The following is a 288,358-nucleotide window of genomic DNA, read 5'->3' as shown; positions in this document are numbered from 1 at the left end:
TTATTTTGAGACTCAGCCCTGGCAGGGGCTCGGAGCAACAAGCAGCGGTAGCAGAAAGATGACAGCTCGGGTGATTGGGTTTGAAAGTGGACCTGTCTAGCCTCTATGCTAATGCTCTGGCTCCTAGACAGTCTTCTGTTGGCGACGCTCTCCGGCATGCTCCAACCCTTTTCTTTTAGATGACATCACCATTCATACAGGCATGTTGACATCATTGGGAGAGTATGTTTGGGAATCACAACAGCAGAGCTGACAATTTATACCTCATGGTGGTTTGTGTGCACTTTTGTTCTCAAGACAATCTCTCTATCATATCTGCATGTTGTCACCACTGATAAAACCTAATTCACATCCCATACCAAATCCATAAATCCGTCCTGCATGCTAAAACTCAATGTGAGGTTTTTACAAGAGGCAAAAGAATGTTGGCAACCCTATTTTACCTCTCTAAGGGAAGCCCTGGGAGAGTAAGCAGACTGAATGTAAAGTCAATACCATCATACACAAGCTCTGCATGTGGTCTGCGTCAAATCAGCCCTGGGAGCGACTCTCAGCGAGGGGGATGGATGGGAGGGCTCATTTGAAATCTTTTGAATACACAAAAGACTTGAAGCAGATATGTTGAAGTCTGTAGTGAAAATGACAAACATGCTACTGCAGGTGCTGAGAATAAAACAGACTTTAAAAAAAAAAAAAATAGGACAAATGATAAAGACAGACAGTTGTCAAGGAGAAGGAAGTAGGAGAACAAGTGTTCCTAATTCACAAGATTGTGATTATCATGACAGATTTAGTGCATGGTGACAAGGAGGCAATGCACTCTAATTGGGGGGTTTCAGCTCTGTATGTTATTTTAAACTAGCTTATGATGATTATGGCAAAGTGACACTAACTCAACTCCCACATACGCTGCTGGCAAGATTCTGGTGGATGAAGAAATAGTTACTTATGTTCAAAATAAAATCACACTTGCATCATGCGGTATGAATAACAAAACGCAATTGCATGCAACCTTATTTTCTTAGATAAAAAATGTACCTATAAAAATGGCCTCATCCAAAAAGGCCTGATATTGTAACAACCATAATAATATGAGTGTTAGAAAGCACCTTATAAAGAGTAAATCTAATTTATTTCAAGAGCACAAATGTTGTATGAAACTACTCACATAAAGAACAAGAACTTAACCCCCATACAGCAATGAGCGTTAGTGGGTTTTCCAGTTGTTTCACTACCACCTGCCACTCTACATCACAAAAATTGGTCCAGCTGCAGGGTCAGGCCCTTTAAACAGAATTCCCCTGTGTGCTGTTGTGCATAAATGTACTGCTAAATAAAACAGATAACATCCTCCAACAAGGAGACACTTCAGCAGGGCAACCCAATTTTCATAGATCGGAGAGCTGAACCATCAAACTTTTAAAATTTTCATAGGAAGTTTGGACATCATTTACATGTTTCAAAACAAGTTTGGGGAAAGTCCCTGTCATTTGATAACACCACAGAGGAGTTTTCTCTTAGCTGCTGCTGCCACAGCTTGAGTTTTAAAACATGAAACCGGGCCTTCCCATCACAATTAGCAATATCAGTCTGTAGGTGAGTCCACCACTTTGGTCCAGACTGAAATATCTCAACAGCTACTGGATGGAGTGCCATTAAATTTGGTAGACACTGGAAAATGAACCCTGCTGACTCCTCCAGCACCACCATAAGACTACAATTACAAATTACATTTGTGATTCAGAGTCAAAATCTCTTTTTTAATGTACTGTGTTAAAGTTTGCTACAGATATTTAGATGAAAGATTCTAATAACTTTGGTAACGCACTAAATTGTTGTGCCATTATCTACTATTTGTACAATAATTTGGTTTATGCTTGCAACGCTAATGACATTCCCATCAGCCCACTTTGTATTTAGTGCTAATCAGCTAATCCTAGCATGCTAACGGGCAAAACCAAGATGGTGATAAAGAGTATACCTGCATATTAGCATTGTCAATGTACGATGATGCGAGCATTTAGCTCAAAATACTGCTGTGCCAAAGTACAACCTTACAGAGCTGCTAGCATGGCTATAGACCAAGTGGCAACTTCTGAGGCGGAAAAATTAAGCAAATGCAGAAGGGACAAAAACTGCAGTTCCTCGAATGGCCACTTGAAGCTGGCCCCGGAACTGAGTCTCCATAAGCCCTCTTGTTAAATGCCCAACTTTATATCAGAAAGAAACAAGTTTACTTCCTGCTATAAAAAACAGCTTTGGGCTCTATAGCTAATTTCCCCCATCCATTGACAGCTGTGGTGGGGGGGGGGTTATACATCTCACACGTTTAAATTATATTAAGGCTTAAAGTTATGCATAATTAAGGGCATGACCGCTTTGTGTGACAGGTGGGTGCCGTCACAGGTGGCTGGTTTCAGCAGCAAGGCTTCATTCGGGCTGTTTCAGCGACCACATTCTGAGTTTCACAACGGCTCTTCAGAAACCTGTGGGTGACTGCGTCCACATTATACACAGTTTAGGCAATTATTTAAACATTTTAAATGTCTTTCCAAACAGAGAAAGAGAGTATAACTACACAGAAAGAAAAGAAATGTTTTTTCATGCTTCAAGTTTATTTTCTTCAATTTATGTGCATACTGTATCTATACTGTGTGTCGGGCCCTGAGTCTTGCCAGAATGTGTGTGATGTACACTCCATACTGTGTCTGAACGCATCCTGTGTATAGACAACAGACGGTAGCTTTGCACTGAAGCTGCTCCGTTATGCAGGCTGTGAAATTGTGTAAGAATTGTCACACTGAATCACCACACAGTTTGATTTGGGTTTGACATCTGAAAATTGCTCGGAGACGAATTTAGAATTTCACAGCATACATTTCAACTTTTAGTAGGAAAGCAGAGGTGTAATTGATAACATTAATTTATTAATAACGGCTCTGTTGACTCACTAAACCATGACAGCGACCTCAAACAGCTGGAATACAGCCCTGCTGTGTGCTATGAGAAATCCTAGTTGTACCCATTAGGTACTTAGAACAGAAAGTTTGCTGTTTTTCTCCCTCTGTAACAAAAAAGATGAAAAAAAGATCATCTTACAATTTGGAAATACTGTCACTCGGCTTTCTCTAAATCGCTTCCCTGTTACTCATCAACATCAGCCACATTGAATATTTTGACTTCTTTCCTGCTGAAGAATTCTCGTGAGCTGTACTAACAGTGAGCGAAATCAGAAAATATTTCCTCCTTAATCTTAAGCCTGTTATTCTAAGGCTCTTTCCCTCTGGCAGAAAAGACACACAGGATGGCTTTCCCAATGTTATCCCTCAAATCTTTCCCAAGTTATTGCTGGCATTAGTCTGGCTATTTCAGCTGTGATATCAAAGCAACACAATGGACGCATCAGAACACAATGTCCTATGAAAATGCATGAAGGAAAACCAGAAAGTCTGTAAAAGATACATAATCAATTCCTTCAGCAGAGGCAGGGCCAGGAAGGATCTTTAAAAAGCTGAATTACATCATGTGGATATAATGAGTGATGAGTCTCTGGATTTCTAACAAGCAGACCTGTGTCACATACACAGTGAGGCATGTGTCGATAGCAGATAATTACATGGTTTACACTACATCACACACACACACACACACACACACACACACACACACACACACACACACACACAATCAAGTATGTCTGCTTCAGGAGGTGATTTTCACAAATGGAATGTATGATGTCAGTGTGTAAATGGAGGGTAAAACCATAGACTGGAAAATACGAGACCAAGCCCTTAAAATTAGCGAGAAGTCAACAACGCGACAAGGGGGAGGGGTGGGGTTTCCCAACCAGCACTCCCATGGTTTCTTTTTTTTTTCTTCAGTTCTGCTGATGCCATGGAAACTTCAAAGAAGTCAGAAACGAAGGACAGGGAAAAGAGATCTGTTTTGTTTTCCCTCTGCCTGCTACTAGGTGACTTGGCAGATGGCCAGGGAAAGGAAACCAGAAGTCTACAGTACAAGAGGCAGCACCTCATCAACAACGACTGATGTCCTGATCTTATCTTCTGACACCTGGTCAGTCAGAAGCAACCGTACAACTGTAGTCAATCAGTGTTACAGATCAAATGTCTAAGCAGTGCTACCAGGCTGCCATACAGATAGCATTAGTCATGTGTCTGCGATGTATGCTACAGGAAATTAGAACAATATGTGCTTACTGCATGAGCAACTATTCCTCTTTTTTCTCCCCAGTTGGAGAACATTAAATTCAGTCCAGAGTCACCATTAACAAAACTATTAAAATCACACAATTTCCCATTAGTTATTGAGGCCAGCACTGTTGACCCACAGCAAGGTTCAACATCCGGCTGGAGCATTTTTTTTGCATGTTCCTCCAGTGCCTGCGTGGGTTTCCTCCAAGCGCTCCCAGTGTCCTCCAACAGTCCAAGACATGCAGGTTAGGTTAACGGGCGACTTGAAAGGCGTGAATGGTTGTCTGTCTATGTGTACCTGTGATAGACTGCCGACCTCTCTAGCATGTACCCCGTCTCTCGCCCAATGTCAGCCGGGATTTGCTCCAGCCCCCAGCAACCCTCTATAGGATAAGTAGTTACAGCCAATGGATGGATGGATAGATATTTAACTGCTCAGTTATACCCAAACAGTAAAACAAACTTCTAATACAAACTAAATTTAGTCAGCATATTAAATTTGTGATTTGGACCCATGAAATGCGGTTCAAGTGAAAATGTTGTCCACACATATAAACCAGATGCAATGTATGGCATTTCATGTGTTAGCTGTCTTAAAACCACATGTGCCAATATGAAGATAATAAAGTTTGTCTCATGTGGATTGTCTGAAAACCAGATGAGGTACAGTATTGTGAATTTCCCACATGTGGAACGGTGTATCACATACTGTTTTTTTTAATTTGAATGTCCAATAGACAGATAGCTTATTACTCTAAAAACGTACATACAAGGGCACAAGAAGTGACTGAGAGATTTGATGTGTGAGAAAATTATATGAATCATGTGCTAGCCTCTTGGTCATCAGATAACAGTCCAATTTTGGAACGATGTGTTAGACAGCTCTCTCCACCACCATCATTGAAACACCAAATAAGGGAATTTATTTTGTGGAGATGCAGATATTTAAATAACCTATAATAAACCTAACAGTTTAAGCTGTTCTTAGCTCCTTAATTTTTAAGTTATCCGTGCTTCTTCCATGACACACATCCAAAGGCTTCTTTTTATGTCCAGTGAGATAAACCGTGCAGGCAAAAACAATTAACATCTCTCCAACCAACAAGTGTGAGTCACGTGTTTATTGTGTATATTGCCAAGCTAGAGGTATTGTTACAATGGATGGGCTGCAAGTGTTCCCCCTGTTTGCTCAGCCGTTTGACATTAGCCTAATGAATATAACCCAGACGTGTAAACAGTTAATTCATTCAGATTTTCTGTGGGTCTATGAAGTGCCTTACTGCAGAGGGAAGGTATCACTACCTATCATTACAAATGTAAATATTAAACGGGGAGCACTCTCAGTTACACAGAGGGGAATGGGAATGTCTCAGCTCCAACACTCACACTCACACTGTGCAGAGAAAACCCTGGAGGCCTTGCTCAACCATGTCCTATTTCAGAACCTTGTGAATGCAGCATTGAAATGGTGTGACATTCGAGATAAGTCGAAATGACTACCTTAACGATGGTAACTGGTGATTATTGAAATGTTACTGTGGCAATTCATGCAGAGAGTGACAGATCCAGCAGGCAACAGAATTACTGTATGTTAAATAATTTCCTTACGATGAGATTACTCCTTATTCATAACTCTCAATATCTCTCTCTCTCTCTCTCTCTCTCTCTCTCTCTCTCTCTCTCTCTCTCTCACACACACACACACACACACACACACACACATACACAGAGCCAGAGTGCACCCTCTGTCTCATTTGATGCTTCTCTGTTCACAGAGACCAAAGGGAGAAGGACTGATCATCCATACATTAGGACAAAACAAGCTGCTCCACAGACTGCCTACAGCATGAATGTATTACCAGGTTAGTTATTTTAATTAACTCTTCAACACCACCACCTTTCACCTGCTTTCAATATCCCATTCAATCAAAAGAGGTTATGATTTACAGAGTTGATCTGCACTCTAAGTTAAAATGATTTCACCCAGTTAGCTCTCAGTGCTCTGGACTTTTAGCTGAGAAAATAGACACACAAACAGCAAAAAAAAGGGAGTATTTTCTGCACACTATCTATATCAGGCCTCTTATCTTTCCATCAGTCATGGCGGCTGATTGCTTGCAGAGGAACAGTGTAAAAGGCCACAGGGAGAGCATGCCTTAAATGGTGAGTCAGCAGCTTGCAGCCAGGTGCTCTAGGTGTCCAAAGGACACAGTCGGCCAAAGGTCCCTGGAGTGCAGAGCTTAAATTACATAATCAAAGTTTGTTTTAGGCTCTAAATACATTTTCAATCTGATTCTCCTGAATGTGCTGCTGACTTAAAGCCCAAATGTGTGAACACTGTATGCGATTGTAGCATCTTTTAAAATTATTCTGATGTCATAGGTTTCTGTTAGTATATAAATGAGTAAATCCCAGAGAAAGCTGCTGCAGTTGTTTTGCTTTCAGCCCATTCATCTCACTGTTCCTGGGTCAGATCCATGCAGGGATGGAAGAGAGAATCAGCAAATTCTGACATCTGCCACAGTGCTGTTTTTTTTGTGCTGCTTTTACTGCTGCTAGTACTCTTGCTATTGCCAAAGCTGGAAAAAGTCCCTTTATATGGTGGCTTTGAAATCCAAATATTATGTCAGCAATGAATAAATACTCGAACCATACATATTATAAATGATAAAATCTGGTACATATGGTGTCTCAGTAAGAGTCAGATCTGACAGTGAATCTCATGGTCATTCATTCTTTTCTAGCTATTCCTTGTAGTTAGGGTCAAGGCAGGGTTGGAGTATTCCAGCATACTTTTGACAAAAAGTCAGGCACAAAACAGGGAAAGAAATGGTGGAGTGATGGGGCTGCCATGTTAGGGCACCTTGGCAGTGCTCAGGAGGTGAAACACATGAATCCAATTAACATTTAAACTCTTTGTTTGTAATTCCACTGACAAATGGACAAACACATTCCCACCTAAAGGCAAAAAGTCCTTCGAATGTGAAAGAAAGCTGGAGTACCTGAAGGACACCTGGTCAAACTCATAAAAGACCAGAGAATAGTTACGTAATAGGTCTGTTCTTGGCACTGTTACAGACAGGTTGCACATGCATTCAGATAAACACAAGCATAGGAACTTCCCTTCCTTCAGCTCAGGACAACAGAGGGACGGCTGGCAACTTTGGGTGGTCCCGTTCTCCCGCTACATCTCCACACGAGCGTCTAACACTTGTGTGACATTCCTCACAGGGGTTACCACAGGGTCTGTCCTTTCTCATTAATGTTTGGGAAATTTTAAGAATTTTTATTGTGCTTTGTTGGTCTTCCTGCTCTCTGGACAAAAGGGAGGCATGGAAAGGAATGTGCAGATCATTAAAGGGTCACTTCACCCAAATTAAAAGAAAACATATTTTCGCAGTTACCCCTACAATAGCTGGTGGCGTCAAGCCATAGAAATAGTTTGGGGTTTTATTTACTCAGGTTAAGAGATATCCTCTGGTGAGACTCTTGACACCACCCTGCATCTGAATGGAATTTGTAGAGTTCAACCCACTGACTAGCACTTCTTAAGGGATAAATATGTTTGTTTATAAATATATAGTTATAGTTCAATGAAATTATCTGAATATTATGACTACTCCAGGTCTATACTATTACTGTAAACAAAATCAACACTATTTGAAAAAAGTAACCATTCAAATACTTGAATTACAGACAGTTTTGAAATGTAAAACTTCAGTGGTCTCTACAAAAATCACTATGAGAGGTGAAATATAAATTATTAAAACAACCTCTCTACAACTCAATCACAATTTGATCTTTAGAACTTTATTTCTGACCTCAAAAGACAGGAACCTCTGCACACAATAAATGTCCACTGATGTTCATGAGACTTCCTGACTTCTACTGATGTTTTATTGTTTTCATATTCCTACCAGAGCAGATGCAGTCGTTTGTCTGCCTGGCAAAAATGTGTGTGCTCAGCTTCTCATCTGTTGCCAGTGACTGCAACCCCCTGAAGGGGAAGAATAAGCATTCTTCCAAAAATTAATATAGTTAGACCCCAGATTCCTAAAACCTTTCATGCTTTTAATATCAAATGGGAGCAATTTTTATTTTCTTTAGAAGACCGACACTCACTGGCACTCCCGACCATCCTCCCTTTGTCTTTCTGCCTCTGCGGGCTTTTGGCGCTCAGTGCGAGGCGCGAGGGCAGGAGGAGCCCCACTTGGCACGAGGGGAGGATGATTCCCGAGCAGCCTGTCGACTTCACTCCCTAATGCTCTTTCGCCTGCCCCACTGACTGAGTTTTTAATAAATGATGAGATGTGGTATAAATAAACCACAAGGCAGTGCAACTGCCAAAAGGCAGAGAGAGAGATACCAAGGTAACACACAAGAGGTGATAAATAAGTCAACAAGGACTCATTTGCACAACTTGGTTTCTATCACTGTCATTGTGGCACTACGTTGGATTGGATTTGGGCGGTATGTCACTGCACATGCATGAATTATTTCTGGAACAAAAACAGCCAAGTTGCACACCACTAATATGATTTCTAAATATAACTCAAAGGGCACGAGTTTGGCTTTTTGCTCTTTTGTTTGTTTCTTTCACTACTCAACCCATTGACACTGGCTGCATTTACATTCCTAAATATGAGACATCTTTATATCTGTGAATTTGTTACTCTATGTGAGGCAGAATAACGTTAGACTGTTATAACCATACAGGGTCTTGCTTAATATAAAACATAAAATAAAGGTTATAAGTATCGATCCATTGCACAATATACCCTTATGTGCATCCATTTTTCCTACATCTGCTTGTAAGGTTATTAGTAAGTAAAACACAACAATAACAAATGTTTTCTTAAAATGTTACTCTTTTGTACTTGCATGTTGAATATTTGATAAAAGCTTATTTATATTGACATGTATTGTAAACTATTGTAGTTTTTCAATACAATACATACACACCATCTGGGTTTCCATCATAATTAAAAACAATATCTGACAGACATCATTGACTTTTATGTCTATACTTACTGATGCATCATATAAGACACAACAAAATGCTCCAATAAAGCACTCTCAGCAACATTTGTATGAAATTGTGTTATACCAACTTAAACTATTACAGCTAAACCAACCTCACCAACCACAGCCTGAAATGAAAAAAAAAAAAGGAAACTATTACTGAAAGTTGATGAACCTGGTTTCATCAACAATAGGTCATTGATTCATATGTCAAGATGTGGGGAAATCATAACAACAGCGCTGACCTCTTTATCTTTAGCCAACCGTCGGGAAAACAGTGGTATTTTGCAACAGAATATATCAGCCTATATTCCAACTCTGTCACTGCCACTTTTGCTCCACTTATAGTCTGCAGATAAAGACAAACCTTGTCCTAGATTCTGCAAGAGCTCAAGCTGCTACAGAGCAAACTTTTAAACTAGGTGAATTTATACTTGGTCGACTCTTTTTCATGGGAAAAGTCCATTGGACAAGGGCTAGTGTTGAAAATTTCACATTGAATAAACTTAAAGCCGCATTGAGTGATTTTTGAACAGTGCAGGTCAGGAAGACTCCAAAACAAACACAACCCCTGAAAAACAACCAGCTTATCATGTGTTTACGGCTAATGTATTACCAAACAATTTCCTCCGTCTCATCCAGCAGACATAGAGCAACATGAGCATCTCTCTGGAATTTGTTAGATGAAAATCTGATATTTATTAATTTTGTTGAATTGCTATTAACAAGAAGCAGCTCTTTCAAAAGTACAAAAAAAAAAACAAACAAAAAAAACCCCACTAAGCTAAAATCTACCAGATTGGTCACCTTGATTGGGACAAGGTAGACAAAGCCGAAGGCAGAGATGAATGGAGATGGAGTTAGAAAAGGCTGAAAGGTTGTAAATTACATGGCATATCAGGATCCAGCATTAGTCAGTGGCGCTGGAATGATGAAAAGAATGATGAAAGGCAGGGGTGAAAAGCTGAAATGAGGTGGGGGGCTGTTTAAAATGTCCTCCATTTCATCAAAGTGATTATTGGGGGTACTTAGCAGCTTTCATATTAAAATGATTAAGGTCTCTTTGAAAAACTAAGAGCTGGTGTGGCTGTAGTCGGTGGGAGGCCAGGAATAAAAGGCTCTTGTGGTAAGAGAAGAATGAGGCTTAAATACCTTACAGGGGGCGGACAACGTGGCAGGTTTGGGTCTTTTGGTGCTGCTTCTGCTCACTCACAGGTAGCTTCTGCAACAAGGAGAACGACGTGTTATAACATGGACAAACTGATATAAATGATAGCATACTAAGATAGATTTTCTTCTCTTTTTCTCCCCAACTGCTCAAAAGTTTGGTTATATTGATGTTTTCTTCTTTCATTCAACAATGGCTATTTTTACATAGATAAAATCAATATAATGCAGGCGCCAAATGTACTATTTTAATTTCAAATAGTTTCTGCTACAAAAGAAACAGAATTAAAACATTAAAACTTCAATGTAGGCATTACGGTGCACTTGACACTGAAACAGGAATATGTCCATGTTTAAATCTGCACAGATTTTAAGGCCAAGCTTCCAATTCATTATTATGACTGGTCATTTCTTATATTATTATTTAACTGTTGCTTCAGAGGTATCTTCTTTGTCTCTTGGTGCATCAACCATTTTGCCATTTGTTTTTGCAAATCCTTCATACAAAATTATATATATATATATATATATATATATATATATATATATATAAAGAGGACTTTCTAAAACCTAAAAGTATGAAAGGCCATAAAAATACAGAGGTCCTCACAGCTACCCGACTGTACCGAATCAAGCTTTTGTGGCAGGAGCTTTCAAACTTTTGGACGGTAATTTGTGTCCCTGTGGATATCTGCCTCAGCCGTTCACTTTATGGCTGCTAGCAACAGATTCACAATACACAATCCTGCTATGACAAGAAAGTATTGTAAAGCTTGTCCTTCTAACAGATGGTCAACACAAAGCAAACAGGTGAGGACTGTCTGTTCTGGCCTGCTCTCTTAACATCCTCAGGGGCACACAGCTCAAACAATCTCTGACTGGAACATACAGTAAGAACCTGTTCTGCATCTCACGGAGCTGCAACCTAACACCGCCACCAAATAAAAGAGAGACATTACTCATGTGTGCGTCACCGTCGGACAAACTGTGCATATTAGCAAACACAGCAGTCAGTTACGTTATAAATTGTTAGACTCACTTTGCAGTAAATGCAACAGAGGAGCAAATATTGATCAATTGATTAGCGTCCGAATGTGACTTTGCTCGGTTGAATGTTAATGACAGTGAACAGATGCCTGGAGAGGCGCTTGCTACAAAAAAAAAACACAACAGCTCTCCATTTTGTCTGGATTAAGGGCTTGTGTCACAAAATCACTGACTTAAGTGAACAGGAGAAGGGTCGTGACCTCCAGTTTGGACTTGATATTGCAACTGGACAACAGATCTTTTTGTAAGGCTTGTAAAAAGGTCAGCCTGTTCCACAGAAAGGCTGTATAAAGATCACACTGTCTTAAAATTCAAATCAAATGTAGTGCACCCTCGACAAAACATGACAGAATTTTCTCTTCTCACTGCAAAAGGATTATAGAGACAACTTGAAACAGGGAGTAGGTTAATATTTAGACACAGCCTGGTGGAAAGTAAAAGCATTGTGGTTGGGGTGTTAGGTAGGCGTACACAAAGTAGTCTATAATTCAATAGCCTGAAGACAACTGCCAACTCATCCTGAGAGGCGGTCGTAAGGCTTAAAACTTTTCAGTTTGCCACTGCCTTTTATTCAATTAAATTAGGGACTATATTTATATCATGGTTTTTTTTGTTTGTTTGTTTGTTTATTCTGTTTTATTTGTTATTTTACACTGTTAAAATCCTATTTGCATGTGTCTGTTTATATTGTCTTTGTGTTTCTTTTTTATCTCGTCCTAATGGTCTATGCTGATTTAAAGCACTTTAAACTGCCTTGTTGTTAAAAGATGCTACTGTATGCAAATAGACTTGACCTGCCTTGAGTTACCCTGTGAGTGAAAATAAATACCTTTTATAACCACAGCCTTAAATTAACCAAACCATAGCAATTTGAGAAATTGTTACACAATCTAATGTGTGATGGAGAAAAGCACAGTTTACATTATCTATGTTTAAAGAATTTTATCCACATTTCAAAATGTGTGATGATTAGGTTAACATTGTACAGGGCTGTGTAGGAAAAGGTCATTGGAATGACTTCATTACATTTGAATGGAAACTTGTGACCACTAGTTACAGCTGACTAAAGTCCAGGGAGGGGTGAATCTGCTCTTCTTGATATCTCCATTAAGCAAAAAACAAATCAATTTTCAAGTTTTCTATGCAGCAACTTTGCACTGAAGTTAAAATAAAAACATCTTGTGATAATACTCATTAAACATTCCCATGAACCCAACCAGCTCGGCAGCCTCCCACATACACATATCTGGGGGATATGATGTTGCTAACAGGGAGGCTACAAATTTGCCACCCAGTCGCCAGATCACTGGGAGCTGGACTGTGGCTGCTGCAGCTCGAGGGGCAATACGCAGCATGTCATAAAACTCTGGGAACCAGAGAGCTGCACGTTGTCCTCACTTCACACACACACGCACACACACACACGCACACACACAGTCTCCCAGGGGAGACAGAGACAGTCAATCAATCCTAGCAACTAGGGCATCTTATCCTCGGCTCACCCTCTCTGGTTGGACATTAGCTCGTCTGGCTTAGTTGTTGAGGGGTCCTGTCCTCAAATCAGACTGACTAAAGGTAACACAGGGACAGAGAGAGAATATTGTCTCTGCCTTTGATACTGCCTGGAGCTGCTAAACAGCTACTGTCACTTTGTCCTTTAACAAAGTCCCTAATTTTGGTCGTACTCATACAACAAAATATGTAATTTCTGTCTCATTTTCTTCTGTATTTAATAATAACAGTGTGAAAACAAAGTTGTCAGGATTTTTCACTGCTTTTCCAGAGACTTATAATTATCTTGTAGTTGATGACAATACAACTTAACCCTTAATTCAACCCCATAACCCCTTTCATCATAATGTGACCCATGCTACACCGCTTCCCGGGCTCATCAATAAATCAGACATTTGCTTCAGACTTTCAAGACGAGTCAGAGACAGAAATTAATTTCAAAGGAAAATGGAACCACCAGAAATCAATTCATTTCAGCATTCAGTAGAAAAGCAGAAAAAGAAATGAGAGGAAAAAAAGTCTCTTAACATCTCATCTCTGCTGCTTTTCCACAGAGAGCCGTGCCATTGTCTAGAGACGGTGCAGAGATCTTCTACCGAGGCTTATTAATTCACTACTCTCATCTCCCCGAGCTGGCTATCATTACAGCCCTATATATAGAGTCGCGCAGGGAATAGTGAGGGATGCACACACACATTAACATTAATGACTTTAGGCTCTGCTCATGAGCCCTGTGTGCTCACACAGACGCACTCACACATGCAACTGTGAAAAAAAAAGGAACCAACTGTGCTCGCACCCCATGAAATAAACACTCCTTTGTTTACAAACAAAAGAAAGACTGGTTTCCTTTTCGTCACTATATCTCAGCATCAAGTTGATGTTGCGTCTCTGGTTTCACTACTGAATGTGCGTCAGGTTTGGCTGCGGGCAAGAGCAGAGTCTAATCCGGGATCTTCAGTAGGTTGGTCGAGTGCAAGCTCCTACTGAGTTTGCTAATGAACAATCATCAGTGCCTCCCCCGGTGGCTGCTGCAAAGGACCAGTGCACGGCTGTATTGTGAAAGCAGGATTACATTGTGTTGGCCCTTCCTTAGTAATTCTATCCCGATCTCAGCAGGAGTCTACACAGCCCATTACATTTTCCACATTGTGTTAATCAGGATCTAATGTCCAATATTGCAACTGCATGCTCTGGGTTTTGTGCACAGGTCTGAGCACATCTTTTTGAACAGAATCCTGCAGGATGCGTTTGAGGGAGAGAGCCAACGTTGAGGCTACTTTAAGTCCTTCCTCCCCTGCAGCACCCCCAGCTGCCCCTCCTCAGGCCCCATCCAGGGTGGCTCAGTAGTGGGGTAGCAGATGGTGCTTGGGGGGGGGGCTTGCACACATATTCCTGTTCCCCTGTATCAGCCTTGGGGGTGTTTGCAGCTCGGCAGGGGCGATCCAGTGGGCTTCCACCCAGGAGCAGCAGAATGTGACCCCACTCTCTCTCTCGCGCTGCCCTTAGGCCTAAACACGGTCAGCCACGCATAAACTAAAGACAAGGCCAATGCCATTCTCCTTTGCAAGCACTCCTCTCACACACACATGTACGCAAACAACCCCCCCCTCCCTGTACACACACACACACACACACACACACACACACCACATACACACACACAGAAGAGCTGCTATAGATGGGTCAATTCCCAGCTATTTCCCCCCATCGAGGATCCATTAAGTGTCTTGTGCATGCGTGTTGTTCGCATGTTACATTAACTGACAGCAGGATGAATGATTTATTCGGGGGGCTTTTCAATTGTCAGAGATGGATGGCATCAATAGGGGTTTTGTCCTTGCTGATGAATCAGGAGATTTGCCACTTTAAACAAATCTATCGTCATGCTGTTGTACAAGCACATACTCAGACAGGACTCCAGGGATCTCCTCTGTCTGTTTAGAGACTGGACTAAAAATTAAGGAGAAACTGGTGAGAAGAGGGAAACTGTTAAGCAGGCAGAGACAAGAAGCATATTGCAGTGTATATACCCTAAGCCCCGTGCTGCTCCCCTTCAGTCTCTTTGATATCTTTATGCAAATATAAGCTGGCTGATTTGGGAGTATGGAGAGGATTAATAGCTCTCTCTGTGGATTCAGTGTAAAAAAGTAGCAGAGGATTGTGGGTCAGAACTCTGAGACCCCTGGGCACAGCGGGCATCAGCTGCCATACTCCAGGTATGAAGGTTCTGGGAAAGCTGTGAGTGGTATAACACCTGGATACAAACCATTCAATACTGTAACATTTTAGGCATTTTTGTTTACTGGAAAATGTTTACCAATCCAAGTTCATGTATCCATTAATAATTTATTTATTCCCCTATTTTAGATAGAATATCAGTTGGGCATATGTGTCCCCCTGTGGAATTAGCTGATAAATTAGCCTGGAAGCACTATATGCATTTGAATAAGCATCCATTTAGATTATTTAGCCATGGGAATACTAAAATAACACACAATGGTAAACAATTAATGAGGAGATAAAGCACCAATTAATCAAAATGAATGAAGGAGGATGAAAACGGCATATCACTTGAGGAGTATTATGATTTAAGCATGCAGGTTTCTGATTAAATCTGCATTATTCTACAGTGAGCCTGCCTCATATTAGCCAGTGTGATATTGCAGTGGGGAATGAGTGCTGTGAAATAGGCACAATAGGCTGAGCTTGTGTTTTCCTGGAGGCATACTGCATGCTCTCGTGTCAGCCTCACTCACTGCCGGCAATGACCAAATCCATCATGACATGTGGACAACAAAGAGCTACAAGAATGCCTGCCTTAGTGTGCACACACACCACACTGCGTCTTAGAAGGCAGCACACAGTGCACTATCTCCCCAGAACACAAGCCTATTCCCCATGCACAGGGAGCATTACATGTCACAGAACACAGTGAAATCTTTAAGCACCGTATCCAAACGAAAAAAGCCCTGTCAAAAAGCTCTACTCGACATGAAATACAGTAGAGCAGATGATGGTGCCAGAGCGGAACTAGTCAGCGCAGGGAATTTTCCAGATAAAGCTTTCTGGTAGAAAATTGGGAGAGTCCAGTCATCAGTATGTTCCAGGCAATTCTTTAAATTAGCAAGAGATTAGGGAGTGCATGGTGATTAAGCTCATTTGAAGTATTGAGGATCCGTCTGGGCATTGGCAACAGCCACACTTTAATTAATCTGGTAATGGATGAGAAAAATAAGCACTCTTACGCACATATCAGCATTTTGCTGAACAGGAGGAAGTAGAGGAGATGGAAGGGGAGGGGGTGCGGTGTGTGGTTGGAGGGCGGGGGGTTGGCTTTTTAAAGGCAGACACAGAGAGTGAAATGGAGCACGTTGCCTACAGAGAAATTAGCACTGAGTGTAGCCTGATGAATGCACCATTGTATCTGTGTTATAATGGAAAAAAGGAGATTGTATGAAGTTTTTTTTTTTTTTTTATCACTCCCTTGCCCCTGTCCGGGAGTTTTCCCTGGAAACAAGGGATGTGAGAGGATTTCAGATCATGCAAAGAAGGACTGCAGCGCCACATTAACAGCAGTGAGGGTACAACTCTTTGTTCTGTTCACTATGAATGACCAGAGTCAGACAGACACTGTGACTGATCCACACATGACAGACACACTCTCAATTGCTCATTTAACCCCTTTCCACCCGTTTGAATCAGTGACGCTTTGGTGACAAAATGTCTGTACTTGCTAGTTGAGTCATGTATTTTATAGAGGCTCGACAAAATAGCTGTGTGTGTACATGCACAGCAGCAGACAGTGACATTTAGTAGTAACATTTAGTCACACAGTCCCCAAACCAAGCTGGTGCTTCTTAAATAATTGAACCCTGGGAAAAGAGCCCTGGAAGAGGTTAAGAGAGGCTGAGTTACACAGGCGGTCTTGCTTGGTGGTCGCGAATCTGCCAGCAGGAGGGCTTCTCACCCAGAACTGTCCCAGGAGTGGACTTCTTGCCTAATTAGGCTTACGCCCCTTTAACATTTAATAACGGCCGGCTGGATCTTTAGTTGAATACTTAATCCAAGTCGATGCTGAGGGATTTCACAAAGATTATCAGGATTACAAGACAAAAGACTGTCCCTTCCTGTTTTGAAATTCCCCTCAATATTTTACAGTTTTATTATCTATTTGAATGAAAAGTTTAGTTTCACTACTCCCACGACACAGTCAGCTGATACACAAGAAACATAAACTACAGACATCTCTTTCAGTTCTCCTTTGTTATGCTATAGGAGCTCCTTTTTTTTCTCAGACATAAGCTAAAGAACAGATGCGTGCACTGCATCATGCAGCAGGACAAATCTGTGCCAGTGCCTATCACTCTAATACACTGAACCGTGGATGGTATAATAAGCAGTAAATAAGAGATCTTCTGAAAGCCTCTACTAAAAAGCCTAATCACATATGGGGAGGTCAGTGGACCATCTGGTGGCTGATTGTTATTTTGGACAGCTCTCACCATACCTGAACATCAGCATACTGAAGGCATTCCCTGGGTGCGCTAATTCAAAATAAATCCACTCCTCCACTGAGAGGAAATGCTTGAACACAGACAAACATAAACCTCAAAGGAGCAATGGATATGAATGAATCACACCTTTTTGTTAAATAAGGAATATCGGCTGCAAATCAGCTGCTCCCTGCACACAAAGGTGGCCATACTTGATTTTTAACACAGAATGTCATTCCTCAGCTCAGTATACATTAAGACATGCCACTGTCTGTTTACCACCTCTGACATCCCCCCACCGGACATGCAGCTCTTGACGGCTTTGCTCCGAACCAACTTCACGGCATGAAAAACAGATAATGCTAGCGTGGCCTACTTATTTTCCCCCTGCCTTTCCCTGTGTGTGTAATAAGTAGTGATGGCATGTCCTCTTAAGGGAATGTAACTCTGAATGTGAGGAGGCCCTGTAGAGGAAGGGTCATTATGCGGGGCAGATGAGGACTTGGTTCTCGTCAGAGAAACTAGAGTCCTGTTTCCCAAACAGTTTCAGAGTGATAATTAGGGGTTTGACAATATACTTGATATACTATTTATACCGAGATAGATCTGCCTTTAATATGTATACTTATATTGTTGGCAATGCTTCAATAATAATAATCAGGACTGCTTTATGACTATACTGTATTTTTATGTGTATAATTAACTGGATTAGCCACAAATCATATACAAAAATATTATCCATGCCTCACACTCCATGGGCTTATTGTTAATTAGTAAAACAAGTGCAAGGACTTCAGTTAGTGGTACAAGTTGCAAAGTGACACAAGAAATAACAGTCAAGCAATAAAATCCACCCTTGCTGCTACAATGAGTTTTAATGTCAGTCTAAAAGTTAGCTTACATTAGCCACCATACGCTACTGGTCATACCAGACAAAGTGAGGCTGTAGCAGCAAACATCTGACTGTACTGAACTGAGCAACAGCGGCTTTTATTGCTTACAAGTTCAACTTTTCCATGTATAAAAGGAAGAATGTTGTATTTTACCTTTCAAAAATGACATAATCTTGCTTTAAAGGGACAGTGAAAAGGAACTGTCATTATTATTAAAGCCACCTGTAAACTCATACAATAGAAAGTAAGTCAGGTCTGAGCTACTTTATGGGTCATCTCAGTAAATGACCTGTGTTAAGTCAATCAAATGGCTCTGGATAGGACAGCCACTCTCAGCACACAGGATTAGGTCTACTGACCCACACTGCCTGGGCCACTTACGTAAACAAACCATGACAAGCCTGTTGTGTAAAACATCCTATAACATAGCTGCTGTGAATTATGTTTCCGTTATGGTGTTCATTTGAGCTGTCTCCTTCATTCCATGCGACCCTGAATTGTAAGCAGGATTTTGATTTTGCTAAGGAGATGCATGTCTTAACAGTTGCATTCAGCAGCTCTGGATGCCATCCCCCCCACCTGCTGGGACCAAGGCGTCTTAATTCAGGATGTGGATCTCAGTCAGCAGGTGAATGCTGGTCTAATCAGCCAACCATATGTCCTCCTATCCCCTGGCTGATTAAGGTTTTCCTCTCTCCCCCTCACTGATTGCTGTATGGTTTGATAAATCATATCCCCTGTGAAAAATGCTAATGATATGGTAATGCTAGTTCCAAACTGCTGTCCGGCCAGATAAAGGCTTCCAGCTCGTATGACCCTCATATTAATTCCTGCCCACGTTAGAGGCAAGAAAACAGGAGTTACTGTCAATTCTGAATGAACCCAATCTCTCGTTCTCTTTTTATTTTCCAGAAATCTGTTGCCCTTGTCCTCCCACATGGCCCATCTGTGTAGCCGGGTTAGTCACAGGAACTCCATGCGGCTCCCTGAATCCCCCTCAATCTCTTTGTGGGTCACAGAAACACTTCTCCTCTGCTCGTCGAGAGCAAGAGGAGAATCAGTTACCAGATCTCGGTCAAATCACAGGCACATTAAAAACAGTAGCCTGGTACTAATACCCCTCACACACACATATACTGTTTAAGAATTTGCTTCACACGTTACAACCCAATGTCCCCTACTGTGGAACCAGGCATTGAATTTAGGTCATGACCGTCGTTTACCTTGTTATCATGTGATTTTATACCACAGCAAGCGTATAAACTGCAGTGACGCCTTAATGCAGCTAAAGCCCCAATGAAACCAGCCACCGTGCAGGAAGAGTTCATCCCATTGCAGCAGCTGATGAACATCTGTTCAGCATTAGTGGTTACTGCTTTGTGGTCTGTGGTCCTGTGGGCGCAGAGCAGGGCTCAACTGATAATGTTGAATCCTCAGGTGCAGCCTGCTTCTGTTCAGAGGTAAAAACAGACAGGAAAAAGAAATAAGAACAAATTTCCTGTTTGCCTCATATGCAATCCTAAACCAACGTATGAAGCCGCTCATAGGTTTTAAACATAAATGCAGACATTTAATATTTGTGTCTCTGAGTTTTTAGAACTGGAAAAGTATTTGTTGTATGAAAACATGAATTGAACGTAAGAATGTAAGCATAATGAATTATAGAGAAAGAAATCTGCCGAAGTAAAAACGGCCCATCTGTGTTTAGATTAATTTTGTTCTTACACACAGATAAACCTTAAGTTATTTGCAAACTAGTTACCTTTTTGAATAATGTCCTTTCTTTGTTTAGGTAAAATTTGTTGTACTTAAGTCACGCCGTGTGCTATAATTTTCATACCTTGTGATCATGGTTTTCAGTTGGAATTAAATTAAATTAAATTAAAAGGAAAGCAACAAAGTCACTGTGCATTAGTACTCTTTCTATTAGCTTTCTATTAAAATCTCGAAATGTTTTACTTTTCAGCAAGATAAAATGTGAGTCAGTGTGTTTCGATTAGCTACCTTCATGCAAACATTTCCAATTCAACGTGACAAGATTACATTATTTTAATGAGTCACCAGTGACACCACAGATAGAGTACATCATGGCATTTGATTGATGCTTCCTACCTAAAATTGAGCTATGTGCTAATTTAGGAAGAGCATTAAAGTCACATTTACATTAGCTAATTAGCATGAGCTGTTTCATTCATGCTTTACAATCATTCATCTGCTGTTTGGCTATCAGCCGACTGGAAACGTCCAATCACATTCATTCAAATGTACAGCATGGCGTTCTAACCTGAAATTTCTCATTATAACTCTGCCGATATGCTCACACAGCTCAGGCTTTTGCTTTTGTGGGTTTATTATGTTTATATGTGTGTTTATTAAGATAGAGGGAATAGTTCTGGCACAATCCCTGAAAGCTTCCTCAAATAGAAGAGCCTTTTCCATCAAATCTAACGAGATAATAATTTGCTTTAAATAGTCAATTTCTTGTCTCTTACGGAAATTGAATTTGTGTTTTTTATGAATTAATTTATCTCTTTTGATCTACCCTGTGGTGTTTTTTATGAGCCACACAAGAGTGTCCTGGTGTGGACTCCAACCTGGGACGTTGTAGATAAAAACACCCCTGATGCTCACTAACAACATTTTAATATTTATTCCTTAATTTTTGGGCTTTCTGGTGGATTGAGGGCATTTAACTGTGAGTGTCTACAAGACATTAATGCTTTATCTACAGAAGAAGATGGCAGGTACAATCTTATTTGTTTTTATGACATTATTTATTATTTGAAATATTCTTATTTCTTGTGTTTCAAAATGTTTTATTTTTTATCTTGAATTAAAAATGTCGCCCGGGTGGCTCACCTGGTAGAGCTGGTGCCCCATGTGCCGGGGCTGGGTCCTTCCTGCAGCAGCCATGGGGTCGTCCCCTTTCTCCTCTCCCTATTTCCTGTCATTCTTCAGCTGTCACTGTCAATTAAAGGCAACAAAAGTCCCAAAACATATATAAAAATGTGCATAAAACAGTTAAGAGGTAATGTTGTAAAGATTTTTGGCTAATTGTTGTAACACATCAAACACACAAACATACATAAACATTCACACAAATACATTAAGACAAAATTAAATGTTTTTTTTAAATTGAAAGTTCATTCTTGACCTTGTAGTGAAATACGTTTTGGTCAACAGCTCTCTCAAAGGTCAAGAATAAACTTTCAATCACAAATGTTGGTGAAGTCCTTAAAGTGCTCCACAACAGATACTCAGTGAATGTTGTGGTGAGATTGTTTTTGTCAAGTATCTTTCTTTTGTATGTGTGTTGGTGTGTGTCCAGGGGTGTAGGTGCACATTCCTGTGTGTGTTTGTGTGATTCACACATTCCACAGGCTTAAGGAGAGGTCATAATGAGCATATTTCTCCAATCGGGTGGCACCTCTTTGTTTACATACCAGACGTGCTCCAGGGAGACGGAGTGACTGACATCACAGCATGCCTCTAGCACACCGCAATTTATCAACAAGTTCCCAAATAGACAGAGGAGCCAACTGGTGCTACCACAAGCACACAGTTAATTGAAAATCTTAGGATTTCTTGGACAAAATTGTGATTCCTTGATAATGAAAACAATTACATATTTGCTGTTAACATCAATATCACTGGCATGACTCAAAGCTGTGATTTACCTCAGGAAGAACATCTATACATATTGTTTTATCTCAGTATGCTTATGGTCTGTAAATCTAATAGAAACCAGTTGTCCCTCACCAAATAATCAGCTTTAAAAAACCAGCCTCTTGATGGGGGTTATTGAAAAGGTGGAATGGCCCTCGGTGGAGACGGGGCGACCTTTCCCCTGGAGCCTGACCCCTGACCTGCCTCTCTGTGATCAGCTAATTGGAAGAGAGCGAGTTAGAGGAGCCTAAAAGCTACTCTGGTAGGAGCCGAGCGGCTGGGGCCAGGACAAGCCCGCTGGGGAAAGAGCTGGTCTACTTGAGAAGTAGGGTTTGAATAATGCCTTTGTGTAGAGGCCAGTCTGTCTGTCTGTGTGTGTGGGGGGGAATAACAAGTCATAGGAACACATTACAGACACATAAACCGAAGGAACAGACATGAGAATACCCCAGGCAGGTGTGGTGCCACAGAGTGCATATGATGAGTCAATAAATCACACAGACGATAGAGTTTTAAACAGGGCAGTCATCAGCATTCAGACAGTCTGCGCAGATTTATGGACCACAAGAATTGCAATACCTTTCACAAGCAGTTATCTTATGAATAATACACGCAGACCATATTTGATGAGCCAATCTACAGGCGAACCATAAACGTATTTTATTTGCGACGCCGGGGTTGGTCTGTAGTGCCTCTCTCTTCATAAAAATGGGATCTTCAATTCTGCTGCTTCATTGAGGTAACAGCACCATTTGGGTAATGGCACACTAATATTTTACATCAGCTCAGGGAGACCTGATTTACTGCGGCGATGCTGGGAGAAATCTTATGCAATCAAAGCATTGTTTCACCTCCCACGGTGTTACTTGAAAGACGATTATGAAATCAGGAACCTTACCACTTGATATAAAGGCAACTTTTAAGTACAGTATGAAGAATAAAACACACAAATGTCCCTAAGTAGGTTTCACTGATTATTTTATTTCTGTAATTCTATGAGTAGTCCCTTGACTCAGTTTGTGCTGCAGCTTTTGCTTTTTGCTCTGTACTGAAGCTTTGTAGTCAAGGCTGTCTATGTTTACTATAAAACCAGTCTGGGAACATAAAAATGACAAAAGATAAATCACAGATTTTATGAAGCATATGTTAATTTTAATGTAAAAGTTACCATTACTCTCTCAGTGGTTACATTGTGAAATGGCACATCAGTTGTTTAAAATTATTGTCAAATTATTATTCACTACTCTTTTAGTCCTCACAACCCAGTTTATGACTTGTGTGCCTTGAGTTTTTTTTTTTAATACATACTTACTTTATTGCTTTAAAACAAGTAAGTCATGGTGGAAGCATGCATAGTTTGGTATTTTACCCAAAGGTACTATAAATGTAGACTCTCAGTCAGGGATACATACAGACTTCATTGTCCTTGGTTTTTTTTTTTTTACCAGAGACTGTATAATTAAAATTAGACATAGTCTCTGTGACGTCGCCTATAGGTTTCTGAAGAGCCGTTGTGAAGCCCAGAGTGTGTTCAGCTTTGGCCGTCGCCATCTTGGCAGTCCTGAGTAATACAAAAACGACCGAACACGTGCAAGGGGAGCTGAGGCGGGTCGAATGAAGCAGCCATGCCCTTAATTATGCATAACTTTAAGCCTTGACATTGACAGAATTGACAATGACAGAATTTAAACGGTTGATTTATATAAAATTTCACCCCCCATACAGCTGTCATGAAGAGGGAATTTAGCTGTGGAGACTGAAACCATTTTTTGTACCAGGTTGAAAACTTTCTGCTGTAAAGTTGGGCATTTTAATATGGGGCCTTATGGAGTTTGACTCACTTCTGTACCCAGCCTCTAGCAGCTGTTCGTGGAACTGCAGATTTGGTTACTTCATGTTTGCTTCATTTTTCTGCCACGTAGCTGCTTGATTTTTACTGATTTTCACAGAAAACACCAAGAGTGTGGAAAGAAACAATGAATCAGCGATCGAACCACAATCTTTTGGCAGCAAGTGGCATATTTAACTTCAATTCAAACATGTATTTACTCTATTAGTATTTTAAAATTTAAACTTACATTTTTTGTACATTTACAAAAACACCACAAAATCCTTTTTTGTTGTTGGAAAAAAAAAAAAACAAGTAACAGTGACTCTTTGTACAGTACCACTTACTACTGGTTACATGTAACAACTTCTAAAGTCACTGAGTGACAAATAATTGTGATGTGAGAGAGTGAAAGCCTGTTTTCAATGGAAAGTCTCTTCTATTGCGTCATATTCAGCAACATGCAAATGTGCCAGATCTGTCCTTTTTGCTTCCATCAGCAAACACAGCAATCTGGAAGTAGTGGGGCCTTGACAACACGTACACACACACACACACATACACACCCACACTTACACGCTGCTGGTGATCGACTGTGTGTGTATTTAAGATAAACTGCCCAAAAAGGCTCTGAATCCCTTGCAAGTAAAACAGCGAGCAGGCTGTTACAGGGCTGGTTTTGACATTCATTAACTAGACAACCCTGATCTTTGTGTACGTAGTGTGTGAGTGTGTAGATGCAGACTAAAGAGTGTGTGTGCTTTGCACGTCAAACTCAGCTGCAGCCTGATACTACTGGCCTACCCAGCTCTGACCTCTGAGCTCCAGCCACGTAACAATCTGACCAACCTGCCGCCAGCACGGAGTGCAGGCCTGCCTCAGGTTGTCGCATGCACACACAGCGTATTTGGTCACTGCAGGACTGGGGGTCTGCATTAATGTTTGTTTATGCTGTTTGATTCTAAAGAGTTGTGACTGCTTGCATGTGACCAAGCTGAACGGAGGTGACTCATGAATGGTTTTGTCTCGTTTTGATACAGTGTCTGTTCCTACACCAATAAAACAGAGCCTTCACAGTCCTCTGTACAAAATCTAAGGTGTTTTGTTAGTTGCCGAGCAGTTCCTATAAATACATCAGGTTTGAAGACAGTCTAAGGAACATCTGACTCAACTATGAAACACCCACCAGGAAAAAGCTGAGAGCTGATTGGTTGAATAACCGGTCAAAAACTTTCCATCTCTATTTCTTCACACAAACAGAGACACTTAGATACAGAACACAGCACAATTACACAGTGCTCACAAACACACATTACACATGCTCATATTTTCACTTTAATATTTAATATATTAACTTAACTATGTTGTGTAAATGTTTTGCTGCTTTATTTTTTAATGCTCTGGGATTGTGCACATTGCTGCAAAATATGACATTATTGTGACAATGTCACATGTACTGTATTTTATATACAAACATGTACAAATACAAACTACATCAACAATTTTTACAATATGCACAAGATTCTTTTTCCTTTTTTTTCTTCAATTGAGTCTGCAGAACAGTACATTCAAGCACAAGCACACACAGAACTGATGACAAAAGCAGGGAGGTGGCCAGCACTTGCTGAGCCCACACCACTACGGAGGAGGCATGTGCTGGGCTGACTCACAGTGTAGCCAGAAATCATCAAGTCATGAATCCGTCTGTGTTTGGGCGTACAGAGGCACACATGAGTCATGACAGAGAGAGAGGGAGAGAGACAAGGAGAGGGACAGAAAGCTGCAGAGACAAAGACAGAGGACAAGGAGTCTCGATTCAGGCATACATTAGTGACAGTTGGATTGTCAGCAGCTCTGGAGTCAGCCTGAACTTGAAATAAACCCTGAGCTGAGCAGCAGCAGCACCAGGGTGACACAGTTTTACTGTCTTTGTAGTGAAACACACTCCTTCCACATTCCTCCCACCCTGATTCTCGGTGGCCTCATACACTCCTACACTCTATTTCTCATCTAAAATATATGCCTAAGATCTTGTGGATAATGTCAAACTAGGCAGAAAAACCCGCTCAGCCCATTCCAGTGACTTTTCATCTAAAAAAGAAAAATCCTCCTTGATCCGTGTCCTATATTTGGCAAGACTTTGGCTCCCTGGTCAATCTGTGTCAAGGCTTTTCCCTAGACTAAGCCACTAGCAGTGTGCAAAAACCCAGTACAATTCCCCCCAACAATATTTGTCAGCGCATATTCCATCACCATGGTGACTGACACTCTAGCCAGGCAGTGTTGTGCAACTCTCCACTGATAGGGTGAAAGGGGGAGGCTACTGTAGGTGAGGGAAGGAGAGGTTGCAATAATCGGTCAGGAGCAGCTGAGCCTTTTGTGTATGATTATAGGTTAAAGCCCTCCACCTTATGGTCCCACCTGGTGCCTTTGAGAAGGAAAAGGAAGGGTTGGTGATTTCTATACAAACAGAATTCTTTAAGGAAGCTTGCATGTTTGTTTAGATTGATGTTTTCCAGTTGATGTGAGTCAACTTTATTTTTCCGCGACGAGCTATTGAGGAATTGTTTTCGAGTTGGGGCGATGTTTTGATTACAGGAGTTTTCCCCACGCTGTCATGGCAACCAGCAGAGAGGGCAGTTGGCAGGATGGTAGTAAGACAGAGAGGGCGACATGCTGTTTGTTCTGCAGATGCAGCCCTCTGTTCCCGAGAAGTCCCTAGGTGGTGAAGACTGAGTGGTGTATCCCGAGGGGCTATCACGTTTCAGAGCAAAAACAAGCTGACCAGGCTCTGGCAAACAGAATCACTCATTGCAAAACCTTTCATTTTCAAAGGGCTCCGTAGCTGGAGGCTTGTTTCTTTTTCTGAGAACCCTTCTGAGGACTACATTTTGAGGAACTGTTTTGGGAAATATGATTCCTGTTTCTTGTTTCTGGTATTTTTGTTTGGGGGGGGGAATCAAAGCCTACTTGTTTTACTTTTACATGCTACAAACAATGAAATTGATTAATATTAATAATTGATATTTGAGGTTGCTCTACAACCATCACAATAAAATAAAAATCCAGTGGTTGAAAAGGTTTGTTCAAATCTCTTTTGGGGGGTATTTATGGTCATCCATGTGAGTCATTACGTCCAAGCCACATCAACAAGCAATAACTAATGCTATGCTGTCTGTGCAGGATAACAGGCCACTGTTGTTGGCATTGATATAAAAGGGAACACTTCCTATAAATAGGCTCACCCGAGGCCATAGGGATGACATAAGTATCTCAATCTACCACAGTGGCCCAGCTTGTTTCTTTTTTTAACTTCTCTCTATTTACCCATTACCACATATGGGGACGTGCTGTCATGTGCCAGATTTATCCCAGTACAAATATCTTGGTCCTTAATATCGCGGCTCCAGATCAGGATGATGAGTAAATTGTGTAAGGTGTCATTGTATAAGTATCAACAGCATGACGTCAAAAAGTAAAGATGACGCAAGTAACAGCCCGGGGATTTAATCATTTTTTATTAACACTTCAGCTCATACTGAAGCACCTGTTTGTTCACTTTTTTTCTAACCTAATCAGACTTCACTGGGTGCGTCTTGATTGCTATTGTACCACAGACTTTGTGAATGTATCTATGATCCCCTTTTCTAATTAGATTGATAATAGTGAGGGTTTCTGACGGACTTCATTCATAATGGCACACATTTCCTGTTGAGTATGACTCATGTGCTCATCCAGAGGGAGAGGGAGAGAGAAGAGCACCTCCTCGTCCATCATCCATTGTGAGGGTGATCTCATCCTGAGTCATAACATTAGTGCCTTGACACGTTAAAGCTCATCCACAGATCATAAATCCTACTCTCGCTGCCTCCTCGCTCTGCGTTACAGGTGTTCTGCAAGTCATCAGTAAGTCTCAAGTCCAACAAGACCAACAAGTCCTCAGTCGAGTCCAAAGTTAAGGACTTAGAATGAGAAAAGTCGTCCAACAACAGAATCATAGTAACAACAAGGCCGACTAACTAGACTACATTAAATCTTGTTAAAAGTTGCCATGTTATTTTAAGAATAATTCCATTTTATCCCAACATGTGTCTTATTTTCATAAATTTTACCATTATTTTTATCAGTTATGATAATACTGTACACATCAAGTTAACTGACATCTGGCACAGCATGGCAGTATCTCTAAATATAAATCATAACGGCAAACAAATGAGCAGTCAGATGGTTGTGCAGGTTTTAAACTAACGGCCAGGCAAACTTATTTGGAAATGGAAATGAATGCTAAAAATATTGCACATCAACTGGTTCTGTTTTCCTCTGTACCTGAGTACGCACAGTTAGTGAGTAACTTCTCTATGTAAAGTAGTTTAGATAATCTGGCTAGACTTTTACATCCTATCCAGTCATTTGACTGCAGATGCTTCTTGCCCTATCAGATTTTGTTGTAACAATTTTACTCCCATTCCCAGATCTCAGTGACTTAAAGTGTAATCATAACTGATAAAAACGATGGCCAAAACTATACAAACAGACATCTAGTCATAATAAGACCGAAAGCATTGCATAATATGCACTGTGGAACACATCACAAACATAAGAAAAGAGATGTGAAACTATGAGAGAGTTGATGGTTGTGGTTATACACAGAAATAACCTATTATTACATAACATCCAACCTTTTGAGGGACTGTATGGATTTCATAGTAACTAATTGTTTTTAGTTTTTTTTTCAGCCTCAAAAAACGTTGTTATGTCTCCATTTGTGATATTTGTCTTGCATGTTTGGGTTTTTACAGTTAGTGTTTTGTTGAACAGAGTGTAGCATTTGTGTCCAAATCATTTCTGGTATTACCTTTCATGCATCTGCTCTGCATTAGCAAATGAAACATTTCATCCAGAAAACTGAAGAGCTAATTCTTCACAATAACCTGACCAAGTCACTGGTGTGACCTTGAGTTGCTTCTTCTGTACGACTGAGGACATCATGTGACTTGAGTCATGGGACATTAGTCCTCACCTCTTGTGCTTTCGTATTCATGTCATCTGTCAGTATTCTGCATTTATGTTACCTGACTTTTAGTTGAGTTGAATTATGCTAATCATAACTGACTATTTTACAATTTATTGTGATATTTGTAAATTTATTTATTTACTCCCATTTATTTATGTGTTTACTTGGTTTACTTGTTGAAATTCGTGAACAAAACCTGTAGGCGGACAAAGTGTGGTACTGTTCTGCAGCTCCAGCATGAGCATTTAATGTGTGGGGGTTGAAAGTAAGAGAGAAATAGGACTTAGGTCAAAAGGCAGCTTTGAAACATGTGCATGATAACCGCAATCCAGACTCACTGGATACATTTAATAACTGGAAATGAATTACAATAAAATTTTAGGTCAAATAGTGTCTGTTGTGCGCCAAAAATAATATGATAAGAGCTTTAACGGTAGCAGCTATACTCTACTTTCTCAGGACTTGTACATTACTGACATTAAGTGGATAGAAGCTGTGATGCTCAGATTATATGCATGATCAAAACAGGAGTGCTGCACATTAAAATCGGAGGGGGAAATAATCCCCCCTGTTCACAAGACATTTGGCCGTCTGCCCCATGACTTCCCCGAGTTCAGGTCGCCAAGCAACCGGTCCCCCTGCTATTACAGTTTTCATGCATCACTATCTCTGCTTTGATGTCATGGTTGCCGTGGCAACCATATGACCAAGACACCATGACTCCTCTTTGCCACTATTAACGATCTATAAACCCATTTTTCTCTAACAAGCAGCAGCCAGTGATGGCATGTAATGTCACTTCACAGCCTTCTTTTTTTTTAATCCCTCTCTCCATTCTGAAGAACAACAGCATCCGCTTGAGCATTTTAAATTGATAAAAAAAAAAGAAAAAAGGGATTAAATATGGGTCTGATTGGCAGTGATAATAAGGATGCATGCCTGTAATATCTTTAAAATAGGGCTTGTCTCTAGACAGCCACAATGCAGCTCCAACAGTAAATGGATTCTCAATGGCAACAATCCAAAGATAATCCACAGCTGAAAAAAGCAAATGATTAATACCGTGACATAAATCTACTGTAGATTGCAACTGCCAAAACCCAAGAATTGTGGTAATCTCGGCCGGTCATTGCCTCCAGCAACTCACCATAAAGCCGTGGGAGAGCGCTTTATTTAGATTAGGTCAGGGTCAATGCAGCAGGACTCAACTCCAAGGGGTGCCATTCATTTAAAGTACACAGGATCATACTGTAGTCCCATGTTTCCTTTTATCATTAAGATTATCATGAGATTAAAAGGCGTGAGAAGCAATTTACGAATTTGAAAGGGAACAAAAAAAGGAACGCAACCATGATCACGAGACAGGAATTAACCCTCACAGGTCCTTGTCACCACTCTCCTCTCACACCCAATCTAAAAGGGTCCTGACCTCTCAACTTTAACCACCCAGAGGCAGTGGCTGTGCTTCTGAAGAGCAAACACATGCCTATAATCACAGCAACAATGGAAGTGTGTTTTCCCTCTGTGATAGATGTGACAGTACGCAGCAAAAAAAAATGCTGACAGTGTTCAAGATCTAGAACAAACACTGTTGAGGTCAGAGAGTCTGCACATGCACAGATTGTTTTCTGAGTCACAAAGAATGTTAATGCCTTAATTTACACTTTCTCATTAACTATTCATAGTTTTGTCCCATTCCAGCAATTTATGTCTGACAACCAGAAATTAGATTATCAGTGTGATATGTCTAGAATTTGTCAGAGACAAATCAGTGACTGATCTTTGGTGTACAAAAGGACGCCTGAGATAAACCCTTTTGTTGAATCTCTTTTCCTAAGAGCATCTAAATGAGCTAACCACCGTATTCGGCTGATAATAATCTGTATAAGTCAGACACTTTTGTTGGGTTCCCTGGAGGGACTGAAATACTGATGGTGAGGACTGTTATGCGATGATCTGTCTCAATCTCTTCCCTCGACAAAGATAATCCGTCTAGTTCACTGTGTACTGTGCCTGTTTGCCCGGGAGCCTCAGTCTGCAGGGCTTGCGGTGGCACACTGGAGCAGGGCTGCAGGGAACTAGGTAAAGGACAGGGAGGAATCAGCACTCACTATGTCTGGCGACGCCAAGGGCGATCTGCCGACTGGGAAGCACGCCTAGAATATGTGTACAGATAGGAAAACAATCTGAGGGATCTTTCCCCCACACAGTAAGCAGGAAATTAGGGTGATAGTGTGGTGTCTCTACAGGTGAGACGAGGCAATGCAACTGCTTTTTTCAGAGAATGGAGGATTAATTCAGTCTGGACGTGCTATTAATGGCTGTTCTGGAAGTTCATCCTAAAGGTATCAGTCCTTCCAAGAGTTGGATGTGGAGTTTATAGCACTGAAACGAATAGTTGAGTAACCAATTGGTTGCTTAACAGTAAACTGATTAAGAGCAATGTTGATGACCGATTGTCAGGGGTAAACACGGGGAGTGAACCTAGTTTAATGTCATATAATATGAAATTATTAATGAACAGTGAACAAACCAGGGCACTCTGATTGAAGTCTGTCTTGCTTTCAAGTTTAATGTCAATATAACAAGAATGCTTTGTGTAGTATCTCATGAGAAACATCCATGAAAGACACATTCGTGTTCCTGTTTAAATACATTTCAGTTTGACTCTAGGGCTGCTAGTTTCTACACTATATTTGCTTCATATCTATTTATACAGGTTTGAAGGACATGAGTTTTTTTTTTTTCAGTTGGGTTCATGGTCAGGTTCTTAGTTTTGTTAACTCAATAATCAGCTATTTGCTGAAGCTGATTCAAAATAATATCTCAGCTACTTTCAATCTGTATTCAATTTTATTTGGTCGAGGATCTTTTACGAATGTGTGTCTTAAGACAACAATAAACACTGATGTGATGAGAAGTTTGGCATATCTGATAGCAGCTCATCAGCTGTACTGTAGCTGGTGAGACACTTACTTCCACTGGGCTGTAACCAACAGTTATTTCACTATTGATTAAATGATTAAATGGAAAAAGGTTTCCAACATGTTTATATTCTTTAAACTAAGGTATTTGCACCAGTTTAACAAAATCTATACCCAGCTTTACTTGTAAAAGGTTCTATTTTTTGACTACAAGATTAATCAATTAATCAAAAAAAGCAATAGATTAATAGATGCAAACAATCAATAGTTGTCCTAAAATGTTGTTTAACAGTTCTTTTTCTTTCACAAATGAACACAATAACCACTAATGTGATTTTTGCTATTGTTTATAATCCTTCAAAACCCTTTTTTTGGAACTACTGAGCACTACATACAGTTTTGTGTTACATCCCGAACAGGGCCGGCTTCCAAGCAGCCAGTTAGTTGTGAATGTTTATCTGAGGCTGTGCTGCTTACACCACACAGGCAGCATGGGAGTCTGGCACAGATACAATGCTGTGAGCTGAAACTGTGACTGTGACGTCATGTGGGTGGCCGTTCCTATGTAGTCAGCACTTTTCACCCCTCCTCCTTCTTCTCCTCTTCTTCGCCCTACAGCTGCACATCACACACTGACCTCTGGCCATCCTCCATGAGGCCTAGGGGGAGGGGGCTCAACCAGGAGCACTGCACACAGATCATTCAAGGCACAAAAGCAACTGGGGGGGTAGGAGCCAAAGTTTTAGGGGGGAGGGTGGCGATGTCAGTTAACCCCTCTCCTCTGCAGACTGACGGATCAGAGAGCATACAAGAGCGGTGTCGGTCTGGATGTCTCGCGGAGCCGTCCAGATAAAGTGAGAGACAACAAGGGGTGGGAAAGAGCAAAAAGCGGTGGCAGCAACAGAGAGAGCCTGTCTCACATGCTCCCCCATGTGAGAGTGAGCCGAGCAAGAACGGGAGCTGCTTTATGTAAGTGTCTCCCAGCAGCCTGTGGGACTGCTGGAGAGCCTCACATGTTTGTGTTGTGGTCATCCAACGCTGGTGGACGGGGAGGGCTAAGGCTGTCTCGAACCACATATCATCTGTCTGTCTCTGTCTGAGCATTTGCTGGTTTGTTTGTGCGTCCATGTCGCTGTCTGTCTTTCTGTTGTCTACCCCTCCCATCATATCTCCATTCCTGCTGCTGCTCCCTGTTTCACCCCTGGCTGCAAGGCCACACAGCTGGGGCGGGGAGGAGCAGGCGGAGGCAAAGCCAGGGAGGGTGAGGAAAGGCGGGAAAAGGAGGAGGACAGATCAGAGGTGCCGACTCTGTTTCCCTGCAGACACAGTAGAGATCAGAACCGAGCCCAAAACATAAACAGTGGCTGAAATCTACTCCATCAAACAAGACTTTAAGCTGTGCGCCATAAGAGCCCCACTTACAGTACTGCGTGTCCCATAAAATACCTTGAAAAAACGACTCATCAATTCAGATACTATAAATAACATTTAGTGCATAGCATCAACCACATATATGCACACCACACACATTCAGCTTTGCAGCCGCCCCCACCCCCCCTCCACCCCACCCCTCCTTCTCTCAGGGCAGCTGGCAAAATACAAAGGAGAGAAGTGTGCAACTGGTGCGATAAAGCTGGGAACATCTTGCTATTCAAGCGTCAGCATAATAAACTGGAGGCACAATTAAGGGGGAAAAAAATCCCCTAAAAACCACAAGAACAAGTGTTCAGTGCTGCAGCAGTGTTCAGCGCTTCAGTCCAGCTGCGGGTTGTCTTTAGGACACAGGAAAAAAAGGACAACAGAGCTTTTCTGTTCGCCCCTCTGGGGAATGCAAATGATGAGACAGTGACATACTGAGAGACTACAAAGCATGTGTGTTTTAACCTCAGATGTGCTGCCATGATACTATTGGGGAGGTCTGATATATTAGTGTGTGCAAACATTACTCCCTTTGTCTAAAATTCCCAAAAGCACATACACAGTGTGATATTCATATAAAGTAAATTGTTAAAAGGTGTTTTGGAACTTTATGGCTTAACAAAGTAGAACAAAGAGTCCTTATTAGAACGTTAGATTAAAAAAGTTGCTGAAATCTTCAAAAAATACACACCTCCTGCCGAATTAACAGCCTTAAAAAGCATAAAGTTAGATTTTTTTTTCTGCAGTGCTTATTTTATTTTTTATTTTTTAATCCGGAGAGATTCCTCGCCCTTAAACCTCCTCTCTGTTCTCACAATCCCCTGAGGAGGCTGGTGCAAAGTCTGCCGCTGTCTGGCTGTTCCCATGGCAACCACCAGGTGAGCAGACAGGCTTGGAAAGCAGGCGAAGAACATGTGACTCCCTCCACATGCTCGGGGAGAGCACACACACTCTCTCAGATAACAGGAGGCAAACTCCCTCCTTTATTCAAACTTGCAAGTACACGGTGTAGTCACAAAAAGGCAATGTTTGTGAGTCTGAAAGCAGACAAGCAGATGACCAGTCTGCCAGTCCGTCTGTTTACCACTCTCTGTGTCTGTCTCTCTCTGTGACACATGCACACACACAGACACACACAAACACACACACACACACACACACACAATGTATTGTGGACTGCAGAAGAAGAGGAGGAGGCTGCCCTAGAGGGGGGCAACTGAGATGTGTCATAACCGCTGAACATCAAGTTCAGTTCTGCTACAGCAGCAAAAGCAGAAAGAGGTGGTGAAGCGGCAGGGGGGAGGGCAGCATGAAAAAGTCGAATGACTGAGAGAGAGAGAGAGAGAGAGAGGAGAGGAGAGGAGGATCATCTTTAAAGAAAAAGAAAGTCTGAAGAAAAAGAAAACAAACTTATTTGACTGTATGTCCATGTGCAGTGAGGACAAAGAGTCTACAGCAGTGCTGTGAGGCACAGCGCTGCATGCTAACATGCTCACAGTGAAAATGCTAACAAGCTGATATTATATATGTTCACCATCTTATATTAGCATGTTAGCATGCCAACTCGTCACAAAGTACAGCTGAGGCTGATTAGGTTTATTTGGTCATAAAGGAAACAAATTACTCTGGTAGCGCTAGATGAGAACACAGAACCTTACTTTCTCTGTACTCTTTGTTGTACATATTGCTTTTGTGTATTTGTACATTATCATATAATGTTTATTTTAACATACGTTTTACTATGCTTTTTGTCTATCTTTGTAAGCTATTTAATCATGTTATTTTTTGACATTGCTGTTCTGACAACTGCATCAAAATAAATGTCCTGTACATGTGTACTTGGTGGAGAAAGTCTCAATCTTTGGAGGATGGGGAGCTTAAAGAATATTATTAGAACTGCCTATGCAGATATATGGTGTATTACATTTCAATCAATAAAAAGAGGAAAAAAAACTGTGTTGCTTGGTAGCATGTACACAAAGTCGTGTGTGGTTACTGGAAGGAAATATTATGATGTTACTGTTTATTGCTGACTGTTTATCACTATGATATTGCCTGTGAGTAATTTGTGCTATCTGTTGTGTTTCCTCCTTCTGCATGTGACACACGTCGGTTGGATTACTCGTATAGAGTGACGGGGCTTCACCCTCTGGTTCATATTCCAACAATGCAAACTATTATCAGGCTGTAAAGCTGCAGTCTGCCAAAACACAATAAAAAGCACGTACTGTCCGGCAGCCAGGTGTGATTAGGGCGGACATGTTTTGGAATGGAAAGATTCCCAATTAGCCAAATCCAATTGTTGTGTCCATCAAAAGCCCCTCTTATTAAAATGTCACTGGTGATGAATGAGGCTAAATCAGTCCTGCACGGGGTCTCTGCTGTAGATCTGAGCAGGGATGAAGATACTGTACCTCTGGCCACATGTCTTAGCTGTCAGGGATTTGCATAAAAAGGCAGGTGACAGAGGTCAACATGCAGCCATGTTGCTTTTCATTATTCATCTATCCCTGCCTCTCTGTTTGTGTCCAAGTTCTCTGGGTGACACAGGATGCCTAAGCCAAACGAAGGTCAAGCCACCCACCTCACTTGCCTCTTAACAGTCTTCTATTACGCTCCCATGCTGCTGGTGTGTGATTCATCTTTTATTCATGTCTGCTTCAAATCTAAATGTGGACTTGATTAAGAGCATGACCACATAAACATGAGCAGAAACACCCGCATTCCTTAGAGATTTCATCACTGTTTTAACATGTACAGACGGGGGACAAATTAAAGGAAAAACCTGAATATAAGAGTGGAGGAACATGAATGCAGATGCCCCGCTGCACCCGGGCTCACTGAATGGTGTCAGTACAAAAATGAATAAAATGCTCAACCCAGTAGATAACATAAACTTTGATCTTCCTATCTATTTAGTGATGACTGCAGCTGTCTCTGATACTGTATGTCCTTTTGTTATGTTAGTTTTCCTTTCTATCTATCTGCTGTAATCAGATCTCTCTGGCAAAGAGAGTCTCAATGAGACTATTTTAATTTATTCTTATTTTATCTATTCATTTGACAGACATTTTCACATTTAAAGAAAATCCAACTGATGCAATGTATATAGGACTTCTAGCGGTTCATAATTTGCAGTCTGTGTCCCTGGTTGGGATTTTTTTGGTATAAAACCCATAATAAAACACTCTAATACAAGCATAGAGGCAAATAAACAATAAAACAAACAGTAATGGAAACAACAATGACTGAAAACAACAATTAAGAAAAACAAGTGGGAGAGAATCTTTTGCTTTTGTTTTCTGCCTTATTATTAAAAGATTAAATAAAGGTTATAAATATAAATGAGGGAATATCTTTTAGAGGAGTGGTGCCAGACTTAGCAAGGAGCATCAAGGCTGTTCTGGTTGCTTGTGGAGGCCCTAATCCATACCAAGACCCCTAATGTTGGTTTTTCCTTTAATTTGTCACCTGGTACATATAGTGAAAGCCCTCACCGAGGTTGTGTGTGTGTGTGTGTGTGTGTGTGTGTCTAAAAAGGTGCAGGAGACTGACACCGAGGCAAGGAAAAGTGCACACCTGCATGAATATTACATTACATATGTTTTTGCTTTAACAGCCACATGTGTCTCTTTCATTTGTAAGCATTCCCCCTCCCATAACTGCCACCAGCGTTCTTTCCCCACCATGGCCAAGTTTATGCTCCCGGCCCCTGGGCTTTGCAGCTCTTTCCCACTGAGGCGGTTTCTGTGGAACGTGACTCCAGAATAGGCTGGATCGTGTTGCCGTGGATTCCGCCTGTCCGCCTGCAGGGTCTATAAATAGTGCCTGTCAGATATTTTCACTCCTGTGCTGAGCGCACTCAGTGGCAGAGCAGTGTATTAATATCCACAGTGACCAGAGTCGTGCCTCAGGAGGGAGAGTATGGTGCGGAGGTGTGTATGTGTGGAGACAAGGGAGGTGGAGGGACAAACAGCCAGCTGCTCAGCAGGACTACGCACAAGCAGCATCTTCCTTCCAACCTCCCTCTGCAGGCTGAAGCTCCAACAAAAGACCTCTTTATGTCTGACTCGCTGACGTCCCTCCACAATGTGTACACACAGTTGACTTCAGCTCCAGGACGAGATTCGAGTCACATCACCTTTTCACCCTGATTATCTTATGTTGTAACTGTCTCCTAGAGACTGTAAACAATGTCTCTGTTACGCAATCAGATGCGATAAACCACGCTAGTGAGGAAGGCCTATCATCTTAATCATAGGAGTAGACAACAGGTCATAGATTGTAGCTGGATTCTGCAGCACGTGAATTACATTACAGAAGGCTAATATCCCTGGTGCACATTGCTAATCAGCCTTGAGAAAGAGCAGATCAGCAGATAACCCCTGAGAGCTTCAGCTGTGTGAGATTTAAACATGAGAAACAAATCAGGAGAACAACCACAAGGATTAGGCAGACGACTGGGTAAAGAAGGCACACTGAGTATAAATGCAATGATAAAATGATGATGAGGATTTTTTTTACCAGTTTGTGCAGCTCACACGTACTATGTGCAAATAATACAGTGTCTTTTAAAGCTACTGTAATTAATCATTTCTGAGCTGTTAATGTGCATACTCCCTAGCTTTCAGCTCACACACACACACACACACACACACACACACACACACACACACACACACACACACACACACACACACACACACACACACACACACACAGAGAGAGAGGCACATACAGCATCTAGTGATTGCCTTGTGTAACGGGGAGGACTCTGCATGTGCAATTGCAAAGCATCACATGTGCAACTGAACAACCTGAGGTCAGATACAACACACAGACAGAAAATGTGGCTCAGTTGTCAACTTCTCCACATGTTTTGGGTAATTATGAAATTATGATAATTCAGCCAATTTGCATGTTATATTCTCCCACTGTTCCTCTTTGTGTAAGAAACAATCACTCTCCTCTCCTTACACTCACGCATTATCACACCCATGATCATTGAAAACATGCACAACAAATGCATATCAAAGGAGAATAAATGCTGCAATACTGTGACGATATTCAACATGATTGCATCATGTCCCTATAGCAGCATCCTGCCCTTCATGAGCAAGGACTGTGTGCAGAGAGCCTGCAGAACACTGCCTCCAGTGGAGAGGGTGGGTATAACCAAAACAGGTCCTAGTGACAGTGCTGAGAACCAGCCTCAATAAAAACATGAACACCCTTTACTGTAACATAAACTATTTGGTGTAAAGCAATAAATTGTATTTTTGGAAGCTGTTAATGTCCAGTTTTTATTTAAACTGTTTCATAAAGGTGTTGATTGAACTCTATAGTTATTTGTGAGGCTGTAGTTTGTGGTGTTGTTGTATTGAATTACATGATACTGCAAGGTAGTCCAGTTCTATCATCCACTCCCTTATGTAAACGCAAAAGCGTAAAAGCTAAAAAGGATATTGTGATGAGCTTATACTAAATTTAATGCGGCTATAAGGGGATAAATGGTATTCTGGAATACTAACACCTTTTCAAAGGGGTATTCCATAAAATTGGAGGACTTATAAAATATAAAAGGCAAAAATCTGTGCAACTAAAACCAAGATATACTGACTTTTAGTCCCCAAAATACTGAAGTCGTCCTCAAAAACACAGAATTCTGCACTTCCCAAATTGCAACTCTATGACGTCTTTTCATTAGTCCCTTCCTGCCTGGTAAATTCCCACATCTTTCAAATTCTAAACCCTTGTAACTCAGGGTGTCTCTTTTAAATGTGTAGTTTCCCAGCCCAGCCCAGATGAAACCAGTAAGGGATATTTTCTCATACTTTAAAAAACACCCTTCAGAGTCACAGAACACATACAGCTGATCTTGGTTGGGAAAATCAGTGCAGTTCCCATTTAATTCATCTGTTATTTGTTTTGCACTACTTATGGTCCATAGCAAAATAAGAGATACAGATTAAGGGCAGGGGAAATATATAAAAATGTCTAACACTGATGTGTGGTGTCTTAAATAAAATCACACTGCATATTTTTTAAATGTACATCACAAAAAGGTTGTGAAACGTCGATATTGTGGCTCCCCTCAGATAAACGGTGCAGATATCGGCCTATTTGACGGTATTGCAGTACAAAGTGTCACAGCCAGAGATAAGAGATTACAGTTGGCCTCTGTTTGAGTTTGTTCTGTCTGTACGCAGGACATTCCAGGAGCTGCGCTGTGTGACGTCTCACATACGGGATCACATTTCAAAAAGGCATGGCTCCAGTGGCCTACAGTCAAAACCACAGACCTCTTTCCTGGTGCAGCTGATTACTTGCAAGCATTAAATAACTTCTGGCTTATTAGATAAAGGCGAGCATACACACACAGGAGCAAGTCATTCCTCAGAGAACTAGGGAGAAACTCTACAGATACGCCTTCTTTTTCTCCTCTCATGTCGACTACGCTGCATTATTATGTCGGCTTTTTCTCCAGCTTCATAAATTTACTTGAATATCCTCATATGCTTCACTTCTCTCCCTCTATGCCCTCCTCCCCTTTCCTCCTCCTCCTCCTCTTCCTCCTTCACTGTGCCCTGCCTCTACTGGCGCCACAGCAGGGTCATCTGGGGTTCCACAGCAGAGGGGGAATGCGTAGAAACAACAATCGTGCATTTTCACAGAATGAAACCATGAATGAACCACACGCATTGCACAAAAAAGTCTGGACAGGGGCAGCAATGACCACCAAAATCTCACTAAAACATTTTTAGGATTCATTGTTACTCCTATGCTATCCAAATGCATACGAAAGCTGTTTTAACTCCCTGTGATAATTATCTCCTGGCAACCTTAAATCCACTGACAGAGTTTGCCAGTGGTTTGGTTGGTATATCCTTAGAGAGCAGCAGCAGAGAGTGCCCTGATGCAGTGCTGCTCTGTGCTGACAGAGGAAGAACAAAGGTGAAGCTGTGAGTACAAACTCTGCACAAAGACAGGAAACCTGATATTCCAGCTCTCGACACGGACTGAATCTAGAGGGAGGGAGAGTGTATGCTTGTGTGTGATATCAACAGCAGTGAACATTAAGTCCTGCAGGACACGCTCTGCACAGACGGGTACACTGCATTGTGTGTGTGTGTGTGTGTACTTCCTTTTTTTGTACAGTACATCTGCACCACAATTAATCATCCTTGACTAAAGTAAGTTGAGAAACTGTGTCAGTTTAACCTGCTTTCCCATGCACTCACACTTCAGCTTTATGAGCTCTGAGTACAAAATGCAAAGAAAGAACAAAGAAGAATATTTAAATATATGTAAATCACTAAAATACATCAAATTAATTGCTTGCACTTGCAAAGATATTCTGCATCAATAAAAAGCAGCTCTTTCTTGGGTTAAGAAAGCAAGGAAAGATAAATACTTTCTGTCTCATTGACAGATTAATGCTGTCACTTTCTTTGAATGTTGAACAAGAGCTGTGTTTGTGACCATGTACAGTTCAGTGCAGTGCCTCCATGGGCTGCCCCTGACCCAGCATTGTTATGTGAAACCCTGGGCACCATGCTCCAGTGCTCAGCTATGCCGTCACCCCCTCCAGGCATGTAGCAAACACAGCCCTTTGAGTAGCCAGCGAACGGCTGCCCTCCTAAGCCTCGCAAAGCAGCTTAGAGCTCCGGCTGCCTCCACGGTGGTCACACGTGTGAAACGTGCACTCTCACTGACACACTAAACATGCAGGCAGGCTTCGCCACTGCCTTGTGCATGGCCAGAGTGAGGCAGGCGGGGCTTGTTTGGCTTCCTATGGACATAAAGGGGATGGGTCAGGTCATAGTCACTCCCACTCAGCTGTACCAAAGCACGTTCCCCCTCAGGCACAACACACTGCACACACACCTGCAGAGGAACATGCACAGGGAGACAGAACACACACAATGTACTGCAGCTCACCACTTCTCATGTTCGCCCTAGGAAAGAGGGAGTGTTCTAACAAATCATAGCCATGTGTTGGGAGAAGGCTGGAAAGAATACACTTTCCCAATGACACATAGATTCCCACTTAGATCCTTCCATCAGTCGCTGAGGACAAATTAACCAAGAAATACTTTGGTGAAACTCAGCTTTCGGTTTGTTCTGTTTCCTTCTCTTTTCTCCAAAACATGATGCAGCCTGGGTGAACTGCTACACCTAATTAGAGTCAATTATGGGCAAGAAAAAACAGCCTAAAAATCTAGTTTCTCTGACAACAGAATAAAAGCGTGTTTATCTTGTTTCATCTCTCTGTGGACATGGGGATATTATCAGGGTTTGTGTCGACTCCTGCTATTGGTTGCGTGTGAGTTTGTTGATCTGAGAATTTAAGCTTTTTATAGTCTTTTGTTATCCTCAGTAAAACTCAGTCAAATGAGTACAATCTTAATGTAAAATGTGCTGTAAGCTGAGCGACCACAGCTCAGTATTAGGGCTTCATCTTGCATAAAGACAGCTTGGTGATTCCTTTCAAGCCTTCAAGCTTTTCTCCAGTTGTTTCTTTGATTTGTGACTCAGCTAAAGGATAAATATATACACCTTTATCTTGCTCCTTTCATTCCTCCTCGTCTTGTTTCTCTTCCTCCTCCTCACTTTTCTCTGCTGGGGAAAGAATGAAGAAGTAGCCAGCAGCAACCAGCAGCAGAGGGATTCACAAATATGTGAAGATGTGAATCTGGATCTAAAAAATTATAAACAAAATTTTCTTATCTAAGGCATACTGTATAAAGTAATAGTGCTAATGAATCTGAATAAAGCAATAATAAGAGTAAACAAGAAAGGAAATTTTGTTTTTGTAGATTATCTGAGCTGATATTTCTTTCTTCTCTGCCATCAAATTCCTGTCATAATGGTCTATTATCATTGACGGTAAATGGTAATTATCATTGCCACCACTGTTGCCTCAGACAATTAATATTCTTTTCTTGCTTTTGACACAATCATTTATGTAGCTATATGTAAATCTCAGACACACTGGTCCCACTGTCTGATGTTTTTTTTTTCACATGCATGCTGTAGTGGTTCAGTAAGATTCCGATTTTTCTAAAACAAGGTTGACTCCTCACTGTCAGATACTCACATTGATGCTGTAATATAATATCAACTGAGTCCTTCTTTACTTGCAGCAACTGTGAATCTAACAAAATACAAATTTGTTCAGTAACCCAAAATAAAAGTTGTCTTTTTCAGTCAAATCCTCATCCAATGCATCCTCCATATTTTCCCATTTGGCAGCACACACGCAGAACCTTCATCTGTTCTCTGTCGATTCTGTTTTGGATTCATACACTGAACATTTGCTCTTGCGTCAAACACGTCACTAAGAACAGATGAATGCACAAGAATGCATATTGAGGCCGAGCTGATGCGTTCGCTGATAACTGATAATGTGCTACATGACATTACATGTGTATACATGACGTCAAAGAGGCTGATCATCTACAGCACTGTGGCTCATAAGAAATGTTGGTATTTCTATTTAAAACACTGAAATATGTTGTATTATTTATGTAATGCATATTTATGATATTCAAGCAGGCGGTAGTTGTACGTACTGTACAGTAGACTCATGAGTCTTATGGCAGGAGATAGGAATATATCTTTATGTACTGTCAGCCTGAAACATCATCTCTCAAAATCAGAGTATTCAAGCTTTACCACCACAAATTAACAGTTAGAGCAAAAAAGAAAAGCAAGTAAATTAAAGTATGTTTTCTCAATTGCTAGTTTTGTTGGATGCCTTAGCCTTTTCAAGGGTGGTCTGATTTCAGACTACAGATGGGACATTTCTAACTAATTGGGTTTCATCTTGGCATCAAAGTAATCTGGCCATGCGATGACTGATAAATAAATAAGATATGCCCACATGAGCCAAAAAATGATTTGAAGAATTACTTTTTCAGTGTGATTAGACTAATAAACTAAGCTACACCAAACTGGTTAACACGAGTCTGTTATTAACATTATCTAATAGTTAAAAAAAATAATTATTGAATGAACACTTTGAATAAAAAAAAAGTCTCTCTCTCACATTCACATATGAAAAGTCTCTGAATGAAAACCAACTAGATTACCTCAATTACATGATGGGCAGTATCACTAGTAGCGGCAGCATGAATCACGCACATACACACACCACTGCTGAGTCACACACACACACACACACACACACACACACACACACACTGTGCCTGCCCTCTGTGTCATGATGCATACGTATTAACTCAGGCAAACTCATGACTGCTGGCCGTGTGAAATGTGTGGTGCGTGCTTGTTTGCGTGCGTGCGTGTGTGTGTGTGTGTGTGTGTGTGTGTGTGTGTGTGTGTGTGTGTGTGTGTGTGTGTGTGTCACTCGCATGCAGCAGGCCATCCAACCGGTATCACATGCTCTGTGAAGCACTGCAGACCTCAGACTGGACCTCAGATTTCTGGTGATGCAGACAGGATCCTGTAGAAATGAGAAAATGTGACTGCAGCAGGGTTAAGTTAGGGAACAGAACTAAAATGCCTTAGAATAACAGAATATTTCTCTGGTACATGATGAGATAGATTAGTCCTGCATATAAATTGATTTCACTGTCTGTGATAAAGTATGCTTATATATGCGTCACTGGCCACACGTTATTAAGCAGTTCTGACCTTATCTTCCTCAACTATCTAGTCTCTATTCTCACTGCTGTACATTCTGGGTTATTTTGGTGCACTGAAATAACCTAGTTTGGCCTTGAATAGCCCCACTGTAATGTTCCCACATAACCCAAATGTGGGTAAGACCATACAGAGCGCTGTGTTTTTGTGGTCTTTACCGCCCCCTGCTGGACTAGCCTTTCTCACAGTTGTATTTACCCATTCAAGAAAACCACATTCAAACACAGGAAGACAGATGTGTCAACGAGGGTGTTTATGCTTTCCTCTTTGCAGCTCTTCAACAGTCACAGAGTGTAATCTGAAGGCATTTTTAAGTGTCCTTCCAACCAGCCGCGGATCCTCCCTCTAAAACAGCTGGCTGGTGTAAGCAAGTGTGTTTCAAACGCAGACAAGGCCAGTAAACTTCCCCCTAATAACACCGCGCAGTTCACAGTCAAAGGCGGTGCATTGCATATTCTCTTTCATCTCTCCAGTGCCTCTGAGACAGAGACAGGAGTGGGTTTTGAAGGGAGGGATGAGGGTTGTAGTCAGAGGGGGGCAGAGGAGGGGGAGACAGCCAGGCTGAATCTCTCTTTTTTTGCCCCAGGGGTGTGTGCTGCTGCTGTTGCTCTCTCTTTGTCTGTAGACTGATTAACAGAAAGCAAGACTAAAGAGAGTGAATATAAATTGTGTGTGCTGACAAAAGCTTCCATTGTCTTGAACCTCTACTGCATTTTACAAGTGCATCAAATAGAAGGAAACCCAGATAAAGGATACTACAAAGATGTTCAGATTGAGGGAAATTGTCTATTACAAGCCAATGCAGCCAAGTACTGCATTGCACCTAAATAAACGTATGGATGTGTGTGTAGTAAAATTAACATAAGAATAAAAATGACAACAGCGGCTGCTTTAAATGTTGTAATATTGTTTGTGTTGTATCTGGTTGGTCGAACTGCTTGATATACTGGTTTAAGGGTTTTATAAATGCTTGAAAGTAAAATCTTAATATCTCAAAATCATAACCAACTAGTAATTACAGCTATCATGTAGTAAAGATATAAATTCAATTTCTACCTAAAATCTAGAGAAATTAAATTATTATTTTTCACAGAACTGTAATGAATGAAAGTACCAGCACCTCAAACATTAAAAACTGTATATGGTGACAGTATATCAAAGTTCAGCTTGTTCTGCTGCCCACAAGTGGCCAAAATCAATTAATGCAGCTTTAACGTCAGTGTTTGAGTAAATGCACTTAGTTGCAGTCCTTTTCCAAAACAGCTTGTAGAGCTTTCGGTTCATAGTTAACAATAGATTTAATGACAGCCTATTCAATTATTTATTCATTTATTAGTTTTTGTGACCAGGCCTCTATAGTTTTACTGTAGTAAAGATAGTTCACCACAAGATATATTATAGACAGAATCGTCTGTCCTTTCACATGAGGTTTCAGTGAGTACATATGCAGTGTAATTATACTGTGTAGAACCAGACAGAAACAAAATAATAATTACAGCACTGTGGCATGTGCCCCATAAAACTAAATGTCATGACCAGTAATGTGTATTTAGCTCGCTTTAATAAACATTTAAACTGCTTTTTATAATTCACTCCCTTTAAAAAGCTGCAGTGCACATTTAAGCTGATGCCGTTTTGCTGCAGCATGTGTCGGGTGGGCTGGTTGGGGTCGCTGTTGGTGTCAGTGTAGTCAGCAAGGTCATGAGGGAGCAGAGTTTCCTGCTGCTCTTACTCGATCCCTGAGGGTCAGCAGGTCTTGGAATTCCTGGGTGGAGACGAACTTCCACAACACTTGTTTCCTCGCTAGCTGTCTGAACCCCAGCCAGTTGAGATCTAATTTAAGAACTAAGAACCTTTAAAAGAAGCAGTAAAAAATAATTGTTTAATTGCACTGGTGTTTCCAGGCTATTTCAACTGGGGCGTTCACAGACTTAAAAGAGGGTTGCTCTAACCATGGAATTGTGGATCTTCAACTTTGTGTGGTTAAGAAATATCAAACATTTTCAGTAAAGTGTGCCAGATTAACTCTTTCTGGTTATTGAGCTGTTTCTGGTAGTAATGATTTATTAGTAAAGGACTATACAAATACAAAAAGTGATGTCTATCAAAAGTAAAAAACTGAAAATAATGATGTTGTTGCATCAAACCTACTGGAGTGTCCTTGAGCAACACATTCAATCCCTCTGGCCCCCATGGTTGGGTTGCTGTTTTGTACCTAACCTTGCAAGGGTTAGCAACATTTGTCCTACAAACCTATTCCAGTGTTCCCTTAAGTTCCTTAAAATGATTTAAACACACCCAAATGCAGACACTGTTGTGCCTTGAACAAGCACAATGTGTGAAATTGAATTGAATAAGCTCTATTTGGGAATACTGGAAGACTGCAAACACTACAAGCCAATGCATAATTCATCTTTTCTATTAACTTGTATGGTTAAACGGTTTTCATGATGCATGCCATTTCTGAAGCACTGTTGAAACCATGGACCCTTGGTTGTTTGACCAGCAATAATCTACTTACATGTGATCATTTACCAATGTTTAGCAATTAATTATTATTCCAATAGGCACATTTCTCCAAAATAATGGGAACATTCTCCCTATATTGTTAAGAAATTCTCCTGAACTTCTGCGTAGGTAGTATTACTCATTCACTGTGCTCATGTGTTCTTATATTGCATTGTAAATTTGTAAATCTGTAACCTGAGAACTATGTTAATCAGTATCTCCCAAAACTCAACCCACCCAAACTACTCTCAAAGCAGTAGAGCTGTGTATTATCATTATTCTCTCATTTTAAAATATGTTCTATTTGTTGTTCTTTGTCTCTGTCCTGCTCTTTGCTGCTGTAACGACATCCCCTCAGGATCAATAAAGTTAATCTCATTTTATCTTAATGGATGGTGCGTTGCTGCTCAAAGATCAAGTTATGACATCTGAGATTTTAAAAGTTTGACCTGACATCAAACATCAAGGATTCTCCTGAAAAGTCACATAAAGAGATAAAACCAACAGCAATGACAAAAGATGTTCCATACAGAGTAAAACTGGGATTTTGGATAATTTAGTTCTGAAATTTGCAGGATTTATATGTTTGCTGTAGACATTTTCACAGACCATTTTACACAGTCTGTGGTAATGAGGAAGAAAAGGGTAATGAGGAGGAAAAGGACTTTGGTCACAAACGCTTCACATCGTGTGCAAGTCTTGTGATGCTGCGGAAGTGTTGCTGACTGTCACAGGGAGCAGACACTGACTGACATCTGTAAGGTAACGATTCTACTCAAATTTACTTCATAGTCCAACACTTTGTTTTCATGAAACATCAGTTTTTATGTGTAAATTGAGTAGTTATTGCTCTCCTTTGCATTGCTGTTAAATTGCATGACATCTTCAAAATCTCATCGTTAAGGGCTATGCATTATTGATGTTTGTCGAAAATTTGTCATTTCTACAAGTTATAGGGAAAATGTTTCGTTTTACGAGCAGATAAAATCCTCACTAGCGGTGTTAAGATGATAGTTTAAAATAAATGTATTGCTTGGTTTAAAGAATTAATAGACTATGACAGTCAGAGTCTGCTGATCTTCTACAGAGAAAATGTCTTGCATGAATGGAGCATTGATTATTCCTCACGTATATTAGGTGATATAATTATTGGCAAACTGTGTGCTACTGTGACGTGATTGGTCATGGAATGGAAGAGCAACCTGCGGCGCACCCAGTCACTGAGGAACGTCCCCTCATCATGTGACAAGCCCACCTGGACAGAGGCAGGGCTGCGGGACAAGACAACATCTGTGTCCAAGCTAGTTGCCAGGTGAAAGAAACAGCAGCTTCCTCACTCTGTCAAACTCCCTATAACCTTCTTAATGCAGCGCTTGCATTGGATATTAGTAGATGATTAATATGGCTTTTGTGTATATGTAACAGGTATCAAACCACAGTGGAAGTAAGCACATCTTTTCAAGAAACTTTGGTAAATAACGGTGAAGCAAAGCCAAAGCAGGTGTTAAAAGAGGTAACTTCTGACTTTAGATTCAGACATTTTGGAGCTGTTTGCAAACATCTTCAGTGTGCAAGTCATGCTGCATGCTGCTTTTCCCTGTGTGTATCCCTGTCAGATAACACCATCTCTTCTGGAGAGTAATGAGACTCATTTGGAAACTCCGCTGTGGAGAAATGAAGAGAGGGAGCGGTCTCGAGCCAAGACCAATTTGGCCCGCAGTAAGTCAGTGGGGAACCTTCAAAACAGCGCTGGGTCCATAGAGGCCCTGAAGGTTCTGTTTGAGTCAAAGGCAGCCACACAAAACAAGGTGAAGAGCAGCTTCAGAGCTGCAAGTTTCAAATCACCTTACAAGGCAGCAGGTATCATGCCGGTGATGAATGGAGAGGTTGAACAGCTAAAGAGCTCTGCAGAGCAACTGAAGACCCAAATTCCTGCTGACACTCCAGATGATGATGCAAAAAAAGATAATCTGACTCGGAAGGTAAATCTCTGTTATAAGGTCCAATTTTAGGGTATTTAATAGGTCAAAATAAGGATAAGGTGTGTTTCTCCACTCATCAGAATCAAACATATTGACTTGTCCTCTTGTTTCTACAAATATTACTGATGCAAACAAGCATCCGAAAACATCAGTAACTTGTATTTAACTTTAACATTTTGTTCTAGTCTAGTGTTAGTCTGTGTATGAAGATACCAGTAGATCATTGTGGGACTTAATTTTCAACATATATTTAACATGAAACTGTCAGATCCATCATGTAACTTCCATCTTGTTACTTCCAAAAATAGAATCAAGACTTCATATTGTCACATAGATAGACATTTGTCTACTTAGTAGCAGTGACAGTTCATTATTTCTCTCGCTAGGTGGTGCATCAGACCCGGATGGAGAGGAGAAAAACAATAGGGGGTATTGATTTTGAAAAAATTGCAGCCTCTCAAGATGGTGAGTACCAGACAACATTCATCAAAGTGCACCCCGCCAACCTGACTGCTATTTATTTCTACCTACTGCCCAATAAAGCTGGGAAATAATTGTTCAGGTCTACTCTATTGAGTAGTTATTGTATGGTGAGGGACATTTGATTAGCAGACAGAGTAAACACAAAACAACTCTCTATATGGCAATAATAAAATAATCTACAAATTGACTACATTTATACACTTCCAAGACAAGGACCAGTTGAGATACTGTGCTGTAGACTACAGTCCTGATTAAGGTTGTAAAGGAACTGGAACTGGCATCAATCCCTAAAGCTGCTTCAGACTTTGATCTGCTATTAAAATATAGATACTTTGGTGCAAAGTTAAATAACAAAAATCTTTTCAGATGAGTGTGCATCAATTAATGGACACAGGACTGACTGACTACAATATAAAATTGTCTTTAATTTCTTAATGTTTTTCCAGAAAATTTCCTGGAAGTAACAATGTAATTTGGTACGAATTATACAGAAATGAATTAGTATTAATTTATTGAAATTCATTGCTAGTGCAGAGAGTCGGTGCACAGCAGGTCAACTGAACATGCAAAACTGTGAAAATTTGTCTCTGAGCATGAATTCAATTCAAAATATATTTAAAAAAAGTTTTAAAAGTAGATTAATAATAAATGAACAATTACTTGAGTAGAAATAGAGCTGTTCTCACATTTTCTTATAATTAGTACCAAATTACATAGTTATAAAACATCCAAGGAAATTACTAACCTACAAAATAAGTATTACTCAGACATCTTTGCATCCATCAAGATAGAAAATGGTTTAGTTTCTTATATGCAATGCCCAGTTCGGTGTCTAAATCCTCATGCAACTGAAAGAACCCAAACAAGATGCCGGCTCCTCTGGTAAACATTGCCTGGAAAGCCCTCTGTGAGTGTTATGACTCAGGTCAAAGCCATGGACGGTATGAATGAAAGGGAAGAGGTGAAATGGAGATGAATATCAGCACAGTGACTGTGCAAGAAGCCGTGATTGACTCAACCTGGTGTGGGTATGGAGGGCCACTCCAGAACAGGACAGAAATAGCCACCATGCTACAAGTCCTGAATAAGTACAGGAGGGTGAAAGGGTCAGCTGTCACTAGGGCAGGGAAAAGAAAGAGAGAGCGAGCAACCGAGAGTAGCAGAGGCACCATTGCCAGACACAAACTGAAAGAAAACCAGACCTAAACACATTCACAACGATTAAAAGAAAATAAGAAGACAGGCAGGTCAGAAGGAAGTGGGAGCTGTTCGTTTTCTGTGAGTACACAATTGTATTTTGATTGTTCAAGAGAATAATCAGTGCATTTTACCTGCACGTTATATGGCTCGCACATGCTCTTGGAAACTTGATTACCTCTTTAAAACCATAAAGGTTAATATAAACAGTAAATTTGGAGCAAGTAAAATACTTTAGATTGATTGTTTCAGCAGCCATGTAAATCTTAAAATATTAGGGTGCTGAGACTTTTATATCACTAGAGGTTGACCTAAATGTTGCAGCCAAAATTCACCAAATCCTCATCCTGAAGAGTTTTCTCCTTATACTTACATGACAGTGTCTGTTTTGCCACGTGTTCCAGCTGCTAGTGGACTATTGATTTACTATCTGTACAATTTTAAGAAATATGTGTGTTTACTTTTGCTGCAGTGACTTGCCTGTCCTTTTAACTCTCAGTATCTGTGTCAGTGGAGTCAGGTATCCCTCTCCACCACAAGTGGTACATTTATAACTCAGCCACATGGCAGCTGTTTCCCAAACTTGCTAACTATTAACACACAGTTTAGTGACATGGATGTGAACACAGAAGTCACACGTATGTTTTTCTTATCCAAATCGAGAGTCTTACAATAAAGGGTGTCGTATGCTGTACAGATTATAATACCCCTTGAGGAACATGGTAATTTGTGATACTGGGCAATATAAATAAAATTGACTTGACTTGACTTGACTTGACTTGACTTGACAGTCTCCGAAAATAGTGCCTTATTTTGACACGAGCTGTCTTTTTGACAGCAAATTAAAAATGATGATTGTCAACATAGATCTCAGAGAGCTCTGATTAGGCCCTTTTTAAGTACTACATAGTATAACTTGTGTCATAAAGAAATATAACACTTTAAAAATGCTGTGTCCGATGTCTCTGCAGATGAAAAGAGGAGGTCAATTGCAGATTTCAGAGACAGCTCCTTCATCCAAACCAAGGAGACACTGTGTGTCTCAGTCAAAGCTATGTCTGCTCTCTATCAGTCAAAAGTGGCACCTCAGGAATCAACAGGCCTTTTAAAATCGGTAAACATCTAACTACTCATTATGTGCTCTGTTCTTTTCTTCCTTTGTTTAGTCCTATATTATAAGCATTACCTCAAATATGTTATGCTTTTATACAAGGTATACAAGTTAAATGTTTTAGAGCATGGTGAAGAGAGAACTATAAATGCTTTTCAGATTTTATTCAATCTTTGTTTTTGCTTTTGTGACCTTTTGTCTTCACTGTACAGAGAGTAATAATGGAGAGAACTGCATAACAGAATCCAGATCTAATCTAATTTTCTAAGAGAGCAAAGTTCACCAATGCATGTAAACTGTGACAGCATGTTTCACAAAATAGATTGCCAGCTGTACACTGTTGTGTTTTATCCTTCACATTGTCCTCTAAAACATCAAAGTATAATACTAAACTATCATGATTACAGCTAAAGCAAACTCTGACAGCAAAGGTCAGCAGAACATTGATTTTATAAGGTTAACCTGACCAGAAATAATTGTTTCCATCCAGGCACAAGATAAGTCATCTGAATCTGGGAAAAGGGTCAAACTAACCAAGGTAAGGTAGAATTTCACCAGGCATTTTGCATGATGGTGTGCAGTGGATTTGCATTGTAACAATAGAGTATCTTCCACCCTATCAAATAGCAAATAGCACAAGAACCAAATGCTTGCTTTTCCTGAGAGTTGCACAGTTTACTGTAAAAGAATGAAAGGGATATTGGATGCCATCTACTCTACATTTTATTTCATTTATCATTGCGGTGGATTTGCTGGTTGCTTTGGAGCTCAGCTAACTCACTGACATCTGGCATGTGGAAAGCAAATCAACTGGCATGATGAAGGTAACATATCGCTCTCTTTGCTGTAAGAATGTCTGCACACTCTGGAGCATGATTTTTACTGGATAGCCCACTCAATGATCAGAACATTACTTTGTTCTTCCAAGATGGACAAAGGCTCCCAACACAGGAAAGATGACCTCCTTCCAACTCCTTTAACCAGACATCAGCCAGGGCCAGATGACATCTCTGGAGCACATTTCCAACAGTCCATGCCATCCCAACTCTCCAAAGAAAAGTTATACCAACAGCGGCAGAAGTCTGAGCTGAAAAGGCTCCTGAAGCACACTCACCCAGAGCTGAAGATGTTGGATGATGTTGTGGATGAGGAGCTTGCTGAGGTTTTGAGCACAGAGACTGGGGGGACAACTGGCGAAACTGGATACGAGGGAGAGGTCCTTTCAAGACGCTTGATATTTGAGAACTGTGCTTTGAGTGACAAAATATCTTCTTACACCCCAAAGAGGCAGATGGCAGACGGAACAGTGGAAAGCGGCGATGTCGGTAAAACATCAGCTGTATTTAAGGAGCATGAAGAGAGGCCGTGGTTTGAAAGTGTTAAAGGGATTGTGGAGGATGATAAAAGGCTTGGTTCTAGTCCAGATCCTAACACAGAGTGTGAAGAGGAGATGATAAGAATAGATTTTCAAGCTACCAGAGGGATATTTGAGAGTCAGTCTGTGAACACATCAAGACTAATGCCAGATAATAAGTTCCAGGGGAAAGTTTCTATTTCTGGGGATGAGACAGGGGCAGTCCAAAAAAAAAAACAGGAGTGTAAAAAGGAGAATCTACACAGCAAAAACAAAACCATTGCATGTACCAAAAGTCTTCATTTGACAGATCAGCCCCATAAACAAGGGCCATGTGTTCCTATCACTAGCTATCAAAGCACTGACCATCAGTTTTCTGATAGGGAAGCGGTTTCTACTGGTGAAACACTCTTTGAGGATGAGCCTGCAATCCTAACTGATCCAGAAAAACCTGGGGAAACAATCAAAACAAGTGCCGCTCTTTTTAAAAACAATCCATTTATTCCAACAAACATAGATCGAGAACATTCCTTTGTGCATACATCAAAATCCCAAAGCCCAGCAGGAGACAGTGGGGCAGCTCAGGACTATCTGGTCGCTAATGTCAAGGACAGAGCCCATTTGTTTGAATCAATGCCATTTGACAAAATTAGGCATCAGAACAAGGATGAGGTTGAGACAATGGTCGAGAACATCAGGGAAACACTGAACTCCCTTTATCACGTTAATGCCATACATTCAGATGGCTCAATTATTGAGGTGAATGAGACAATGATAGCAAAAAAGGCCAAATTCACTCTGTCAGAGAGTGGGCCTAAGATAAAATATGATGAGGTGGCTGAAGGTGGTGCACAAAACTTCATACTCCAGTTGCTACCACGGGCAAACCTAAAGCCTCAGATCATGTACCTAAAAGAGGATAGTAGAGGAAGGATGGAGCCCACAGTGGTGAATGTACCCGTGCACCAGCATCAGTTCAGTACAAACCACGACACAGAGTTTAAAACTGCCAATGTAGTCCAGGTTGTTGAGGATATTCTCAATCAAGACAACTCTCTGAGGAAAGGAGTGATAATTCAGGAAGATGTGGACAGATCTGCTGAAGTTATGGTATACTCCCTCTACAATTATTTTGATGAGGAAGATGTAAAAAGTTACTGTCCTCCTCAAGGTGCACAGTATGATGAACCAGACCCAGAAAGAGGTGATGTGATTAAAAAAGACAATCAAGATTTAAGAAAAGGTGCTATTGAGTCAACCATAAGCTGCCTTCTAGAAACTTCGAAAGACCAAATCTTCCAAGGATCAATAAGGCCTGAAATCACAGTAAAAGGGAATGTAAAACTGTTCAAGAGTTGTATTGAAAAGGGAGATATGGAGTATTTGAAAACTCTTCAGGCTGAGCAAGAGCAAGAACTCCCCCCTAACCAAAATGTGGCTGGACAAGGCATGGAGCTTCATCATGAACAGGGAGGTGATCAAGTAGAGGAAAGTACGTCAGAATGGGTCCCAGTGGATGTAAAGAGACTGAAAAACATGTTCTCTGGAGATCCAAGACCAATCAAACCAAAGCAAATTGTACATGAAAATCTTGCCCAATCGACCACCATTTCTGGTGCATTCACAGGTCAAAATGTGTCGCTTGAAAAGAGACAGTCGTCTACAGAGTGCGATGTTGGGGTATTCTCCCATGGGAAACAAAATAATATCTTCAGGGAATGTGGTGCCCAAACACAAGAAGAAGCTTGTAACTCTACAGTTGTACCACAGGGACCATTCCTACATCTTGAGACACAGAATGATGGCAGGGTCCACCTGGCTGAATTAGTTGAGGTTGTAGATGACGATGTTGAGATCTCTAACCTCCAAACTGCAATACATAGTCTCCAACAGGCCACTTTCAAGGCCAAATCTTTGCATCACTCTTCACAAGAAAAACTGAAAATCCTGCCTTCTGAGGAACCCGTTGTCTCAGTCACAGCAGGTAACACCAAACACTCAAGAACAGAAGCAGAATTACCACAAAAACACCAACTGGGGGATGAACCTCTATCAGTCTCCAACTTCACCATAGAATATAAAACAGATCACCAACGTGAGGATATAGAGACATGCCATAAAGACACCAATTCTGAAGAAGTACAAACTACTGAGACAAGCAGTAACATGGGTCAAAAATGCACAGAGGTGGTCCAGGAATCTGCTATGGTTTCTGTACATAGTTCAGAAACAACAGCTGTACAGCAAGGGGAGGAGGAAGTTGTTTTTCAGGGTAAACTTCAAGCAGCTTTGAATTCCCTGGAGAGGTCCAACATTAACGTAAGTAGAGGGGATTTCAGAGCAGCTATGATATACAGAAACTCCTACAAACCTCACAAAGAAAGCTCTCAAAATGTGGATGCAGTGTCTGTTCAAAAGCCCTCTAAGGAGGACTTTTGCTCTGTGGCTGAACCTGAATCAACTCAAACACCACTGACACAAGAGTTTTCCAAGGAACAAGTAACTGCAGCCAATACAGAGCTCCCAAACCAAAGTGAAACCCTAAATAAAGCAGCTACACGTGCTGTCGTAGAGAAAAGCAAAAGGCCTGTTGGTCCAAAACCAGCCATCCCACCTAAACCTGAGCATCTGAAAGAGAAACAAAGACACATTCAATCAACCAACACAAAGAATCCCGAGGCAACCCAAACGAATACTGTCAGTGGTGCAAACTCAGGACCTGATTCAGTGGATCTTCAAAGAAATGAGCTTTCTGATGAAGCTATACTAAGCTCTGAAGTAAGGCATCAAGCCCAAGGTTCAAGTGACAACACATGTAAGAATATCATTCAACAACAGCAGATAAATGTCACAGCAGAAGAGAAAACCTCCCAGGATTTTCCAATCAAAGATAATATGAATGAAACAGATGAAAGCCATGTAGATTTTCATGAAGCATGTAAGAAATTTGGGGGCAAAAAGACAATTTCAGTGAAGAATGCGCCTGTAAAGCCAAAAAGAGTAAAAATTGCCCAGCAGGGCAAGAAAAACCCAAAACACATGTCTGAAGATAATAATTCCTCAACTCTTACACATGTGGTTGAGGAACCACAACAAACTCTAACTGATCCATCATGCAATAACCGCAACACCTGTGGACAAACTGCTGGCAGCGAAAACAAGCACGAGGAAGAATTTAAACAAGAAAGCAAAGTTGAGATGAGGGAAAAGAAAGGACGAACTGAGACAGAGGACGAATGCCGACAGCGTCTGTCAGTTCACATGGATGAGATCATGAGAGAAAACATAACAGCAGCCATGGGAATTTTTGACAACTTGCGAAAGCAGGAGGAACTGCAGAGCATCCTCAGTCGAGTTGAAGAAATTGAACAGGACACAAGCGAGGTTGATGTAAGGTCTCTGAGGGGTGTATTTGAGAACGTCCCTGACTGGGTTGTCAGCTCTGAAAAAAAGAAACAAAAGATGGTAAAAGTAGAAAACAAAGAAGAGAGGGTGCCATTAACGAGAGACATAACGGAAAGCAAGACCTCAATGGCACATGTTTTTGGAAATCTTGAGCGAGCCAGTGAGGAAATCATGAATCTAAAAGAACAAACTTTAGCCAGACTTATGGACATAGAGGGAGCCATAAAGAAGGCGCTTTATTCTGTCTCTACTTTGAAATCTGACTCAGATATTGCTGGTTTATCCTTCCTCTTCAAAGAGTCATTAGGTACAGTGGAAGGATTCCCATCCTCTGGTAATATTAGCAAAATAAGCATTGGCTCAAACAGAACAAAATCACTGTCATCACAGGAAAGCCCTGCAGCACAGGGAAACACAGCATTATTAGTTAGCCAGAGAGCAAGCTCTGATGTAGCCTCTGCAAAACAACGAGCAAGTCCTCCATCTTCACCTGCCTTCATCTCCATCCAGTCAGCTGCAAGAAAGACGGATAAAACAGAGGTACTTCCACCAGAGACCACAATCTGCCCGACATGTCAGCACAGCCCAAAGACAGAGGAGAAATTCCGGACAACAAAAACCCTGACATGCAACAGCCCTGCTCAAAATAGAAAAAGGGACCCCAGAAAAGGAGGTCAAAAACAATCTCCTCAAAGCCCCCTTAACCCAAAACGAGAGCTCAGTGTACTTGAGGTGCAGACTGACCACGAGGGAAACAGTATTATGGGTACCAAAACAGTCACAGAGAACTATGAGAGGACTGATAACTTTGGAAACCGGTTTTATTCTTCCAAAACCTCCACTCTCGTCTCTGGTCAGCCAGAAACAACAACATCCACGGGTCAGGTCACCAAGTACCCAGAAGTTCAGCTGCCGATCAATCAGAAACCTTAAATCCTTGAGATAGGCGCTCATTGTTACCTATTAGCTAAGTGTTGACAGTGTTTTTCATATTCTGAATGACAAAGTTGCTATGTACATAAGTTTATTTCCTAAGATATGAAATATGTTGGTGTTTGTTTATTTATAAGAGGTTATCATTAGTTTGAGATGTTCTTATTGATTATTTATTTTTAGCTTGTAATCTTTAAACTGCTGTAGATTAGCTTTTGAAAATTAAATATGCATTATTGGCTTTCATTTATACTTTTGTGTCTGTTGTTATTAATGCTTATTATATCAAAAAGTATTTTTCTTTTAACCAAGCTCATCTAGTCTAATTTTTTTTCATCAGTTTCAACCAGCTTGTCAAGAAAAGTGTTCAGCCTGTCTGAAGCCGGTTTATCCGATGGAAAAAATTACTGCAGACAAATACATTTTTCACAAAACTTGCTTCTGTTGTAAACAGTGCAAGAAAAAATTAAGGTGAGATATAAAAATATTTTACATTTTAAAAAATCACAAAATCACTTCAAACATTGATCAGTGATTCACAATATTGATTCCACTGTCTGTGTTGAAAACAATTACTTACTTTGATCACTTTGAATTGATAAACTTCGTATTGACCCGAACATAAGTAATTGTAACCCACTATTCTATGCAACAGTTTTCATAGAGGCAAAAACTAAAACAAAAACAAAAATATTCTGGTCAATAACTGCAATAAACTTCATGTTTGTCAAATACAATCAAACTCTTTCACTGATTAATTGATTGATTTGTGGAATGATATGTAACAGCTTTTTAAGGACAATTTAAAAGATAAAAATAACATAATTATACAGCTTATTTACATAATGTCAGATAAAGTTCGATAGACCTTTTTCATTGCAGACATTTTGACTTGTGAAACACAGGTGTAATTAATATGTTCATTGCTGCATTGCTGTACTGTAATTGCTGGAACCGAGCCATCATTATTATATATGTTAAACCTGTGCTTTTCCTATGATAAGCGTGACAGAACATTTAATGTGAGCTATGACAGCTTTTGAAGGATGATTTACAAATGCAAAATGAAACTAAATGTAACATACACGATTCATTTTAAACTTTTCAAACCCAAGTAAACTCTAAATGTACCACATAGCTACTGTAACTACAAAAATTACCTTTACTACCTTTAACTAAATGTAGTCCTTAATTTGAACTGTAACTGACAAATTGTGCTTATCTGTAGCATGTACAATTACTCGCCTTTATATGGAGAATTCTACTGCGTATTTCACTACCAACAACTGTTCAGAAGAAAAGGGAATTATGATGAGGGCTTTGGACACGCTCAACACAAGAACCGATGGCTTCTGAGGAATACTGCTGACATTGTGTCCAATGAGTCAGAGTCTGAGGCATAAATAATCAGTGACAATGTGAGTAACACTTACTTGTGTTTTCTTTCTTGTCATATTCATAATATTTCTTTTATCTGGCTTCACTTTGTTAAAACTGTGTTCTGTTTCTGTCCTCAGCTGAAGTGACAACTCAGATCTTCTTGATGACGTGTTTGAGGCATAATGCAATGGCCAACTACAAATCGTACAATGTGTTTATATACTGATTGGTAATGAATGATAGTGTATAACCCATGACCTACTGTAAGGGCAACAATGGTTTAATCACTGCAAGAAACTACATAAGTGTAATCATATCTTTGTCATTCATTAAGTTCAATTGAATTACCTTCTGCTTTTTTTAGTTCACAATTACTAAAACAAAAACATTTTTGCATAATTGTTCCTTGTGAGCGTGGTGAAAGTGGTTTGTAAATTTGTAAATTTCATTTTAACTGAGAAGAATGAAACAAATGTCACGTTGTTGCAAATATTCTGGGTATCAGTGTAGTATTTGTACAGAAAAATAAAATTAAAATCAATATATCTAAATAATGGTCAAATGAAAAGGCAGAATGTATTTGGATGGTTATGTCTATACAGATGATAATAAAGAGGCTCATTCATTTTGCTGCTGTTAACATCAGTGATACTTTACATCTTTGACAGTGTGTGTCCCACCTGAATGCTCTTGAACTTCATTCCATCACTTACATTTCTACCTGCCATGCAGATATTGTGGTCTGCAGCAAACTGATATTGGACCTGACACCACATTACAGTAATGAATGAATTTCACAGGAATCTACAGATAAAGGCACGCCTTGTCATGTAATTTTATTTAATATTTATGTTTTTCTCTGTAAATACGTCTTTAAAATTTGATCTTCTATTTTATTAATTGTAATCCTTAGTCATATTATGCATTATCATTTAGCACGTATGTCCAAGTCTAAGACTAGATGACCTTCTAATTGCTAATTAAACATCCAAGAACTGGTGTAGACTTTGTGGTGAGCTTCTATTATCAGGATGGCAGAATAAGTAATTGACTGTGACTGACTAAATTAATTCCTAAAATGTGGCCAGACTAAAAGTAGCCTACATCAATTGCCCAGTGTAAGATAATAATGTAAATTTGACTGTATTAGACATTAAAATAAAATATAAAGACCATTTCTGTTATTAATAAATTATCTGCCTCTAGGACAGGACACAAAACCTGTGTAGTTCATGAACCCCTCGGCCACCCATGAGCTTTGTGCTTAAGTAAACTGACTATACTATGCCCCTAGTTTAATCATGGCACAGCCGTTGACAAAAACTGTAGCTTATCATAATTGATAATAAATTAATACATAGACAAAATAATGGATTATGACAAATAAACAGCTAAATAACAGCTTTATTCATTTGTATTTGTTCAATGTGTACTTAGGTCCCTGTAGGCCCATTTTCTGGTTTTATGAAATAAAAAACAAAAAATTAATTAATAAATAGAATTATATTATTTACCTTAAATCATTCAAAACCACATTAATCAGCATTTAAAATTCTTTACCATTACAACAGTAGCTAGTACATATCATAGATAAACACAGTGTATTTATGGATGTAATAAAAATTAACAATGTTCACTGATAGAGAAAGAATGTGGCATTAATTCATTATTTTAATGTAAAAATGTAAACAAATCCACACTAGGTATATCCCATTATGGGAGTGCATTTTCTCAAATACGATATACGGAAGATGTCCAACAGGCTTCCTTCTTTTACAGGTAAAGTGTATTTGATGCAGCTCACATTGTCTAGCAGATCGTCTGGGACTGTCCGTCCATTCACCCTCGCTGCCCTCTGGAGCTCCTTTTGTGCCTTTGTCCTTCCTGCCCTGGGTCATGAGCCAGTGAGCTGACTCTGGGAGAATCCTGAACTAAACATAGATCCAAGATCACCAAGATTTTGATGTTACATTTTTTTAACCTTCCTGGCAAAGAGTAACACTTTGGGTAGGCATTATGGCCCTGGAGGCTGCTGAACATTATTTGGCTGACAGTGAAAACAATCAGTAACTTTGGCAAATACATACATATACAACACTGGCCTCTCACAGATGAACAGTGTACCTACCCATCACAGATGTGTTCATTATGATGACACCTCCGGAACTCCCACAGAAAAATTTTAAGACCATGTAAACATACAGTAGATGTTTGGTGAAAAAGCAGCACCCACATCAAACAACAGTAGGAGAGACAGGGAGAGTAAGACTAAGCGTCTCCCAAAACCTACAAACAGAGGAGAAAAACGCATTGTGTTACATTTTTACAGTAGATTTTACTTTAAAGGAGTCATAATGAATATTTCCAGCTCTATATTTTTATTTCGTGTGTAGCTTCGTATGACTCACAGTTCAAAGGCATTCTTCTGGCACTTTATGCAGACCCTCAGTTCATCCTCTGCCTTTCTGTCAAATCTTTTTAGCTCCTCCTTTAATGCCCCCCTCCCTGAAAGCCCAATTTCTTGATTGGACAACCCTGCTTGAAGTTTCTGCCCCTTAAAAGGAAGTTTTTGCTCATAGTGGGAATTGCTGGGTCTCTGTAAATAACTTAAGTGTCCTGAGATAACTTCTGTTATGATTTGGCGCAACATAAATACAATTTAATTGAATTTACTTGTTGTTAGCGGCTACTATAGCTGCCTTCTATTAGTTTACTCTGCCCAGACTGGGAGCTCAAACAACCAGGGGAGTGTTCGTGTTTTTCTCCATGGATTTATCGCTTTGATACTTTTACTGTATTTAGCACCCAGACCTGCTTTATAATAAAAAAAGACATGGAAATCTCCCTCTCTACAATATGGGACCTTTAACAGTTTAGCTGATTCATCTTAAGTTTTTCCTTGCCCACATGTTTTTTGCCAGGTCTTGCAGTGACTTTCTTTTTTAAAAAAAGTAAGGTTTTGATTTCAAAGCTTTTTATTTAGACTCTGAGGAGACCTTTCCGTCAGTCGGTGATACCCCCAAGTCATGTACATAACACAAAGAGTATTTAGCATGACAACAGCTACTGCGAAACCAAAATATCCTAAGGTCTTAGATTGAGCACTATGACTTACTTTGGACAGGAGGTGGGAAAGCATGTGTTATTTTACCTTACCTGTCAGAAATTGCCCCGAACACCAGTGCTCCAACCAGAAAACCCATCATGTAGATGGATTGTGATGCCTCAGTCAAACCACTCTTGTCACAAACCAGATCAAACTGAAAAGAGAAAAGGATGGTGAGAGGTGAGAGCAGGGCCACAGCAAGGGATTTTAGGCTTAATACCCTAAACTGAGGGACTGCAACAACCCTGAGGTGTTGTTTGCTTGCTTACCTCTGTCACAATACTGGAATCACCTATGGCTGCCTCATAGTCTCATCCAACTGTGCATCCAGTTGTACTGTTAATCCCAAATGCTTCAATGGTTTCCAAATCCAAATCCACAGGGGTAAACATTTTACAGCTTTCATCCTTCCATCCTTGTTCACTGGCAGGGTGAGATTTCTTTGTTGCTCATCTGTCAGGTTGGGCCCACACTCCAAGATCCAGTCAGTGTTGCAGTGATGAGGGAAGCTTGTGCCTGTAAACACTTGACCAACCATCTCCTTTAGGATTTGTCAAAGGTTGCTCATATTAATATGTAGCTGTTGCAGTGCTTCCTCATCACAGTGCAGTATGACGTATGTATGCACCAAGCTCTAAGTGTCATAAGTCTAGCAGGAAAGATTGACAATCTGATCTTGCTAATCAATCTTTAATCCATTACAACCAAAGAGTGTGAGATATCACTCACAGTCGGCTTCATTGTTTAGTAGGAAATAACAAGGCTAATTCTTTAAGCTTACAGTTCAAGTTCAACTTTAGTTGATGACTTTAATCTTTATTAATGATTTTATACAAAGAGCTTCATAGTTCAGAGGGACAAGAGAAATTAAACAATGAATACAAATCATATGTACAACACACAACTTCAAACAGACTGCAATAAACAGGAAGTTATGCCCTTTTGAACCGCTCACTGTCTGCCAGATGTCAAACCCTGTTTGGATCAAGTAAACTTTGCTTTTACCTTAGCTGCCATGTGTATCTCTGATATAGATGTATGTAAATATGTTATATGTTGGGAGTGGAACACACATTTACTTGACTTAATAAACAATTTGTGTGAATAAATCCATTTCTAATAAACTTTCAGGTATAAAAATGCTACCTAAATAATAATTACTGACCAGTATTATTAACTAAAACAGTTTACAGCTTTCTTACTTGATAATAAATAAGCAAAACTATGGACTTATTATGATTTCAGTACAAGTTACAGTTCTTCATTAATTTGTTCAGCACTGTCCCCCATAGATTCAGTCACCGGTTTCCTAAAATCAAAAACAGAAAAAAGTATTTACACTTAATACAGTTTGTGTAATCAGATTTCTTTTAAAATGAAAACATGTATTCTCAGCTCACTTCAGCTCAGTGTGGTCTTGAAGTTCAACATTGAGGGTTTCAGGCAGCAACAAACAGAAACCCGCAGCAGCAATGGGGATGATGCCATATATCAGCATGGGGATGGTGTAATGGTAGACCTGCAGGAGCCTGATCAGTGGAGCGAGGATGCCCGCCGCACGAGCACACATGGAGTTAAAACCTACCCCATTGTGCCTGCAAGAATGCACAATGATTGAGATGAATGCTTTAGATTGCAGCTTACAAATTAGGGTGTAATTATTAAGTGTATAAAAATACTTGCTGGGTACCTATACCAAGACAAATATATAAGTACAAGAGGAGAAGTATCTGTTTGATAATATATATAGCACAGTGATCTCATTACTGTGTAACAAGGACATTTCGAAATTTATTGGGAAATTGGTAAATAAAAGTGTAAAATGTTTTTAAATAAAGAGTATTTATTGTTATTAATATAGTGGTCCCATGTTCACTGTATAGTGTAATTTCTGGACATGCGTGCTGTAAAATAAAGCAGTCTCTTGTTTGAGCCCTTTACTATTAAAAGATATTGGATATTCAGGCTTTAATATGTAACATTCCTTGTTGCGATATAATAACAGTGCAGTCAAAAAATACCATGAAACAGAAAACAAAATATGTCAAATTCAGTGTTAAAACAGATCAGTGTCACCAAGATTTCTTATGTGATCATGAGCAGCAGCAGAAAGAGTGACATTACCTTAAAATGGTTGGGTATAATTCTGCAGTGTAAACGTAGGCTGTGCTGAAAGAGGCAGTCGCAGCAAATTTCCCCAGTACAGCTATGGTTGTTACCACCACTGGAAGATCTGATGGAAAAATAATATCTTCAAAAAAACAAAAATAACTGTACAAACAACTGACACACATAACCTTAAAGAGAAGTTTTAAGATATGTCTGAGGTTTTGAAAGTACCATTTGGGATAGCAAGCACCATGAGGCAAGCAGCACCCCCAAAGAACAGGTAGCACACTTGACATATTCGCCTTCCAAAGTGCTGAATTAGACCCAAAGCGCTCAGGTTTGCAGGAATTTCGACAAAACCAAAGATGAACTGCGTGAGGTAGACATTCAGGCCAAAACCACCGACATTCAGGCTCAATCCATAGTACAGAAGACTTGCTGCAAACCTAGTGTGAGTTAGAGAGGTATATTCAGTTGTTTTCTACTATTTAAAGGACCAGTGTGTAGGATTTAGTGACATCTAGTTAGGGTTGACCAAAAATCGGCCTGGCTCTGATTCTCTGTATTATTTTTTTAACCCGATCGCCAGTGAAGCGAGGGAGTTACAATCTGCAACTACACTCCTAGATGCCACTACATCCTACACACTGATACTTTAACATACAAGATTATTGGGACAAATGTGTACTATTAACTCTGTAACTATTACAGATCATTACTAAACATCAGTGATATGAAGTGACAGCAGCATGAACAATTATATCAGTTAAAGAAGACACACCAGTTATAGGCCATTATGATGGTACGTTTTCTCAAATACGATATTCGGAAGATGTCCAACATGTTTCTTCTTTCGAATGTACCCTCCATCTCTACCTAAACAAGTAAAAAGTATGTTTTAGAAAATGTAGCCTCCGTTTGTCATAGAGTCAAAGTGCGTTTGATGCATCTCACTTTTTCTAGCTGATCTTCAGGGAGCATCCTCCCATTCACCCTGGCTGCCCTCCGAAGCTCCTTTAGTGCCTCCTCCTTCCTGCCCTGGGCCAGGAGCCAGCGAGCTGACTCAGGTAGAAACCTGTTGGAACACAGGTTCAAAAACAGAAAGTGTGGCTGACCCCTTCTAAGTCCCGCCCCTTTTTGCTCTGTGCTGCAAATAGCAGTTGAGCAAGCCTTAGTCAGTCTGTGTTGAAAAGACAACCACATCTCAAAAATAGTTAAAAGATAAAAGCGACATATATATAATGACATCTCATGTTAGCCAAATGCTAACTAACATCAACTTTATATAAAATGCTACCTAACTTGCAAATATATATCAATCATGAGTTAGCTAGTGTTTTGCTACCTTCAGCTAACTTAAGATCAGGCATCACATTACTGTTAGAAGAAAAAAGACGTAATCAGATTACAGTTACATTTGGTAAAAATGGGGATTATTTAGCAGGATTACAATTCTACAATTTAAAATACATCAGTTTTTCTCTTAATAAATACAGAAGCAGAGAACACATTTCTGATGCAAAAAACACTTCCATTTTCCTTTTTCTTTTCTTTTTACATTTTTGTTTGTCTTAAAGAATACACTTTCATCAATACTTCTTATTGATATTTCTTCTCTTTTGTTTTTATTAGCATATTTGGTGTTGAGGTAATCCGAAAGTAATTGAAAGTAATCAAGTTGCGACACTTTAATATTGTGATACTTGGATTTTGCTACTTTTGTTAAATTTTTTCACAGGTAATTAGTAATTGTATCGGATTATATTTTTAAAGTATCCCTCTCAACCCTGCTGGCAACCAAGCTTGCTCAACTGTTAATGGAGCACAGAGCAAAAAGGGGTGTGACTTAGTAAGGGTCAATTATAACCCCCCTATCAAAGTTTTTGGCAAATAGCACCTAATAAACATCAAAGTATTATTGTCTGATAGCTGCTGACCAGTACAAGAATCCCAAAACAAGAACAAGAGGGCATAAAAGCACGAGCTGCAGGATCCTCCAGTTGTGGATTAAATATGCAATGCCAGACAACAGCATCAGTCCAACAGAAAAGAACATTATGATGGCCTCTGTGCACAGAGCCGTCTTAGAGGGATCAGTCCACTCCATCCCTGTATGACAGGATAAGATAAGTCACTATAACTCAGTATGGCTGATGAAAATGAGTATATAGATGATCATATGGATTGATAGATGATAGAGAAAATACAGCAAGAGCAATAATGATAACAATAATAATAATAATGGGAATGTGGAAAAAGCAGGCTTACCCATCACAGATGTGTTCATCACAATGACAACACTTGAGCTCCCACAAAAGAATTTGAGAACCATATAAAAATAGACATTGGGTGAGAAAGCAGTACCCACACCAAACACCAGAAGGAGAAGGAGTGAAAGCAGGATCGCAAAGCGCCGACCAAACCTACAGAGAGAAGAGAAGGAAGAGAATAAATGCTTCTAGTGCTTTAAAGGGCCACATTATTAAGCTAGATCCTTCTGTGTATTTCTCACAGCTTACAGTATTTTACCTACATTCTATGTTCCTATGAATAATAACAAAATTCCATAACTTGTGTGTACAAGACCAGGAAGTGGATGTGTTATGGGTTCTTACCTGTCAGAAATTGCCCCAAACACCATTGCTCCAACCAGAACGCCTGCCATGGAGAGGGACTGTGATGTCTCAATAAAACCACTCTTGTCACAAACCAGATCAAACTGAAAACAAGAAGAAATGTGAAAGGAGGAAAGGAGGTAGATAAATAAAAGAAAGAACTGAAAGCAGGACTTAGAGACCCTGACAGGCCCGCAAGACAATTTAATAATTAAGCTATTCATTTGTTTACCTCTGTCACAATGCTGGAAGTACCTATGGGTGCCTCATAGTCCCATCCATCTGTACATCCAGTTGTGCTGTTAATCCCATATGCTTCAATTGCTTCCAAATCCAAATCCACAGGCGTGAACATCTCACAGCTTTCATACTTTCCATCCTCGTTCACTGGCAGGGTGAGATTTCTTTGTCTTTCACCTGTCAAGTTGGGCCCACGCTCCAAGATCCAGTCAGTGTTGCAGTGATGAGGGAAGCTCATGGCTGTAAACACCTGACCAATCACGTCGAAAGCTGCAAACATGCTGGGGATGCATAATGCAGCCAATAATCTTTTCTGAAACAAACCAAACTCCCCAATCTCCTTTAGGATTTGTCCAAAGTTGCTCATATTGACATGTGGCTGTTGCAGTGATCCTCATCAAAGTGCAGTGTGAGATATGTATGAGCCCAGCTCTAAGTGTCATAAGTCTAGCACCATATATGAATATATCTGATCTTGCTAATTAATCTTTAATCCATTACAACCCAAGTGTGATATGACATTCACAGTTTTATGGCTTCATTTTATAGGCTAATGTGGCTAAATTTAGTGTTGTTCTAAAACCGTTATCAGTATCGTAATTGGTTGTATTAGGCATTGGCAAATACGGGTGTCTGGTCATTGGTCTGGTACAATGTGAAACATCAGAACCAAAACGCTATTTGCCATTTTTTCCCCAGAGAAGTGATGTCCCGCCACACCCTTATCCTGACTCTGACAAAGGGTTTATTTTTAATGCACACATGTCGGACCGGTACTCGGTTTTGGCTGATACGCAAAGGTCAGTGATCGGAATCGGTATCATGAAGTAAGTGTTATCAGTGCATGTGTGGTTGTTATGGCACTTGTCTTCATCTTTTAGTAAGGGACAAACGTTTTTATTGTTCTACCTATTGTAAAATCTGGGATAGATAAGGAAATAACATTTGCACTAATGATCATATCTCCATTTTAAGCACACACAAACACAGTTCACACAAAGTGGTAGCATGGAGGGAATAGAACAAAATAAAGGAGATAATAAGGACAGACAAAGCATAAATAAATAATTACACTGACCTAAAGCACTAAAAACATGTGGTCATGTCAAATCAAAAGTAATGAAAATTTGAAAAAACTGTTCAGGCAGCTGTAAAAATCTCCACTATAATTATTCATTAAATTAAATTTAAAGAGCATAAACTGCAATATACAGATGCAGATTTGTTTCTGAAAAGCTTGAACATGCTGCCAACAAGTTTTCAAGATAATGTAAAACAAACAGTTTCAAGTATTCTTGACAAAATTGCTTTTATATTTTTTAATGTGATAGAATCAAGACTGTAAGAATACTTTTTTAAAGTCAGCCAAGCATTTGGGGCCTCTTCTTCTAAATCTACTAGCAGTGGTGAACAGTTTTAGTACTAGGAGCACAATATCAAGAAAGCCATTTTTGCCATCTAGAATCCCAATTAATTACACCAAAAGACTTGTTTTGCTTTTCAAACAAGTCAATCAGAAACAGATGAGCCAGCTTGACACAGACTTGACCAACTCACAAAATAAAGATTAACATCAATACAATTTCTGCCTGAAATCAGGGACCCAGGGCTAAATTAAAGGACTTTCTGTGTCATGGGCTTCATTAAAAAAAACAACAGTTTTCCTTTTTTAAGACAATTTTTTAAAAGATTTTTTAAGGAGAGATGGGGTGACCTGCAGCAAAGCACACAGAGTTGAATCTGGGCTGCTGTAGTAAGGACTCAATCTTGATACACGATAGCTGTGAGCAGCTGTGAGCTTTTCTTGAATAATACATTTCTAAAGAACATTTCTGTCAGAGAACAAACTTGAGTCATTCCCGTGTGATGTGTCACATTTGTCCTCACTCCTATAAAAATTAGCTTGCACTTGCACACAAAACACTGTGATATCACAGATTTAATGATCAAAGCAACTGATTACATTTTGAAACACAAGCAGACAACAGTTGTTTGTTTGTTGTTGTTTTTTCGCCACAAGGGGGCAGAACTCCATGACAAAAACATCACAGGCACTGTTGCAGTTGCTATTTACTGGCCACATAATACAAGAACCAACTCTCTCTCAGTCAGTGTTCCTCTATGTTCAACACCTAGTTACTAACTTTATCCACGTCACATTATCGAACAACTATGACAGCCACTATGTAAATTACATTTTGGTGCTCTTTCCTGATTTAGTGAAGGATGCCGTCTCAGCAGCCCCGTTGTCTGGTTTTCTGAAAATAAAAATGAGAAAATTATTGTATTTAACTACCTTGAGCTTCTTGTAAGTGAAATTAGCCCTTTGTTGTGAACAGGTTCATCAACTCACGTGAGTTCAGCGTGGTCCTGGAGTTCAACATAACGAGTCTCAGGCAGTAATAAACACAAACCCCCAGCAGTAATGGGGATGATGCCATATATTAGCATGGGGATGGTGTAATGGTAGACGTCCAGGAGCCTGACAAGTGGATCGAGGATGCCCGCCACACGAGCACACATGGAGTTTAGACCTACACCATTCTGCCTACCAGTATAGACAATGGATGATGGAAGCGATCACATAGCATGAAATAATAACAAACATTTTCTGCCAATATAAAGTCTATTTTATGTTTTACCTCTGACATTACCTACCTTACCTTAGAGTGGTGGGGTATAGCTCTGCAGTATAAACGTAGACGATGGAGGAAAGGGCAGCGGCAGCTAATTTTCCCAGTACAGCTATGACTGTTACCACAACAGGAAGATCTGATGGACAAATAATGAACACAACTGTGACAGAGAAGAATATATAATTGAATGTTGTAAGCCTCACAAGGCAAATAATAATGTTAGTATTCCTTAAAATGTAATTTCTTGTTCTCAAGAATCAGGTGAATGATACATTCAAGACAGATTACAACAGGCTCCCATTAGTATATAACAAAGTACCTCTTGGAACTGCAAGTATTGCAAGACAAGCACAACCTCCAAGCAACAGGAGCCCTACTTGACATATTTTCCTCCCAAAGTGCTGGATAAGAGGTAAACAGCCCAGACGTGCAGGGACTTCTACTACACCAAAGATGAACTGTGTGAGGTAGATATCCAGACCGAAATTTCCAACGTTCAGACTCAGTCCGTAGTACATTAGATTTGTTCCAAACCTATTAACAGAGTTGAAGAGATACCTTCAGTGCAGCCACACAGATGTGGCTGTAGATGTTGTTGTGGATGAGATAAATACTCACCAGATGTAGCTCATTATGAAAGTTTGTTTTCTGAGATATGATATCCTGAATATGTCCAACATGTTTCCTCTTTTGGATGTATCCTCAGCCTCCAGCTAAACAATATAGGTGTCATTTTGTAGTTAGAGTATATTTATTTCAGTTTATCACATTTATTATTGTGTTTGATTTAGATTTAAGCCAAAGTGTTTTTGATGAAGTTTACCTTGTCTAGCAGATCTTCTGGGACCTTCCTCCCATTCACCTTGGCTGCCCTCCGGATCTCCTTTATGGCCTCCTCTTTCCTGCCCTGTGTGATGAGCCAGCGAGCTGACTCTGGAAGAATCCTAATCAAGATATAGGTCCACAATCACAAACAATAATATTTTTTTCTGTGGCCAAGTGTCCTGAGCAGCTGCTTACCAATAAAAGATTCCCAGGACAAGGATAAGAGGGCTGAAGAGTACCCACTGCAGGATCCTCCAGTTGTGGATCAAATAGGCAACTCCAGACAACATCATCAGTCCAAGAGCGACAAAAGAGTGGCAGATAATGGTGCAGAGAGCAAACTTGGAGGAATCACTCCACTCTCCACCTTCAAAGAAATAATACAGACGGAAATGGAATCATTTCTGACACGTTATTTTACCAGTACTACTCTTATTGTTACTGATCTATTTAGTAAAATGCATGTATGTTATGCTCATGTGATTCAAAAGTAGGATCAATTCAATGCATGCAACACTTAACACTGCAAATGTCACCACTGTATGAGCCAACTTTTTTAGCTTGCAACTTGTCAAAGCATCAACTCTCATTGCATCGACATAAATTTCACAAATAACCACCTCAACATGCAACTTATGAAACTGAAGGATGTTGTGTAATTATAGAGGAAACTAAACAGAATTGTGTTTTTCTATGTGGGGCTATTATTTCTAAAAAATGAAAGTTAGTTGACTTGCAGGTTATAATGGGTTTCAGCGGGCCCTTGATGCTTTTAGTTCAAATTTGAAAGTGTACATATTGGTCTGAATTAAGGAGACTTGCACCCATTGCCAAACTGTAAAGAAAGTGAATAATCAACTTCATACACTCTGCATTAGAGTTCATCACTGGAAGTCAAATGTTTTTCTATTGGCCACAAGTATTAGCAATTAAATTTAATAAAATGAAAAAATGTAGTTGCTGTTTGTATTAACAATTTTGCTCTTCAAATGGCAAATTAAGAAAAAAAGAGATGTAGACCTACCTATCACAAATGCATTACTAATAATGCCTGAAATGGAGATGCCACCTAAAAATTTGAGAACAATATAAACGTAGATGTTGGGTGAGAAACCAGCACCGACACCAAACAACAGTAGGAGAAGGAGTGAGAGCAGGACTACAAAGCGTCGACCAAACCTACAAAGAGAAGAGAAGAACTGTTACACTGGTGATTGAGTTTTGTATGTAAATGAGACATATGTGAATATTTATTTCCATTAAGTTCAGCAAGAATGTATACACTGATACACTGCAAGTATAAAATCGTATGAATGCAGACTGGTTTCTGTTTATTTCTTTGAGTTTGTCATTCAATCAAGTTCTACTGATACTAGTTTAAAAAAAATACTCAAATCACAAGTACCAAGTAAAGTAAAGTGAATGTTTACCTGTCAGCCATCTGCCCAAACAGCAGCGCTCCAACCAGAAGACCGGCCATGTAGATGGACTGTGATGCCTCAATCAAGCTGCTCCTGTCACACACCAGGTTGAACTGATAGCAGGAAGGATGGTAGTATTGATTATATTATGGAGTGTTAAACTGTGTTGTTTCCACTTGTATTTATGTATTTTCTTATGTTTTGAAAAGTCTATATTGATCCATTTTCTGGTTTAGTAATTAGAAATAAATGGAAACATGAACAGCCCTATCTAGAGCCAGTGTTTGGTTTCATTCTGGACTTCTGTAGAAACATGGCAGCCTCCATTTCTGCAAATAGATCCTCCTAAATGTAAGTTTTTACTGTTTTGAAACAGTAGGAAAGTGCAAACTGACAATAAAAATAATAATAAAAATAAAGTAGTCTAGTATAAGTATAAACAAGTATCTCTTACATCTGTCACAATGCTGGAGGAACCTTTGGGTGCTTCAAAATCTGATCCATTTATGCATCCTGTTGTATTAATCCCAATTGTTTCCAAATCCAAATCCACAGGTGTGAACATTTTACAGCTTTCATACTTTCCATCCTTGTTCACAGGGATGGTGAGATTTCTTTGTCTCTCATCTGTCAGGTTGGGCCCACGCTCCAAGATCCAGTCAGTGTTGCAGTGATGTGGGAATCTCCTGCCTGTGAACACTGGACCAAACACATCGAAAGCTGCAAACACAGTGGGGATGCATAATGCAGCCACCAAACGCTTCTGAAATAAACCAAACTCCCCAATCTCTTTCAGGATCTGCCCGAAGTTGGTCATTTTGGTATCTTAATGGGCCCGGAGTGCAGTGTGAGAAAGAGAAAGTATTACTAACAAACAGACTGCCCAAGTATAAAAGTGTAACATGTCAGGATCCCTCAGGCTGGAGTTCAGATGCCCAAATATGTGGCCCGCCCTTTTCCTCCCTGAGACTTGAAGATTCAGAATTTAATTACCATTACCTGTTTGCTCAGTAGAAGTGTTTGAGCACAGAACAGTGGAAGGGCTGAAAACGCTTATGAGGAAGAGGACACTGTGGACAGTTACGTGTGATCCTCTGACATGCCTTCTAATAAAAGTGTCTTTCTCTGTGCATCATCCTTGCTCTTAGATCCTAACAATAAGTAGTTTTCTCAAGCGAAGTCTGCACTTATAGGAAGAGTCAGGATCTAGCAGTGCCTCTCTGATTGGCCACAAACATGAGGTGCCAGAAGTCTTTTACATATGGCTTCCCTTAAATCCAGATTAAGATTTCCCTAAGTTTTAAATTCACGTAACAGAAAACTGCAAACAGGAACAGAGATGCTAAACACCCAAAGTAGTCCATGTCTCATCTGTGTACATAATAAAATGTGCAACAGGAGAATAAACACCTGGAGGGTGTGAGGAAAGGTAGGAACTATCCTTAAAGGGCAACAAACAGAAGAAAAACAAGCTCTCCTTAGCTTACCTTCAAGTTATCTTATCTAAGAATAAAACTTTAACATCCAGTTATAGTTAAGAATGGGAAAGACAGCATATGATATCATGATTAGATAAATATTCCCAGGAAAATTGTGCTTAGAAAGAGATGTAACTTAGTGCAATTTACATTTTTGTAAACATTTATCTACTTATAGGAACAACTTACTCAAAAACTAAGTGCCAAGAGGTGGCTGATATGCTCATTCTTTATTGATTAAAAATAATCAAGAGAAACAAATAGAGCAAATGAAAGAATTAAAAAAACTCAAAACAGGTGGGAAATTCAAATTCTTTGAGGAGAACACAGGGTCGACACACCTGTATATCTTTATTTCAGGTATCTTCACATGTAGCAAGAACTACATTTCAAAGACACTGAAAATCTGATTGATAAATGTTGACATTACTGGGTCATTTTCAATTTAAGGCTAGCGTAAAATTTGTTTAAAGTCAAAATACAAAGATTTCTTCTTAACATTTTATTTGCAAGCAAAAAAATTTATTCATTTTCATTCAGTTTCAGATCTACACATTAGAGCAGAATGTTAAATTAACCTGCCAATGCCATCGGTGCCAATAACTATGAGATGCACATTCATTATAAAACATCCAGAGTGTGTTTGAAAGGATGTGGCATCTGTACTGATAACGGCCTCTTTCTGCCAAATCCAAAACACATTTCTGATGGTGTCAACAGTCATAGCTTAGCTTTATTCCAGACTGGAGGGTGTAAAATCTTCATTTTAGCCAAGTGATGAAGCAGCTTTATGACTTCAGACGTTGAAAGCTGCAAACATGCTGGGGATGCATAATGCAGCCAATAACCGTTTCAGAAACAAATCAAACTCCCCAATCTCCTTTAGGCTTTGCCCGAAGTTACTCATATTGACATAATGTAGCTGTTGCAGTGCTTCCTCAAAGTGCAGTGTGAGATATGTGCCCAGCTCTAAGTACCATAAGTCTAGCACCATATAGGAATATATCGGATCTTGCTAATCAATCTTTAATCAATTACAACCCAAGTGTGATGGGTATTGGATCAGTACTCGGTTTTAGCTGTTATGCAAAGGTCAGGTATTGGAATCGGGCTGAAAAAAATGTTATCTGAACATCTCTAGCTAATTAGGGATCTAGGACTGTAGAGGTAAAGGTAAAGCTATAGATTAGATTAGATTAGATTACATTCAGCTTTATTGTCATTGCACAAGTGCATCGGTCTTTCATTTGTGGTATAATTTTAGTGCTGAATTAGCATGATACAGTAACAGTATCACCAGAATCACAATAAGAATCAGCTTTATTGGCCAAGTATGGGTTTGCATACAGTACAAGAATTTTGACTCATTTGTCTCAATGTACTTACACAGGAATAACAAATACAGAAAAACTGGAAAAGTACCAGACAGCACAATATTGAGACAGACATTTTCTGTGCCAGCTTGCATCCTAATTTATTTTGCCTACAGAAAACCTTTCTGCAAAAGGGGTCATTCAAACAAGTCAGTCAGAAACAGACTTGACCAACTCACAAAATCTCTCTATAAAAGCAAGAAATCTCTGTCTGTCTGTCTGTCTGTGTGTGTGTGCCTCAAATATCTCTGCAGATCAGGATCAGACTGACCTGAAAGTTGCAACATGGCTGCTGTGTGGTTTAAGGGTGTGCAACGTCAGCTTTGTTTGGACTACAAAGATACCGTTAATAAATTATTTCATAAATGATTTACGAATTCCACTAGCATTGTTAAGCATAGCCACCATAGTCACGTGCGCACCACAGCCATGTTTGTCTGTAGCTAGCTACTACACCTTCAAACACAACCTCATTTGGCCATCCATGAAAAAGCTACTTAACCTCCCACTTTTCAATAGCAATACATACTTCCTACGGGCACTGCACTAGTAAAAATTAACATCAATAAGCTAGCCAGCTACAGCTGATCAAATCTGCTGGCCACCTGCTAAAAATGTCTACTTCTGTCTGAAATCAGGGACCCACAACTGAATAAAGGCCTTTTGGTGTCATTTGGGCAAGTGATTTATTTTTTAAGATCCTTATTTCTATGTTTTTTGTTTGTTTTTGATAGTTATATCAAGAGAGAGAGGGAGTGACATGCAGCAAAGTGCTCAGAGTTTAGTTTAGCTTGTATTTTGTATCTACATAAGGTTGTGATATCACAGATAGGCAATACGTAAGCAATGAGCAATTATAACGATCAAAGCGACTGATTACACTTTGAAACACAAGATGTAAGACAACAGATTTTTATTATTGTTTTTTTTGCCACAAGGGGGCAGAACTTCATGAAACAAAAAACATTATAGGCACTGCTACAGTTGTTATTTACACATCAAGCAGACATGGAGCAAAGACAGCATTCATTTGTTGTGTTTCTGGCTACATAATACATGTACCAACTCTCAGTCTCTCAGTCAGTGTTCCTCTGTGTTTAACACACAGTTACTAACTTTATCCACATCAGTGACAGAACAATTGTGCAAATTCACAGCTCAAAGATGAACAAAAGTGACTCAATGTAATCAGTTACAGTGTACTACGACATGTCAAAATGTTAGCTTATTCCCATTCTCCATAATGCACTACAGTTGACTTGTAGCAACTGAAAAACATACAGGCAATACATCCATTCACACTATAACATGCGTACTGTCCATCATACATCAATTAAATTGAGGTGAGAAACAAATAGGTGCATAGCAAATACACATCATTTCATATACTGTATATACAATTCAATTCAAGTTATCAAACAGTCTATAAATTCTGTAGTAGTGAATAATTTTTTAACAGATTGTAACTACAAAACATAACATTATGCTTAATAATTTACAAGTTCAATATAACTCAGTTGAAGCTTTGCATTTGGGTAACACACCAGTAATTAGAAAAAAGGCAAACCAGTTTTCCTCATATGAAAAAGCTATGACAGCCATTGTGTCCATGTAAATTACATTTTTGTGCTCTTTCCTGATTTAGTGAAGGATGCCGTCTCAGCAGCCCCGTTCTCTGGTTTTCTGAAAATAAAAATGAGGAAATGATTGTAGTTAGCTACCTTCAGCTTCTTGTAAGTGAAATTAGCCCTCTGTTCTGAACAGGTTCATCAACTCACGTGAGTTCAGCGTGGTCCTGGAGTTCAACATTACGAGTCTCAGGTAGTAATAAACACAAACCCCCAGCAGTAATGGGGATGATGCCATATATTAGCATGGGGATGGTGTAATGGTAGACGTCTAGGAGCCTGATCAGTGGAGCAAGGATGCCCGCCACACGAGCACACATGGAGTTTAGACCTACACCATTCTGCCTACCAGTATAGACAATGGACTTAAAAGCGACCACATAGTATGAAATAGTAACAAACAAAATATTAAGTCTAATAACAGATTTCATGTTTTACCTCTGACATTACCTACCTTACCTTAGAGTGGTGGGGTATAGCTCTGCAGTATAAACGTAAACGATGGAGAAACTGGCAGTGGCAGCAAATTTTCCCAGTACAGCTATGACTGTTACCACAACAGGAAGATCTGATGGACAAATAATGAACAAAACTGTGACACATAAATTAAACATATGTGTCAGAATGCAATGCATGTCTTAGAATATTTAGATGTAGCAAGCTCACAAGGCAAATAAAAATTTAATTTTAAGAAATGTAATTTCTTGTTCTCAAGAATCAGGTGAATGATACATTCAAGACAGATTACAACAGGCTCCCATTAGTATATAACAAAGTACCTCTTGGAACTGCAATTATTGCAAGACAAGCACAACCTCCAAGCAACAGGACCCCTACTAGACATATTTTCCTCCCAAAGTGCTGGATAAGAGGTAAACTGCCCAGACGTGCAGGGACTTCTACTACACCAAAGATGAACTGTGTGAGGTAGATATCCAGACCGAAATTTCCAACGTTCAGACTCAGTCCGTAGTACATCATACTTGTTCCAAACCTATTAACAGAGTTGAAGAGATACCTTCAGTGCAGCCACACAGATGTGGCTGTAGATGTGGTTGTGGATGAGATAAATACTCACCAGATGTAGCTCATTATGAAAGCTCGTTTTCTGAGATATGATATCCTGAAGATGTCCAACATGTTTCCTCTTTTGGATGTACCCTCAGCCTCCAGCTAAACAATATAGGTGTCATTTTGTAGTTAGAGTATATTTATTTCAGTTTATCACATTTATTATTGTGTTTGATTTAGGTTGAAGGCAAAGTGTTTTTGATGAAGTTTACCTTGTCTAGCAGATCTTCTGGGACCTTCCTCCCATTCACCTTGGCTGCCCTCCGGATCTCCTTTATGGCCTCCTCTTTCCTGCCCTGTGTGATGAGCCAGCGAGCTGACTCTGGAAGAATCCTAATCAAGATATAGGTCCAGAATCACAATTATTTTTTTTTTCTGTGGCTGTAATGGAGATCATCATCTAAATCCAAGTGTCCTCAGTAGCTGCTTACCAATAAAAGATTCCCAGGACAAGGATAAGAGGGCTGAAGAGTACCCACTGCAGGATCCTCCAGTTGCGGATCAAATAGGCAACTCCAGACAACAGCATCAGTCCAAGAGGGAAAAAAGAGTGGCAGATAATGGTGCAGAGAGCAAACTTGGAGGAATCGCTCCACTCTCCACCTTCGAAGCAATAATACAGACAGAAATGGAATCATTTTATTAAGTATGTGTAACGTATTATCAATTTAATTTTATAAAATAGAATATCGTTGCTGTTTGTATTGTAATGCTGCTCTTGAAAGGGCATAATAGCAAAAGAAGAGATGTAGACCTACCTATCACAAATGCATTAGCAATAATGCCTGAAATGGAGATGCCACCTAAAAATTTGAGAACAATATAAACGTAGATGTTCGGTGAGAAACCAGCACTGACACCAAACAACAGTAGGAGAAGGAGTGAGAGCAGGACAACAAAGCGTCGACCAAACCTACAAAGAGAAGAGAAGAACTGTTAGACTGGTGATTGAGTTTTGTATGTAAATGAGACATGTGTGAATGTGTACCTGTCAGCCATCGGCCCCAACACCAGCGCTCCAACCAGAAGACCAGCCATGTAGACGGACTGTGATGCCTCAATCAAGCTGCTCCTGTCACACACCAGGTTGAACTGATAGCAGGAAGGATGGTGAAAGGAGGAGAGGACCAAAGAAAACACCAGACATATTCTAGGTTAGTAATTAGAAATAAATGGAAACCGTTTAAATTGTAGTTTTGCATCAGTATCTCTAACAAACCAAACTATTGCTGACCAGCATGTACAATAACCAGGATAGCAGGCAAGTGCCATAACTAAATGCAGTCAAAAAAGTATGGTGGTTTAGAAGGGACAAAAAGTCAAAGTCAACTGTCACATCACACAGACCAGCTGTCACACTACTTAAAAGGACCAGTGTGTGGGGTTTAGGGGCCTTTATTGTGGTATAGTTGCAGATTTGCAGCTTCCTCTCCTTTTGAGCAAAAAGAAAAATATGGTGGCCGTGAAACACACAAAAAACATGAACAGCCCTATCTAGAGTCAGTGTTTGGTTTGGCTGTTCTGTGCTACTGCCTCCACCCCGGACCAAGCGCCGAACCTGGGGCGACAAGAGCGTTCTCTGTAGCTGCCCCCTCCCTCTGGAACTCTCTCCCCAAACACATCCGTGACTGTACCGACCCTCCAACATTCAAATCACTGACAAAAACACACCATTTTAAAATTGCTTTTAATGTTTAGCTTAGTCTGATGTGTTTTTAATGTTTTACTACTTGATGTTGTTTTGCTGCTTTTATGTTTTTATGTAAAGTGTCTTTGAATATTTAGAAAAGCACTTATAAATAAAATTTATTATTATTATTATTACTGTACAAACATGGCAGCCTCCATTTCTTCAAACATATGTTCCTAAATGTAACACAGTAAATGATACAATAGAATATATTCTATATTCTTACAAACACTAGTTATTTCTCTGCAATCTGACAATAAAAACTAACTTCACATACCCACCCTGGTGGTCATGTTTGCAGCCCCATACACTGTGATTTGTTCTGACACCTTTCTATCAGAACCAGCATTAACTTTTTCAGTAGTTTGAGCTACAGTAGTTCATCTATTGAACCACAACAGGGCCAGCCTTCACTCCCCACGTACATCAGTGAGCCTTGGCTACCATGACCCTGTCGCCAGTTCACCGCTTTTCCTTCCTTTTGTTAGGTACTGACCTCTGCAGACTGGGAACACCCCACAAGAGCTGCAGTTTTGGAGATGCTCTAACCCAGTAGTTTAGCCATCACAATTTGGGCCTTGTCAAAGTCGCTTAAATCCTCACGCCGCCCATTTTTCATGCTTCTAACACATCAACTTTCAGGACAAAATGTTCATCTGCTGCCTAATATATCCCACCCACAGACCAGATAATCAGTGTTATTCACTTCACCTGTCAGTGGTCACAATAAGTAAATAGTTGAAGGGTTCAGTGTGTTGCTCTGTGGGTGTATAAACAAGTATCTTTTACCTCGGTCACAATGCTGGAGGAACCTTTGGGTGCTTCAAAATCTGATCCATTTATGCATCCTGTTGTTGTATTGATCCTGTATGCCTCAATCGTTTCCAAATCCAAATCCACAGGTGTGAACATCTTACAGCTTTCATACTTTCCATCCTTGTTCACAGGGATGGTGAGATTTCTCTGTCTCTCATCTGTCAGGTTGGGCCCACGCTCCAAGATCCAGTCAGTGTTGCAGTGATGAGGGAAGTTCATGCCTGTGAACACTTGACCAATCACGTCGAAAGCTGTAAACAATGTGGGGATGCATAATGCAGCCACCAAACGCTTCTGAAATAAACCAAACTCCCCAATCTCTTTCAGGATCTGCCCGAAGTTGGTCATTTTGGTATCTTAATGTACCCGGAGTGCAGTGTGAGAAAGAGAAAGTCGGGCTTTAAGCAACATGCAGCCACTGTCAGGCAACTTGACTCTTGACCTGCAAGTTAATGTTTAAACTGACAGTCACTGTGCTTTGACGACTGCTGCCAAGTTGCTAACAGACTGCCCAAGTATTAAAGTGTAACATGTCCGGATCCCACAGGCTGAAGTTCAGATGCCCATATCTGTGGCCTGCCCTTTTCCACCCTGAGACTCACTTAATTAAATTACCATTACCTGTGTGCTCAGCAGAAGTGTGTGAGCACAGGACAGTGGAGGGGTTGAACATGCTTATGAGGAAGATGTGTGGACAGTTAAGTGTGATCCTTTTATGACAGATTGATAACAGACTTTCTCTATGCATCATCCCTGCTTATAGATAATTACAATGGGTTGTTTTGTCAAGCAAAGTCTGCACTTATAGAAAGAGCAAGGCTCAAAAAGTCCTATCAGGGACGTATCAGCAACGCTCTTGAATGGACTTTCAGCCTCAATCTCCAAACTAGCAGTTCCTCTCTGATTGGTCACAAACATGAGGAGACAGAAATCTTTTACGTGTGGCTTCCCTGAAGTGCAAAACAAGTTAACAGAACAGAAAACAGCAACAGACCGTACAAAAAAAGGTAGTCCATGTCTCATCTGTGTACACAATAAAATGTGCTACAGGAGAATAAACACCTGGAGGGTGTGAGGAAAGGTAGGAACTACCCTTAAAGGGCAACAAACAGAAGAAAAACAAGTTCATCTTGGCTTACCCTCAAGTTATGTTATCTAAGAATAAAACTTTAACATCCAGTTATAATTAAGAATGAGACACATAGCTTTACTTTTCAAGATGTTTTTTTTGGTTCTGAATTACATTTCTGATATGTTGCTGTGTTTTCTTTCCGGTTTGTCAGTGCACTTTCTTTGCACTTCAGGGCCACCATACTAACCAGCTGACAACACGTGAATAGTTGTTAAAGAGCCCTATGGTCATATACAGAGTCCTACACAGTCAGCACTTAGTGTAACTTAGTGTAATTGACATCTGAAGTAATGATGTTCATAAAAAAACAAAGTGCCAAGAGGTGGCTGATATGCTCATTCTTTATTGATTAAAAATAATCAAGAGAAACATGCTTTGAACTCCAAAACGATCAAAAATAGAGCAAATGAAAGAATGAAAAAAAAAAAAAAAAACTGAAAACAGGTGGGAAATTCAAATACATTACAGCCTTGTTGAGTTATTGCCTGGACAAAAGTGTTTTTGTTGATCATCTGTTCAGTTGCTACAGCTCTGTTAGACTACATGGGAGAGCAGGACAGAAGCGACTGTTGGAGAAAGGATGAGAACAAAGCCATTAGATCTTCAACTCCGTTAAGAAGGAGGGCTCATACACAACACACACTCACAGACACACACACACACACACTTCTCAGGGCTCATACACACTTATCCTGTCCTAATCTGCTGTCAGCTGCAGATTAAACCAGGAGAATGGCACCAAATACTGCAGTTTAGAAACTTAAGAGTAACATTGGGTTGCTGACTTTGTCGCTCCCCTTCGAGGAGAACACAGGGTCGACACACCTGTATATCTTTATTTCGGGTATCTTCACGTGTAACAAGAACTACATTTCAAAGACACTGAAAATCTGAATCATAAACCTTGACATCATGTCAAAAAAAAAAAAAGAAGGAAAAGAAAATACACTTGGTCATTTTCAATTTAAGGCTAGCGTAAAATTTAACATGTTTAAAGTCAAAATACAAAGATTTCTTCTTAACATTTTATCTGCAAGCAAAAAAAAAAATAATCCAGAAAAATTCATTTTCATTCAATATGGCATCTGGAGGGTTTATCACATCACCAAATTAAACAGTAAAACCTTGCTGGCGTTTCAGATCTACACATTAGAGCAGAGTGTTAAATGAACCTGCCACTGCCATCGGTGCCAATAACTGTGAGATACACATTCATTATAACACATCCAGAGTGTGTTTGAAAGGATGTTGCAGCTGTACTGATAACAGCCTCTTTCTGCCAAATCCAAAACACATTTCTGATGGTTCAAAATGTCGACAGTCATAGCTTAGCTTTTCTCCAAACTGGAGGGTGTAAAATCTTCATTTTAGCCAAGTGATGAAGCAGCTTTATGACTTCAGATGTGGGTTAAAGTACTGTAAACAGGCTCCACTTGGTATCATTAAGAGTTGGAGACAGATTTGCTGCTGCTCGGCTCAAAATTGGAGGGAAATTTAAGGTGGACAGGTATTGAGCGGTTCATCAGGACAGCTGTGGCCCCACGGTAAAATATATTCAAACTTTTCAAAGGCAAAAAATGAAAAGCTTCATGAGTAAAGGTAAATGAGCGTCATACGTGACATACAGTAAGTGACAGTATGTCCTGCAAAATGAGAGAATTCAAAGCTAAATTTGCAGTGTCGTCGTCTTCCTTCACACAACGCTACAACCCACAATTGTGTCATAGGACAGAAAAAAGGCCAAGAGTGAAACACCCAGTATAAAAACAAATCAAAGCCAAATGTCATTATTTACATACTAGAGGTTAAATCAAGTACTTATGTTACATCCACATAAACAAAAATGCACTTAAGTCTTTTTTTTGAAGAAGAAGAAGAAGAATTTGAGAAACTGATTCCAAACAGACACATACTAATACAAACAGACACATCTGTTCATACAACACTTGTGGTTTCAGCTGTTGTAAAACTCTTTTACTTTACTACAATTTAAATCTATAATCAAATGTACAAAAAGACCAGTGTTGTGTATGAAATGAGTGGAGGAAAATCTGGTTTTCTTTGTGGAATTTCTGTAGTCAATATTATGTTGCACTCCTTTTTCCGTAACCATTTAGGTTTTGCAATTAGATAAATGTGTTGAAGTTTATAATCAGCCGAAGTACTGGACAATCTATAGATGTGTAATCATTTAAAACCAGTTTCAGTTCATAAAGAGACTTTCCTTTCTGATGGTGTTGGGTGTAGCGGTACTTAAAATGATAAGACTAACAATCATTAAGCTTCTTATTGTCAACAAATCCCATGAAATATTTTCTGTGCATCCAAAGACTAACATAATTGATTTCTTTGTGCCATAGAGCTCCATTCTTGCCCCAAAAAACTATTAAAAACTCATTGATGAGCCACACCGTTGTACTATGGTGGTGACATGTTTTTGCTGTAAATTGTCACTAGGGCACCAAATGTCCATTAATCCGCAGGTGAAAATAGTTCCAAATGAATACACCATTTAATTCTAATGGAATTCAGAATAATTCTGAGTAACATTTGTGTCCAGCTGTTTCAGGAAATAACTTTGACTTTAAAAAAAAATTTAACTATATTTGTGAGCCCTTTTTGAAGATTTGAATGAGCTTGAGGTTGAGTGCCACAGACAGTGCAGTGGAGTCAGAAAGTACTAAGAAACAGACTAACACATCTTTTCTTCTTTTCATGACATTTGATGATGATTAGAAAAAGATTTAATAAAACTAGCCTTATCATTTAAAGATTGTTACTGTTGGTAGTGGTCACATCTTCCTCTTGTTTCACATTACATTTGTTGTGCCACATCACGTCGGCACTCATCGGTTGAGTACAGAATTGTGTGTAGAATTTGAAGTCTAGTTGGCTTGGTAAGCTGCATCTTACCTCCTCTCAAAATGAAGTAAAAAGTTTGACACGAGCAACTGAAACCACATTTGTACATTTCAGACAACATAATGCTCCATATGGTAACTGAGGCCTTCCCCAAAACGTGCATTCAGTAGTTCAGATGAATATAAGGCATTGTTACACTTATCAGGATTCAAGGGCATTAGTTCAGATTGTGCAAATGCATCACATATTAGAGAGAAGAAAGTAACAGAATGAGGGAGACCAGAGTGGGAAATGAAAACTGTTTGTTGTAGATACTTGCATCCTTCTACATGTACGCTGTAAACTTGTTTGAGTGATTCTTATATTGTACGCTCTGATACTTCAGCCACCCAATTCAATCAGGCGGCATTGTATAATCCTATGGGTGACAAAACGGTACTGTTTTCTTTGGCAGTAGTGGTTTTCTTTACAGCCATAGAAAGAAAAAAAATGCATTAAACTATTTTTTTTTTCTTTTTTAATTTTCACATTTTTTAGGCAAGTCACGGTCCCATGTAGAACAACAGTTTAACTAATGCTGAGCTGAGCAAAGCCCATCAATTTGACATCGTCTGGTATTTCAGATCCCTCAGTTCCAGAAGCCTGTGGAAAAAAGAGGGAAGGATAAAAAGTAGAGCAAAAACATATGAGCAGTCACACTTCAAAAGAACTTTGTTCCATAAAGCTTCAAGTGAAACAATAGTCAGGTTTCCATCCAAATATAGCTCCAATCTTTTCAAAATTTTCATGAAATTGACAAAAGAAAATGTAAATTTCTGCGTGTTTCCATTAAGGATTTACATCACCGGACAGTTTAATCACTATATAAATATGTAAAGGATTCAAATCGGTGGGATGAAAAATTAATGGTGATACTCTTTTGTAACAGCAGAGGGCGCTATCTACTTTTGACTGCTTGTTCAGTGTCCTACATCACTCTCGTCAGTAGCTTTATCAAGGCGTAATGGCATCAGTTTCACTTTTCCACAAAAAAAAAGAAATATGCATTTTTTACAGTTAATTTGATAAAGAAAACATAAGAGAAAATATATTTTGTAGTCTCAGAAATAAAGGAATCTTTCATAATTTGTCTTCAATCTCTAACATTTTCTCTAACATAAAAAAAAAAAAATTGAGAAAACCATAAGGTGAACCGAGTATTGTGAATCGTGAGTTGAGTCTACTTTCCTTCCACTGCTGTTATATGTGAATATTAGGAGTTGGGGCACTAATTCTCCAGTCAGCTGCCATTAAACTATTGCAGAAGAAACAGTGTGCAAGCAGATGATGCTAATAAAGCCTCAAATGGTGGAAATATAGCATTTATGTTTGTTTTATGTATTCATTCGAGGAGAGTTACAGTCATTATGTATTCGCCAAAGTCTGCTGCCATTGCACTTTGTTGCATTTTGCTTTTATCAATATTCAACTTTTCTTAATATATATATTTCCAGTCTAGTATGCACAAATTGCAAATGCACATACATTTTTTTTTTTTATGTACTATGAAAAAAAGTGGTCTGTAGTCCGTTTATCAGTAGTTTTCTTGTGAGATTCAAGGGTACCCTGCAGTCTTTTTCATCACTAGTAGCGCTATGGAACAATGTTTTGTGAGTGGGGAATGAGTGGGGTGCTGCTTTCTTTGTCTTTTTTTAAAAGATTTGTTTTTTTTTAACCTACCAATACTTAATGAACAATAACTAATTACAATAACAAGGGGAAGATAAAGAAACGGTGTAGTATAATGCGCAACTTGATGTGTTTACAGATAATGACAAAGTCGGATATTATAGTGTCTATTTCAAAGTTAGAGCCTAGTTTTAGCATCATTCAGAGAAAGGCCTGCAATATTTTCTCCCTACTTTAAAGTGCTCCATCACGTCCTTCAACTATTGACGGCTTATAGGTCTGCTAAAAGGTGTACTACTTGTTTAGATTTAAGAAAACCACAACTCAAAGACACGAAGATCAGTGATTTCTTTAAAACTGCTATTGTTTATAAAGATGAAGGTGTAGCACTCACCAGTTTGAAAGTGACATTTTTATTGGCTTGAGGCTCATCAACTATTTTCTGCAAATTTGCAGCAACTGAAAAGAAAGACAACGTTTAAGTCTGATGAAAACAAAAAATGTGTCTGCTCTCCTGTGTGTGTTCAGAAAGAGAAGAAAATTGGATCCACTGACAATTTTTAACCTTCAGGTGAGGAAAGGAATGATATTGTTAGTAGGGTCAGAAGAATGTTTGTGAATGAATCACTGACCTATTACTAAGTCCCTCCCGTCCACCAGGCCTGCAGACACTAGCTCCTGGGACACACCATCTGCTGTGTCTGAAAATAAAGAATAAGAGAAAGACTGTGACAAGTGGAGGAGTAAACATAAAGTTATACAGACTGAAAGGGAACTCGTTGATCGGACTGTTTTGGCGACTGTCATCCTGCACTATGAGTGCATCATCAGGACCCAGACGGAGAAAACTAATTCAAATTCATTATGCAGCACTTTAATGCTTCTGATGTGTATGTTTATGTTCTCTGGTGTCACAAAGAAATAACTGATTATAAACATTATTCGCATTATTAGATTGCAAATCAAAGTGCTGTCCTCAACGTACTCTCAGCTGACAAATATTCAAATAAGCTGTTTTTGGCTCTGATTTAGTCTGAGTTCAGGTCCTGTGTGTTTGTTCATTATGGTTGCTGTGTGGGGAGGCAGATGCACCAAAAGAGTTTTCACAAAACACAAGATTAATGACTGTTGATTCCTCTCACTGATTACCTAAAATGTCCCATCTACAGCCAAAAAGTCTTAACTGCAGGACACTTTTTAAACTACCTGTTGACACCAGAAAACTGAGGTTGGGATTTGATTGATATAGTCCTAAAAAAAACATACCTCTCCCTGGCATAAACTCAAAGCGGATGTCATTTAGCTCCTTCTTTGAATTTCTGAGGAGATGAAAGAAAGACAGACAGATCAGAAGAGTTAAGGTTATCATTAGTAGGTCAAAGTCATCCACAGGATCGGGATTTAAAGGCATCAAGTGATGTAGCTGCAGATTGCGAATTGGAAACTATGATGGCCGTGACACGTAAAAATTGTGAAGGCCCCTATCTAGTACCAGTGTTTAGTTTGTCCCTTCTGGGCTACTGTAGAAACATGGTGGTTCAATATTGTGGACTCCATTGAAAGACGACCACAGCATCAGTAGATATTACAAGCTCATTCTATGGTAACAAAAACACACTAATGAAAACATACCAAGGGAAATTATATTCCATTTCTGCTAATAAATCCTCATAAATTTTATATACTGGAGCTTTTAAATTATGTCCAACACGTTTTTGATACGACAGTGATCTTGGCCCTCGACGACCAAAATCGAATAAGTTCATCATTGAATCCAAATGGACGTTTCCTTAGATATCAAATCACGAGAATGGAACGGATGGACGGACAACCCGAAAACATCATGAGAACGAAGGCATAAGAACGAAGATCAGGTACATAAAAATGGTGGAACTTTGACCATTCAGCTGCTGGATTACTGATTTTTATGGGTGATAGGGGAAACGTACCTTAACCTTAATACCAAACTAATGGGGGCCTTGACATCCCCTGAGACAGCTAGGGTCTGTAAAAACACAAAAATACACATAAGCTAAAAGTAATTAGCAATATCTATGTGATGAAATTAGAGATAATAGACAAATTTGAAGTCTTAAAAAAAAAAAAGAGAATATGATGAAAAAAACACGAGGCTGGGTCAGACTGACCTGTGTGGGAACAGCAGCAGTGGCGGGTACACCGGGTGTGGGAGATGCAGCCTGGGCAGTGGATTGAGTGTTGACTGGTGTGGGCTGCAGTGGAACCTGGCCTACAGCCTGAGGTAGTTCTGCCTGACCTGCGGCCACTGGCTGGGGTTGAGTACTTAAAGGCTCAGGAGTCTGGAAAACCTGGAGGAAGAAAGAAATCTGATCAAATTCTACTTTCATATCAGTGTGGAGCTCCAATGGTTAGTTAATTAATCGATTAATTCCCAACTATTTTGATAATTGATTGAAGACATTTGAGGACGTCACCTTGGGCTTTGCGAAAGAGTGATAAACATTTTTCACTATTTTCTAACATTTCACAGACTGCACAACTAATCAATTAATCAAGAAAATGATCGACAGATTAATCAACAATGAAAATAATCATTAGTTGCAGCCCTATATCGGTGTTCAAATGGGACAGATGACTGAGTCTCATCCATGCTGGCCTTTAGTGGCCAATGTTCGAACCACCACTGAAAGGAGAGGCTTGTTTTAATACCTCTGACAGTCTCCAGCGTTGCACATATTCATTATACACATCAACAAAAGACTGTATTTTGACAAAAGGTCATGGTCCACCTCCTAAATGAAGACTGGTTGCATTCTACAGGTTAAAAATGTTGATATTTTAGATTTTTTTGCCAGGGTCTGACAAATGTATAAATCTGTGATTGAAGCATAAAAAAAAAGAACCTTTGAAACTCACCTCTGAATTCTGTGATCCCTCCTTCACTCTTGGTGACTGTTGACAGATAGAGGAAGGTAACACTTAGAGGAGGATATCACTGTGATGGCTTTAGCAAAGCAAAAACAGCACGCATGGATGCAAGGAACACACAGAAAGCAGAGAGGTAAAAAGATTAAAACGGCTCACTCGTTTACTTTCCTCATTTATCGGTCTGCTTAGCCTATCATTATCTCTTAATGTGAATACGGTGATATCCTTAGAGTGGGAACAGACTTATAAACAGCTAATAATACTTCACTTCACTAACTGGTGCTGATTATGGTTGGACGATATGACAGTGTTTAGTGAGATAACACGGGGGTAGCTATCACTTTAATATCTCTGGTTGTTTGGGGCTATTTCAAGCAAATTACAAATCAATAAGAAGGCCTGAATTATGGGAATATTGGGTTTACAGGATTTTTAAGTACTGTGATTTGTCAAGTATTTAATTAAACGGATTATCAAGAAAAACAGCCATTCCCATCTGATAATTTTATCTATAGAGAGATTATAAGTTTAATTTCCAGAAGAATCACTACATCCCAACATATATCATGAGATAAAATAACATTCACAGTAATAGAAAAGCATATACATATGTTCCACCTCTAGGCGCTGGTAACTGAGGTGTAAATGAGTGAAAATATATATGATACAAGTGCGGTTTTGATTTTAGTTGTTGATTTGAAAAGCAGAGAAGCGGCATAAATGTATACGAAATCAGGAAGAAAGTCACACTGTTAGAGGGTCAAACTGTTTATCCACCAAAAAGTTTACCAACCCAACTCCAAGGAACAGAGTCAGACAGAAGCCTTGCAGGCCCGCATGAAGACAAACTGACTTGACTGAGAAGACATGATGTGGCGTCTGGCTGATGTCAGAAATCACATCAGCTCAGGAATCTGCCGTCTGATTCAGACAAAGCGACTGCGTATTCAGGCTGTTACTAAGGAGACGGTTAGTCTTCAAAGCACACAGACGTTACACAGGTACTCAGCCAGGCTCCACTGTCTAATATACTGCATGTATCTTTTTCTGAGCAATAATTTCATATGGTCATAAAAAATATCCATGGCTTGAATTATTGAGCTCATGACAGCCCATTGGAATTTAAAGTTCAGTTTGCCAACAAGGAGCCAGTAAAGCAGCATTAAAGCAGCAAATTTATTGAAAAATTTGAATCCCTTGATGTTCATTAGTGCTCTAATTGAAAATCTCTTAACAGGGCTGATGAGTAATTTGCCTCGTATTGATTAAATGTGATTTGGTCAGTATTAATAAAAATGATTAACAAAAACAGAATTGGAAATACAGATGGCTTCCAGGAAAGGTAACTCTCACTTCTTTAATTAAATAATGCTTATCTGTTATACCTAAATGAAGAGCTGAAGTCCTCTATGCTTATCATAACTTATAGACAGTTATCTGACACAGTACAATACTGTTAGGTATGTAACGCTCATATCTAGTTGTGTGGACAAAACAATCTCTGCTATAGTTGAGTAAAAACCACACATTTACTTCCCTTCTCACGAGACACAAAATGTCTCGCCGTTTATAAAGACTCTTACTGTACTGACTAATAGGTCCTGAAAAGGGTTAACTTGTGGGTCAAATTCTACTTGCATGTGATGTACAGTGTGCACAGATTTGTGCTTAGACACAATGATGTGAACCTTTCCTGTCAACAAACCAATTACATAACTTAGTCTGGTAATTGTCTTCTGATAGGGTTAGTGTAAAGTTATATAATGCTGGAACAAAGTCACTACTATCTGGAGGATAAGAGCTTATCTGTGTGCAGATTTACTCTGGTAAAATCAGGTTCAACCTACTTCCATTCCTACAAAGGCCTGTAAAATTCAATTTGTATTTCACCAAAAGTGAAGATGAACTCTACAGAGGCTTTTTCTAATGCAGAAAAAGGTTATCTGCCTTTTTATCCATTTTGTCTCCCTTCGAGTTCTTCCCTGCCCTTTCTAGAGGTTGCACACTCCCTAGCTAACATGTGCAGAGAGAGTCCTTCCTTGTTAGGGGAATGCCATCTGTATTATCGGGACAAGAGAACAACCCTGGACGCAGGCAGCTCGAGTGGGTAGGAGAAGCGCACTTGTCGCCTGGTGGCGCCAACAGGCTTCACCTGCTGCTCCTTGGCCGTCAGACAAAACATACACACATACGGGAGACTCAGTGGAGAGACAATAGACAAACATGCTACTGCACAGACACGACAATGACAGTTTAAACATTGTACAGCGATTAAAAAGACAAGACGTGGCGTATAATGTGTGCATGTGAGGGGAAAATCAAGTTGTAGGTTAATCTCACCCTTAAGGCAGCAACAGCTGCTTTGCCCTCTTCACTTTCTTCATCCAACTCATCGTCACTCCATTCCCATTCGCCATCCTCCGTTTTATGCAGCCGACCACTGGAACCTGGCACTCTACGTACCTGTCAGGAGATAAACTCACAACTGAGCTCATCTTCTTTGCAATAAAGCACAAAGTAGATTTAAATCTTTGCCAGCTTACCCTTTTTGACCTCTCTGTTATTGTGGGCGCCCTCTGAAGTAACTTCTCATGTAAATACTCATGGGTCTGTCGTAAGAGGAAAGACACAGTCACAAAATCTGTTTATACTGCTACCTGATTAAGAAAATTATTACAGAAATGTAAGTGTGACCCATAATGTGCTTCACTAACCAAGATTTTTCACTACACTGACTTCCTGTCAAATTTAGAATCTAATAAAAAATCTATTTACTTTTAAAGCCTTACACATGTTGCTGTTGACCCCACAGAGGTCCACTAGGCCTCTCAGGTCATCAAAACAAGGACTCCTGGTTGTGCTCAACTCAAAGTGCAAGACTTCTGGTGAACTGACTATTGCAGTTCTGGCTCCCAGTTATGAAAGTGTCCCTCTCATCTGTTTAGTTAAGGTTTTACTTTACTCTGAAAGGAATTTTATTATTGCTTCCTTTCTTTCAACAATTCTTGCCTATCTTTGTAATATTTATTCAAAAACTTGCTTTTTGTTCTGTTTTGTAACCCTGCTTTTAAATAAATGCTATATCAATTTAGATTTAAAATAAAGTTTTACATACTTTAAACGTTTAAAACATTACTATTGTAATTGCCAGTGTTTTCTCCAGCATGTCTTTCAAATAGTATTGACAAACTCTTGTTCCTAACAGATGGTGACAAATGAGAAGATTTCACCAACGGAATAGCAAATCAATAATCATTTTGTTTCATTTAAATCCCCCCTGCGGGCTGACACAGACCCCCAGTTTGCTGATTTAAACCAGAGGTCTATCTATTCTAAACAATGACAAAGCATGCCCTCTGCTGTACGCACACAGTACTGCAGTTCCTGTTGCTCACCAGGGTCCTGTCCAGCAAACCAACCAGGTTGTATTTGGGCAGTGTGACATGCTGAGCCAGCACGTTTGTTGTTCTAGTTGCTAGGGTACTGGGCAGCCGGAGGCTGGAGTTAGACTGCTTATCCCTGCCTTTGTTAGAAACAGCTCTGCATGGTCAATAATGAGAGGAATGCTGCAATGGCCTCAGCTTGGGTCAGACACACTGACAAGTTGTGCCAAGTGAGAAGTAGCCTGACTCACACAGGGAGAGATACTTTATTGTTTTTTTTTTCATCTTTTGATGTATTATAGTTTACATCTTTCTCCTACACAAAACCCCCCTTCAATCATTTCTAAACTTCCGCAGCTACAAAAACAACCAACCTATAGTCAAAAGAGCAGCTTAAAGGACCAGTGTGTAGGATTTAGTGGCATCTAGTGATGGAGTTGCAGATTGCGTCTGTGTGTGGGGACCTGGGAATGAGAATGGGCTGTGAAGTGTGTAGGAGAAACTACAGTGGCCTTGAAAAAACATAAAAGGCCCGATCTACAGCCAGTTCTTTGGTGTTTACCATGTTGAAGACGGCGTTTCAACATGGTAAACACGTTGGCAGGAGACCACGGCTTCTGTAGATACAAACAGCTCACTCTAAGGTAGCAAAAACAAGATTCCTACATTCAGGTGATTATACATTTAAGCAAACATACCTATAAATGTTACACTCCATTTCTGCCAATATATCCTTTTAAATGTTACACACTGGACCTTTAATTTTAAACAGAGGCCACACTGAGGCCATTCAGATCCAATCACTTTTGCAGACTCAGACCTTTATTCATCAACCAGCGCCTGACACAGGGATGATGCTGACTCATTGTATAACTGATTCAATCTCAGGTCCAGAGGGACCTTAAGCACCTACCTTTGCTTTCTGAAAGAATTTATGCTTCAACAACTCTGAGGATGTTGGCCTGAAAAACAGCAGAATGACAATAAATTACCTCTGTTCACTTGAGCTTTTAATTCCCGGTAACAGAAAAACTTGGGAAACGGAGTTAGTGAAGCATGTTGAAACAACAATGATTAAAGGCATTACAAACACCTTTTCTCTGGGTCCTTCTGTAGACACATGGAGACCATCTTCCTGAAGGATTTGCCATATTTCTTTACCATCTCCTTGTCTGTGATGCCAGTCTCCAGGGAAGGGGGGTCATTCTGCAACGTCAGCATCAAGACCTGAAGACACCAAGAACACATTTAGTCCAAAAAAAACAAAAAACTGATTGAACTTAAACTGTAACCAGAGCAAGTCAAAGGAACTGACTTTATATTTGTTCTGTATTAACTACACGTTTCTAGGTAAGTTCAATTGCTCCGCAGTGTTCTCACCTTCATTGGTGGGTATTTGTGATAAGGTGCAGCCCCTGTGGCGAGCTCAATGGCTGTGATCCCAAAACTCCAAATATCTGCTTTGAAATCATAACCCCTCACCTGTGGAAGCAGAATCATATTCAACTTTCACAGATTATCTCCTCCTCCTTCACTGTGCTCATAGATAGAAAACAGTTCTTAGGACATAAATGAGCTTATTTTCAGCGTTTTAAGGCACATGTCATCTGCAAGTTCAGGCACCAAAGTGTTGTTAGATGGTTGTTGAGCTTTAGTCATAGTATAGATGTTCTAGGCCTCAAAATCCTAAATATGTGCCGATTATAATAATCTAATATACTAAATGTCTTTTAAGCCTTTTAAGATAAAGTTGTGTTTCATTCTGAGTTTTCTGTCGTCACGGTTACTTTATGGCTCTGTGCACATAACAACCAACCTGCTCCATGACCTCTGGGGCCATCCAGCATGGCGTTCCCACAAATGTCTTGCGCACTTTATTTCGGGTGATGTCACCACCTGTGGCTAGAAAGGCACTGACGCCAAAGTCTGAAGGGAGGGAGGGGAGAGGAAAAATAATTAGACGAACACCCACGAAAGGGCCCAAACGCAGTATGTCAATGTTATTGTCTAGAAAGTAAATTTTCCTCCACGGACTACACCTCCTGTGAATAAATACACTGAAATATTTGCACAGAGTCTAACATGAGTAAATGAGGTTACAGCACAGCGCAACTACTTCTTCACACCTAATCTGGGTTACTAGTGACAGGTGCTGAAGGGCGGTGTTGCCTCGTGGATAAATACCTGCAATTTGCACTGAGCCATCGTCCCCGAGGAGAATGTTTCCAGCCTTAAGATCTCTGTGAACATGAACAAAGACATTTAAAGTTAGAATAATGACAGTTATTAATTGGTTAGTTTATGTTTACTGAAACATTACTGTAGCTCCATCCCTAGTTTAAATATGTCAGACTCAATGTAAGCTAAAGATCTCAATTTTACACATCTTGGTACAACAAACTGCCTTTGAAGCTTTCACCTCCTTACTGCTCTTTTAGATATTATTAACGACAAACAATGTAGTTAATTTGTTCATCCCTATTCAGTCTCCCCTGGCGGTGATAAGAAGATTCAGCAGGGACAGCTGTCTGGCTGCCTGTCTGCCTCCGTGTGCACTCGCACACAATTACACAGACTGCCACACGTACTGAATACTGCCACCTCACTCGCCAGACAGAGTTGTCATAGCAACAGACTTTCGGAGATAAAGTCGAGGGGTCAACTGAAAGGCGAGGAAATAAAAGGCAAGGATGGCAGTGGTGTCACTGAGGACAACAGTCAACTCTGTCTGCTGCTCAGGCGTTCAGGAAGTGAATGTATGTTTTAAAGAGAATAATAGGAGAGACTTTTACTAAGAAAACCAAAGTGGTACAAACCCAGAATGTTTTTTCAGCCATTACACCACCATGACGACAGATTTGCAAAAATGACCCTGAGACAGATCTTTAAACTGCACTGACAGGCAGACAAACGATTCAAAAGAGATGCAGTGTCTGCTGTGAACAGCGGAGCAGTTCACTTTGCTACCAGTTGGGGGCACCGGAGTTAAAAGCTTGCAGCTATAGCTGAAAGATAAATGCTGTTGGATCATTCCAGCAAACAAATTGGTTTCAATGAATGTAAAAATAGACTGGTCTTTGGGCTACTGGTCTGGAGATGAGAAATAACCCAGCTTCCAAGAAGCAAAGGCTCACTTTATTGGGGATATTATTCAATCCATATAGACTATAAACACATGCCAAATTCTAGATAAATGGGGGGGCGAATGCTGCAGACATAATTGTGGTGGTTGGAAAGATTAAGATGCAACTTAAAATGCATGCCGAAAACTTACGACAAAAATCTATCAGCAGGGTTCCTGGACTCTTCCTGAGTCCCTGAGTTTGTGACAAAAAACGGTGAAGGAGGTGGAGTCTGCAGTTTGGCTTAAGTACCCCTTCTCTTGTAAACTAGGGGTACAATCTTTACAAGCAACCTACTCAAGACAGACAATGTGCTAAAGGGACTCAAGAGTTTGCAGGTCACAGTTCAGCTTTTTGTTCAAATGCTGCAGAATTCTTGAGTGTAGAGGACTCTTTTGCTAAGAGTGCTCCAGTAAAATACCACACAGACAACAGATCTAGTAGCGACAGGGGCAGGGAGTGGCAAACAGTGAGCCACAGAGGGAGGAATGCAGCATATGTCACATATTAGGACCATTGACTGAGAGCAAAGATGGGGATTCCCACTGCAGGCCCAAATGACTGCCGGGATAATAAAACTATCCAAAAGCAGACCGGGGTACCGGCACAGCACAGGGTGTTAGCTGACTGTATCGACGGTGTATTTCCATTAATCAGCTCAGGCAGAAAGAGCTGTCTGTGTATTACAGTGTAAAACTTTTGATGTGCACTTGTGCCTCGATGAGTTCAATTACATAACTGTCACACAGTAGGGACAACGCAGAGGAAGGGAAAGGGTGGACGAAAAACGAACGTGACAGCCTTTGCTAGTGGCTTTGAAAAACCCCACTGTTAGAAATGTCTGCCGCCGTACAGACGTCTGTGCTCCGTGGCTCTCTGGCTTGTCCCACTGTCACATTGCTGCCCTGACATAACAGCTAGGTGATATCAGGTCACAGTATCTTCCAGTTTATTGCACTCTTCTGCTTAATGAAGAACATGCTCATCCTCCACATCGGGTGTTAGTACATACAACAGCGACGATTTACGTCTGGTAATTTGAGATGTTGCTTTTTGAGGATTAGAGGGGAGGAGCAGAGTGGACCACCTGAGGCTGAAAGGCAAGTCTGGGGAGTATCCCAAAATACTTTTCCTCGTTTACACAACCACTGTCCCCTCTCTCAGTGTGATTCAGGGTTTAGCCTGGGCTAAAAATTGTACTGTATTTTAATGAGGTATTGTGGGTTCAGTCCAGGCCAATTAACCACTCTGGCCTTGTCACAAGAACTACTACTGTAACTGTAATCGTCTCACTTCTCACATTTGTCCAAGAAGAAAGACAAGCTGTAGCACTGTATACTGCTTCTACATCTGGAGACACGCCAGAAAGCTCATCTGTGCTAGGTGAAAAAACCTTAAATGAGAATGTACACTGAGCTAAATGGTTTTGGACAGTGAAAGTCAATACTATCAAGACTAAGAGTCTTCAGTCATACTAGAGGCTCTTTGAGGCTGTACTTATGGACAACAGTGCTTTGAGCTAAATGTTAACATTCTCACAATGACAATGTCGATATCCTGATGTTTAGCAGGAGTCATATTTACAATGTTCACTGTCTCAGGTTAGCGTGTTAGCTTTGCATGTATCTAGTCATAAACCAAAGTTCTGGACAAATAAGAATTTGGACCTGATGATGGCACTAAGTCAGGGGGATCACCAAAGTTATTTTAAGTCATCCTGAGGCAGGACGTGAATGTCTGAACCAAAGTCACGGCTATAAACCCAACAGTTGTTGAGACATATCACACAAATCCTGATGGTGGCACTCGAGAAAAAGTTGTCTGGGAACAATGAATGTCTGTACAACAATTTGTGCCATATTGGTGAAAAATTAAGATCAAGACTTAAAATGATCAAGTCATCAGAAGACAATTTTTCAAGCCAGTAAATTAGTGAATTAGTGAGTGACTGTGGGCTGAAAAGTTCTTGTTTCACATACTACGTAAAGATGAGTTTTATGTGAATGCAGAGCTTAAAGCTATTAATCAGAAACATTTTACTGCCGTAGTGTCCTCAGTTATTTCATTACTCACTGTCTACATATGCCTCCATATGACATCACGTCATTTCTCATTGTTTAGTCTTCATTTGTGAATTTAAACAAACTAAAGCAATGTACTATGCTCCACTCTGATTAAAAAAAAGACAACCCATGAAGCAACATCATTCACAAAGAGTGATCAAGGCCATCTGATTGCGACCCTCCTGCCTTCATTCAAGAACCAAGGAGGCTATGGTTCACTGCAGCAGATTTTAATGCCCTGAGAAAAAGGCTGCAGAGTGCAGACAGTCATTAACATTCACAGGAGAGGAAGAGGAGGAGGAGGGAGGAGGTGGTGACACAATGCACCATGCAAGTTCAAAGAAATACTGTAGCGGAAGGGGAAAAAAACCCACCTGCAGTTTAAATTCCAACTTCTGCTACTCATCCAGCCGTATGCTACAATAGTAGGTGGGCTTCAGCAAGAAGAATAACTGACATATAATGCTTATTTCTATGTGTTAAAGCGCATTAAAGCATGCAACAAATGTTGGACGAAACTAAACTAAACAAGATATGTGTTGTCTCTTCATATTTATGACCTACTGAAATAATAGCCAGGCAGTAGCCAGGTGGGAACAGCTACAGAATGAAACTGTCAAGAAGATTTATCATTCTCATCTGGCAGCCCTTGCAGCTTGCAGCTCCACCGGGTCACCTCCTGTGACATCACATCCTGGTGCCAGGTTCACAGAGACCCTAACAGGGCTGTAAAAGAGGGTTTATGAGTCGCCCTGCGGTTCCCCTATGGAGATGAAATACCTCAGCTTCTTTCAACTGTGCCCTTTGTGACCACAAAAATATCTTTCCTTTGCTTTGCTGTCTTGATTGCTTTCTCCATACTGCTGAATTTCATTCTCATCTGTTTTTCCAAATCAATTTTTATGTCTTATTTTGTCAATTTTACTTTAATCTACAGCAAGAGACTCTCTGCTCCCGCAAGCAGCATAACTACAGCCATTACATGATCATTACTAAACCACATACCGAGTAATTTGCCGGGCAGAGCCCTCCCATGTATCCTCGGAAGACGTGAGGTTTTAGAGATGAGTAGGGTAAATTTCTCCACAGTAACATCACTGTTGTCTAGGGGGCTTTTGCAATAATTAACTTGCAGGAGGATTTTCTAAGATTCAACCGACTGACAAATCTAGACTAGAGTGGTATTTATCTGTTGTTGATGTGCATGAAATCTACCTGCTGCTCAAGTTAGAGGACAAGTGCCATCTTTGAGTCACTGACTTTCCGAGCTGCTGTGAATGTGGAGGTGGAGCAGTTCGTCGTCTTGTGGTAAATGTCTCTGGTTGAGGCTACAGCCCGGGCTGCAAGACTCTAATTGCTTTTCTGCCGTCCTGGGCTGGATGGAACCTATCATGTGACACTTTCTCTCTTTCTCCCTCTTCGTTAAGCCTCACCCCCTTCGACTCTCTCCATCACCCGATGCCCTGAGGCTCTGACTCATATGATCCAGCTTACACAGGTGGAACCCGCACCGCCATAGATTACATTACATTACATACACACGTTTACATTAGCGGACACACTGATCAACTGAGCGGGGCCTCGCCGCTCTCGGTGCGTCAATGATTTTTTTAGTGAAGGTGGGGATTAGCTCACATACCTCACACTTTATGTTTCACGAGTCACATCTCGGAGCCTGGGGTGGACAGAAATCTATGATATTAAATGATATTTTAATGATCCCCTAACGTAGCCTTAGAATGGGCACAGAGATGAAGGCAGGTTTTACTCAGGAAAAAAACATTTCCCCCTCTCTCTGGCACTGACCGATAACCCTGTCACATTATGCTGAAATTGGATACTTAAATACTGCAGCAGAGGTATACCGCAGTGGATTTTCCCTTTAATTAACACAGTAATTTAAACAGCGTTAACACTAGTTCCTTACATCTCTACCTATACTTTCTATAGGATGCAGCCATTTTCTAACAAGCAGGTTAATGAGCTAATCCTTCATCGAAACACCCAAACAACAAACATCTCTCATACAGATCTTCAATCAAGCCTCTCTCTCCTTCTCACATTGATACTCTGAAAGCTGCTGAGCCGCTGAGACGTATGAAAAAGTGAGTAATGAATATTAGATACAGAGGAGGTTAGTGCGATGACTTCTACAGCCAGTGTGTCAACTGGGTCCATTTTAACAGCTTGAGTGCAGGGACTTAACCACGTCTTGAACTGGCTTAGAAAGAAAGCTTTCAGGATCACATTTCCTATGGCACGCAAATCTGCCATTGACACATTCCACTTATGTATAGTCACACAATAACTGTTAAAGATTATCAGCCTGGGAGTGGCGGTCTTCTTATAGATCTCCCGTGGTGGTTTTTAACTTCAAGTACTGCCTTTTTTTCCATTCAAAACCATACTTTAGTGGTAAGCCATAAACACGTCATTACTGCTTCTTCTTCTAGAACACTTGTCACATACCCATTGGAGATGTATACTGCCACCTCTCTATACAGATACCAATGAAACCCCTGACCTTTAGGAGTGAAAGGGGCTGTCTGAAAATGTTCTTTCCTCTGTATAGCTGTCTGTCTAGTCTGATGATGAATACTAATCACTTCCGTGCATTGAACTTTACATTAAACCATGCACTAAGCATTTACCATGAATAAAATTTGCATTAGCAAAGCTTATATGTAAAGATGTCTCTGTATAAACACATGTATTAATTTATAATAAGGATTAATGTGAAATATGCATCTTAAAAACATTTAATTATGGTAGTCTGAAAAAAATGTTTAATTAGTCTTATTAAAATGATAATTGAATCCAAAAATGAATGTACAGCAACCTGTTCTATAGTGGGTATTTTCTATAATGCATGATATCTGTGTCAACACAAACACAAAAGGACTCACTATACTATTACTCCCCTATAAAAATGCCCCATACAGTCAAGGTGGGGGACATAATATTAGTTTGACACCTTTTAGGGGAGCAACAGAGAGAAGAAAATCAGGGGTAGAGTTATCTATCTGTGCTCCATAAACCCTCAAGGTGAAGTCTGATACAGCCTTTGTGCTTACTGGTAATGGGAAGTCCTGTGTCAGTTTTATTACGGTACTAAAGGGGAGGGCCATGAGTTTCGTTACCTGTGGATCTGTCCGTTCCGGTGTAGGTACTCCAGGCCCTCAAGCACATCTTTCAACACGGTGGCTATGCTTGCCTCGTCCAGGACGCCTGTCTTGTGCTCGCCTCGTGAGATGATATGCTTGATCACGTCCAGCACGGAGCCTGGATAAAAAAAACACAGGAGACAGTGGTTGATAAAAAAGAACACACAATTTTATGCTTCATTTCTCTTTGTTGAAATCTACATTTGTGACTGTCAACATCGATGACCGAGAGAATTAAAAACTATCCAGCAGTTGATCCCTTTAAAAATAGCTGTGTAAATAAATTGTTTCTGGTCTTGACTGATGATCTAGCTCCTGCATCAATGAGAAAGTCACCTCGGGCTATCCTAAATCATTTGTTAAGCCTACTCTAAACCAAACCGTATTTATGAAAACACATGCTTCCTGGTGGATTGGCAGACATTCAGTCAAGATAATTTGTGTATAATCGTATATTGTTTGGATAAATTAGATTGTGGGTACACAAAGACCTTTTTTCCAGTTCCAGTGAGATGGATTTTATTGAAGGAAGAAACAAATGATTTAGCTGTGTTAAGACAAAGTCCTTTAACCATAAACATCACCATGACCTTTTAATTTGGCTGTCGCAAAACAAACCAATGGTGGAGAGAGCGAAATTAGAACAGTCATTACCATGCATTCTTTAAAGGGTAAACCCGCCCTTAAAAAGAATTTACATTGTGCTATCTATGATTTTAGAGAGTGAAGTCGGTATCTAGAAACACAGACAGCTGTTTCAGTGAATAAACAGCAGCAAGACTTAAATTTATGATGTCATTACGGGACATTTTGGACTTGGTCCATTGACTTTAAACTAGATTGACTTTGTAGGCTCACAGGATTTTTGTTTGAGCTTTTCCATCCAAATGAGTTTCATTTGGATGTTGAGTTCACAGCTGGCAATCAGAAAATGTGCTCATTTCAAATCACCATGGCTACTGTCAGAGTCATGTCATTATTCGCTGTCTATAGAGCAGCCTCCAGGATTTGACTCAATGACATCATCATTACAGTCCGTCTCTCTGCACTTCAGTTTAACTTTAAATTCACAAACACAAATTGAGCTCTACAATAACATACTGTAATGTCTGAATTCTGTTTCAGGGTGCATGCACCTTTAATGCCTTTGGATTTGGCCAGAGATGAAAGCATGAAAGACAAGTGCCCATGTTAACATTTGAGGTTATAAGTCAAACTGTTGCTTTGTCTTTAGGTGCCAAAGCTGAATGGATAACTAGTGTTGCTCTGCTCACTGACCTGGCAGGTCACCATGTCTCCCTCAGCCTGGCTCCTGCTGAATAAAAGGAGCGCTCTGGATGAAAAGTCAGACTGCTGTCAGTGTATGATTTCCTTTGTGCGACTTTCCAAAGAATAAAGAACATCTCTCTGAAAAGAGGCTCAGTATTTGCATTCGGTATGACAGAAAATTGGGCGACACTGGTGAATGGGGACAAAGCGGAGAAGCAAAAAGAATGCCACTTGCCTGACAAGCTGCATTGTGCTGCAGTGGTACACAAACACAAACATCACACTGCCACACTGTCTATCTGTCACACACACCCTCAGCCACACACACACACACACACACACACACACACACACACACACACAGACACACAGACACACAGACACACAGACAGACACACACAGCGGCACTTGCAAACAAAAGCTGGAAATGGCCTTTTCAAGGTCCTGAAACGCCGTCCGTGACACAATTTCAGGACTAAATTGATTGCGTTTTAGCAAGTGTGCCAGGCTTGGGGTGCAAAGATATTTATTTGCTCAATCACTTCAGGGTGTCTTCGCCTTCAGCACTCAGTCGTGCACTGCATTACCCAAAAGGGGGCCGATGATGACAGGCCACCTGAGACTAGACAGTGTTTTTGCAGACAGTCTCAGACACAGCAAGAAAGGGAGGTAGAGTAGGGACAGAGAGCGAGGGAGAGCCGATGAGTTCAACGAGTTCCTTGTGCAGTGACGGTGCGCAGCAGAAAATGTGATTCAGCAGTGAGGAAAAGAGACAAACCCATTCAAAGAGAGGACAGATGAAGAAAGGCGGGAAAAGCAGCCCAGATGTGTGTCTTGAGTGTGTGAGATAGCGGGTGTATATGTGAGCGAGTGAATTGGCAAAGAAACAAGAGGAGAGTGTAAGAAGAGAGCAGCCTGGCGTCTCTGATGTGACAGCTCTTTGAAGCTCATTGAGAAAAGGCAGACTTTTTTTTCCCCCTCCTCTGTTCTCCACACACGGGTCCCTTCCTCTCTCAATGCTTCTGCGATCAGTATGATGTTCATCCCTGTGCCTGAATTGGCTCTAGGCAGGAGAGGAAGTGACAAGAAGTGACAGGTGACATGAGGAAGGTGCTGAGGGAAGGAGGGTGGGTGAATAGAGTCACATCCAAGTCAGGGGGAGATGTAGTCCTAATGAGCCAACAGGTGTGATTATATGAGAATGTGATGAAGCAGTGGGACCTTATTTTTAAGCTACAGCTCCGCTTGATCTATACACCATTAAAATACCTTTTCACTTTCTTGTGTTAGATTTTGAGTTAGATGAAAAGATTGATACTGATGTCTATAGTATTAAGCTGCCTCTATCTGCTGGCTAACTTAGCTTAGCATAAAGACTGGAGGAACGGCTCACCTGGTTCTATCCAAAGGTAGCAAAATCCGCCAACTAGCATCGCCAATTAAACGTATCTTGTTTGTTTATTTGATATAAAAAAACAGTGCTAAGTGGATTTTGGATAGAACCAGGCTAGCTGTTTCCCCCGTTTCCAGTCTTTATGCTAAGCTAAGCGGGTGCTAAATATTTACCATACTGATATAAGAGTGGTATCTTCTCCTCTAACTCTCCGCAAGAGAGCCTTTCTTTTAAGATAAAGAAAGAGGAAGACTAAAGCAAGACAATTAGTGCATATTAAACATGACAAGTCTCCTTTAAGCTGAGGTTGCACTGAGGGGAGAAAATTTCTAAGTGCACACTCACAGCATGATGTAGGCTTTGGAGGATCACTAAATGCCAGCCTTGTCAGCCTCTTTCACATTCGTCTGATTGAACTCTTCATGCCTCATTAGGTTGTTTCAACAAGCTGACACTGACTGACGGGTTAAAGTTCATTTTGAATGGGAGAGACTACGGCTTCCAAGACAAATGACACCTGTTGGCCTGGTTCGAACAGGGCCTGTCCAATCCCCTGGAGGAAGACTTTATACAAATCACAGGGAATAAATTAAGTCTTGACAGCGTGGTGCACTGTAGAGCATGCAAAACTCAGGGAAATGTCAAATCATCGTTTCAGTTACATGCTGGATTAAGCAAATCTCAATTTTTTTTTCTGGATTTCAAACAGAATCTGCCAAAGTGTGAAAGCAGGGACCTTAAGATAACTCTACCTCATCCAGCAACATCCCATTTACTGTTTTTCTTATTTCTGCTGGTCAGAGCTGGAGGTTTTGAGACTGCAGGAGAGGATGAGAGAGTGAAAGGGGAGGGAGGAGGGAAGAGGGGGAAGTAGACGAAGGAGATGAGAGCTGGTGCCAACTGTGCAAAAGGCCGATTGGGAATGCCAAGCGAAGTTGGAAGGGCAGAGGGAGGGCGGGGCATGGGAGGGGCTGTGGAGAGGCATAGGTGGTGTAGAAGAAAGGTGAAAAACAGAGGGTTTTTGGCTCAGACTGAAAGAAACCTCCATCAAAACTCTTATTTAATTACACAGTTTAATTTTCTAGGGAGAAAGAACATTGTGATACAAAGGTAACTTTGTAGGCTATAATGTTATTGTCTCAATTCTGTGAACCTTCTGAGTCACCATAAAAGCTTCCCGTCAGCATTTTGGCAATAGCTACGGGCCACATCATGATGTGACAAATCCACTGGCTCCAAACTTGACAAAGTCTTTTCATATGCTAAATTCAAACAGTCAATAACAATCTGCCTTTAGCTGGATTCCACTCTGAGTGGCATTCGATTGAGCTTGGCAGCAGTGATTTTAGGTCGGTAAAGGCTGCACACTAATCTCCTGGGAACACATTCCTCTACTTGCTTTGGCATGACTCATATTCTGTCCCCTTGGGTTTCAGTGAATGTCTCCCCGATGTGAATTCAGTCACTGACAGGTTATGCGGTGCTCTAATGAAACAGTTGTTCACATGTCACATTCAGAACAGGAATTTCCTGAAAAGCCCTGCGCCTGCTGCGTACCTACCTCAAAGTTCAGCTCTACAGGTTTGGCCTTGAACGGATTTGCCAGAGAGGAGGGCAGTCTTGATTGAAGATTAGGCCTTTTAGAGCTCGTTTGAATGAATGAACAGCAAATGACATGAAATCTATAACAGGACACTGTACTGCGACCCAGGATATACATTTGCTAAAAAGTATTGCTATTAACAATTTGCAAAAGTGGTCTAAGAGTTCAACAGTGTCAAAGATGACAGACTCTTGCCAAAGGGATTGTCAAAAAATTTAATCCACTGATGCCTTTTTTGATATAGTAACACCAACGACAAAGGGGTTGATGGCATGTTATATATGCCAATACTTAGAGGCATGTCGCTGTTACCAGAGGGGAGTGGTATATGCCAGTGGAAGACCAGAGAGATGCCATTTTTATGGGCCACATGCCAGGCGAAAATAAGTGGCATACCACTAGTCAAAGAATCAGTATATGACATTGACCACTGGTATTTGCCAGTGGAACACAAGCCATTTATCAGTGGCATTGGTAGTATTGTTGGTTAAGCAATATTTTCACACTTTCTCTAGTTAACAAACACTACTATGATGTCTAACAACATTCATCTCTATTAGGAAGGAGACCTTTAGAAATGTACTCTGCTGCTTTATAGAAACAGTATAAAAACAGTTGTCTGATCAACTGTGAAGCTGTTATCAGTCTTTGAGCAGCAGAAGACACAAGACAGGAAGGAGCTGGTGGGTGGAGGGTTTCTTACGCTCCATCAAGCCAGAGGAGCAGACTGGAGTTGGCCTTACCCTGGGCTGGTATGCTCTGCCCTGTGGAGTGATGGTCTATAAACCCGACCCAATTTGAGGTCTGTCTCCATGGCGGATGTCGCCATGACCATCATTTAATTACTCCGCACAATAAAACTCAACATCAAGGCAATCTGTTTAACTGGGATAAGGAGAATGAGAAAGACCATCTTAAGTGGTGTCTGCTCCTGCTGTGAGGCTGGCTGCCTGCTCGAGCGTCGCTTGGCGGGCACCCCAACCCCGAGCGCAGCTGGTAGACGGCTGCCAAGCCGCTCATGACTTGTGTGTATCCGAGAGAGTCAGGCATGCCACCTGGGCACTATCTGTTACAGTGGGACGCTGTTTACACAGTGGGCCGGAGGGGAATGAGGGAGGGTTGAAACAGAGTGTAAATGTTTAGTGTGTGGATATATCTGTGTACGCTTGTGCTTGTATAATTAAATGTGTGAGATTGAAAGCAGGATTTGGAGAGAGATGAGTGGCAATTTTTTGCCTCTTTGTAAACAGATGACTATTACTTTAGGCTGTCTCCATCTCTGAGCCCACTGTTTCTTGCTTGTCAAATAGCTGGCACAGGACGCCTTCATCTACATGCTGTTTGTGTCTAGGAGCTCTCACAGGTCTGCTGTAAAAGCTCTGCTCCCTCACAGCAGAAGCACAAAGACTATTAGATACCACAGCTTTAATGTTTCTGGTGAAAATAAAAATGAAACAAAACAATCAGAAGCAGATGCAGTCGTTGCATTTTGAGGTCGCTCTCTCCATGGTGGCCTCCTCTTCGTGCTCCTCTCACTAGTTAATTGCTGCGCTGCCACATGGGTGCCATGACGCCGGCCTGCGGGCTGTTATTACCTCTGCCCTGTCATTAGCTCCTGCACTGTACTGAGTTAAAGCCCGGAAAGAGCTGCAGCTCACACAGGACACAATGAGGATCAGTGCTGTCACATTCCCTACAATCACAGTTAACATCAACAGCAGTAAGTAGCCCAATTCTTCCTGCTGGCCCTCTCTTACCTCAAGGGGCCCTGCCAAAAAAATTCTGGACCCCGCCAACTTTAAGGTCAAATTGTATTTGATGCGCTTGTAAATTGCTAGCATACTCACTGCAACTCAAAATCTTCGAATTCAACCCCTTATTTTTAAATCAGAAATAAAAGGATTGAGCTTCATACTTTTGCCTGTCCAGACAGACATTCAGATTTGCAGTTGAGGACAGTTTACACAGATATTGGACAGATGAGGGAAGAAGAAGACCCTGCACTTACCTCCACTGAGAAGCTTCATGACCAGCCACAGCTCATCCTTTACCACAAAGGAGGTGTAGTAAGACACAATATTGGGGTGGTGGCACTGGCTCATAGCCTGAATTTCTTTCTGTTAGAGGAAAAAAACATGAGAGACAGAATCAGATCTAATTAATCAGAACTGCACAAAGCATTTAGACGATCTAATCACAGACCAGCTGTTTATTTGCCAGTGACCTGATAGAGCTTATGTAATCTGTCACATCATCATCATCATCATCATCATCATCATCATCATCATGTGGTGAAAATGGATTAAAGTTTTAGCTTATTTTTATTTATGACTTTCCACCCCAGCAGCAGCAAGCAAACAACCATTTTTAGAAACACAGATTTGCTGCTGGTAGAGAAATGGGACCATAAAATACATAATGCACCTTCCTAATGTTTTCAAATGAGACACATAGCGCCTGGAAGCTAACTATTCTCATTTGCCTCACACAAAAAAAGGTATGAGAATAAACTGAACGTAGTCACAATAAATGGCTTTGATGATGCAGCTATTCTTGAAATTTAGTGCAATGCTTAAGATCTCAATGACGTCAGTAGTTAGAAAAGAAATAGGCTAGGTCAATATAATGCATATCTATGCAGAAGCGAAAAACAGCCGGTACTCAGCCTTTTATACAGCTGTAAAGCTCTCTCACAGTGTGTGTGTGTGTGTGTGTGTTTGGAAAGCAGGAGAGCTGAGGTAATGCTGGCACAGAAGTCTAATCCATCACTTCAGCACCAGTCGTAAAGTCATTTGAGGATAGACAAGCTTCCTAAGAAAAAGAAAATGTAGCTGACTTCAGAGTTGTGACCACTATTTCACAGAGGTTTTCTTGAATACTGACACAAATGACTCAACCTGTTACTGGAGCTCCACATTAATGCACAGCACCTCTTTACTTGTCACAATAATTACGCATATATAACTGCTAGACAACCAGTCCTGATCTTTTCAAGGATGACTAAGAATAACACTTAAAATTATTAATGTAACAAATTGCTTTAACAGGTATCCATCTGTGGTACAGTCAAAAACTGAAAAACACCACTCTTTTTAAAACTCAAATACAGTACAGTCTCATCTGGAGACTATACTGTATCTTGATTCAACAGACCAGAGTGAGTGAATGAAGTGATACGAGTTACTGAAACAAAGATATTATACTATATTCATTAAAAAAAAGGTTCATTTTGAGCACTGGATATTTTACAGACAGAACAATTAACTGATTATTTGCAGATCAAGTGATTGATGTCAAATTCACAGATATGTGTCAAGTACAGAGAGGTCCAGAGTGCACACATTGCATCTTCCTATGTATTTTTCCACTGTTGGTTGATGGAGCTAGGCGAGAATTTTCCCCCTTTTCCCAGGCTTTATACTAAGCTATGCTGTGCCAGACCAGCAGTATTTCTATATTGGATGCACAGAGGTGAAATCAATATCAACCTTCTCATCTAACTATGGGTTTCCACCACAAATGACCATATCTCCCCAGATCCCAGAGTGTAATTGAAAACATCTATTGAGTGCTGTACCATGACAGGTGCACTACAAGCCTGTCAACTGAGGAAACCTTAACACTCGAACCGAGAACATTTGTTAAAGGCATCAATCAATAGATGCTTGTGGGTCAAAAAGTAAGCAATCAAAGCCTGATGTTCCATCAGCATAAATGCTTAGCTTACACAATGTGCATTAGCAGCAGTACAGTATGCCACTACTGCAGAGTCATCACTATTGAGTCTGTGGCCTTCAGTGAGTGCCTCCGCCAAGAGAGGTTGGGGCAGGCAGGTGACATCATGATGCCATTAGAAAAGCACTAGACAAAAGAGAGTTAAGAACATGAACTGAGTCATAATAAGGGCAGATACAGATTGTGCATGAAACAAAGTCATTGGACCATAATGATTACAGGCGTGTTTAAATGCACACAGATCCATAAAAGACAATAGTAAGGTTAAGGGTCCAACAGGTGAGTCCACACACCACTCTGCCTCTAAACTAAAGCTGTTTTAGATCATCAAGCAGTCTAATGACTTCCAGTCTGTCGGGCCAGACGGCGAGCTCTGTGGGTCGTCTCCCCTATCATTCTTTCTCTGGATACTACAGGCTGAGAGAGAACAATAATGATATAGCCTGTTGGCTGTTAACTGGCTTCGGTGGAGCCTGACCCCCCCCCCCTTCTCCCTTCTCCCTCTGTTCTCAGCACAGTGGAAGAGGCAGGTCACCACAGCTCTGTGGGCCAGGGTAACCCCAGAAAAGAAAAACAATGGGATAACAGGGAGGATATCGTGCTCTGGCAGTTGGCAGGTTTTCCCATCTTTTCCAGCAGACAATGTGTGAATCAGAGACTCTTTGTTGTGGGGATTAGGTCACTGTAAACCAATGCTGCAGCAAAGACAGTGGAAATGTTCTCATCCGTCAGAACCATTCATATGACTTCTTTTTCTGTGACCTTCAATGTGCAACCTTTGACATTTTGAGGAAATATTGCCTTGTGAAAATGTTTTTGCAGGACATCTCAATGCTGACAGGAAAACAAATATATATTTTTCAGTATTTCTGCACAAGCAAGCCTTGTAAAGTCTTTACATCGGAATCATTCACGTAAACAGGTACATCGTGCATGTACTTTGTGTAAGTTCTGAAAGAAGTCAAGCTTTACTTACCTATAAATAAAGCTCATCAAACAAGTCCAAGAAACCATATCCACTTGTAACCCAACACTCACAAGCAAAAATGCACAAATGTAGGCCTCAGTGGCACATATGCCAAATGTAATGACAAGAGTTGAAAGTGATGACTTCAAACACAGAATGTTGCAGTGTTTCTACTTAATACAATTACTTACAGATAAATTGTATTTCATTACTGTTCCCTCAGATTATTATTTCAACTAAAGATCCAACTGTGAAAAGAAACTGGGAATTATTTCTTCCAAACCGTCTGTCATCTGGCCCTTTGTGTTTGGCTGTGGGTGTTGCCATGACCTCATCCTAAAACACAGGCATTCAGAGCAGTTTTATTCAAACCATCCAACCTGCAAAAACATAAGTGACACACCTATCTGCCGCCGCACACAAAGCCACCTGCAGCACAAATGGTTTCACTATGCCGTGATTACATTTCGGATTTAATATACGAGGAACAGATGACAACAGAAGAACCTCTTATGGTGAGTGGTGTAGAACATCATTGTCAAGAGACTTAATAATGACCATCTGTGTTACATTCATAAGCTACATACCATTAGCATAGTATACATCTCCCTCCCCACTGTGTTTGCATTAATTATACTATCAGAAGGGATTTTTTTTAGAATAATTAAGCCTCAGAGGAAGAAATAAATCAGGGTAATGCATGTTTTAATTAAACACACACACCGCACACACACACACACACACACACACACACACACACACACACACACACCTGCTTAACAATACATGCCAAAAGGTTGACATATTTTCTCTCAATCTTGAGTTAAAGCCTTTGGCATGAGAAGTCCAGTAAGTAAAAGTTATTCGGTTTTAGGAGCAGCAGGCAGGCAGTGGGCCAAAAGTTCAGATCAATAACAACATCAGACCAACCCTCCATCCCCTCATTCCACCCATCTAATAAAACTGTCTCTCTCTTCCTAATGGAGATCACATTGGTTTATAGAGTCAGTCCCCTTTGACTCATATCTCCACCAACATGTCAACTCAAATTCCTGTTTTTACAAACAGCGGGTAAAACAGAGCATTCGTTGTGAGATGAGTGAGGTCACTTTGGTTCATTTAATAAACAAAACTGAAACAGACTTTTCTATCTTGTGATTGGTCTATAAATCTACGATTAAAAGCCTGGAAAATCCAATCTAAACACTTAACGCCTCAAGTGGGTTTTAGCCTACAAATTATATACACATTCTCTACGAAACAGGCCAGCCCACGCCAATTGTATTATTCTATATTAGGCCTGATCTTTTGCAGTATTTGGCGTGTTTGAGGACCTTGAAACTGAGCAAAAAAATAAATGACCTATTGTCACAAACTGAATACAGTGCTGGGTCACAAACTGGTGCCACAGAATCGCACTGATGGCAGACGCACAGAGAAGCCACTATAGAAGCAATGTTACGTCACTATCAGTTACTCAGAGCCAAACACACACGCACTATGACCCAATCTCACAGCAGCATGCACGCACACACACATGCGCACACAAACACACACGAGAAACTATTGAGGAACAGAGACATTGCTGATTGATGGAAAAACCTACTAAAATGCAATCTTAATGCTGATAACACAAATTTACCTCTGAATCATTTCCTTTTGCTCAACTCTAACCTCCTGTATTAGAAAAACTAACCACTTTTATAGGATCACTCACATTTCTTATAAGTAAACCCGATAGTAGATAATGTAAGAGGATATTTCAAGCTGCACCGCATTGTATTTTTGTAAACAAACCTCCTCCTCATCTGATCTAGCTTGAGTCACTCAAAAGCCGCCTGTCCATCAAACCGCTGTGCCAGGAATAACTACAACATGCCACTTCATATGGAGACATGATAGCTTATTGGTTTTTATGACGTTAAAAGAATTTCACAGGTAAGATTAAAGACCTTCTGGCTTCTTTAAAACTAAAGGCATCCTCTTTTAAAACTGCTTCTTTAGAGAATCAATCTGGGTTCAATTTAATGCTTCCTTGCCGTTTAACCGGGTACCCAGCAGGCTGTGGAATTGGGGGGGAAAACCACAGGCAGGAAATCCGACCTCGCTGTATTCCATGTGACCGCCTGCTCCGAGAATCCGGGAGCAACATTCCCCTGATTCATCCTCCAGAAATCGGGGGGTGGGGTGAGGAAGGGTTCCTCCTCGGTTTAGTGTTGCCAGTGAGTAGTGAGAAACCTGCCAGTAATCTCTAGCCGTGACCTTCCATACGCACTTATAGGCTTACACAATATTTATTTCCCACAGGTTACTTTCACAGACTTTTGGATGAGAACTAGGAAGGAGGACTGGAAAAATTCATCAAGTTAACAACAGCTCATTTCCCCAGCAAAGAAACTCCTTGCCGTCTCCAAAGCAAGAACACAAGCCGCAAACGAGCACCTGATCATTTCTATGTGCTGGGCAGCTCGATACAATCCTCCCACCTCTTGAGCTGAATCGTAAACTACATGTCATACAGTAAATGATGTGCCGAGCTGCGGTGTAAGATTGCATTGAGGGTATGAAGACACAATGCGGCCGTCAGGAAGATGTCCCACGGTGGTCTAATAGTTTCCTGGCACTAAGTGGAGTCCTTCTTTTCAGAGAACAACCAGAATAGTATTTGAAGTGACAGGGATGACTGGAGGAGGACTCGGAGAAAACGACTAATGAAAAGCAGAGGTGGAACTAACTCTATCCGCACGCACAGACCACAGACACAAACCTCTAAATGCAATATTGTGCTGTAAGGGAGTATAGCTCCCTTTGATCACACATAAAAGTAACAAGGTCACAAAAAAGTAACATTAAGTCATCCCTTGGTGTAGTCAAAAAATAATGTACTGTTAATTCTTTTTTTGTAGCAAAGGGCAAATGTCAGAAATGTTCCTTTTCATCTCTAGTGCCTGGAGGGGCGTGTCCTTGTCTGTGTTTGATTGACGGCACCTGGCAGGCTGAGTCCCAGCAAGGGAACGAGAGACAACGTCATCGGCAGACAGCGCGTTGTTAGCGGCGCCTGAGAACCACACTACCACATCTAACTGAGACGAAGTGACATTTGCAGGTACGTTTATGTGCTGGGGTGCAGCAGGACGAGACGTGTGTTCCTGTAAAGGAGACGTTAGCAGGAAGGCTAACACAGGTTGTGATGATATACAATACGTGTGTCTTACCAGGAGTTCATCCATACTAGTCTGGCACTTCTCTAGGTTGATGCGTTTGATGGCCACCTTCTCCTTCCGTGGTATACAGTAGGCTGCTTGAACCACCGCTGTGGCCCCACTCCCTAAAAACAGACAGGAAAGAAACATATTATCACCTTGATTATGATTCAATATAGTATTAGTCATCTCATGCAATACAAGGCTCTCAGCACATTCACTTCAGGTTATATCCACGTCTTTAGGCTGCCCAGGTCTCTCTCTCTCTCTCTCTCTCAATTGTTTGCTTCTTTCCTAACCCCTGTCTACATCTAAAACTAATGGCTACTGTAGGATAATAATCCTAACTTGTATTATTACCTCAAAATCCTCCTGAGTTCAAGAAGGTTAAGTACAATTCTGCTTTGACAGTTCATCCGATTTCTCTTTGGTACAGCTTAACTGTCTGTTCATCAATTATGAATCAGCTTTTCCAAATCCTGCCTGATGAAGCGAGTCTGCTTGGAGCCGGTGACTCTGCTAAACTAGGCATGTCCCCAGGAGGCTTTTGAAAGAGGTTCATGCCAGAGAGGACCAAAGTCTGGTCCTTATACAGTTTAGAAATGTCTCTTTGAAGACATTTTGTTCACTGTTCATTGAAAACTGCCAATTATTCTTTACTGCACCAAATACCACAATCCAGCACATGACAGCAGCTCAAAAACTGGGAGGATTCAAGGATCCAAAGCTTTATTTGTCTCAAACATAAGTAGTATGTGCAGTGAAATGCAATGAGGCCTGCTCCTCAGGTAATAGTATGCATTATAATAACAATATATAACAATTTTACTGATCAATACTCCATATATGCATTTTATGAACTTTTCAAGACCTGGACACTTAAAATCAGTCTCATTTTCCATTCTTCAAGACTTTGCAGAACACAAACGCTCATACCAAAAGTGGGAGTCTATGCTAGTTTATACCACCACAACTACTATTTTGATGTGCAAGCAAACACCGCATAGACTACAATCTGATTAAAGCTTAAATCCTACAACAGTGGGCTAATCTTTATTTCGAATAACGTGCGTAGTCAGAGTAAAAGCTTGTAAAATCCTCCCCAGGAGAGGTACGCCTGCTGTTCCTGCATCGTGTGAGGTCATTTCACTGCCCTCTCAATGCTCTTATATGACGCCATGCATGCACACACGGTTGTTTCCACAAGATCTCTGGAGTATACGTGACGCTAAGCAATGCTGGGAGCACATTCTCCTCTGGCAACAGGCTTTGGTTGAGTTAAAGAGGGAGAGGTGAGTCGGTTCAACCTCCAGTAAGCTTTTCCTAACATCCCTCATCTTAGCTATGCCCAAATATTAACAAAGTGCTCATTGTTTGGAGTTTTCATAGAGCCAGAGGTGTATGGAGGTTTAAAAAAGGGCTATATTAAAAAGGAAGGAAAAAAAAAAAACAGTTCACTGATTTTAATTAAAAAGTAAAGTTGTCCCTGAAGACGTGACCACTTTTTATTTAACTGTTTTTATTCAAGATAATTATTACTTTGGGCTATATGGGGAAAGCAGAGAATGGCATAACCTCAATTTAGTTGAAACTAAAATAAAGCTCAAACCTGTTCTCTAAGATAATCCAATTAAATTGCAATATCCTTGTAATTTCCTTTAGTTGACAGACAGTAACGTTAAACATCATGATACAGTGTGTTAAAAGCCTGCTTCCTATGGCTGTAGTGGGTGCCATCTATTGACTGGCAACCTCTGACAGAGCGCGGTTGGCCTTGCTCAACTCTCCAGCATCCAAGTAACCACAGATCACTCCACCATTGCTCAAAAGGAAGGGGCTGAACAGTTCTTTAAATATATCCTCAAGCCCTCTCCCACCACCACCAGCAGTAATACCAAACAAACCTCTGGAGGCTGGCCAGTGATGGAGAGCTCAGCGCTGGCTGGACCACGGGGAGCCAGTTGCCCTGCACACAGCGGAGTGTAAATTCCTCCATACAAACAAACAGCCAGTCGTCAGGGGTGGCTGGACAAGCTGCAGAGCATGTGCGCTTGTATGTGCGAAAAAGGGGGGAAGATTGTTGCAACAGGCAAGGTCAAGGGGCACCAAGCCTCTGCAAGGCATTTAGACTGAGAAAGCCCAATTTACCAGCCAGTTGGGGCCTTGAGTTAATATAGACCTGATGCTCTTTGATATTTGCTACTTCCAAGCTTAGCACAAGGTTATTCTGCACAGAGCAGTCATGCTTCAACTATTTGTATCCAGTTACATGATTATTCAATACTTCACCAGGCCTTTGAGGATCTAACCAAAGCTGTAAATTGAGTAATTGTACTGTGATGCACACGCTGTCATCATATTCACTAACCAACATACCAGTAATCACCAGCTGTTTGGCTAAGAACGCATACCTTATTATGGAGCATGTCTGAAATATAAAGAAATAAGCCACACATCGTCACATCTATGTCATTCTCACAACGACAACATCATCACCACCCCCTCTCCGTCAGAATGGGAGGACGCACACAAAAGAGCTATCCTCACAAAAGGCATGCACTGCAGTAGTGCCAGGGCTTTGAAACAGTCAGGCCAACATCTAATCTGCTAAACAGTCTGGCACAGACATAAAGGCTGCATATCAAGCCGTAGGTGGGTTTTTTTTCCCTTTTCTTTTGTAAATTAATCAATAAATGAGCAGATTATGAACAGAGCAGGAGTCAGACCTTTACAAATAGAAGTAAAAAGAACTACTTCAAAGTTCTTCTGTCTGTACTCCCCCCCCCCACCATTTCCAAAGGTGCAACAACAAGATTTGGCTTGTTTTGGAAGTGGACTGCTAAATCAAATCAGTACATTAAGTAACAACATTAGGCAAAATCAAATGAAGATGATCGGGCTGCCAGCTGAAAATGTGGTGCGTTGACGTGACTGAGGGATACAACTTTATGTAAGCTTTTGGGTATTGGTTTATTGGTTTATTTACATGTTTGATTTCCTTTGCTTTTCACATTTCCATTTCATTTTTCACAGTGTTGTTAGTTGTCGACAGCCTAGAGTAAAATATCACTAAAGTGTTGTTTGCTGCTGTTGTTTTCCCTGTTGAAGCAAAAACCAAAATATGTCACATTTCCAGTAATTGACATTATAATTATCCCAGCAATTAGTTTAGAGCTTTCCCAAATTTCCCCTTAGTTCATATGAAAGAGTTACTGTCTGAATTTGTTTGATTCTTACATACAAATACATTTAATAATAAGTTTCACTCTGCAATTTGTGTTAAAAATGTGAGATTGTTAAGATTGATCACCTTTCCACTCATTTAATTTGAATATACAATGCCCAAAAATCAGTTACAGCTCTAGATGTAAAAGGTCTCCTCTGGATAGGGATAGGAAAAAAAGTTGCAGACCGGGTGAAACAACTCGATCACTCCTGTGGGTGAAACATTGACAAAACAATCGTGATCTTTGTAAAAGCAGCCAATGTTTTCTGTAAGCATGTTTCCTCAAAACAACTCAAGCTTGGCATGGAGGTTTTTATGCTATGGTTATTATACTATAACCTGGCAACATGTGAATGGGACAGGCGAGACTAGGATTTCTTCTGCACGATGAACTGTTTAAGTCTAAATACTGCAGTGAGGGCTGCTCGCTGTTAACCCGAGTAAGCTAACATGTTTGCTCTTTAGGGAGTCGACGTCCGAGTATGGAATGTTTGCATTCTCCCTCTTCCGGTGCATCTCTAGGAAGTCTTACAAGCAAGACAGCGAAACACAAAAAGGGAATAGTAAACAGAGGAACAGGCTTATTTAGGACGCAGACAAAGCTAAAGCATTACACTTAATTAACTTTTATTAATGCGGCTCAAAGACCATTAAAATACCAAGAGGCCATTTAAATAACAGGGTTTCATTAAAGAGCTGTTACTCCAAGATACGTAGACTCCAAATAAAAAGATAGCTCACATTATAATCCAACGTTTGCCTGATGAAAAGGTGAAAATTTTTGACGAAGGGGTCTAGGTAATCTTATCAGATAGCTTAGCCTTGAATTAGCTTCTTAATGGAGTAGGTCAGCAGTTGTGTTGCAGCAGCTCTCAGTTTGTCTTTCCCTCCCTCAGCAGGCATGTTATCTTTTATTACATTTCCTCTGCATACCTGGCTTGACATTCCACACATTATACAAAAAGGTACAATGAGAAATGTCACCATGACTAGAAATCTACCAGCAGCCACTGCCATGTAGTGTTTATTCTCCTGATCTCCCAGGATGCAATGTTTTTAAAAAATGTATGTGGGAAAAAAACAACAACCTTGAAGTGGATAATACATTTGGAGTAATAGTATAGTAATAGTCTGGGGGGTTGCTTTTCCATTGTGATAAGTTTCCTAGAACATAATCATACTTTTTTAAAAACCATCTGAGAGACAGGACAAGGAACAGGGAGGAAACATGGTTGCCGGTGGATACAAACAGTGGGAGCAGAAAAGTTTCCAGTTCAGTTTTGCCAACACGAATGATTCAAAGTCTGATCCAGAACGAGAGAGCAAGCAATACTTTTTTTTATTTTTATTTTTTTCCTATGAGCTCTGTCCAGTATGATCCAATGCTCAGTGGGGTGAAAAGAGTGGGTGTGAACCATGTAATAACAAGTCCTCTTTCCCCGGGGAAGTTGCAAAAAGAATAGCTCTGCTGGCCATGCTGGGTGTGCAGGGCAAAGCCTCACAACACCAACCTTCCCGCTGAGCACAAGAGCTGGAGGAAACATCTCTCTGGGATCAAACAGCCTATGCAGTATGAGGTGGGTTTAGGTCTGTGAGCCTGAAGTAGCAGTTTGAGGTTTTAAATGCCGCATACTCCAGTAGAGCTGAAACGATCCGTCGGTTTGATGAGTCCATCGCCGGAAACAATAATCTGTAACTATTTTGATAAACAATTAATAGCGTTACGGGCATTTTATGAAGCAAAGAAAGCCCAAAATGTTCTGTTTTCAGCTTCGATCTGAGCAGATTGTCTGCTTCTTTTTGTTGCATTTGTGACAATAAACTGAATCGCTTTAGGTTTTTAAGTTTTGGTGAACAAAACAAGCAATTTGATGTCATCCCCTTGGGCTTTTCTCACCATTTCCTGACATTTTATAGAACAAATGATTACTCAAGAACATAATCAGCAAGTTACTTCATAATAAAAACAACAACTAGTTGCTTCCCTATACTCAAATACCTCTTATATGTGGATTTATATGTGCCTGTGAGGAAAATTACCAATCTAATAAAACCCTCTCTTTTGATTTAATCAGTGATGCCTTAAAAGCACTAAAAACGTCTGTCAGTGATGGAGAGACACACAATGGGTAAGTTACATGAAGCAGCAATCAGAAAAAGCCTGTAATAATTTGGTCATTTGCAGTACTAAATACTATATTCTTGTTTACCCACCCCCCCTCTGAATACACACTCCAAAACACAACCACACTCCACCCCTGACTGATTGCACAACTTCAGGAATATCCCATCCAAACATGAACCCACACTACTGACTTTAAAGCTTAAGCATCTTCTTTGGTAATATGTTACCAATTCCTCCCTGTTACTTGTCTATCCTACGTCCAGAGTAGGCTAAATTCTCCACTGTGATTTGGGAATGGGCAAAATCCGGAGGAAAGCGGTATGAGGAAGTGACTCCAATTAAGTGCGATCCCTGGGTTAAATGATAAGAACAGCAAGGGCGCTTCAGTGTGTTCATTCATAGTAAAATATAATTTCCCAATATTTCCTCACCCTGAACTAAACAAGATGAGAGATAAGAATGGATAGTTGACTTGAAACTGCAGTAACTCAGACTTAAAGCCTAACTTTTTAAAAGCTGTCTTGGTCATATGGTAATCAAGCAAAGACTCTCTGAAAGGGCAGAGAGAGATAGAGAGTGAGAGAGAGTGAGAGAGAGAGAGAGAACGCTCCACAGGACTGTTGGCAAGGTTTAATATGAACAGAAACAGATGCCAAACAGGAGGATATTTCTTGTTTACCTTGTGTTCACAAGGAGCCAGGAAACACAGCCTCACACAGGGGGGGTTCTGCTCATTTAGATGATATACAAGGTAGACCAACTCTTTCAGATTTAGGAGCACAACCGGTAATCAGCTTTTGGCCATTTAAAAAACGAGGTGGAAGAAACTAGGCTAACTGCACAATTTATACCCAAAGCTGAGTTGATAATTGTGATCCTCTTGCCCTAACCTCAAGTAAGCATGCAGTCCTACCTTTAAAATAGCCTCACCAGTTTCAAACCTATGCTGACAATTTGAGTCACACATTGCGTAGGAAAATGCCACAGAACTGGTTTTCTATACAAGAGGGGCTTTATCTCTGTGTGCATGCTACATTGCAGGGCGTTATCTTGTGGGGTGCCCCAGATCGAATTTTCCAAGAAAACTGTGTGAGGAAATACAGAAATGGGGGTAAAGTTAAATCCAAGTCTTTATAAAAATACACAAAAAGGTTAATTTAGGGCATGTAGAATGGACTCTCTATAAACACACAGATCCCTGTGGAGGAAGCACGCACCACTGAGGTAAAGTAAACCAGAGGCACAAACTAACTGATTTGCGGGGGGGGACAATACTTTGCTTATACGCCACACGCTCCTTCATATTCTCAACCTCAACAAAGTCGGCCCAGAGGTAGGCCAGGGTCAGCTATTTGCAGGGGGTGGGATATTTCAGAAGTTTCACAAGTAAAAGCTGTCATTCCTCAGGACGGACAACCTGTAAGTCATCCTCCAGGGCTGCACAGGAGAGGTGTCACACTGGAGGGGGGGCTGACGGAGAAATCTGGGCACATGTAAAGAAGTTACCACAATTAACTTGTAGGTTTCAACAAAGTATGATTGATGATGTTACCCAGCAAATTATCAAATGACTTGCTCCCCATTTTCTGTGAGGGACGTGGTTAGAAGCCTCATAACACTGATTAATCCTCTCCAAAAGAGCTCTCGCATAACTGGATTAATTCAGGCAGTAAATTACCCAAAACAATACCCTTACTCCGGGAAGGACCATGAAGTATAATCTCTGGACTCTGCAGTGGCAACACAAGTGTTTTGGAAAGAAAAAAAAAAAGTTCTGTGCTTGAATGTCCAGTGTTTTAATTGAAAATGGGCGTGAACACACACACACACACACACACACACACACACAGTAAGTTAAACATGGTTTCTGTCTTCTCTACAGTAACGCTACGTGCCTGATACCTTGCTTCAGTCTATGTAATGCAATGTCTTTTCCCTCGAATAAAAAGATAACTTTAAGATAATGTTATCTGTAATATGTTTAAAAACCACAGTCTGCAGGTCGGGTTCTGTGTAAAATCACCAACACTGACACATTTTAAAATAAGATATAGTTAATATCCCTGTGGTTTTTTTGTTATAGATACAACGCCCTGTATGTAAGTATAAAGCGAGCTGCACATAAATAACCGACTGCTCAATGAAAGCGGTTTTTCTTTTCCAGCAAATAGTCACAGCCTCACTTAGACACTAACGTCGGAGCGCTCGTTTACCCCTCTCGGCGCAGCCCCGGCGGACGGGGCACCCGCTCTACTAAGAGACATTCCACCGGCTCCAAGTCACAACACCGCCCGGCTGGGACTCGCCAAGTTGACAAACGCGATGAACTCAACCTAGCACAGGAGAAAGAAGATGCCTCCTTCTCGCTTTACACTTGAAACATATTAATATTACGTGAGCTGTGGCGACCCCCAACCTCCCCCATTTTAAATAAGCTAACGGCAGACGTTCTCCGGACTGTCGGTTGACACAGACGTTGAGCTAACGAGCCATGGATCACATACCAATCACCTCGTGTAGCTCATAATCATCTTTGTTGATGGACCAGGGTTGGGAGCTCAGGTCCTCCGACATGGCTGAGGAGTCTGCTGGGGCCGTGCTATCTGTGGGGGAAGGCGCTGAATCCAAAGACTGTGCGGAAAAAGAAGTCAAAGTAATCCAAACAGGAGCAACGAGGGCGACACTTCCCCTTCTTTGCGAATCCTGCAGCACTCCTGTCATTCCCAAAGTTTGACACTAGCCTAGCGGCCCCGCCTACCGCATTCCTGCTGAGCAAATGTGGACCTTCCCGGCGGACATGTTGAGTGTGGGACGGTGGACCGCGCTGAGCTCCGGGGTCCCTGTCAGTCAGTAAGGGGGGGGGTACGGCGACTGTTTAAACTCCTTTTTGTTACATCTGTTAAGACTTTTACACATAAGTATACTTTCTAGGCAACCTACTATAAAGAGTGTTTAAATATTATGTAAAATATGCCGCCCCAAAAAATGAATCAAGCCTCTGGATTCCGCCACACTTTTAATGGCGGACTGATGGATTTGTATTCATTAGGCCCCCAGTTTAGCCTTGCAGGCATTTGTTCTCATCATACAGCAAACAAAAACAAAAGCAATCTTTTTTTTTTGCTCATATTAGCCCATAGCAATCCCAGCCCTTCCCCACTTATAAAAATGTAATTAAAAGAGCACGGTAGGTGTGTAACAGAGTAACATGCTGGAAAGTGCTACCTGCCAGGTTGAAGTGAGGGCAAAACTTATCCCAATACACGTGTATGAAAAGAGGCGTGTTCCTCCGAGAACATCCTGTCCTCTGATTGGTCAGTGCCACAAACGCTGCTCTGTCATTGGATGTTTTCATATTAAGCGTAAAATGTACTGAGACATTAGTTATTTTTGACAGCATTCAATTAGCGACACCTCTGGTTGTGCATTGTATAACATGCAGGATTTGCACAATCGTGACACCTGCTGGAGAACTACAGAATATTATTGTGCTTTCATGACTGCATAATATGCTTTATAAATAAAAGACAAACGCCATTGAAAAATGTGTTCAGTTTATTTTGAGGAAATCATATTCAGAGCAATCAAGTCAAAGAATAAATTCACTTTTCATTAAACTGTTTTAAAAAAAAGATCATATTAAAAATACAAAATTAAATGTCAGACATTGTGACAGTGTGGGAGAGAAAGGCAGATGTCAGCCTTGAGTAAAACTGAAAAAGTTGAAGTGTCACAATCACGATATCTCTTCCTCTTAGTCTTCGCTTTCATCTAGAAGTTAACTTGTAAGAGGAAGTGGTCAGCTTCCTTTTACAGAGGATTCAATGCACGCTGGCCTGGATACAAACAGATTGTCCTCACCAATATAACTCACATAAATATTAACATGAGCAGGCACGACCTATGTTATTCTTGAACTTTTAATAACATAATATGGCTTTGTGCAGAGAGAACTTTACTGATATTTGGTATCTTTATGCAGCTTGAGTTTCATAATGATACTATTGATAAATCACCATGTGATCTTCATAGGAAACACAAATAGTAGCATTATAATATAGACTGTATACACAGTTAGTGACAAGTGCTTCAGAAGCCAGCAGGACGTGGATAACAAGCAATAGCACACACCTGAATCTGTAATGTTTCGCCATTGTCCAAAATTCCCTTTCGTGGAATAAAAAGGCACCTTAGTACACAACTAACTGCCAGGTCCATGATTATGGCAGCGACAGCGCTTTGGCCAGCCGTGTCCAGAACCAAGCCTGTGTACAAGGCCGGGTGTAGTCACATATGGTGAGGAAGCGCAAGATGCTGGGGAAGGGCTTTGTCATTGACTTGTACACCACTGGAATAAGGCGTTTATTTCGAGCTCCTGAAACAGCAAACAGGATTAAAAAAAAGTCAATTACACACATGCAAATTTATGTCAGAAAAAGGGAATATAGTGTTGTTTAACTATAACAAAAATGTAACCTACCGGGAGAGAGGCTGAGAGCAAACTTGGTCTGAAAGTCACAGGCATTGCTGTCAAGGTATTCATCAGAAATCACCACCACCATCCTCTTACACCTGCACAGAAGGTCACATGTTATAGCTGCTGCAAACATGTGAGAGTCAGAAATTAGGGAGATTTTAAGAAGGGTGGATTGTCCTCTTGCTCTCAGATGACTTTCTATATCTAAATTTAAAATGAAACTCTTATTTCGCAAGTTTAGCTTCCTGCCATGACTTAAACTTCTGTGTCTTTGTATCTGGAACCATTTAAATGTTTTGTCCACATGGATTTTTAACAGAGCCACAGAATATATTTTGCCCTGTGTGTTTGCACTGATCTACCAGAGCTGGCCCCATGTGCCAGTGTTTTCTAGTCTTTCTAGTTAAAGTAAAATCACACAGAGTAGACCTTGATACCTCTTCTCAATGAGTTCACTTGTGATGGTCCATACACAGGAACCTGGGAGGACATCTCTGTCGAACACACACAACTTCAGCTTGTACTGGGTCTGCTCCAGCTCCCGGATCATCTCGTGGACAAACTCAAAGTCACTGTGGCAGTAGCAGATGAAGGCGTCGAACAGCTCAGGGGAACCTGGATTCAATTCAGTTAGATTAAATTCAATCCCTTTATTTATCTTTATAAAGTCGGTATTGGACTACAGAAATAGTATTTCACAGAATTAAGATATATTTCACAGACGTCAAACATAAAATAAAGGGTGGTAACCACAAAACTGTGTGGGGAAGTGGAACAGTGCAGTGGTGCAGACATGTCTGATTAGAGGTTCGGATGACTTGTCAGATTAGGAGGCGAGCTGGAGCTTTTTCCTGTTTTTTATCACAGAAAATAAAACTGATCTCACTGATCTCAGTATCTCAAGTTTTACTCGAGCAAATGCACAAGCTACAATAACTGTATTACAAAGTCACACATTTCATACCAGTGTTGCTAAGATTTGACATTTAGGGCTTAAGTCTGGAGAGAAAACAGCAAAGTATCATGTACATTTTTAAAGAACAGCTATAACTACTGATTGCACGTAACCTAGAAAATGAATTCTAATTATTTAAAGTTTGTATTTTCACTAGTTTCATCCGACATGCATTTATGCACGCTTAAAATCTGCTCTCTTGGTGTTGTAGGGATAACACTGTTGCAGACGCACTCTAACAAGTCTAGCAGACCATATGTACCAATCTAATATTGTATGTATTATTCATAACATGCATTTAATCTTGTTTACAACTACAGCTGCTCAAAGCGTAGCTCTTATTACCAGTGGTGGAGGAAGTAGTGCATGTATTAATATCAAATTTACTAAATACTTATTCATACTTATTTGAAGTTTTGTCGTAAAAATGTACTTTAAGGATCAAAAGTCAAAACACGCATTAGCTAAACAGCCCAGTTCAGAGTGTATTATTACATTATTATCTTACATTTTGGATTATTATCACAGATTAATTAACATGCAAGCAGCATTTTACTGTTTTACAGTTAGTTAGGTTGGAGCTAATTTCAACTTTATATACTGTTGGGCACTTCATCATTTTTTAATGATATGTTTTGTATGTAAAATATTAATCTGCAAAGTACCAAGTAACTATAGAGGTCAGATATGTAACCGAAAGGCAGCTCTACTATGGCTGTGACTTATTTGGAGAAGCAGTGATTGGTTTCATTGTGCTGAATCATGTATAAGATGTGTTTCTGATGATATGCAACTAATGCCGACGCAGGTTGGACTGCAGTTTGTGTGCGTAGACAAAAATCAATGTGTGTGTTTATGCCTTGCATTGTACGTTAGAAAGCACAAATAAGGATCACACAGATACAGACCTTCGGGGTCATCCTCCAGGGTGATACCAATCCTCTCTGGGGTGCGCGGGAAACAGCTGTCAACCTCATCAACCTGAATTGGGGGCTCAGCCTTCTTCTTCTGACTCTCACAATACTTCCTCACGTCCTCATCTGGGACACACAAAGATGTAAACGGGCAAACAACACACAAATACAGAGGTTTGAATACAGTAAGTTGGGGGGGGTTGATGGGACAGAAAGGGGACTGAATATGGTGTGAGGACACGTTTGTAGAACCAATAACAACAGATGAACTGATTTTTTTTATTATCAGCTTGTAAACACACGAACAGTTACAATATGTGGGGACATGTTTCGTCATTTATTCTGAACCATGTGTGTAAATACTTTTTGCAATATGGGAGTTTAGGTATGTGAATCATTTCCTGGAGTACAGGGACGCGTGATGGAATAAAATATGCATGTGTACCAATGAAATAAACATTTAAAAGGGTAAACACACACACACACACACACACACATATATATATATATACACACACACACACTGATTCCAAGTGACACCAACGCACCTATCAGCGGACGGAGATCCTCCACTATGTCCTCTCTCTCCACCTCTGCCAGGATGGACAGCAGCTTGCCCACGGACGCGTCCGTGGAGCGGGCCTGCCAGCCCTCCAGAGCCATTTGCGTGGGGTTTTTGGACGCCTCATAGTTCTTTATCTCGAGGTAATTAAACCCCATCACCTCCGCAACGGCCATCCAGTCCGCGGCCACCATGTTCCTGGGGTTTAAATACAGTCCCAACTTTTTCCGCACCCTGACATTCAGTGCAATGAGGGGAATCGTCCCCAAGTCCACCGCTGAGTCTGACTTGCAGCACGCCATGTTAGAAAAGTTTCCTCCAAATAAGCGACGACGGACTTCAGTTAAAACACAAGAGGGGGGGCATGTTAGCCACAGACGACGGGGTTTTGCAGTATCGAGTCGTTTTCCGATTGCTTTACCTGACAAGAGAACAAGGAAGTGATGTCAGCTGCTGCGTCACAATGTTGGGGAGGAGGTGTTTAGACTGCTGTTCACCTACAGACTCACCACTGGGGAGACAAGCGAACTAGCGCACTGCCACTTCATTATGCTTATTAATTCACTGGTATCATCGTTTTGGTGAGCAGAAGCGAAATAGATTTATTGATTTAATGAAGTGACTTTAAGCAGTGGGCACACACAGGAAATGTTCCTCCCAAAAAAAGAAAAGAATATGAGTTTCTGTTCCCTTTTCTTGGCTACTGTCACCAGAAACCCCCCATTCCCTTTGATATTTAATAGAAATTTGAAGTAAACACTCCATATTCATTTGAATGCCGTAGAAAATGTGTATTACATAACAAAACGCCATAACAACACTCTTTTATACAAGCAATTTTATTTTTATAACTGCCACAAATAGGCAAAGAAAGTTAATAACATCCTTATATCCAAAGAGAAATAAGAAAACTGCAACAAAAACAATCTGGATGAAAACAAGTTCAGATCAAGGTCTGATTAACTGAAGGAAAAGTCAAAACCACAGTGTAACTTTCACAGTTGCAGCAGCCTAACAGGAAACCCAGTAATATGGCCTATTTTTCTACAGAATTGCCACATCCGTCAAGTTCAAGTATCCAGTTAGGTAGGACGATGCATTTCCTCAAGTCAACACATCAGTGTGCAACTCAGGTTTGACAGCGACATTCCAAGTTTGCATCACTGAAGTGTCCATCCTCTGAGCATCTGTCACATGTTCAGAGTTCGCTTTTCAGGAAGATCACAGGTTTTTGCTTCTGGAGAAATAGAAGTCTATGCCTCTGTCCCGATGTTGTTTGGGAGTGTGAGGTGGACCTCTCTTTCCTCTCTGTGAAGGCCCTGTGCCACTCTGAAAAGAAAACAGGAAAATAATGGCTCAATGTAAAAACAATCCTTTACATGTAAAAGTCCTGCATTCAAAATCATATAAAAAAAAATATCAGCAAAATTTACTTTTATAGTATTAAAAGTAAAAGTACGCATTCTGCAGAAAAATGACTATCAATAATGACATTACACTATATATGACCTTATTAGGTTGTCAATATATAAAAAGCATTTCATTGTGAAGCTTCTTTCAGCTACTTTATATACAGTTAGGTGGTTCCCACCTTAGGGGTCGGGCTCCTTCCGAAGGGTCACAAGATAAATCTGAGGGGTCATGTTTTAAACTTTTTGGACTTTTCTCTATTTTTTGATTTTTTAAGGGGTTACTAAACAATTTAATCTCTTTGGATATTAAACAATTATAGATTTGGGAACTACTGGTTTAATATTTTACAACACAATGTATTCTACAGGCTCATCCTCTTGTTTTAGGTTAAAAAACTTAAACTTAAAAATAACCACTCTGTAAGAGTAGAAGTATAAATTAACATAAAAAAAGGAATATTCAAGTTAAAAAATGTACTTTAATACACCACTTACATTTCACCTTTTTTATTTGTAACCACAAAATATATTTATAACAGCAGCAGCACACAATCATAGTATCCACTTCCTCTTTCTAAAACACCCACCGGTTTCTTGTTAACGTGTCTGCTCCATTCTGGTGCTATGACGATGGGGTTTGGGTATGTCTCACCAAGGGACACGTGAGCGTGCGACAGTGCGGCAGTGCTGAGGGTCCAAGGCGTGTGCACATCAGCTCCCTTGATCCCCTGCAGCTCAGGGACCCACTGCCGTACATAGTCACCCTAAAGCAGATGCGTGGGAAACCGAGGAACAACTCAGTCAGTGGATGAAATTTCCATCGCGCCACATTTGTACGGGTTTCGTCAAAATCACGTGATAACAATACAATCACAAACACCAACGACAGCAACTTCCATACAAATGTGAAAGGGAAGCGGAACCATGCATCTTTTCTAACATACATTACTGTCGTAGTCGAGGCCTTGCTTGATCATGTTGAACTTCCTGTTTTCTCTGGGGTCATTTCCTATGCCAGCGCTGTAAAGCCAGTTGCCATAGTTGCTGCAGACATCATGGTCAATCTTTGGAGGAAATTTTTAAATGATGAGTCCAAGGCACTCAAATATTAAATCATATATCCAATAATTAGTAATAATATAATAATAATAATGAATGTCCTAAAAAATATCAGTACCAAATGGTTTTAAAACCTGGCCAACACTACTTACCAGAAGGTACTCAAACCACTCCGCTCCCATCCTCCAATCCAGGCCCAGGTCTTTTGTGAGAAAACTAGCAACATTTTGTCGCCCCCTGTTGGACATGAAGCCTGTCATTGCCAACTCTCTCATGTTGGCATCCACAAAGGGCACTCCTGTTTGTCCCTCTGTAATTACAATGACACATCTTCAACTGCTGATACATAAACTTTCCAGTGCCCTCTTAAAGACACTCCTTGATCTGTAATAAAGAATATTTTGTGAACTACAAGGGGAAAAAATGGTGCAAACCTTTCCACGCATTGAAAAGCTTCATGTCCTTTTTCCATGGAATCGATTTGTCTTGAAGCCCTGAGATAAAAATCGCCATGAGCTTTACATTCATTTATAGTGTTTTACTTAATGAGTTGAAAACTTGAGCTCACTTTACCTTTGACCTGAAACAGTCTGTTTCCGTACTTGACACCTACAAACTTGAAGTAATCCCTCCACAAAAGTTCAAAAATGACCCTGAAAGACAGCAGTGACGATCGTCAGACAAATTGGGTAGAACATATTTTTTTTTATGTTTTATTATATATTATATTTAACATTAAGAAAATATAATTTTTCCAGTTTACAAACAGATTTTGACACATTCTAGCTTCATATCATCAACTTTATAGAGCTTCTGTACACAGTTTACCAATATAGCACTATTATACTTTATATATTGTTTTATAGCGCACTCATTTATTATTACAGTCATCTCCAACTCACCAGTATGTGCTCTGATTGGCTGTTCGCTCCTTCTCGTATTGCTTGATCTGATGATAAATATACCTGGGTGAAATGCAACCCATCGCCAGCCTGCAGGATGTCAGCGGAGCGCAGTTAGTGATATATTTATAGGACTTACTTACATGGAACATTAAACTCTAGTAGGCATTCACTAGCAGAGGAAATGATACAATAACACTCACCAAGGTGCAAATTTAGTGGAATAATCCACACCTATCAAGCCATTACGAGTCTCCTTGTAAGTTGCAACTGCGTCCTACGAAGCAGACCGCATATATATTTATTACATCTACAGTACATAGTAGATAATACGTCGCCATATGAGTTTATGGCCATTTTATAAACAGCAGCTAGTACCGATTTGTAATGGAGGTTGTACTCACAGTGTCCCAGAAATAGTGTTTGAGTCTCGCCAGAACCTGACTTTCGCCACCGCTGCAGGGGAAGGCTGAGCGAGGATCAGTCAAAGGCTCTGTAAGAATAAAACAAGCATCAGACTGATTGCATTCATGCTGAACACTCCCCGATGTACATTAAGACACTGAATCATTAAAGCTTAATCATATACATGGAAGTGGAGTCTGTCTGATCGTTTGCTGGCACTTAATGAGGAAATCTATGCTCAGCAGTTTGCCTATTGAATTCTGAGAGCAGCAGCAGTGTGGATTTACTCAATAGAGGTGCATAAAAATACCAAATTGCGCTTCCTATTTGCCAACAGCATGTAGAGACATTTCCACAAAAGTTCATTTAATAAGCACATTTAATAAAATGATATTGTTACAGACATGGTTTTATCACTTCTGCAAATTCACAGAACACAAATACAGAAAGGGAAAGTGTAAGATATACTGTATGAATAAACCATTTGGATTCAGCAGACAAACACACCTGTCTGTTGCAGGTCCTCTGCTGTAGGAATAGCTCCTTCCTCCAGCCCTGAAGGGAGAGGCTTTAGCTGCTCAGGGGTTGGGAACACAGGCCTAACCCTGCTCTGGGTCTCCACTGCCTTCCTGAACTGGGTGTACACATCGGGCAGCCTAACAGACCAGGAGGGAAATGTTTCAAGTTAATCTTAATCTACATCTCTCATATAACTGTCAGAATGAAAAACAGGGCGTTATGCAGAACTAGCACGCTTGGTCCCAAACAAGCCATATCCTCTCTCACCTGGATATGTGGTGAAATGGAAGATCATCCCTGTGGTACAGTGTAGACCCCCAGCAGGTGTGAACTTTGACTTTCATCTGCGCACAGACATCCTTCACCCCTTTCTCCACATTCAGTTCTTCCGAAGTTACCTGGAACATGAACGCATGAAAGTAAAAATCCCCAAACAATGTCAAAAAGCTGTGACGATTACAATAAGAAAAAGACTGTTTAAAACTACCTCTTCATGGAAAGCCACAGCGCTGACAGACCCCAGTTGCTTAATGAGGTCAGCAACTACCTCCTCTGGCTTACCCTGTCTCACCACGAGGTTGCTGTCTCAGACACACACACACACACACACACACACACAAAGAAGTCCCAGTTAACACCATGTCAGGCAAGCTGCATCCTGGGTAGAGAGCTAGTAACTTCCGCCGACATTGACCAGAAAAAAAAGATGGGAACAGCACTCATGTTAATGTAAACATAACCCTATACGCCCAGATGTGTCCTGACCCCTGTTGTATCTGTTTAAGGTAAATCCTAGAAAGTGTATGTGTAACAGTAACATGATACATGAGTTTGGGATCACTTTTAAACCTTGTAAACAGATTACTGTTCTTCAGTGCTATAACAAAGACAGTGGAGAAAGTCAGCAATGTAAATAAAGCAGTAGAAGACATACATTGAGATTATATACAGGAAGACAACAGTTTAGTTACCTGCCCTTGCTGAGCAACGTGTTTCTGAGGTCCCTGATACTGTCCAGTAAGAAGCGCAGGCGGAAAGGTCCAGTCTTTGGTAGGTTGTAGTTGTACGTTCCCACATAATGTCGGGGGTCGAAGCAGTACAGTGGGACAATGTACTCTGCATTTCTTTGAGCCCAGTGAAAAAGCTGCGGGTCATACCATCATCTCTTAGCAAAAGTGATCATCACAGCATCATTATAGCAATATTCAGTAAATTTGATCCTATAAGCAAACCTTTTTGGAACTAATATGGCTGCTTTAAGTGCACTCCCACGGCAGCTAGTGTTGAAGACAGATAACCTTATCTCTTATGGAAGTTCTTTATGAGGAATAACAACTTGAGATGTACCATCTCGTTTTCAACAAGGTCCTCAGTATACAATTAAACCAAATGAAATGAAAACGAAAACAAAACGATAACATACAGAGACAAAACAAAAACCACAAAACAAAAAGGAAAGCTATAAATATCAAGAGTATACATTTATTAGAGAAAATCAAAATGTCCCTCTGCCTGTACATTTTAACCAGCTTCAAAGTCTTGCCCTCAATAGTGCATGAATAGCTAAATTAATTAGAGAAATAATATAGACTATAGAATACACGGAAGCATTTTTAATCAGGTGATACGATGATATAGACCCACTATTTACAGGTAGATTATTTCAGTCAAAGGGAGCTTTAAACATGAAGGATTTCTTAGCTATTGTTTCAGGGACACCTAAAATAAGCAAATGCATTTTCCTTTGCTAGAATTTTAGTAGGAAAATCATGTCTCTTATTTTGAAAAACCGAAAGCCGTACATGTTGATGTGACTCTTCTACAGTATGGCTGCCTAAAGACCAGCAGCTTTTGTTTTACAAAGGTAGACTTTAAAAAAAGTGAATATTTTGACATATAATTTGTGCAGTTTCAATCCAAATTGTCTTTTTACCCCCACACTTAACTTCTCGGAATGGAATAAAACCGGAAGTAATAGTATGCATCGCGAGACAAAAGTAGCTTGATGCTAATGGAAAACATGTTTCATACATAAATATGATCAATATGTGCTCGTAATGGCAGGATGGAGGCAAATGTCACACAACGTCAAACAAACACGTTTACTTGTAAGTTTAAATTGGTGCTCTTAAGTTCAATAATATCGGATTTCATAACCTTATGGACGGATTCTTACCTCGTTGTCTTGGAAACGTAGGTCGTTTCTTAGTAAACATATGATTGTACGGAAGGTGGACATAGCGTTACTTCTAGCTGTCAGTACTGCAGCAGTAGTTGTATCAGAAATACCGACAGTGGTCTGTGTCAGAGAGCTGGGTCCTCCACCGGTCTGTCTCTCCTCGGTCTGTCGCTCCTCAGTCTGCTGCGAGTGAGACCGTCACGTTTTACGACACGTTACAAAACATCGGGTTTTGTAACCAGCAGCTGCCTCAAGCTGTAAAGCTGTAAAGGTTATATAGACGATTAACAATATTATAACACATTTCAGTCTAGTGCAGCACGACCTTAACAGTAAATAAAAAATATATAAAAAATGTTCATAGTCTTTAGTTTAGTAAATGAGAATCAGAAACACTTTGTTGATCAAATTAGTTTATTAGTTGTTCAAGGTGCTCACACAATGTTAAAGAATAGAAATAATACTTATATTGCAAGAGTAGAAATGTATATAGAGGGGAAAAATAAAAATGGAAACATAATAAGAACCTATGCACCTTATAGTTATAAATTATATACAGTATATGCTAATATATATGCCACAGTATGTGACTGACAGAAATTAAATGAGTAATAGTAGTGAGTTTTTGAAGATTGTAGAATTACAGAAGTTATAAATGATTACAAAGAATGACAGAATAAGCCAGTGTATTGCACTTTAATCATGTTATTAAACCAAAGTAGAATTAAAGTGTTCCTAATAAAGTGGCCAGCGAGTGTAAATACAAACCTATTAATCAACGTACAGTATTCTGAAACTAAACACAAAAAGAAAGGACACAATACAATAAGTTTAATTATGACTTAACATAAAATAATAATTATACACTTTGAAGCGTATGTGGTACGTTCTCCCTCTTAGTCCTCAATGTGAGTTGTATATAAATAAAGAAAATATGAACTAAAAAAAGAAAGGAATTATGTTTTAGGAGAGGGAAAACATTTAATACATTTACAAAATGACAGAATGATGATTATTTTTTGTTAATGGAAAGTGAAAATGTTAAATTAAAAAGCTGGGTTGTATCTTGTAATAGCATACAAATTATATAATGCAGTACAAAAATAGATGTTAGCTCCGTAGAAGAAAAATAAAATCAAAGAGTGAATAAAACAGAGAGAGGTGCTAAAGTGATGCTTTTCATAACAGTCTGGGGAAATGTGATCACAATAAAAACACAACACAATAAAATCACACAGGCAAATAGTCTTAGACCTTGGATTTATTAAGTTAAATGTACAAAAGATCAATGATACATTTAATGTTTCAAGGCTTTGTCATTAAGACAAAACAAACTCTGTCCCAATCGAAAGCCTCCCAGCCTTTTTCATACTGCCTACCAGCTCTCAAAGAGACGATCATACATACTCCTGTCTAAATCACAGTACAATCTACTGTATAACGTAGCTATTTCATCAAATAGATTTGTATATAATGTAAAGAAATTTCATACAAAAGTGCAGAACAATATGTATTTACAGTATAATCTTTTTTTTTTTTCCATATAAAAAGAACTTCAGCAAATCCTGTGTGTGCTCTCTACTGAACAGCTGCTCACCTTATTAAGAAGCTTTCCGCTTTGGCAGTGAACATTTGTGTTCACAAGCAGATTCAGATAAGGCACTGACAAGGGTCAAAAAAAAGATTTGATCATTCTTTAAGTGCCACTGTATTACAGCTAGCCACTACACCTCCAACATCAGTCTCCCCAGTTAAAGTTTCATCTCCACTTTAAAAGAATACAGCATTTAGCGCCGTCCAACTTGATCCTTTTTTTTTTTTGGCGACTTGTAATATTATGCACATGATGTTACACGGAGCAAGGTGTGCTGTCAAGTGGTCATTAAGTGACCCATTCATATAGTGTGGGAAGCAAAGTAAAGGCATGGGGTGACTGGATCCATACAACGACGACAAAAAAAAAGTAAATGAGACGCTTACTTCGATCTAATTCCATAGCGCTTTTCATTCCAACACAATGTGACGTGGATGCATCTGATTTGGTCTGTGCCGTCTACTGTGCACGAAGCTGCCATTACATAGAAAAGGCTATAGGGCTCTGAGGTGACAAAACAATCCAACGTGACTAATACTGCACATTAACTTTAGCCTTAAAGTTCTTGAACGTTTCTGTCTCTGCAACTTTTCTTTGGCCACTTCTTTTTTTTTTTCCTGTGGACCCAAGGCTCACTGCATGGGAAGCTGGAATGGATGTCACAGACTCCAACAGTAGTGTTGGTATTGCTTAATAGACATTGCACACTTATGCAAAAGTTTGGTTCTTTTTTTTTTTTCTCTTCTTCTTTACATCAGAAACAAACTACACAATTCTCCTTATGAAGTTATATATATAAAAAAAAAATGCTTCAGATAGAAAAATATCTCCTCAGTTGATTATCCTGCATGTTGGAAATGTTTCAATGCATGATATCAAAAGTGCAATGTTGACAATCCTTCTAAATGGGCTTGTGAGTGCTATGGAAGTAGGGAAATGCAACCCTCTAAGATGTTTTTAAAAAAAGACATTCTTACTTACAAATTCTTATTGTAAGGCGTTGACGAAAATACATTTACATTTTTTTCAGGTGACAGTAGAAAACATGTTTGCTAGGATGACTTTGTATGTGTTATTGTCGATCATATAAAAATATTTTACCATCTTAACTTCCCTCACAGCTAACTGATGACTAACTTACAGTACTGTCGCATGTGATCAAGGTCACCAGTCGGTCACGATTACATAGTGTCGGGCTGAACCTGGACACTGTTCTGCGGCAGTAAATGAGTGTAAAGACCCACAAAGCTTGAGTCGTCACTGCTCTCTAGCTAGGGTCACATTTCCTGCTCTTGTTAAAGGACAGCAGTCTTTAGCTTGTGAGACTGCTAAGTGCTTTCTCGTAAGTCCCCTCCGGGGGGAACAACACTGCGACGCCTCGGAGGACTCTGGAGGTCTGACGCAATCAACCTGGCCTCTCTGTGAAAAATCCGGGTTGAGCTAGTTGGTGAGAGATGCAGGGGTCCTGCCAAGGCAGACACTGGTGATAGATGGCAGGGCAGGAAGTTGGAGTGATGCTGGGCCCTGGGGACGGGTGCGGGCCGGAGAGGAGGGGAGGCGCCGGGGCCCACGGAGGCCTCGCAGGCAGGGGAGGGGAGGGGGTTCCACGGGCCTCAGAAGCTGCCCTGGACAAACGGGTGGCTGAGCAGAACATCTGCAGTGGGCCGGCACTTCTCCTCCACAAACACCTGCCGCAGGAAGTCCCTGCATGCTTCGGACACACCCTCTGGAAGCATGGGCTTCGTAGGCTGGGTGGCAATCTTAAAAATGGCTGCCATGGCCTCGTACTCGGCCCATGGAGGTTTCTGGGTCAACATCTCCACAACGGTGCAGGCGACACTCCTGAGGACAAACAAGAAAAGAAAATCTGATTTAATCATATTGGCATAAAATATTAGTAGTGAGTTATATTTATATGTATTTATTTGTACAAAACAATTCAGTGCAACAACACCAATTATGATCACAAAAATAAGAGTTGACCCTTTAACACTCGCCTAAATGAAAACTAATGTACTTTTTTTGATTGTTGTATCCTCAATATAAATTTGGACATAAAGTTTTCAGTTATTTATTACATTGTTGTATGCCCTTCGAATGTAGGGAGACACCATATTTTAATTTAAACAACAGAAGATGGCCACGTAATATGAAAAGATAATCATTTTAATATGTCAATATAATGATATTACATGTTTATATTCATGAAATCTTTCTACCCCACAGGTAGAATGGTGAGTGGTATAATTAAGAGTGGTTTAGTTGCTTTAAACCTGGAGTTAAGATTACTATCCCAATTCCCAATATGTTTTAGGCTAAAAGAAATCCCCAAAAGTAATGTGATTAAATCTTTAAAAAAAAGTATTTTTCATGAAATGTTGATGTTTTAGAGATACATGGTTTTCATTGGACAGTAACGAAATGTAATATTTACTGCAGGGCTACTGCTTTGGATTGCATTATATTTTTCTGGTGTTCATACTGATATAGTCAATATTTCTGCTGTGTAATCCAAACTTAACAGCATTAATGTCCTGGTGGCTGCTATGTATTTGTCTACTGTAACTGGTTTTATTTCCCAGTAATAGAGTATACTTGCTGAATTGAACTTTTATTGCAACATGCGTTGTACCTGCACAATAACCGAAAAGAAGACAGTCTAATCTATCAACACATGTATTACATCGTCATGTCCAATTTACTCTTCATAGTAATGGCAGTGGCATTGTGCTAGTGCCCCAGGTGCCGAACAGAGGGTTGTGAGAGGTTAAATACTTTTATACAGTCAAGTCTCACAAGAATTTTACATTATAAGCTTCACAAATATAGTACTAACTGCAGGGCTACTGTATTGAATTACATTATATTTTACGGGTGATCCACACCTGCCCTGTATTTCTGTTTTGTAATCAGAATGTAAGATTTTGCTATACTGTATGTATCCGACAGCTGTAACTGGTCTTATTTCTTAGAGATACAGTACACTTAACATGTCTGAAGTGTTACCAGAATTTGGTTACATAGAGTACATACCACAAACTCAATTGTTTCAACAATTTATTGGTTTGCCACCCATGTACTGAGGTAACTTTATTGCTTTTTCAGTGTATTTTCGTGCCTGTAATAAATGTTTTGTGCTGCCTGACAAACTAATCTCCCCTTTGGGCCACATTGCTGTTCCATCTGATGTTATTCTTACCATACATCAGCTTTGCGGCCATAGCCCTCCCCATTGATGACTTCTGGGCTCATCCAGTAGGGGGTGCCAGTGACGGACTTGATTCCTGTACCAGACATGCAGATGGTCTGGATACGTTTGCTGGCTCCAAAGTCGCCCAGCTTCACATTCCCTGATGAGTCTCTCAGGATGTTAGCACCTGGTGAAAACAAAATGAGCTCAGAGTTATTCAGAGTCTCCCGAGGACTGTCGATATCCTTCAAGGGATACGTTGAAAAGTTTGGAGGTTCAGTTAATGTAGTCGGCCAATACAGCGTGGTTTCCTGTGCCACAACTTCAACCTGAGTGAACAACCTAAGGGGAAAGGTAAACATTTCCAATGGTTGTGACGATGGAACAGCAGGTTTATTTTTAAAATGTCACAGTATGCCTTTCAGTCACTCACTAAACTCCACAAACACTGATGTTTTCTCCCCTTCGGGAACTTTGGACTGCACAAATCAGAAAATAAAATATTTCACTTTTTGCTCCACGTGGACTGAACCTCAGCACCCTTTTCCCTCCTCCTTTAGTCATTTTCCGACTTGTAGCTGTGTCTATCCCATTTCCTTCAGGCGCTCCACTTGTTTGATCAGTGACTAATGTACACCACTCGCCACTCACTCTCCACACCCACTGAAGGATGGAGGGCTCACAGAGAAGAGACTGAGAGACTAAACCTGTGACCTTTCCTCTTAACTTCTCACTTCTTTAATCCCTTTCCACTGCCTGTAGATGTGTTGAGGGAATGTGAGACTAAATCTACTCCATTTATTTGGCTCCTTGGAACGTTAAATTCACCAAAACTTTATAGTCTAATGTCACGGCTGCGATGCCAAGCTCTCTATCCGAAAACCGCATGTGCTCACAACTCTTTTTACTGCACACAGAAGAGCTCTTGTGTGGTGAGATGAGCACACACCGTATATTACACATGAAGAGCATTTGGAAGTGGAAAATCCCACCCACATATACCCTCATAGAGCGCGTGTCCTATGAGACCTACTATCTTTTTTCCCCACCAGACGGTATATTTCCCTCTTTTTGGCTGCCGCTGAACGAAGCAGTGACTCCCAAAGCTGCGGGCAGCCAAACTAAAGCCTTTCCATCCGGTGCTGAACATTTTTAGTCTGGCCGATTTTCACCAGCATGAAGCCTAATATATCTCATAAGGGGAGTTCAAAATAGCACTTCTTTTTTTTCCGGGCTCCTTCAGTAGACGGTGAATAACCAAATGAGTAAATGTCAACCAGAATAAAATGAATGGATCTGTGCTGTTCTCAGCAACAGTTGCTGCAATATGAACCATAAAGATTTGCCGTTTACAAGCTGTCAGCTAAGTCCAGGTCTCAAGCGTGGGTGTTCACTGGTTACAAATCCAATTAAAATCCTATCCTGACCTTTGCTAGCTCGCTTTTTCTGTTACCTTTGATGTCTCTGTGTACAATCATGTTGCTGTGCAGGTAGGAGACTCCTTGGAGGATCTGTCTGGTGTATCTCCTTGTCACCTTCTCCGTCAGGGCCCCATAGGCTTTCAGCTGGTCCTTTATTGAGCCCTGGAGGGATGGTGAGAGAATTAGTGGAACTCAGAACGGTTGAGAAAAGCATTTATGATCTTTATATTGGCTGTAGTGTTAACTAATATCATTGTCACAGCTGTAGTGTATAAAATTATAGAAGATCTGTTGGAGGATGTGTATGGTGAATATAAAATGGTTCAGTGTTCACTGCTCGCTTGCAACAACATTTCCAGCTGAAGCGGATTTCTTTTGTTTTATTGTGTAAGCAGCCTCTGAGCCAATTTTTAAGTACAAAAACCCAAGTATATAAACATTCAACGTGGTGAAAGAAATCTGCTGAATTTTTTTTAGTCCAAACACCTTCAATGTCCTGCATTTCCTTTCATTTCCTGTTTTCAGTTCCTCACGAGGACAATCACAGGAGCAAAGACCTGATCCAGCAACACCTGTGATGCAGTTTTGGCCTCGCACAGTGAAAACAAAACCCCTCTCCCTCTTCACTTTCAGATGTCAACAGGACACCTCAACAGCTCTCTGGTTCTCAGAGGGACATTTCCCCCCTCCCCTCCACAGTGGGCGACTGTTATCGGTCAGCCACAGCGGTGCAGCCATGCCGACCAGTCACACACACAAACTTGGCTTTGTCACCTCTTCTCTTTCCTCTGCCAGCAAAACTCTAGCGAAACATAAACATTTCCAAGTTCCAGGCAATGTGTGACTAAGACGCTCAATGCCACTCAGAGAAAAAAAATAGCCCAGGAAATATTAAAAACAGGCGCAGGGACGGGGTCCACAGGCGACAGCAGCTCATTAAGACACTCATTTAGTGAGAAAATGATCTCATAAACTGAGCTGTTCTGCTGACATCAACCACTGAGGACATGTTTGTTGACAGCTGGTGACATTTCAAAGTAGTTTTTTAGCAGATGTGGCCGGTACGGGTTTGATTTGATGTTTATGTTAGAATGTCTGTGCCCCTATCTCTACAGCCAAAAACAACTCAAAATACGACATCCTCAGACGTTATTCGTTATTGTATCTCAGGGAAACATTAAGGGCTGTTGCCTCGCTGCTGTACTTCATGTGACTTATAAAAGTTTAAATATATTCAAATGAAATGCCCTGCAGAATACCTACCCCGGGCATAAACTCAACAAAAATTGTGAGTTTCTTCTGTTCGAGGTCCCGAAGACAACCGTAGTACTGAACAATCCGCTCATGACGCAGGTTCTTCAGCAGCTGAATCTCGCACTCCAGAGCGTTCACCTCCTGCAGAAAAAAGCATCTTTAATAGCATCTTTAATCACAGATTATAAAATCTTGTGCTCTAAAATACATGCAGCCAGTGACTTATCGTGTTCTCTCTCACCTTGCTGGTTTCTTGACAGTCTGTATCAAAGGGCACCTGCTTGGCGGCCAGCTCGCGGCCTGTGTCGGCATCATAACAGAGGTAGACCTCGCCGAACGCCCCACGCCCTAGGAGCTTTCCTTGTCGCCAGTTGACTGGAGCCCGCGGCGCTGCAGAAACAATACACCAGATGATGAAAACCCAGCAATAATTTATTTTCCTACAAAGCCCCCAGAGGCAGACTCTGATATACTGACTTGAGCAAACACTAACACTGAAGCATGCGTCAAAATCCACCACAAAACCCGACTGCAACTCTCACACTAACTTCACCAAGACCAGACGTCAAATCCACCGCAGGAGCTTTAAATTACTCTCACCGCAGACCCTCTCAAATGGGGGAAACCCCGATATCTCAGTCAAATCACGCTCAGCCGACAGAGGGTCTACAAAACCTAGAGAGAGCATCTCAACAACTCTCATCTTCACAGGCCCAGACTCTGAGACTTTGTTTTGCTATTAACAAGCCTCTTTGCGGCTGGGTTAGACAGCTCGGTCGTGTGTGGGTGAGAAGGACAGAGGAGGCTGACACGCCAACCACAGACTGCTGAGGCCCACTTTCGTTTATATCAAAGACAATTTCAGGGCAACGTGGACTGAATGACGAGGGGGAAATTCTGCCTGATGTGACATACAGTGTTACGGTCCCTCTACTACCTGCTACGAAGGGTTAAAACATGTTTGACAGCCATAGGGTATTTACTGGAAAAGACATTATCCTTGTTTTGTCTCTATCCATAATGGCAGAACACATTTAAAATTCTTGTGTTTGACTTTTTTCTGCTTCAACAATTCAGTCTGTTTATGTATCCACTTCCCATTCCATTGCTTTTCCATGTGAGTTTTTTGTCATTTTTATAGTAGTGAACCCAGGATGCCTTTCAACGAGGGTTCGGTTTCTTTAAAAAAAATATGCTGATAGGATACCTGAGTTTCACTAGTGATACCGTACTTTTTTTAAGTGCTTGACTTTTCTACATGTTGTTTTATTTTCACTTCGAGAAGCCAAGGTGCTGAAATTATCATTTTGTCTAAAAACAAGCTTCCAAACAAGAACTTCAATAAAAAAAAACACTATGATTTTTATTATATAAATTATCCGATCAAAGAATTAGCAAACAAGAGTATGAATCTGTTTTTTAAAGACCACATAGTGAAATCATAGAGACACAATAAATACGGAAGACATTTGGTCGTACATACGCATTTACACCATGAGGTTATAGCACTAAAGTTAAAAGTACTTAGGTTTGAGCCCGGCCCTACTCTTGACAAGCAGAAGAAAACATGTCTGAACTTTCTTCATTCATGCCTGGGTTATCAGTGAAGGTTTATTTGTCTCATTATCCACAGGAACCAGACACATACAACACTAATCAACAACAAAGGCCCAGAAATTCAGTTTATGTAAGACTGTTTATATGTTTGGAGAGAAAAGTTCCTTTAGTGTTTGTCTGTCCCTTCATTTGAAGGACTCTACTTACACTTGGCTGTACCGCGCTGGCAGCTTTTGTCAGCGGTGCGGCCCAGAGAGCGCAGGTCGCTGTACTGCAGCGTACTGTCTCCATTATAACTGCGTGTGCGACTGGAAGGAACCAGCTGAAACAGGTTCTCCTGCGGCATGAAGCTGCGCGGAAGTGTCCTGCGACCTGAAAACACACATAAAAAAAATAATATATAGACATATTAATGACTTTACAAACTCACAGGCCACTGCATCTTTTGTTTGTTCTGTGAATGATTTTCACACACTACTTTAATTTACAGGTGTTCACAGAAAGTGAGCTCTTGGCCAAGACTTTTAGGGCCAGCCAGAGCAGAATGCCTCTCGCCACTCTGTCCCACTTCCCCTCAGACAGGAAGCAGGGCGCTGTGTTTTTATACAAGTTCGGGTTCACCGCAGGGAAACGTAAATCATTGCTAGCCAAGGTTAGCCCTCTGAGTAAGCAATTACTAGCAGCTGCCTGAAACAGCAAGCCAGCACTTCGTGTACCAAATCTACCCAGAGAACAAACAATATTTAAAAATATTTTATCTGGAAAAGTGGTAAAAATGTGAGGAGGAGGCATTGTAAAGATGTCTGGTAGTGGTGTATGAATCTGTCTGTGTTGTCCTGTGCACATAGTAACGTATCTGTTTAATCTGTGCAGTAATAGTGGTGTTGTTATTGCTCTAGAAAAGCTGGTTTCTTACGGTCTCCGTAATCCTTGCTGCGATTGGGCAACTGGAACTGGCGAGGGAAAGTCCCTCCTTTCCCATGGCGACCTGCGGAGGGAGCAATGAGGCAGAGCTGTCAGTTAGTCGGTCATTGAAGCCTCAACAACTAGTCTCACATTACAACTGAATTCTCAATTTACACTTTTGTGTTTATTCATGTCTCAAGTTCACTAATGCATGCTTAATTGATTGGAGCTAGTCACACACACACATACTGAATGCCTAATAAAGATGACACAGTTTCACATTTGAAGTGATCAGACGCCACATTGCTTTTGCTCGCCTCGGCATGTCAAATCAAAGTCAGGTTCAAAATCAGCGGAATGGAAGAAGCTTTTCACACATGTAACGGAGCTGTTGTGTCGCCTCACTGCAGCCAAGAGAGAAACTGAAAACAGCTCATGTGTGCTAGCTTTTAGCCTTAGCTCTGAACCCACTGGAGCAGTAACTGAAGGCAGGTGGGGAGCACTGCTGACGCAGGCGAGCGCTGACACTCTCTCTCTCACACACACACACACACACACACACACACACACACACACACACACACACACACACACAGAATAGAGAGCAGCGGAGCCACTTGCAATTGAAAGCAGCTGTTCAGTCAGATGACTGCCTCCCCTCGCGCTGTTTTTGTGGCCGTATCCCATGGAGACGGGAGTTATTTTTTGTGTTTGGCAGCGCGGAATGGAGAGGAAAAATCTACTCATAGGGAATGGTAAACAAATACTGTAGCCCTCAGCAGGAAGGGCCACACAGCTTTACATCTGGGGAGGGGAGAGCATGCATGTGTGTGCAGGCACGTGGATGCATGCGTGCCCAAAGCTTCAAGTACTGCTGCAGCTATATGAAGCTCCCATACTCCCAGTCTGAGTACACAATGTGCAGCACACCCTTTTTTTAATTTACAGCACCAGGGGGTGGGCGGAGGGGAAAAAGAAATGACCAGATTGGGGGAGCCGCGGTGGTTCCTCTGTTCATGAGGATTAGTGTGGCGTTATCTGTCATCCTGCTCTATTTGATCTGCGTTCTGAAGGAAAAGGGACAGACAGGGAGCCGAGGGACAAGGACTAGACAAGTAAAGGGGGGGCATCAAGAGAAGGGAAGTGATCATGAAAAGACAGGAAAGCAGCAATGTCTATTAGGAACCGGAGTTAAAAAAAAAAAAAAAAGGGCAGACGAGGAGGGGAGATGGGACGAGAGAGACAAAATAAGGGGAAAGGAGACGGACAAAGGCTGCACACGGGAGAGTGTGTGGAAGATAAAACAGAGTTATGACGCTATCACACTCTTCATCTTCTCCTGAGACACAAGAAATACAACCAAGATATCAAATATCTTCACAAGAACCCAATCCTCATTTTAAGTATTTACTCCCAGATAAAACCATCAAATAATATCATCTCCCTCGTCATTAGTAATCTCAAGAGGGCATTTGCAACGGGGAACATTTTTAGGTAATCAGGAGCTGCATGAACAGAGCTTATGTTCTTTATCTGTGAAACTGCTTGTGGCGCAATAATCACCACAGAAACAAAAACTAAAGTAACAGACAGAACTTTCTAATAATGAACAAGCTTTTTGCACCTCTCTTTATCTTTCTGTAGTGTTTGAGTTGAGAATTAACTCAACAAGCAAAAGGGGTGCTGCAGATTTCTACCCCTCCTTACCTTTGTATTCATAGTTGAGGTTCAGGTAATTATTGTCACGGTTGTTCTGCGTGAAAGGAGGACTGAAATGACAAGAGAACAGGGGGGAAAAAGTTGAAAAATGGTGTGCTGTTTCAGTCAGTAATTTCTGCTTATCTTCAAACAGAGTCTGGCTACAGCTGCTGGCCCGAAACTTCACAACAGCCTCGACTGTAAAGCGGCACAAAGGGCCTCAAAATGACTTCTGCGTTCAAACTACTTTGCTGTCAGTCACAATTGATTTTAAACAACAATGTGCTGAATTAGAAAAAGATAAGCTGCATTAACAATAAGAAAGTGAAAGTGAAGTTTGTGGTGCTTAAATTGCTGAACTTGAGCTTTTCTGTCATTAAATGTGGCGATGTACACCTCCCCTCCCGCCCCCCACTTCCCACCCTCCCTAGCCTTTCTGCGGACAGCCCTGACGACCCGACAGAGAGTGACGTCTCTCTTGACCACAGGGCGGCGCGGGGCCACGAGACCCTGGATAAGGGGCACGCATGCCCGCTCGAAGGGGAAAAGTTCCATGCACTCGTTTCCTGCCATTGTTCTGCAGCCTGGAGCCCAGATAAGCCTCGTGCAGGTAGAGCTGTTTCCGTCCTCTCTCGCTCTCTCTCTCAACCTCACTCTTGCTCACTTTTCTTTTCCCCTTTGATTTACATTCAGTCTTTTTCGCTCTTCAGCTCAGCACTTCCACTCCACTCTCACTCTTTCACCACTTTTCCTTTTCTGGCTCAGTTTTGCCTCTCATCCAGCTCGTTCTTGCTTTACACTTTTACGTCTCCCACTCACTGTCTGTTTCTCTCTCTCTCTCTCTCTCTCATGATAATAGAGGAATCCAGGCGTCCAGATAAGAGTTTTGTCGCCATGGCAACAGCAAAGCGACCCGATTCCTTTTCTCACACAGGCAGCTCAGGCAGGGTCAGGAAGCTCTGCTGGCCTTTAACACCGTTTACAGACTTTACTGAGAGCCTGTGGTTGCTTCTGTGTGTGTGTTAACAGGCACGGACACTGTGATAGAAACCAAATCTCTGCGACTAATGCTGTCTGCAATCTGAATGTGCACGTCATAAACATAAATCCACACAGACAAGGGTCATAAATCACACACTGCATGATGACTCACCTGTCCAGTGCTTGATCTATTGATTGACAGCTGCTCGACAGTGAGTTGTCTGCACTCCCAAAGGGATCCAGCATCTGACAGATATAATGAGGTGAATCAAGGGTCACGGAGCATGCAATCATGTGGGAGAGAATGTAAAGCAGTTCAGATATGGATAAATGGTATAGTATAACTATTTAACTGGAGCGCAATATGAGAATTTGAAGGAGTACTGCGTGTCTTAGACAGGTCTCTTCAAAAGCGGCAAATAAAAATTTTACATAATATCCAAGGATATCTGTTTCTGATTGTTTTCTAGAAAGATGATTTATCTTGGTCTTTGAGGATGAAATAACTGTCCCATCTTCTGCTATACACAATAAAAATACGATACGATACAATACGATATGAACTGAAAAACGTGTTCTTAACAGTCAAATAAAGGCCACTCTTTAAGTGTTCCCTTTAGAAATAATGGACAACACAGAGGCAAAGATGCACTATAGGTAAAGCAATATTCCCTTAACTGAGCTCAATAGAGGCAAAGAGCTAAAGACTTAACTACAACAAGACTAAACAGATTTCAGAGTAAATTATCTTGCATGGTTGCTGGACAAAATTTTTTAAAAAAAAGAGCCAAATTAGAGGGTCATTAAGCCAATGTTAACCATTCCTGTGGATGAACTGGGATTGCTAAAGTCTCAGCATGTTGATACTGAAACTGTCTGGATTAACATTACCTAACTGTTCAATAATACTCTCTAAGTGGCCACAACAAGCATGACTCTCTTGAGATGTCCCAGTTAAAAATAATGGACCAGGTGCAAACAAAGTCGCTACAAAGCAGAGTGGTATTCCCTTAAATTAGTCCAAAAATCAGACCTTTGTGTTACAAATGTCTCCATCCCTATCTGTAAAAAGCCAAATTAGTATATGATGTACTCATTAGATGAACATTTTACATAGAATTCAACATTAAACCACACATCCCGCCAATCATAAAGGAGTGTTTTAAATAGTCCTCATATACAGTCGTTTTCCTCTGGACATGCTCTTACATTCTGGTCGTGGGTCTCTGGGATGAACTCCCCTTCACTGTGGATGCTGGTGTAGGAGCCCTGGCGAGCAATCTGCTGCTGCTCCTCTGGAACACTGCCAGGAGGCGGGGACGTCCGACCTGTGTGCAGTGAACCTGGGACAGTTCGAAAAAGTAGAGCGAGGAGAAAAAACAGGGGGAAGCGAGTAAGGATAGAGTGGGAGATGAAAGAATGAAGTGCAAAGACAGAGGAGAAATGTAAAATCAGAGTACAAACAAAAAGGAGAAATTGAGTGATGAGGGCCAGAAGAAAATGAGGGAGCACAAGGGAAAGATGATGAAGAGATGAAAGCGAGGGGGCAAAGGGGAGAAAACGGCATCACAGTGTTATTCATGGGTACAAGTTCAACAGTGCCAGGACTACGAGAAATGATTTACTAAACCACACTGCTGCCACCTCTAACCTCAATTACTGTGACAAACGCTCCCCCTGGCTGAGCTGCAGCGGAGACTGAGAACTCGTCCTTGACACAGTAAGAAGACCTACTGGAAGTCTGACTGTCGCCGGCTGAGCTGACAGGAATACTGAAAAAGTGCACAGAGGCCAAATAGGTGCCAAAATGTATAGAAATGGTCAACAGTCTAGTTTTTGACTGAAAGCTAAACTCGCAACCTTTTTCTTCACGGCTCAGATTCTTTCTGCCTCTTCCCCCCAGTCTCCATCCTCTCCTTTCCCCCTGCTGCTATACGTCATCGAGCTACCCGGGCTCACATCACATCTTCACTCAACCATCCACTGTGACCGCTCTCCTGTCACCTCTCATCTGCCACCACTCCTTCCGCTGCTATTCCTCAGCCGCTCTGACTTGTGGCTGGCAGGGGAATTGACACAGAGCGGGTAATTCTATACAATTTATATGAGTCGGGATGGTGACAGCGCTGATGTTATTGGGACTAGGTGAGAAAGATTGGCGCTGACAGCGACCATAAAGATGTTTTTTTTTTTTTTTTTTTTAGCTGCTATGCAAAAAATGCAAATGCAACACTGAAGTAAGCGGTTGTCGTTTCTGCATGTGTCTGAGGGTAGAGATAGGACTGAAATGTTGACCCTTCTGGATAGGCCTGATATAAGGAGAGTGAAAAGACTCAGACAGGGGGGAGCTCAGTATTTCATAGAGCAAAATAAACCTTCACGCTATGTTACCAAACAAGCCAGGAGGGACAGCTGAGGAGTGTACCGTCTGTTGGAGTGTGACATGACATGAAAAGGACCTTTGGTGATGACAAGAATCCTGAAACCAACACCGACCCAGCTCATACCCCACTTAAAAGCACAATTTGCCAGTTTTGGGCCAGAATAAACAAACAAGATATACTGTATTGATATAATGAGCATTAATTAGTGAGAATGTTACCATTGGACAGAGCTAGGCTGTTTCTGCGCTAAAACCGACTGACTCTAGCTTGAATATTTGACAGATATGAGAGTGAGCCCCTCATCTCACTCTCTCAGGATCAATACTTTTAACCTGACATCTTCAGAATCAAAGCGCTTACTCATCAAGGTGATGATGCAGGCAGAGAGCTGTTTGGTATGAGAGCAGAAACTTGTCCTTGCCTTGACCTGACATCTCTCTGGCGGTTACAGTTGTCACTTTCACCTCCAATTTGCATATTTCCACTCTGACAAAGCATGCCTCTCTTCTTGCCATTAACATTCCTATGAATGTGGCATCACTGTGTATTATAAATTGACAATGACAAGCCACCCTTGAGGCCTTTGCAAGTGGGCAAGAAATCTTGGCATCAGCAGGATTTGTTGTAAGTGTCTGCCGTTTGCCTCCTTATAGACATAAACACTGTGAGAAATTAGTTCTTAACAACTCCTGATACAGCTGTAATGTCCTTCTGATTTATCCGATAGCCAATGAGATTGTATTTTTCTGCGTGTGCTCCTACGTGTTGGCTCACCTGTCGAGTGTTTGCGCACCCTCTCCGAGCCCTTGAGCAGGGAGCCCTTCAGATCTCCCAGTGACCGTGACGACCTCATCTCGCTCTGCTTATCCCTGCTGTTCACCTGTAGGTACTGCAAAGAGAAAACACACTGAGATAAGGAGCGAGAATAGAAAGGGAACAAGACCTGGAGAGGAAGTGAGGACAGCATTACATCATTGTGCAGTTACATCATCGTCAGCGGGGGAAGTTCCTCCAGTAGCTCTAACTTAATTTAAAGGTTATATGGCTTTCAGAAGAGAATGACTTTACGCAGCTAAATTCCCACTGTCAGCCAGTGACTAAGCTGCAGCTGTTCCCAACACGGTTGTTATGGCTACCACTTACACATTGATACATCTTTGCACAACAGCATGACAAGGCTTATTGTGTAGAAATGCTGCTGTGTAAATCATTCAGTTAGCAATAAAATCTGAAGACAATTTTATGTCCTAAAGTCTCTCCAATGGTGCGTTTCATGTCTTCAAAACGAGCATGTAGTTTGGAACTCACATGGTTGTTCTTGGGGGTCTTGAGCAGTATCCTGAGCAGCCCATTGGTCCCAGAGGTGCAGCCTAACATCAGCACCGCCTGATCCAGGTCCTCCTGGGTCTTCAGGGGCAGCAGCAACTGAAAGGACAAGAAAACATACAGAACGCGACCTTTAATTCACCATTGTTCCACAATGATGGCATGTAAAAGAATCAGCGTACGCATGACGTACTGTAGATGTTGTTGTTATCATGTATAAGCCATCATGCTAATGTACAGTGATTTATATAAGAAAAAACAAAACAAATTAGGGGTTTCTGTACCTTAGAGGATAAACAAATGCTGCAGTGGAACCAGGATAAAGCTGCTTTCTTGTTTTCTAACGCTTATGACATTCTCAATCAGATTCATAACAGCAGCCAAAAATCTTACAAATGTCCACTAGTTGTTCGTGTACCTCTTTCTCCATGAAGAACATGTCCATCTGCTGACCAAAGGCCTCGGTCACTTTCTGCAGCAGCTCCTTGATCTTCAGCGGCCTCTGGAACGGGATGATTCTGGGAAGCAGAGAACAGCAGCAGGGTCAGAGGTCGGAGATAGAAGCCAGTGTTGTGTCTAGCTTCACAAGCACAGACTCTAAAACCCAGCCTTTATCAGCTGGCTGGCAGCTATACGTCGTAGTTTACAAGTTGGTTACAGTTGTTTTTTTACATGCTCATGACAATAAGACACACCAAAGAAAAAATGGGGTGAAAAGACAGAGAAATGGAGTTATAGATGCAACGGATCCAGTTCTTTCCTAGTCTCTGTAGCCTTATTAGCTTTTCTTCTAACATATGAGTGGATTAGAGAATCTCTTTGTAAGCCATTTTATGATGGTTTATGGGTTTCTATGGTAACAAGAGGAAAAATAGACAGGTCAGCCAGGTCAAGGAGAGGAGCGAGCTGATGCTAAAGGGGCATTAATCAATGCAATGAAAACAAGACAGTGCCAGAGTAACCCCCCCCCCCACGCATACGAATGTCTTATCTACTGTACGCCTACGTGTATGACTGAGTGTGTACACTCTGTCTGTCCGTCCCAGTCCTAGCTTATCAGTGACTGTTTGCAATGAGTGTGTATATGGATGCGTGCGTGTTTGTAAAACTCTACATGCATGAGTGTGCTTCCCAATCAGTGTGTGCATCGGCCACTGTTTCAACACCACCGGGCCTCTCCACTAAGCCTGCACAAAGGCAGATGGGAAACTTCCTGAGAGGAAAGGGGAAAAAATCTGGAGCGGCAGCACAAGCAGCAGGATGTGTGTCTTTCCCTCCTCTTTTAAAGAGTGACAGAGTGAAAGATACAGAGTCGTGGAGATATTTACAGACTGTGAGTGGGAAAATAAAGGAGACAGCCTGACAAAATAAAATGGAAGAAAGAGAAAGAGATTCTCTCCGGCATTTCTTCTTGTCTGTCTGCCCTCACTCTGCTTTTGAAGAATCCGCAGACAACTATCTCTTTATAGTATCCTGATAAAAGGACTTGTTTTTAGCCCATCATTTCCTCATCAGAGGCCAAAGCTCTGCCTATCTTAATGACTCCTCATTGGTTCCCTCATTTGAGGAGAGGATTCTGGGAATAGGGAGGCTTGCAGATCAGAGGCGAGCAGCAGCACAGCTAAACGCTCTCCATCTCTGTTTATACTCGCCAATGATGTGTCTGATAAAGAGCTGGAGGGATGTGGTGGGGGGTTGGGGGTATGAGGATGCTGCCCCGAAAGATATGGCTTTCCTTCCTCTGTGCAAGCATGTGGACACTCAGATTTGCAGAGTAAAATGAATGCTTTCACACATCCTCCAGCTCACTCTCTCTTTCTCTGTCCCTTTCTCTCATGGACACAATCACAATCACATACACACAGAGAAAAAAAAAGGGGTCTGGCTCTGTTCCTTTACTCTCTGGCAGGAGACCCTGAGGCAGAGCCAGGGGGAAGAGAGACACAGCTCCTATTTCCTGCCCCAAACCTTCAGCGCTTGCCAATGAAAAGAGAGACCGTACAATTAGATTCCATTGTGGACAGACAACACGGTTATCCTGACTCAGGGACTCCTAATACCTCAAGTGCTGTGGACGCTGCTCAGATATAACATGTAATTCCCACTGGTGCTGCAACTTGGATTATGATTGTACAGTTACGTTTTTTCTGTGTTCTCAACAATGAAAAGAATTGAATTAATTAGTCAAACTTAATCAAGTTTGGGGTTTTTTTGCTAAGTAACAGTTTTTTAGGAGGGCTCAGAAATGTTGTTATGTTGCCTTTAATTAGTTTTTTACAGCACTTTTAATGTAGTAGTGCTTGTGTTCATTATTTTGTATTGTATTTTATCTTACTGAGCCATATGTATTTGCATAAAGGCCCAACTGAAGACAGAAGCTGCTAACTAGCTCAGACTGTAAATGCTATGTTATTTGGCTCTGGTCGATGCTATGTACTTATCCCTACAAATATAAACATTAAACCTGCATAAAGTGATTTTTTGGCCACTTTGGTGGCAGTGGAGACAAACTGTAAACACAACACTGATGTATTATCACATTTTAGGTTGATATGGCTAACATCGAGCACCATTAGTATTCATTTGGAGTCGTGTTTCTGACCACCTGTTGAATGTAAGTTCACTGTTTTTTAGCTCCGTCCTTGTTCTCCACCAAGTCCTGAAAACATGTCTGGCTATTTAGCTGTTAAATGCTCAACTATGTTAGCTGGATAATCGCTAACTTTACTTGTCAGCCGTTTGGTGCTCGGTTGTTTTTTTGCTTAAAACACCTGCTGGTAAGAGAATAAACAAAAGCGGTACTGTTGTGGAGCAGGAAACCAAAACAATGAGCTCAAAGATGCTAAAACACTGTAGGACTGTCGGGAATTGCAAAGTACATAATATAAACATACATAATAATGTGACTGATTGTTAATATAATGTTGTGTGTAATTTTGATTAGAGCAGCTTTAAATAAATAAATACATTAGTCATGCTAATGCTGCGATGTGATATGATTATTTTACCCCTTGCGGTAACAAAATCAGGATATCCTACTGATTTCCAAAACAGGCCCTAAATCAAAGTGAAAGCAGCCAGAGTTTGGACAAACATAACATGGAAATAGCGAACTAACAACATGACAAAAAAAAAAAAAAAAAACAGAGTGAGGAGAAAGAGAGAGTGTGAATTCAAAGAGTGAATAAAAAAATGGATAAAAAAAAGAATTGCTTTCAAAATCAGTGAATGGTGTCTTCCAGAGTGAGCTGTTGTTCCAGGGAGGTGTGAGGGGAGCTCATGAGAAAGAGAAGAAGAGTCAGAGAAGGAGAAACAGAGGGAGGCAGAAACGCAGGGAGACAGGAACATGAAAAACTCGTCTCGTCCTCAGCAGTAGCCAATTAGGGCTGTGAAAAAGTGGAGAGGCCCAACATGAAGCCATATTCTGCTGAAGGAGCGTGCTTCTTCCCTTCTCTTTCTCACTCTTGTGAGCCTGTGGGTTTCTAATCAAAGCCTCACCAAACCAATGCCTGCTCCTATATGCTGATGAATCAAGACAATTATTCTAGTAGGTTCTGGTCAGTCTCCCTCTGAACAGTACACTGTAACAGTACACTCTGTGTTTGTCATTTCCCACCCCCACCCCCTAAGGAGTTGTTTGGACAACTCCAGACTCACTGTGGGTTGTTAAATAAAGGTTTCATGGGGACAAAGTGTGTCTACGAACTTGGACCAGAACCTGAAAGACTCACGCAGCATCCATACATGGAACGCTGGAGCTGCAGCATAGACAAAATGAACCTCAGCACCAAATAAAGCCTCTCCCGTTTTAAAAGATCTGTTATTTATACTGGGCGCCTTAGCTTTTAAAGGACCGCGACATGGTAAACAAACTGTAAGGCACCTTGGTGGAAAAACTGCTTGTAACAGTGTCTCCAGACAGGATGAGTGAAACCATGCTTTGCCTCTTGAGTAACTATGAAGCTGGTGGTGCGAGGGAGGACAGATGGCAGCAGGGTGAAGAATGTGGGGGACGGTTGGAAAGCACAAAAAAACACAGAAGATGAAGTATTAATTTGGGGTGTGCCTGGAAGACTGGACACTGAACTGACACTCTTGGCACTCAGTCTTTTTGCTCACTCCCTCTCTCAGGCCCTCTTACCACCCCCACCCCCACCCCTTTCTCAAACGGCCCGTCCGAGTCTGAAACACAAGGCTGCGGCGAAATGTCAAAGCAGGAATTTTTCCCTCTCTTTATGCTACTCTGGCATGTAACTGTGATTTCCCCTAGACACAAAATCCCAGGCATGGCAAAGCATAACAAAAAAGATCCAAAGTGAAGAGTTAAGGCTTGGACAGAGGAGTAGAAAAAACAATACGGAGGTTCCAACATACCGTTTTTCTCTCTCATGCTCCAGCTTGACTCTTAAATCCTGTTGAGAGGAAAACAACAGAGGGGAGTTATGGAAGTGGAAAGTTAAAATGATTCATGGTTATACGTGGGATTTGGGCTGCGGAATAAATTAAAGCGATAAGCCGGACAAGGAAATTTAAGTGACAAAAAGCATTATAATGATACATGTTTTGTATTGCTGTTGCTGACTTTTTGCTCTGCAATACAAAGACAGCATTATCCTTCAACTTGACTTGATGGCATGACAGAAGCTACGTTTGCTATTTTAAAAAAAAAAGAGGCAGGAATCTGGAGGAGCCTGCAAGTCTGCATGAGGTCATGGTGATAAACGAACACTGACATCATATCAGCGCGAAGTGATTGGTTAAAAAGTAGGGGTTTACTCCGACTCACAGATGAGCAGCGGAAACTCTCTCTGCTCCTCACTGTTTGTTTATGTCTCATCATAAACATCGGTGCTTCAAGAGGATTTGCCAATTATCATTCCACAGAGGGATAGACAGCACAGGGAAACTACTTCAGAAAGAGGCCCAAAGTGATTGAGGGGAAAGAAAACCTGGGGCCACTGATGTTTTCAGCGTACTAAAACCATTGAGGAGAATGATTAGCAGCCAGAAATGTGTCAATTTATCATTTCTAGTGATTTCTAAACTGATCTACTGTGGCCATAAACAGGTGACAGGCCATAAACCATACCATAACCTTGGTTAGGGATGACTTTGTGAATGTAGGTGGCATTTTTCTAAATTAAAATCGGATTTGGCTTCTTCACAAAAGACCGATCCGGGCACAAGCTAGACCAGACAAATGTGCTTTGTCTGTGTGCACCTGCAGCATAAACATACAACACATAGCAAGCTGTCAAATCTCCTTCCTCGAGTTTAGGATTCTCATGCCAATAACTGTGAGTGAATGCAGCACACTGTCACATTACGGTGTGTAAAATGTGTTTGACTCAGAATAAGCTCCTTTTAGTCACAGCACAACCTTCACCTGACTTTGGCAGCCAGCAGCTGTCAGTCCAACAAAAACTCAAAAAGAAAGTGTTTTTGCATGTGAACCCAGAATGACAGTAAATGTTAAAGGCACTGCTGTGCTTTGCATGTGTGTGGTTAATATAAACTGTAATGGAGCAGAAAGTGTGACCGCTTTAATGTGTTACTCAAACCAAACATCTATAGGCTTAAAAAGGTGGCTGTAAAAGGTTTGTAAGTTTATTCTTTGTCCTGAAGAATGGCCGCTGTGATCTGACTGAATTTGTGTCCGTCACCATGGATTCCAAAGGCAGGGAGGATTTACAGCAGGAAAAGTTTCAACTATTCATGCAACACAATCCACTTCTATTCTCTGTCCTGTCACTGTTTCTTTCAAAAAACTGCTAAATAAACATGCATGCTACTGATGATTGCAATCTGATACTGGAGCTGTATTTTAAGTTTTGTCAAAAATATGATAATGCAGAACAGGTTGGGGAAGTTTCTGTTCATGTTTTGACTTTTCATTTGAATCCACTGTTACAAACATGATAGCTTTAACTACAAACCTTTACCAGCCACAACTTAAACCTATTAGAGGTGGTTAGGTTGATATCGGTACAGAGGAGATAGATAACAAAAAACATTGTACCTGTTTGTAGAGTAAGGTTCTGTTCTTGGGCTTGTGGCTGTTGTGCTGGGTGTAGCAGCGACCCAGGGCTGCCAGGTCCTTCATAATGGAGTTAAGTGCCTCCTCGTCGTCTAGAGAAAGAAAGTACAAATTAGTTATGAGCAATTCCTTTAAGATAAGTAGAGTTTTATCAGCGGGAAAATTACCTACAGTTGTGTAAACTCACTATATATTAGGACTGTGTAGTGGCAAGAATCTGGTATGATATGTATCTCTATACAGGTGTACAAGGTCAATAATTGTAGGAAAACTGTCATGGTATAAAGAACACACCACCATATGCCTAAAAAGTACAGCGGGATCTGCATTTGTATTCTCAGTCCTTGTTACATCCAACATCATAGCCCTCAGTTTAAAACACTGATATTGATACAAGGTTTTGGAGAATTGATACAATATCACAAAACCAAATACTGCAATACTTTTCAATATTTCCTCACACCCCTATGTTATGTGTGGCATAAAATACCCATGTGACCATTCCTTGATAATAAGTCTTGCTTCATAGCTCAGACCAGGCAATGAGGCAACGCCATGTGTAACTTCCTGTTCTGATACAATCTGTGGAATTTCCACTGCATCACCGTTGCAGATATTTTCTTTGTATGACACCTGGGCAAGAAAAATCTTCCTTGATTTAGGTATGACTGAGGTGAGAAATTCTGACGCTGTGAATAAACCTAACAATTCTGAACACTCTCAAACTCTGTACTCTGCATACAAAAGCTATGAAAGAGCAAAGGTGTTTAATAATGCAGCATGTGTGTCAATGAGTGCCTGTCGCAGGGGACAATGTGGTTGCGAGTCTGCAGCCGGGAGCTCGGTTATTAAGCACTTCAATATTTCAGGAAGATAATTCTTTAGCTGAAATTTGGTCTCCTGTAATGAGACAAAGATCGATCTTCTCTTTTGTCACACACTGATTGAGAATAAAAAAAAGTGGCTGCAGGCTTAAGCGTGAACTGAGCTTACTGACTTTGATGGAGAAATCCGAACACTGAGGAAGTCAAGTGTATTTTAAATTCATAATTCACTCCTTACAGGGGACAGGCCTATAGTGTTCATTAAACCCTTAAAAATCATTTAGCAAACCTGCAAGTGCGAAAGCCTGACGCTCAGTATCTCCATTTCTCACTTCTCTTCTCCCACTTCACACTCTCTGCCGTACACACTCACAAACACACTAACAACACACTCTCATGTGTAAAGGGGGCAATCATGCAGATGAGTATGTCAGACATTACCATATCAAGAGACTTTAATAGAACCAATTATCTGAGTGCGGTGATTACAATATAAAGAAGAGGTCGTTGACCTCAGCTCCTGCTTGCCTTTCAGATGAGCCCTGGGTGCATTCATTATAAACACACACACACACACATCGTTCACTAGGAAACCAGGCCAGGTGTGTGCTATGCAACACAAACAGCACCTGCAGGATAGACCACATTTTTTCAAATATAAAGGGATCTGTGTGTGTGTGTGTGAGAAAGACCACTGGGAATGTCACTCACATAGCGAGTGTGATAGCGGCACATGGAGCAGATGGGGTCTGAGACGACATTTGATCTTGTTCCCACTGTAAGGCTCTTGTGGCCAGCTGTTCACCGACCGTGGGCCAGTCCGTTGGGTTCACCCAGGGGACACAGCACACACACACAAACGCAGATTTACACACCCAGATTAGGGATGCGCTGCCCCGACTTTTTTTCTCAATGCTCCCTCCGATACCCCACCTCAAGGGTGTGTGCCGATGCTGATTCCTAATCCAATTCCAGTGGTCTTTTTTTCCCCAAATTTCCCACATACGTCAAACTCATCAGGATAATTAAAGTAACATGTCGACAGACATATCTATCTATATCTCTATATCTTTCTAATGACATTAAGAGAGAAACTGTATTTAGGGCAGTATTGCCCCAATAACCATCTGATTGATCTGAATCTGATCTAATCCAGTATGCATGCATTCTACTGGCACCCCTATCACATTCCCAATTAAAGACATTCAATCTAATCAATCTCAAGGTCAATAAATTCCAGCTATATAATAATAAAGTGTTGTCATTTTACATGCCCTATCTATTTTTTCTTAGGCGAGTAATTTCCAATATTTTCCAGAATATCTTTAAACAAGCTATGGAAAATATATCTGAATTAGCATATTTCAGCTGTCACACACTTGAATCCAGATATCTAACATTTCTAAAATAAATCCAGCAATGTAATGCACAGCAGTGTTCAATTTATAGGGCGTATAGGGTCATTTTTAAATTATGCATCCTCCTTTGTATTGAGGTGGAGGTAGGAACCTCAAAGATGGATACCACTGGATGAATTGACCCTTTAAAGGGAGATTACGTAATTTAGCAGAGGTCGGGAGGCCATCACACAACTATAGCTAATATGAGCCAACATAAGCTACTAGTCATACCAGATTAAGTGAGGCTTAAGCAGCAAAACATTTGAGTTCACTAAACTAAGCAAGGGGAGATTTTAGTGCTTGTGGATTCAACTTTTCAATTTTATAAAGAATAAGTGTTATTTCTTCCTTCAAAAGTTACATAATCTCACTTTAAAACCTTTATCTGCTTTTCACTCAAAGCTATTTCTCACTACTCCTACCAGCTCTTTTGGCGGCTGCAAACATTCACCTGTTTTCACCTGGCCCAGTGAGCGAGCTAACATAAACTGAGATCGAACCACACCAGCAGCTAACCACGGAGGTGAACGTCTTGTTTGACAATCCCAATATAGCAGCAGGAGTGAAGGGAGGTACGACGTAACACCCCTCCCTGCTGACTGGCACACTCCCTCCACTTGCAGATAAATAAGGCACGGCGATAAGAAAAGTTACACCCACAAAATCTCAGCACATAGTGCAAACAGTGCGAACAGTGCAAACAGAGAGAGTGCGAGGGGAAGGACTGATATTATTCAAATTAATGATGATAACTTATTGGGCACTTTATTACGTCAGAGCAAATCAAAACTAATTGACTGAGAATTAAGTATAATTAGAGACAATCAAGTAAGCACATTTCTTATCAAATGCAGTGGCATGCTGTGTGCCTCATTAGCACATTCCTTTCTGCAGCAATAAATTTTAACTACATGTGTGGGTAGCTTGGATGCGATAAGATAAGGTAGTTGTGAGACAGGTGAGCCACTTCTGGTGTCTTCCTGTCCTGGCTTGTTTAAGTGTTAAGACAGAGGGAAGAATAGAGGAAAGAGTGAAATCACACCTACGTATGTAAACAAGCCACACACCACACAGTGTTGCCTTTTCGTACATACAGCACGTACTGTATCGGCCTGGAGCTCCCTGCTGGGACTCACACAGTGGTTAAAATACCCTGTCAGGAGTGGTGGATGACTAACAGTTGGACCAGGCCTGTCCTCTCCGAACAGGAAGGAACTGAGTCACTGTCTCTGTTCTGAGTACGGAGCTGGGTTAACCACATTATTCCACATCAGGACATTAATGGATTTTTGATTGAATCGGATTGAATCAATCAGAGATGGACATGAGGCCAAAGAGCATTTGTCCAAGTGAAATTAATAAACATGCTGCTATTGCACTGTAGTGTGTGCAAGACTAGGAAAGTGCTTTTATTTTGTGGAAATGGGATTTTACTCGAGAGTAGGAATGCAATTCACGACTGTGGCTATGATTTCATAATTGATTGAAAAACGTTCGATGGATCTTTAGCAAATTAACTCAACAAGATATTTAAAAATAGTGAACATTTCACCAAAATCTACCAGAGCTTTAGAGTTAGAGTTAATTATATTAAAAATTAAGAAAAGCAAACAAGCATTTTTACTTTTAAAAAGTTAAATGATCCCTTAATTATTGTCAACTGATTTTCTGATCGGCAGATCAATTAATAGACCTCAACTCTACTTATATTAAAATCTTAAAATCAAACCTAACACTACCTCCATATTTATTTCTCATTATCGCTGCCTCACTCTCTGGTGACAAGTGTTGTTTCAGTCCTGCCTCTACAGGCTCAGAGCTCCAGACTACCCTAAGCACTGGCAGTCAAGGATACAAAACAAACAACAGAGGCCTGTATGAGTGTGTGTGTGTGTGTGTGTGTGTGTGTGTGTGTGTGTGTGTGTGTGTGTGTGTGTGTGTGTGTGTGTGTCTTTATGTGTGTTTGAGGCATGTGCTGTGACCTATGGATAATAGTAGAGAGGGAAGAGCGGGAGGGTCGTTTGGCGAAGGGGGCAGCGAGAGTGTGAGAATTGCGTGGTGGTGTACAGATCCGGCTGTGATGGCCGCCTATAAATGAAGTTATTACATCACTGAGGCCTGGTCCACGGCCACTGCCAGGCAGGGGCCAGCCAAGGCTAACCACCAGCACAGTGGAAAGCAACCAGCTCACACATCACTGCCAGGAGCAGCCTCAAAAACCAGCTACAGGAACTTGAGGAACCTTATGTCAATGTGACCGGTGTTTTTCTCTGGTGGCTGTGGGTAGTTTGGGATACCTGCAGTTCATTTCTTCTTGTGTCTTTGGCACAATGTGACTTGCATAAGAATAGGGGGAATTCCAGGAAGCTGAGCCGTAGCAACATTACACAATGGAGGCTGATTGCTGGGCATTGCATCATCACTCTGCATCTTTCTTTTTTTCTCAGGCTAAAGCTGAGAACTGTGAAAGTGGCAGTGGGTGAAATGAAGCTGGAACTCCAGTCCGAGATAGTTTACATAAAAGCAGCTGCTGCTCGAGCAGATAGTCGCAAGATCTCCACAGCCAGAACAGCTAGTTTGGAGTCGAAGACGCAGGCTACAGCCCCAAGAGTGTGCAGAGAGTAACCCTGGCTTTAAGAGGCTAGTGCTGCAACTTGCAAGCTAACTAAGTGTGTGTAAGGGGCCAGAGAGGCAGCGACTGTGTGTGTGTGCGAGGCAGGCTGCCTGAATGAAGACATTGAGGGGATTTCCTGGTGCCGAGAGACACATCATGGCAAAGGCATCCGGCAGGATTAGCAGCTGGAGCCAAATGTGTCCTCACTCTGCAGCAGCACGGGCCGAGCTCTGACGCACAACACACGCGCACAACACACGCACACACACACACACACACACATAAATACACACAGCAGCTATAATAAGCAAGGCGCACTCTCTCTACACACTTTGCTGTCTGTCGAAACTGTGATAGAGCTAATTTAGCACCTAATGGGTGTAACGTTTAAACCCCTGAAGTTAATCTTTCACTAAGAATAATGACTATGATGTAATGCAGGGTATTGTGGGTGTGCAACAATAGTTGCGCAATTAATGTTTGTACAAGGTCTATGCCGAAAGTCTTTTCATTGGTGAGTGTCTGCAAACATTTCCATTCAACATCTAAAGGCTGTGACATTCCTTCTCTTGGCCTGTGTACCTTAATTTCCACTACACTGTAATGGAAATGTAATGAGCTCTTAAATGGGGCTTTGTGTACTGGATTTATGGTAAAGAAATAGTTTGACACTCAATGTGCCCATTTGCCAAGAGTTATGTACACTACTGTAATGTTTGTGTATGATGTTTGTAGCTTGAGTATGGTGACCACACATCCAGTGTTCAAGCTGGACGCTGTGAGTCCTGATAAATATAACTTTGAACCGAGCCAGCTAACTAATTTGCCCCTGCTGCCAGCCCTTATGCTAAGCTATGCTAACCTAGCTCAACAGCATACAAACATGAGAGTAGTAACACTCGTGAGGCGTGAGGCGTGAGGCGTGAAGCGTGCATTTACCTTGTAAATTCCTGTGCTGTCCGGGTCCATTTTGGAGACCGTCATCTGTGGAAACAACATAGTTTTGGATCACAGTGGAAAAGAAGGGAGCCAGGGGTGAACGCGGCGCTGCAGCTATGACGCACAGTGCATGGTGTCTGGTTTCAAATGGTAAGAATACACCACAGGTATCGATTTAATATTTTGAGCTTTGTTTACAGAGGTCAGTTAGTAACAGGTGAAGACTACAGCTCCTCCAGGCCTCCGGAACCTGCTCACATGCAAATACACCACAGGAGAAAGTCTATTGTTGTGGTTGTATTGTATGGAGGAACTCAGTATGTGTGTGTGTGTGTGTGTGTGTGTGTGGGGATGACTGGTTTTGCATAGAGGTAGGAGTGCATATGTGTGTTCACAGGCTTGGTAGGTGTGAATATAAATAAATGTGCAACACTGGGATCTTGTATATTGTTGGGGGAGGTGTGTGTGTGTGTGTGTGTGTGCACCCAGAACCTTCCAATGTGCAAAATCAAGTGTTCATATCTGAATAAAGTACCAAAATACGGAAAAACAACATTTTTTACTAACAATGTTAAAAGACCAAAACAAGTGTGTATAAAACTGGCCATCTGGAGCCGTTAACAGCCTCCTCACACTTTTTCCGCTCTCGCACGTGTTATTTTTCTCCGCACTGTTCCTGCCAGAGGATGTGTGAGAGGTGTGTATGTTTGTGCGTTTCCCTGTAATCGTGCAAATGTCTGTATGTATGTACTGTGAGTACAGCAACCCACTTTCAAATACTACTCACCCATGTTTACTGTCATCATCAGGAAGTGGCCCTGTTGAACTCGAGCACGGAGCTCAACTTCTCTCTGCAAGCGAAGATTTCATCCTGAGAACAAAAAAACAATGCGGTTTCAACTTTCAAGAACGGTGCCACTCTCCTTCAGCTCGGTGCACATAATATTTCTGTGATTTCGCAAAAACAATAAAAAAAACAGGACGCAGGTGGTAGTTTCAACACAAAGAGTTTTTTCCAATATCAATGTCACAGCTTCTGTTATTTATTTAATCTTTATTTAACCAGGATGGTCTCTTGAGACTGACATATCCTTTATTTTTTTTTTTAAACTCCTGGCAGACAAATAACAACATGACAGCCAAGAGCTGCATTTGATGCCGGTGACTCGAGCCATCGAAATCCTATCAATGCCCTGATGCCTCTTTATTGCCACTCTGACAACCACAAGCCAGCTGCCGTGGAGAAACTCCTCAGTGTTTGTTGATGGAGGAGCCTCGTGCCCTTGAGATGCCATGGTGCAGCGGTGAGGCAGAGCGTGGGTGTTTGCCGAACTGCCTGCCTCAGGTGAAGACCATGAGCACTTCAAAGACAATGCCTTCTTTATGCATTAAGTCGGTGAGTGCAGAGCAGAAAAGTGGTTGTCACATTCCATAATGAGGTGATACAGAAAAGAGTCTTTTACCTCTGACAGTTGTTTCTTTTTGTTCCACTGATGATAGTAAGTAAAGAGCAGAGGAGGAGTGGAGAAAAATGCAGCTGTTTTGCAGAGTAAACCCCTTCCTACAAAAATCTATCTCGTGTTGTTTATGTGCATACCAAACAATCATTTCGTACTGCAGGCAAGTGAGATGACTTTTCTTAAATATGATGAGCACATCCTGTTACAGGCTACTTGTGGACATTTCACACACACACACACACACACACACACACACACACACACACACACACACACACACACACGCATTTGTTTTTTCTTTCAATGCAGGCTTTGCAAAAACGAGAACAGGAACAAGTGAAACAGCTGCAGTTGTGTTATTTTTTGTGTGTTCCTTCATACAGCATCAATCACGAAGCCATGTAAGGCTAACCGAAGGGAAGCTGCAGGTTTCAGAAAGCCAAAAAAGCTTCTCAGTGCTATAAAAAGCTAGCCAATGTATATTTTGCAGAACAGCAAGTGTGGCCACAAGTGACAATTACAATTAGCTCAAATGTAGTGTATCAGAAACAGAAAAGTCAGCTTGTCAGTTGTACAGACATATCCAGCCAAAGTTTGCTAAATTTAGCCACCGCACTAAAAATGTAGCACAGCAAGCTACTGGTCATACCAGACCAGTAAGGTTGCAACAGCAGGTGTGCAAGAGTGTACTGAATTGAGCAACAGCGCTTATTAATTAAACTTTTGTAAGAGGATCAACGTGCTGTATCGTCTTTCATAATGTTGCTTTAAAATGCAAAATAAAGAAACAGCGGCTAAAACAACAAGTTGCATTTGAACAAAGCTCATGAAAGAGGAACTAAAAACAGGACATCAGTAAATATAGTACTTTAATGTCCTCCTCTGTATGAATGAAGTCACACAGCACAAATAAACTTGTTACCATATTATTCAAATAAGCCTAAATGTTTTTTCGGGGCAGTGTAACGCTTTACAAGTCCGTACATTAACATTCAGAACGGGCATTTTAAGGCTATTTTGTGACTTTTATTTGACAGGTTGTTATGGCTGAGTGATCTGAGTACTAGCTTCTGCTGCCCGTTGCTACACACAGACAACACAGACTCACAGCTACTGTTGTCAGTGGTTACAGTCTCACAGCCCCAGTTGATTGAGCCAACATTTGGTGTCAGCACTGCAGTTTGATTACAATGCTTCACTTCTGTCGTTGTGATTCATTTTTGCAACTCAACACTCACATGATTAATTGTGTAGTCCCATTCAAAGCTAGCTCGGTTACAATGGCACTGAGTATAACATATTTGTGTTAAGGGGTGGTAATGTACTGGGATAGCAGTATGCATCTATACAAGGCAAATACATAATAGAAAGAAATATTTTTTAAAATACTGTAAAAGGAGATAAAGTTGTACGGCAGACTTAAGAGCCTCCAGAGAGATTAACAGCAACACTCCCCATATAATGTCTGTCTTATTTTCTTAAAGCATCATTTACTTGTGTTTTCTCTGGTGTCCATGCCGCATGTGTTCTTGTGCTTTTAAAAGCCTTGCACCACTGTGTACACTTTGTGTCCCAAGCACTAAACACAGACAAACACTCCAGCCTGTCTGCAGAGACGCTAATACTTTCTCTTTGTGTCAGCCAGAAAACTTTTCATAAAAGCAATAAAGACGGCCACTAGAGCAATTTACAGCCTGAGGGGCAGAGTCACAGGGTGCCGGCTGAGTTTGAACATAGGAACACGCAGTACGCTGCTGTCAGCGGCACAAATGACGAGAGCCGATGGATCGGAAAGCTGCAACTTTAAAGCATACATTTGGAGCCTGGGCAAAAATGTTTCAAGGGTGACTGAGAACAGGGCGTTCTAAATAAATCCCAATATAAGCACTAAATGTGGGTAATAATCACCAAAACCCACCATGTATTTTGTATTTTTATTGTACAGCTGATATACCTTTGATATAAGGAAGCCAAGAGCGGATTGAAGAGGGTTATGATATGTCTCAGCAAATCTCTGTGTCAGGCTTTGCTAGTACAGTGCTGCTGACCACACATGAAAGAGATGAAGAGCAGCCACAAGCCAGGTGGTCTCCTAACACCACGTGGTCCAGTCTGTTGATGCTACACGCACACACACACACACACATGCACACACGGGAACAGAACAGCCCCTGTCTTGTGCCAGCGAGTCACCAGATGGCCCATCTGCTTCGCCCCTCTGCCCAGCAGGATGCCGGGCTAGTGGTGCCCACAGATCGCCAGCCCAATTCTCCACACGCTTCTTGGCAGGCGGGCGTTGTGACAGCCCCGCTTGTTGAAGATCAAATGCTAATCGCCACTCGCTCTTGTTGCTCTGCCGCCACACGTCCTCCAAGAAAAGACTGTCTGTCTCTCCACTAGATCATGAGACAAACCTACAAATGCTACCCACATCCAGAAGTGCTTCGAACACTATGAGGCACTTCACTGTCAAATATGGATAACATCACCGCTCGGGCCAATGTTTCACTGGCAGAGGCCTCTCCTTTGTCACAGTGTGAGGACTGTGCTGAAATGACAGAGGAAGTTAATTAAAAAGAGGACGGCAGAGGATGGGATTTCAGAGGAGGGTTGTGGGGAATTGTCTGAGCCAGACAAATCAGAGCCGTGCTCCTCAAAACCACACACAGCAATATTTGTTTTATTGGACTGATTGAACAGCAATCACAGCCAAGACCAAGCAGGCAAGCACGTATATGCATACGCACAACACTAACCTCTTTCAGCTCTGTGACATCACTCTCAAGTAAACAGTTTGATGTTGGCTGTAGGTCTCCGAGGGAAACTCCCACCTCTTTAGACTAGAAGGGTGGAAGGTCTGTTCTCTAGCTGCCTGGTGGCCTGAGCAGTATGACCTCATGTCTGACATCACTCTAGTGGAGTCCCAAGGAAATGGCCATTTAAGGGGTCAACTTTACTAAACTTTGCAATGTGTCTCTTGGGCTCACTGGAATTCCATTTCCCAGTGCAGCTTGTCTGTAACAGCCATCAAATGCCAAAATAGACAGTCCATAAAGAGAATCACAGAGATCAGTAGGTGGAGAGGACAAGACATCTGGGATAGTTTGATCAATTAGAACATGTGCTGAGGTCAAAGCACTATAATGATGGAAGACAGAAAGGATCAGGAAAACCTGTCTTTCCAAGCCACAAAAGTGCAGATTGTTATTCTAACCAATTGTGAAATTGATCGACTTTGACAATTAGCTTGTTCTCTGGTTGTTTTGAAGGAAATTCTGCATATTTGTGGACATCAGGGGTATGCTTAAACTCCAGGACTGGCAGAAAGTTTTAAAGGAACATATTGCTGTAACCTCACATCTGTGCAGTAAATGTGAAGCTAAAGCCAGCAGCCAGTTAGCTTAGCTTAGCATAAAGACTGGAAGTAGGGGGAAACAGCTAGCCTGGCCCTGCCCGAAGCCTACCAATACCTTTGAAGCTCAGTAATTAACATGTTATATCTGTTAAATCCATACTAAAATGAAATGTTCTATGAGTACATGTTGTGTGCTAGACTACTTCATGGCCGGGAGATAAAATGACAAATTGTTATTTTATTAAACAAATGAGATAAATGAGATATGAGAGGTATTGGTAGGTTTTGTTACAAAGCCATGCAGGCCAGCCATTTCCTCGTTTCCAGTCTTTATGCTAAGCTATGCTAAGTGGCTGCTAGGTCTAGCTTCCTATCTACTGTACAGACGTACAATCAATCAATCTTCAATCAATGTCCAGCTTTTCCTTCAACTACAAATCTTGGTAGCATTTTTTTAAAGCATGCCACATACTAATAGTTGGTTTCATTTAATTTCAGTATAGTTTGGACATAAGCAGACTCTTGAAATTTGCAATGCATCACCTCATAACAATAGTATAATTAGATAAAAACAAAAACAAATGCAGCTTTTCAAAATTCTTCTAATTCATTTTCATATTGTATGGAAGTAAAATGAACACCTTTGAGAAGTAGACAAATATATGAACATTTCTAAAAAACATGCACCGTTTGCAACACAGTTAGCCACTGATATGGTCCTTCTATTCTTCTAATTCATGTATTGCTGACAAGACAAGACAGGCTTTTAAATACCGTATCCAAAAAAAAAACAAACAACACAAATCTACACTGCCGATGAGGTCACATATAGTGCATCAAAGCCCTGATATCATGAGGAGACGGTGAGCTGGTCACAATACCCAGTAGGCTGTCAGGCAGGAAGTGAAGGGTGACTAGTGAGCCACGGATATTTAGGTGACTTACTCTTTTTAAAAGGTCAGTGGCGGGGGTGTCCTGTCCGCTGAATGTGTGCCAAGACTGAGCTTTGGCCAAATGAGTCAGAAGTATTATTCAGGCTGATTCTGGGAAGTAAGACAATACAGTGTGTCCTCCTGCACACTGAGCAAGCTCGGGGGTTTTTTTAATGCAGGGACACACTTGAGGACTTGTCGGTGGTGGAAGGAGTGTGTGGGCAGGAGAACGTCCAACCATGTGGGGCCTCAGCTCTCATTTATCATAACTTTCCTCTTGCTTTGTCTCACAGGAGTTATTGCTGAGCAGAGATCCAAGGTTTCCAAGGCCTAACAACTCCTTCCTACAAAACAACAAGAGGATTCTTCCCGTCGTCTGGCACTAAATCTATGTTTTATTTCAAATAAAGGAATTTCCCTTTTGATTTGATGCCATTATTTACACATTTTGTCTGTAAATGCCTGCTCAATTAGAGGAACTGCACTGGAGTGCCAATTATTCAAGGGAGTTTGGGCTCTTTATTCTGCAGAGCACTAGTGAGTTTCATTTAGAGTTGCAATTTAGGATCATTTCACAATCCATTAAGTCTCTAAAATCTTAGAAAAGAGCCTCCTAACATGTTTAAATAGCTCGGTTTGTCCATCCAACTGCACAAAAGACACGGATATTTAATTTATAAGGGCTCTTCATCAGGTGCAGAAACATCAAGCTAACTCAGGTGTGTGTCATTGAATAAATAATCCAGTCCTTTCTATGGGTGTGTGGCTACAAACACAGAATTAGTGCATCTCCCCTTGATAAAATATGTATAAATATGTAGAGTACCATGCAAACCAGCATTATGTACCTAGTACATGCTCGCAGAGAAGCCTCGTTTTGTGGAGCCTTAAAAGGGGTTTTGTAGAATAACATTGAATATTCCCTAAAGTAAGGTATTTAAAAAGTTCCACTTTAATCACTGTGTCTGGAAAATGGTGAAAAACGCCATTGCACACACTGTTTTATTTGACCAACAGGCCAGATTTAAAATATATTCTGTTTATGGAGAAAAAAACTGAGGGTCTGGAATCAGTGAATGTTGATTATTCAATCATAAATTGGTTTCATCACTCCAGTTTTGAACCAGGAGACAATAGCAGTCATAGGAGAAAGCACTCTGTATGATCAGGGCCCAAAAGGGGGCATATAAATAGTAGAGCTGGGTGTACTATGTTAACTCAATCCACTGGTACCAATCAGACTCTTGTGTAAGAGGATTCTCCTCAGTGAAAGTGATGGCTCTATTAGCACAGAGATAAGTAGATCTGTCTGCTATTATCATCAACCAAACAACACTGGCTAAAAATAGCCGAACGAAGGAGCGATTCTCCTGCTATCCACAACATATATCCACTCCCTGGATCACTAGAACCATACTCTCCCCCCCTGAGAGGAATCTAAGCACAATCTGTAAAGTAAGCTGTCTTTTCCATTATGCGGTGATATGCTATTACAAGCACATTCATTCATTGTGTTTCCCCACCCAAATGCAGCCATGCAGAGAGAGCTCATAGACTTAAACCCATTTCACAAGACAAGAATGTCAAACAGCTGTGGTTCAGGAAGAGGAAAGAAAAGGATTTCTGCTTTGCCACCAAAGGTTTATCCATGAAGAGTGTGTCGGTTCTGTGCTTTTGATGCTCAAGAGGCTGAGCGAGTGTGGCAAAGAAAAATCCAAAAGCAATTTCACGATATAATTTCAAGAGTCCCCCCCGTCGATTTCATTTAACATCACGGCAACAAACTATGAACCAGCCTTTGCTTTTTTATTTATATACTCATATTGAAACAAATTGGGATACAATCAAAAACAAGGGTGCCCGGCCAGTTATAGTATTCCACATACCATTCGACACAAACTTGTCTACAGTTGTTATTTGTTGTCTATCCGGCTGTCCTTACCGGCTCTGCTGCTGCTGCTGCTGGCTTTGTCCTTACGGTCAGACAAGCCGTGCAGACAAAGCTCAATCAGGACAACTTCCTCTTGGTTTCTGAAGGGGAGGAAGCTGGACTTGGCTGCACTCTAAGAAAGGCGACCCAGGCTGACTTTGGAACGCAGTCAGACCCTTTCGGCTTTGTGTCTGCTGTAGGTTTAATTCAAAAAGTGATAAAAGTTGATTTTCTTCCATTAGCCTTATACCCCATAACGACAAAGCACGAACATGTTGTAGGTTTTGTCAATTTAATGAAAAAAAAAACTAAAATTTGACACATGTACGTGGACTCAGTGTTACTGTACAGAAGCACCACTGTCAGCAGTGACTGATTTACGTCATCTTGGGTGTGCCACAACCAGCTTTGCACACCTGTATTTGTGCAATGTCAGTCTTTCTTCATTGCACATGAGCTCAAGCTCTGCCACATTGTTTAGAAAGTGTTTGAAAGGTGAGATCTTTATATTTATGTTCAGTGCTGGGTTCAACAAAGACAAACAGAGAATAGTGCTGGAGCTGCTCCAGCATTTTGCTATGACTATCCTTCTGTTTCTGAGTATTCTCACGGATATATCTGTAGTTGTCCGAGCTCGTTGTTCTCCCTGTCCTGACCTGTCTCTGCAGTCTCTGCAGCTGAGAAAGCATGATGCTACAACTACTTTGCTTCACCGTAGGGATGGTATGATCCAGGTAGCTGATATTTGGCTTGTGCCAGACACAGTGCTTGGCAATCAGGCCAAAGAGCTAAATTTCTTGTCTTGTCAGACTAGACAATCTTTTTACTCTCATGCCCAGAGTCGTCTGTGCCATCTGGCAACGTCTGAAGCGGCTTTCGTTAGTGTTTTGCTAAAGAGTGGCTTCCTTCTAGCCTCCTATCTACCACAAAGCTCTGATTGATGTGATGAGTGCTGCAGAGATTATTGCCCTTCTGTTCTGGCTCTCCAATCTCTGCATAGTACTGGAGCTCTCTTAAAAAGGTTACTAGGGCTTTCTTGCCCAGTTCCTGAGTTTGGTCAGATTGGCAGCTTCCACTATTTCCCAGTGATGATTGTCCCCATCTCTGGCTCTATACCTCAACACAATGCTATCGAACAGGTCTACAGAGAACTCCTTGGGCTTATTTGCTTGGTTTTAGCAGATGAGGTTATTTATTATGTCCATTGAACTGAATCTAGTCGACATGAACTCAACTTAAGTTCTACAGATGAATGACTGAAGACTGGAAGGAAATCAGAACTCAGTTTGGAGCAATGGCTTCAATTACATGCGTAAAACAGGTATTTCTACATTTCAATAGATATTTTAAAATGTTTCTGCATTGCATCATGGGTTATTTGTCTATAGACTACAGACTCATGGGGGAAAACATCTAACTTAAAGGGGCACTCCAGAATAGTCAGATTTGGGTCATTTTTTTTTCAAAATCGAGAGGCCAAGACATCCTGAATTTTAGTTCTGTGAAGCGGTCGAGCTCCACAAACGCTGGCTCCTACACATCCCATAATGCAATCGATTACATTTTTCTTTCAAGCAGGCTTTCTGTTAGACAAGACAACACTAAAGCTAGTCAAGAAGTTATGACACTTTCTTCAACTCTAATGACAAACTCCTTTCTAGTGTAACCAGGCAACATCCAAAACAGGCCTTCAAGGGAAGATAATCAGCCCTCTTATATGAGTCACAGTAACCTTTCACCCCCAGCCCCTCTGGTTGGTAGGCGTCTGGCAAGTGGTCAGGCTTCTGTGAATCTGGCATATGATAGCATGACTTCATACTCCTCAGTGGAGAAGAGGTCGCGTTCACTCTGATTAAGACACTCAGCTAATGACTGGCAGAGAGGAGCCAGCATGAAATTGTCCTGAGGGTTGACAGCAGGATGTTAAGGAGAGTTAATAGATGAACACAATTTTCTCATAAGTGGGCTGCTGAGAAATATAGCCCACATAAGCACTAGTCTGCAGTGCATGACATGCTTTATAACACTCCTTTCATGAATGACAACGCAGGCCATGAATGCTATCTGAAAACCCTATCATCAGAATGAAACTCTCCTTAAAGCACATGACAAACAATATCGACCTTGCGATAAACGCCTTTCTTCATTAGTCCCATCAAAACACAATTACAGAGGTAACCCTGTGGCTTCTGTCTCTGGCTGGTATCTTTACTGTGGGATCCAGTCCCGTTATCAACCAAATGGATTGTTTTGCTAGAGGCACACCAACCATATCTGTGGGCGGCTTCCACTTGACAGTTTGACTCTCACTTTAAGGCTATTTCGGAGCCCCAAGGGCATGCCAATGTGCTGATAAACTCATCCGTCAGTTTGCTGCTCGGACTCCTTTGAGTGCAGTTGGTATAGATTTGATTTGATGAACACGATGGCCTCATTAAAATCTAATTTCACAGATTGTCTCAGAGGTCTGCCACCGCAGGAATACGTGGCGAGCTCGCAGCATCCTCATCACTTTTTACACTATAAATACTTGGAAGAAATGCATGGACAGGAGTGGACAGGAAGCAAGAGGAACATGTGAAGGACGAGGAATCCTCCTTTCAAAGAAAACACTGGTTTTAACTGACCACTGTGAATCACAGAGGCCTGAGAGAGACTGACAGCAGAGGAAAAAAATAGATTTAGACCATGAATGACTCTACAAGCACAGGATGACAATGACTTTCCAGACGTCACTCAAACCTCCACACATGCAATTTCTACTTTACTTACAATAAGAACACCATTGATAAAACCATAAAAGAGTATTTTGTACTGGAAATAAAAATTCATAATCAAATGCAAACCTTTATCCTAGCAACAAAGTATGAATTTCCTAAACAAAGTGTATCTTCTTACAACAAAAATGGGGCTGATTATGGGCCTGTACTTTCCAAATTCAAGTTTACTGAAGAAACACTTGCACTCAAATTCATTTAGGGTTGTCGAGGTAACAGTTTCCACTTGCAAGGAGGGCCCCATCCAGTAAACAACTACTGCACATGCTTGTGTCTGATCAGAAGAGCCATTTACACAACAACTAAGCAAAATAATAATAGCTGCAAGTCTACTTCAATGTCCTGGCATTTCAGTTGCAATAAACAGGAAATAACAGCAGTGGTCTCAGTAATGGCACAAAACAAACGGAGAAATAATCCAGACTGGGACTCTTACCTTGTTATCTATATTCCATGATCTTGTCGTGGCTGCAGGATTTATGAAGATGAATCAAGTGGCGAGTTTTAAGTTCTGACAGATAAAACGACAGGAAGATCGGAAAAATCCCAGCAGATGCAGAGCAACAAAAATCTTCCAAAACAGTGGGCTGAAATCCGGAAACTGCGCTCTGTACTAAAGCGCAGAAAATTACTAAAACACAATCTGTGTTTCAGGCAGAAAGATCTCCTCTTCTCTCCAGGTGCATAATCCAGAGTTTACAGGCAGGAATGAGCCGCGATGGCTGGTGTCTCTCAGAGGAAAGTTTTTTTTTTTCACCCTGCTCTCCGCTGCTCTCCACACACACTACACTGAAGAGCTGAGCTCTTCCCTGGAGCTGCGCCTCTGATGTCAGCAACAACGTGAGCTCCAGGAAGTGGTGACGCTCTCCGGTGGTGCGTTTCCAAGGCAGCGGCGTCAAACTGGAGGAAGCACCGCCCCCCGGTGGACACCTGGAGGAAGTACAACATGTGCTTTAAAGGACTGTTTTCTCTTCAATGTTATTACAGTGTAATCGTTGTGCACTGGAAAACCTCATATATTTAAACACTGTATATAGTAGGGGTATAAGTTAAATTCAGTTCAGTTCAAATGGGCTTTATTGGCATAGGAAACATTTGTTTACATTGACAAAGAAAGTGTAAAATATATGTATATACATATTATTAAGAAAAAATAATTAATTAAACTTACTGTAAATTTACACACTTTTATGGATAATTTTGTATAATAATACTACTGTACATTTGACCTTTTCACCATTATTATCTGTTAACCGATTACAAACCTAAAACACATAAATACAAAAATACAAATACAACATTTTACACATTTATACAGTTATACAGTTTATTCAGTGGTGGAATGTAACATTTACTGTAATTACATTTACTCAAGTACTAATGTAGTTCAGTTCTGGTGAATATTTCTGATAAACTGAGTGATTCACTTTTCCTTTACTGAGTTGAGAAAATTCTCCTATTTCTTAAGCTAAATAAACTTTTTAAAAAACCTCTTGCTCTCTCTGGTTAGAAAATGCATCACAAAGATAAAAACAGATGACTTTTTTGTAGAGATACTTGCAGGACAGCAGCACTAGAAACATACAAAGATCTAAAGATAAAGATGCATTGTATATAAAGTAGTTAAAAATTAGTGCAACCTTAAACATCAGCAGCAGTAAAATGCAACACACACATGGTCCCAGCCATGTAAAACACTTTGTAATTTTGTTTTGAAAAGTGCTGTATTAATAAAGTTTATATTATATTTTATTAAACCAGTAATTTCATCCAAAAACATCATGTATAACTGTTTTTCTGAGTAGAATACATTTAAATGGGCCGAATAGAAGACTTGACCCTTTATGCTTTATGACCAGAAGAAAATTACATAATTTCTTTATAAAGCAAATCTTTATTTAATTGTTAATTGTTTAAAACTTTTATTATTATGGAAAGTACAGTCCTTCAGTAGACAGTATGTCCCTTTTTTTTTTTTTTATAAAGATGCAATGTTGAAACAAAACTGATCATATCACAGGTTTCACTTTCTTCTTAGCAAAGAGCGCACAAGGCAGGAACCATCATGTAAAAACTGCAGCTGTTCATGGCGTCAGGAGAGCCACAGTAAAAGGTTAAAGAGGATAACAGTTCAGGATGCAGGTTTTCCAGTTGTGAAAACTTTCAGGAACTTTTAGCAAATCTACAAAAAAGTGTGTGTATCCCTCCCAGTCTTGTCAGGACACCACACCTGATCAGAGCTGGCAGGCACTCTCACCCAATGAGCCACCCATTTTGAGTTCCCCTACAGTTTGTGTAGGTCCTGTGCGCTCCTCATTAGTGCAGCCACAGTGTCTCTGACCTGCTCTGTATTGATCCCAGTGGAGTTTCTAGCCACTATGCCAGTCTACCGCCAACAGACAGAACTCCTCTTGGCTCAGTTTAAGCAGGTAAAAAGCCAAAATGCTCCACTAATTACTCAGTCCTCACAAAACCATCACCAGCAACCACAATGTCCTCCCTTTACTGTGACTGTAGGATCCATCAGGAACTTGGAGTGAAGAGTAACAGTAGGTTAAATACAGTTTTTACGTGTGCACATCCTCATGATAAGCATGCTGTATATATTGTACATATCAATTTCATGTAATCTAATATATTAATCAATCAATATTTATCCGAGGACTCGACAACCTTGCACTATTGTATTTTTGTTTACAATTTAACAGTTTGACCAGCCATTGCATGTTGTTGTGCTTTTCAAATATACATATCTATTTTTTCACTTACTTTTACTATTGTTGTTCAGCTTTTTTGTCTTTATTTTTAGCTCTATGTGTCTTTTATCTTCCAATCAATTGTCCTGTGTGTAATAACATTAAGAGCAACTTAAAACCAGAGTCAGATTCCTTGTATGTGGACAAATACTTGGCTTGGCATCTTGGTTGCTATTTTTCTGGCAGCACAGAGAACATGTTGTGTTCAATCAGCGAGTGTGCTGACGTGAGCTCCAGACTAATGGACAGTGACACTGAAACAGACCATACAAATGCAGCAGTGTGTTGTAACTTGGGGAATGATTGAACACATATCAACAGTATATTGTTCTCTTGGTCAGACTGCTGAACATTTGCAGTACAACCTCAAGAAGAGCCTACCTGTGCACCTAAATTATTTTTTAAAAAGTAACCCCCGGGCAGTCCTGTCTTCTCTTTTTGGTATATTAGAAAGATCAGAATAATAAATGCCCCACTGACCTTGGCTCTAGTATAGCTCTCTTCAGATTAATTCCACACAGCTCTTGTTTTATTGTGATCAGACATGCCCTTGCTCTGTGTAAGACTGCTTGAGTGCAATGAATATCAATTGGACATTTGCATCTCTCTGTGGACTTTCATCGCTTGTAGAAGTCTGTACCGCTGAACTGTGCTGTAGATGAACACTACAGGCAGCTGTTATGAACATTAAGAGGCTGTGTGTGTGTGTGTGTGTGTGTGTGTGTGTGTGTGTGTGTGTGTGTGTGTGTGTGTGTGTGTGTGTGTGTGTGTGTGTGTGTGTGTGTGCATCACTTTAGAGAGTGTTTAAGAGAGATTTGGGGTCACTGGAGAAAATAAGACTGGGTTGTATTCAGTTTTATGTGTTTGTCTGTTTGTGTGACTTCATTATTGAAATCAAAGTAATTCAAGAGCAATTAATCACGTGAGATTCACGCTAACAACACAGTCACATATCATATTGATTTGTATATAGAAGTCCTGATTTGGTTTTTGAGCACATTGCTGCATAAAATTGCAAATTTACAAAACAAAAGAGTAATTTTTCCAGTTTTAATGGGCACAATTCCTTGAAACTACTTTAAATAATGGAGTAATATTCATTTCAAACACAGAAACTGAATTCTGACACAGCAGTATGGCTGCATAATATATTGTATAATTATTTGGACAGATATTGTGATATTCACAAGTTTTGCATCACAATTTTAATTTTCACTGGAAAAAAATATTATGATGATGTGACAGTTGTTGGGTTCTAAAGTATCAAACAAACATGTTTTCTTACATCTGGAGGACATGCTTTGCAGGCCAGGGCATCTCTACAGTCCTACAGTACTTCATTATAATACTGTTTTAACACACATTTTACCTTAAACAGCAGCTATTTCTTCAACACCGGAATCGACACATGAATGAATCTCCTCCAGCAGTCCAGATACATGTCCCAGGGAATTCCAGCCAGATGAGGGATGGAGTAGCACCAGCGCCGACTGGTTGTAGGTCAACAGTCAAAGCTTTTATTCTGTCAGAGTTCCTCCTCGTCTTATGTGAACTGGACCAGCCTTTCCTACAGCACTGTTACAAGCTTGTAAGATGTGTGTGAGTATGTGGAAACACTACTGGTGTTTATCCTTATGGCTGTCTTTTTTTTTATCGTTACTAAAAAGGTCTTCTAGGAAAATCTATTTTCCCCTCAGGGCGAACTGTGGCTGATATCGATTTGCTGGAAATCAATGAGGCCTCTGGCAGCCAAGTGAAAACCTAAAAATACCCGGGAAGTGATTTTTTTTTTTTAAACTTTACAGTAAATGATGGGTTTCCTGTGCTGTGGGCAACACTGAGATTTCACAGTGGTGAATCCCAAGAGATGAGCCATTATGGGTCATCCTCTCCACTGCCTGTCAGGTGATTTGTGCTCAAGCACAAACACAGAAGCAGAAGGTTTATGCTCACAACCACAGAACTGCTGTTCATTTGTTTGAGTAACACAAGCTTCCTTTGATATAAACCCCACTAGAAAAATGTATCCAGTATAAGTGATTAAACAGGCTTTCACAGTATCCATCCTCTGTTATTTCCTGTTTTGAAAACTCTCTCTGGGGCCTTGGGTTGATTTGATTTCCTGTACTAAAGGAAAATAGAAAACATAGTTTGAGTGACTATAATTGAATCCGATCTTATGAGTATGTACTGTAAATTAAGTCTTATCATATCTTAAGGTTGTATCTTTATATTATCAATTGTCTTGATAGAAAACCAATAACAAGTTCATAATTTACTGATCTCTAAAAGAGCTTTGGTACTTTTATATGTAACAAAATAAGGGAGACTTGACAAGTTGTTCTTAATATTTATTAACATTCTTACAAAAGGACTATTAATATGTTGACTTAAGGAGAGCAGGTGGTGATTGTGTGACTGTTAGTTACACCTGTACACTTCATCAAAGGATCCTGTTCCCTGTAGCTGCAGAGTGAGGGGGATCTTCACCAGAGGAGACCGGATCACTACAACGGCTCTGAACTCTCTGTCCTCACTATAACACAAAAGAAAAATGTAAATATTTTATAATATATGCTTATCATCATCCCTGTGTGACAGTTTAATTATGGGTTTTTTTTACCTGGGAGAGAAACTGATCTGTAGACACTGACTGCAGCTGGTGACATGGACCTCCTTGGAGCTAAGACACCCAAAGTCTGGAGTCACTCTGAACACACAGGAGTCTCCATCTGACTCCACAAACACATACACACATACAAACAAACACACAGGCATATATCAAGACTCATTACTACATAACACAAGGCAATCATTTGATGTCAAACTCTCTCATTATATTTAACTGACTTTGGAAAAGCTCCCAACCGGTTATAATAATGAAGAAGAGTCAGGCTCTTTCCAACTGTTACAGCAAATAATTAAATAGTAAAGTACTGTATGTGTAAAGAAAATCATAATTCTGGCTAGTTGTGCCTAAATTAAAGACCTAAACAAACCCGAGAGCCAATGTAAGAACAAGGAAATACCAACAACATTTAGAAGCCAGTTCATTACCTATAATTGATTTCCAGTATGTGTGGGCTCCATGGCTGTACAGGTTGATTTCTATTGTCTGTGTCTGCCCGACGTAGCAGAACCCAAAGTTAATGCTGTCAGTGGACAGACGAAGGATAGCAAGATCCAAATGGGCACGGAGAGGCACGGTCTGCACAGAGCGGAGAGGAAATTAACTTCACCTACAAATTCAATTTTATTCTTTATACACTAATTTCAGAGATTCACCACAGTCTCTGACCTGCAGGCTGTTGTTGCTGTAGTGAATCAGGAGGTTTTGCTGGAACCTAAGCTTCATGTGCCCACTTGCAGTATGGACCAGCGTCACCCCAAGAGGAACTTCCAACTCATCCACCTGGTCTGCATGATCCAGAAGAGACAGGGAGCAGTGGAAGGCCACCTTCACCTAGTATTCACAGAAAAGAGTACAACTTACAGTCAAGAAACACAAGATGGAGGAAGGAACATCCTTTAGATCAAAATCTTTCTGCAACTGTAACTAGAGTATAATATATTATACAGACCATGACCCCCTTCCTCATCTCACCTGCAGGCTGGATTGTGGCTGCAGCATCAGAGAATGGCTGTCACCAGTGGGCGGGTTGCTGGAGTTGCTGGTCCGTGCTCGAGGCTGCGGCTTGAGCACTGAAAATGGAGGCTGAGCCCCCAGTCTGAAGTGTAGCAGCATTTCTGAGTTGTTTTTCAGCCTAAAGGTCCGTGTGATGTCAAATTCATGCACTACCACCTACAGAGCAAAACAACCACTGAGCATTACTGGTCAGAAAAACCGTGCACACTTGGGATCAATACCTCATGCGTGCACTTCAGTGTGTCAGAGCACTCATGATTAGTGTTGTACATTTCTCAGACCCACCTCCTTCTCTGATTCTCCCTTCAGTAAATCACCGGCTGAGGCACAAAACTCCAGCACTCCCTCGTCCTCCTCCATCTGCACTAACAGCCTGCAGCAACAGGGAGCCAGGGGGAAGATATGCAACTTAATCAGACCACCTCTGAGCTCCTCTTGCCTAACCTCAGCTAATTTTAATTTAGGAAACATAAATTGAGTTGGATGCATTGGTTTTGTGGACATAAATAGTCTGACTGTAATTGCTTACACTGCAGGCTTAACGACTGCTAGTAGATCCATTCTGACAGGCTCCAGATCCAAAGCCTGCGCTCTTCCAACTTTACCCGGGACACAGGCAGCCATCTGTAAACACACACAACACAATAATAAGGGCATTTACAGTACAACAGAGTAATCTACTTGTCTAGTGTATTGCACATGTTACCTCAGAGTCTAGACTCATGAAGCCCAGTGCCAAACCAACACATCTGGACTCACAAACTGACCCGGAAAGAGTCAAAGGAGTGAAAGATACGTGGATTGTGCCGCTGCTCTTTGCCGGTATCACCTTGAGATAAACACCAGAAACAAAATACGTAATTATTAATTCATGTTTACAAGTTAAAACTGACATATGTGGCTGAAACCCAATCAACTTACTATTTGCTGAGGTGTGATGCAGTACGGGTAATCTGAGGGGTTGCCCACATGAGGTCTGATGTGGACAGAGATTAGTTTTTTCTTTGCTGGAGCGGGATAAAGACACATTTCCTCTTTCTCACAGTTCTCCTCAGATATGCATTCTTCTCTTCCCCCGCCCTGAAATCAATACAATTTAAGTGTTGAGCCAAAGAAAGAATAAAATGTGCATTTTATTACATGGGTCCACTAATTGGTACTGTAGCTATAGAAATTTCCCAGAGGCAGCATCATAAAAGTCGTTAAAGTTTATGTATCTGTGTTGAGATGTTATATCTACTCACCGTCATGCTTTGGAGGGAGCCGCTCGTTCCCTCAGAGCCTGGGGTCTCATTTCTTTCCCAGACTGTTTGAATGCTCCCATCAGAAATCCTTAATGCTCCACTCAACACCTCATTGCCATCAGCATCTTTGACTGGAAAGGCGTCTCCATATGCCACCACAACATCCACCAGTTTACGGTCATTTGGATCTACGTTATATGTTTCCCAGTCCATGCGAATATCTTGCAGCATATAAAGATTAAGATTAGATCATTTTATTAACCCTCAGAGGGGAAACTAGTTTGGTTGATGGTACACAGAGACAAATGAGAAATAAGACATAAGTCAGCACAGCACAGCAGACTACAGTAGTAAGACACAAAAACCAACACGTACTCCAAGAGGATGTTAGTTTAGCTCTGAAAGCTGCCAAGCCAATAAATTAAAAATACATTTAAAAGAAAGCATTTAAAATTATGTTAAAAACACAACCTATGTCTCAGAAAACAAGCAAATATCATGTCATTCACACACATGGGCACTAAAGACCTTATATATTGTTCTGTGGAGCATCACTCAACAGGGGAGAGCTTCAAACTGAAGTAGGGTTATTTCCTCCAATACCATCTCTAGTGAATCGGCAGTCAAAACAACTACAGCCCAGCAGCCTTTTTAGTACTATTTATTATAATCCTGTTTTTTATAATCTTACCAAACATGGTGGGATTGTTGATGCGAAGGGAACGAGACACTGTGTCACCTCCAGATACGTGAGTGCCAAACCTGATGATGCAAACAGGAAATGTGAAACCAACAGATTTAAAGCCATCATTAAAAAAAATACACTGATGACGCCAGATTTAACTGGAGAAATGGACAGTGCAACGGACTGTATGATTGGTCCCTGGTTCTGGTCATCTGGACGTGGGCCCGTCATCTGGAAGTAGAGTGGGCAGCCTTTCACTGTCATCTGCATGGGAATGAGTGCGGGATCGAGGTCCCCAACCTTCAGGAGGAAAAATACATTTCAACATTATTCAGTCTACAACAAAATGAAGAGAATACACGTGTAAAAAATTTGCTCACAGTCTTAATCTACAGTAGGAGGTAATTTTTAATCTTTAATATCTGTTACATCTAGAGCCCAACCGATATATCAGTCAGCCAGTGGACTATATCAGACATATTGGTATTATATCTGTGTATATGTTATTTGATATGAAAACAGTTTTTTCTGGGATATAAAGAAAATGCTTGGTAATATAGTGGTCACTGCAAAGTTTATCTAGCAGTGCACTGCGATTTACAATACTGTGGCAAGCTGCACAGAGCAAGAGAGGAGAATTGGTTGATAATGTATATGTTAAATTATTTAACATATTAAAGAATACGCAACTTTAATAAGGTTATTTGTTTGAGTAAGCAGCCTTCTGAATACCTTTGCATAGTCATGATTTTCATTCCAGCTCAAAAATTCACCATACTGACCGCCATATCTGTAATGATGTGAATTTGTCTCCACTAAAATTGGTCGGGCTCTAGTTACATCCTATTGTATAGCACCATACTCTGCATATGAGGTGATCTCTGTATTCCCCCCACATATCAGTGTAGGCGGTGACATCCACAGTCTGGGTCTCAAAAGGTCCCAGCATCCCAGTGTCTGGTAAAACAAAGAAAGCTGCACCTTTTCCATGAGCCAGCAGGCTGCTCACAAACTCTGCCAAGAGATATAAAAATACAATCAGAATCTGAGGTGCATGTACTCAATCTGCTTTCTCTTAAAAGTGTGCATACTAACCCTCATGTGCTTTTTCTTCTACTTTCTTAGCTTGAACTGAGTGAAGAGGCTTCTTGACGTATGTGAATCTGCAATTTAAAATGCAACCCGTGTCACATCAGAAGTACAGTAAAGTCATTCTTTGATCCATTGTTCAGGGAGCTCCCTTACCTTTTCTCTGACTGGTAATGTGGCTTTGAGGCATGACAGCTGAAATACTCCGCCTCTATGGTGAAAGGGGCAGTGACGGCAGTATGATTAGTTATCAATAACTGCTTCGTAACAGCTCTCTTCAAAATGACATCACCTCCAAAGTCCAGTAAGACTGTTGCGGGGGTCTCATCATCTGAGGTAGAGCTAAAAGCAAAGAAGAGAGGCTGTGTTTTGAATGGTAATGTATCTGTCTAACACTTGATATGGATGCTATGCTATGGAATTAGCTAGATTTAAAGCCAAAGTTACTACCGAGCACTGGGGAGCGAGTAGGAAACACTGAGTTTCTTGGTTTTGGGGGCCACAATGCTGAGGGCAAGAGGAGAGTTCATCCCCTGGACCTCACAGAGAGCAACCACCTCAGTCAGCTCCATCTGGACAAAAAGACAAAGTACATCAAAGGACAATTTTTATTCTATTAACTAGCAGTATAATTTGCCTCCTTTACTTTCACATATTCAAATGTTAAGTGACAAATTGTTTGAGCTTCTGGTGTGTTAATAACTGGTACTTACATCTGTATGAGAGATAAAGGTAACCGTGATCTCCATGCTGGTGTTAGGCCCCAGAGTGCCAGAGGTGGGGTCAAAACTGGCTGCACACAGTTCAGCATGTTTACCCTCGAGCTGAGCCTGGTAGGGTAAACGTCAAACTCACATCACCAAGTATTAACTGTCTTAAAATACTTAATCATTCTAACCATTCTCTAATAATCGCAATGCATTTTACATTTAGACAACAGCTTTGTTTCTTACGGGATTTAAAATTAAGTGGAGATAAAATGTTAAAAAGTAGCCATGTAAGGGTACCATCCAGCTGAAGTGTGAAGGCAGCAGGGTCTGGTTGAAGAGTGTGATGGTTGCTTTGGCAGGAACTCCAATGTACAGTTCAGAGAGGAGCAGCTCACAGTTTAGCAGACACACCTGGGGAGACTGCACATCTGCTCGCACCGACAAGTGACTGCAACGAACACAGGTAGTGTTGCTTGTTGTCAGCAGGACGCAGTCCCATCATCATTGTTAATGTAGCAGTGAAGCTTTATGAATCCTTACCATCCTGTTCCATTCTCCACCGTCAGCTCCAACTCTGTTTCATACTGCTGGCAGAAACGTGGCATAAACAGTACATCCACACTGCAAGAGGCCAGGGGGGGCAGCACACCTCTGCATGGCTCCACCAAGATCTAAGCAACAGAGATTCATAAATATGTAAAAAAAAAAACAAAAAAAAAAACAAGCCACCTCTTTCATGTTATTTCTAATCACAGATGTGGTGCTATATCGGTCCTCTGTACAGTGCCTGCATGTCTTGGTGGTCCGGCCTCTCCTTCAGCATCCAGGAGGCCTCCAGCTGGGTGATGTTGGTGAGGAGCAGCGTGGTCTGTGTCTGCTCCCCAAGCTTCATGAGCCCAAAGTCCACACTGGGCACATCGAGGGTCACTATGGGACCCTATCCAAAATCACATTATGAGCACAAAGAGGTCACAAACTACAACACACTAGTAATGGAGAATATTCAACCATTTTAAGCTATGGCATGTTGGGGATTTTGTGATGGTGCTCAGATTTGTTCTTACCTTAAAGGAGACTTCCATGGCCAAAGTGATGGGTTCGTGGTGGTGCTCTATGTGGCACACTAGACTGGTCACAACTCTTTCTGGTTTCCCTCCAGTCACAATCAGGTCGAAATCAAAACACTCGTTCTCCTCTAGACCCAAATCAATCAATAAAGCAACATAGTTTTACAATTTAAAAATGTACAAATTCAAGTGAATCTTGTTGATGGAAGATTTTTCTGTTTCAACATTGTGACACACCTATTCTGCCAGTAGAGGGCTCTACTTCTATTATGTGGCAGCTCCTGATTCTCTCCCATTGGAAAAATATGTAGGATTTACTGTGGTTCCACATCTGGTACACACAAGACATAAAAACTGAAACTGAATAACTGTAGTAGAGGCATAAATATGTCACTCATAGTCAATACTAGGAAAAAGTGACTTAAATAACCTTAAATTGTCTGCGGGTGGTTGCGCAAATAAAAATCTCTCCAGGGATAACAACAGCATAGGGCTCCAGTAGGACCTGGTATGGCTCTGCTGACCCCTTGACCTCTATCTCCATGACGATGACATCGCTCACCTTGGAGCCCGTACGGACAGGTTGAAGGACACTATATTTACACAATGACACAACAACACTTAGTTAGATTAAAAGTATGCCTGTTTGGTCAATTTAATGTGTGATGTGAGAGTTCTTAATAAATGCGGATATTTTTACATATTAATATTTATAGTATTCTACTGTACATACAAAGTCAGAGGGGCTTTACCCATTGTCACTGGCCTCTGGTGGCAGCTGAGGGACGTCCCTCAGGACTAAGTGACAAACACTGTGGTAATCCTTTAACTTGAAAAAAACATTCACACATGAACAGAACAGGAAATAAATATCGGTTAGATTTGTGTCTTTCTTGCACATACCGTACTATGACATGTAGCTTTTAAACAGGAGACTGAAAATGTAAGAAATACAGCATTCTTAAAGCAAAACTAATGCTGAGTCTTCTGTACCTCTTTAGGACAGAAGGTGAACAGAAACTCTTCTTCCTGGCAGGGGGCCAGAAACCCTGTGACGGGGCTGACATGGAAAACATCATCTGTGGCCAGGTGGAATTGGATGTGGGAGGGCTCTGGGATTTCCCCTGGAAGGAGAGGGCGCAGGTTGGGCTTCATGATCTGCCAGTGGAAAGGCAGCTCCAAGTGACTTCAGCCACAGAGAGAGAGAGCGAGAGAGAGAGAGAGAATGACAGCATTATGTAAATTGATGTTTAATGATCCCTGAAGGAAAACTGTTTTTGTACTTGTGTGCAACACAGGGTCAGCGACAGAGCAGGGGCCCTTGATCTTGTAGTTAATCAGTATTTAATTTCTAACTCGAGGACACTTCAGGTATGTAAATGCTGCCAAGAGTGGTCTCCCTACCCACTGTGTTACCCTGTGCTAAAAGAAGCATGGATGACGTGTTGAATGACGTTGGAAATAGATTATAAAAATGTAAAAAACATGATACTATTTTTCCATGTCACGCTTCGTAGTGAGAATATATGAAGCTGTGAGGCTTACACATTGTTTCTAATGATGAGTTTCTTCTGTTGCACAGAGTGAGGGTTACATGGGCTGAAACGGACAAAGTGCTCTGCAGTGAGGTCATGCGCCTCTCCCACCACAGGAGGCTCCTTCTTCCCAGATACCGACACAAGCTCAAGTGCAATCAGCTGGCCCTCACCTGAGAAACACATTATAGACATTAAGTTTTTTTTTTTTTATAGACTAAGCTCTTATAAACATTTCTAATCACTAAATAGATTCACCTTCGATGGAAATGTCTTTCACCTGGCAGTTGTCACATACAACAGTGAACACCTGGCAGCTCTTCTCAGCAGTGGTGGGAAAGAAAACCACCTGCAAACACACACACATATTTGAAATACATTTATAGGATTTCATTTCTATACAAACACACACAGCCAGCTGCACAGAAGTGACACATTTGTCAAACACATGCATATGAGGCACTGCATCTAAATATTTCTGATCTCACTTAATTTGAATGTACCTCCGTAACAGACTAACCTCCACTACAGTGGCTTCTCCTGGCTGCAGCACAAAAAGAGACGGGCTCACTGCAAAGGGTGGCTGCTCAGAAAAGTAAGTTCTTGCCACAGACTATATGAAGAAAGAAAAACAGAAGACCTGTCAAACACATGAAAGATACTTTTTCTTTTCAAAACAAAAAAAACGTGCGTCAGGTAGATTTTTACCCTGAGGTTCGAGGCTGGCCACTGGTTCTTGGGTATCATACAGAAGGTCCCGGCACTGAGACCAACATTTTGGCACAGAAACTCAACAAACTTTACTCCTCCAACCAAACAGCAGCCACAGTCCAGAACTCTTGGTACTGAACAATAATTAGGGGGAAACATATTAACAATGCATGACCAAATAAAATTCACAGATGAGGTCAGTTGATTGTTATGAGACTCACATGTGAGTATCGGAGGGGGTCGTCTGGCCACGATGGGCACCACAAACAAGTGTTCAGCCTGGGTCTCCACCACGATGAAGTCCTCATAGTCCCCCAGGGAGTCTGGAGCAAAGCGCACTGTGTACTTGCAACTCATCCCTGGAGCAACAACGCCACCCTCACTGGGGAATCTCCCTACGAAATATATTCAAAGATCAATCCCTTCTTACACTCTACCAACATAATTCTGTATATACATGAGCATCTTGTTATACTTCAGTGTTTGATACAGTAGGTGGTGCTGGTGTTCACATACAGGATTGCAACAGCAAGACAGGAATGCTTAAATAGATCAATTGCATTCCAGAGATGCATGACTTAATTCCTCAAAACTCTCTGGCATTTCTTTTTGATGCAGGCACAGACACTTGGCAGACTTGTTGATTTACTTACTAGCTGTATAAAGCCAATCAGAACAAAAGGAAGAGCTCACCCAGGCCAATAGGGAAGTAAGGAGTGGTAGGAGGGATTACTCGGACATGGCGGCTTGCAGAAGTCAAGTTTTTCAGCTCCAGGGTAGTCTAGAACAGGACAGGGCATGTTACTGCACATCTTCTCGTTGCCAAACAGTCAACGGATGTTGACATTTCTGAAATATACCTCATAAACATGTCCCACGATGTAGTCAGTGAAAACCACCACTGAAGGCTTTGCTAGGAAGACTGGGACAGGATCATCAGCAGAACTTTTCAGGGAGGAAGAGCACAAATACAACACCTGAGTGTTCTGTTTGTTCTCAGTAAAAAGTCTCGCAGGAAGTGGTGAGCTGAGTAACACGCTACCACTGCCAGCATCAAATTATACAGTAAAACCACAGAGCAAACATTTCTTTACTTTCTTCATCTGCCAATGAAGAAATTGTGTTTTGTCTTTTTTAACACACATTTGGCTCTCACTGCAAGATGTGTCTTGTTTCACACTCAAATGGGCAAATTATCTCTTAATGCATTCAAAAAGGTTCCTAACAATCAATCTTTATGTAAATATTGATTTGATTAAGAATGTAATGTGACAATAAGATGGCAGAATATGCTTTTGTCCTGAGATTGTCTTTATATAATTAGTGAAAAAAAGGTAGGAACTCATTTTGAAGATGCATAAACATAGTGTTGCTCACAATAACTAGGTTTTATACTGTGATAAAGGTAAGGCATATGTAATGTAATATGTAGTGACTTTGACATTAAAGGCTTTGAAGTTTCCTTGTTTGTAATAACTTCACAACTGATATAATTCACACATCATTATAACTGAAACACTAATACAACGATGATAGATGTACTTCACAATAAATGTCATAATGCCAGGACTATCAAGTTACACACCTCTTTGGCACAAAAGGTGCTTTGTTTTGGGATTAACTGACCTATGTGACCCATTATGTCATTAATAATGTCTTTATATGAGCTGCCCTGTGACAAAATGATGAAGAGGACGCTCATACTCAACCGATTCCAGATACCTTTGCTGCTCCATCCCTTTCCCCACTTTGGTTCTAGGCCGGATGAGGGATGTGCCACCTTGCTGTGCGTTTGGAGGAAGGAAGCGAGGATTGCGTAAGAAGCTGTGTCGATCTTTCAGCTTCTGAAGTTTTTCCCATCCCTCCGCCCGATCCTTCGCGCTCGGCTCACCCTTCCACTTCGGTCTGGGTTTGGTCTGGTTTGGCTTCTGAAAGCAGATTTTAATGATGTTTTTCTATTGAATATTAACAGTGCATTGACGTAATCAAGTCTCCCTTGTTCCCAGGGGACGTTAGGCTTGCCAGGTCAGAATAATCATCAGTTTTCAAAACTCAGAGGAACACCTTTTATTAATGTTCTTGTTGCGTCCTGTTTGGTCCCTGTTGTTTCCTTTTTGTTGTTTGTTTTAAAAACTGTCTTTTGTTTCAGTTGATTATCTACTCTTGTTAACTGTATGCATTAGTAATCAATTCATGACTCCTCACCTCCCTGGGAGTTTTCTTCCTCTTTGGGGTATCTGAGCTGGATTCGAAGGTCAGGCTGACATCAGACCCATTCATTTCTGGCACTGACTTTTCTGGACGTGCAATTAGAGTGTAACCATCATCTTGAGGCTCCCTGGTCATGTGCATTGTGTAGGCGATGGTGGGTTTGGCAGGATTTGATTTTACTGACAGGAAAAAAGGAGAAAAGTTAAATATTAAGCCAAAAACACTTCGGTCATTAATAATTGAAGACGAGTCCCATAGAGGATCATGTACTTGCTGCTGGTGCTTCCACCCTTGGTTTTTGTGTAGCTAAGTAGTCCTGGGGGGAAATCAGGTTGCTCGTTTCAAGAAGATCTTTGTCTACACACCAGGAAAAGGCTGATTTGACTGGAATTAGAGATTAAAGATAACATCAAATAAAGAACATTATAACATCCCTGGATGGCATAGCGTGTAATTCAGGAAAACAGCACAGTTTACAACAGTATAACAATTCATGACAGTGTCTCCGTCTCACCTGTAAGGAGGCCTTGGTGATCATCAACATCTCCTATCTTCTCTTTCATCCTCTCATAGGCCTGGCTTTCTGTGGCCGCAGCTCGAGCTCTGGCCTCAATTATATGACTCTCCAGCATGTCGGCCTCTTTTACACGCCGGCTGTATTCAGAGTGAGCCTGGATTGGAAATAAATGACTGATTTAACCATACGATTGTAACATTTGCATTTAGTAGAGGCTCCCTCAATCACAGGGTTGTTAGGCTGTTACCTGCTGGAGCTCTTCTACATATCTGTCATGGTAGCTGCTCCGTCCACTCTTTGTCTTGATGAGGTTGGACAAAGTGTCTTTCCCAATGATGTCTTTTGTGTAAAGGTCCTTGAAAGTGCTCGCCAACACATGAGAAATGTCCTAATGCACAAGGAAGAGACGGTTTTGAGACGTGAAGTCGTTTTACTTTAACGGGAATTGAGTTTGTTATATAAAGTGTAGGTGTTTGTTACCTGTGACTTTCCTGATGCGGGTCTGTGACTGTTCACAGACGGATCAAACTGCGATTTTCTCCTCGTCTCCTGCTCCTCTAACATGGTGCACAAACACTGAGTCTCTCATGTAAGCTCACCTTAAATGTCTCATATGCTAAACAGGTAAGCACGGTAAACTTTATAAGTTTATTAGCACGTAAAGGCGAAGTCAAAACAGAAGAGGTACACGTAGCGTTGGCGAGAACTGTTTCACGAATCATTCACCTCTCAGATATATACTTAACAATTAGCTAAAGCTGCAGCTTAAAACTTAATTTTGTCCTTCATTAACAGCTCGGTGCTTTTCCGCCATATTTGTGTACATGTTGTTGCCATAGCGACAGCCACAGGTACATCCGTTCTTTCACTCCGGAAGTCGCTGGGGGGGACGAAACATAAACAAAGTAAAATAAAAATATAGATGTCTCTTTTAAATGGGACATGAATGAAATGAAAGGAAACATGTAATGTTGGATCTTAAAACATACTTTGGGGAAAGAAGTTTTAGTTTAAGAACATTATACACAAATATTAACCACTTCTAAATGATCCAGCAGTGAACACATTACACATTAATACATTCATAAAAAGACATTTTTGAAGAAGATACCATCTTATATTACTTCTGTAACAAAAAAAATGATGCTCCTCAATACTGTGTTCTCAGATAATCAATCAATCAATCAATCAATCAATCAGTCAATCAATTTATTTAAACTCTTGAATATTTTGCCCACTTAGATTTACCTCTTGTGTTTGTTTTGTGTTTTATGTCCAAATAAGTTTTTCAATAAAGTGAGGGGGGAAAATGTCACTTATAAATATTCCAAAAACCAACAAACAAACATCTATTTATCAGTACACAATCTTTATTTTTTTTACATTTTGACTGAACAACATAAACATTTGTGTTTTGCTTTCCTGTACTGATGTTGTAACCTGTGTTTAAAAAGGCGCTATATAAAGACAGTTTTACTTACTTACTTACTGTAGAGGAAGATATACCTTTGTCACTATCGCCAAAATTAAACTTCACCTTTATAAAAACATAATAATACTATATATATATATATATATATATATATATATATACATATATTAATATACCATTAATACGCCGGTGGGCACTGAACTATTAAAGAACAAGAGTTTCCTTGATGTCCTAAAACTGGCTGAAACAAAAATAAATAAATAATTAAAAGCTGATTAATGTCTTTACCTTAAAGTTAATGTGTGAACTAAAGACAGTAAGGTCAGTGACCCTATTAAATGTTGACATTCTTTGCAGTAGTGTGTATACAGTCAGGAGAGGAGACATTATATGTGTCACCTGACGAACTGAATCTCATGAGACCACATGTACACGTTTGTTAAACTATCTCAGCCTCATACCCTGCTGTGGTCTGAGGTGTGGCGTTGGCTGTGTTGCCTATGTGATTTCTTTTCCATGATGCTACCTTGAAAGAGAAGTGCAAGAAGTACAAACAGGTACTGAAAGAGGTATGTGAGGACAGTTGGCTTCAGCAGATTGTGTCATGCAAAGTCTTGCTGAGCCGCATGCTAAAAAAGTCTGGTTCCTGTGTAAGAACTCATGAAATACCTACTAAAAGTCAGTGTTTACCAAAAATCTAGACACCCAAAACAAAATCCTTGACTGTGCTGATCAGCTGCAGTGCTCAAGTGGGATTCTCAAAGAGGCGATTGTTGAGCTCACTTTGTAGAGCCTCGTGGTTTGCCAGTGAGAGCAGGTTTTTTTTCACAAGACTTGCCCCAGCATGAGAGTTCATAGGACAGAACAAGCTGGCAGACACTGACAATAGAGAGGCACAAAGAGGAATCTGTCTAATCCCCTCATATATTACATTCTAACAAACAAACAGGAGCTCGTGTGTCCAAGGCACAAACATGATTTACCTACTACTACTGCTGTAAAGTATCTTGGCTATATAAGTGACACGAACAACAAGAAGACCAAGACCCCCTTTAATAATTCTCTAGTGGACAGAAAGAGCATTTTTGTGTTCACAAGAGATGGGCTAGGCATGCATGACAAACAGCACCTGCTCATTTAGCGCTGAGTTGTTGCTTTAGCACATATTTCTGTTTGAATCAGCCAAACACTGGTGCTGAAAAATCTACTACGGATTGATGCCTTTAGCTGCTGTCAGTAGGCCGAGATCACGTAAAAAGATCTTAGGAATTACAATAGGGATGACTGCAGATTATGGTGTGATGTGCAGTGGTGATACTCCCAACATTAACTGTACAGTGTAATAAGATAGAGGGGAGAGGCAAGAACACACCTCAGACTATAAATGCCAGGTCTGTACCAGCCAAGGGCAACACCCTGAGTAAATCAAATCAGCCTCAAGGTGTCATAATGCCACAGAAGAAAAAAATAGAAATCAGGACACTGAGTAAATGCACACAGCAAAAGGCTCCATATAACATTATCTTATCAAGGTTTACATTAGACCTTGTGCAAGCGAATATTTTCAGCCTATGTGGGTAGAATTCCTCGAAAAGGTGCAGTTTCCATTGGCAGGGAGCTGAATGAGAAGTCATAACAGCAAACACAGTGTTGTACTTGTCAGACCGGTGTTGCAGTGGGTGTGGACTGAGGGCGAATCAGAGCCTGATGGGCTGGCATTAACTGCGCACTGTGTGTGTCGGCTCAGAGAGGGGGGCACAGATTGGATTTTTTTCCCCCTTAAACAGGACAAGCAGACAAGTTTTTTTTATGGTTGTGATAACTCCTTACGTATAGTCGACACTATCTCGGAGGAGAAAAGAGGACTTTAGTCCGGTGCATGGTGGTTTATTTTGGCTGGAATCACAATGGAGTCAAATGGCACAGCTGGGAACGATGGTGAGTTGGTGTGTGGTGGCGCACAGATTAACTACCTTTTTATTACTCCAAGGGTCTCACCTGTTCAAGAGAGGAGTGGATAATATTCAGATTTTTTTTTTTTCTTATACGTTAGCATTTTTTACATGTTTTAGGTTTATATTATAAAACTGTGTCAAAGAGAAACCGAGACGTTTTTAAAAGGGTAAAATCAAAAAAATGCAAATAGCCAGTGTTGGGCAGTAACTCATTATTAGTAATAATATTACCTTTCCCAGTAACTAGCTTGTAGTTTAATTAATTACTAATAATTTTTTTTAAATAGTCTATAGGCCTATATATTTTCAGCATTAGCCTACTTTTGTTGTCACCACCTATTAATTTGAAATCCAATCACATCCTTGGATCCATTTTTCTAATCGTGGAGGGAACTATCATAAAAGATCGAAACCTCTTATATTCAGCAGCTAAAAATATTCCTTTAATACTTTGATTTTAACAAACAAAACTGGGTTTTAATCGTCGTAAATCTGAATTTTGGGGAGAAGAGACACAATCACCACTTTAATTGGGAGTGGTAGAAAAGTAATATAACTAATATTCCAACTAATTGATGTTGGCAGGGAGTAAAGTAAAGTAATAATATTGCTTTTCAACGTAGTAATGAGTAATAGGTTACACTTATTGAGTAACTAGTATCCTCCACAGGGTTGCGGCAGTGGTTTGGTTGCCATGACAATATCACGTTTCACAAAGTAGGAGACAACAACAGATACTAACGGGACAAGTACACTACTGTGTTTCTACCATCAAACACATTTTAACTGAGATTCAAATATTTTAAATTTAAAAAAAAAAAAAAAAAGGTTTCCAGCCAGGTAGCCTGGGTTTCACTTCCATACATATCCACCGTGGGGTGGCGCTATTTCTCAGCTCATTGAGGATTCAACAACATGACAGGATTGGTATTCGAGACTCTGTAGTGTTTGGAATAAGATACAATAACCTGAAGTTTGCAGGGATAAAAGCCTAAACGTGATACTCATTTAAAGGTCATCATGGGACCTTTTCTTCTCTTAAATCAATGGGGGGAATCCCCCTCTGGGCATGAGATTTGCTGCACGCTCATTTCTGCAAAGTTTGACATGTTTTTCTCAAATTCCTGAGCCAATCAGAGGCATTAACTTTAACACCAATCGGGTTTAACACAGAACTCCTACACAGACCGTCCCCCCCACTCAGGTGTATAAAGTCCCAGTCCTGGCTGCAGCTGTGGACAGACACCGCTATAGATGTGTTTAGACCCGCCTTTGAGGGGGGGACTACGTGGTGACTGGCTCTCCTCCACAAGCGAGCACAGATTAAACAGCGACTGGATATTGATTTGTTTTATCATTCCACAATGTCTTGTTTACATAAACGTCCGAAAAGGACCCTTTCGCAGGAAGAGGCTTTCCAGGAACAGGTGAAAAAAGTTGCAAAGGAAAATGGAAAACGCCTAGGTAAGTCTCTCTCTCCCCCCCAAAAAAGGAGCCAAGTGCGCGCGCAGTGGTTATTTTGCCATTACGCACACGCGCACTCACACACATGTACACAATGTTTTCATAGCTTGGATTAAGGTAGATCCTACTCTTGTCAACGTAAATGACTGATCATGTAACGTCGCAGGGTAACTCGTGTGTTTGTGTTGCTGGGAGGTAACTAATGTGTAGTGCGGTAAAGACGCTGTTTGAAGGGTTGCCTGGAGCGGTGCATTCTTTATTCGTGCCACGATGACAAGAGGAGATAGTAAAGAAAATGAAATGTCCTCACAAAACAAACAAACACAGGAAAGCGTTTAAACCTTAAAAAGAGCTTAATGAACAGACGGGGAAGTCCTCTGTTGGGTCTCTCTGTGCCTCCTGTTTCTCATTTTGTGTCATTTAACTGCAGTAGTGTGTAGCAGCAGAGTTTCAGGATTTATTAGTCATTTTGAAAGAAATGACAGCACAGGAATGCAAAGGAAACTGTTAGTAAAGCTCTCCAGAGCAAATGATACATGACTCTAGTCACCGAATTTGGCTGTAACATGTCAAAGCATGAGGGAAATACAAGATATTATTTAATGCAGTAACAACCTGTTGCATCTTTTACCTGTTTATCTTTCTTTTATTAAACATTCACACACACACACACACTCACACACTTTTGGAGCTTCTGTCTTGTATAAAAGTTTCCTCAAATCTCAAACCACAGTTGTTTTCTTATTGGAAAAACAAAACGTGTTATTTTGTACCCAAAGAAAGGTCACAAACCCCCACTCAGGTTGTGTGTGAACCCTTATTAGTAAATGCCCTAGAGCTATCACTCCCTGTTATTTCACCTTAATTCTTCCAGTCTTCTTGCCCTAGCTTGCCTCGCAGGGTGTAGGCAGTCAGTAGGTTGGAGATCATAGCTTCTTAAACCTGGAAATGATTACTCTGCAAAAAAAAAAAGCGGAAAAGAAATCTCATATGCTCACAAACACCCGTCATATGTAGAGTATGACTCACTTTGGTGATCTGGGGGAAGTGTTATAATTTAGAATTTAGAGGCATGTTTTGTTTCTGTTCTCTTTTAATAACATAAATTCGGCACGTGCACCTCTTCTTCTTCACGGTTAAGTGGATTACACAGGAAAAAAGGGAGACAAACAAGTAGAAGCTGAAGGAGTTCTGCCCCCTCAAGGGGCTGAGCAGAGGCGGCGTCAAAGCTCTCGAGCCAGCCTGCCGGCGCCGAGGCCGAACGCTCATAAACAGCCTCTGTGAGTTTGGGGGAAAAAATGTCTGTAATGTTGTGGTCCTGCCCACGACCCTGACACAGTCCCAGCTGAGTTGTAGTGAACGTTGCTATCCTCAAATGCCCTGTTTACTCAGAGGAACATATACAGATATTTTTTTTCTTTTGCTTTATATTACATTTAACAACCATTTTAAGCCCGTGTGATCCAAAAAGCTGCAAGCAGACTTCAGCCCCACCCAAAACACTGGCTGACAAACACCAACATTACCTCACATCTGCACCGATGGAAAACAAATAAACCACGTTGTCCTGTGAGCTTGTTTGTGGCTTGGTGTTGTACATGAATTGTGAATCATTCTTTTAGTTGATGTCACACACCCTTCCCAGAAAGCCATAACCAGCAAATGACTTCACCTGAATGATAAGCCACTGGCGCTGCTCCTGTGTTGTGAAATGCTGTATGAAACACTACACTGTCCACTTCAGAGAGCGCGTTTAGTTTGACAAGGTCTTATCAGCTGACTGTGCTCACATTTCTGTCATCAAACCACAAGGGCCTTTTCAAACTAAAGTAATAGTAATAAAAAAGAAATCAGACATGTTTTGATATAATTATGATGTCCAGAAACTTTTATAAAGATTTTATAAAGGGACATACAGTGTACGCTTAAAGGGCCACACCACTGATTTGACACATTAAGATTTTACTGGAGGAGTGCTAGCCAGTGAAGAGAGATGATTCACCAGTTCTCTAAATCTAAATCTTGAAATAAAGCCCCTCTTAATGTTCTCCCTCCCTCCTGTAAGGATTTAATTTAATTTAACATTCTTTTTTAATGGGAGTACAATACAAACCCACAGGAGAATCCTTCTAAGCAAATGAAATCAGAAGTGTATTGGAAACTTACTAATACTTACTGAACTATTTCCCCTTTGGAACAATGTCATAATCGCACATTATAACATTAAAGGTCATCTAAATGTAGAATTAATTGTGTATGACCTCTCTCCAGGTTTGGAGGGCGATGCAGATCTGCAGTTCTTGCTGGTCGGCGGGGAGCTGGTCAAGATTCGCTCGAGCTCCTGGAAGAAGAACCGCTTCTTCAAGCTGCAGGAAGACTGCAAAACATTTTGGCATGAATCCCACAAAACATTCAGGCGAAACCAGACCTGTGAGTGTCATCATCTTCATCTGTGTTTTTGTGTAATTCTGTTATTTGTGTGCGAGCGACGTGGGGTTTAGTTTTACATAATGCACAAAAAGAGGAGAAGCTCTAAAGAACTAAAATCCCTCAGAGTTCTGCAAGTTATTTTACTTGGGCTGTTTCATCTCACTGTCTTCTTCGGCTATTATTCTGTCAACTCAGAGTTCTCCTTTCAGATCTCAACAATAGCTTTACAATGCACGCACACAAACACACCCTTCAAATCCCACTAGTGCTCCAGAATATGCGAGAAGTGGTGGTGAGATGGAAACAACTCACACAGACACTGCAGCCAAAGACAGACTGGAAAATACTAGTGTGAATCCTGACCGTATGTTTGTCCATGTGTGTCTGAGAGAGATTATTTTCCTCTGATTCCTGGGTTCAGTGGTTCACTGTCATAGTGTGAATGTATGTTGTCTAAGTCCTCTGAGCCACTGGTAGTGCTGATCTATCTTCCATCCCAGCAGCAGCTGTTGCTACTGGGCCTGATAACCTCTGCCTCGAGCCTGAGCCTTGAACAAACACTAAAAGACAGAGCAGGCCACCTTATAGTCCCCATACAGACACATTAGATACACATACAGAGGTGATACAGACAGATGCAGTTGTGTGAATGGTCATGTGTCAAAGCTGTTTTTTCAACTTGACCAAACTCGCTTAGAGATGGGCTTTTTGATTCCCAGGCATTTCCTTGTTTACGGAAGTAAGCTTACGTGTTTTATTGCTTCCTGTGGGCTTTAGCAATCCACAATTACCAATCAGCTCTAAAGTGCTTTCACATAAGGTGAGAGTGTGGGAGGAGAGCACGTATTGTTTTCTAAGCACTTTTTGTATGAGATTCATCTGCTGCAATAGATTTAGCTTTCTGTCAGTCCAGTAATATATGGTCACCCTGTTCCTCCAGATTGCATGTCTCTGTCCGTGCTGGAAGAGGGATCTGTCCTGTCTTACTCTTGATGAGGTTTCTCCATTTTTCCTCGGAATTGAGGATCTGGGAAAAGAGGTTGTTATATGTTGTTCATAATAGACCTCTAAGACAAATATAAAGAGTAATTGTGGGGAATGTAAATAAAACTCACTCATCTTACCTTGACTTGAGGTTTGTATTAATGCCACTTTTGGTATCAAAACTAAAAAAGTGAAAGTACTATTACATACCGCAGTCTGAGGAATATGAATCTTAACGGGTTCAGTATTTTTTAAATGGAAAATGGATCAAATGGCACTGTGTATCTGAAAGCGATCGCTTGTATTGACAAACCCCTTAATAATTACCACCCGACTCTGCCGTTCCCTTTAGCTATACATAGTGTTTTAGCGTCTTACAGCTAATTGTTTTGTTTTTTTCATTTGTTGTTTTCGGCTGCAGCAGAGAACCCGCTGTACTCTACGTACTCAGAACTAAACCACTGACAGAAAAGGATAGTGACACAACTCCAAATACATTTTTTGTCATAATATAAATATGCTACTGATTGTTAACATGTTTTCGATTTAAGAGGTTATAATATGCTTATTATTAACTGCTCAATGTATCAGTGTCGAATATAGAAAGAAGTTTGTCTGAATAAACTACAGTAACTTTTTGACTCTTGATTTTGGCCGGTACTAAAATCGTACTGGGATGTAGGATATAATGCCTATAAATCATCCACACTCTCTACTCTGGATCACTTCTTTATTGGTCTGTCTTTTTTCCCACACTCAATGACAGTCATTTGCTTTGATAACATTCACAGACACACACACATACACACACACACACACACACACATACACACACACACACAGATACATATGCACATACACACTGTCAGGTTAGGGTTGTATAAGGTAGATGTCAGTGAGACTTTGCATTCCTCTATAAAAATGAAAAAAAAAGAAATATTTCATGATCATATTACTGTCAGTCTGCAATTTGTCGCAGAAATAAAGGGGACTCTTTAATAAAACAGTAGTCCAGCAGTAATAATATTTGCAGATTTATCAGATCATAATTTGACTAAACACTTTTCACCTCAACATCTAGCAGATAGGGTAAGTAGGTGGTTATAGTCTTGCGTGCCATTCCACAGAATTAATTTTGTATATCATTCCTGTTTATTTCCCAATTTCCCTCAATTTAAATAATAATAACCCTTAGGTCAAGTTTACACTCAGACATGGCTAACTAACACTCCACCTCACTGGGGGACACCTTCATCTCTGCTAAATGTTTTCTTCACTTTGAAGAGAAGAGCTTTAGAAATAGCCGCATGAACTTTGTCGGGACTGCCACAATAATCTCATTGTGTGAAATCTCATCTGGTATTTAAGCAATGCCAGCGTGACACGGATGACATGACTTGGACATTGTGGTTAGGCTCTCCAGATGGCATTCTCTGAAAATGATCCAAATTCACAACCCTAAACTCCTCTACAGACGTCTGTTTTGCTGGGGATAATGTGCATGCACAGATTAAACAGACAGTCCTCTTCTGGTGAGTGCCTCCAAGGTATTTTGTTCATCCAGCAGTCAGCTGAAGGTATACAACCAAGCCTTGGGTGTGTTTCACCACACCGCCCCCTCATTGTTGTGTTTTTCTCTTCAAGTAGTCCGACCTTTAACTTCATCCTGCCCCTAGATAGACTCCGATCCTCACAGAAACAATGGTCGCTCTTCATTAGACTCGCCAACCCTGCGATGTAAAGGGTAGAAACACTGTGATTGTAACCCAGCTGCAACATATGGCCTCTTAGCTAAGCCTGTGTTCTTTGGGTTTTGTTACAAGGGTGGTTGTTGCCATTACATCATGCATGGTCCTGCATGCTCTTCCGTACATTAAGCTGCTCAACAACAGAGCTGTCCCCAAACCTATGGGTAAAAACAGGCTGTGTGTGCGGACCTTGGCAGTATGTGGGTGTCTAACAACATGTTTTTTGTCCTAGAAATGTCCATCATAGTAATTTTTGAGTGCATGTGTTGCCCATGTGTAAGGCAAGGAGATCAAGGGAGGCCAGATTCCATCAAACTGTTGTTAAGTGCAGTAATCAAATCTCCATGGAATGTGTTTGGGTTGTTCAGCAGATGTCTGAGAGATCGTCTCTTAGACAGTCTCAGAGGGCTCTTAAAACTAAACTAACTATGTGGAGTTGCTCAGTTCAGTTTTTTGGTAAATAAGGATCAGGATCAACCTACTGTTGTTATACACAGCATGTTTGGTAGCTATTAGATAGTTAGTAAGTTCAAGTACAAGTTCATATCCCACTGTTACGACACGGCTCGATTTGGAGAGCAGTAACATACAATTGGAATTGGAGAAGAGATGGAATGAGACAATTGACAGGTTCAAGTTCTAATCAGGTATTTAATTAACTATGGAGAGTGTGTTTGCACAATGAAATATAACAAAAGAGAGGCTATACTGGTGCTGACAAATAACTAGTACACAAAATGAAAATGACTGAATCACACTAAAGAACAAAAAGAGATCAGCACCCATAAGCTTACAAACTAGTAAACAAAAAACAAACTAGCAGTTATTGAGCAACTTAAAAGGTCACAAAAGATTACAAAGGCACTGGCTGAATCCACTCAGATAACAGCCAGGCAATACTAGAAAGTACAGACACTCTAAACTAACACAATGGTGTGCAACCAACAGCGAGGCGAACTGATCACTAGTTCACAGCCGCCCTGAACTGTGGACACACAAGCTATTTAAGTGCAGTTGGGGTTGATTGAAGACTCCTGATTGGTAGCTTCAGTGGAATCGCAGCCACACCAATCACAGATGCCAGGGGACAGCAACCAGGAAGTAGGCGGTCTCTGCTCCAGAAGGACCAATCCTCAACAGGGAATCACACATGAAACACCACAATGAATATACACTAAATGACAGCCAGCGGCGGCCGTAACACCCACCATACAGCAAATCTCTGAAAGTTATTCTTAATTTCTGCATCACATAAGAGATTTTTTTGGAGCAAATTCGTCTTCTTTAGGATCCGTAATCTGGAAGGGAAATATTTGCATTTAGACTGTACAAAGTAAAGTTGCACTGATCAATATTTCTATATTAACAATGGATCAAGTGACTACATGTAATGTGAAGGGGGTCATTCATCGTGACAAACACTTAACTCTGCAGTTTCCCTGCAGCTCTACCAAGGGTTTTAGTGTCTTTTTGCTCTTTGTTTTGGTTTTATGGCTGACAGTTTTCCTGGTTTGGTTCACTCTCACTGCTCTAATGAACATTATTTCCAGCAGAAGACTGCTATTTAAATGGAAAAACTAATAAAGCCACTACTACACTAACTATCCCCAAATCCTATAACAAAGTACTGAAGATTGTGGTTCATTTAGTAGCTAAAGATCCCTCAGGAGCTGTTGGAGACAAAAACACTTACTAGAAGTAGAATGAAAATTGGGCTTAAATTCATTAGGTGGTTAAAAACATCCATTCGAGTGAAAAAATGTCTGCGGTCGTATTAATATGGAGCCTTTTTAATTAGTTGTTACTGCTTTAAAATAAGCTTATTTGGGGTCATACACAGAAGGTTAGACTGCACCATTGTCCAAACCTTTGGTGTGCTTGAAGGCTGTTGCTGAAGAGTTGTGTTTTTATCTGTCGCATTGTGCCTTGTAAGTAAAGGCCACAGAAATGAGCTCCCACACAGAAATAAACGCCTTCCTGTAGATAAGATGTTAAAACAGTTTCTGGTGCTCTGCGTTGTTGTGCCCATCAGGACAAAAAGGTCTGCAGCCACAAGATACTGACTTGTCTAAGGAAGGATTATCAAGTTTTTACTTCAAGGTGCCAACTGTCACTGCCAGCAACTTCATGGTTGTGGCCAAATATCACACTATATATGGTTCTAATAAAACCAGGAAAACCACAAAAACAGTCATTCTGAATGCTGATACAATAGGCAATTGATAAAAAAAACATAGTAGAATACAACATTTCTTTAATAGATTTTGTTTTGTATTGAGCTACATTTGTGCAAATTAAAGGCTGAATAAAGGACAATTAAATAAAGTTCAGTATGTTTTGGACTGATACATTGCTAATGAGTGTTTCTCAAAAATGGAAATATATTAATGTAGTATTATACGTATGTTTATAATGTAATATCAAACATATTATATTTTGTGGATAAATTAGACGTTAATTTGATTTTGTTTGTAATCCAGACTGGGAGTTTCCACCATTGAATAATTCATTTGTGAAAGATAGAGAAGACTTGAAATCCTGAGGGGATGAAGGATGTCAAACTCAATTTAACTCAATGTTTAAATTATCTGAATATTGTCTTTGGCAACTACAGCATGTTGAAGTACTGTTTAGACTTGTTTAGGCTTCACTCTGAGTGTATTTAATGGTTGGAGGGCTTAAATATGCAAACTCCAGTTATTTTCAAACCAACGCTTGGTGACGCGTCAAGAGCCAGAATTTCTAACAAACCCCTTTCCTCTCTCCATACAGTCTCCATTGATGACATTGATTCAGTGCGCAGGGGCCGTCAGTCTGAGGGACTTAATAAACACACCGAGCCCACCGTTGAAGAGAAGTGCTTCTCCATCATCTTCAAGGGCCGCAAAAAAAATCTCGACCTGATGGCAGCCAGTGGGGGGGAGGCGAAACAGTGGGTCAATGGCTTGGAGAAGATCATCAGCAATATGCGCAACCTCAGCCCCCAGCAGAAGAGTGAGCAGTATCCTTTACAAAGTCTGTTATTGGGAAATGTGCATACATATTACTAAGTGCTTTGTTGTTTTGTACTTTATTGCAATATGTTTGTGAAATCTGTGGTTAAGTTGTGTAATTGAGCATGTAGAATATGCGTAAACCAAATCCTTACATCTAAATGCCAGCTGGATCATTAATTGCATGCGGAAAGCAGACAAAAATGGGGACGACAAGATGACTCTGAAGGAGGTGAAGCACTTCCTGCGACAGATCAATGTTGAAGTGGACGACACTTACGCAGAGGAAATTTTCAAGGTGAGTCTCTCAGAAAATTCAATAATGAGCCATTGTATCATTTAAGATCAATGTATTGTTCATTAAATGCATAGTAATGCATTAGATTTAAAATCTAGTTTGTCTGGTTGATGGATTGTCTCATCATGTCTCATGTTGCATAGAAAAGTGACAAGTCCAATTCAGGCACCTTGGAGGGTTCAGAGATCAAGGATTTCTACAACCTGCTGACGCACCGCGAGGAAGTAGATGTGATTTTTGCGAAATACGCTAAAACAGAGGGTCAGATGAGTGTCAGAGATCTACAGACCTTCCTGTTGAATGAGCAAAGAGAACCGGCAACCATAGAGGACGCTCAAAAGCTGATTGAAAAATACGAGTTGGATGAGAAAGGTAGGTTATCTCGGAAACAGAATCATTCATCTTTTCGGGTTTTATGCAACACTACACAGTATTGCTAGCTGGTGTGCAGAACATTTATGTCCATGTTAAATTATTATGTTCTATGTTGACCTTATTCTGTAGTTCACCTTCCACATATCATATCATATTGTGTCTGTTGTCTGTCCACTAGCAAAGCAGAATAAGCGAATGAGCAAAGATGGCTTCCTGATGTACCTGCACCAGGAGGATGGCTCCATCCTCAACCCGGCCCATAAACACGTGTACCAGGACATGCACCAGCCCCTCAACCATTACTACATCTCCTCATCACACAACACATACCTGATGGAGGACCAATTAAAAGGACCCAGCAGCACAGAAGCCTACATAAAGTAACTACTTTTACCAACATACTAATATAAACAGCTTTACACCATCATGCCAATTGTATTATTTTTTCTTAAATGTAGTATTTGCTCGTGTCCTGTTGTGCTTATGTTGGACAGACAGATCATCCATTTCCACCTGAACTAAACCTGGGAACTAAATCAGCAAATAAAAGTATTTTCTTATTCACCTTTTTCATAGATAAACACGAAATCATTGTGTTAATCTTTGTAATTTACTATGGCGTAACTGTATACGTCTTTCTGTTTCTTTTTATGTACATATCTTCAATGAAATTAGCAGCAAATAAAATTGTCCCCTATTGTCTGGGCTCTTCATGGTAGTAAGTTAGTTAGCTTCATAATTTTGTTTAAACAGCAGTAGTATTACAAAAAAAAGTCCAATCCCAAATTCTAATATTTATACTAGCGACAACCGGTGTCTGGTGATTCTGAAGTGTATCACTGTGGTCACAAAAAGTGCTACCTCAGGAGCAGTGACTCTTTAAGGGACAGGTAGTGTGGGAAGTTAAGTTCCTGGAAACATTTATGTGCTGTTAAAGAGGACATGAGTGATTCTGGTATTGTGTAGCTTTTCATGAAGGTTTTTTCTGACCTTGCAGAGCACTGATGAAGAGCTGTCGCTGTGTGGAACTGGACTGTTGGGATGGAGCTAATGGGGAGCCTGTTATATTCCACGGCCACACACTCACATCCAAAGTGATCTTCAGAGACGTCATCAAAGCCATCAAAGACTACGCCTTCAAAGTATGTGGGATATATTACTCGTGGGAGCAGATCTATCATTTAGTTTCCATTCCTATTGTTATCATTCAGACAATTAAGGAGAGGCTGAGCTTCTCCTTCTCTGAATGATTGTTTCCTTTTGTTTTTCCAGACATCTGAGTACCCAGTGATCCTGTCCTTGGAGAACCACTGCACCTTGGACCAACAGAAGCTCATGGCCCATCATTTGATCTCCATCCTGGGTGATGCTTTGGTCACGAAGCCTCTGGGCAACAAAATGCCCACCAACTTCCCCTCACCAGAGGTGTGTGTGTGGCCTTTAACCTCAGCTCTCTGATTCATACTACATACCAGTCTTTAGAGCCTTGCTGTAACTGCCCTCCCAGATTAAACACACCTTAAAATTCCAAGTTAATAAATCACTCTGCCAATTTCTGTCCGTTTCCTGTTTACTGACTTGAGTATTAGATTTGTCTGGGAAAGGAAGCTGATGAGATTAAAGTAACACCCCTCCTCATTATGTGAGCACCAAACAAACCACTACCACATAATCAAAACAGCATCAATTTCAAGCCTCTGCTCCTCCTCCATGTGTAGATCATGTTGGCACACAGGAGTTTTGCATTTTATTAGCCTGAGCACTTAGACAGAAGTTGTTAATTAACTTTTGTTACAAGATCTGACTTGGCAGTGTGTGAGAGAACATGTTGTTTGATAAGCAAAGTTGTGGCCAGTGGAATTTCATTTGAGTGTGAACAGAGGTTAGTGTTTGCACCCGCAAAAATTTGCAAGGAATCCACATAGTTTACATTATATTAAAGTATTTTTTGTTCCACAAACTGGTTGCACTTTACACTTTACCTCACCTACCTTTCAGATATTTTCATCTCTCTTCAAATATCCTTTTGGCCTGTTTTTGCATTTCTTTTCATTCTTATGTGTTCCTTTATTCTCTTTTCCATCTTCCTCATTTCTCCCCATATCTTTACCCCTTTAAACCTTATATCTTTGTCAGTAAGAAATGTTAGCACCTCAAATCATCTTTCAGTGACATTCCGGAGCCCTGTTCAAATGTAGCACCCATGGGATGAATGCCTGTGGCATTGTCAGCCTCAAATGAAATTTAAAATTATGCATTACGCAACATTTTCCTCTCTGTCATTGGCTGTCGAGAGGGGGTGACTAGCATTAACCAGTAACACATGCTTTTTGCTATTGAGCAATAAGAATATGACTCCCTGCATTCAGCAATTACGTGCCACATTACTGCACAGTGTGTATCATGAGTTCATTGTTTATAAATTGTATAAAGAGACGTTTTGTCTGTTTCTGTGCAGGAACTGAAGGGCAAGTTCCTCATCAAGGGAAAGCGATTGAACAAACTGGAGGCTTTCTTCAACAACAACAACACCGTAGAGGAAGACACTGTGTCTGAGGATGATGAGGCTGCAGATTGTAAGGAGAATGGCCAAAAAGCCAAACCAAAGGTGTGACAAGTGCTTATTACTCATCTGTAATATATTTTATTTTACATACTGTCTTCGAATGAGCAGAACAAAACTGATCCACTATCCCATCTCCTTTTAGAAATCAAAAATCAAACTTGCCAAACAGCTCTCAGACATCGTCATCTACTGCAAGAGCGTCCATTTTAATGGCTTTGAACACGCCAAGGAAAACCAGGAATTCTATGAGATGTCGTCCCTCAAGGAGAGTAAAGCTTTCAACCTGGCTGAGACTTCAGGTAAACACCACATTTTACTAATCTGACTGACAAACTATGGGATGTTTATGGAAAGTGTGTTAAAGCATCAGTGTTTTAATGTGTTCTCATTCTGTAGCTACTGCCTTCACCCATCACAACATGGACAAACTCAGTCGGATCTACCCAGCTGGCACCAGAACGGACTCCTCCAACTATAATCCGGTGCCTATGTGGAACGTTGGCTGCCAGATAGGTACACTCACATTAGTACCTGCAGAAATCCAGCCAGAAGCACCCAGTCATATATGAAGTGTTATTGTTATATTTAGAGTAATGGTTTCACTTTCTTCTCTTTCTGGTTTGGTTTTTTAGTGGCACTGAACTTCCAGACTGCCTGCAAGGAGATGGATCTGAACCAGGGTCGGTTTCTGCCAAACGGTTTTTGTGGCTACATCCTGAAACCTGAATTTCAGAGAAACCTGTCCTCTCAGTTTGATCCCAACGCACTAACCAATGGGCCCTGGCTAAAGAGGAAGACCTTTCATGTCATGGTGAGATTTATTAGATGTTGAACCTGAAAGAAGGTGCTCCGCTTCTGTTTACATCCGTAAGCTTCATGTGTATCCCCGAGTTCTAACAAATATAAGCAAAGGTCAAATTCTTTTGAAAACCAATTTGAATTTGTATTTTAAATATTTACCAGTTACTCTTGTAGGCATAATTCTGTTTTTTTTCCCCCCATATTTGTTTTGTCACATTTTTTTGTGTTTGTGTTTCGTGTGTCCCAATACAAAAGGTGATCTCAGCTCAACAGTTACCTAAAATCAACAAAGACAAACACAAATCCATCGTTGACCCTCTGGTGAGAGTGGAGATCCACGGTGTCCCGGGAGACATTGACAGCCAGGAGACACGCCACATTGACAACAATGGTGAGCATAACACACATAAACATACACAGACGTGCAAACACTGAATTCTACCATACATCCTTTTTTTATCGGAGCAAATGTCACACACTGTGGCAGCAAACTTATATTATATATATATACGGTATTATTAATGAGTTGCACCAACTGAACAATCCATCCCTGCAGGGTTCAACCCAATGTGGAATCAGAGGTTCGAGTTTGAAATCCACGTCCCAGAGCTGGTCATGGTGCGATTTGTGGTGGAGGACTATGACTCAACATCCCAAAATGATCACATCGGGCAGTATTGTCTACCGCTCACCAGTGTACAGAACGGTAAGACAGTGCAGCTCAAACAGACCTGGAGAAAGCCTGAGATGTTAGCTGCTCTAGTGTGCTGAGGTGTTGAACTAAGAGCTGAGATGTTGATCGGTGAATTATCACGTCACACAGAGACGTTTACGTTTGTAATAATTATGCAAGACAAGATAAGCAGCACCATCTGGTTTTAATATTCACCTGCAACTTTGGCTTTCGTCATTGTGAAGCCTTAACACTCAATCATATTCTTCAAAATGCCTTTAACAGCAGCAACTTTATCAAAATTATATGACTAATGTTTTTCTGTCTGCATATGAAGTATGAAGTGGTTATGACTTGCTGACGAAGCTAAAACTTCCTTTTTTTTTTCAGGATATCGCCACATCCCACTGCTCACCAAGCGAGGAGACGTCATCACATCAGCCGGACTGTTTGTGCATCTCATGCTCATCGATGCCCAGTAGGCCCGTGTTTGGAAAACCCTCAATGCCAGCAGCAGCATTTCTTTTTTTGGGGAAAACGCTAAAGGAATTTGTCCAGTTTTAAAGCTAAATAGTATAACTCTGGTGAAATATATGACTTTTCATGGAAAAAAAAACATCTGCTGTGCCGCAGCCGCTGACTCACGATGTCTGTGTAACACTTTCCTGTCATTGTGTAATTTTAGCGTTTTAAAAAGGTTTGGTTGATAGCTCTTGTAATGGTAACCAAGCAAGAGTCAGTGAAAATGTGAATGAATGAGAAATAGTGGAAATAATTTAAAGAAAGTCATTAAACTGAAGGTGACATATTAGGGTGTGAGTACAGTAAATTATGTGAATTCCAGCTGAGGATATATTGGCTGTGTAATATCTAAATAATACTTTTATAGATTTCTGAAGGCTTTATATTTCCTTTCAGGTCAATACAAGTCATACTAACGCTCATGGAAACATTGTATTTATCAAGCAACTCAACAAGCACTCCGCTGGTTTAGTCTTTTATGTCTTTTCCAACTACAAAAAGCCTTGATTTAAGTTTTCTTAATGTTAATGCCATAATGATGATGGTCACTAGAACCTGTAGCAACAGTATGAATAGTGAACAGTGTGATATTAAAAGGAAAATGTTTTGCCCTTTAAGAGAGAGCCACATGTGTGTCTGTGTGTATGTGTCAAGACGACAGTGGACTGCTCCACAATGTTGTTTTTTTTATTTTTTTTAAACAAGACACTAAAATGCTTTATTACTTCCCTTTTGAATATCAAGAAATGAACTATATCATACATGAATCTGCTCTAAATATATTGAACAATAATTCACTTTTTCAATTATTTTGTGTCAGATCCTGATCTTTTAAATCATATTTTTATTTTTCATCATCCGATGTAGAACAGCAGTTGTTTCTGTGACTCATGACTGTCAGTGCTTTCTGTATGTCTTGTCTCATAATCCACATTTGCACTAGATCTCCAATTAAACCAAGTCCCAGATTGAAAGTTTTTGTGTGTTTATTCATAATATTAGTGATTCAGACATGGCAAATGACAATAACATTCGGAGAAAATTTGATCATGGTATGATCAGCATAAAACATTGAAAAATATAGATAAATATAAAGCATTTAACTAGAGTTCTTGAAATTTAATTCTTGTTTTTGTAATCTAATTCTAGTCAACATGTTTAATCACTAACTTGGTTCAAAATATTGTCAGAAAGTTAAAAAAAAAAAATTGGGTGAAATGATCAAAGCCTCTTCCCATCCTCTTTCTCAACAACAATTAAAATGTGGTTTGTTTGGTTTACAGATAAGTTTTCTTAGTATACAGTGAGACAAGTTTGACAACATTTAAGCATAATCCAACAGCAAACATTTCTCAGAAAAGTCCTGCCTTTTTCTTCAAGTCACTCTGCCTCCACTTTGGCAGCCGCCGGAAGTCTGAGCGACCTGTGCCGAGCAGGTTCTCAAAATCCACATCAGACAGGTAGTCCTGAAATCAGAGTGCAGAGGAGGACAGCAAACAGTTAGGCTGACCTCTACAGTACTCAATGTGTTATTACATTAGGATACGTTTATACCTACTAATTACAACATGATTATTACTGCCCACTGCACAGACATGGGAAAGGGCCCACCTATCCTTCTTACATAGGAGCAAGACACCCAGACTGAAAGAGACACAAAACAACTACAAAGTGTCTCTTTGTGGTTGTTTTACGTCTCCCAGAAACATGGTGTCTCCTTGTGGACATTTTGGGTTAATTTGAGTCTCTTTGTAGCCGTTATATATTGCTTTTAGGTGTTCTGCACATGTCTTTTTGTAGTTACTGGTGTCTCCTTTCAGTCATTTTCCATCTCTTTTTAGTTTTGAGTCTTTTTGTGTCATTTTTCACTTGTCTCTTTCTTATTTTTTGTCTCTTTGTCATCATTTTGCATATCTTTGTAGTAGTTTGTGCCTGTTTCATTGACACTCTGTAGGTGAAGCTGTTGATTTAAAACTTTTTTTTTAAAATGTGCCCCAATGTGTGTAGACAAACATAGATCTACAGGTACATAAAAGTCACATGAATTCTGATATGACTGTTCACATTGAGGTATCTGATTAGGACCACATAAGAAATTGGCCAAAATCAGAACTGGAAAAGATCCGATCCTCATGTGGTTTGTGGTGTTCACACTGTGATAAAAAAAAATGTTGGTGCCATTTGCACCAGACCCATAATTCTGCACCCACCTCTCTTTGGCTGGGGTCCACTCCCTGCGGCAGCTCACTGGGAGATTTGTTGATGAGGAGCTCTGGGTCCAGATACATCCCAGATCCTCCAGCAGAGGGGGACACCGTGCCACCAGCCAGGGATGACGGACTGAAGTTAGAGGAAGGAGACAGGTTCATGGACACAGAGGTTTGGGCTCTCTGGGTAGACGGGCTAGTGGGAGTAGAGGGTCTGGGGGACAAATCACCATGGACCCTGTAGACCGGAGGGGAGCTCATGGGGCCTCCTGGAGCCCTGTAACCACCTCCACTAATCCCAACAGGACTCTTATTGAGATTAGAGTTGTTCAGATCCTAAAGACATATGAAATCGGTGAGTGAAATCATATTTTTGGAAGATTTATATATGACATTTGGGAAAAACTGGGATCAAAACTGTTCACAAATTATCACACAGAGACAACATTGCATTTGTGATATTAGTACATTTAGTCAATTAGTGGTAGGATTAGTGTCAGTCAATCACTTACAACAGTGATCTGTGAGAGAGATGCTGCATCACTCAGCTTTTTTTTCATTTCCTCATAGGAGTTGCCTCCCTGTTGAGAAGATCAAGTGAGCCAGGATTGAAAATTAGTAAGCATGCAGGGTCGTCTTCATCTTCAAACAATCCATAAAATCATCGCTCGCACAAAATTATTCATAGTATTCATGTGACATTTGTGTCACTCTTCCATAATCAGTGTTGGATGTAGTAGTCATGCTGCATTATTGTATTAAAACCACAAAAAGAGGCTGTAACAGACTCACACTCCACTTATGTGGGTCCCATGCACTGAACCATCCGGTGAAAGTGGGTGGTTCGTATCCCTGTTTGACAAAGATGATGGGAGTGTCGGGGTCGCGGCCTGCTGGGTGTGTCCTCAGGTATTCCTGCGCACAGTTCCACGCCTCCTTGGTCTCGTACTGGTTGGCTGAGTTTCCAACCCACAAGAAAATCTGATGTGATTTGGAGAAAGAAGGAAAAAGAGAGATATATCTCTTCTAGGTCACTGTGAGGTTCGTTTAATCAAGTCCTTCCATTCCTTTACACTTGTATTTGAGAGGGAAATGTTGCATTTTTTTATCCACTACATTTATTTGACAATTTGGCCGTAGGTACTGGCTATTTTGGTAAAACAAACTCAAAAAAAAGGTTAAAAAACATGATGCGTTGTTCACTGAAATAATCTTCCTCTTATCTGAAGTCTTTTTTTAATCATTTTTTTCTTTCCATTATTCTAGTCACTTATTTCTTTCTTGTTTCAACATGCAGACTAATTTCTAGAAGTTTTTTTTAAACAAGGTTTAAACTGAAAACATACAACAATATCCTCACTGCAATGCAAATCAAAGTTTTTAGAACTCAATTGTTGACAGAAATGTCTTCATAAGGACGCAGTTAGCCTAACTTAGCACACAGACTGAAAGCAGTTTGCCTGGCTCAATCCAAAGGTTGAAAATAAGCCTTCAAGCAACTCCAAAGCACACTAATTAACAAGTTAGTTTATTTCATGCAAACAAATATCAAAATGCGAAAACAACAATTTGCCGGGGGTTGGACAGAGCCAGGTTAGCTGTTTCCCCCCTTTTTTTTGAGTCTTGAGTACGCTAACATGAAGCTTGCTGGCTGCTGGCTGTAGATTTATATTTACTGGATGAATATATGAGAGTTTTATCAGTCGCCTCAGCTAACTCTCAGCAAATATCAAACTAATTTCTTTAAGTGATTCAACCTGTGCTGTCCCTCCCACACAACCTCTCACATAGAAACAATGAACACTTCAATACCTTTCAACCTGTTTACAGTGTTTGCACTTGACATTTCCCTTGTAAGCCGAGCATTTTCTTCAGAAGAATTTAGCTTTTTTAGTTTATTAATACTTTCTTTCCATTTTCCTTTTCAATACAACTCATCAAGCAAATTAATCCTTTATTTCACAGCTTGTTATTTCTTTCCGGCCAGAGGATGCATTTCTACATCTACCTAAAGTCTGATTTCAGCTCCTTTGGTCGCTCACCTCCTCCCAGGTGTCCAGCAGCATGACGTCCTCCTCGTCCAGGTCAATCTGGGCGAAGTCGTCCACCTCGGTCATCCTAAACTGGCCGGTCTGATTGGAGCATTCAAACAGCCGGGGACTGTGAGGAGGCTCCTCCCTCTGCAGTCTGAAACAACACAGAACTCGCTGCCATTACAACTGTATAATCTGCTGTGTGTGTGTGTGTGTGTGTGTGTGTGTTTAGGGAGGGGGGTGTGCAGACTGTATTTCATTGGCTTCAGATGACATTGGGAATATTGGACTGACCTTGATATAAATATAATCCATGCAGATTTAAATTTAAGCTTATTAATGTTTCAAAATATAATTAAAGAGCATTTGGGATGAGTTTTGGAGACAAGTCCTTGTTTATAGGTCATTGTGATTATTTATTTTTTACTCAAAAGGAAATATTGAATGCTCATATTCATTAATATGTGGCTGATGAAGTGTCATTGAGCAAGAAACCCAACCAGCCACAGATTTCTCTTATGATAATGTCACCAGAAAAAGGCCTAATTTTAAGGTGTGATGTTGCTGCTGTCTGTGTTTACCTCTTGTCACTGGCATAGGGAGCCTTTCCTCCCAGAGCTACCCAGAATTCAGCTGGCTCCTGGCCCTCCATCACCACCTGCTTGTCCTGCTTGGACAGCACATCAGACATCGCTCTCCCCATCACCCTCTCATCCCCGCTGCAGCCCTGGAGACCGACAGAGGCAGACATCAAACAAACACGGACTTGTGTGAAAATGAACAACACACAAACATAAATTCACTTTTTTTATTCCTTAAAGTGGCATTCATATGAGGCTTTTGCAGCTTGTTATAGTATCCCACAACAAAGCACATACCTTCCCATACCACAGGTAGCATATTTGGTCCGTCTTCAGCAAGAAAACATCATTGGTGTTCAGAGACGAGGCCCTCGCCTGCAACTCGGTGGCCTTGGTGTTCAGCTCATTAGTCCCTCTGACCTGGAAGAGCCGGGCACCTCCATCAGGGTTGACCACGCCAGGTCGGCCTGTACCACCCTAAAGATGCATACACACATAAATACATAAAATTCACAATTGAAATGCACAAATATGCAAAAAGATTCAGGTTTTTACCATCTTTGCTTTTCTTTTAATTGTAGTTTGTATGTGCATTATTCTGACAGTGTAAGATTAAAGTCTTTATGAGTTTTGTCTTATGCAATACTTTTCCCTTGAGAAATAAATATTGTATTGCAATAATAATTCCTCCATCTTTCCACTGCTATTGCACACACAAACAAGATATGGACCTTTGTTGTATCTGAGCATTTTGTAATAAAGGAAAAGTGAAAGAAATCGAACCTCAAAAATGATGAGTTTGCCTTTGAAAATAGCCAGGAAGTGGCGGGGCTCCTTTCCCATGACCACCCTGACCTGGACCGGGGCTCCATTGTACTTGTTATCGATATTGACAGCCTGGTAGGCGCAAGCTGTGATCTCATCTTTAGTGGCATGACGGCCCTGGTGTAAGACGGACAATAAGATCAAGTTAAAGCTGTTTGTTTTTCATTTCTCAGAGCCAGAAAGAGAAATAAAACAAGGCAAATATTCCTTCTGTAACCATACTGACCTGCCACATGTAGAGTATGTACTGCTGCTGGCCTGATCTTTGATATGTGTACAGCACCAGGTAGCAGTCTCCTCCATAAAACTGTCCATAAGTACTCGGATTTACTTCAGCCAGCTCCAAGTTCTCAATACGCCACACCTCAATACGACATGAAAATGAACAAAAAGTTTCAGCATTCTTCCACTCATGAAACAGATAATACAACTGTCACTGAAGTTAGAGGTCAATTCCCTTTGTGTTAGACAATGTTTCTGCATCTTTTTCCTCACCTTAACATCTCCAGAGGCGTCGTCCACCATGCGCTGCTGTGCTGCCAGTTCGGGACGAGCGTGGAGCTCCATCACGTCAAACTTCACTTGGTCTACCTTTGCTGTGTGGAGCATTAGAAATAAATAATTATATACAAACAAAATGTATCATCTATTCCTGAAACAAAAAATGACCTATAATAAGCTCTTTTATTGTCACATGGTTATATTATATATTTTGTCTGTATATAGTCATAATCATTGATTTCATCTTATTTATGCTCCTAACATTGCACACTTTTGGGTCTCCATATACTGTAGCTGTCCACGATCATATTCATAAATTAAGTCTTAATTTTCACCTGCTAGCCACTATGTGTGCACAAAGTGTCTTCAAAATCTACTTCCACAGCTGCTGTATCTGACCCAGATTTGAATTAATTAAAGGTTATGTAGAGGTTACCTATCTTTCCCACACTGTAGGTGGAACCAAGACCTTGAGTTTGCCCTTTATCTCTCCAGGATTTGAACAAGTGCTTGAACATTGCCGACTCTCCTCCCTCGGTCATCACCTCCACACTGGTGCTGGCTGGGTAGTTCTTTGCTTTGATATAGCCCTGGTAGAAAAGAGGAGTGGAGTATCTTTTTCATGACAAATTATTACTATTCAACTTGGTGACCGTGGCAGCTGTAATATTGAATAATTATAGAGTAAAAAAAGAGCTTTATCTTGGGTTCAAGGACTTCTGATATATAGGAGTGTACATGTAGTTATTTAGTGAACTCACCATTGCCCTGTTGAGAGCTTCCCGCCGCTCCTCCTTGGAGGCCTGCTTTCCTTTCCACACCATCACACTGGAGCCTCTCTGGTCCGCGATGTAACAGTCCTGGCAGTGTGAGAAAGAAGAAACAATGAACAATGAGACAGGACTCATCTTCTACAATAACCGTGCCTAAGGAACATGTTTGGAAGGATTACAGAAGAGTGCAGAAGGTCTTGCGTAAGAGGCTGCGTGGCCACTTCCTGAACCACCAGATTCCCGCTGTTTTCGAACACGCTGAGGAGAAACACAAAGAAAAAACAGTGTTTGATTTTATTAGAATATTCCCAACATGTTGTGTCAATGATGCAACAGATGTAACTCAAGTCCTTACTGGTAGAGTCTGACATTGTTGTTCTGCACCTGGTCAGGTTTGTCATCAGGTGTGGCCTCCTTCAGCTGCCCGCTTCTCTGACCGAGTACCGCCATCATGACTTTCATCAGCTCTGGGGAGTCCCGCTCATCTCCTCCCTCCACGATACCAATCTGAGCTCGACCTCCCCTCTCCCTGTCCCGGATGTCCTGAGCCAACAAGACCGCCTGCAAACAACGGAAGAAAGAGAAGGAGAGGAGAGGAGCTTAATATTTAACTTCATATCTTCTACAGTGAAGATCATTACCCAACCTTGAATACCTTGAAACAATTTATTGCTATGACAGAGAAATAATCTATAATTTAAATTTAAAACACATTAAAGAAGTGGATAATGATACCCTCTGTCACAACCTTCAACTAACTTATTTCCCTTTTGCAGTTATCTTTTGACACTTGACAATCAAATGCTGTATATATAGAGCTACATCAATTCAATTAAAACATAACTTTTTTTATATCTGCAAGAGCAATTCATCTATATTTGCTGTCCCTACGATGGTGTTTTCAATTTCCCTTATTTTATTTGGTAGGAATTGTTATTGCATTAGGTTAGTAACCTCATTCACATAGAAGAAAATCTAAATCAAAAATAATGTTTTTGAACATTAAGGTTTTCATATTAATTATTTTTTTTTTTTTACATGGACACATGTGCCCTTTGCAGTGGTATAAAGTACCACAGCCCTGATTATTTGCACCTTTTTTATTAATGCTACAAAAAAGATTTTAACCTTTTCTCCACTTCAACCGTTTTCAACTGCAGAATGCTTACATTTTTATTTTTTGTTGTTCAGGGGCCGATAAATTCATGGTGTGGCCAGAGGGTGGAATGGAGACTTTAAGGGGGTGGCAGAAAAATATGCTGATTTGATGGTAAACAATCACATATCAATATTTTTTTGGAAAAGCCCCCAAATTAAGATATATTAACTAAAAGTGGCGTTAGAAATCAATAAATTGTTTTATTTCCAAATATTCAGACCTTTTTTCATTGTACTTAAGGCCTAACTTTGTCTATAATGTGGCCATAACAGATCATTAAATTAACTTCCCCTTTTTATTATATTTATTCTAAATAAATGTGTTAAACTTAATAACATTTGACATCGGAGCAATCAGAGTGGAGGATTACCTTGAGCTTCTCTCTCCTGTTGCTCTGAGGGCCGTTCCACTGCACTATGGCTTTCCCCATGTCCAGCAGAAATATATCTCCATTGTTAAAGCTGTTCCATGACACCTCAACCTGCACATGGAGTGATGGAGGCTTATCAGATACTTTCCCTTTATTCGAATGTGCAGTATGAGCTGTCGTAAAACCAATTAAAAAAGCATTCTGAGAAACAAATGATGTTAACATAGTGAAATATTAATTAAACACAACACAGTCATTGCACTCCTTAGGCAATTAGCACGTACTTTGACAGCTATGACAACAAGCACGCCATTATTTGTTTAAGAGGGAGTGCCAACACCCCTCATAGTGTGGCTGTGTGAAGCCTGTGATAGCTCCAGTGGGAGGTACTGGGCAGGCAGCAATAATCCCTGACACAGCCACTTTATATTCCACTCTGCATACCTCTCTCGCCGTGACATGCTTCCTCCCTTTGACGTGCAGCAGTCGCAGGACGTTGTAGACGTTTGTGTCAACGTGGTGAAAACCTGAGGCCACTCCACCCTTCTTGTAGCTGCGGAGAGATCATTGTACATTTCCAAAGTTCATGTGTAATAAAACCAGACTGGAAGCAGGATGAACGCAAAAACAGCTGAAATCATGTCATGTTTTGTTCATTTTGAAAATGTACCTCAATGTCCTAAGACCATGAGGCAAGAACAAAATGAAAAGACAGAGGTTAATGAACTGGGCGAGAGAAAACTGTGTTTTCTTCAACAAAACAAGTGTAATTTGTGTCATAATGATTTCATGCAAAAGGATTACTGTTGTAAGCAATGTCTCAGGAAGATTACAGCATAAGTGTGTTTGTGTGTGTGTGTGTGTGTGTGTGTGTGTGTGTGTGTGTGTGTGTGTGTGTGTGTGGGACTCCTTCTCTTTATTTGGTCACCACCCTTTTCGAGTTCACATACCAGCCCCTTTCATTGACTCACATGAGGCCATTTTTGAAGTAGCTCCTGAACCGAGGCGACTCGTTTCCCTGCACCTCCCTGTGCTGGACTGGACTCCCACCCAGATACTCGTCCAGCTGGGTGACGAAGATGGCTGCCGCACCTTGCTCATCCTGAGAGGAGGCGTTTCCTATCCAGAAGTGGATGTCTGTCGACTGGCCTGAGCTCTTATTCTCACTTATCTGGTGAAAAAAACAGAAGGAGACGCGGATTGAAGACCCACACTTGCACATGCCTTCATTAATGCTGTAGCCTCTTGGGAAATCAGCCAGTATTGTACTCACATAAAGAACAATGTAACAGTCTCCCTCAAAGAAGTTACCAAAGCCTTGGGACGAAACAGGCACCATCTGCATGTTCTGAATAAGAAAACAAAAACACGTGAAATATTGTGAAATCCTACACAAAAACAAGAATTCAGCGCACCACACCCTACTTAAAGTAGAGCAGTGTGACCACAGTAATGTGAGGATAGGACTTACATTGATGGTCCATATCTGCAGGCCTGCTTTTCGACTGACATTTCTGAACGCGTCTGGACTGTCATCACTCATCATTCTGCTGAACTGAAACAATGTAAGGCAAGAAACAGTGAGATTTATCGCTGTTTTTAATTTGCATTGAAAGCTCTTCATCATATGCTTTGTGTAAAGAAATATAGATATATGTACAGATGTTTGATTTATGCAATAAGACACGTTTAAGGTAGGTGAGATGTATGAAAGGAAAGGTAAGCTGGGAAAATGCAGGTGGGTGTGGGAATGTAACTAAGTACATTTAGTCAATTATTGTACGCATTTTTAAGGTACTTGTAGTATTACTACATACATTGAGTACTTCCATTATGAGTAACTTTACTTTACAGATGTATACATTTTCATATGTTACACAATATTTTATCTTTAGTGCACTGACTTTACAGCTATTACTTGCATATTAAATTTCAACATAAAAAAATGCTACTTACACATTAATAATCCAACAACATAATACATAACAATAACACCTTTATTGCTTATTCCTACAATGACAAGCATCATTTGGAGTCATGTTTCTGGCCGCCTAATGAATGTAAGTCCAATCTTTTCCATCTTTTAGATCCGTTTTTGGGCAGGTACTGTATAGTTAGTTTTAACATTTTTGCTAAAAAACAAACAAAATAAACCACCTCCTGTAATAAAACCAAAACAAAGAGCTGGAAAACACTAAAATGAGCTGAGGGGAAGCTGCAGAAGATTTGAATGTCAGAACATAAATAGCACATTAGAAAACACATATTCAATTGTAACTCCAAAGTACTTGAACATACAAACAAATTTGAAATTTGAAGCCTCCTCCTCATCATCGCTCAGCCTCACAAGTTCCCTGTTCATCTTTTCACTGGAACCAGATGTCTCTAACACGACAAGTGAACCATTTCAAAAGATTGGATCTCTGACAGCGAAACACCTCTAATCCCCCTAATGAGTGTCAGCTTGGCGCCATAGCAACATACAAGTTCTGCAATCAGTGACGCTTAAACTGCCTCTTGACTCAGATATCAGAAACAACAGCACTGATAAGCAAACACACTGTATCACCAGCTGTGCCAAGAATATAGGCTTAGTGATGACATGATGTATGGAAACAGGCTTGGTGGGATGTTATGCTGCCATCATGAATGCAAATATAGGATCCATGCATATATGATATGATTGTCAAATAGCTGGAGGAGCTGTGGTTGCCATTATTCTCCAGGGAAATAGCCCTGCTATATTTCACAGTAAGCTTTGCTCCGGGTGTAGGAATAAAATGTCTCTCCGGGCAGTGATTGATGGAAAGGGTGGTGTAAGGTGAGGCGAGCTAGATCAAGTCACTTGCACTATACCAGGATGTTAACCACACCCTTTATTGATAGTATCAAGGTTCTGGTATTCAGGTGATCAGATAAAGAGGTGACACATACAAAGCAAACAGAATAAAAAGGGTTGAGATTTAAATTAATTGATAGGGCTTGGCTAAAGTTGCAAAGTCCTACGTCATGTGGCTTTTGGTGATTAAGTCTGAGGAGGACTGAGAGGGGAAGAAATACTGAGTCATACTGGAATAATTTCACTATATATTAATGTGTAATATAATACGCAAAGAGCTGTAGTTCTATCGGGATCTTTAAAACAAGATTATTTGACTTTAAATTAACAGCAGCTGTGAAAAATGAACACTTATGGCATAATAGTGAATTCTTAAACATTGTGTAAGTAAGTAAGTAAAGAGTAATTCATAAAATCAGTCCACTTACATTTACAGCCATATGTATCTTAAGTTTTCTAACAACATTAATACTAGACCAAGTGTGGTGGCAGCAGCTTAACTCCTAAATGTATTGAACTGAGAAAGTGGCTGTTTTGTTGCCTTTGAATTTTAATTTCTAAGAGGAAAAGTTACTTGAAAGTCGAACTGAGACGTCTGCTACAAGCTGCCCAACTCTGAAATCATTGGCTCTTTACATTATATAAAAATATCCTTGATATTGTTATAATTATGTATTATATATAATTTTGTATTATGTATCCTTTTCTGTATGATTCAATTGTGACCTGCCAACTGCTGGTGAAAAGTAGCTTTACGCTAACTCTGGTACAACATAATGGTAATGCTTATTGTAATACTGTACCCAAAAACAAACTTGGGAGACGTTACATTTTCCAAATTATGATGCTAATTGTTACTTTAAAAAAAAAAAAACATATACACATATATTGCCAATTCACAAACTTTTATTGACCACTTTGATTTGTCATCTGGGCCAAGGAGAGGCCACACCTATGGAGACTCCACATATCAAACTGTAACTAAAATAACGCTCAGTATGCGTGTAATATTTGATAGTGTATCATTATGTCAATAACTATCTGTAAATCAAAACATTTAATCAAAACAATCTGATTTATTTGTGATAATAAAACCGTTTAAAGGAGTTTATTATCAATTACCTACATAAGCTTTGAAAATTCTGGGTGGAGAAGAGAATGAGTATCTCTCTCCTCTCCTGAACTTTTCTTTAATCGATTTATTGTATTTATTTGACTTGATCACTTGACTAAATGGCGTTTCTCACTGCCTGTTACAGAAGGCTTCTACTTCAACTCCCTTTTGTGAGTGGAAAAACAACCATTGTGCTCTGCAACCTGATCTCGCACAAAATAAATGACAAATTCAAACAAACAAATTTCTGAATAACCAGCGTTGCTTCCATTACTGTGACAGGAAAGACTGGTTCCACTTCAATTAACCTGCGGTGTCCACTGATTCAGCACACACAATGAGCTTTGTTGATGCTCTAAATGGATCCTAATGTGTTCATCTCCATTTAACATGAAATGATGTAGGTTTAAAAACCCCACATGAAGTCTGTTTTAAAGAATCTTTTTAACAAATATAGAAAAAGAAACAAATAAAGATGTTCTTTACAAACTGCAGTGATTCAGATAAAGGAAAACAAAAACTAGAGAGATGTTCAAAAACACTGAAAACAAAAATAAAAAATATGGATCTTACCTTTTGTTGTGTCTGGCGAAATGAAGGCCTGGGTGTCTCCTACAAGTTGTGGAGGTAGATTAGTGAAATGTTGTCTTTGTACAATGTAATATCGCTGGCTTTACCTCCTCTGTGCGAGCTGGAGTGTGTGTGGCTGAGAGGGCTGGGTGTATTTGTCTCCACACCCAGGTCTGAACACACCTGCAATTTCCTGTCTCGATGTTTACACTGCAATGACCTTAAATACGCCTGGTCTTAGATTGTTTCTAGGTCCCCTCAGAGAGAAAGGGTGTTTTTAATGTGGAGTTTCTGGCTTGTTTTAAGGATGAATGAAGGCAGACAGACAGGTGACACATTAAAAGATCCTTGAGAAAATCATCTACAGTACCTGGATTGAGATGGACTCAAGCCTCACTCGAGGTCCTGATTGTGCTTTAGCTGGAGTTGTGTTTATGTTCGACTGAGCCTCTTAGCAGCACAGCGGGCATTACAGGGGCCACTTGACACCAATTATTCATTTCACAACTGTTACAACTAGCAGATGGGGGAATTGGACTCAAGGAGCTCCGAGTGGTATTGGAAAGGAATCAGAGGCTTTCTGTGGCTAAATCTCTCATTCTGTGCCTTGTCGCGCAGACACTCGAAGAAGGAACGCTTGACATTATTGAAGGTTTACAGCTCTGGGCGTTGATCTCCCAACAGAGAAGACATTGGCAGCTGGTGTTTACATTTGTTTGCTCAATGTGGAGATGCATTAACACGCTGCAACCAAAGCGATTTGCACACTTTTTGAAGTGATAGGATGAGTCTTTGGATGTTGATCCTTAGTCAAACACTGAATTGTTATGTAAAGATACAACAGAAATAAGTTGTGGGTGAGCTGCTTGTACAGCTAAGGATAACCTTGAAGCTGACAGATCAAAAATGGAAGGCCCTATTAATATTTCCCCCGCCAACAAACTGTGTGAACAATCTGTATATTTCTTCTGTTGCATGTTGAAGTCAGTGTATGAATCATGAATGAGGCTCCCTGCTGTTTTCGGTTCAGGGATACATCTATTACACTCCTCAGATGTCTTTGTCTTATATAGTTCACACAATCCCTGTCAGGGAGATCTGGAAAACACATTATTACATAACTAACCTGGTTTTCTTGTTAACCAACAGCTTCAAATCAACGGGCTTAAGGTTTTCTTACCTTTGACCACGGTTTCTCATTTTCAGATTTCATCCAGGACTCCATTATGAAAATATGATCATTTCAACAACGTGGTGAACTTCAGTCCCCACATATCTGAGGAACAAGTGGAAAATGAAAAAAACTTGAAAAAACACAAGAGCTCTTAAGGCTTGAACAAGAGGCTCTGTAATGCCTAATCCACTGCTGCAGTTAAAGTGGCTGCTACGTAAGCGGAAGCTAAAAGTTCACATCAAGATATCACATGAAGTTAAGCTCCTCTTGGTTGCACATTAACCAGTGCATATCCATATTTTTAATGCACCTGCAGATCATTTAACCCTGCAGACAATAGAGCATGAGCCTTTGTCAAAGAAATCAGTGAAGAACTCTTGTGTTCCTTCCATGATTAAAATGTCCTTAAATACAATGTGTATAATAAAACACATCATTCTTTTAAGTTGTAGACTACAAAAAGAAAATGCTCTTTTGCTTCCATTTTTTTCTGAAGTGTGAATGATTAATTTTAGGAGAACACTGACATGGGTCAGCAATGCCATTATATTTCAGTTTCGTCCTTCAAACCCACTCATAACTTAAATAATAGTGATGAATAAACAAAAGCAGAAATAATGACTTTAAAACCTTAAAGATGTTTAAATTTTCCCTTTTTTCTGAGCATGCATGTTGGCTTAAAACAACATTTCTGGGGCGCCCTGGTGGATCTGGAGCCCCGTTTCTGTATGCCCCCCCCCCCCCTCCTGTTAATCTTCAAATCGTCAGCTGTCCTATCAATAAAGGCAATAAAAAACAATTTATATATTAAAAAATAACTATTCTGAGAAAGATCATGTGTTATGATAGAAAACTCCAGAACAGCTACTAAATGGATCTCATGAGTGAGTGTCAGTTTCTGTTTCGAAGGTCAACAATGAAATTTGAGTCTTATGAGAATTTAAAGTAAAAAAAAAATAGCTCTTTATGTGTCACTTAAGCATGCATCTGATTTTCTAGCCATTAGGGGGCAGCATAAACACGCTGCGAACACAACATTGAGTACTTGTTACCAAACTGTTGCTTGAAGTCGTGTTTCTCGCCATCTGGTGAAACTAAGTTTTTTTTTAGCTGTTTTTGGTCTCCACTCACTCCACAGGGAAAATACTTGGCTCTTTAGCTGCTAAATGCTCCACTGTGTTCACCAGCAAGTTTATTCTAGCGTTTTCACTTAAAGCATCTGAGATCAACTGCAGCGACTCCGTGGGTTAGTCAAAGTCATTATACCATGGTACAAACTGACAGTGTGCAAACTTGCAACTTTAATAATGTTGTACAGTACGATTTCAACAGCAGTCTTTACAATGCACCCAAACCCATTTTCCCCAATAAATAGAATTTCATGTAATCTAAGCTAATTATTATGTTTTCCTCAAAAGTTTAACATTTATTGGTGGACGGTGATGTCATCACAAAGGTTTCTTTTTTTTCTTTCAGTAATAACGTGGGGGGTTTCAATGTCTTTAAGGATTATCAATTTACAGCCACTGTCAAAGATCAAATGACGTCATTCAGCCACAAATCACATTGAATTGTAAAAATATTTGGTAAATTTAACAATTCAATGTTACTAAACTCAAACACAAAGAATCATTCAGGTCTAACAGGCTAGTTGGATACATTTCTAGTAATTCATTATTTTCTGTTTTCTCAGATTAAATGACAATTACCAAAGACTCAGTTCATACTTGAATTGAAGGATTTTAGTTAATATGCTTTTGGAGATTTGAGTAAATATGCAGCATAAAAATGTGCACCCCATAACCCGACACAACAAAATCAGCACAGTAATGAAGGCACTTCATTCTGTAAGAGAAGATAAATCACAGTTGTTTGAACAAAAGGTCAGACGAGAAACAACAGCCTGCATAGCACAGCTCTACACAAAAAAAAACAACCAAAAAAAAACAACAAAAGGTCAACCTTCTTGAAAAAAGAAAAAAACTCTTCGTTCTGTCTATTCGATTATTTTTGGTAACTAAAATATTACTTGATAGAATAGTAAAACCTCCTTTCTCTGATAGAAAAATTACTTTATGTATGTCTTGCTCTTAGAAACATATAGTATGTACATACAGTAATATAATCTTTTGTCAGTAGGAGTCCTGTACAAAGAGTCCAAAAACGCAGAGATGGTAAGAATCCATACAGTTGTTGTCTCTAGATTTCATTATGACCGGAACAATAGCCTGAAGTCATCAGATTAGGGGCCACGCTGGGACTCCAAGGAGGACGGGAGATGAGCTGCAGGGCCGTGGCAGCGAGGTGAGGCCTCTGTGCAGCGGGGCTGCGGCAGGAAGAACCAGCTGGAGCCGCCGTCTGCTACCTGTTCCTCAAGCTCTGTAACAGACTGTAAACGTCCTCCTCCTTACTGAGGCCCTCGAACAGAGGAATCAGGTCCAGCAGCTCTGTGTCCGTCATGTCGTCAAACCAGGACTGCACCGGGACCTGTGGAGGGAAGGAACAGAGAGAGACGGCGGAAGAGTCCGATTGAATCTCTTTGATCAGGGGAGAAAACTCAGCTGTCAGTGTTGCATTATAGGTGAGGAGATGGTGCGAGCTTCGTGTAAATAATTAATGGTGGGAAATGCATCAAAGGGGTGAAGAGTGGCAGCAGCTCCGCTGAGAAACTTCTCCACGGAGGAGAGAAATCTCATAAAACTGGGAACACTGCCTCAGGCTCAACGCTGTTTCTAAGACAACAGTGCAGATTAAAAATGACAATGTCTCGCAGATATAATCATTTACCATCATTATTAACTCTATAACTAACTTATTTCTGTTGTACCAGTCTATTTTAATCCCATTTGTAGTCAGGATTTTGTGGGAGAAAACCACACACACATAAATGTAAAATCTCAATGCAGCCCCCATTTATATACGCCGACTCAGCTTTTCCAGGCTACCTCAAAATTAAGTTAAACTCCTGTAATTTTTGCCACTCCAGTGTGAATTTAAACCAGTAAGTAAGTAAACCTGGGTCAAAAGGGCTCATCATTTGCTAACAACCTTCTCTGATATCGTCTTCATTATCAGTATCATCAGGATGCCACTAACTAATCACTAAATGTCCTATTCTTTAACTTCAAGCAGGGGACTGACTCACTGCATTCTCAGGGTGGAAGATGTAGGAGGCAGGTGAGTTGTCTATGATGATGACTTTACTGAGCTCTCGGCCCAGCCGGCTGAGGTCTTTGACATAGTTTCCTCTGTGGAAAACACAGGATTCCCTGAAGAGCCGGGAGCGAAACACCCCCCACTGGTCCAGCAGGTCTGCCACAGGGTCAGCATACTGAACAAACCCCCCAAAAAACACATCAGATTAACATAGTCTGTGCAAAGCAACATTACTGTGACAGCTGTCTGTGCGCTCCAATGTGTGAACGGACCTTGGCTAAGCTCGCTGTGAAGAGGACACATTCGAAGAGCTCCCCCATCTTCTGGAGGAACTCGTCCACGTGGGGCCTCTTCAGCACGTACACCTGAAACAAACACACAAAAATATACACACCTGTAAAGTTTGTCGTGGATGGCGATGGCCAAAGCCACCACACTTCTGAGCTCTTGAGACACCTATTTAATACAGTCTATGATTTTAACTCATCCTTGTGTGTTGTTATGGCAACGTGTGCGCATAAAAAAAGTTTTATTGTGTCCCAGTGTACTTAATAAGGGAAGAGGCTGTAAAGACTTCAGCACCTGTTATCTATTGATGAAATCTTTTTACTAATTACATTTTATATTTTGACCCTTATGAACTTAGACAGTGTTACTTTGAATGAACATCTGTTGTGAGAGTTATTTATTACTTATGAGGCTGCTGTGAGCTTATAGCTGCTGTCTGTTGTCACTGATTAGTTAAATTACCATTCTATATTGAGCGATACCTTTAGAGTTATAATTAAATGCATTTTGTAACAACTTTTTATCGGTTAGCCTGAATAAGAAAATGTGCAATACGTCCATGTTTGAAGCTAATAATAGACACACAAGTATCTGGCAGGGGAGTGTACACAGATCCTGATTTTTAGACTATTTAGATAATGGTCCTGAAGGATTTGTTAAGACAATATTTAAGACTTGAGAACTAAAGCTTCCTTTATTGGATGAAAAAATTTGTTTTGTACCCAGACCTTCACACAACAACAACAACAACAACAACAACAACAACAACAACAACAACAACAGACATTTGCCATTTCTGCTCGTCTTTGTCCTCTTCAGTCGGCCTCCTTGGGATAGTTGCTGCCCCCAAGTGCAAGTAATCAAGCATAGGCCAATTCAGATACAGAAAGCCTATCCTGGATTACTTGAACCCGGTTACAGCTACAGTATAGCTGCTTCTGCTTCAAACAGAACAGAAAGTGAACCTTTAACATCAGTATAATATACAAAGAGAAGCACATGTCTCGCCACAATGCAAGTTTCAACCTCAGTCTCTTCCTCTTCTGCAGTCATTATTTTCTCTCTCTCAAACGCACACATTTCTCATCGGTGAAGCATCTCTTCTGCTGCACGCTCAAGATTATCTTCAACGCGCTTTGTAACTTTTGTTTACCTGGTGACACGGGCACATCGCGGCTCGTCTGTCTTTACAGCGAGCAGAGACACAGAGAATAAAACAGAAAGCATTCAATTCAGGGAGGAGTGTATGTGCTGCCCCACTTTGACGTAGCTGTGAGATAATAAAGAATAATGAATACTAAAGGACAGAAAATGGAGCTACAGCTTCGAAGGGAGATCTTATAAATGAATACATATTATTTTATTCAAGTCCACTTCTGGAAGTCCTCTGTATCAGTGCAACTGTACCTGATGAACAGTCCCATCAATCTCCACTGGAACAATGAAGTCTGCATTGCTGATGGGCTGCAGGAAGACAAGAAACAGATAAAGGAATTAAAAATTGTGGTAGTTTTTCTCCAAACAGCACAATCTGAGGAGCTGCTAAACCACATGCCCATATTTTTGGTTTAAAAATATAGAATAGAGAGAGGTAAAATTGTCCTATAAGGTGCCACGGGAAATCTAGGGAGGCTTTAAGCATAATGTGGTTCCCTCTGCTCCAGCGCTCTGTGTCTCAGCGTTAAATAAAAACCACTGAGACTCCGGGGAGAAGAAACCTGGGAGCGGAAGAAGATGACATACGTGAACGCGGACAGGAGGAGCGCCGCTGTTTTCTCAGCGTGACTTGTGTCATCTTTAAAAGCAAGAAAGAGGAGGGGAGAGGTGCAGGAGGTAGAGGAAGATAGATGCCGGAGGGGTGTGGGTGGAAGACAAGTGGAGGGCGTAAAAGACGAGGATGAAAGGATTAGGTGGGAGGCACGGCGGTGTCATTTCGGAGAGAGGGAGAGAAAGAAAAAATAGGTGACATAGAGACAGAGAGGGAAAAAAATGTTTCTGTAAGTTTTAAGATGTACAAAGAAAGCTTTTCTGTAAGAGGTCGGCTGTCACATGTTTGGATAGTTTGTTGCAGAGACGAAAAAGAAGATTATTTAGAGGTACGATTTTATAAATTGAAGCGTAATTCTTGCTGACATTTAAAGAATGCAGGTAAATCTGCAACAACACAGCTCTTCAGTAAAGTGATGCTTTAGAAGACTCGACTTTTTTCTGACTAAGTGATCAAACTATTATTAATTTACAAGCCTGCCGCACAGTCAGACAGCGGTAACCATGGAAACAGTGAAGTTGACAAAAAGAGGGTTTGAAGTTTGAAGGCTAATTAGCCGAAATGCCAACAGCTATATAAGTAGTCCAACCTTTTAACTTTGTGCCTTTTTTTAGGACGATTACCCCAAAAAGAAAGCAAGTCACTGTCAGATAAAGTCGATCTAAAGAGCGTCTAAGCTTCGGCTACTCGTCCTTTAGCAGGCCTGGTATTACTTTTTATGTTTACATTCAGCTAGTGCATTATTTATGTGGTAGAACAAAGTCGATGACTAGATGTAGGGGCCATCTGAACTCATTTTTCAATTAGGAAAGAAAAAGCCAGCAAATCAACTTTAGCCAAAGCTAGCTGGAACACAGTCACAGCTAGCTTTAGCTGCTAACTAACTAACTATTTGTTTTGTTATTTTCTACTTCTTACGTGTTGTTTTTTTTTTTTACATTTCTGTGGCATAATGTATGTAACTTTAATACAATATACAATTTATATAGTAAAAAAAAATCTAATATTTAGCCTAGTTACTGCATTTTATCAACACTTTACTTTAAATCTACCTATTTAGCATTCATATATAGTATATAAACATGTATTAAATGATTTATAACATGCTATTAAGAAGTTGTAATAAGATATATATGTATAGTAAATGTAACTGTTTACAACTTCATGTTTGTATGCTACCTAAAGTAAAGTTTTTAGGGCAGACTTCAGGTTTTAAAAGGTTGCACTCCTGTTTCCATAAACCCACTTCTTTAATGAGCTCTGAACGAGCTGTCCTCAGATATAAACATACCCACATCCCTAATGATTGTGCTGTAAGTGTATATTCATCGCTACCTGCCTTCAGGCATCAACCTACAGTTAGCACATACCTTCCAACAGAGGGAGTGTTTGCTGCAGGAATACTAAACACAGCACTTTGACCTTCCACTTGTCACCTGTATAATCTGTCTAATACAACCATTATGGTGGTGACAGTGGAACAATAGACCTACTGTACTAGAGATGTTTGGTTTTCTCTGTGAGTCAACGCACATTTAAAGTCTTCAGATCTTTCCAAAAAACAGATGTGAGTGCTTCTATGGATCCGTTTTGTAACATATTCATCTCTGGTTAATGTTTACACCAGAGAATGTAAAAAAATAAATAAAAATAAACTGTCTAAAAACAGTACCAGTAATGAGCCAAACCAGTGACAGGCAGGAGAGAGAACAAACAGGCAGCATTTGGTCCAACTTTCACAAAGAGAAAGAGGAGAGAGAGTCACAGATGGAGGAAGAGATGCACAGACAGACTCGGTATCTGCCTATTGCTCTTGTGCTGAATCACTCCATCATCTGACAACTGAACACACGACAGCTGCTCGTCGCACCGCTCTGTAATGGGCCGGGATCCAAGACGTCGAGAGATATAGAAATGGAGGAGGAGGGCGAGGGGGGGGGTGTATGTGTGAGAGAAAGGGATTAAGTAAATAGGAAGAACGGGGAGTGTTTGTCTTATGGATCTCTACTGACAGCTGCGTTAACCTCAACAGATGTGACGGAGGGAACTTCTTCTGGGTTCTTCATGGTCCAGATTTTCTTTTACATACATACGTGTTGCAACATTTCATCATTAGGTTTGACTTTTGTTATTCTCCTTTTTTTATTGACTGACTTTCATGCCTCATCCTTTATTTTGTTTGTTTTAGAGGTTTACAATATAGCTTAAGAATAAGTTTGTTGTTGTTTGTTGTGATTCATCGTTGATCAGGGTTGAGGAGGGCTAATTCTGTCCTTGTATTTGTGCGTTTTTGGTAATTTGCTTCTGTGCCCCTTCTTCTCAGTCACAGTAAATCTAACGCTACAGCTTGATGATAATGTTTCAAAGTGCTACGGTAAACAGTTTATTGCGCTTCCGACTTTTTTGGCAACAGATTCAACACAACAATGCCTACTTTTTCTGTTTGACTCCTGACCTCAACCCCATCCAACAAAGATGAACCAGAGCTTACTGCCCACATCAGAGCCTGACCTAATTTAAGGTCTTGTCAGCCTGGTACCAAAGCCCTGTTGATTCGGCAGAAAAGTGGAGCCAATTCATGTCCATGATTTTGTAATGAGACGATCAAATACATACTTTTGGCCATAAACTGTGTATTTCTACTAATGGATCAATTTGTTTTGTAATTCAGTTTGTATCTGTTTTCAGTACTTTGTAACATTGGTTTTGAGAAGTGTTATATAAATAAATTGTATTATTATTATCATTATTATCATTATTATATGCAGTATTCAGCCACTTTAACACATCCAACACACACTGGATCTAATCATAGAGCAGGCGGAGGAATTATCTTTTCATCCGCAACATACAGGATAAAGCATACGGTATGTGATGTGTTATGTAACATTTCTTTTTTAGTCCATGTCCATCTGTGCTCTATATGAAAGGTCCCCTGTCATTTGTGGTTGTTTTTCTACATTAATTGTCTAATTCCAGTGGTTACTCGTATATTTTGATGCAAAACTACCTCCTATCCTCACTTCTAAAAAAAAAAAAAAAAAACAGGAAATCCTGCAGGCTTCTGAACGGAACTGAAGTGCTACGTCTGTGTGTCAAGTTCTGTTTCAATCTCTTCCTTTCCCAACTGATTTTCATTTATTGCATTGCCTGAATCCATTTCATACTACATACTGATCTCTGAACTGAATGCATTTTGTTGGACTGAGTGTACGGTGTGCAACTTCAGTGTCATCAAAAGCAGAAAAAAGAGTTCCTGTGTGAGTTTCTGACTTGTTTTAGGGGAGAAAATAAAACAGACTATTAGAACAGATCCAAGATTTCTGCGAAATTCATCCCGCAGTCATTCCATGCATCAGTATTGGACACACCCTTGTGTGTGGGTGAGCACGTACGTGTGTGTGTGTGTGTGTGTGGTCTCGTACTGCTGGCATGTGACTGTAATGGGTGGGTCCAGTACAGTGCGCATTTTTCTCTCCTTTGACTTTCCACTGCAAATTTAATTTGTCATCTGAAAATGTCGTTTTTTTTCTCTTCCTCTGCAGTTATTTTAATCAACAAATAGTTTCCTTTCACTGCTGAGTAAAACTAAAGCAAACACAAAAGAGTCTTCAGTTTCACCCTGAGCTATTTTGTTGCACACTTCTCTGGCGTTGAGCTGCACTCACGCTGAGGACAAAAAGGCCCACAGGTACACACACAATGCACACAGACGTAATAAGATCAGCTGGGGCCGAGGCAGAGCTGAGCTGAAGTGGGTCACTAGGTGCGCCAGGTGTGTCAGTGGAGGGAACCTTTGATGGTGAGATACAATTTTGTGGTGTAAATTAACACTCTCAGATTTCTCCCAAGATAGGTCTTATATTTGTCAGTTCAAGAAGATGCTTACCCAACATGATAAACATATTCAGTCTTATGGGACAACAGTTGATTTTGTAAAATAAACACAGTCAAATAAAATGTAAAATGCCGAAAAAAATAAAATCATTGGTTTGAATTAGAATTATGACCTTCACTTGCCCTCTACAGTACAATACACTGTCAAATGAAGTAGAGGTGGCATGAAAACAAGCAATTTCTTTTACATATGTTTCTGTCCAGATAAAAACATGGATCCAAAAATGGTAGTCATGCTAACAGTTGTTCCAGTATCTCTGAACTGTTGGATGGATTGCCGTGAAATCTTGAAACAGTTCAGCTTCTTTGATGAAGATGAGTGTTGCAATTATGGGTGTATCCATACAGTTGAATGCACTTATTGTAAGTTGCTCTGGATAAAAGCCAAATCAATGTAATATAATGTAATGAAATTTCAGGATGAATCGTTGGTGATTAAATGCCTTTAAAATGAATGTATTTATAATAATAATAATGACTTTATTTGTATAGCACTTATCTAAATAAGGTTACAAAGTGTTTGACAAAATATATTAGATAAAAACAAACAACAAAGATAAAATAATAAGCATTTCCCATCAGACATTTTAAAGATACTACACATGAGACGATACTGTCGGTAGCTCCTGCCAAACAACTGGATTGGCCAAAGATAAATCACAGACATGCTGATCAATTGCACGGTGCTACCGGACATGCATTGGTTGCCATGCCAACGTCTTGTTATCGTAACAGACCTCCTTTTTGCTTTCTCCTGTTGTAACTGGTGTACAAAAAAAAGAAAGAAGCCATAATACGCTCAGGGACACAGTTTCCTGTGATTGTGTGTACTTCAGAGCTCTGTGGCAACTCATTCTAATTGTCATCATACCATCGTACCCATATTCAGCGCAAAGAATGGCATCTTCAGGATTTATTTCTGTGTAATCCTATTATCCCTCTTAGGCTGTGGAATAACAGCATGACACGAGTCAAATGATGAAAAAGGAACAGCAGTGTTTACTTTCATTGTGTTTGTGTGCGTTATAGGGAGGTGAAATACCTTGAAGGAGCTGTGAACGAGGGTTTCATCGAGGTCGATCACCACACAGTTCTTGCCGTAGTCTGCTATACTGGCCTCGGGCAGGAGGAACTTCGCTGGAGGCTGCAGAGACAATACACACCCTTTACAACAGAGGTTCATTAGAGGGAAACACACACACACTCACACTGAAGGTGTGATGATGGCTCAGTAAGAGTGTTGGAGATGATCACTTGGCCACTTTGGGTGACACTAAAGAAACACTTAACAGCGTAAAAGACCTGCAGGAGGGTGTCGCTGAGCTTCTGGGGAGGTTTGACTGAGAGATACAATATCACTACGCTGATGAGGTGGTATCATACTTACTTTGGATGTTAGTCGTTGCACATTTTTCTAGTCTTTAGAGTTGACTAATCAGTCAATTTGTTGATCAACACAAACTTAATCAGAAACAATTATCATATAAGTAATTTTTTTTATGTTCCAGCTTCTCAATTCTCAGTATTTCCTGACAAGGTTTGGATTTTTATATACCCGATTGATTGATAATGAAAATAATCATCAGTCGCAACCATACTAAAAGCTAAAATTAGCTAAAACCTAAATTAGAACCAGGCCTGAAATCATTATCACAATATTAATAAGATATTGATAATCAAACTTAAGTTTGATGTAGTCAGCTCTGTTCCATGGTTGTGCTTCACATCAGACATTGATATCTAATTTTGTTAATTTAATTTTTGAGTGGAATTATTAAGTTACTAAGTATTTTATTTTTTAGTTATTAAGATATAATTCTATTAATATTTGACTGCTATACATGATTCAAATTAACAATGTCTGTCAATAGCGAGTAAAACCATCATGGTTTTCTTGATAATCTGCTTAATTATTTAGCCTATAAAATGTCAAAAAACCTTCAAATTGTTTGTATAATTCAACCAATAATGCAAAAACCTAACCATATTTAATCTAATTAATTTAAATCACAAGCCATTACGTATTAATACTACTTGTCTAGCCTGTTGTTGTTGTTTTGGTTGTATGTCTGGTTTCACTATACGAGTCCCTGCTGATATTTCTGTATTACCTCATGTTGACTGAGCTCTGTGATGGTGCTGCTTTCAGGGTCCGGGGGAAAAAGTAAAAACACACGTGTCCTCTGCTAAGCAGGCCTGGGGTTACAGACAGGCACGGGGCAGATGGTGTGGCCATAGGGGGCCACACACACACACACACACACACACACACACACACACACACTCACTCACACACACACACGTACATCCATGCATTCATGCGCACACACACATCTATATAGAGGTGAGGAGCAAGGACTCTGTCAATCTTACACATATACACATACACACACACACTGCTCAGTATGCCATTTCCTGCATCTATCTGTGTTTTCTGGCAGTATTTATCATGTCTTATCACGGGACTGCATGCTGATGTATCACAGGAAGGATTCCCTGTGAGCAAGGACACTGAATGACATTCTGTCAGGCCGTGATGAATGTGATTTACACATGCAGGTTGAGCAAATAAAGAAAGACTGACTGGGACCTTGACATTTTCACTAGGGAGCCACACTGTGACAAAACAAAAAGCCCTTCACCCGAAGCCACAGCCAGGGGGCGCTATTCCAAGCTGATAGCTTGAAACCACACCATACTTACTGATATGGAAATCATTTTATTTGATCACCATGAAGCAGACAAATAACAAACAGATGCTGAGAAACATGTTTGTCTGTTGGGACAACACAAATTCCAGTGTGTCACGTTACATAATATAGGCCGACATCATATTTCTAATTAATTAAAATAATAAATCCCTTACTGTGTGTTCTTAGTGTGCTTCGTATACGGTGGAAGAATCCAGCTTGTGTTAATATAAGAAAGCAGCTTAAATGACTACAATAGTTCTACTATTTAAAAACAGTGGTGACAAAAGTAAGTGATACGTCTGTTTTAATGCCATGTTTGTAAAAAAAATGTTTTTTTTCATGCTTACAATTAAATAAACTAAGCTATATACACACAGTATTGTTTTATATGTTTTAGGGATTATATGGGCAGAATAATAGGAATGTGGAGCAATCAAAGTGTCCTACATTATGTGAAAATTGAAATTGGTAATGATAATGGCTCTTACACTTCAGTTTTTATTAATTTAATTTATTAAGTTCTTCTTACTCAATCTCATGACGACTGAGCACAATCCATCTGCTCATAAAGGCTAAAAGCTGCAGAAGATTATAACTGATGACAAATATACTAATTAACACCTAAAAATGACCTTCTATCTGATTACAACTACATAATATGTGTTTGTGATGAGCTTCTGATTTCTCTGGTCCTTTTGATGTGGTGACTGTGACTGTGATACTTGGTTGCGCTGCAGAGTGACGCAGATGTAACCTGTCCAGGTCAGCGCAAGTTATTTAAGTTGTCCTCGCCCGTTCCCGGCCGGGAATATATAAAAGAGCAGACCTCATCGCCACATGCATTTCCTGCCATTGAAGGGAGGTGTCTGCTGGGTGGTGTAGTTTAAAGCTTGGCTGCGATGTGGTAATGCTGTGAGTGTGAATATCCTAAATTACAGTAAACCACAGGACCACATAGAAATCCAAAATAGCTAAATGAACTGCAGTTTCAGCACAAAAAAACGCAGGGATCCGATAAATCCTCCTCCCTGGTAAATGTCTGACAAAAGATCACTGAAACCAAGCCACTTGTAATGGACTAACAGTAGTCCATTGACCACTGAGTACATAATCACAATGTAATCTTTCTCAATACAGAGAAATACCTAATTTAATCAAGTGTTTTTAAGAAGTCGAACATTCGTTGATCCAAACTGCAGCTGTAATGGTCTAGTGTAAGACCCAATACATTTGATCTAATAAGAAAATCAATCTTATGTTCTGTTCCAGTGATTAGAGAAACACGGGGGAGACAGGACAAACAGAACAAAGCCGCAAATAAATCATATGATCATGAATGGATCTGGAGTACTTCTTTCTACCAATTGTCAGTGGAGGGTAAGTAGCATAAAGCAATGCCTTTTCAGCACTGTATGATTATCAGAATGGAAAAGCGCAAAATTTCATCTGAGAGCAAAGAAAAATCACCTCTGTGTCAACATCCACATGCAGCTAGAATGATGAAGCCCAGCAAGCAGAGGGAGGAGGTTACTGTGATGGAGCGAGATGAAGAAAAATGAAAGATAATAATACATACACTGGGGATGGGGATGACCTGGACCTGGTCACACTGGAGAAAATAAACAGGATAGAGAGAGAGAAAAAGAGAAATAGATTGATAGAGAGACAGGGTGGGAGAAGAACAAGAAGAAGAAGCAGGAAAGCAAAAGAAAAAAACTGTGAAAAATCTTTGCGAGGAAGAAATCGACAACATCAATATTCTAATCAACAAACGCAGAAGGAGTAAAAAAAGAGGGAGAGGGACAGAGAAAAGGGATGTATAGTACACACGGTGATAAAAAGTGAGAACAACTCGCTCAAAAACAAACAGAGCTGCCATAGTAACAAATACGGCTGGCCAGAAATCCTGCAACAGTACACTGCTGGGAGGGACTGTGGCATGGACCCAGCTTGAAAATCAGCCCCGCACTATAACAAGGCTTTTTATGGCAAGGTTCGCTAGGTTCACTCTAAATTAATGGGAACTCATTTGTTGAGGCGGGGGTCCGGAGCGGGTCAGCACTGACCACATGTATAGTGCCTGTAAGGGGCCACACATTCCTCCCCTGAATGAGAGACATTTACAGGTAAACAGGAGTGGAAATGTGATATGATTTTGCTCCATTTATAGCCCAGTGTGCCTGCCTTGGCAGCAGAACGCCGTGTTTGTGGAGGAGCTTGGGGGTTTTGGCGCCTTTTCCACGGCCAGAACGTTCGCTTCACACATCCTCACTACACTGGTCAGAGTGTGTGTGAGGAGAGGGGGAGGCGTGGGTGCCAGGCAATCCATCACACCGGACACGCACAAGGCCCACTTTATGGGGATTAAAGAAGCAGCAGTATGTGTGCATGTGTGTGTGCGTACATGTGTTGCCATGGGTATATGGTAAGACTTGTGCAAGCTTGTGCAAGCCAGAAAGAGAGAGTGTGTGTGTGTGTGTGTGTGTGTGTGTGTGTGTGTGTGTGTGTGTGTGTGTGTGTGTGTGTGTGTGTGTGTGTGTGTGTGTGTGTGTGTGTGTGTGTGTGTGTGTGTGTGTGTGTGTGTGTGTGTGTCTTTTGAGCTTCTCAGCGGGCTCTGTGTGTTATTTTGTGTGTGCGGTTGTGTGCGTAGGCAGATATCGAAGAATGCAAGATGGGAAGAGTCCGTATTTTCAAGCAGTGGATGGTAAACAACCTCTGGGTTCAGCGGGTTTGAAGCAGCTGGAAAAATTTGTGGAGGGAGCTCAGCGAGGCTGCACAGCGCCTCGGCCTCAGCTCTCTGCAGGAAAAGGCAAACCCTAACAAGCTCTCTGTAGCAAAACCAAACAAATGTTACTCGTTACTGGATTCCTCGAGTCAAACTAGGATTTCTGTCTCATATTAGCTAATTCCCTAAAGGTTTTCTTTTGGTCATATGGATGCAAATGGTATCTTAATTGAACTCTGGCCAAGTATGATGTGAGAGAAAAATAGGATTCACCTTGGGAGGACTGCCATTCTCTTCTGGCGGCGGCAGAGAAAGTGTCTTGTTGTTGGCGGGTGGTGGCTCCACGTGGTAGTCATTGTAGTTGCGGAAGCAGCAGAAGAAGGGGCTGAAAATGCTCCGGCTCCGGTGCTTCTTTAGGCTGCTGTTGGACTGGGAGACTGGAAGAGATAATGAAAGAAAGAAAGTGAGGACAGGCTGCTTTGCATATGCATATTCAGATCTTTTTCTGAGATAGCAAAATATCACACTGTAAAAATATGAATAAAAGTCCTGTATTGAGAATCTTGAAATGTTACTCTTCTTTGCTGATTGTAGAGAGTAGGATCATGTCTGTTCAATATAAAGTACAGTATCCCTAATAACACACCATAAAATGGCAAAATGTCCGTTTTAGATGTCGGATTTTGTACAAAGCGACAAAATACAATGTGTTCATTTGTCAGATTTGTCTGCTGGAAGGCCATTGGACAGATCCAAGCTAACATGGCTGAAGCTTCATATTCAAAAGACAGAAATGAAAGTGTAACTCTGGGTAATATCAGAAAAATGCACTCAAGGTAACAAAAGTAAAGTACTGAGTTAAAAAAAAATATCCCTTTGGAGTGTTATACTATTATACAGTATATTACATATAGTATACACTGATCAGCTATAACATTATGAGCACTGACAGGTGAAGTGAATAACACTGATTATCTGGTCAGTGGGTGGGATATTCTAGGCAGCAAGTGAACATTTTGTCCTTAAGTTGATGTGTTAGATGCAGGAAAAATCTGCAGCATGAGCATTTGAGCGACTTTGACAGGGCCAAATTGTGATGACTAGACGACTGGGTCAAAGCATCTCCAAAACTGCAGCTCTTGTGAGGTGTTCCCGGTCTGCAGAGGTCAGTACCTATCAAAAGTGGCCCAAGGAAGGAAAAGTGGCGAAACAGAGACTGGGTGATGGGCGACCGAGGAGATTAATGCACATGGGGAGTGAAGGTTGGTCCATGTGGTCCACCAGGGTGCCCAGGTGGTCATACTGTTATGGCTGATCGGTGTTTATTGTATACTGTTTTATGTACTGTTAAGTAGTTTAATACAAATTCACAGAAATGTATCTTGCTTGTAAAACATTTTACAAGGTTATTGTTTTCTTTGTAAAAACCTAATTTGAAAAGTAACAAATGCTATCTTAGTGCCATTTCACCGCATTGTCACCTGTTGAGTGACAATCAGTGTAAATGCCTTTATGCTCATTTAAAGCATCCTCTGGAAGAAGAAAACAGAGGTGATGTTCAAAGTTGCAGACAGACTGTGTCTCACATGCATCATCACATTATTGTGACAAAGGCGCAGAGATGCATTTTGTACAACACAGTGAGGCATCGGCAATAGGAAGCACAGGGACAAAAATAGCCATCATCAGAGTGCCTTCTGGGAAGGTAGTCCAGTTAATTAACATCAAGAAAGAAGGAGAGAGCAAGATAGACGGATTCATATCATATATGTGAGCAAAAGTGGCATAAAATATAAAAAAAAGAGGGCGAAGAAGAAAGAAAATCCTATAACTTTCACTTTAAAAAGACCCTTAGTGTCCGGTAAATGCTGGATATCACTGTGCACATAGAGTAGATTGTATATTTTAAACAGCTATTTTAAGCCATTTGTATTATTTGACAAAAAATGAAACCTAGATGCTCATATGCTTGGCAAGAAGGGCTGATCAGTGGCTGAGTGCTGCAGAGCTCTAGGGAGAAAACAACATATAGGTCCCTGGTTACATCATTCCTCCTTCACTGTCTCTGAAGTCCATGGCCTACTTTCACACTGACAGAGGAGAAACAAGCGGGCTCGAATGGTCTGTACGCCTCTATAAATGTTCTATCGCGGATTATGATTTTTTATATTTTCTGTCGGTGAGGATGAGGGGATAAAAATAGAAATTTGGGCAGCTCCGGCAGAAAGGCTAAAACCTGACAGTGTAATTATCTGGAGGTGTTCCTAAAGAAGTAATTCTGCCAGTTTAATTGCTTTAAAGGTAATTTTCAGGCGTGGAAATCCCAAATCTGTCTAGGACTTTGAAGTGTCCACAAGCTGACTTCAGAATCATCATTTTTGTGCCCCGGAGCGGCCATCACATAGTGTCCCTGTTTGCTGCCGTCTTGTTAACGTGCTCATACAGCCATGTGACACAGGCAGCCCAGTTAGCCATGCATGCTGAGGCTGTTTGCAGCCTGCTCCTGTTCTGAGAGCCTTCAGATTGACGCCTGGAACTATCCTTGGGTAGCTCCAACTGGATCTGACAGGCTGTGGGCAGTTCGTCTTCTTTGTTCTCTCCGTCTTTGTAGTCCAAAGCTCGCTGTGGATCTTCCTCCTCCCCGATAGATGTTCCCAAGAAGCAACACTTCGGTAAACAAAGACGGCTATACAGTCGGAACAGGAAGGCAACACGCTGTGTTACTATAATCTGTGTGGCGACTGAAGGATATGTTCTGCCCTCGCAGACTTGATGCACTCACTGCTGGTACAGAAAACTGCTGAAAGTGCTCTAACTAGAAATACATACTCTATATTTACATAAAGAGTAAACATGAATGCTTACTGTTATATAGAGACAAGGCGCTAATGGTTGAAGCACAATAGGTTTTCATCTGATTAGAGAAGAGGGAAAACAACACACATTGAAGGCATTAACCCCATAAGAGCAAGGTCACCAATCACACACACACACACACACACACACACACACAGAGCTGAGGAAGTCTCATTAAGTCGCAGGGACTTATATACAGTATATATGTATATATATATATATATATATATATAATATTTTAAACTTTATCTTGTGGCAATATAATTTGTGGTGCTCACAGCATTGTATAATAGACACATTTTCCAATAAAGCAGCTTTTATTAAGGCTTATAAGTCTAATGGCTGTATTTATTGTTAATAAATCATTTATTAATGCATTGTTTCTCAACTGCTTTGGGGTACTTTGGATTACTGCGGGGAGTACTTGACATTTTTCTAAATGTTAATATAAAGAAATATCAGTCATGCATGATTCATAAAATAACTAGTTCAATAAAAAAATGTAATGTGAGTTTGATAAACCTAAAGAGTTTGATCACTGTAGTTGTAGGATGACAAACATCCTCAGTGAAGCCCATGTTTCTTATCAAAGAGTAACTTATCAAAAAGAGGCAGTTCAATGCAATTACAGCACCTAATGTTACTGTATGATGACAAAAAACTAGTTTTCCCTGAATTTAGAGATGGATCCTAAACATTTGAAATGAAGAATTTCAGTTATTTTTTTAAATCAGACACTGATTGCAGCGCTGTGTTGTAACACTTTATATCTGTTTTACACTGGTCAGGACGTACTTGCCTGAAATATAAATATATATATATAAAAGTGGGTACATAAGTAAAAAAGTTTGAGAGCCACTGTACCAATGATTTAGTACAGTGCTTTTCTCTTTGTTGATTATATATATTAAATTTGGCTCTAGGAAATGGGGAAATGTTTGGATGTTTTATACACTGAAAGATTAATTCAATAGATAATCAATAGATTAATCAACAGTTAACAGTTAATAATCTTCTGAAGCACTCATAGTTCATCAGGTGAACCACTTATATGCTTAAATACAGATGTGATGGTCTCTGTTCTTCATTAATTATTAATTAACTACCTTTATAACAGCAGGCTTCATGACTTGACCCTTAACAACTCTTCGGTCAGAGCTGTTACCCTGAAAGTTGCTCTAATTAGTGGCGTATAAAGCGTTAGTGAAAGATTTATTGACCATCAATTAAGTAAGTTAAGACAAATAAACCCTTCATAAGGGATTCCTTATTGGAAAGACATACCTAAATGACAACAGCAAGAAATGTCACAGTGCCGTAATTAATTTTTAAAATGTCATTTTTAATGCTTTGAGCTCCACAAACCGGGTGTCAACAGTCAAATATCAGGGACTCAGAGGTAAATAAAACCCTATTTAGTAATGAAATAAATGGTTGTAGTTTGAGTGACCGGACCCTTTAACATAGTAAGTTTCCAGTTTGGAGGGACCCTGAGTCCTCCCTCACTTTCCCTGAAGTTGGCCTCAAACACTTTGATGTCATTCTTCCTCCATTTTGAGACCGTCTACATTTTCCCGCCCTTGTCCACTGCCCCGAACATTCGCCCCGAAAAAAGCAGGTGGGAGTGCGAGAGAGAGAGAGAGAGAGAGAAAGGAGAGGGAGAGAAAGGAGAGGGAGTTTGGAAGTGGAGAGAAGGGCGTAGAATGGGTGGGGAGAGTTACTGTGGCGAGACAGCCTATACTTGGGTCTGATTCTTACTCCACCCCCTCCTGCACCACCACCCTACACAAACAGAGCTTTCCTTTCTCCCTTTGACACAAACAACATAGCTGAGAGTAGACTGCTGCTGGAGACCAAGCAAACGCACACACATGCAGCATATGTTCACATGTTGAGGCAAAGAGCCACGCGTACCAGTGATCAACAAACTCCACAGACTGACGCAACTGAAGCGCACAGAAACTTTTAGCTTTCAACGTCCTTGCTCAGGAATGTGACTGGAGTAAGCTCGCCTTGCATAGTAATGCCGCTATCGTCAGCCCTGAGAATAACAGCAAAAGGTTAAAGTGCAACATTTGCCATTAAGAGCACGGGAGACGTGATCTGAACAAACTGCAACAACACAACATCGACACTAAAGCAACCAGACTGTAAAGAAACAGTTGACCGTCCGTGCGTTTCTGTTAATAAGGGATACGCCTCACTAAAATCTAGGTAAAGGGTGGCGCACACAAGTGGTTTTATCTAACAAAAGCTCCCTGGAGAGAGAGATATATTAGGCCAAAGCTGCAGCCTCCTCAGAGCAGGTGCACATTATTTACCCACTGAATACACTTCATTCGATCAGCATATCCCCTTGATGTGAGAGCTGTGAAAACAGCCCTTTAAGGCAGCGCCTGTGTCAGTGCTCCTGCTGAACGTTAGGTAACAGTGATACTGTAGAAAGCTCTCTAGTCAATCAGAGCCAGCGCGGGCCCAGGCTCTCTGTCACATGTTCAGGCGCAAACCACTAACAAGGCCGGAAGAGGGAGAAAACGCAGGAAATTCTCAGCATTCCTGACAGGAAGAGATAATCACCCCGTGACCCACAGCGTGGAATAAAGCCAAGCTCCGAGAGGGAATATGATCCCCCGGCTTAGCTCAAGACTTTTGAGGTGGCCTCCTTTACTGTAGCTTTAAAAGCACATAAAGTATGCAAGCAGTCAAAACACAACATACCAGGTTTAAAATATGAGTGTATGTTTAAGTTTAGCTCCTGGGTCTCTCTTTACAGTGGATAGTGTTAAAGGTTTATACCAGGACATTCATCACTCTCCAGCCAAACGCTTCTGGGAGGGAAGAACAGCACAGTCAATAAAAGGTTAATTCAGTTTTATTACAACTTGGATCTTACTTTCATAGTTTTGACCATTATTTCTATTAGTTATGAACGTTGTGCTCACCGAGTTAATTGTTGAGATCTGGGAACAGAACGACGTTACGCTACAAGGAAGTCAGATTGGGCTTGATGATCACACCAGTTTTAGCTAGATTAACTAAACCATTAACTAAACAAAATTATCATTATAAAAAAGGTACAAAAAAGCGAGGAACCCCGATCTAACCCACGCAATTGGGTCTGAACGTGATAATCCATCTGCACGCATAACTACAGCAAGTACAGCAGCAAACTACTGAAAAAAAGTTTCAAATTTCACAATTTTCCTTCAATTTCAAATCTGCTAACCTGGGGGTTCGAACCTGTAACTTGAGTCTCTCACCCTGTCAAACTTCTTTTTAGCAAAGTCTGAGCATTCCCAAACCTAAGCAATTAACTGATAACATATTACTCATTGAAAAAATAATTATATTAGGCCTACTTTATATCAACAGAAAAAGTAATTTGTTATTTTACTTTTGTTACTCAGCCTATCTCTGTCAAAAGAGCCTTTAAACAACTTTTATATTTAACACAGAACTAGAAAAAGGAAACGTTGTGGTTTTAAAAGCACCTACCTACGGTTAAGATGTATCTACTGATCATCAACAGCAATCTTTAGCTTGGCCCAAAGGACTGAGCACATGGGCAAAAAATAAACACATAAAATTGCACCAAAACTGATGCACTGATGGTTTAGGGTTAAAGATTAGCACCCCAGAAGGCACTTGATCATGTTTTATCTACCACAGGGGCAAGTGGGACACTTTTGCAGCGTTGTTTTGAGTCCACCAATGGTTGGCAAAGCTGCTAGTGGCTAATAAGACAAAACACATGAGTGAGACACCTTCTGAGATACTGGGAGTCACATTTCTCCTCTTTTTTGGAATAAGGTAACTCGTCTAAGTGGGGGACAGTTAGCTAGTACGTCCCCCAGCAGTCCTAGAACATGCTCATCTAAGTCCCACTAAGGCAGCAAAGAAAATGACCCCCAAATTGTACTGGGGATTGTAAATTCAGTAACTTTAATATGATTTAATTTAAAGTCTAATCCCTGCAGTGTAATCACATTGCTGTAATATGTTACTAAGTAAGGATTTACAGCCCAACACTGATCATGACGGACAGAAACGATGGCCAAAACTACAAATTTAAGGCAGGAATTAAAATTATCCTTTAATATATTGGTATTGGTAGTGCCTGCTTGAACTTCACTCTAGCAGCAGTTAGTTGCCCAGCCACGCAGGTAAAGCGTACAGTACCTGGGGGGCATGAAGGTGAATGTGAGAGCAGTCCATGTGAAGGTGCAGCTTAAATAATTCAGATGGAAAACAGGTTGGTTTTAAATGGCGCGGCCGGGTACTTAACATACACTAAAATAAAACAGCCGGGAGCCAGAAGGATTTCCATGCCATCTCTATATAAAGCTACTGTATAACGCAAAAAAAAATGCTGTCATGACAGAGTGAGAACTTGACATAATGGCAAGGAGGCACCAACAGCCAAAAATAACATGCTAAAACCCCACCATGGCCTCAGGCAGTGGGCATAATTTCACAGATTATTTGCCTCCTCCCCTCACTGAGATGCTGAGCGTGGGGTGTTTGCATTAAAAGTAGGACCAGCTGTCTAGGGCTTATATAACACCATGTGAGATCAAATACTTATTCGTCTGCAGCCGAAATGAAGAAGAGGACTCTACAGACACACATACACGGACAGGTAATACACTGTTAGCCTGGAGCCTGGGAGCGAATGTCTTGAGCTGACAACTCTCAGAGGCGAAGTGAACACCTGAAGATGAAGCTGTTTCTGTCCACGGCTATAACTAACAGCAACAGACAGCAGCGAGGGGGAACTCCTTGTTGTGCACTGTGTCAGCAAAATAACACCGTGGAAGGAATCCCTGCAGTTATACTCTATATATCTTCAAATGGGATGACGCTACGACAGGAAACACTTTTATCTTATTATTGAGTTTATCTCTTGACTATTTTTTTTCTTCCATTTATCCATTTACTGTTGTAAATGTACAAAAATGGTTAAAAGAAATCACAATTTCCGAGATCACAAGGTGTCTTCTTTCAAATTGCTTATTCAGTTTGATCTAAAATCCAAAACCAGACACTCAAACTACAATAACTCAAAACAGAGAAAAGCAGTAAGTCTTCAACTTTGCTGAAAATAGAATATATAGTTTATTTTTGGTATTTTTATTAGTCATGTTAGCAGCATTGCTCTGTGTCAGATATCTTAACTATTGGATGGACTTGGTCCATCATGTCCCTCTCATGGTGAATTATAATAACTTAAGTGATCCCCTGACTCTAGCACAATCACATATCCAAGGAGAGGTCTTTAAGTTATTTGTTTTTTCTGACTATGAGCCTGATGATATAAAACAGCAAGAAGCAGAAAATCGTTGGATTAGAAGCTGGAACCAGCAGATGTTTGACTATTTTACTTGATAAATGACTAAACGGTTAGTGAATCAATATATTTTAACATTTAGTAGATGCTTTGGTCCAGAGTGAAAATCCCACCAAGAGAGCCGATGATCATCACAACAGATCAGCTTCCAAAACTACATTCACACGAAAGAGCATCTGCTTCACAATACACTTGAACATGTGTCTGCTTACACACACACACACACACACACACACACAAACACAAACACACACACAGTAAATCCAAACAGCTGAGTGGAGTTAGGTAGCACTAGTTGAGCTGAGCCTGACAGTTCAGCCTGTGTGTGTTCACTGTGCCGAGGTCCTTGGTGGGTTATGTGTGAGGCCATTAAGGCAATAATAGCACAGTATGATAAAATAAACTCCCATTAAGCCTCCTTACTTCCCCACACTGACAGCTGAGGCCCGGGTGAAAATTACAGGCTGTGGAGGTACACACAGATGCCTTTAGTCACACTGACTGACCCTCAGCTGCCCTTCTGGCTTTATTTCCCTACTCATCTTGGATTTATACATACATATACATCCTACACAACCTTATGTAACATGACATTCACTCAGTAACCCAGTTGAACAAGTCAAGACACGGTTCACCAAGTTTTTTAACACATAAACCACAAGGTTGGCACCCATAATGTGCAAGGTACTAATTCTCCCTGCTGCTGCCGTGAACCCTGACACGGAGATGTACGCGGGTCTGCCCCTGCTTTCCTGCCTCAGTTGCATGCCGGCGTGGGCGCTGTGGTGGCAGTGCCAGCCTGCCTGCAGCCCCCCAGGGACGAGGGCGGCTGCTGCTTCTCGAATTGAAGGAGATGACAAACGCGGGGGGGGAATTAACCCACTGAGAGCTCAGGAAGAAATAATGAGGGAGATCTGACTATTCTGCTGGAGTTACGCAACCGGCAGCAACACAGCCCACGTTGTTTGGGGCTGCGGCAGTTCATTATTTATATATCTTTTTATATTCTCATCCACAACTGTGCACTCGATGCCAGAGGCTCAGTGAGTGATGGGAAATCCTCCTTGCCTGTCTGTTGGTTAAAAAAAAAAAGCACATTAGAAGAATTAATGTCAGATGATATTAAAGGCCCGTCTTCAGGCTCGTACACTCGGTGACCCCAGAGATGCTGTCCATGCAGATGTAAAATTGATCCAGAAAGTTGATCCAGGGAGCAGCTAGAGGGGAATTTAAAGGAGTGTTCCAACAATTTAGTACTGATCTCCAAAAACACAGAAGCCTACATTTCCCACAATGCAACCAACAGCATCTTTTCGTTAATCCCTCTCTGTTGGGTAAATTACACGTCTCTCAAACTCCTCGGCACTCATCTGTAACTCCAGCTTCTTGTTAAAAAAAGCTGAGGAAACCCTAATTACATCACCATGACATCATCAGGGTTATTTTTTCAGAGCTTTTCCAAAGCTTCTCTCGAGCCGCAAACAACATTATACAACAGTATTCACAGAGAGAGTAATACCCTCTGTAACAAAAAAAATAACCATAATTTGTAAAATCAGACGAATGCCCCTTTAAGTTTGGTTCTTAAATACAAAAGCATGCATCAAAATTACAAATTGCCTGTTTTTCAGTAAATCAGATTCATTAAAATTCTGCTTGCTATGAATGGAAAGGAAGTAAACAAGTAGGTCATTTGTGTATTTGTGTGTGTGAGTGTTGGTGTGAGCATGTGGGTGCCCTGCTTGTGTATTGCTGCTACAGTTTCCCATGCCTCTGCTCTCTGAGAGGCGTTCATCTCCACATTTCCACACACAGCATGTCCTACTTAGCGGCCCTTGAGATTCACACTTAAACAGTATTCACCTTTACCTCCGGAGAGGCAGAAAAATGCCTCTTTGTGTCTTTTACAGCCTCCGTACTCACGTGTTTGCTTATTCCTTGCTCGTCTATTTAAAAATGTATAAACCTTTTATGCTCTCCTGTCAGATATCTCCCAAACTGGCAGGCAGCATAATTCAGGAAGGGTGACAGAAAATCATTATGGACAAAACATGATCTCCCTTTTAGATAGCCAATTACTGGTGATGAATGCCAGCCACAAGAGGGAAAAATATGCAGAAAGACCGTCCCCTTGTCAGAGCCAGGCTGGGTACCTGCCTGCAACCCAGGAGACACACAGCTGCTATTTGAGCACTTTCTCCTGCTCTCTCTTCACCTCCACCTCTTTCTTCCTTGACCCTTACCTTCCTCTCACTGTATTGATCTGTTTTGACAAGGCCCGTTTGGCTGAATGGATGCTCAATTAATCCTAGCCTGTGGCGTGTTCGAGTCCACGCTCAAAAAGTCCTGTTAGAAACAGGCTTTAGAGCGGCAGCATGCATCCTGTTTCCTCTGAAGGGATTGTGGCTTTTGGAGCATTAATAATGGTCTCCACTCATTCACAACCACCGAATGTCAATGTGGCAAGACATACAGGAAAGGCAGAGTGATGTAATTCCCAAACAATTCTTCGCGTTTAAATCGAAGCACGGCAAGACAAGCATGCACCAGAGAGCCAGAGTGTCAGTCGTTTGTCTTCTGTAGTCAATTAGGAGAAGTTGAAGAGTTGAAAGTCGCTGACAACTGCAGTCAATTGAGTTAGAAACGAACACAAGACCATATATAGCCGCTTAGCATGCGTGGAATTATTCTCTTACCTTGCACTAAAATCAATATTTTCTCATTATTACAGTGCAATTACAACCAATCAGCGCTCAGGATGGACGTCAATCGTGCAGAATATAAGTTTATAAAGAATCTACTTGCAATCCTACTGCAACAGTCTCTTCAAAGCCCATGGCGGACATTTTGAGTGTTTCCTCCAAAACAAGCAACCACAGCATATGAGCTACACTTGAGACAACATTCGGACATAAAACTTTGCCCACAATGCCGTCAAACATACGGTCCAAAGCACACAGACATAAAAAGCCCAGAAAAAAAACCAAACCATGCTGTGCAGAAGAACCAGTGAACGGGATAACAAAATACTTCACTGAGGGCAGAGAAATGTTGAGTTTCTCATGTGCAGCAGGAACACATACACACATACATTCCTCAGAACCGGCCAATCACAAGGCATTATATAAGAAAAAGAAGATTTATATAATGTTTAAACTGGAAATCTTCATAATAACTAATACTAAACAAATTACAGCTAAAAATGCTTTAGCTTAAAGAAAAACATAGTTACATCTCAGTTAATTAAAGCCAGTGCAGACACAAACATAGACTTTTATGAGACTCTTATGAACTCAAACACACAAACAACTCATCAACACAGGAATGAAACTGTTGAACAGGAAGAGAAACAGGAACAAGGCCTCATGTGACTGTGAGTATCTACTGTACATGTAAAACATGGTAAAGATACAAGTAAGACGATAAGTAAGTGACGAAAGAAATAACTCTGGTGCAGAGTAACTAAGTACATTTACTCATGTTTTGTAACTTGTTATTTTATGCTTATTTATTCTATATATAAGGCTATCGTCATCCTATATTCTATACTTTCCACCTCTCCAAAGCCCATTTATTGCTACAGAAGATCTTAAGACAGTCGTATTAGTCAAACATTAGCAAATAGTTCATTTTTTGGGGGACTATTACTGAGTTAATTAGTGCCATAATGAGTATGTCTGGCAGCAGGTCAATGTATGCGGAGTTAATTCAAAATAAACTACACTGATCATGTTCATCGTAATGAGGGAACGTGTTACCCATTGCAACGGTGTCTCACTGATATGGTTTTAATAGCTTTTGGACAACAATGGAGCTCTGTGGCACAAAGGAATAAACTGGCTTTGGCAAAGACAATATTTTGGTATTTTCATGGGATTTATTAGCATGAAGAGGAAAAAAAATCAGTCTAACTAGTTAAAGATCTAAATACTTCTTCCACTGCTGGTAAGAGTAAAAGAATACTGATAAGCTGTCCTCAGATCAGACCCTACATGTTACATACAGTATTCACTAGCAGTATATCAATAATACAAGATTTATAAACAAGTGAAAAGTATGTCAAAGCTCTATTTTGAACTGGAAGCCAGCACGGGGACTTCAGAGCAGGAGGGATGTGAACTCTTTTCTCTTTTTTTCAAGTTAAAACTGCATTCTTAGTGAAGGTATTCAGAGTCAGCCAGTGTAGGAGTGAAGAAAGAGTCAACCCACACTATTTTCCCCAGTGGCCTCTCCGAGGACGGATTGCAATGCGATTGCATCTCCTTCACTGTGTGTCTTACAACCCATAGATCCACAGGCTTCCTGCTAATTAAGGGCCACTTTGCTGATTTTTAACTTAAATCTTTATTGTGAGTGGATGTGAAAATCTGACATTTATCTTCCTAAGTGTCATAAGAGATAAACCCTCATTGGCTCTGGAAGAACTCTGCCAATTGACGTTTTTATAATATTTGTCAGGATCAAAGTCCACCAATGAGGAAATGTACAAAAGAAGGCAGAAGCTTAGAGAAGCTGCTATTCAGCTAGCTTCTGTATATGGCAATATTTAGAAAATGTTTAAATTGTTTTAAATAAAATTACATTAAACCACTGTTTCATTTTTGTATTAAGTTCTAATGAAGGAGTTTGACATATTAGAACTGTAAATGAGCAGGTTAGCTTAGGTTAGCATAAACACCAAGCAGGGGTTAACAGCTAGCCTTGTTTTGTTGGTTGTTTTTATACTTCTGTTTCTGTACGTATTAAACAAGAAAGATATAAAAAGTTTGACTAAGCTAAGGTAATCATCTCCTGGCTGTAGCTTAGGCATACATGAGTCGTATCAAATTTCTCAAAACTCTCAGCAAGAGAGCAAATAAAGGTATTTTCCAAAATGTCAAACTATTCCTTTAATTTTGCTTTAACTATATGAATTTATTCCTTATTCCTCTGATACCACCGTCGATATTATGGCCTTTTCACTTGGCAATACTAAAACAATTTGCTGGCACTATTTCTTCAGAAATTGAACTACAGGCACAAAACAGACATCATCAGGGAGATATGAACATAAACTTAGATTTTTAGGCATCATTCCCAATCAAAATACATCACCAAACACCTAAGGGAGCCACTATCAGTGATTGACTGGTTATGAGCTCATACATAATGTGAAATTCAGTCCATTGTGGTTGCTTACAATGCAGAGTAACAACATCACAAAGTCACTGCAAAAATACATTAATTTGCTACTTACAGCTGTAAAAACATTACAACATTCTTGTTGTGGGATTCAATGAATGTAAAATACATAAATTAGCCTACTACAATCTCCCAACTTCCACTTCATGCCTGATCCCGCACATACAGTTAACAAGCTTATCAGTCAAGGAGCTTAGGCTTGGAAAAAAAACATTCAACTCTTCCCAATCAGCTGCCCAGTATGGTATTGGACTAAAGTAATGAAGATGTGTCTAACACTCCAGCACTTCCCTGGAGGTGCAGATAATCAGCTTTTCTGAGCAGCATTGGCTGAAATAGGCTCATAAATCTGTAATAAGGACCTGCACTTCAGAGTCCAGCCTTTTGCTCAGTCAGAAGGGTGCACTGAATATTGACCACGTACACAGCCGTCCAATGTGACTCTCAAGAGACGTGGAAGGCATGAGAATGACGTACTGTATCCAAATATATCGTTTAAAATCTACACCGCCTATGACCAAGTAATAAACTGTAATCCTCCTCTACCCAATACTTGAGTCCGGCCATGACAGCAAAGTGCTGCACACAGCAGAGTGGCAGGTTGTGCCAGGGACTCCAACGCAGCCAAAACTCACAGTAGCTTCCCCTCGCTAACTGTGCTGCACACACCCCTGCAGGTGTGGTCCACACATCATAAACACTTTATTAATGTACAGCGGCGCGTTCCAGGAATAACCTCAAAAGCCAAGTGTGCATGAAATCAGAGGCTTTTCTCCAGAACCATATATAATTACAGCTTCGGGTTTTTTTTCTCATGTTCTTTCTGGTAATCTCTGGCAAGATCTTCTAACCAACAAGCCTTTGAGGGAATCATGACATTTTAACATGCCATTAATATATATTATTTCCAGCGTCTGCTGCTGCTCCTCCTCGTCTGTGCTTCTACTGAAATTATATATCTCGTTCATATGAGGGAGATTCACTGGAGAGGACTGGAGTACCTTGACCACAGAAGGCTGATGGTTAATATGCTCTGTGAAACGTACAGTTTAGTGTCTCAACTTTGCAGCCCCAAGCTGCCGCTGGAATAATGACAGGGGAGAATGACATTATGTCTGTATTACTCAGCCTTAGTTGGGCAGACCAAACAAAATTATAATTTGAGTTTGTTTGTCTCCAATAAGCGATTTTTAAAAAGCAAACTGTTTTTTCAAAGACTCCAGGGTAAATTCAACAGAGCTATTAAACAGTATGAAAGAGAGAACATTGACAAACACACTTGCTGTGCAACACTGATTTAGATTAGTGATCTATCTTTCTTATTGTGAACAAATCCCATGAAAAGTCCAAAACTGATCCTCTTGCTTGAGTAATCTTTCCTAAAAAGTAGAGTGCACAGCTATTAGGAATTTACTAACCCTTTAAAAAAAATGTAAACCCTACATTTGTGACCCCTTTTTAATGATTTATGAAAGTATTGAAAGAATAACATCACAATAACTCTGGCTTTAATGACTTCCTTAATGAAGCTGAGTAATAGTGAAGGGAAAAACAATTTTTAACTGAAATGTGGATTTCAAGTTATATGTTACAGTCCAAAATCTTCCAGGATTCCTCATAAATGTAAAGCAAAATATGCCTTTGCTATTAAGAATTAGTCTATTAACAGTTTGTGTGTGAGTCTATGAATTATTTTGAAATTAATTAGGCGTACTCAAGCAACTAAACACAATCTGTTTCTCTGAATGTTGCAAATGTGTGAAAGCAAATTCCAAATGACAGAGATCATTAATATCATAATCATCGTTTAATTCAACACTGTTACTGTGTGCAAAACCGCTCCAAGTGTCCCACTGCAGCAGCGAAGAGCTAAACTCAGATTTGACCTAATCTGATTAAGGTTAACGGCTCGTCCATTGATACCTGTCGGACTGTGAGGTTATCAGAGCAAAGCCTCAGGGATTCGTGGAGTGAATCTTAGGCTGGCCGGCCTGTGACTCCCTGCACATTGTTAGTCCAGTCATTACATTTCATTGCATCAGATCCTGACAAGTAAACGGCTGCCAAATGAAAAGCCTCAGTTGGGTTTTGAAAGAGGAAACGCTATTTTCTCAGCCTCCTATGTGCTTCTGCGCTGGTTTCTGTTCAAAATCTGGCTTAAAATTAGCACAACATTCCTGTTTTATCTAATAAAAACGACATTATGATAAAACAAACAGTCTAAATGCGTTCACAACTATCTGTTTGATAAAGCTCACATCCAGCACTGGCTTTTTAGTTCAACAAATAGCCTTGTATATCCTCCAAAAGTGTGGCATGGTTGACTTTGTACCAATACATGTCCTCTATCTGAAGAAAGAAACCACCCACATTATGATTCTAACCCTCACCTCATTTAACATAATCCATAATGCATAAAGATATAATCTCCACCTGACCAAATGTCTAAAGAAATGTGGCTCTAATGAGTTACTACGTCTTTGCTTGGAGTGAAACTGATAGGACTCTGAAAATAGCCTGCCCGTGCCCTGAAATATTCAGCATGTAAGTGTGTATGTGTGTGTGTGTGTGTGTGTGTGTGTGTGTGGCTTCGGTGCAGCCCTAGCAGGTCAGAGAGTAACTGTCCTGGACAACAAGAGCTGTTTGTTGTCTGCTTTGACAAAGCCAGTAGTGAAGGGCAGGGACTCCATTCAGGAAGCTCCCTGGTGATACTTTGTGTGTGTCACACAGCAGCCGTTTGAGGAGCCTCACTGTGTGTGTGTGTGTGTGTGTGTGTGTGTGTGTGTGTGTGTGTGTGTGTGTGTGTGCATGCGTTGTGTCTTCTCTGGTCAGCGACTGACCCTGGATTTTATCCTACCAGATTAATTGTCGGATTCCACATGTCATCTGGGATTTACTGTTCAAGACAAGCAGGATGTTGCAGACAAGAAAGTGTGGGAATTCTGTACAAGTGATTAAAAATGTGCTAAAAAGGGAAAACGGTTTCTTTCCTGAATGATATGACTTTTTCTGCTGCGGCGCAGTCAGTGACGGAGCTGAATGTTTGCTGTTAGCGATTGTTTTCATTGATTTGTTTATGATGGTTTTAATTATGAAGGCGGCGCCACCAGATTAGAGCACGCAGAGGAGCAAAAAACGTGCAGTGGACCATAAATCACAATTGATCTGGTTGCTATGATCATGCAGGTCGATTCCAACCAAATAAGAGTTGTGAAAATAGTAGTGAAAAGCCAAAAGTCTCACTTCTGCTCTCTTCATTTCTCGACCACCAGCTAAGAGGTCAGTGAGTCAGAGAGGTTTATGTATGTCAGTGCTGCTCAGCAGCAGGTGATGCAGGAAGGTGACCTTTTTCTCCAACAGAGCACTGGGTGTAGCAGGAAGCTGTGGTCCCTCTGGCCTGCAGGCACCCTGTGGCTCCGTGGAATGGGTGCTAGTGGGGGGAATGTCAGGGCCCTGAGCTCCAAACAACCATGCCCTCCTGCTGTGATCTCCCAGGGACACCTGTGTATCCCACGTGTGTGTGTACACAGTACTCCACAGCCTCATTTTCCTGTGTGTGGACTCAAATCTGAATCCAACACAGAGTCACTGGCCCGCACAGACTAGTGAAAACCCCTCTGAAAGTTAATGAAAACTGAAAAGCTCCTGACTCATGAGGGGGATTTGTCGTTGATGTCATCACCACATGGTGAAGTGGCGACTCTTGTGCAAAACAACAAGAGAGAAAATGTGTTTTTCGTTCAGCCTCTACGGTAATCTGTAGAGCAGCTGTTGAGCTCTTGTTTTCAGGCACTTTTTACACAGCTGGGAGCGGACATTTCTGACCATGTAAACATTCACTGTCGGTTATGTGATGATAACTGTTTTATTATCATCAAATACCGTACAAAGGAGCTGATAAACAATACATTTATTTATTGCCATTGTTGCTTAATTGAGGTAGTTTTATTCTAAGATGAAGAAATGTGCAAAATAAACGTGTTTCCAATATTACCACTGGGGTTTCTGTTAATAAATGTGTAAACACACCTTCCAAAACACCAATAAAGGTACTTCCAAATGCACTACTACATATATACTTACTTAAATTATTAAAAATGTGTGTTTTTCTTCAAGTACAGCAGCTAAAACGGTTTGATTTTTTTTTACCCCTGGTCATCGGTGGTATTTGTTATTAGTAGTACACCAAGCATTTTACAGTGTCAGTGATGCATACATGGATGTCGCCAGTGCAAGGAAAGGAGTAGAGTACCCGCCCCCTGTAGTAAACCCAGCTCACTCCACACAGATTACAACAAAAATACATAGGCTATATCACATCTTTTAAATCGCAAAATGTGTGCAGTTTTAAAATAAGGTCTAGTTTGCCATAAAAAATAAAGGTCCTGGCAATAAAGTTACAGCCCAACATGATATATATTGACAGGCTGGCTGAGGGCTCTTAATGTTTCTCTGTTCAGCTGAACAATGGAGGTTTTCCGTCGATACTCAGGCTTTGCTGTTGCAGTCCGGAGCCCAGTATCCTCTCTGCACTGAGGGCTGCAGATCACATTTGGCAACCGAGCAATGTAAATAAACTGCGGCTGCAAAATTTATTTATTTATTTGTCAAAATGAAAACAACAACCGTTTATATATATGTGTGTATGTGTGTGTGTGACATTTCTGCGCGCCTTACCTTTATCTTGACTTGAAGAAATGCTCTCCTCCTCTTTCGGATTTGCAACCTGTGTTATTATGGACGTGTTGTCCATGGAAACGAGATGTTATGCACCTTCGGCTACACCGTTTTTTTTTTTTGTTTTTTTTTTTATTCCTTGGCAAACATTACCCCCCACCCCCCAAAAAAGCGTACTACAGTCCCCCCGGCTGCGCACAGGCAAGAGCGTCCGCTGTGTGCAACATTAAAAATCCCATTTCTATTCGAAGCATGCAGTCCCGTTTCAACCTCCTCCCCACCCCACCACCTCCACCCCCATCCGGAGCTTACAAACAAGACGAAATGTCAGCGAGGAGAGGAGGAAGAAGAGGAGGAGGAAGAAGAAGAAGCGGCCAACATCTGAGGTGACAGTCCGATGTGCAGGAGACAAACAAAAGCGTCAGTCCTGCGTTGAAGTGGTGTGCGTCCGCTGTGGGTTGTTGCAGGCAGCATAGCACCCCCGCCTGCTGCCTGCTGCCCGCTGCTGCTGCTGCTGACTGCTGCTGCTGACTGCTGCCTGCTACTGTACAGCTCCGGCTTCAAGTCCACACGCTACAATATCAACTGCGTGATACGGTTACAGTGTTTACCCAGAGATGGCGACCGTCCTCCTGCCACAGGGACCATGCACGCAGGCTCGACTACAACAACACGCCTTCAAACATTTTCCTTGGTTATCCTCCACAGTCCGAGCTCGGGAGGGTAAAAAAACAAACAAACAAAAAAAAAAAAAAAAACAGAAGAGGCTCTCATCCGCCCACTGCTCACTGTTTTATTAGTGTTTCATATATTTGGCAATATCAGGATTTTATTTTAAGGGAAAGAGTTGACTAAGCCCACCCACTTTAAAAGAAAGAAATGTGTAAAATCTACTTGTTCTACATTCTTTATATGAACTTGACTGCTTAAAACATTTGGTTTGTGACCTGATTGGAAAGTGGGGATCGAATATCCTTGAGCCTTATTTGATTATTTGGCTTTGTCCGCTTGTTCAGAGGGTATGTGAATTAACACTGCGGGTATATGGATGAAATCATATGCCCTTTTTGTTGTGCAGATCTTGTTGCTTGTTATTGTTGTTTGTTCCTGGTATTTTTGTTTTAGCTTTCTATTATGCCCACCTGCTTGCTGTTATTTTTTTATTTACTTTTTTGTGTGTTATCTTATTGTGATTAATGTAGTGCAAAGAAATCTGCTACAGTAGGTCTATATATTTGGCAAATTTCATCTCCCTATATGATTAACTTAAGCTGTTTCATATCCTTCCACACAATGGCAGTAATATAATTCTGGCGGAGAGATACTTTCTGGCTTAAAATAGTCCAATTGAAGGATTTTGACTTAAAAAAAAACATCTGATCCAGAATTTAAAAACCCTCATAATTTAAAATTCAAACCTCCAAATTCTCTGAAACAATCCTGAGAGTAAGACCTTTATGTCCTCAGTGGTGGGTAAGGTCCTACAACACATGTAAAAACTGTTTATCTTGAATATTATGAATCTAATATATCTAAAATTTTGGTTTATTAGACATTTGTTTTTCCAAAAGTTGAATAAGAGAGGAGTTACATTTTTTAAGGGTTACTAGAGTGAAACTTTTCTTTCTCACAAGAGACCTATTGGTATCACTTACAACACTTTATAACTAATGACTTTATTAATGGTTAATAATAGATCCGTTATAATCCATTCATATCAATAACTTTTAGAAAGTTTCGAAATCCCTTTTTCTGGCGTTTGTCCTTCAGTATGACACATGACGCTTTGTTTATTTAGCTCTTTAATTCATCAGTAAGATGGATTATTGTAAATTAATAAATTACCTATTAACCTTTATTACTGCAGACGTGATGCTTACTAGAAAAATGAAAAACAAACACAAGAATTTATTAATGAATTGTCAAGAACCTGGCAACAGAACCTGGCTTCTGACCCACCTGTAAAGCATTAGTAAATTAATTAATATCCATTAATAAATCTGTCATTTATAAATGCTGGGGTCTATAAGTATCCCACATTTCCCATAATGCAATTCTGGACCACCTTATTGGCAGAGCTTTCCTGGGAACTAAACATGTCTTTCAAATTCCACAACGCAAGGGTTAGGGTTTGTATTTTCTACTTAATACTCTCCAAACCCCCTGATGACATCACTATGACGTCATCGGACTTGGCGAAACAACCCTCAGAGCCACAGAAGACTTTAGTTGTTTTTCACTGGCGGAGAAGTTCTCTTGGCGATGAATTACTCGACCTCAACAGCATGTGTAACATAAGCGAGTTGCCCCTTTAATCTACTGTTTACATCATGCAGCCTATTCCCCATCTCTTGAGCTGATATCCACCTGTGAGACCTACACACCCTCCACATTCACTGATAAACAAGCATTATTCATGCTATTTCAGCCTCAGTGGACCGTAGAATAACAACAAGGGAGATAAAGTGGTTTTCTGGTCTGCTGCCAGCAGTGACGTGTCTGAGTGTTCGTCCCTCTTCACCTTCGCTGTCACTTTAATGGAGCCGAGGCTCACGCAGCCCCAAATGACCCCACCTGAGAGACAAGTGTATGACGGCATACGGGCGGGAGGAAAGCAACAATAAGTGCAGGCTGTCATCTGTTGATGCTGTTCATAATTAGTGTGTAATCTCCTAGCCGACATAATGCTCTCACTGTGGGTCAGTGGCTCTGTCCTGATGCTTACAATAATGTATGTGTAAAATTGACACCACAACACAGGCCCCTGAGCCGCTTTGTGACAATCACAATCACTTCTCAGCACTTGACAGTCAGTGTCAAGTTACTGTGTCTGTTAAAACTGCATGGCCACTTGAAGTTAAATGACACAGAGCCTGTGTGTTGGTTGCTTTACATAGATAAGATGAATAATTCCTCAAAGGAAAATGGGATACAATACAGGAACTTAATTATCAGTGAATGTGCATTGGTAATTATTCAGGGTTTAGCATCTATAACATTAATCAGACTGTTATCAGACAGTATGGACATGAAACATAAAGGTGCCAGTTTCTGTTCACTCACCTTTTACAATGTTGTAACTAATGGCTTTATTATTGGTTGATGAATAATTTACTAATGCCTTGTACATATTTTATTTGCTTATTTTTGCAGCACACAATTAAAAGTACTTCAGCAAATGTACATCTGTTGTCCCTCTACAGATTATAGATCAGTTATAAGCCATTAATGTGAACAATTGCAACTTCATGGTGCTTATCTTTTTTATCTAATATAATACAGTTATAAATGTTGGTTTTCCGTTACATATACATCAAGGCTATAGTTATATCTGTTGCTGCGTTAATGTCCACATTCTCCGCCATTTTATTCCAGAAGGTATAAGTCATCTTTCTAATGAATTAAAAGCAGATACAATCAATGTTTTATATTAACAATGGATCACAACTTCGTACGTACTATAAATGGTGTTTTCTACCAAACGGCACACAAGGTTAGCTACTACAGTTCGCTTTAAGCAAACAGAGCGTAAATAAGATAAATGCTAATGTTGCTTCAATTCTGCTAGATGTGTAAATAGGCAACTGTTTGCTAACATGTGTGCCCTGTCAATATAAAAGGTGATATGTTTGTTTTGTGTTCACAGCTTGTTTTCACTGCCCCCTAGTGGCTACAAATCAACTACTGCAGGTTTAAGAGCTAAAAGGATACGTATCCTGCCGGGGGATTAAAACCTGCCCCAGGTTTTGTTTTTTACAACCTGGAAACCCAAAGGTTGCTCATATATTGCTGGCTTATAGCTGATATATAAAGCACTGGTAAATGCATTAATACAGCTATAACTTACAAATGACAAACCTTTTATAAAGCATAACTTATTAGAAAATGGTACCAACAATGATTTTTTTTCTGGTCATATAAATATTAATGCAAAGGTTATATCATGGTTGGTTCTATAAAAAAACTTTCACTTTAGTAAAATCCGGAAGCAGCAGATAAAAACAGTCAGTTGTATGATTGTCAACTGGATGTTTGACTGAGCACAGCACTTAAGAGCTTATTGCAGATACAGATAATCGCTCTTTGAACAATCGCAGCTGCAGGGCACAAATATTTCCTCACCCACTTGTTGGTAAAGAGAGTGGTGAGTGTCAAAGGGATAAAGAAAAACCCTCACATAATGGACCAACACTATCTGAGATGAGGCCAAAGACTACAGGATTCACTTCTTGATCTCTGACATCAAACATCACTGGCCGCTGACATGTCTCTCTCTGAGGGAACCGGAGTGGCACGGCCCTTGAGCAACGCATTTCTGTTGATGAATAATTAAAATAAATATGGTCTTGATATTAACTTTGATAAGACACAGATGATCTTTCTCACAGCCTTCAAATACATCTGGTGTGCTGTCAGACTGCGGGGCCCTTGAATGTTTTATGAACGTGGGTGTAGCTCAGTAAGGAACTGGAATCACATAATCCTTTCTCTCTCTCTCTCGTTTTCTCTCTGGATGGGCCTCTCGCACATTGTTTCCTCAAGATGTTGAGCCTTCAAGGTCCACCCCACATAAACAATGACACGGTGAGGCTTATGCAGGGACACAGCTCAGTACAGGAATGGAAGATGTAGAGAAAAACATTTGCAACAAAAACGCTTTTTGTGTGTTCCTCTTTCTTGATCACAAGATGTTTGCAGTTAAGCTGTATTATATTCTTGGCATTATAGACCATTTCAAAACTAGGAAATGTAATATGATGAAACCAGTTTAGTTCCTGGAATCTCACTTTTAAAACGCCTGGACACAAATTACAGGACAACACAGATTGTAGAAGGAAAAATACATTAAAATGTGCTTACTTCTCTTCGGTAATCTGATAGATTCAAAGTCTCTTACAGCTTTAAAACCATATGCCCAAAAAGTTCAAATGTGTTTCAAATAAATATTTTTAAAAAATACCCCCACTTTTTGTACAAAATGATCAATAAAATGTAATTGTACTGGTTGGATTTGCTTCGATAGAAACAAACCATGAGTTTGCCTCTGGTGCCATCTTGTGGAAAGTTGAAGCTATTTTCAAACAACTTTATTTGTAACATGGACACATTTAGAAAGATTGTGTAACATATATCAGATGTGTTTTAATCAGCAGTTAATTCCTACCTTAAAATAGACATTCATTATCACAAATATGTGGAAATTAAACATTTTAATTTCACCACCATGATGGTTACAGGCATTTTATATTTGACATTAAAAGAGGAGAAGAAAGCTGTTTCATTTTTATTTAATCACTTTTTCATTCTGTTTTATTTTCCATTTAATTTCTCTTTAGATTTAAACTGACAGCACAAAATCATACTGTGTGCAATGCTTCCTCAAAGCAGGCTGACTTTATTATAGCTTTACACAAAAAACACATCATTTCTGAATCCAAGCACCTTTCCTATGGAGCAAAAGATCAGAACAAGTGCTTGTGTAACCAGATTTTGGACTCTTTGCAGGTCACAGGTGTAAATAATTAAATTAACTGTGGCTGAATTCCATTTTGCTGCTTCAATTTCAGGGTATTGTGCATGCTGGCTCACTGTCGTTAAAGGTGTCAGGTAACACCTGTGTGTATCCTACTATGACATCTCAAACTGGCTACAGTGAAAAAGGTCTATTGGATCAATGGAATTTACCACAGAATGAGTCAAACTGATCGAGTCAATAATCCAACACGACCACCTTTTTACTGTCAAGCGGCGCACAAACAGACTGACATGCTGAAAGGACCTTGAGAAACCAGCCATTGTCAGTCAAATGTCAGGAAATCGTTTTATCAATGAGGTTTATTAAAATGATTGAAAAACTGAAGGCCACATCTTGTCTTTCATCTGCTAAATCAGGACAGGTTTTAATAAGGCTGAGATGATTAGATTTGAGCCCTGGGGATATGTGAAGTGTCTGGGATTTATCTTGTGGGAGGAATGATCGACTCCTTGTCTTTACAAAAAGGCAATTCTGGTAACGGAGTCAGACAGAGCAGATATCACAGGATGGGTTATTATTGGGGATTCAACAATTATCTGAGGGTTTATGAGGTCTGTATTAAATTAGCTTTCCTGTGTTCACTTCAATTTCACCATCACAAAATTCTGGAGGAACAAAGAGGATCCAAACAGACGCACCTCATCCTTTATTCCTCCCCCGTGTCTGGATCAACACCTGCAGAATGACTGTTCACAATACAGCTGATATCAAATACGTGAAGGACTACTGAAGAACAGAAGTAGAGATTTTTGGACTTTCTTGCATAGAGAAGAGAAAGCAGTCTAAAAAACTGTTAATACAACAAATCTTCTTGGAGTTTTGACCCTTAAATGAATATTTAACAGCGAGCAAGGTCCACTGTGTCCTGAATATTGTACTAATGTAATAACTGTTTTCAGAAAAACAGCAGTCTACATACAGCATGACTACCTTTCAACACTGAGCAAAATTGGGATTGAAGAAACTAAGGGGCATAAATGTTACTTTCTGTTGCATAATATAAATTGATATATATATTAACACTCAAGGTTGCTCACAAATGTAATAAAAGTTCCCATTAAACATTTCTAATTCAATTAAATTCCTAAAAATGGCTGTAATATGCTTCAATCTGAATGCTCACATTGCTCACAATGCTTAATTCTACCAGCCAAAGACAAAACAAAACAGAAAGAAAAAGTAAAAGTTAGGAATTTACTTTTACTTTCACCAAAAGTGAAATTATACCACTGTAGCTATTTTGCTTCCCCTCTCAAAACCAAAACTATAACCTTTTTATTGTGAAAGTAAAACTTTAAAACTGCAAAATCATGAAATAATAATTCACAATTATGCATAAGAAGAAGATATACTTTATTGAAAAGAATAATTTCCCCTAGGGGAAATTGTTCTTTTCACCCTTTTTATACACACACACAGAGTGAAATGCACACTTCATGCACTTGTGGACATGCAACAGGGAGGGAGATGGTGGTGTGATGGGGTTGCAACGTTAACAGCGCTCCATGAGCAGGTTTTGGGGTTAGGTTGCCTTGCTCAAGGGCACCTCGGCAGTGCACAGGAGGTAAAGCTGGCACCTCTCCAGCTACCACTCCACACTCCATATTTTGTGGTCTGTGGGACTTGAACCAGCAACCCTCCGGTTCCCAAGCCAAGTGCATACACACTGAGCTACTGCCACCCCATAAATCATAGCCTAAATCACAATTTTGACTGATGAGACAGTGACATGTTGTTCTACTAACGTTAAATAAATAGTACTTATATACAATATCTAACACAATATAGAGAATAGATATGAATGCATAGGTATCAACATGTAGTAAAAGTAAAAATAAAGTAAAAATGGAAATAGACACATAAAGCGGTTTGGAGGCTCGTTTGTACCATCTGCCATCAGACTCCACAACGCCACAGCACCCAGTACCTCCAGACCCCGCAGACTAAGACTGGTTTAAACTCCAACCTACAACGCACAAACCTTTTGCACAACAATTTATATTTAATTTCTAGATGTACAGTTTAGTTTTAGTCAATCTGCTCAAATATTTGTGCACCATTCTTACTTGAATATTGCATAGTGTATATACTTCATTTATAGTCTTATTTTTTCTATCATATTTTGCAATATTTTATTTTGTGATATCTTGTTGTACCTCCACTTCTGTTCTTTTTATTTTGTACTACATTGCTTTACGCTGCTGTGTCTATTTTGAATTTCTCCTAAGGGGGATCAATAAAGGAACATCTTATCTTATCTTATATAATAAGATAAGAGCCTATATACAAAGTAAAGGTAAATGTAAACATATTCCACAGTATTGTTGACAGAAATTAAATAAATAATAATGAGTTTTAAGATTATTTAGTAAAATATCTGTACCATCTTGTCATTTAATTTTTTTTATTATTATTATTTCACAGTCAGAAATAGACTTCCCTACAAACACGAGTCAGTGTGATGACCCACAAAACTAAAATATTAATTTAATTAATTTAAAGTTATTTAACGAATCTACCGGTTACGTCACCACGTACGCGAAAGTGCTCGCAGCGCAGCGGAAGTCGCATCTACTCAAACATCCAGAGATTTCATCATTCTCCGGTAGCATTACGGCGGTCCATGCTTCGTAGCGCAGCATCAGCACTGCTGAGGACCAGCACTGAGATCTCCTCCCTCTGTCCCGTGTCCACGGTCCGGTTTGCTCGGCAGTCGCTCCGCACTCCGCCCCGAAACAAGCCGTTTTCAACATCGGTGTGTTTGTGTGCGAAGAGGAAGAAGAAGAGGGAGGAAGAAAGCCTGTGGCAGCAGCTGGCGGAAGGACAAACCATGGACGGCAGTATGGAAGAGATTCTCGCCCCTCTGAGGGTTGCAGTCAGAGAGCAGGTAACACCTACTGTCTCCCAGTCTCTGCTGGTCTGTGCTGACTCGGTTTGTTTTCGGGGTCGGATCACTTTTTTTTTTTTTTGGGGACTCACAGTCGGTGTGATAGCTTGCTAAGCTAACCGGCGGCTAACCCTTACGGAGCTGTCAATGAATGAGGACAGCCATTGCTAGCTCGCTGCTAACTAACGCTAGCTGGTGGACATGTCTGCGCCCTTTGCCACGTTTCATTGTGCAGACACCAGTGAGCAGGGTGGGGTTAAGAGAAGAGGCTCATTTTAATGCTGCTACCCAAATAGAAGCTTTATTATCATGCCCAGATTTGAGTTGAATCGTAGTTGAAGGTGTGTCAGGGTTTTTTTTTTTTTCTGTATGTCGGTCTCTAAGCCACCTCTCTGTGCTTTAGGGGGACCTTGTGCGTCAAATGAAACAGGATGGAGCTCCTGATGTGGATGTGACTAAAGCTGTGGCTGAACTGAAAGCAAGGAAGAGAACCCTGGAGGCCAAGGTAAGTGCAGCTTTTACTGTGAGTGTGATTTCATTGAATTTGCTTTACAGTTAATAACTTTTGTTGGAGAAAATAAAGACATGACAAAGAGGATTTGCTTTGTCATCACTGCACTTCTCGGCTCTCCGTTAGATAACCAGGCTGTGCTGCAAATACTGATGCACATTCATGCACTTTGGCTCACTGGTATCAATCCACTGTGCTGACTCAAGATGCAGCGCGTTTGACGTCATGGAGGATTTGATTTGAGGTTAAATTTGGGCACTGCAAATCTGATATTTTGCCAACGTGGCCCCTAAAGGTTCACTTACTACAGTTTACAGCTTTCAACTCACAGGAAGTCTCACGCTGTGTAAGAGCATCTTGTATCGTGTGGCTGAAGGTCTAATTATAGGTGACATAATGACACCTGAGCCAGCTTCGTTATTTACTAAATGTAAACAAGTCTCAGTTTTGTTTGTACAAAACTAATATCAAGAATGCTTTTCCATGGTCAGATATTACAATATTAGTCCTGGTCATCAAACTCCTTAGCATCATTATGGCCTATGTGATTAAAAATATTGTAAATTCTCATTGCAGGAACTGTCATTACAACCCAAAGATGACATTGTTGACAGAACCAAGATGGAGGATACCCTCAAGAGGCGATTCTTTTACGACCAGGCCTTTGCCATCTATGGAGGTAAGATTACAACAGCTCATATTAGGAAAATAAAGGCTTCAGATGTTGTGTAAATCATTGTATACATCGTCTTTAAGCGCTCTTTTACCATGTAGTAATTCTCATCAGGTGTGAGCGGCCTGTACGACTTCGGCCCTGTGGGCTGTGCCCTGAAGAACAACATCCTGCAGGCCTGGAGGCAGCACTTCATCCAGGAGGAGCAGATCCTGGAGATCGACTGCACCATGCTGACCCCCGAGCCTGTCCTCAAGTAGGTGGCCCTGTAATGCTTGTTCATTGATTCAAATGTGTTTTTGTTACCATGGGATGTTTAAGAATGAAACCAAAAGTCTTTATCGTTCATATCGTGTCTTCTATGGGTGTTTTGGTCATCATTTATGTGTATTTCATTGATAAAGCTGCTGTTAAAAGTGCCTTGTGGTTCCCAGAGTCAGCTCCAAAGTGCTGAACTGTGGGTTTTTGTTAACAGGCACACATTGATTCTGCAATTTTATGCATGGAAGCTGCCACTATAGCAGCCTTCCATAGCCCGGTTGCAGATACATTGTTTGGATGGAATTAAATATCAATAACACTTCTTTTAACACAAATAATAAGATGTTATGTTTGTTTGCTTATTTTCCCCCCAGGACATCAGGACATGTGGACAAATTTGCTGACTACATGGTGAAAGATGTCAAAAATGGTGAATGCTTCAGGGCTGACCACCTCCTCAAAGGTAAGCCTCCCTAACCTGCCAAAGTATATTTATAGACTTGGCTACTGTGTGAACTACAGATTAGTCTCCTTAAAAGCACCTCCAGCGGAGAGGTCTTTGTAAGTTTTTCATCTGGATTATTCATGGGGAGTCTGCCGAGGGAGGGGATTGACACAGTCCAAACTTGTGTTGTCAGTGGCTGCTGCTGGTTGGCCAGGCTCTGAGTATCACTGCTGTGCCCGAGGGAGAATTGAAGTGGTTGGACCAGCAGAAATCACACAGGGCTTTCATAGCAATACAAGCTGCTGGGATCACAGAGACTGGAGCTGTGCCAAAGTCCTGGGGGGGGGACATTTGAGATATAAGGAGAAGATGTTATTTCTGAAAGACCTGGAGTCAAATTGGCTCAGATGCCAGAAAGAAATGACATGATGAAACTTTAAAATGTTCTAACAGAAATATGTCAGGTCATGTTATGTAACAAATTTGATGCAACATTTTAACTTTAAAAAGACGTGCATGTCATCCTACTTATTAGTTAACAGTTAAAGAGAGCAGGGTGACCGATAGCAGATATATAGTGTCGCTATCAAAACAAAGGAAGGTCCTGTATTATTCTATTCTACAGAACAGATGGTTGTTACCTTGGTCTGTCACGTACTGTCACAACTGTTTGTGAAAGCATTGTTTTCCTCTTTCTGTGTCCTACAGCCCATCTCCAGAAGCTGATGTCTGATAAGAAGTGTTCAGCAGAGAAGAAGGCTGAGATGGAGGAAGTCATCACTCAGGTCCGTGTTCACTCAGACAAAACGCCCAATTTGAGGAGTTATGTGGAACAGCACAGAGTTTTAAATGATTCACTGAACTAGTTTTTCTCCAATGTTATTTTCAGATGGACAACTACACCCAGCAGGAGCTGACGGACCTCTTTGTCAAGTACAACGTCAAGTCACCCACCACAGGAAATGACCTCACACCGCCCATCTCCTTCAACCTGATGTTTCAGACGTCCATTGGACCAGGGGGGAATATGACAGGGTAAAGTGAAGCATAATAGAGGAGAGAACTTAAGCTTGTGGTCAGAGTTTGTATCATTGTTGACTGACTGATTTGAATCTGAATGTGCAGCTATCTGAGGCCTGAAACAGCTCAGGGAATCTTCCTCAACTTCAAGCGTCTATTGGAGTTTAACCAGGGAAAACTGCCCTTTGCTGCTGCTCAGATCGGAAACTCCTTCAGGAACGAAATCTCTCCTCGCTCTGGACTCATTCGTGTTAGGTGAGAGAGAGCCACCGTGTCGCCTATTAGTAAAAATGTTTTGTTCCTGTACTTGTAGAGAGATATTATAACTGCTCCGAATGTCCATGCAGGGAGTTCACCATGGCTGAGATCGAGCACTTTGTGGATCCAAGTGAGAAGGTCCACCCTAAATTCTCCAATGTAGCCGACCTGGACATCATTTTATACTCCTCCAAGGCCCAGACTAGCGGCCAGTCTGCACAAATCATGAGGCTAGGGGACGCTGTGGAGCAGGTTGGAATCACTATTACTACAACTTCAGTCAGATGTTTGCACTGTTCATTTCACTTGGTAACTTTTCACTGTGAAAATGTGAAATATAAGATTGCATTCTGATGTCGATTCTTATCCATCTGTCTAATTTAGGGAGTGATCAATAACTCCGTCCTGGGATATTTCATCGGGAGGATCTACCTCTACCTTACTAAAGTTGGTATCGCCAAAGACAAGCTGCGTTTCCGACAGCACATGGACAACGAGATGGCTCACTATGCCTGCGACTGCTGGGACGCTGAAACCAAAACCTCCTATGTGGGTTCTTTTCCAGTCCTTCCTTGTAGCTTGTCAGGTAGTCCGCACACTTTTGCTCAAAGTAAAATGTTTGTGCCTTGCAGGGCTGGATCGAGATTGTGGGCTGTGCTGACCGGTCTTGCTTTGATCTGAAATGCCACGCTCGTGCTACAAAGGTCCCTCTGGTGGCTGAAAAGCCTCTCAAAGAACCCATATCCTTAAACTGTTGCAGCCCCTAAAGAAAATCTTTTGTTCCCTCAGAACATTTTAAGCACACCAGGACTTCATTATTTCTCGGTTATTCTCCTTAACTTCTCAACACAAAGTTGTCAATGTCGTCCAGTTCGAGCCTAACAAAGGAGCCATTGGGAAGGCGTATAAGAAGGATGCCAAGATAGCCATGGAGTACCTGTCTGTGTGTGACGAATGCTTCATTACAGAACAGGAGCAGCTGCTCAGTGAGACTGGGTGAGTGCTGGTAACTGCAGTCTCACAGTATAGGTGCCTGACGAAAGGTCGTTGTTTGTTGTTTTCCAGCACAGTCAGTGTCTTATTCTCACTCCACAGAGAGTTCACCATCGAGACAGAAGGCAAGTCGTTCAAACTCACAAAGGACATGGTCAGTGTGAAGCGATTCCAGAAGACTCTGCATGGTGAGATTCATTCAAGAGATTAGATTTTTGTCTTGGGTTTTGCCTTTTTTATATCTGCAAAACATAAAACTTGTATAACACACATTTTCTGTATGTTTGTCGCCCACAGTGGAGGAAGTTGTTCCCAATGTAATCGAGCCCTCCTTTGGCATTGGGAGGATCATGTACACCATCTTTGAGCACACATTCCATGTCAGAGAAGGTGACGAACAAAGAACAGTAAGTCTGAATCTACTTAAGACAGAGTAGGACTGTTCACCAGGGCTGGGTGACGATATCTGACATTTCTGTCTCTGTAAAATACTTCATCCTCCTCTTCTAAGTGCTGACTGTGAAGTGGTTAACTGGTTCATAATCTTGAATGACTCACATGACACAAGCTTATTAATAGTGACCTAATCAAAGCTGACTCATTAAAATCCTCAAAAATGTTTGTATTGCTCAGCCCTGTCGGACACTACTGTTGCATTGTGGATGTATTGTAGTGTTTTTCTGACTGTAATTTTTATTTTCCTTTGCAACAGTACTTCAGCTTCCCTGCAACTGTGGCTCCATACAAATGCTCCGTCCTGCCTCTGAGTCAAAACCAGGAATTCGTGCCCTTCGTGAGGGAATTATGTAAGTGCCCACATAATGATAATGTACACGTTCTATTTCTGTCTGTGTAGAGAGAAAACGCCATCTGCTGCTGCTGTTTAACTTTTTTTTTGTTCTTTCTCCATCTTAGCCGAGGCAATGACTAAAAACGGTGTGTCTTACAAAGTGGACGACTCTTCAGGATCCATCGGCAGGCGCTACGCCAGGACGGACGAGATCGGAGTGGCGTTTGGCATCACCATCGACTTCGACACAGTGAACAAGACGCCTCACACGGCCACTCTTAGAGACCGCGACTCAATGAGGCAGATCAGGGCAGAGGTACAGCACCAGTTCCCTTTGTTTGTTTGTTTGTTTGTTTGTTTTATAGGTTCAACTTTACAATAGTTTTTTTGCTTCGTAGCTCTTCACTGTCGTCTGTCACTATACATGAAGTCACGTTTGCGTGTGTAGAAAGCGCTCTCGTTAAGTGGACTTTATCTGAACTGCCAACCTGTACGCATATTGCATAGCAGGTGTACATTTTAAACATCGGAGTACGCTGGTATGATTTCTCTTTCTAAACTACGCAAAAAGGTGAAACTTGTGAGTTCAGCTGTGCACAAGATCTCCTAAAGTCTAAAAGAAAGAGGCTGCAGCGACTAGCCTGCTCAAAAGCAAAAGAAGAGTTTGACCAATCCTAGCGCTGGATTCATTCCCCCTGCCAACCCAAATATCAAGCGGGGAAGATCGTGATTTACGAGCGTAATGTCATTTCAAGAGACTGTAAATTGACACGTACTACATACTCATTATGAAAACTATCTCTATTTAGAGTTACGTTTTGACACGTACGCGTAAGCAGCATTTTAAAGTTGTCAACATGAAGCTAACAATCTGGCTCTGTTTGAGTAATCAAATCGATAATAATGCTATTTTACAACTTGAGATCATAAAGATGATTCCTCCAAAATGTAGTGGACTGTAAGTACAAACGATTTAATCTGTTGGATAATTTGAGGACATGGTGGGGAGTTGGGAAATTACTGCGTACAAAGCAAAGTGGTGTGAAAGCATGTGAACTAAGTGTTGCACTATTGTAGTACTCAAAGTATTTTCCCAAGGTTGGCAGGTCCGTTAGGCAGGAACAATCCATCACCACGGATACTGATAGAAACCATCTCACTCAGCTGTTGGGTTCATTAAAGTGTTGCTTCCCTGGAAACACAAAGCATTCTCAATATATTGACCATGTGAGATAAGAAGGTCTGTTTTGTTTTTTCCAATTGCATGTGTAAAAACTGTAAAGCTAAAGGACAAACTAAAGTAATTTGGGGTCACAGTGAAGGTAGCAAATGCTTCAAATTCTCCATTTCTAAAAAATAATGTTCATAGGGAGCTTGACAATTGTGATGATTACACACACAATTTAACACAATCAGGTAAACATGTTTTTTCTCTCCTCAGGTCAGCGAGTTGCCTGTGATTATTCGGGATTTGTCCAACGGCACTTTGAGCTGGGCAGAAGTGGAGAGCAAGTACCCCATCTTTGAAGGACAGGAGACCAGCAAGAAGGACACAGTGGAAGAGTAAAAGCTCAGTCGCCGACCAGTAACTCCATGAAAATCCACGGACTTGTTGCACATGCATCACCAGGAAGAATATTGCAACTGTATTGTGATAAGCGATAGTGGTGCACCGAGCCCTCTTTGTGTTCTACACCACTGCAATCACTAAAATGTCATGTATTCATCATATCTAACAGTTGTGGAAAGCTTGCACAGGACTGTTGTTTCTCTGATGAGCAACTTTTCATCCATGCTATGACCATGTCGATATGTTTTAAAAGGGAGAAAATGTAATCAGGTTGTTGTCGTCAGTGGGAGGATTCTTCCACCATTCCAGTTTTGAGGCAGATTGGATTGAGATATTTAACAATTTCAATAAAAACAGCCAGCACTTACTGGACACGGGCATACAACTGTATTGTTTTCTATCAACTGACTGAACAACATTCACCCACTAATTTCCACAGATCGCTACTACAATGAGAGCATCAGGTCACACAATAGTATTACTAAAAATCATCTTTTAATCCATATACCTACAGAGCCTTTTGCACAGACTTACTGCTGCACAACACCACAAACTTAATCAATAGCCACAGCCTTATCCTCAACCACAAGGCTTATCTTCATGTGTTTGTCTCCTTATGTAAGAAGCTATGCACTATCCACTGAAAGTAAATCTATTTATATTACCATTCCAGAATAAATGGAGACGCATTAAAGGAAAACTTTAATGCTTTAAACTAGTTTATCATCTACATTTCCAAGGCAATATCAACATTATAATCAAGATGATATTCATAATGATGCAACTGAATGTCTTCTCCCACACATTGACTACAATGGTAACAACATATGATGAAAATCCACTAAAATACAACATTTCTGATACAATCTGTGAAGCCATACTCAGGCAGTCTCTTTGTTTTGGCCATTACTGTTGTTGACTAAGATGTAGACAGTTACTTTAAAACTTCTTCTTTATCATATAGATATAACAGAGTGGAACAGGTTTTTAATGCAATAATAAAGTTTGGGCAGTGTATGCAGCTTCATCATGTGTAACGTGGAATAATCCAGACTGCATCAAGGATCACAGTCTAGCAGCAGCCCTTTGATGTTGACTATTAATTCTGACCACAAGGTGGCGCCAGATGATTCATCGGTATTGAAAGTTATTTAAAAGGGGAAGCTGGGACTTAAGGAAGACACTAAACCTCCACATGCTGTAATACAACAGTCTGTTGGCAATGTCCAGGTAGAGAATAGAGATAAAAACATGTTCCTGTTGTGTGGAATATCTAGCACAATATGAATACTAAATATTATTAATATAATTAGTAGGCAGGCTGGGTAACCCACAAGGTCACTGAATAAACTCAATGCAGTTGGGCCTTTGTTTTTTACCCTGTAGATCTTTTTTTCTTTGCACATCTCTGTCAAAATGTGTAAAATCAGATTTATTTTTCACGTCCGAGGCTGCAGTTTATTTTTTGATTGTGCAGTTATAATATTAGTGTAAGTCAAACTTTCATTCTCTCCAAAAATAAGTCCAACATCCTACTTGTTGGTCAGTTCTTTGACTTGATATGGTATGCTGTACAAGTACTCAGATTTTTTTAAGGAAATATCAAATTCCCACAGCCCCACAACACTTGGTCCCATGGTCCCTTACTCACTCAGTAAAAATCATCTGATACCACTTTGAGAAGTTTATGCTTTTTAATAGATCGTCAGAATAATAATAGTGTTTCAAGGATGCTTATTTGGTGTATTTGACTTTAAAATGAAAAATATTTCATAATAAATCTTTTAGTTCCACTTGCTGAATACCACAAATACAAATTCAGTGACTCTAAACTCTTTCCTGCTTACTTTGTAAAGAAATAATTAAATATTTGAGATAAGACAGGAAAAGATAAACTTTATTTTATAACACCAGCTAAAAACATTTGTTACAGCAGTTCAAGATCCACTAAATCACAATAACAACATGCACATTAAATAAGTAAATAAATACAAAAATACAAGACATAATAGAAATAGAAATTATATATTATATATTATATTTAGACTATATACACCTTTTATATGCTGATACTGTAAAAGGAACATTGCCCAGAGATAACTGCACAGATTATTTTCAGTGTAAAAATAAATATAATTGCACATATAATACAAAATAAAAATCACATTACGGCAAAAAAAAAAAAAAAAAAAAAAGCCACATTCAATTGCAAGTGCCCACATTTATTTTTGCCCAAAATAAAGTAAAATAGCCCACTATTCATGGGAAAGTGTCATCTTTGGTTTTGCATATCAGTCAGACACCAGCCTTCCAAAAACTTCCAAAAGAGACTAGGTGGGTTGTAGTGAACCAAGCAGGATAACTCAGTTAACCAGGTAACTTCTAAAATAGTATGCAACGACTTTTGTTAATAAATTACCATCTCGTTTTAGTAGTAGCAAAAAAAAAAAGCATTGTACGCTATTGTTTTTTTTAAATTCATTGTTTTTTTGTTTTTTTTTAAGTTTCTGCTAGGGTTAATCTCAGAATTCTAGATTTTGGCTTTGATCTCAGAGCTATAGCATTTTGGCTTTGATCTCAGAATTATAGAATTCTGGCTTTAATCTCAGAGTTCCAGAACTGTGACATGTAGTACGAGCGAAAATCAGTATCTACAGTCAGTGTGGGCAGTGTGGTTGTGGGCTTCTGCAGATAGGAGGGGGTGCAACAGGGTGGATCCCGTGGAAGACAACCCTCTGATATAAAGGGCTCATCAGATTAGTCCTTTATACTGGTGTGCAGGTGTTTTCAACTATGCATCTGATTACACAGGGACTCAGACTGAAGTTGGACAGGGTCGCTGAACTAACTGTTACTTCACCGTCTATGATACGTGTGTGATGGTAAGTGAGGAGTGTTTTCGTCTGTTATTACTACCTGGTTTGCTGCTTGGTGCTGCAGACATGCGAGCCTGTATCTGCTCTCATTGAGAGTGGAAATGAGATAAACTTTGTGGTACCGAAGGTGTGAGGATGTAAAATTTGAGCCATGTGTATCAGTCACTCTCAGATTGTCCCGAAGTTGAAAATGCCAGATCAGAGTGTCTCATTAATGAACGACTGCACAACATGGCTCATTTAGTTCATCAGAAAGGACATGAAACAAACAGCCATCTCACTCGTGGTTAAAACTATAGACCGCTATTGACAGTATAAGGGCCTACCCGTGTGGGCCCCTATAATCAGCTGGGCCCCCATGCATTGAGCCAGCTGCACCAGCAGTGCTTACACCACTGACACCTTGTGGCCCTGAAGATGTGAGGAGCCAGGTGTATCAGTCAGTCTCAGAAAGGTAGTTGATATCATATTTGATCAACAAGAAGCGGTATTCATCATTGACCGACAGATTTCACATCAGAAGAGCAGGGCTTATGAGTGTTCAGCAACAATCTTTTGAGTCACGGTTTCAAATTATGAACCAGCACAAAAATGACAATTAGCCCACCAACATAAAGCAGCTTGTTCTAATACTACCCGGTTTGCTGCTTGGTGCTGCAGAGATGAGAGCCTGTGTGTGCTCTCATTGGCTGTAGCTCATTTCATGGCTGCCCGACACCATCAGATATTTAACTTGTTAGATATCTTACAAAAATCCTGCAGTGAGGATTTATTGAGAGTGGAAAAGAGACAAATCTTCAACCTTGTGGCCCCGAAGGTGTGAGGATGTAAAATTTGAGCCATGTGTGTCAGTCTCAGATTGCCCCGAAGTTGCAAATGCCAGATCAGAGTGTCTCATTAATGAACGACTGCACAACATGGCTCATTTAGTTTATCAGAAAGGACGCGTAACAAACAGCATTATCACTCATGGTTAAAGCTATAGACTGCTATTGACAGTATAAGGGCCTACCCGTGTGGGCCCCTATAATCAGCTGGGCCCCCATGCATTGAGCCAGCTGCACCAGCAGTGCTTACACCACTGACACCTTGTGGCCCTGAAGATGTGAGGAGCCAGGTGTATCAGTCAGTCTCAGAAATGAAGTTGATATCATATTTGATCAATGCCATAAAGCAATCATCATTGACTGACAGTTCTCACATCTGAAGAGCAGGGCTTATGAGTGTTCAGCAACAATCTTTTGAGTCACGGTTTCAAATTATGAACCAGCACAAAAATGACAATTAGCCCACCAACATAAAGCAGCTTTTTCTAATACTACCCGGTTTGCTGCTTGGTGCTGCAGAGATGAGAGCCTGTGTCTGCTCTCATTGGCTGTAGCTCATTTCATGGCTGCCCGACACCATCAGATATTTAACTTGTTAGATATCTTACAAAAATCCTGCAGTGAGGAATTATTGAGAGTGGAAAAGAGACAAATCTTCAACCTTGAAGGTGTGAGGATGTAAAATTTGAGCCATGTGTGTCACTCTCAGATTGCCCCGAAGTTGCAAATGCCAGATCAGAGTGTCTCATTAATGAACGACTGCACAACATGGCTCATTTAGTTCACCAGAAAAGACGCGTAACAAACAGCATCATAACTCATGGTTAAAGCTATAGACCGCTATTGACAGTATATATAAGGGCCCACCCCAATGGGCCCTTACATCAGCTGGCCCCGGTGCATTGAGCCAGCTGCACCAGCAGTGCTTACACCACTGACACCTTGTGGCCCTGAAGATGTGAGGAGCCAGGTGTATCAGTCAGTCTCAGAAACTTAGTTGATATCATATTTGATCAATACCATAAAGCAATCATCATTGACTGACAGTTCTCACATCAGAAGAGCAGGGCTTATGAGTGTTCAGCAACAATCTTTTGAGTCACGGTTTCAAATTATGAACCAGCACAAAAATGACAATTAGCCCACCAACATAAAGCAGCTTGTTCTAATACTACCCGGTTTGCTGCTTGGTGCTGCAGAGATGAGAGCCTGTGTCTGCTCTCATTGGCTGTAGCTCATTTCATGGCTGCCCGACACCATCAGATATTTAACTTGTTAGATATCTTACAAAAATCCTGCAGTGAGGATTTATTGAGAGTGGAAAAGAGACAAATCTTCAACCTTGTGGCCCCGAAGGTGTGAGGATGTAAAATTTGAGCCATGTGTGTCAGTCTCAGATTGCCCCGAAGTTGCAAATGCCAGATCAGAGTGTCTCATTAATGAACGACTGCACAACATGGCTCATTTAGTTTATCAGAAAGGACGCGTAACAAACAGCATTATCACTCATGGTTAAAGCTATAGACTGCTATTGACAGTATAAGGGCCTACCCGTGTGGGCCCCTATAATCAGCTGGGCCCCCATGCATTGAGCCAGCTGCACCAGCAGTGCTTACACCACTGACACCTTGTGGCCCTGAAGATGTGAGGAGCCAGGTGTATCAGTCAGTCTCAGAAATGAAGTTGATATCATATTTGATCAATGCCATAAAGCAATCATCATTGACTGACAGTTCTCACATCAGAAGAGCAGGGCTTATGAGTGTTCAGTAACAATTTTTTGAGTCACGGTTTCAAATTATGAACCAGCACAAAAATGACAATTAGCCCACCAACATAAAGCAGCTTGTTCTAATACTTCCCGGTTTGCTGCTTGGTGCTGCAGAGATGAGAGCCTGTGTCTGCTCTCATTGGCTGTAGCTCATTTCATGGCTGCCCGACACCATCAGATCTTTAACTTGTTAGATATCTTACAAAAATCCTGCAGTGAGGAATTATTGAGAGTGGAAAAGAGACAAATCTTCAACCTTGTGGCCCCGAAGGTGTGAGGATGTAAAATTTGAGCCATGTGTGTCAGTCTCAGATTGCCCCGAAGTTGCAAATGCCAGATCAGAGTCTGTCATCAATGAACGACTGCACAACATGGCTCATTTCGTTCATCAGAAAGGACATGAAACAAATAGCCATCTCACTCCTGGTTAAAACTATGAATTACCATTGACAGTATATATAAGGGCCCACCAAAATGGGCCCTTACATCAGCTGGCCCCAGTGCATTGAGCCAGCTGCACCAGCAGTGCTTACACCACTGACACCTTGTGGCCCTGAAGATGTGAGGAGCCAGGTGTATCAGTCAGTCTCAGAAATGAAGTTGATATCATATTTGATCAATACCATAAAACAATCATCATTGACTGACAGATTTCACATCAGAAGAGCAGGGCTTATGAGTGTTCAGCAACAATCTTTTGAGTCACGGTTTTGATTTTACAAAAATACTGCAGTGCCCCGAAGTTGCAAATGCCAGATCAGAGTGTCTCATAAATGAACGACTGCACAACATGGCTCATTTAGTTCACCAGAAAGGACGCGTAACAAACAGCATTATCACTCATGGTTAAAACTATAGACCGCTATTGACAGTATAAGGGCCTACCCGTGTGGGCCCCTATAATCAGCTGGGCCCCCATGCATTGAGCCAGCTGCACCAGCAGTGCTTACACCACTGACACCTTGTGGCCCTGAAGATGTGAGGATGTAAAATTTGAGCCATGTGTGTCAGTCTCAGATTGCCCCGAAGTTGCAAATGCCAGATCAGAGTGTCTCATTAATGAACGACTGCACAACATGGCTCATTTAGTTCACCAGAAAAGACGCGTAACAAACAGCATTATCACTCATGGTTAAAGCTATAGACTGCTATTGACAGTATAAGGGCCTACCCGTGTGGGCCCCTATAATCAGCTGGGCCCCCATGCATTGAGCCAGCTGCACCAGCAGTGCTTACACCACTGACACCTTGTGGCCCTGAAGATGTGAGGAGCCAGGTGTATCAGTCAGTCTCAGAAATGAAGTTGATATCATATTTGATCAATGCCATAAAGCATTCATCATTGACTGACAGTTCTCACATCTGAAGAGCAGGGCTTATGAGTGTTCAGCAACAATTTTTTGAGTCACGGTTTCAAATTATGAACCAGCACAAAAATGACAATTAGCCCACCAACATAAAGCAGCTTGTTCTAATACTACCCGGTTTGCTGCTTGGTGCTGCAGAGATGAGAGCCTGTGTCTGCTCTCATTGGCTGTAGCTCATTTCATGGCTGCCCGACACCATCAGATATTTAACTTGTTAGATATCTTACAAAAATCCTGCAGTGAGGAATTATTGAGAGTGGAAAAGAGACAAATCTTCAACCTTGAAGGTGTGAGGATGTAAAATTTGAGCCATGTGTGTCAGTCTCAGATTGCCCCGAAGTTGCAAATGCCAGATCAGAGTGTCTCATTAATGAACGACTGCACAACATGGCTCATTTAGTTCACCAGAAAAGACGCGTAACAAACAGCATCATAACTCATGGTTAAAGCTATAGACCGCTATTGACAGTATATATAAGGGCCCACCCCAATGGGCCCTTACATCAGCTGGCCCCGGTGCATTGAGCCAGCTGCACCAGCAGTGCTTACACCACTGTCACCTTGTGGCCCTGAAGATGTGAGGAGCCAGGTGTATCAGTCAGTCTCAGAAACTTAGTTGATATCATATTTGATCAATACCATGAAGCAATCATCATTGACTGACAGTTCTCACATCAGAAGAGCAGGGCTTATGAGTGTTCAGCAACAATCTTTTGAGTCACGGTTTCAAATTATGAACCAGCACAAAAATGACAATTAGCCCACCAACATAAAGCAGCTTGTTCTAATACTACCCGGTTTGCTGCTTGGTGCTGCAGAGATGAGAGCCTGTGTCTGCTCTCATTGGCTGTAGCTCATTTCATGGCTGCCCGACACCATCAGATATTTAACTTGTTAGATATCTTACAAAAATCCTGCAGTGAGGAATTATTGAGAGTGGAAAAGAGACAAATCTTCAACCTTGTGGCCCCGAAGGTGTGAGGATGTAAAATTTGAGCCATGTGTGTCAGTCTCAGATTGCCCCGAAGTTGCAAATGCCAGATCAGAGTCTGTCATCAATGAACGACTGCACAACATGGCTCATTTCGTTCATCAGAAAGGACATGAAACAAATAGCCATCTCACTCCTGGTTAAAACTATGAATTACCATTGACAGTATATATAAGGGCCCACCAAAATGGGCCCTTACATCAGCTGGCCCCAGTGCATTGAGCCAGCTGCACCAGCAGTGCTTACACCACTGACACCTTGTGGCCCTGAAGATGTGAGGAGCCAGGTGTATCAGTCAGTCTCAGAAATGAAGTTGATATCATATTTGATCAATACCATAAAACAATCATCATTGACTGACAGATTTCACATCAGAAGAGCAGGGCTTATGAGTGTTCAGCAACAATATTTGAGTCACGGTTTTGATTTTACAAAAATACTGCAGTGCCCCGAAGTTGCAAATGCCAGATCAGAGTGTCTCATAAATGAACGACTGCACAACATGGCTCATTTAGTTCACCAGAAAGGACGCGTAACAAACAGCATTATCACTCATGGTTAAAACTATAGACCGCTATTGACAGTATAAGGGCCTACCCGTGTGGGCCCCTATAATCAGCTGGGCCCCCATGCATTGAGCCAGCTGCACCAGCAGTGCTTACACCACTGACACCTTGTGGCCCTGAAGATGTGAGGATGTAAAATTTGAGCCATGTGTGTCAGTCTCAGATTGCCCCGAAGTTGCAAATGCCAGATCAGAGTCTGTCATCAATGAACGACTGCACAACATGGCTTATTTAGTTCATCAGAAAGGACATGAAAAAAAACAGCCATCTCACTTGTGGTTAAAACTATGAATTACCATTGACAGTATACATAAGGGCCCACCCAAATGGGCCCTTACATCAGCTGGCATCGGTGCATTGAGCCAGCTGCACCAGCAGTGCTTACACCACTGACACCTTGTGGCCCTGAAGATGTGAGGAGCCAGGTGTATCAGTCAGTCTCAGAAATGAAGTTGATATCATATTTGATCAATGCCATAAAGCAATCATCATTGACTGACAGTTCTCACATCAGAAGAGCAGGGCTTATGAGTGTTCAGTAACAATTTTTTGAGTCACGGTTTCAAATTATGAACCAGCACAAAAATGACAATTAGCCCACCAACATAAAGCAGCTTGTTCTAATACTTCCCGGTTTGCTGCTTGGTGCTGCAGAGATGAGAGCCTGTGTCTGCTCTCATTGGCTGTAGCTCATTTCATGGCTGCCCGACACCATCAGATATTTAACTTGTTAGATATCTTACAAAAATCCTGCAGTGAGGAATTATTGAGAGTGGAAAAGAGACAAATCTTCAACCTTGTGGCCCCGAAGGTGTGAGGATGTAAAATTTGAGCCATGTGTGTCAGTCTCAGATTGCCCCGAAGTTGCAAATGCCAGATCAGAGTCTGTCATCAATGAACGACTGCACAACATGGCTCATTTCGTTCATCAGAAAGGACATGAAACAAATAGCCATCTCACTCCTGGTTAAAACTATGAATTACCATTGACAGTATATATAAGGGCCCACCAAAATGGGCCCTTACATCAGCTGGCCCCAGTGCATTGAGCCAGCTGCACCAGCAGTGCTTACACCACTGACACCTTGTGGCCCTGAAGATGTGAGGAGCCAGGTGTATCAGTCAGTCTCAGAAATGAAGTTGATATCATATTTGATCAATACCATGAAGCAATCATCATTGACCGACAGATTTCACATCAGAAGAGCAGGGCTTATGAGTGTTCAGCAACAATTTTTTGAGTCACGGTTTCAAATTATGAACCAGCACAAAAATGACAATTAGCCCACCAACATAAAGCAGCTTGTTCTAATACTACCCGGTTTGCTGCTTGGTGCTGCAGAGATGAGAGCCTGTGTTTGCTCTCATTGGCTGTAGCTCATTTCATGGCTGCCCGACACCATCAGATATTTAACTTGTTAGATATCTTACAAAAATCCTGCAGTGAGGAATTATTGAGAGTGGAAAAGAGACAAATCTTCAACCTTGTGGCCCCGAAGGTGTGAGGATGTAAAATTTGAGCCATGTGTGTCAGTCTCAGATTGCCCCGAAGTTGCAAATGCCAGATCAGAGTCTGTCATCAATGAACGACTGCACAACATGGCTCATTTAGTTCATCAGAAAGGACATGAAACAAACAGCCATCTCACTCGTGGTTAAAACTATGAACCACCATTGACAGTATATATAAGGGCCCACCCAAATGGGCCCTTATATCAGCTGGCCCTGGTGCATTGAGCCAGCTGCACCAGCAGTGCCTTACACCACTGACACCTTGTGGCCCTGAAGATGTGAGAAGCCAGGTTTATCAGTCAGTCTCAGATGGCCCGGAGTTGATATCATATGGTTGATATCCGTCAATCAACAAGAAGAATCAATCATCATTGACTGACAGTTCTCACATCAGAAGAGCAGGGCTTATGAGTGTTCAGCAACAATTTTTTGAGTCACGGTTTCAAATTATGAACCAGCACAAAAATGACAATTAGCCCACCAACATAAAGCAGCTTGTTCTAATACTACCCGCTTTGCTGCTTGGTGCTGCAGAGATGAGAGCCTGTGTCTGCTTTCATTGGCTGTAGCTCATTTCATGGCTGCCCGACACCATCAGATATTTAACTTGTTAGATATCTTACAAAAATCCTGCAGTGAGGATTTATTGAGAGTGGAAAAGAGACAAATCTTCAACCTTGAAGGTGTGAGGATGTAAAATTTGAGCCATGTGTGTCAGTCTCAGATTGCCCCGAAGTTGCAAATGCCAGATCAGAGTGTCTCATTAATGAACGACTGCACAACATGGCTCATTTAGTTCACCAGAAAAGACGCGTAACAAACAGCATTATCACTCATGGTTAAAGCTATAGACTGCTATTGACAGTATAAGGGCCTACCCGTGTGGGCCCCTATAATCAGCTGGGCCCCCAGTGCATTGAGCCAGCTGCACCAGCAGTGCTTACACCACTGACACCTTGTGGCCCTGAAGATGTGAGGAGCCAGGTGTATCAGTCAGTCTCAGAAATGAAGTTGATATCATATTTGATCAATGCCATAAAAGCAATCATCATTGACTGACAGTTCTCACATCTGAAGAGCAGGGCTTATGAGTGTTCAGCAACAATTTTTTGAGTCACGGTTTCAAATTATGAACCAGCACAAAAATGACAATTAGCCCACCAACATAAAGCAGCTTGTTCTGAACACATTTCAAACACTAAAACACGGAATATTTCATAATATAATAATATAATATAATATATAATATTTTAACGTCAATTTATATTAAAATACAAGCCGCGCACTGGATGATGGGAAATTAATAACTGACTGTCAAATCATAAATTATTACGTCATTTTGCAGCAGCAGCCTTGCTAGCATAAAGTTAGCTTCCTGGGTCGTCGGAGGGGAGCGGAGCAGGGAAACAGAGCTATTCCTCATGGAAAACTTTAGATTTTGATCGAAAAACAAACGAAAAAATATTAACATGAATGTTTTTAATTGTTTTATTAGTCGTTATATGAGCGGTAGCTGAAGCTCAATATTGAAGCGGGGTCCCAGTGGGCGGTAAACTCACACCTCAACCCGACAGCTAGACTCAACCCTGTACTTATAACCTATTTATTATTTATTTATTCATTCATTTGAGCCAAACCACAAACAACGCACATTTTCCTGAGTTAGTCTGTCCCGACCACAACAGATTAAGAGTCCAAACACACCAGCAGCTCATCAAATGTTATAATAATAATAATAATAATAAATAAATAAATAATACTTAAAAGACTGAGAGAGACAGCCGAGGCCACACAAAACGAGACAAAGTCAGCACACTTCCCTAATCGACCCTGTTATTAAACATATATTTAAACTCACCATTGGTGTTTTACCACAATCTGCCGGTCGTTGTTTACAAACAAAACAAAACAACAAGTTATAATCCAACAGGACACATCTTCTGTCCGAGGACGTTAGTAAACAAACACAATCTCCCAGTTTAACTAAAGTCAGACTGCACACAATAACATCAGCAGCTGCTCACCAGTGTCCCGCAGTACTTTATCTACCTGCTGATTGTTTAAGCCTCAGTTTCAGCCTCTTAATAGCGCCACCTATCAGCGGGGTGATAGTCTGTGAGGGGACCTTATTCAGGGATTATTGGACTCTTTCTTTCCTTCATCCCTTAATGAAACGTTTCAGTTATTATCACCATTTTTTATCACTTCATAGAGCTGATTAATGACCAGGAAATATTGATTTTTTTTAATGGATTTTCTTCCTCCCATATTTGTTGTTTTCTGCTTGTATTTGTGGCTCAAATTAACTTCTACATGTCCTTTATTATTAAGTCCTCCTCTGACCAGTCTTTCTCTTTCCTGGTTTTTACTATATAAAACAGCTTTGTGAGACAAAATAACAGGCACAAGTTGAAGTTCAAGCCAATTGTCTATATAGAAATTGTATTTTACTGGTTTAAATTGTCTTTAAATGCAGTAAATGTGTTTTTCCTGAGAACTGTAGTCTGTTAAAGGTCCAGTGTGTAACATTGAGGAGGATCTATTTGTATTTAGTGATTTGTTGCAGCCACGATTGGAAGGCTGAGCTGTATTCAAATTATTGCAATCTGCATATTTGCAGTGTTATTATGAAATGGGTTTCTATGGCGACATTAATGGAAAAAGTTGTGTTTTATAGTTTTTCTCCTTTGTTTACACACAGAAAAATACCCAGACAATTCATGTATCAAGTCACATTTTTGCAAAAGTGTAAAGACTTTGTTGGCTTAAGTTTCTTTTTGATAAAGGCTCAGGTCAGCTCTTAGTTATGTTGCTAAACTCTTAGATTGCTGGGGGATTTCCCATGATTTGTGGTTTGTTGTTTCACAGATTTCCATGTATTGAGATTGCACCTGCTGCTGTTATTATCATTTTATTATCATTATTAATTATTATTGATACTGTTGGTATTGTTGTGCGTCTCTACGTCTCTCTCTAAACCCAACCGGTCGAGGCAGACGGCCGCCCACCTAGAGCCCGGCTCTGCTTGAGGTTTCTGCCTCTTAATGGGAAGTTTTTCCTTGCCGCTGTCGCCAAGTGCTTGCTCATGGTGGGAAATGTTGGGTCTCTGTAAATACTTTTATAAGGAGTATGGTCTAGACCGGCTCTATGTGAACATTTGATTATGATTTGGTCTTATATAAATAAAATTGAAACTGCTATTTTAAGATTTTGTTCTGAATGGTTTTAATTTGATGTACACTAAAGGTGACTGGGTCATATCACAATATCATAATGACTTCATTCACAAAAGCATGTTTTCACAATTTATTTTTAATGAAAAATCTCTCAAAGGAAACAAATTCATATCAAACAGATACAATAAAAACCTATTTCCAGGTAACTTTAGCTCAAAATTCAAAGTAATGCTGTTAATATCTGCACAGTACAACCCCTGGTTGATGAGACTGGGCTGCTTAAGGATGAAGTACTTTTCCCCACGTGAATGACCACTCAGGACATAAACAACCCTGGTGGCAAAGGAGGAGGAAAAGGAGGTCACATCCCTCCTTCTAGATGACAACAGTGAGCAAGCGCATACAACAAGACTAAAGCCAGGATTTACAAGTTCCAGAAAAACCCTGATAAAAGTCCTGGAAATGATTTTTTAGAGCACAATAACTTCAATAAAAACCTGATATCATGTTATTCTGTGTTTGCATGTTTACCAGGAGGTGGCACCAGGATACTAACCAACACATATTCTTGATATCAGTGATATCACCCTTGTTTGTACACTCTACAGCACTACAGTACATTATAATGTGGTTTTGTTACACATTTTATTTTCTGCAAAGAAAATTGAAGCTTCTGCAATTTGCATATTGCACTTACAATAATATTGTGATTAATTGTGCAGCCTTACTCTCTGCATTATTGACCACTTTGGTAAGACTAAACCGACCTGTTTCAGTCAGTCCTGCCACAGATTGTGTTTACCTGCTCATTTCAAGAAATTCACTAACTTTACCTCCTGTAAAAGTTTATAAATAAATACTGTTATTTCACATAAAAAAATACTGGTTCTGATAAAATAATTAAATAATAGTAAAACAACAATAAAAACACCAAAATGGAAATCACTGGCAAACTGCAATATGGTTTTCAGTATTTCAACAATAAAAAGCTGATCCAAGTGAATGAGTTAAGTGTATCCCTAATGTATGAACACGAGAAGAAACACAAGGTGTTTTTTTGATTCAACACAATATAACATATCTGTCAATCACACTTCTGTGTATAGGGGATGCTAAATAGGCTAACAAGAAATACATATCAAGGTACATTAGGCAGCACCGTATCTGTAATTTACAGTCTTGTCAAAGGTTATATGACAGAGGAGGCTGGTCCATAGAGGCAGAGGAGGTTGCTCCTCATCTATTTTTTGAGAGGCAAGTATTATAGTAAGTAATATTTAAAGAGTAACTGGATTAAATCTATTACCAAACATCAGAATCATCTATAAAACAATTGTTCTCTTTATTAGAAATTAAAAATGCCTCAAGAGCGACACCTGCAGGGCAGACGGTGTGAAGCCCAGTTTGAGGAGTGTCTTAAAACCTGCGTTATATGTACAGACCAGCAGGGGGAGCTCCATTGACTGCAATAACACACTATACCATGAACTCTAATGGAGAAATGAACTGCTCACTGAATTTATTAGCTCAACGGTTTCCTAACGAGTTTAAGTTTCAACTCTTCTTCCATACATTATGATGTTCATTTAGTAAAATGTGGTCCACTTTATAATAAAATAGACGATAAAGATAATGATTGACTGTCAGTGGTTTCTGCTGACCTCCGTAAGGCGGGATCTCTTCTATCCATTTAATGTACTGTACACTGTTTTAATGCTTATCTGTGATTGGCCACAAGACGTTTAATGACGCACCAAGGGAGGTCCTCTCTGACCAATCAACAACCAGAACACAATATTGACATGGCGTTTGTCCAATGATAACTTCTGATTTTCATCTTCGGTTCTCTCCCAGGAACTGACGGTAAACTATCAAATATAATCTTAAAGTACTTTATTAGGACATATATAAACTTTTAAACTTAAGAACTACTTTTAAACACAATACTAAATAATTATATTTAATTGAGGCTCTTTAAACAGTTTAAATTTTTAAAAAAATTTCGTTTTTTATCGAGCAGTAGCTGACGTTAGCGAAGTTATCTCCTAGCAACAGTGAGCTTGTTGTAGCAGCCCTGAAGGATTAACGGTAAAGATGGACGTGAACTCGGGGACGGGGCAGCGGCAGGACGCCGCCGGGGACACCACCATCGGCGGGACAACGAGGCGGTCGGACGTGCTGCAACCCCGGAGCACAGCTCTAGAGGCTGATAACAGCAGAGAGAGGCAATGAAGTGAATTAAGGTTTTATTTCGACTCAACCAGAGCTGGTGTTTGTTGGACAGACTGATAAAAACTGTGCTGGTGAGTTTTATTTTCGAGTTTGAATGAATTTGTTTTATGATGAGGTTGGTAACGATTAGCTAAGCTTGTAGTAGTTTGGTGGAGGAGAGAAACTGTACACTTTGAGTGAGTTTATTTCATTTATTTATTTCTCTTTATTTACTCACAAACCTCCAGGTACAATCTTATTTTACTGACAACGACTCATTTGCAACTTTTGGAGGGAAATTTAAAAAAATGCTGCAATTGAATCCTTAATAAAATGCCAAAAACGGATCCATAAATGTCCTCTCCATTGTCTCTGCAGGTTTGGTCAGTGAACTCCGGGCTGCTCCTTCAGGATTGAACTCTCAGCAGCTGTAACCTGATCGACCCACAGCTCAGCAAGCAACCTGTGTACAGACCTTATATATAATGTCAGTGGTACAGACACATTCAGACACATCTTCTGTGATGAGAGAATCAAATGTTGCTCATGTAGACTGAAATCCACCAGCATAAAATACTTTAACTCAAAAATAAAAATAAAGGACTGAAGGGGATACTGCGTCATTTATCTCTATATTATTTTTAATATTATATGATATATAATATTGTTGCATTTGGTAACATCAACATCCTTTTTCTTTCTAAATCATCTAGATTTTTATTTTTTACTGTCTTTGTATGAGACATGAGGATTATTTAACAAGTTAATTTTGTAGATTGATAAATGAGGCTTTACATTAATAAAAGGTGTAAGTATGAATTGATTATTAACCACATTTGATTGATGTGTGGCAACAAATATCTTAAAATATGTATTTGAAATGCTAAAATTAGTTCTGTAGGGACTTTTGATTTAAATTAAAATGAAATTAAGTTTGATCTTAAGTGTCCTGGATCATTTTTGTACAAAGCGGTCTGTAGCCTATTGATTTGTATGTTCTGCAGGTATTGAACACTGACCTGCTTCTTGTTTCCTTTCACACCCCGGATACATACTAGGCCTGTTTGGTTAATCTGGAAACATTAACTCAATTAGTGTAACATAACATCAAACTGCTGTTTTTCTCTTCTCACCCCTGTGAATTAGGGATTTATTTCAACCAGAACAGTTTGTGAGTATTGGAACAGTGGAAAGACTGGCTGACTGAGGAAATGAGGTAGAAAGGGACAGAACAAAGGTCTTCTACCACACAATGCAGTTCATGGTTGGAGTCTCAACCCTATGGACTCCACCCTTTAAATTGTCTTTTGCATTGCTACTTAACATTGTAGAAAATATCTAGTTTTAATATTGTATTTTCAGTTTATTCTGTCACATTTGACATTTTCCTAAAAGTATTTGTGTTGTGCTGTTGTGTACAGAAGTAGGAGTGGGAGGAACAAGGGGTTAAATGGGTCCCAACAAGGTTTCTACCCACCAGGTTAATACTGTCATGGCTGACGCATGTAATAGTAAGGAATCTATGTTATCTGGGTTGTTAATAAATGTTAGGCAGGTGGTATATGCTCATGTCTTTATGGCAGAGTAGGCCATTTGTCTGAGTTTCCTGGATGATGCAACAGAAAGCCCTGGTTTCAGACACCACTACTACTAGTCAGACTGCACAGAAACCTGCTCCTCCCCTTCACTTGCCTCAGCTTAAAGAGAGCCTGAAGGAAAGTGAAAACAGATGAGTGTGGAGCTGATCGATGGCAGACTGCAGGAGGATCGTGCTGCAAGGAGCTTTTTTAAACGTGTCAAAGATGGAAGAAGTACTGGCGCCTTTAAGGGAGGCAGTGAGGGAACAGGTGAGATATGCGGACAGGTTACAGGTAAAAACATTGTAGAATTTTAAATGTGCTGATTAGAGTTTGTTAAATACTTCAAGTGGATTTTCTGTATTTGGATCATGAAGTGAACTCATAAATTAGAATCCTATTGTGTGAAAACTATAGAGAGTACCTCCAAACATTTTAAGAGATCATTAATAGATTAAAAAGAAAAAGACTAGAGCTGTCTCCTATGTTAGTATTTATTTCTAGAAATATACAGGCCATGTGTATGTGAATGAATTAAAGATTAGAATCATTCTTACAGAAAGAACAAATAAAGTATATGAAATCTGTTGTTCTCTGAGGTAAACACATGATATTTGTCTGCAGGGTGACCTTGTGCATCAGTTGAAGGAAAAAGGCACCACAGAGTCGGAGCTGGGCAGAGCTGTTGCAGAGCTGAAACCTCGGAAGGGACGCTGTGGAGCAGGTAGGAATCACTATTAATACAATTTCAGTCAGATGTTTGCGCTGGTTTATTTTGACACCGACAAATTTTACAACATTTGTATGAAATGAGAGGATCTGCTGTTTTCAGAGGGTATTTACACAGGAAACATTTGATAAATATCTAAAGTAATATGGATATGTAATCAAGCTTGTAGAGGTATTCGCTGTTCATTTCACTTGGTAACTTTTCACTGTGAAAATGTGAAATGTAAGATTGCATTCTGATGTCGATTCTTTTCCATCTGTCTAATTTAGGGAGTGATCAATAACTCCGTCCTGGGATATTTCATCGGGAGGATCTACCTCTACCTTACTAAAGTTGGTATCGCCAAAGACAAGCTGCGTTTCCGACAGCACATGGACAACGAGATGGCTCACTATGCCTGCGACTGCTGGGACGCGGAAACCAAAACCTCCTATGTGGGTTCTTTTCCAGTCCTTCCTTGTAGCTTGCCAGGTAGTCCGCACACTTTTGCTCAAAGTAAAATGTTTGTGCCTTGCAGGGCTGGATCGAGATTGTGGGCTGTGCTGACCGGTCTTGCTTTGATCTGAAATGCCACGCTCGTGCTACAAAGGTCCCTCTGGTGGCTGAAAAGCCTCTCAAAGAACCCATATCCTTAAACTGTTGCAGCCCCTAAAGAAAATCTTTTGTTCCCTCAGAACATTTTAAGCACACCAGGACTTCGTTATTTCTCGGTTATTCTCCTTAACTTCTCAACACAAAGTTGTCAATGTCGTCCAGTTCGAGCCTAACAAAGGAGCCATTGGGAAGGCGTATAAGAAGGATGCCAAGATAGCCATGGAGTACCTGTCTGTGTGTGACGAATGCTTCATTACAGAACAGGAGCAGCTGCTCAGTGAGACTGGGTGAGTGCTGGTAACTGCAGTCTCACAGTATAGGTGCCTGACAAAAGGTCGTTGTTTGTTGTTTTCCAGCACAGTCAGTGTCTTATTCTCACTCCACAGAGAGTTCACCATCGAGACAGAAGGCAAGTCGTTCAAACTCAAAAAGGAAGACTCATGGTGAGATTCATTCAAGAGATTAGATTTTTGTCTTGGGTTTTGCCTTTTTTATATCTGAAAAACATAAAACTTGTATAACACACATTTTCTGTATGTTTGTCGCCCACAGTGGAGGAAGTTGTTCCCAATGTAATCGAGCCCTCCTTTGGCATTGGGAGGATCATGTACACCATCTTTGAGCACACATTCCATGTCAGAGAAGGTGACGAACAAAGAACAGTAAGTCTGAATCTACTTAAGACAGAGTAGGACTGTTCACCAGGGCTGGGTGACGATATCTGACATTTCTGTCTCTGTAAAATACTTCATCCTCCTCTTCTAAGTGCTGACTGTGAAGTGGTTAACTGGTTCATAATCTTGAATGACTCACATGACACAAGCTTATTAATAGTGACCTAATCAAAGCTGACTCATTAAAATCCTCAAAAATGTTTGTATTGCTCAGCCCTGTCGGACACTACTGATGCATTGTGGATGTATTGTAGTGTTTTTCTGACTGTAATTTTTATTTTCCTTTGCAACAGTACTTCAGCTTTCCTGCAACTGTGGCTCCATACAAATGCTCCGTCCTGCCTCTGAGTCAAAACCAGGAATTCGTGCCCTTCGTGAGGAAATTATGTAAGTGCCCACATAATGATAATGTACACGTTCTATTTCTGTCTGTGTAGAGAGAAAACGCCATCTGCTGCTGCTGTTTAACTTTTTTTTTTTTGTTCTTTCTCCATCTTAGCCGAGGCAATGACTAAAAACGGTGTGTCTTACAAAGTGGACGACTCTTCAGGATCCATCGGCAGGCGCTACGCCAGGACGGACGAGATCGGAGTGGCGTTTGGCATCACCATCGACTTCGACACAGTGAACAAGACGCCTCACACGGCCACTCTTAGAGACCGCGACTCAATGAGGCAGATCAGGGCAGAGGTACAGCACCAGTTCCCTTTGTTTGTTTGTTTGTTTGTTTTATAGGTTCAACTTTACAATAGTTTTTTGCTTCGTAGCTCTTCACTGTCGTCTGTCACTATACATGAAGTCACGTTTGCGTGTGTAGAAAGCGCTCTCGTTAAGTGGACTTTATCTGAACTGCCAACCTGTACGCATATTGTATAGCAGGTGTACATTTTAAACATCGGAGTACGCTGGTATGATTTCTCTTTCTAAACTACGCAAAAAGGTGAAACTTGTGAGTTCAGCTGTGCACAAGATCTCCTAAAGTCTAAAAGAAAGAGGCTGCAGCGACTAGCCTGCTCAAAAGCAAAAGAAGAGTTTGACCAATCCTAGCGCTGGATTCATTCCCCCTGCCAACCCAAATATCAAGCGGGGAAGATCGTGATTTACGAGCGTAATGTCATTTCAAGAGACTGTAAATTGACACGTACTACATACTCATTATGAAAACTATCTCTATTTAGAGTTACGTTTTGACACGTACGCGTAAGCAGCATTTTAAAGTTGTCAACATGAAGCTAACAATCTGGCTCTGTTTGAGTAATCAAATCGATAATAATGCTATTTTACAACTTTAGATCATAAAGATGATTCCTCCAAAATGTAGTGGACTGTAAGTACAAATGATTTAATCTGTTGAATAATTTTAGGACATGGTGGGGAGTGGGGAAATTACTGCGTACAAAGCAAAGTGGTGTGAAAGCATGTGAACTAAGTGTTGCACTATTGTAGTACTCAAAGTATTTTCCCAAGGTTGGCAGGTCCGTTAGGCAGGAACAATCCATCACCACGGATACTGATAGAAACCATCTCACTCAGCTGTTGGGTTCATTAAAGTGTTGCTTCCCTGGAAACACAAAGCATTCTCAATATGTTGACCATGTGAGATAAGAAGGTCTGTTTTGTTTTTTCCAATTGCATGTGTAAAAACTGTAAAGCTAAAGGACAAACTAAAGTAATTTGGGGTCACAGTGAAGGTAGCAAATGCTTCATGTATGTCTTTTCTCCATTTCTAAAAAATAATGTTCATAGGGAGCTTGACAATTGTGATGATTACACACACAATTTAACACAATCAGGTAAACATGTTTTTTCTCTCCTCAGGTCAGCGAGTTGCCTGTGATTATTCGGGATTTGTCCAACGGCACTTTGAGCTGGGCAGAAGTGGAGAGCAAGTACCCCATCTTTGAAGGACAGGAGACCAGCAAGAAGGACACAGTGGAAGAGTAAAAGCTCAGTCGCCGACCAGTAACTCCATGAAAATCCACGGACTTGTTGCACATGCATCACCAGGAAGAATATTGCAACTGTATTGTGATAAGCGATAGTGGTGCACCGAGCCCTCTTTGTGTTCTACACCACTGCAATCACTAAAATGTCATGTATTCATCATATCTAACAGTTGTGGAAAGCTTGCACAGGACTGTTGTTTCTCTGATGAGCAACTTTTCATCCATGCTATGACCATGTCGATATGTTTTAAAAGGGAGAAAATGTAATCAGGTTGTTGTCGTCAGTGGGAGGATTCTTCCACCATTCCAGTTTTGAGGCAGATTGGATTGAGATATTTAACAATTTCAATAAAAACAGCCAGCACTTACTGGACACGGGCATACAACTGTATTGTTTTCTATCAACTGACTGAACAACATACACCCACTAATTTCCACAGATCGCTACTACAATGAGAGCATCAGGTCACACAATAGTATTACTAAAAATCATCTTTTAATCCATATACCTACAGAGCCTTTTGCACAGACTTACTGCTGCACAACACCACAAACTTAATCAATAGCCACAGCCTTATCCTCAACCACAAGGCTTATCTTCATGTGTTTGTCTCCTTATGTAAGAAGCTATGCACTATCCACTGAAAGTAAATCTATTTATATTACCATTCCAGAATAAATGGAGACGCATTAAAGGAAAACTTTAATGCTTTAAACTAGTTTATCATCTACATTTCCAAGGCAATATCAACATTATAATCAAGATGATATTCATAATGATGCAACTGAATGTCTTCTCCCACACATTGACTACAATGGTAACAACATATGATGAAAATCCACTAAAATACAACATTTCTGATACAATCTGTGAAGCCATACTCAGGCAGTCTCTTTGTTTTGGCCATTACTGTTGTTGACTAAGATGTAGACAGTTACTTTAAAACTTCTTCTTTATCATATAGTATAACACAGTGGAACAGGTTTTTAATGTAATAATAAAGTTTGGGCAGTGTATGCAGCTTCATCATGTGTAACGTGGAATAATCCAGACTGCATCAAGGATCACAGTCTAGCAGCAGCCCTTTGATGTTGACTATTAATTCTGACCACAAGGTGGCGCCAGATGATTCATCGGTATTGAAAGTTATTTAAAAGGGGAAGCTGGGACTTAAGGAAGACACTAAACCTCCACATGCTGTAATACAACAGTCTGTTGGCAATGTCCAGGTAGAGAATAGAGATAAAAACATGTTCCTGTTGTGTGGAATATCTAGCACAATATGAATACTAAATATTATTAATATAATTAGTAGGCAGGCTGGGTAACCCACAAGGTCACTGAATAAACTCAATGCAGTTGGGCCTTTGTTTTTTACCCTGTAGATCTTTTTTTCTTTGCACATCTCTGTCAAAATGTGTAAAATCAGATTTATTTTCCACGTCCGAGGCTGCAGTTTATTTTTTGATTGTGCAGTTATAATATTAGTGTAAGTCAAACTTTCATTCTCTCCAAAAATAAGTCCAACGTCCTACTTGTTGGTCAGTTCTTTGACTTGATATGGTATGCTGTACAAGTACTCAGATTTTTTTAAGGAAATATCAAATTCCCACAGCCCCACAACACTTGGTCCCATGGTCCCTTACTCACTCAGTAAAAATCATCTGATACCACTTTGAGAAGTTTATGCTTTTCAATAGATTGTCAGAATAATAATAGTGTTTCAAGGATGCTTATTTGGTGTATTTGACTTTAAAATGAAAAATATTTCATAATAAATCTTTTAGTTCCACTTGCTGAATACCACAAATACAAATTCAGTGACTCTAAACTCTTTCCTGCTTACTTTGTAAAGAAATAATTAAATATTTGAGATAAGACAGGATAAGATAAACTTTATTTTATAACACCAGCTAAAAACATTTGTTACAGCAGTTCAAGATCCACTAAATCACAATAACAACATGCACATTAAATAAGTGAATAAATACAAAAATACAAGACATAATAGAAATAAAAATTATATATTATATATTATATTTAGACTATATACACCTTTTATATGCTGATACTGTAAAAGGAACATTGCCCAGAGATAACTGCACAGATTATTTTCAGTGTAAAAATAAATATAATTGCACATATAATACAAAATAAAAATCACATTACGGCAAAAAAAAAAAAAAAAAAAGCCACACAATTCAATTGCAAGTGCCCACATTTATTTTTGCCCAAAATAAAGTAAAATAGCCCACTATTCATGGGAAAGTGTCATCTTTGGTTTTGCATATCAGTCAGACACCAGCCTTCCAAAAACTTCCAAAAGAGACTAGGTGGGTTGCAGTGAACCAAGCAGGATAACTCAGTTAACCAGGTAACTTCTAAAATAGTATGCAACGACTTTTGTTAATAAATTACCATCTCGTTTTAGTAGTA

General features: G+C 40.6%; 13 protein-coding genes, 2 long non-coding RNA genes, 1 other non-coding gene and 1 pseudogene across 25 annotated transcripts; 7 read left to right on the top strand and 10 right to left on the bottom strand.

Annotated features, from left to right (window-relative positions):
* The first annotated feature begins 47,079 nt into the window (after positions 1–47,079).
* Positions 47,080–58,860, top strand: LOC127369318 (xin actin-binding repeat-containing protein 1). Of its 5 annotated transcripts, XM_051410567.1 has the most exons (9): positions 47,513–47,687; positions 47,801–47,888; positions 47,992–48,357; positions 48,744–48,822; positions 51,009–51,151; positions 51,639–51,686; positions 57,181–57,311; positions 58,069–58,258; positions 58,358–58,860. In XM_051410567.1, the coding sequence occupies exons 1-8, from the start codon at positions 47,560–47,562 to the stop codon at positions 58,241–58,243; spliced, it is 1,158 nt and encodes a 385-aa protein (XP_051266527.1). In that variant the 5' UTR covers positions 47,513–47,559; the 3' UTR covers positions 58,244–58,258; positions 58,358–58,860. The 5 variants fall into 5 exon arrangements, with proteins under 5 accessions (XP_051266524.1, XP_051266523.1, XP_051266527.1 ...); XM_051410564.1 differs by lacking the exons at positions 57,181–57,311; positions 58,069–58,258; positions 58,358–58,860 and adding exons at positions 47,080–47,137; positions 52,077–57,092; XM_051410563.1 differs by lacking the exons at positions 57,181–57,311; positions 58,069–58,258; positions 58,358–58,860 and adding exons at positions 47,117–47,132; positions 52,077–57,092.
* A 3,237-nt stretch (positions 58,861–62,097) lies between these two features.
* LOC127369326 (solute carrier family 22 member 13-like) lies at positions 62,098–66,657 on the bottom strand. Its single transcript, XM_051410580.1, has 10 exons — positions 66,283–66,657; positions 66,051–66,154; positions 65,704–65,858; positions 65,373–65,544; positions 64,390–64,510; positions 64,217–64,311; positions 63,667–63,881; positions 63,451–63,559; positions 62,727–62,921; positions 62,098–62,635 (listed from the first exon to the last, which is right to left on the bottom strand). The coding sequence occupies exons 1-10, from the start codon at positions 66,655–66,657 to the stop codon at positions 62,578–62,580; spliced, it is 1,599 nt and encodes a 532-aa protein (XP_051266540.1). The 3' UTR covers positions 62,098–62,577.
* Positions 66,658–68,125: 1,468 nt separating this feature from the next.
* Positions 68,126–71,996, bottom strand: LOC127369327 (solute carrier family 22 member 13-like). Its single transcript, XM_051410581.1, has 10 exons — positions 71,627–71,996; positions 71,182–71,285; positions 70,776–70,930; positions 69,947–70,118; positions 69,750–69,870; positions 69,545–69,639; positions 69,246–69,460; positions 68,954–69,062; positions 68,644–68,838; positions 68,126–68,548 (listed from the first exon to the last, which is right to left on the bottom strand). Exons 1-10 carry the CDS (start codon positions 71,987–71,989, stop codon positions 68,482–68,484), a joined length of 1,596 nt encoding a protein of 531 aa, XP_051266541.1. The 5' UTR covers positions 71,990–71,996; the 3' UTR covers positions 68,126–68,481.
* A 2,923-nt stretch (positions 71,997–74,919) lies between these two features.
* On the bottom strand, positions 74,920–79,862 carry LOC127369324 (solute carrier family 22 member 13-like). Of its 2 annotated transcripts, none has more exons than XM_051410577.1 (10): positions 79,202–79,862; positions 77,711–77,814; positions 77,481–77,635; positions 77,154–77,325; positions 76,935–77,055; positions 76,730–76,824; positions 76,431–76,645; positions 76,111–76,219; positions 75,802–75,930; positions 74,920–75,706 (listed from the first exon to the last, which is right to left on the bottom strand). In XM_051410577.1, the coding sequence occupies exons 1-10, from the start codon at positions 79,574–79,576 to the stop codon at positions 75,640–75,642; spliced, it is 1,542 nt and encodes a 513-aa protein (XP_051266537.1). In that variant the 5' UTR covers positions 79,577–79,862; the 3' UTR covers positions 74,920–75,639. The 2 variants fall into 2 exon arrangements, with proteins under 2 accessions (XP_051266537.1, XP_051266536.1); XM_051410576.1 differs by having other exon boundaries at positions 75,802–75,996; positions 79,202–79,860.
* Positions 79,863–80,683: 821 nt separating this feature from the next.
* Positions 80,684–119,771, bottom strand: oxsr1b (oxidative stress responsive kinase 1b). Its single transcript, XM_051410573.1, has 18 exons — positions 119,555–119,771; positions 111,712–111,824; positions 105,803–105,911; positions 99,506–99,647; positions 93,365–93,420; positions 92,997–93,106; positions 92,561–92,662; positions 92,274–92,407; positions 92,094–92,142; positions 90,341–90,406; positions 90,138–90,260; positions 87,786–87,821; positions 87,038–87,217; positions 86,840–86,895; positions 86,157–86,209; positions 85,523–85,591; positions 85,285–85,349; positions 80,684–83,864 (listed from the first exon to the last, which is right to left on the bottom strand). Exons 1-18 carry the CDS (start codon positions 119,769–119,771, stop codon positions 83,790–83,792), a joined length of 1,755 nt encoding a protein of 584 aa, XP_051266533.1. The 3' UTR covers positions 80,684–83,789.
* On the top strand, positions 108,874–119,560 carry LOC127369344 (uncharacterized). 2 transcript variants are annotated; one of them, XR_007886059.1, is made up of 4 exons: positions 110,458–110,718; positions 110,804–111,220; positions 111,442–111,602; positions 119,215–119,560. It is a non-coding gene; the product is annotated as an uncharacterized LOC127369344 (long non-coding RNA). The 2 variants fall into 2 exon arrangements; XR_007886060.1 differs by lacking the exons at positions 110,458–110,718; positions 110,804–111,220 and adding an exon at positions 108,874–109,011.
* An 816-nt stretch (positions 119,772–120,587) lies between the features above and the next one.
* Positions 120,588–124,419, bottom strand: myd88 (MYD88 innate immune signal transduction adaptor). The gene is made up of 5 exons (XM_051410601.1): positions 123,945–124,419; positions 123,391–123,522; positions 121,965–122,142; positions 121,531–121,622; positions 120,588–121,425 (listed from the first exon to the last, which is right to left on the bottom strand). The coding sequence occupies exons 1-5, from the start codon at positions 124,258–124,260 to the stop codon at positions 121,271–121,273; spliced, it is 873 nt and encodes a 290-aa protein (XP_051266561.1). The 5' UTR covers positions 124,261–124,419; the 3' UTR covers positions 120,588–121,270.
* Positions 124,420–124,781: 362 nt separating this feature from the next.
* On the bottom strand, positions 124,782–130,643 carry cry-dash (cryptochrome DASH). The gene is made up of 14 exons (XM_051410582.1): positions 130,432–130,643; positions 129,227–129,399; positions 128,743–128,836; positions 128,523–128,653; positions 128,244–128,392; positions 127,736–127,824; positions 127,535–127,608; positions 127,332–127,421; positions 127,003–127,082; positions 126,864–126,923; positions 126,582–126,739; positions 126,315–126,434; positions 125,958–126,134; positions 124,782–125,287 (listed from the first exon to the last, which is right to left on the bottom strand). Exons 1-14 carry the CDS (start codon positions 130,492–130,494, stop codon positions 125,180–125,182), a joined length of 1,566 nt encoding a protein of 521 aa, XP_051266542.1. The 5' UTR covers positions 130,495–130,643; the 3' UTR covers positions 124,782–125,179.
* A 1,034-nt stretch (positions 130,644–131,677) lies between these two features.
* map3k22 (mitogen-activated protein kinase kinase kinase 22) lies at positions 131,678–169,834 on the bottom strand. The gene is made up of 18 exons (XM_051410571.1): positions 169,450–169,834; positions 159,347–159,430; positions 158,560–158,604; positions 152,765–152,874; positions 151,120–151,157; positions 147,164–147,263; positions 146,728–146,844; positions 146,194–146,308; positions 144,245–144,378; positions 143,208–143,281; positions 142,064–142,125; positions 140,367–140,438; positions 139,658–139,822; positions 138,135–138,283; positions 137,903–138,034; positions 136,672–136,801; positions 135,228–135,405; positions 131,678–133,870 (listed from the first exon to the last, which is right to left on the bottom strand). The coding sequence occupies exons 2-18, from the start codon at positions 159,363–159,365 to the stop codon at positions 133,642–133,644; spliced, it is 1,869 nt and encodes a 622-aa protein (XP_051266531.1). The 5' UTR covers positions 159,366–159,430; positions 169,450–169,834; the 3' UTR covers positions 131,678–133,641.
* Positions 169,835–174,107: 4,273 nt separating this feature from the next.
* Positions 174,108–186,009, bottom strand: dlec1 (DLEC1 cilia and flagella associated protein). The gene is made up of 38 exons (XM_051411200.1): positions 185,665–186,009; positions 185,432–185,572; positions 185,182–185,338; positions 184,938–185,051; positions 184,662–184,846; positions 184,179–184,384; positions 183,317–183,401; positions 183,150–183,237; positions 182,678–182,851; positions 182,454–182,590; positions 182,266–182,358; positions 182,004–182,094; positions 181,756–181,918; positions 181,204–181,396; positions 180,963–181,039; positions 180,641–180,803; positions 180,448–180,541; positions 180,208–180,338; positions 179,931–180,080; positions 179,684–179,814; positions 179,441–179,591; positions 179,147–179,263; positions 178,884–179,005; positions 178,590–178,775; positions 178,440–178,507; positions 178,207–178,358; positions 177,529–177,644; positions 177,351–177,421; positions 176,660–176,880; positions 176,337–176,495; positions 176,122–176,244; positions 175,945–176,039; positions 175,701–175,788; positions 175,374–175,571; positions 175,068–175,232; positions 174,827–174,977; positions 174,393–174,501; positions 174,108–174,305 (listed from the first exon to the last, which is right to left on the bottom strand). Exons 1-38 carry the CDS (start codon positions 185,746–185,748, stop codon positions 174,191–174,193), a joined length of 5,064 nt encoding a protein of 1,687 aa, XP_051267160.1. The 5' UTR covers positions 185,749–186,009; the 3' UTR covers positions 174,108–174,190.
* Positions 186,010–188,304: 2,295 nt separating this feature from the next.
* plcd1a (phospholipase C, delta 1a) lies at positions 188,305–204,399 on the top strand. 2 transcript variants are annotated; one of them, XM_051410796.1, is made up of 15 exons: positions 188,305–188,554; positions 192,307–192,465; positions 197,970–198,198; positions 198,359–198,488; positions 198,632–198,860; positions 199,042–199,243; positions 199,861–200,005; positions 200,136–200,288; positions 201,322–201,471; positions 201,572–201,728; positions 201,826–201,942; positions 202,062–202,240; positions 202,486–202,621; positions 202,787–202,936; positions 203,294–204,399. In XM_051410796.1, exons 1-15 carry the CDS (start codon positions 188,524–188,526, stop codon positions 203,383–203,385), a joined length of 2,259 nt encoding a protein of 752 aa, XP_051266756.1. In that variant the 5' UTR covers positions 188,305–188,523; the 3' UTR covers positions 203,386–204,399. The 2 variants fall into 2 exon arrangements, with proteins under 2 accessions (XP_051266756.1, XP_051266755.1); XM_051410795.1 differs by lacking the exon at positions 188,305–188,554 and adding an exon at positions 189,822–190,035.
* On the bottom strand, positions 204,394–217,773 carry vill (villin-like). 2 transcript variants are annotated; one of them, XM_051410793.1, is made up of 21 exons: positions 217,578–217,773; positions 216,401–216,439; positions 213,346–213,429; positions 213,148–213,222; positions 212,846–213,045; positions 212,319–212,427; positions 211,875–211,985; positions 210,701–210,906; positions 210,525–210,603; positions 210,334–210,432; positions 210,009–210,162; positions 209,567–209,667; positions 209,298–209,435; positions 209,030–209,188; positions 208,544–208,723; positions 208,247–208,392; positions 207,675–207,819; positions 206,425–206,613; positions 206,145–206,213; positions 205,636–205,968; positions 204,394–204,891 (listed from the first exon to the last, which is right to left on the bottom strand). In XM_051410793.1, exons 1-21 carry the CDS (start codon positions 217,620–217,622, stop codon positions 204,778–204,780), a joined length of 2,775 nt encoding a protein of 924 aa, XP_051266753.1. In that variant the 5' UTR covers positions 217,623–217,773; the 3' UTR covers positions 204,394–204,777. The 2 variants fall into 2 exon arrangements, with proteins under 2 accessions (XP_051266753.1, XP_051266754.1); XM_051410794.1 differs by lacking the exon at positions 206,145–206,213.
* A 1,076-nt stretch (positions 217,774–218,849) lies between these two features.
* ctdspla (CTD (carboxy-terminal domain, RNA polymerase II, polypeptide A) small phosphatase-like a) lies at positions 218,850–250,465 on the bottom strand. Of its 2 annotated transcripts, XM_051410961.1 has the most exons (8): positions 250,160–250,465; positions 232,372–232,535; positions 230,950–230,982; positions 227,723–227,824; positions 222,423–222,479; positions 221,000–221,092; positions 220,717–220,902; positions 218,850–220,058 (listed from the first exon to the last, which is right to left on the bottom strand). In XM_051410961.1, the coding sequence occupies exons 1-8, from the start codon at positions 250,233–250,235 to the stop codon at positions 219,933–219,935; spliced, it is 837 nt and encodes a 278-aa protein (XP_051266921.1). In that variant the 5' UTR covers positions 250,236–250,465; the 3' UTR covers positions 218,850–219,932. The 2 variants fall into 2 exon arrangements, with proteins under 2 accessions (XP_051266921.1, XP_051266922.1); XM_051410962.1 differs by lacking the exon at positions 230,950–230,982.
* Positions 250,466–258,285: 7,820 nt separating this feature from the next.
* LOC127369314 (glycine--tRNA ligase) lies at positions 258,286–265,488 on the top strand. The gene is made up of 17 exons (XM_051410558.1): positions 258,286–258,582; positions 258,986–259,087; positions 259,670–259,772; positions 259,881–260,022; positions 260,402–260,490; positions 261,181–261,257; positions 261,362–261,507; positions 261,598–261,747; positions 261,840–262,002; positions 262,135–262,299; positions 262,383–262,491; positions 262,602–262,746; positions 262,846–262,931; positions 263,041–263,150; positions 263,456–263,549; positions 263,659–263,849; positions 264,975–265,488. Exons 1-17 carry the CDS (start codon positions 258,319–258,321, stop codon positions 265,098–265,100), a joined length of 2,262 nt encoding a protein of 753 aa, XP_051266518.1. The 5' UTR covers positions 258,286–258,318; the 3' UTR covers positions 265,101–265,488.
* Positions 260,185–260,319, top strand: LOC127369825 (small nucleolar RNA SNORA84). The gene has a single exon (XR_007886123.1). It is a non-coding gene; the product is annotated as a small nucleolar RNA SNORA84 (small nucleolar RNA).
* Positions 265,489–280,046: 14,558 nt separating the features above from the next.
* Positions 280,047–281,013, top strand: LOC127369316 (uncharacterized). Its single transcript, XR_007886054.1, has 2 exons — positions 280,047–280,492; positions 280,779–281,013. It is a non-coding gene; the product is annotated as an uncharacterized LOC127369316 (long non-coding RNA).
* Positions 281,014–282,254: 1,241 nt separating this feature from the next.
* LOC127369810 (glycine--tRNA ligase-like) lies at positions 282,255–286,307 on the top strand (annotated as a pseudogene).
* The last annotated feature ends 2,051 nt before the right edge of the window (positions 286,308–288,358 follow it).

The sequence above is a fragment of the Dicentrarchus labrax genome, unplaced genomic scaffold (assembly GCF_905237075.1).
Source record: "Dicentrarchus labrax unplaced genomic scaffold, dlabrax2021, whole genome shotgun sequence".
In the NCBI taxonomy this organism is placed as follows: Eukaryota; Metazoa; Chordata; class Actinopteri; family Moronidae; genus Dicentrarchus; species Dicentrarchus labrax.
Note: the sequence above shows the minus strand (reverse complement) of the source record. Positions and strands in the feature narration are given on the sequence as shown.

Excerpts from the sequence above, each read along its gene's own strand:
- LOC127369318 (XM_051410564.1), top strand. The coding sequence starts at position 47,560 with ATGGAATGGAAGAGCAACCTGCGGCGCACCCAGTCACTGAGGAACGTC. Across the intron at positions 48,358-48,743 it reads AAGATAATCTGACTCGGAAG|GTGGTGCATCAGACCCGGAT; the intron begins GTAAATCTCTGT and ends TTCTCTCGCTAG. Across the intron at positions 48,823-51,008 it reads AATTGCAGCCTCTCAAGATG|ATGAAAAGAGGAGGTCAATT; the intron begins GTGAGTACCAGA and ends ATGTCTCTGCAG.
- LOC127369326 (XM_051410580.1), bottom strand. The coding sequence starts at position 66,657 with ATGAGCAACTTTGGACAAATCCTAAAGGAGATTGGGGAGTTTGGTTTG. Across the intron at positions 64,312-64,389 it reads CTGAAGATCAGCTAGAAAAA|GTAGAGATGGAGGGTACATT; the intron begins GTGAGATGCATC and ends TTACTTGTTTAG. Across the intron at positions 63,560-63,666 it reads GGTGCTTGCTATCCCAAATG|ATCTTCCAGTGGTGGTAACA; the intron begins GTACTTTCAAAA and ends TTTTTCCATCAG.
- LOC127369327 (XM_051410581.1), bottom strand. The coding sequence starts at position 71,989 with ATGACCAACTTCGGGCAGATCCTGAAAGAGATTGGGGAGTTTGGTTTA. Across the intron at positions 69,063-69,245 it reads AATACTTGCAGTTCCAAGAG|ATCTTCCTGTTGTGGTAACA; the intron begins GTACTTTGTTAT and ends TTTGTCCATCAG. Across the intron at positions 68,549-68,643 it reads CAGGACCACGCTGAACTCAC|AAAACCAGACAACGGGGCTG; the intron begins GTGAGTTGATGA and ends TTTTATTTTCAG.
- LOC127369324 (XM_051410576.1), bottom strand. The coding sequence starts at position 79,576 with ATGACCAACTTCGGGCAGATCCTGAAAGAGATTGGGGAGTTTGGTTTA. Across the intron at positions 77,326-77,480 it reads TGCTAATGCATTTGTGATAG|GTGGAGAGTGGAGCGATTCC; the intron begins GTAGGTCTACAT and ends ATTGCTTCGAAG. Across the intron at positions 76,646-76,729 it reads TTCATAATGAGCTACATCTG|GTTTGGAACAAGTATGATGT; the intron begins GTGAGTATTTAT and ends CTCTGTTAATAG.
- oxsr1b (XM_051410573.1), bottom strand. The coding sequence starts at position 119,771 with ATGACAGGAGTGCTGCAGGATTCGCAAAGAAGGGGAAGTGTCGCCCTC. Across the intron at positions 111,825-119,554 it reads TGAGCTACACGAGGTGATTG|GGAGTGGGGCCACAGCGGTG; the intron begins GTATGTGATCCA and ends GTCTGTTTTTAG. Across the intron at positions 92,663-92,996 it reads CCCCAGAGGTCATGGAGCAG|GTGAGGGGTTATGATTTCAA; the intron begins GTTGGTTGTTAT and ends CTGCTTCCACAG.
- myd88 (XM_051410601.1), bottom strand. The coding sequence starts at position 124,260 with ATGGCGTGCTGCAAGTCAGACTCAGCGGTGGACTTGGGGACGATTCCC. Across the intron at positions 122,143-123,390 it reads CCTGGAGGATGACCCCGAAG|GTTCCCCTGAGCTGTTCGAC; the intron begins GTCTGTATCTGT and ends AATTGAATCCAG. Across the intron at positions 121,623-121,964 it reads AGTGAACTCATTGAGAAGAG|GTGTAAGAGGATGGTGGTGG; the intron begins GTATCAAGGTCT and ends CCTTCTGTGCAG.
- cry-dash (XM_051410582.1), bottom strand. The coding sequence starts at position 130,494 with ATGTCCACCTTCCGTACAATCATATGTTTACTAAGAAACGACCTACGT. Across the intron at positions 128,654-128,742 it reads CTGTGGCTTTCCATGAAGAG|GTAACTTCGGAAGAACTGAA; the intron begins GTAGTTTTAAAC and ends TTCATGTTCCAG. Across the intron at positions 127,825-128,243 it reads AGAGGACCTGCAACAGACAG|AGCCTTTGACTGATCCTCGC; the intron begins GTGTGTTTGTCT and ends TTATTCTTACAG.
- map3k22 (XM_051410571.1), bottom strand. Across the intron at positions 152,875-158,559 it reads ACAGCACAGGAATTTACAAG|ACGACGAGGAGGCACTTAAC; the intron begins GTAAATGCACGC and ends TTCTTTCTCTAG. Across the intron at positions 135,406-136,671 it reads TGTACACAGAGACATCAAAG|GTGCTAACATCCTGAGAGAC; the intron begins GTAACAGAAAAA and ends TGTTTTCACCAG.
- dlec1 (XM_051411200.1), bottom strand. The coding sequence starts at position 185,748 with ATGTTAGAGGAGCAGGAGACGAGGAGAAAATCGCAGTTTGATCCGTCT. Across the intron at positions 184,385-184,661 it reads GGAAGAAAACTCCCAGGGAG|AAGCCAAACCAGACCAAACC; the intron begins GTGAGGAGTCAT and ends ATCTGCTTTCAG. Across the intron at positions 182,591-182,677 it reads ACCCCCTCCGATACTCACAT|TACCAAGAGTTCTGGACTGT; the intron begins GTGAGTCTCATA and ends ATTATTGTTCAG.
- plcd1a (XM_051410795.1), top strand. The coding sequence starts at position 189,936 with ATGTCTTGTTTACATAAACGTCCGAAAAGGACCCTTTCGCAGGAAGAG. Across the intron at positions 198,861-199,041 it reads ATACGAGTTGGATGAGAAAG|CAAAGCAGAATAAGCGAATG; the intron begins GTAGGTTATCTC and ends TCTGTCCACTAG. Across the intron at positions 199,244-199,860 it reads AGCACAGAAGCCTACATAAA|AGCACTGATGAAGAGCTGTC; the intron begins GTAACTACTTTT and ends CTGACCTTGCAG.
- vill (XM_051410793.1), bottom strand. The coding sequence starts at position 217,622 with ATGGAGTCCTGGATGAAATCTGAAAATGAGAAACCGTGGTCAAAG. Across the intron at positions 216,440-217,577 it reads ATGAGAAACCGTGGTCAAAG|GAGACACCCAGGCCTTCATT; the intron begins GTAAGAAAACCT and ends CACAACTTGTAG. Across the intron at positions 205,969-206,144 it reads CTCTCTCACAGATCACTGTT|GATCTGAACAACTCTAATCT; the intron begins GTAAGTGATTGA and ends ATATGTCTTTAG.
- ctdspla (XM_051410961.1), bottom strand. The coding sequence starts at position 250,235 with ATGGACAACACGTCCATAATAACACAGGTTGCAAATCCGAAAGAGGAG. Across the intron at positions 221,093-222,422 it reads TTGATGGGACTGTTCATCAG|GTGTACGTGCTGAAGAGGCC; the intron begins GTACAGTTGCAC and ends TGTTTGTTTCAG. Across the intron at positions 220,059-220,716 it reads TCTTCCACCCTGAGAATGCA|GTCCCGGTGCAGTCCTGGTT; the intron begins GTGAGTCAGTCC and ends TTCCCTCCACAG.
- LOC127369314 (XM_051410558.1), top strand. The coding sequence starts at position 258,319 with ATGCTTCGTAGCGCAGCATCAGCACTGCTGAGGACCAGCACTGAGATC. Across the intron at positions 258,583-258,985 it reads GGGTTGCAGTCAGAGAGCAG|GGGGACCTTGTGCGTCAAAT; the intron begins GTAACACCTACT and ends TCTGTGCTTTAG. Across the intron at positions 262,747-262,845 it reads CAGCTGCTCAGTGAGACTGG|AGAGTTCACCATCGAGACAG; the intron begins GTGAGTGCTGGT and ends CTCACTCCACAG.